We start from the raw sequence: 288,358 nt of genomic DNA on the forward strand, positions 1-288,358 counted from the left end.
CAGATCCTGTGAAGTCTGGTTACCACAAAACAGATTTCATTTATTATATGATGCCAAAATATATGTAGATTACATCATGGTAAACCAAAACTGCAAATATACGTTTATCATGAAAAGATCCGATACAAAGGTATGTACATATTACAAACACTTGTATGCAAAAAAAAGCAGGAAAGTATTGGGGACAAGTAATTTTATGCAGTTTCATTGCTTGTAAGCATAGGCAAAGGGATAATGATAAACTGAAATAATATATCTTTAGTTAGAATAAATCAAATTTGAAACAAGGCTGTGGGTGTTTTTCTACAAGGGATAATGTCCTGAAAAATCTGTACTGAAGTATCTTCCTCAAAGTTTTACCATTAATTTGAAATTTGATTAAATAAATGACATTCTTAATTGTTTTGGATTATATAATTAGCATCATACCTTTGAAATAGTACATTTAAAAAAAATTAATTCAGTATTTCATCAAAAATGTACATCATAAATTACTTAACTAGATTAGACTACCATACCCCCCCACCCCCAAACACACACACACACACACACACACACACACACACACACACACACACACACACACCCTAAAAATCCATATCTGATAACCTCAATCAATCGATACAGATACCATACATAGGTATAAGATTTCTGATCGATTATAGGCCCAGGTCTATGTAAGGTATCCAGCAGATCTTGATAAAATTGCCCACACCTGTAATGCGCAGTGATCCGTTTACTAAAAGAGCTTTCCTTTCATTTTGCCCATTATCCAGAAAACGTTCAAAATTCGCAAGTAACTATGACATTAAAAAACATAATTGTTTTTTTTTTTATTTCAACTTTTTGGTGATCGATAAACCAAACTCGGCAGTGAAGCTCCGTTCATCGATCAGTAGGAAACATTAGCTGGATCGCATGACATGCACACGCAATGCTGAAAGTTTCCGAAAGCCTCGTTATGAATTTCATGTTCACTGCTTTTTGCGCTGACTGCAATCACAAAATTGACTTGTAAATTCGAGTTTGTAATCAATTTCCTAACATCATCCATCCCCACACTTAAGAAATACGCCTGTGCAGCGTTAGAAATTGGCACTAGTCCTGTCCAAACTGCCCAATAGTTGAAGTATCATAAGGACGAGTAGAAATTTGCCATTTTTAAGGGTTTTGCTATATGTTACCATTATAAGGACTAGTGGACTGAAAATGTTAGTTTCTACCCCTGCTGTGACAATGACAAATAAAGCAATTTTCATTCAAAAATACTAATGTAAGTAAATGTTTGGCTATTCATTTGCTTGCCGCTGTAATACTCTCACCCCGAGATTGCGACTCGTTGGTTGAACATCGCTGAATCTACATGGAAATAAAACATATCTTGTCATGTTTTGTATTTGCCCTTGTCCCCGCGTTTTGCTAGAAATATGTATATGGTGTTTAAAAAATATAAATAGAGAATCTAGTGAGGATGCAGTGTCACGACATATTCCACGGATTTTGACACTGACGTAGAATTGACAGGAGTGTGTTTCTCGAACCTCCAAAACACATAGGCCTAGATTTCTCTACTCACGTTGACACTTATGAATGTACACTGTTTCTCGTTTCAATTGTAAGGTTTGAAAATGAAATAAACACCTCGTAAATACAGTAATGAATTAAACACTTACCGCAAAATAGATTTTCCCTCAGCCCTCCACGCATCATCCTTTCGTCGTCTGCTTGAAAAGACGCGCGTGAGAAACAGCGCCCTCTATAACAAGAGTAGCTTCCCTTGGAAACATGTTGTGAAAACGTTGGACCAACGTAACATAACCGCTCGCGATATTCCAAACTTTTGCCAATATCATGTAATTTTCTGAATGAATTGTAAGATGTGACGAATCCCGTCTGTATCTTCTCTGTCTGTTGTAATTGTGCAGCCAAAATGGTCAGTGAATGTGCTTGATCTATTTAATTTAAAAATTAAAAATAAAGTTAATATTTTGAGTTCGAATAGAATTATTGTATTATTCGTAAATATACTTGATCTATTATTTGTCACATTGTAATCGACAAATGTGTTTTTTTCTTTTATGTTATCATAACAAGATCAAATCATATATCAGGTTCAATGTCAGTGCCAGTCACCAGCATTGGCCTGACAGCGGACCGCTGCAGTTTGCCGATGCCGATATTGCCGGTGGTTGCCGATGCAAAGCCAACGTCCGCCCGATGTAGGTGTGCTAGCTGGGTTTGTACTGGCTTTTACTACCGCTGCACGGGTCAGTGAGCTACATGCCCTCGACGTGTCCCGTATTTTACTAATATGTGTACAGTACTAATAACATTTATTTATCTGGACATTTAAGATAGTAAAGAATTACACATAATTTAAAAAAGGTACCCAGAATACTGGAACTACATTAAAATATAGAGACAATCAGAAATTTCTTCATCTCTGTATTTTGGAAGAGAGTAGGGCAAGATGACCAGTATGAAACAAAACTGGCTTGGTTGCAGTTTACAAAGGGTATCTTTTTTGTTATTGAATAGAATTCCAAAATTTCTCTTTGAATTTGACTAAAGAGGGGTAATTTCTTTTTTCTAATCAATTTGTATATAAATTGTTTAGCGATCAAAACAATACCATTCAAAGGATTGTTATTTTTACCTTTAAAGCTAAATGTTATATTTTCCTGAGTATAATTTTATTTTTCCTTCACCATACTGACATCTTTCCATATGTTTCCAACATTTCTAAAGTATATTTGCTTCGTCTGTACTTTCGCAACAGGAGCAGGATGGAGAGTCTATATATTTTATATTGTATAAGAACACATTTAATAATGAACGTCGGAGCTTGCCACGACGTTCATACAATGTTTGGCCCTCAGTAGGGTTCTAACTTGAATGAACTCACACAAAGTGAAAATTATTACTTATAATAGTATCACCATTTTTACCTCAAAGGACATAGACCTTGATCTATGCACAATTATATTTAGTATGTGGGACTTCATGCTTCCACTGACAGCCATACAGCAACCAGCTGTATCATGGAATAATATAGTTTCTCTGTGCACAGTTTCTTTATGTGGCTAGTATAGTTTCTCAAAGCTAGAGGTGACATGAGCTTATGTATGCTCAACAGGAACAACTTTTGTAGTTTTTGTGAACAAATCTACTTGAATAATATGCTCATTAGATGAGAAAGGTCTGTAAAGAACTACAATGTACCTCAGTAAGTCAGTCACAATGACAGCGCGTCGTAATACATTTACATAAAGTACTAAACGTCAAAATGGCCGTGGTGCCAGTCTCCAGTCTAGGTTCCATTCCTTACAAAGCTTGTATCAGGTTCATTTTTGATCTAATCCATATTATTCTGGTTTTCTATGCATTAATTTTAATCCAGAAAACATAGCCAAAAAGTTATGTTAGTTTTTACAGTGGTTATGGTTATCAAGATCGTGGTTATCAAGATTGTGGTTATCAAGATCGTGGTTATCAACATTGTGGTTATGAACATCGTCTGCAAACTGTGCCTGTATAGGTTCAGTGTTTCCTATTTTGATGCCCCCTATTTTCTTCTCGTTTCTTATCAGAAGTGAAAGAATCACAACACACACAGTAACCCTGTATGGCGAGACAGGATCACAACACACACAGTAACCCTGTATGGCGAGACAGGATCAAAACACACACAGTAACCCTGTATGGCGAGACAGGATCACAACACACACAGTAAGCCTGTATGGCGAGACAGGATCTCAACACACACAGTAACCCTGTATGGCGAGACAGGATCACAACACACACAGTAACCCTGTATGGCGAGACAGGATCACAACACACACAGTAACCCTGTATGGCGAGACAGGATCACAACACACACAGTAAGCCTGTATGGCGAGACAGGATCTCAACACACACAGTAAGCCTGTATGGCGAGACAGGATCACAACACACACAGTAACCCTGTATGGCGAGACAGGATCTCAACACACACAGTAACCCTGTATGGCGAGACAGGATCTCAACACACACAGTAATCCTGTATGGCGAGACAGGATCTCAACACACACAGTAAGCCTGTATGGCGAGACAGGATCACAACACACACAGTAATCCTGTATGGCGAGACAGGATCACAACACACACAGTAATCCTGTATGGCGAGACAGGATCACAACACACACAGTAAGCCTGTATGGCGAGACAGGATCACAACACACACAGTAATCCTGTATGGCGAGACAGGATCACAACACACACAGTAAGCCTGTATGGCGAGACAGGATCACAACACACACAGTAACCCTGTATGGCGAGACAGGATCACAACACACACAGTAATCCTGTATGGCGAGACAGGATCTCAACACACACAGTAATCCTGTATGGCGAGACAGGATCACAACACACACAGTAAGCCTGTATGGCGAGACAGGATCACAACACACACAGTAACCCTGTATGGCGAGACAGGATCTCAACACACACAGTAACCCTGTATGGCGAGACAGGATCTCAACACACACAGTAATCCTGTATGGCGAGACAGGATCACAACACACACAGTAACCCTGTATGGCGAGACAGGATCACAACACACACAGTAACCCTGTATGGCGAGACAGGATCTGAACACACACAGTAACCCTGTATGGCGAGACAGGATCACAACACACACAGTAACCCTGTATGGCGAGACAGGATCACAACACACACAGTAACCCTGTATGGCGAGACAGGATCTCAACACACACAGTAAGCCTGTATGGCGAGACAGGATCTCAACACACACAGTAACCCTGTATGGCAAGACAGGATCACAACACACACAGTAACCCTGTATGGCGAGACAGGATCACAACACACACAGTAACCCTGTATGGCGAGACAGGATCACAACACACACAGTAACCCTGTATGGTGAGACAGGATCACAACACACACAGTAACCCTGTATGGCGAGACAGGATCTCAACACACACAGTAAGCCTGTATGGCGAGACAGGATCTCAACACACACAGTAACCCTGTATGGCGAGACAGGATCTCAACACACACAGTAACCCTGTATGGCGAGACAGGATCTGAACACACACAGTAACCCTGTATGGCGAGACAGGATCACAACACACACAGTAACCCTGTATGGCGAGACAGGATCACAACACACACAGTAAGCCTGTATGGCGAGACAGGATCACAACACACACACTAACCCTGTATGGCGAGACAGGATCTCAACACACACAGTAAGCCTGTATGGCGAGACAGGATCTCAACACACACAGTAACCCTGTATGGCGAGACAGGATCACAACACACACAGTAACCCTGTATGGCGAGACAGGATCACAACACACACAGTAACCCTGTATGGCGAGACAGGATCACAACACACACAGTAACCCTGTATGGCGAGACAGGATCTCAACACACACAGTAAGCCTGTATGGCGAGACAGGATCTCAACACACACAGTAACCCTGTATGGCGAGACAGGATTGCCCTGGCGGCAGGCCCTGGAACTTGGAGAGAAGTTCCGTGCAGTTCCATTCACTGGAACAAGATTCTGTTTGTGTGAAAAAAACTTAAATCCATTTTTGTATATTTGGTCAGAAGTAGAAAGAAATTCATCATAAAAGTACTGTCAACAGAAGCAAAAGCTTTTTCAAAGTCAGTTAGGAGAAGCAGCCCTGGGATTTGATATGTTTCCGTGTAGTGCATAATATACTATAAAAGTCTTGTTACTTCTACTAAATATCTTCCAGAGACAAAGCCTTTTTGGTTGTTATTTATGATTCGTGGTAAAATGTTTTAATTTGCAATTACTGCAGAAGCTAATTTGTAAGATGTATTCCATAGAAAGATTGAGTGCCAATTGTTTTCGCTTGTTACCTTTTGGAAGACAAGTTATTAAACCCTGCTTTTGCATCACTAAAGGTGATCTATTGACAAAATAGACAAAATTTAATGAGTTCACTAGAAATTTGCTTGGACGTTCCAAAAGAATTTTCAAAATTGTGCAGTAAAACCATCTGGGCCTGGGCTTTTTTAATTTTTAATTTTCTTTAGAGCTATGAGCATTTCTTCATATGAAATTTCCCTTTCCAAAGTTAATGAAATTTATTCATCAAATTTTGGTATATTTTCTTCCCAAAATAGCTGTTCTAGATTAATTTGTGTAAATTCTTCTAATATTTCCTTCTGATTTTTATTTATTGACACATCCTGTCATTGTAGTTTAATTTTCAACTTTTGGAGAAAGTTTCTAAATTCTAAATGTTTAAAATATCTACTTGTTTTTCCCCATGCTCAATCAATACAGTGAGTGAGTGAGTGAGTGAGTGAGTGGATGAGTGAGTGAGTGAATGAGTGAGTGAGTGAGTGAGTGAGTGAGTGAGTGAGTGAATGAATGAGTGGATGAGTGAGTGAGTGGATGAGTGAGTGAGCGAGTGAGTGAGTGGATGAGTGAATGAGTGAGTGAGTGAGTGAGTGAATGAGCAGCCCCTTCATATTTACCTTAGGCCAACTTTACATGATTAATATATATTAGAACATCTTTCTGGGATTCAATGTTTTATTCTTTGTCTGTTTCTTCTTACAGAGTTTCAAGCTTGTTTCCCAAGACTTTACTTTTCTTTTTTGTTGATGAATACAGAATTGTTATTCCTCTAATTTCCAACAAAAACATCTCCCACAAAAGTTGAGATTGTCTTGTTATCCCCCGCCGCGCGAAAGCGCGAAGCGGGGGATATAGTATTCACGACCGTCCGTACGTCCGTCCGTACGTCCCACCTGTTTGTTGCCGCGATATCTCAAGAACTAAACACTGGATTGTCTTCATATTTGGAACTATGGTGTATATACAGACTCCGCAGACACCAGTCGGTTTTGGTGACCTTGACCCCATTTTCAAGGTCACAGCAGGCATATCTGCTTTTGGAGTTGGAAAACGGTGTTGCCGCAATATCTCAAGAACTAATCTCTGGAATGTCTTCATATTTGGAACTATGGTGTATATACAGACTCCCCAGACACCAGTCGGTTTTGGTGACCTTGACCCCATTTTCAAGGTTACAGCAGGCATATCTGCTTTTGGAGTTGGAAAACGGTGTTGCCGCAATATCTCAAGAACTAATCTCTGGATTGTCTTCATATTTGGAACTATGGTGTATATACAGACTCCGCAGACACCAGTTGGTTTTAGTGACCTTGACCCCATTTTCAAGGTCACAGCAGGCATATCTGCTTTTGGAGTTGGAAAACGGTGTTGCCGCGATATCTCAAGAACTAAACACTGGATTGTCTTCATATTTGGAACTATGGTGTATATACAGACTCCGCAGACACCAGTCGGTTTTGGTCACCTTGATCCCATTTTCAAGGTCACAGCAGGCAAATCTGCTTTTGGAGTTAGAAAACAGTGTTGCCGCGATATCTCAAGAACTAATCGCTGGATTGTCTTCATATTTGGAAGTATAGTGTATATACAGACACCGCATACACCTGTCAGATTTGGTGACCTTGACCCCATTTTCAAGGTCACAGCAGGCAAATCTGTTTTTGGAGTTGGAAAACGGTGTTGCCACAATATCTCAAGAACTAATCGCTGGATTGTCTTCATATTTGGTACTATGGTGTACAGGCGGGGGATATTTCGTCACTCTGTGACAAATACTTGTTTTTGATTACTCTCATATGTTTCAAGTGTAGTGTTTATTGTCTTTTTTACAAGTGCTATATATGTTTGGTCGTGAAGAAGTAAATTGTTAATCTTCCCAAAACCTTTACCCTTTTGTGGATCGGATTGTGCTGTTTCAATGGAAATTGCTAAATGATCAGAATTTGAACTGGACAAAATGTTTGTTTCCATAACAGAATTCATAGTGTTAGAGGGAACAAGAAAAAAGTCTAAGCGTGGTTGTTTTAAAGGATTTGGTTGCCGCTAGGTGCAACGTCCATGCTGAGGGTGAGATTCTCTCCATGGATCTTTTAAGTCTGATAGGTTAGTAATTTCAATTCTTGTGGAGATTTAGAATGGTTTACATGCTGACATGTTTATAGTTGAGGGTATCTTCACTAAGTTCCTGTCCACACAGAGAAGGATTCTTTCGCTGTCTAAAATGTCAACCTTTTCTTTTATTTTTGTAAAATAATAAGGTTTATCGCTATTTGAACCATATACATTTATTATTGAATAGATATAATCTTTACTTTAATTCCTGCTTCAACAACTGTTTGAACTCAATATTATTATCAAACCATTCCTCTTGCATTACTTTTAAACGGGCTTATATAACATTCAGTGTATCCCCGTTGTTGTTAAATTGATTGTTATCCCCCCGGCATATAATGCGGGGGGATATAGCGATCAGCCAGTCTGTCCGTCTGTACGTCCGTAATCATTTCCTTTTCGGGGGCAGAATTCCAAAACCATTCAGTGTATTTGATCGAAACTTTGCAAAGCTATCCAGCACATACTGAAGTGGTGCCTTTTGATATTTTTTTATTTACGAAATTTTATTTTTTACAATTTTTATGGAAAGAAGTTGGACCTAGACTCCATTGGGGAACGGGTTCGTTTCCGGGGCAGAATTTTTGAAAAACCTTCTAGTTGGTAAACAATGTATGCTTTTTAAAGAACATTCAACTGTTGACTCATTACATACAGAATTGCACATTTACTAGTGGTTACTTTACAGACAGCTGGGGGGGGGATATGTCATCTTTCTGATGACTCTTGTTCCTGTTCTTTTGTGAAACGAACATCTTGAATGCAAAATATTTCAGCTCTTTTCTTGTTGCTGTATTGTTAGGACCACTACAATTAAGCAGTAATATCTTCAAGTTTTCAATATCTAAACCGTGATTCCTTATGTCCAGCATAATGTTTTACAGTGTGTTCCTTGCATGTGTGGTGGGTCTACAGTACTGTCTGTAGCTTCAAGGGTATGACAGATCTGTCTACAGTACTGTCTGTAGCTTCAAGGGTATGACAGATCTGTCTACAGTACCGTCTGTAGCTTCAAGTGTATGACAGATCTGTCTACAGTACCGTCTGTAGCTTCAAGGGTATGACAGATCTGTCTACAGTACCGTCTGTAGCTTCAAGGGTATGACAGATCTGTCTACAGTACCGTCTGTAGCTTCAAGGGTATGACAGATCTGTCTACAGTACCGTCTGTAGCTTCAAGGGTATGACAGATCTGTCTACAGTACCGTCTGTAGCTTCAAGGGTATGACAGATCTGTCTACAGTACTGTCTGTAGCTTCAAGGGTATGACAGATCTGTCCACAGTACTGCCTGTAGCTTCAAGGGTATGACAGATATGTCTACAGTACTGTCTGTAGCTTCAAGGGTATGACAGATCTGTCTACAGCACTGTCTGTAGCTTCAAGGGTATGACAGATCTGTCTACAGTACCGTCTGTAGCTTCAAGGGTATGACAGATCTGTCTACAGTACCGTCTGTAGCTTCAAGGATATGACAGATCTGTCTACAGTACCGTCTGTAGCTTCAAGGGTATGACAGATCTGTCTACATCACTGCCTGTAGCTTCAAGGGTATGACAGATCTGTACCTGGTATGGAAAGTTTTTGGATATTATTGTACCCAAAAATAAAGCGTGAAAAGAGAAGCACTATGTTCACTTCCAGTTAGTATGCACAACAATATGAAAGCTTTGGACACCTCTTATTGAAAATAAAAAAGAATGGCCTAATCATAAATCCAACTGTACACCAAGATGCAGACCCTCAAAATTGTTATTGCTGCAGATACACAATATTATTATTTTCACTTATAGCTTTTTTGATACATTCTAGCCTGAGGTAATGGGAACCCATCTCCCAGACATACTATTCAATAAGACAAAAGTTATGTCTACATAGTTTCATAGATTGCCTTGAACTATTTTATTTAAGTAAATCTGTCATCACCTATATTAGAATAACATTCAGCAAATACTTCAATTTAGATTCATTAAGGATTAGCCCCATACAAGCTATATTGTAAACTAACGAGCAAAAGAAAGTTTTCACTTTAAAAATAGTTGTATAAAAAGCAAAAAAGCTGGTACAGGTTTGAACCCCCGCAGAAAACATACGCCCAAATGCAACATGACCACAACCACAACGCAGATTTTCGAACGTGCAAAACATGATTTTGAGACATGTATTTGGAAAATGTTGGAGGCCTGATATTCGACAAATGGTGCCTCAAATCGCAGCCATTGTCGATTTGCAATGTCTTAAACAGAATTGTTTTCACACTTATTAAAAAATGTCATGGAGGAAAACAGTAAAGCAAAATGCACGTGCAAGTTATGGCATTCATAACTCGTGGTAGTGGCTATAAAAAGGCACGCATAAGCCAATAATTTGTCATACAATTGTCAACATTTTCCAAGTTCGAAAATCCTGAGAATCAGCACTGCCGATCGGAACATGGCCTAAGGACATATCCAAAGAGGGGAATCTTCAACGTCCACCATAGCACCATTTGCCATCTTTGGGACCGATACACACAGTTCAATTCCACTGCAGACCATCCAAGAACCGGCTGACCAAGAGTTACCACCCCTGTACAGGATCGCTACATTCGACTGTTCCACAGCTGCAGAGACTGCAGGACGCATCCCTGGTTTGAGGAGGATATCGGACCAGACTGTCAGGACCCTCATCTTCGCGAGGCTGGAATCCGACCCAGAAGACCAGTTATCGTCCCTGTTCCAACAGTTCCATCGACAGCGACGCTTAGGTTGGTGCCAAATGTTACAGCCTTGGAATTTGAGAAACTGGAGACTAGTGTGGTTTAGTGATGAATCACAATTTCTTTTTTCACCGATGAGATGGAAGACAACGTGTTTATTGTCGAAATGACCGTTTAGCCCCACATTGTGTATTCAAATCGCTACATGAATAAAATTCTTCAATGTCACCATCTTCCAATCATTGTCCAGAGGGAGCTGTTTCAACAGGACAGCGCTCCACCTCACACAGCTCGGGTCACGGTAGACTACCTTCATAATGCCAACATCAACGATTTGCCATGGACGTAAAGATCTTCAGATCTCAACCCATTCTAACACCTCTGGGATGAACTTGATCGTCAGACAATGTTAACAGAAGAACACGCCGCAGACACTCCCACAACTGGCCAACGCTTTTACAAGCAGCATGGCACAGAATTCCGCAGGAAAGAATTCGTACACCTATCCAGTCAGTGCTGAGGAGATGCAGAGCCGCGATTGTTGCCCAGGACGGTCACACGAGATACTGAGTTCAGAGCAATATTGTGCTCATGGATGATCCCATGGGAGACCGTCTGACTGACCCCTTGTATCCCTCTCTAGTGCTCCTGGATCAGCTTCTGCAAGTCAAATTAAGGTAGATTTGTATTGTTTACTGTCAAATGTATGTGATGTGATATTCTAAACTTAAGGCAAGTTTTGTGTTACAGGAGTATCCCCACTGGCTGACTTGGACAGGCTCAGGTTGAACAACAACAAATGAACACTGCAGCTTTGAATGGTTGGATCACCAGTAGGATGAAGAGACAAAGAACATGAAAGAAAAAGTGGAGACCATCAAGGGTAAAACGGGAAAACTTAAAGACCGATTGAAGTATTACACTGGCATTACATGCATAACGTTTGTATTTCCAGATGATGGGAGATTTACCATAACCTATTTGTTTCGTTTATAATTCCATTTAAAAAAAAGAACGTAAAATATCCTTAAATATTCCAAGTCCATCGGCAGTCAGATACTTTATTCTGGTATTTTACTCATCAAGGAATATATTAATGTAGGGAGGCCCTTTCCCAGGTTGATTGTACACAACTGTTTATTAGGTTACATACTAGTTTCAACAACAACAACAACAAAAATAAAAAAGTACACACCCTCACTGCCCGCACTCTATTTTCAAAACCCATTGCCTGACAATAAATTCATTTATTTTGCCTTGAAGCACAACTTTGTTTTCAAAGATGTATCTGTGATAACTTGTTTGATAGGCATTACTTAGAAGTTGGCAGATGACAAGATAGACACAATTGTTATGGATAACAACTTCTTTAATACTGTAAAGAGCGACGTTACCGTTACTTCAAACTAGGCCACACAGAGACACCAACATTTCTAACATACTGGAGAATACAAAGAAGATTTTCCAAAGTCTGTTATTATTACTGATGGTACAGAGTTAAGAACTCTGATTCTGTGTGCTCTTGGAGGCCGAAGTCAGCTTTATGGGGATTGTAAGTCTACTACTACATTAAAATGTCTTGTTGGGTGCGATCCAAATGGCTCCCTAATATTTGTCTCCGAGCTTGTCCCTGGTTCAGTATAAGATAAGTCAGTCACAGAACAGTCAGGTTGTGTTGTGTTGCCGGGGCTACTTAACCCTGGATATCTTAACAAAGGAATGAGTGAATGAGTGAGTGAGTTGGGTTTAATGCCGCTTTTAACAGTATTCCAGTTAATCACTGCGTGTCAGCTTAATGTGCAAGGAAAGCCTGTGCGTGTCAGCTTAATGTGCAAGGAAAGCCCGAAGTGATGCAGGTGTCAGACGTTTACCACTTCGGTGAAATCCACGAGCACAGGTATGGTGCTGACCAACCTCGAAATATAATTGGGGCAAACCAGGATTCGAACTCACAATCATAGGTTTCTGGCGTGCCCAAGGGACGCAACTCCCTTGGGCGAATCTGGCACCTTAGACGACTGGGCCCCCTATAGAGGATGAGCTTGTAGAATGCTTGTAGGCTTAAAGTTAAACATGCCACCTTTTGTCTATTCAGAAGTCCAAATGACAGCTGCTGAAACCCTAGTCACTAAGAAAGTTTCAGCACATAGTGTTTACTTAGAACGTCTAACAGCTAGGATTAAGATATTCAAGATGGTTTCTCAAAGAATACCAACATCATTATTTGGAAGAATTAATCAGAATTGGACTGTTTGTGCTTGTATGTCTTTGTTTCAAGGAATCTTTGTCACTGACACACAACATAATTGAGTGAGAGCTCCCAATTAAACTTTCACATTCCTCAGGTTACCATAGACTGATTATTAAATGCACTTAGATATTAATGTATAATTAAATCTAATTTTCAGAATTAGCTTTGACTCTCTATAATGACGAATTACTTCTACCAACAACAATCCAAACAGTGGTACATGTATCAGGACTCATACACATGTAAATTAATTAAACTAAATTGTTGGTAAGTAGATCTGCATATAAAATAATTAAAAAATGCCAGCTGTAATATGGCAGAACTACCCTCGGTGATTGGATGGCCCGCAGAGAAGATACAATATTACGCTTTGGAAGGGTTAATTATCAACCCACTTAATGATGTAGCACATTCAAATTCACAGTCATTCTGAGTACTCCATAATGACCTTGCTCTACCAATCACATTCAAGAACTAAATTTCCGAGACCCCTAATGCTATCTATATATGGAAGATATCTGCTTCATGTAATTTTATGTGTCAGGCTTTTACATGTTGGTTAAAACATTGAGAGGCACGAAGGTTAACTTCTTTAATTGGCCTTTTGGAAGTAGGTTTGATGAACAAGGGATATTCTATTGGTGTATAACATCTGTATAACATTGTGTATAATATCTGTACCACATTAACATTGTGTATCACATCTGTATCACATTGTGTATCACATTGTGTATAACATCTGTATCACATTATGTATAACATCTGTATCACATTGTGTATAACATCTGTATCACATTGTGTATAACATCTGTATCACATTGTGTATAACATCTGTATCACATTGTGTATAACATCTGTATCACATCTGTTTCACATTGTGTATAACATCTGTATCACATCTGTATCACATTGTGTATAACATCTGTATCACATCTGTATCACATTATGTATAACATCTGTATCACATTGTGTACAACATCTGTATCACATTATGTATAACATCTGTATCACATCTGTATCACATTATGTATAACATCTGTATCACATTGTGTATAACATCTGTATCACATTGTGTATAACATCTGTATCACATTGTGTATAACATCTGTATCACATCTGTATCACATTGTGTATAACATCTGTATCACATTATGTATAACATCTGTATCACATCTGTTTCACATTGTGTATAACATCTGTATCACATCTGTTTCACATTGTGTATAACATCTGTATCACATCTGTTTCACATTGTGTATAACATCTGTATCACATCTGTTTCACATTGTGTATAACATCTGTATCACATTGTGTATAACATCTGTATCACATTATGTATAACATCTGTATCACATTGTGTATAACATCTGTATCACATTGTGTATAACATCTGTATCACATTGTGTATAACATCTGTATCACATCTGTTTCACATTGTGTATCACATCTGTATCACATTATGTATAACATCTGTATCACATTGTGTATCACATTGTGTATCACATCTGTATCACATTGTGTATAACATCTGTATCACATTATGTATAACATCTGTATCACATCTGTTTCACATTGTGCATAACATCTGTACCACATTGTGTATCACATCTGTATCACATTATGTATAACATCTGTATCACATTGTGTATAACATCTGTATCACATTGTGTATCACATGTGTATCACATTGTGCATAACATCTGTATCACATTGTGTATCACATCTGTATCACATTGTGTATAACATCTGTATCACATTGTGCATAACATCTGTATCACATTGTGTATCACATCTGTATCACATTGTGTATAACATCTGTATCACATTGTGTATAACATCTGTATCACATTGTGCATAACATCTGTATCACATTGTGCATAACATAAGTATCACATTGTGTATCACATCTGTATCACATTGTGTATCACATCTGTATCACATTGTGTATAACATCTGTATCACATTATGTATAACATCTGTATCACATTGTGTATAACATCTGTATCACATCTGTTTCACATTGTGTATAACATCTGTACCACATTGTGTATCACATCTGTATCACATTATGTATAACATCTGTATCACTTTGTGTATAACATCTGTATCACATTGTGTATAACATCTGTATCACATTGTGTATCACATCTGTATCACATTGTGTATAACATCTGTATCATATTGTGCATAACATCTGTATCACATTGTGTATAACATCTGTATCACATTGTGTATAACATCTGTATCACATTGTGTATCACATCTGTATCACATTATGTATAACATCTGTATCACATTGTGTATCACATCTGTATCACATTATGTACAACATCTGTATCACATTGTGTATAACATCTGTATCACATCTGTATCACATGTGTATAACATCTGTATCACATCTGTATCACATTGTGTATAACATCTGTATCACATCTGTATCACATTGTGTATAACATCTGTATCACATTTTGTATCACATTGTGTATAACATCTGTATCACATTGTGCATAATATCTGTATCACATTGTGTATCACATTGTGTATAACATCTGTATCACATCTGTATCACATTGTGTATCACATCTGTATCACATCTGTTTCACATTGTGTAGAACATCTGTATCACATCTGTATCACATTGTGTAGAACATCTGTATCACATCTGTTTCACATTGTGTATAACATCTGTACCACATTGTGTATCACATCTGTACCACATTGTGTATAACATCTGTATCACATTGTGTATAACATCTGTATCACATTGTGTATCACATCTGTATCACATTGTGTATAACATCTGTATCACATTGTGTATCACATGTGTATCACATTTTGTATCACATTGTGTATAACATCTGTACCACATTGTGTATAACATCTGTATCACATAGTGTATCACATAGTGTATCACATTTTGTATCACATTGTGTATCACATGTGTATAACATCTGTATCACATTGTGTATCACATTGTGTATAACATCTGTATCACATTGTGTATAACATCTGTATCACATTGTGTATAACATCTGTATCATTGTGTATCACATGTGTATCACATTGTGTATAACATCTGTACCACATTGTGTATAACATCTGTATCACATTGTGTATCACATTTTGTATCACATTGTGTATCACATTGTGTATCACATGTGTATAACATCTGTATCACATTGTGTATCACATCTGTATCACATTGTGTATCACATGTGTATCACATTTTGTATCACATTGTGTATCACATGTGTATAACATCTGTATCACATTGTGTATCACATTGTGTATAACATCTGTATCACATTGTGTATCACATGTGTATAACATCTGTATCACATTGTGTATCACATGTGTATAACATCTGTATCACATTGTGTATCACATGTGTATAACATTTTGTATCACATTGTGTATCACATGTGTATAACATCTGTATCACATTGTGTATCACATTGTGTATAACATCTGTATCACATTGTGTATCACATGTGTATAACATCTGTATCACATTGTGTATCACATGTGTATAACATCTGTATCACATTGTGTATCACATGTGTATAACATTTTGTATCACATTGTGTATCACATGTGTATAACATCTGTATCACATTGTGTATCACATGTGTATAACATCTGTATCACATTGTGTATCACATGTGTATAACATTTTGTATCACATTGTGTATCACATGTGTATAACATTTTGTATCACATTGTGTATCACATTGTGTATAACATCTGTATCACATTGTGTATCACATGTGTATAACATCTGTATCACATTGTGTATCACATGTGTATAACATTTTGTATCACATTGTGTATCACATGTGTATAACATTTTGTATCACATTGTGTACATGAGTATGGACCAGGCTTGCAGTAAAAGGTGACTATGCTTACCGCAAGGCGCCACTATGCTTACCGCAAGGCGCCACTATGCTTACCGCAAGGCGCGACTATGCTTGTCGTAAGAGGCGACTAACAGGATCGGTTGGTCATGCTAGCTGACTTGATGATGCATGTCGTCGTATCCCAATTGCGTGGATCGATGCTCATGATGTCAATCAGTGGATTGTCTGGTCCAGACTTGATTATTTACAGACCGTCGACATATAGCTGGAATACTGCCGAGTGTGGCGTTAAACAAGAAACAAACAAATATGAGCATGTTTTTGTGTAGATACTAACACAATTCTGTATTGCCAGAAATGTACACACTAGTCTATGCTGATAGGTCATGACTAACTTGGAGGTAATGGAAATGCTTCTCCTGTATGTTACATGATGTTTGAGCTTTTTATCATATAATGACGGGAGGATATAGCCATCAGTATGTCTATCCGTCCGTCCGTCCGTCTGTTCGTCTGTAATCATTGCTTGTCCGGAGCATATTTTCTAAACCGTACAACCTAGCTTCACAAAACATGTCACACTTATCAATCAGGCTCAGTAGTAGTGCCTTTTGCTATTTAGAGATTTTTAGAAAAAAATTTTTTTGTCGTTTCCATGGAAATATGATGAACTTAGGAAATTTGAGGGTAGTGCTCTTGTCCGGACCATATCTCCTGAACCATACAACTTAGCTTCTCAATAGTTTTTACACATCTCAAGCAGGTTATGTAGTGGTGCCTTTGCTTAAAGCAGATTTTTCTTTTTTTTTCTTTTTTCAATTTAAATTGAAAATTGATGGAGCATATCTTCTAAACCATGCGACAGAGATTCACCAAACTTTATGCACATATCAATCATGTTCACTAGTAGTGCAGTTTGTTATTTATAGATTTTAATCTTTTTAATTTGTAGCCCCTGATATATGATTCTAAGGTGTACTATTTACCGATACCATATACTATATATGATGTGAGCTACATAACCTAGTACATTCTCTTTATGCCTTTGTGTCATGAGGCTACTACAGAGCTATTCATATGCGAATCTGCGAAGTTATTGTTATTACAATTTCATGAGATAATCAGAAAGTGATCTACATGAACCAATATTAAATAACCTACATTATATTTCTGGGTTTGGCATCATAGAAAAAGATTTCCTTGCCAATGTAAATACATTTGAAGGTACACACAGTTTACCGACATGCCACGTCGGGGGATATGACATCTTCCGATGACTCTTGTTTATCAATGATGGCTTTAGCAGGGAAAACTGCTTTTCTTGGAGAACTTTAGAGAATGATATTTCAGAAATTCACTAGTATGGGCTTTGGACCAGTGACTCATGTACAACACTGTACTGACACAGGTGACTGACATTACACAATTCATACTTTTATAAGTTTACAACTTAATGAAAACTATGAAGTCATGTGTGATAAGGGTTGAAATCAATATCATGTCAATACTATTATGTGTTGAGGACAGAATTACTTTAATAATGTAAATATCACAATAGATCATGTATATAGAGATCATCTTGGGATTGTTGTATGATGTATATAGTATGTGTCATGTGCTGCTTGTTTGTTGTTCAGAGCCACACTCAGCAATATGCTACCTATATGAGATGAGATGAGATGAGGGAGGTCTGTAATTACTCGAGTCTGGATCAGACAAACAACCCTGTGATCTACATCATAAGCAACAGTCTACTCACATGGGATATGATGACATGCATCAACCAAGTGAGCCAGCCTCGCATGACAAGCATGGGTTGTTGAAGATCAATTCCTACCTGGATCTTAACAGGTATGTGATGGAATGTACCTGGTTAGACAAGAACGATGCCAAATGCCCATACCGCACTAGAGATTGAACCAGTGGGGCACTAGGGTGCATCATGTAGCTCAGTGGAGCACTAGGGTGCATCATGTAGCTCAGTGAGTGTCTTGATGGAACCAGTGGGGCACTAGGGTGCATCATGTAGCTCAGTGAGTGTCTTGATGGAACCAGTGGAGCACTAGGGTGCATCATGTAGCTCAGTGGGGCACTAGGGTGCATCATGTAGCTCAGTGGGGTGTCTTGATGGAACCAGTGGGGCACTAGGGTGCATCATGTAGCTCAGTGGAGTGTCTTGATGGAACCAGTGGGGCACTAGGGTGCATCATGTAGCTCAGTGGAGTGTCTTGATGGAACCAGTGGGGCACTAGGGTGCATCATGTAGCTCAGTGGAGAGTCTTGATGGAACCAGTGGGGCTCTAGGGTGCATCATGTAGCTCAGTGGAGTGTCTTGATGGAACCAGTGGGGCACTAGGGTGCATCATGTAGCTCAGTGGGGCACTAGGGTGCATCATGTAGCTCAGTGGAGCGTCTTGATGGAACCAGTGGGGCACTAGGGTGCATCATGTAGCTCAGTGGAGTGTCTTGATGGAACCAGTGGGGCACTAGGGTGCATCATGTATCTCAGTGAGTGTCTTGATGGAACCAGTGGGGCTCTAGGGTGCATCATGTAGCTCAGTGGGGTGTCTTGATGGAACCAGTGGGGCACTAGGGTGCATCATGTAGCTCAGTGGGGCTCTAGGGTGCATCATGTAGCTCAGTGAGTGTCTTGATGGAACCAGTGGGGCACTAGGGTGCATCATGTAGCTCAGTGGAGCACTAGGGTGCATCATGTAGCTCAGTGGGGCACTAGGGTGCATCATGTAGCTCAGTGAGAGTCTTGATGGAACCAGTGGGGCACTAGGGTGCATCATGTAGCTCAGTGGAGTGTCTTGATGGAACCAGTGGAGCACTAGGGTGCATCATGTAGCTCAGTGGGGTGTTTTGATGGAACCAGTGGGGCACTAGGGTGCATCATGTAGCTCAGTGGGGCACTAGGGTGCATCATGTAGCTCAGTGGGGTGTCTTGATGGAACCAGTGGAGCACTAGGGTGCATCATGTAGCTCAGTGGGGCACTAGGGTGCATCATGTAGCTCAGTGGGGCACGAGGGTGCATCATGTAGCTCAGTGGATTGTCTTGATGGAACCAGTGGGGCACTTGTTTAGGGGTAGCGAGAACTAAGATCTGATTTTAATGAGATTGTTCACTTACCCAGCCTTGCAGGAACAGTAGGAATTTGCAAATTCTTCAGATCGTATTTCAACCTGAAGATGATGTTGAAATACATTGATATGACAGATCCAATCATCATCATTATTATTTACACACGTATATGGGGCAGAATGGCTAAGGATTATGTGCTGTGTGTGCACAAAGAGAGACTCTTTGAGTAAATGGAGATAACTTTGTAAAGTTAAAACTGACTATGTGATCTAAGGGAGATAATCCAGTTTGCCCTTCCATTGAACTTGTTTTCTGTATGAGGACGTTTTCTGATGCTGCATTTTGGGCAAATGTAATAAATCTGTGACAGATCTGATCATCATCATTATTTAATATTTCAGACACTCCCATTTCCGTTTTGTACCAATAGTTTGGATCAGTAAACCCAGATGTCTGCATTTGTGCCTCAGACTCGCTGACTTGGTTGATGCATGTCATTGTGTCCCAATTGTGTAGATCAATGCTCATGATGTCAATCACTGGATTGTGTGGTGCAGACTCGATTCTTTACAGACTGTCGTCATACTGCTGGAGTGTGGCGTTAAACAACAAACAAACAAACATTTGTGCCTGCATGCATTGACGTTTGTGAATATAAACTAAAAACAATGTTGTGTTCTTTCTTGTGTTTCTATTTATCTCCCCAGAGTTCAGAGGTTCAACTGATCATTTGTCTTGGCTGTTCTCTATCTTGTGTTCGACCTGATGACTTCTGTTGTGGACATGTACAGTGAAACACCACACAGAGGACACCAGCCGAAGTCACAGCACTCGGGTTTACATACAACATACTGACACTGCCTGCTGTTTGACACTGGCTGCTGTGTGACGCTGGCTGCTGTGTGACGCTGGCTGCTGTGTGACGCTGGCTGCTGTGAGACACTGGCTGCTGTATGACACTGGCTGCTGTATGCCACTGGCTGCTGTGTGACACTGGCTGCTGTATGACACTGGCTGCTGTGTGACACTGGCTGCTGTATGACACTGGCTGCTGTATGCCACTGGCTGCTGTGTGACACTGGCTGCTGTATGTCACTGGCTGCTGTATGATACTGGCTGGTGTATGACACTGGCTGCTGTATGAGACTGGCTGCTGTATGTCACTGGCTGCTGTATGACACTGGCTGCTGTATGCCACTGGCTGGTGTATGACACTGGCTAGTGTATGACACTGCCTGCTGTATGTCACTGGATGCTGTATGACACTGGCTGCTGTATGACACTGGCTGCTGTATGTCACTGGCTGCTGTATGACACTGCCTGCTGTATGTCACTGGCTGCTGTATGACACTGCCTGCTGTATGTCACTGGCTGCTGTGTGACGCTGGCTGCTGTGTGACGCTGGCTGCTGTGTGACGCTGGCTGCTGTATGACACTGGCTGCTGTATGACACTGCCTGCTGTGTGACGCTGGCTGCTGTGTGACACTGGCTGCTGTATGACACTGCCTGCTGTATGACACTGGCTGCTGTATGACACTGGCTGCTGTATGAGACTGGCTGCTGTATGACACTGGCTGCTGTATGACACTGGCTGCTGTGTGAGACTGGCTGCTGTATGACACTGGCTGCTGTATGATACTGGCTGCTGTATGACACTGGCTGCTGTATGACACTGGCTGCTGTTTGACACTGGCTGTTGTATGACACTGGCTGCTGTGTGACACTGGCTGCTGTATGAGACTGGCTGCTGTATGAGACTGGCTGCTTTATGACACTGGCTGCTGTGTGACACTGGCTGCTGTGTGACACTGGCTGCTGTATGAGACTGGCTGATGTATGATACTGGCTGCTGTATGACACTGGCTGCTGTATGATACTGGCTGCTGTATGACACTGGCTGTTGTATGACACTGGCTGCTGTGTGACACTGGCTGTTGTATGACACTGGCTGCTGTGTGACACTGGCTGGTGTGTGACACTGGCTGCTGTATGACACTGTCTGCTGTATGACGCTGGCTGCTGTATGACACTGGCTGCTGTGTGACACTGGCTGTTGTATGACACTGGCTGCTGTGTGACACTGGCTGCTGTATGACACTGGCTGCTGTATGACACTGGATACTATGTGACACTGGCTTCTGTATGACACTGGCTGCTGTTTGACACTGCCTGTTGTATGACACTGGCTGCTGTGTGACACTGGCTGCTGCCTGACACTGGCTGCTGTCTGACACTGTGTCGTGTTATTTTGAGGCTGGAAGGGTCGTGTCATTGCGAGGCTTGAAGGGTCATGTTACTGAATGGCTGGAGGGTCGTGTTATTGAATGGCTGGAAGGGCCTTGTTATTAAATGGCTCGAAGGGTCGTGTTTTTGTGAGGCTGGAATGGTGGTGTTTTTGAATGGCTGGAGGAGTTGTTTTATTGAATGGCTGGTAGGGTGGTGTTATTGAACGGCTGGAAGGGTTGTTATTGAATAGCTGGAAGGGTCGTGTTATTGTGAGGCTGGAAGGGTCGTGTTATTAAATGGCTGCAGGGGTCGTGTTATTGAATGGATGGAAGGGCCTTGTTATTGAATGGCTAGAAGGGCCGTGTTATTGAAAGGCCCAAAGGGTCGTGTTATTGTGAGGCTAGAAGGGCCGTGTTATTGTCAGGCTGGAAGGGTCGTGTTATTGTGAGGCTAGAAGGGCCGTGTTATTGTGAGGCTGGAAGGGTCGTGTTATTGTGAGGCTAGAAGGGCCGTGTTATTGTGAGGCTGGAAGGGTCGTGTTATTGTGAGGCTAGAAGGGCCGTGTTATTGTGAGGCTGGAAGGGTCGTGTTATTGTGAGGCTGGAAGGGCCGTGGTATTGTGAGGCTAGAAGGGCCGTGTTATTGTGAGGCTGGAAGGGTCGTGTTATTGTGAGGCTGGAAGGGCCGTGTTATTGAATGACTGGAAGGGCCGTGTTATTGTGAGGCTGGAAGTGTCGTGTTATTGAATGACTGGAAGGGTCGTGTTATTGTGAGGCTGGAAGGGCCGTGTTATCGTGAGGCTGGAAGGGTCGTGTTATTGTGAGGCTGGAAGGGCCGTGTTATTGAATGGCTGGAAGGGCCGTGGTATTGTGAGGCTGGAAGGGCCGTGTTATCGAATGGCTGGAAGGGCCGTGTTATTGTGAGGCTGGAAGGGTCGTGTGCAATTAACAATTAAAGAAAATATTTCTCAATGGTTCTTGTTGATGTAACTACAACAAATGTGTTGCATGTATAACAGTATGGAAACTTTGATCTGATAATGTGACTTTTATTTGGCCGTACATAACTCAGCGATCTGAAATCGTTCAAACAAACTCAATTCACACTCCTGAGAAATAAGCAACAAATGTAAGGAATGAAAAATGACGTAAATATACAAGGGGAAATGTACGTTTATTTCCGATAGTTTCACTACTGTAACATCACACAATGTGCGCAAAGGTTTTACACATTACTTGAACTGCTGTGTACAGAGTATTCTTTTTCAAATTGACCTGGTTTAAAAGTTTCTTTTGACTAGTCTCTTTCATAGTATATCGGTAGTATATCCGGGGGATTGAGCACTTTCCTTGTTTTAACACTCTGTGCACGAGTCATACGTGTTAAGTGGATAAGGTGTTTTAACATTAATTCAGAGGGGGCGATTAGGTGCCCGACCATGCATGAGGACTTACATTCGAATATGTACTGTTACGTCAGAGGTTTTCAATATGTCGATGCGGCGTCATTGTTGGAGTCTTTATAGCTCTGTAAGCATCAATGTTCACTACTAGTGTTTGATGTAATATTTACTTGTTTAATAATAATTACAATGGTATTTGAAAGTACTAACGGTTTTTAGGTAACATAGTAAAGATCGTTAAACCTATGTCAAGCTATGCAGCATTCATGTGCTTACAATTTACATATTCCTCACTACAATATGACCAAAATAATAGCGTTCTCAAATTGCACTTATTCAGCTTTCTTTCAGGTCTGGTCTTCCTTCCGCAAACTTTTCAATCCCAGCAAAGATTATTAATCCCAGCAAAGATTGTTAGAATAATATCGTATTTTATGATTGTCTATATCTGCAATATGTTTTGAATGTTTGATGTAAAGGGAGTGGATTTTGAATAATGTATAATTGTTGAGATGTTACACATTGTATTTAATTTGAAATGTGAATAAAGATTTAAATATTTTTTTTTTTTACTTATCCCTAGCTACGCCCCAGAAAGGCCTAATGCAGTATTTACGGGTTCGTCGATAGCATTTCTTTTTTTTTATTATTATATAAGAATAGACTACTTGTGGATATGAACTATATTCAGCCTTCCTACTGCCATAACCATGATTCAAACAGGACCATAACATATTTTCCATTTTTTCCCAATTGCTGATTTGCAATCGCTATTTATTTATTATCCGAAACGTATCGCAATTGTCGGGTTACGTACTGGGCATCGCTCTGTTGAGACGGTTGCCTGTCATCGCGGCAAGTTGAGTCATTGTGACGTCACAATGCAAACTTCCCATCCCACGAAACACCTCCATCCGTCTCTGACCTGTACATTCTGTCGTAGTTTACATGCTCGTATTTTGAAATACACTTCACCATGTTATCAACGTAATGGTATATTCAGGATATGGGGGCATCCGCGAGGACAGACAAATGTCAGCTTGCCCCACATTTCTTAAATTCAATCGACTTTTTAACTGTTCTGTACCCTACGCAAGTACTTCCTCATAGCAGACAGAGACTGCAGACTGGAGTGATCGGATTGAGAGACAGATTCACGCTTCTCTCTTCGGCTCCTGAAGTATTGGTTTACTTCTGTGGCACGTGCATTGCCAAAGAAACGCATGACGAGTTTGCAGTCTGTTCCAGTGTAGACCAGAAGCAAGGGCTGAACGCGCATACGCTCCACTGTCAAGTGCTGTTTCCTGGTTGTGACGTCACGCGCACGGCGAGCAGACGGCAAGCGAGTCGCACAGCATCTTTCAGCGTTTGGGTTTTCTGGAGAGGAAAAAGGGATTTTTTCTTTCCTACCCGTGTTAGATTACCACCCCAGGTTGTGTGTAGGCCTTAACCCACGGGATGGAGGGCGGGGGAGATGCGCCACCCTCGGGAGCGGATTATGTCAAGTGCGTCGTTGTGGGGGACGGTGCTGTGGGCAAGACGTGTTTACTCGTTAGTTACACCACGAACAAATTCCCAACCGATCATGTTCCGACTGTGTTCGAAAATTATGCAGGTAAGCGTTTTTATTTAACTGCGTTATTTGCCATATTCACCTGAATCTGCTAATTTATTCCTTTGTTTCCCAGCCATCTGTCTATATCGATTGACCCAAACTTTGACCCCTCTATTCCATAATGGGTACGATCTATAATGCATGTGGAAGAGTCCACGTTGTAATTGAGGGGGAGTTGAATCAATACTGGTTTATTCCTGAACGAAAGTAGCGAAAAAAATCCAATAGAATACAATAAAGCATCTATGTTAATGAGAGAAGGTTGAACGCCAAGCGTGACCGGACCTCTACGTCTATTGTCTAGCGGGGACAGCAATATTCAATATGCGCGTATTGTCTAAGCCGTGTGATACATTTCGCGAGAAATTCTTGGCATTGTCAGCGCGCGTGAGACAATCCAATATCCTCGTGTCATTAAACTGCGTAACGGTAACGCTATGCCTGTGCACTGAAGACTTGCGTGCTTGCTTTAAAGCGCACGCAGAATGCCGAGAAAAGAATTACTTTTTTAATCACATCGCCTCTCTTTAGTCCTTTTAGTTTCCAGGTGCTCTATAGGCTGGGCCGTTTCTCGGGCTTCTCGGCTATTTCGAGGTTCAACAACGTTAACTGAGTTTTTCTCTACACTTAGGAGGAAATCCTCGCCAAGCCGACTGAGACTCCCTGTTAAACGCTTCATTAGTGAGGCCTCGACCTTGAGTCTCCCAGTGTTTACCAACTTCGAGTTCAACCTTTGAGTTGAGGTAGCATTCTGAATGCGGTCTGTAAGAGGGGGAAGGAGTGATTAACAGGGAGGACAGATTAACAAACATGAACGAGACTGCCGCTCCACGGCAGTCGACCCAACTGTTTCAAAACTTTCAGTTTCGTAAGGCATGGAGGTCACATAGGGATGACATTTCCCACTTGCATTAGTTTTGCCAACTAACATTTCTTTTGGACGTTTTCCTCCTCGGTGACTTCATAGGAGGAATGTTGGCTCAGATATAACATATTTCATTAACTCCATAACATGAAAGTCCTCGATAATACAGGGCATTGTATATCCATTTTGTAACGATAAATACACTGAACCCATTCGCGTCACCTTCTTCGTCTCTATTATGTATAACTTTGCCAAAACTTTCTCTCGCCCATGGGTGTAATTTGATTGGACGACGCAGAACGAAGCCATGGGTGCTGGGTACACATGTCGTACTAGAATGGAGATCTGATACTTAGGGAAGTCGAGAATGGGTCATTACATCAATTTCAACTATTATTGCAACTCCCCTTTGATCTTTTGATAGTCTTTTTATGGCATTTTATGGCGGTTAAACTTAACACCCCACCCGTCTAAGGTAGTGAAAACTTAATACCCCCACCCATCTAATGTTTTGAAAACTTAACACCCCACCCATCTAATGTTTTGAAAACTTAACATCCCACCCGTCTAATGTAGTGAAAACTTAATACCCCCACCCATCTAATGTTGTGAAAACTTAATACCCCCACCCATCTAATGTTGTGAAAACGTAACATCCCACCCGTCTAATGTAGTGAAATCTTAATACCCCCACCCATCTAATGTTGTGAAAACTTAACATCCCACCCGTCTAATGTAGTGAAAACTTAACACCCCGCCCGTCTAATGTTTTGAAAACTTAACATCCCACCCGTCTAATGTAGTGAAAACTTAACACCCCGCCCGTCTAATGTAATGAAACCTTACTTAATCCCCACCCGTCTAATGAAGTGAAAACCGTCTAATGTAGTGAAAACTCAACATCCCACCCGTCAAATGTAGTGAAAACGTAACACCCCACCCGTCTAATGTAATTAAAACCTACTTAATACCCACTCGTCTAATGTAGTGAAAACCTAACACCCCACCCATCTCATGTTGTGAAAACATACTACCCCACCCGTCTAATGTAGTGAAAAATTAACACCCCACCTGTCTAATGAAGTGAAAACGTAATACCCCATCCGTCTAATGTAGTGAAAACTGACTCATGTAGTGAAAACTTTAACACCCCACCCGTCTAATGAAGTGAAAACGTAATACCCCATCCGTCTAATGTAGTGAAAACTTACTTAATGACCCACCCGTCTAATGTAGTGAAAACCTAACACCCCACCCGTCTAATGTAGTGAAAACTTTCTTTGTTTACTGGTTGTTTAACGCCGCACTCACCAATATTCCAGCTATGTGACGGCGGTTTGTAAATAATCGAGTCTGGACCAGACAATCCAGTGATTGGTATCATGAGCAATTAGGATACGATGACGTTCATCAAACAATTTCACAAAGCCGTTAGTCTCCTCTGTCGACAAGCAAAGTCGTCTTTTAGGGCAAGCATGGGTTCCTGAAGACATATTCTAACCCGGATCTTCTTGGGTACCGCCTAATGTAGTGAGTTCCTATATTACCCTACATGTTGATTAGTGGGCTTCTGCAGAGGGACGGGGGAAATCCCACTTCCTGGAGGTTCACGGGAACATGGAGCTTTGCACTGCGTCATACAACCAACGGGTTATTATGCCGAGGCGTGAATCAGGCGCTGGTCCGAGGCGTGAATCAGGCGCTGGTCCGAGGCGTGAATCACTGCAGGTTGGTATGGGGAGTAAACGCTGTCTTCAAGACACAGGCCTCGACAAGCACTGCTTGTGTAGAACATATTGCCACGTTGAACATTCTGATCGAATATGATCACATGTATGTAGAAGCGGCGAAAGCATGGTAACCCGAACTTGTCCGTTGTTAGATACGAGTAGATTCGAGGTACTACCACATGGATACAAACTGGTGCATGCGCGCAAGTCCGAGTCAGTAATTTTAATTAAATGTTCAAGAAGTTCAGAAGGCATGTCTTGGTACGGGGATACCTTTGTTACCTATAGGGTTGGAAATATCCGAGGTGATAAATATCGTTGATTACTCGCCCGTGAAATCACCCGTTTAATAAACATACAGTTGTGTTTCACATAGTGTAATACCAAAGCGCCTGCTCGTGTACGGAAACAAGTTTCACTTAAAATAATGAAAACTCCCAACATCCCTGGTCTTTATCAATGACATTGTGCGTAGAGATGATAGATCACTGAGAGGAGCTTAAGCACACTCGATGACCCCAGCAACCCTGTTGCTAGGCTGACTTCACATGGCATTGTCTTGCTGTTGGATCTTCCAACAAATTCCTCAAATTACGTCACAGGGCATTGTGATGTGATTGTAAACTTTGTGGCACAGGACCCCGTCACGAGGCTATCGTAGCACAACGAGAGTCATAACTCGATATTTAAGTATGGGTTTGTTTGTTGTTTAACGCCGCATTCAGCAATATTCCAGCTATATGACGGCGGCCTGTAAGTGATCGAGTCTGAACCAGACAATCCAGTGATTGACAACATGAGCATCGATCCACGCAATTGGGATCGATGACATGCATCAACACAGTCAGCGAGCCTGACCACCACTGCAAGCGTGGGTTGCTGAAGACCTATTCTACCCCAGATCTTCATAGGCCGTTTAAGTTTGGTAGTTAATATAGCTTCGTATGGGAGTCAGGATAGCTGTGTGGAACGGACCTCTGATTTCTAAATGTGGCATTAAATTAATAAATATATACTTTTCACTTGTTTAAAGTTTTATTCTGTTGAACTCATTTGAATTAAGCATAGATGTCAGCAAAGATAGCGTAGATGTCAGCCTATTCACACGGCAGTGAAATTTAAAAAAAAATAAAATTAACAAGTAATACATGATATACGAAACTCGCTCCCGTGTTATACTGATTCTATTCACTCGTTTCATAGAATTGGTATAACACGGGATCTCATTCATTCATTTATTCTATGTATGTGCACTAGTGCAAATATCACTTCACGCGCACCCCTATTGTTGACCTCATTCGAATGTTATTGTAACGTAATGAGGTTGGAATGACGTCACACTATAATAATAATAATGATAATGATAGTATTAATAATTATTATTATAATTAAAATGCGACAAACCCTTTCCATATCCAATAGAAATAATATCTAGAGTCGATTCCGATCATGTCATTAGAATGTTTCTATGAATCACTATCAAATAGTAATGATACCAGGTGTTCGCGAAACTGATCGTCATCATTGAATTTAAAGGAGAGCTCAAAAGGATAAGAAATAATGGGTACTATAGAACTTTTTTACACCAGTAATTCGTAAGGTTAATGTGACGTCATTACGGCCTTTTTTATGTTACAATGAGTAGCCTGTGTAGAGAACACGCCCCGTGTTAGAGCGTTTCTAGAAGAGTACATGCAACAGCACGGGATTCGTGTGTTTGATTCTGGTTTTGAACTATGGTGTGGTTAAATGTTGTTCTGCTTATCAAGTTTTGTATCCAGGTGGGTTGACTGTTGCGTTGTTGTTGCAGTGACGGTGACGGTGGACGGACAGCCAACGGTGCTTGGCCTCTACGACACCGCGGGGCAGGTGAGTGAGAAACGCGATGCATGCTGGGACGAATGTGACACCTCATCAAACTTGGCACCCTTGACACAATACCATACCATGCGCACGTACGTATGTATGTACGTACGTTAGGCTACGCCAACCCCATACTTGACGACCGGTGTCTGGGCGATGGGCATCAGCGATCTGTTGCAAAAGGTGCAGCCTTCTTTCGTCTTCCGTCAGTTCGACTCAGTAATTGTTGTAAGGTGGGTGACTCGACTCCACTCCGTCAATCACACCCCTCACTTGATAATGGACAGGTCCAAGCTCCATATTACTAGAGACAAAAACCTTCATTCAAATAAAAACGTGAAACAAAGCCGAATAATTTTTAAAATCATTTTAAGGTTAAAGCTTAGTAGTAAATAAAGGAAGAAACCTTCTGACTAGTCTCTCATCATGTTGAAAAACACTCAAACCACAGATTATGTCGAACACTGGTTTACTAATAACACTCAAATCACAGATTATGTCGAACACTGGTTTACTAATAACAAAAACAAATAAGTATTTACACTTTTAAGAGTTCTTAGCCAAGGGTTAACTAACTTCTTTCCTTTGAGTTAACAGATTTCCGAAACACACTGCTGATTCAATTACTATGTACTTATCAGGAGATGTGGTTTTAGTAGCTTACAATAACTGAAGGTATATACGTGTTTTATTCACAGTATGAATTTAGTTAAACTTGAATTCTTTGATAGGCATTGGTGAGAAGTTAGCGGATGACAAATCAGACAAAGGTCTAAGGATGAAAACCTCTTGTTATACTGTAGTCGGGACGTGTCGGTGTAGACCCTTATACCGTTGTCAACGTGATTGTACTTGTGAGCACTACACGTCTTAGTGCTACGATCACTTTGTGGAACAGGGGCCAGAACACTAAGTCTTGGGTTCCCAAATATATTGATATGATAGTGCTTGTTCATCTGCAGCTGGGGGCACGGGTGGCCCAGTCGTCTAAGGCGCCGCGATTCGCTGTGCAGAGTTCCAGTAACCAATGATTGTGGGTTCGAATCCTGGTTCGCATTGATAATGTTTCTAGGTTTGTCAGCACCATACCCGTGCTCGTGGGTTCACCGAAGTGGTAAACGTCTGAGACCTGCATCACTTCGGGCTTTCCTCCCACATTAAGCTGACACGCCGCGATATAACCGAACTACTTTTGAAAGCGGTGTTAAAGGGGCACTAATCTCAAGCATTTTCCCGGGACCGGTGGTTGCCTTTGTTGTTGTTTTATCCCGTGAGTACCCGGATGATATAGCAGTAATGTAAACTATTTCGAGACCTGTGCTGCGCCATTCGTAAGCGCATTTGTCACTTTTATTGATAGTATAAGGGCGTATGGTTACATTAATCAACAAAATGAAATACAGTTTTTTGAAATAATAAGGAAATGTAGGTATCTTTGTGGGTAGAATCGGTAATGGTGACGAAGTTTTGATAAGACACTTGGTAATTGTGCGATTTTCTTTTACACTATTTTGACTTGCAACACAAAGTTAATACTTGACCTGAGCATGTCCATCTGTATTATTATGATCACGAATTCCAAACATTTTTTTAATGTTTAATATCCCCAGTTGACTGAAAAGGTTAGGATTAAAAGTACATTTCTATATTGTTTGGCTTCTATGCACCCTAGCTTCAACTTTCTACACACATTAACCACAATGAGTACTTGTGCCTTTTGCAAGTTTGAAGATTCTGATTTTTTTAATTGTTGCCTTTTCCATGGAAACATTAGAAACTTAAACTTTTAGGGTGGGTGTTTTGTACGGCCTATATCTTTTTTAACTATGCACCCAAGCTTCACCAAACTGTCTACACACATTAACCACAATGAGTACTTGTGCCCTTTGCTAGTTTGAAGATTCTGAATTTTTTAATTTTTGACGTTTCCATGGAATCATGGTGAAACATAAATTTTGGGTAGAGTTTTTGTACGATCCATGTTTACAATATTATGTATCCTAGCCTCAGCAAACTTGCTGCATTAACCGCTATGATTGTTTTTTTTATCTTTTATAAGATTCTGAAAGTTTTGTCTTTTGCTGTTTTCATGGAAACATGATGGAATTTAGAAATTTTGATGACTGGTTTTGTATAGCTAATATATTTTCAAAAAAAATTTCCACACATGTAGATCATCATAAGTATCTGTGCTTTGAGATAGTTTGAATTTATGAATTATTTATCATATCCGTTAAGGCTAGATTAAAATTATTAATTTATTGATTTTCTTATATGATATTGTTCCATTTTTTATGTGTTTTTATATCAACAATTTTTGGTCCTTTTGATAATTCTTCTTATGTAACTCCTCAATTAAATTTTTATTCAAAGGTGTTCATGGTGATCTACTTCCTCGTAGTGAACACTGATAACATGGGAGATTGTGGGGGGCAATTGTCACTGGAACTCAATCTTAGTTTTTAAAACATTGAAGTTAAAATCAGTTAGAATATGTAATATTTCATTAATTAACAAACTATTTATTATTTGTTGACCAGCGGGGATAACGGGGGTATGTGAGCTTTGCTCACTTCTTTCTTGTTTGTACAATTTAAGGCAGCTTCCTTGTTCGAGGAATGCATCCGTGAATATCCACATAAAGGAACAATATTCCACACGTCTGCAGCTGTACAAGGAAACTGATTCGATGGCACGTGTCTCTGTAACAGTCAAATATTTAAAAATATTTATATCGTTTCGGGATATTATAACCAGTGTTGGTTTCTCAACTAATCATTTAGTTGGTTTCATCTGTTTCACATAGGTGTTAAGTCTCAAAGGTCAGCTGAGAAAGCCCACGTGCCAACTATTTTCACAATGTCGACGGTTCTTAAACTGTTCTTAGATAACAACGAGCATTCAATCAACGTATTATCGGTTAACCCTTTGAACAAAGTTTGTTGTTTTTACATCGACACTTCACGCCATGATATGAGTGTATTCCCTTTGCTTTAGTAAACCTACACATGTAAACACTTACTTTGGACATATCCACTGTGCAAGATAACAGTGATTAATTAATAACTTTTTTTCTGTTGACCCTTTGATGGCTAGGAATGATCCCTTGATTTATAAAAAGGTAAATCAGCTGATCATTCATCTCCTGCTGGGCTGCCATAACACACATTTCACCTCACTCCAAACCTGGATTTAGATTGAATAATTACCCCAGACACAAGAAATGCCAAATGGGAACCTATATCAGGTAATCTGAGTGGTGCTACCGCTAATTATACCTGTAATAAATTCATTAACTGAGCATCAAGTGACTGACGACAAATACACAAGTGTACTGTTATACCGGAAAACATGGATGACAACAAGGGAGTAGTAATCGTATTATCCACGCAATCCAAATACCGAAAATGCTTTCACTGCAGGGATACTTTTTAAATAACGACATCCGATGAGCTTCCGCTGTTCTTTTTGTCTGTCTGTTTAAGCAGAAGAAATTAATTAACATGCGTCCTCTGTCGAAATCTTCATGGATCACGGGTAACCAATCAGTGGTAAAAAATGCGTAAAACCTATATTGCTTCCAAGTTTATTTAGCTGTCCTTGCAGACGGTAGACCAGTAACGCTCAGTTGCGTTAGCGAGCAAATCGACTAACTGCTAGTGAGTCCTAGCGGCCAGTGTTGGACAGCCGAGCAGAAGCCAGAGATTAGTGCCCCTTCAAACCCAACTCACTCACTCATCAACAGCTGGGGCACAGGGCAATTATTTCTCAGAAATAGTTTGCTGCAATATTTGGAATATTGCTTGTTGACTGTATTATGATATGTTATATTTGGTCAGTGTATATAATAAATATATACACCTCTCTTATTCTTCTTCATCTTATGGTCTGCTATGTTTCTGAAAGGGGTTAGGTTGTTACCCCTCTCATCACTGGTGCACACTGATAACACTGTAGACGAAGCGGACGCCCGGGATGTCAGAGTACTGACTGAATATACACACGCCCATTATATGTTACATCGTATACATATACGTTTGAGTTGTCACGTACTAACTTACATCTATATGTCCCTGTAAAATATATACCTATATATATATCATTGAACAATATATACATATATGTCCCTGAACAATATATTCCTTTATGATCTAAAAAAATATCGTTTGGGTGAGATCAAGCGGTATCTGAGTGAGTATTGTTTTACGCCACTTTTGGCAATATTCCAGTAATATCACGGCGGGTCGCTGCAATGAAATTCTGTCACAACGTTTTGCAGAACATTGTGACGTCAGTGACTCATATCAACTCGTATATTTATTATCAGAAGTTACACGGGTGAGACTCTCTCTTGATTACCTACGAGGGCAAACATCGGGTTTCATACAAATCAATATGTTGTTTATTGTGACGTAAGGTCGGAATGACGTCGCACTAGAAACGACGTCATAGCTGTAGATTGTTGACGTCATTCGACAAATTGTTGTTCCGCTGCTATTGAGACTTGTTCTTATAGGTAACACTAAAATTCTTCTCTGTATGTAGACATCTTCCGTAATAAATAGAACATCATATTAGTGTTTATGTCATACTATGTTTACGACACTCGTACCTAAATTCCGGTATTTAGACACTCGTGTCGTAAACACAGTATGACATGAACACTCATATAATATCCTCTATGTATGTCCCTGAACGATATATACCTATATGTCACTGAACAATATATACTTATTTATACCTGTATAAAACATATTCATACACATCCCGTGTTATTTTTTGTTGCAGGAAGAATACGACCGCTTGCGTATCCTCGCTTACCCAGACACCAACGTCTTCATCGTGTGCTTCTCCGTCGTCAACCCCGCATCTTATGAGAACGTGGAGGAGAAATGGATACCGGAAGTGCGTCACTACCGGCCCCGAACGCCGGTCCTCCTCGTAGGAACGAAAAAGGACTTACGAGAGGGCTACAGCGACGACATTCAGCAGCTACAGCGTGATGGACAAAATCCAATCACATTCCAGCGCGGCCAGAGGTTAGCCAGTCGAATGAATGCTGTCGGTTATGTGGAGTGCTCGGCTCTGACGCAGGATGGACTGAAGGATGTTTTCGAGGCGGCCATTAACGCGGCCAAGAAGTACAATACGTCTGGTTCAGGATCTGGCAAAAAGCCGTGGTGTGTCATGTTGTAACTGCGCATTCGGGTGTGTCATGTTGTAACTTCGCATCCGGGTGTGTCATGTTGTAACTTCGCATCCGGGTGTGTCATGTTGTAACTTCGCATCCGGGTGTGTCATGTTGTAACTTCGCATACGGGTGTGTCATGTTGTAACTTCGCATCCGGGTGTGTCATGTTAAAACTGTGCATCCGAATGCGTCTTGTTATAACGCGCGGCCGGGATTGCCATGCTATAACTGCGCGGCCGGGTTGATTCCAGATTGCGGCTACAAACTATATCAATCGTGATACATAATATCTGTCGTAAGGACAACATCCATGCACATGATAAGGTGACACTGTATGGTCCAACAGCGGCGACCTGTCAGAATACATCAGTAAACCACTGCCACGAGTGACCCAGTGTATGAACAGCGCATTATAACCGTGGACTGGGCAGTGCTGTACACCGTCGAAGCTACAGGAAGTCGGCATGTGCGCGCCCACCCAGTCAGGGCGGTCACGTGTCTTGTATTTGCTTGCATCAAGGGCATCAAGAGCTTTGAGTTGTTTTACAATGTATTTATTATTTCAGGTAGTTCTTATATAACTTCATATGCTATCAAATGACATTGCAGGTTAACCCTAGTTAACTTCGTACCAAAAGGGCACACAATGTCACCTGTTGGCTTCGATGGTACCACATAAGACATATTGTAGGTTAACCTTTGCGCTGGACTTTTGATACGTTGGGATATTACTGTGTAACCTATAATATAAAGTGGTAATTAATTATGTTCGTACAGTCGACGCTCGTGTGTTGCAGGACCAAAAATCATGCATTGACTTCATCCAAAACACTGACTTACGTGAGACCAAAGACTTAGATAGATGTATACGCGTCTTTGGTGAGATTAACATGGTAGCTATTGGCAGGGAGGCATTATAGCATAAAACAGCGATCAAGGATGTGAAAGAACTATCTTACAAGGGGCGGACTGGGCTCAGCACTTGAGGCGGTAATTAAACCACAGCAATGCTACATTTTGGTGGTTTGAATAGCTTACTCCACAGACAAACCTATTTGAGCCACAGTGACAAACGATAGCATTAACCCAACGTACTCTTGAAGGTTTAACCAAACCAAACACCGGCTGTGTAGGAACTGTTGAGATTACCTCTATTTGCCGACATCGGCTGTTTAATCAGTGAAAGGGTTAACCTAACATGCCTTCATCGGTTGTGTAGCAACTGATAGGGTTAACCAAGCGATATTTGCTCAGCTGACCTCGCTCATCACGTGATCATGCCCACAGATGTGGTGCCACTCAGATTATTATCATTTATGCAAATGTATACATTTAATACATCCATGCAGCGTGTTTGCTTGTGTTATTTCTGTATGTTGTCAATATTGTCTCGCTATTTCGATGTCTCTATATTTACAGCAGCTGTTGATGTGGTATGTGACGAGCGACGAATAACATTTCATGATGGTTTGTAACAAACCGTAAATAGGATTTATGACCGCTTTGTGATTTTATTTTGTATATTACGTACGTTTATGTGATGTACACACAAACCAAAGAATTTATGATCCGTTATAACTGAATTCTTTCTTGCAACACTCGGCGATATTCCAGTAACGGGGCGGGACGCCAGGCATGTGAGTGACACAGTGTGTCAATGTGGAGAATCGAACTCGGACCTGGTTCCACAAAGCGATCGTATCACTGCAACTGTCGTCGCAACTCCATGTCCAAGTATGGGAGTTACGATCGTTTTAACGCTACGCTCGCTTTGTGGAACGGTGCGCGACGAATGTTTCAACCACAAGGTGACCCTTTATCCCGGAGCCTAAATCTACACTGGTGCACTTGGTGGACACGATGGTCTACTCGGACAACCTTCCCTCGCAATATTTTACCAGCTTCGGCAACTGAGCCCACTGACCGCGTGAACACCACCAGATGGTGGCCTGAGCGCCTTGGCTTGGTCTTGTTGTTTATCGATGCACTCTGCGATGTTAAGGAACATTCCAGCTGTATGACGGCGGTCTGGAAATAGTCAGTCTGGACCAGCCAGTCCAAGGATTGACATAATGATCATCTCCCCAAGCGTTTACGATCCGATGACACACAATCCACAAAGTCCCCAACCACCCGATGCATGGATGTGCTTCTCTAGTGACCCCGGAACACCCACGGGTGAGCCACGGCAGTATCATGCCATTTCATTCAGGGCAGTAATAAATGAACGTATGACGACATGTTTTGGGGAATATATTCTTTACACTTTTGACCTACACTTTGTCCAAATTTTACTTATGAAACTCAGTGTTTCAATTTAAGTTGCAGTAATCGTGTTTTTATGCAAGAATTCGTCTTGAATTGGAGTGTTATCAAACAGGGAAAATTACTGAAGCCACGTGATTTTATGGCCAACAGGCGGTGTTACTTGGAGCCACGTCCCTCATGGCGGCACATCCGTGTTTCGTAGTTAGTCTTCATACATTTACATTGTTTTATTGCTTTAAGTGTGATCGTTGTTGTTTATCTTATGTGGAATTATGTACACGGGAAGTCGAGATAACATGGGATGACGTCACGTGATCATGGAATAAATCATCAATTGTTTGCTAATTGCGTATGTTTCTGTTATAGTAAGTCGTCATATAGGGCGCTTGCATTCGTTCCCAACTAGTTGAAAATGTTAGTCGTTTAATGCTGCACACCTATATGACGGCAAATAGTAAATAATTCTGTATGGACCAGACAATTCCTTGATTGACATCGCGTGCATACATCTACGCAATTGGGATACGATGACACGCATGGACCGCTCGAACAGTCGACTCTCACCAACAGAATCTGCTGTTGCAGATCAATTCTAACCTGTGTATTCACGTGGTCATTTGAAAAAGAAAGACGCGCATAGCGACTTGTAAGCTGGCGCGAAGCCGGGGCCGTTTCTCAAAGCGAAAGTAGTGCTACGACCTGAAATGTAGCGTAATGTACAGAATAGCTTCTGTTACTGCTCACGTCAGACTTACCGAATAACAGTCAGCCTATTATACACGTAGAAGTCGGCCTAAACTTTCAGTGTTGCTGTCACGTCACTATTCTAGATCCCAGGTGAAGGAAACATCATTTCCAAGTAATAGTTTCATGTTTTCCGAGGAGGCATGAAAATTAGCCAATTGGAATTCTCAAAGCGCATTTAATTGGACATTCATACAAAATTTCAGCTCAAGAGGAATTAGTTACAGTGAAGATGTCACATCAGTGAAGATGACCCTTCAGTTAAGGAAAATGACCTATGTGTTTGGGGTCAGAACACAAAGCAACCCGAAAGATTTAGTCAAATACTTTATTTCGAAGCTTAATTCATTCATATATGAGCGAAACAGCTTGAAAATATATATACGCAATATCATATATTATGAATAAGTTGGACAAAGAATGAAGTAATAATATTATGGCACAGAGGGTGGCAACCATCAGTGATACAACTTTGTAGCTCGCAGTAGCCAGGTCTGCAGAGTAAAAAGTACATAAAGTTGTTGATTCAATATCAGGTCGAACTTACAGAATCTTAACTAATGGCTACTAAGGGTCACATTTGGTAATGCCAATTTCATTTAAACTATTATTTTGACGATTGTTTAACCATCACTATTGTTCATCCAGTCAAAACAAACAAATATAAAGTCAATATGTGACATAAGTTTGATTAAATATATTTGATTAAACCTTCACAAGCATCATAGTTTTTAAGGGTCACAATTTGGTAATGCCGATTTCATACTATTATTTTGACGATTGTTTAACCATCACTATTATTCATCCAGTCAAAACAAACAAATTCAAAGTCAATATGTAACATAATTTTGATTAAATATATTTCATTTAAAATTCACACAAAAAATATATCACTCTTCTGGGTCACAACCATACACAACTCAGGTGCACAATGTAAACAATGTATGTAAACAATGTCACACACTCACTACACAATGTACATAATCACTACACAATGTCACACACTCACTGTACACAATGTCACACACTGTATACAATGTACACGATCACTGTACTCAATGCACATCATCATGGTACAAAGTCACTGTATATGTCACTCACCATGTATTCAATATGTTACACATATGTATCTACATATATACAAATATATATATATATATATGACAACAACTGGTCGTACACAGAACAGACAACAGAGTACAGCGTTGCCAAGCACCAGACACTGTATTATGTCACCATCAACGCTGGTCATGATTTTCTCATAAAACAGTTGCCATGGGAATATGTCAGCAAAAACAAACAATACTTTGTCTGCCATGGAAGAAAAATCTAAGGTATTGCACAGGATGCCTTGTCACAGTTGCATCATTCTGACAGAGTTACCTCCTCTGGCAATAACACATCAGGCACTTCAAGTCTCTGTTGCACGCACGCACACACGCACGCACGCACGCACGCACGCGACAATCTTACTCATTGCCTGATACATCATCCACCAACTGCATGACGCCTGTCTGGGCATTTTTGTTAAATTCATGAGCATCAGAATGGTGCTGAAAAACCAAGAAACATTCTGTGAATCTTGAATTCAAACCCATATTTCTAGGTTTCTGACAAACCTAAAAGTCACAAGGAGAGAGGTCAGGGGTGTGTTGATTGCTGTATAGTCCACTTGGAGCCGGTTAGTGTTCACAGAGTTACCTCCCTTCCAATGAAGCTTCACTGAGATCTGTCAATACTTTTTTTCTGGAGAGATCATTTGTGTTAAAAAAGTTGATAAACTCTTTGGATGTCTTGTCACTGGAAAATGTTTGACTGGTTTCCATGGTAACCCATGTTGGCATAGTTGAGGAAAATTAAAGATAACTGTAGCACCATAAATTCCTGGCAAGATTTTCAGCCTCGGGTGTAGTAGAGCTTGTTAAACCTTGTCCTGCATCACTGAAACACACAGTAAACACACGGTGAACACATGGTGCTACACAAACAGCACTGCAATGGATGTCTAGGCCTGAAGTGATATAGGTGCAGAAGCAGTTCATTGAAATTCATACATGATAAATGATTAACTTTGTTCCTTGTATTAGTTCTGAATCTAAGTTGTCTTTTGAGATTAAACTAAACCATCTTCCCAAGGCAAGGGAGTTCACTGACTGTAAAAGCCCAGTGTCCACCCTTGCCGAACTAGGCTGGAATTTCTGGGATCGATTGCAGCATTGACCAGTGGCTATTACAAGTTATGTTCCTCCTATTGACCAATCAGATTTCACCTCTAATATCACTTGCATTTGCTTCAACTAAAATGGCATCGCCCAGGGAAGATGATCTGATGGATAAACAAGATCTATATCGTAATATAACACGTCTTACTTTGCAAAGTTCATCAAATCATGTGAGCATCTTGATTAAAAACATGAAAAGATTTTGAAAATATCTATTGACGCAAAGCAGTCGGTACAAACTTGTTTTGCAAATCGACTGAAATCTGCACAGCAGTTTACGAAGTTGGTTGTTGATTTCGTTACCCGATTTTGAGTGGACCATGCACTCCATAATTGCAGCCTTGTTCGGCAAGGGTGGAAAATGGACTTTTATAGTTAGTTAACTTCCTTGCCTCTAGAGAGATACTCAACATGATACCATGTAATTATTTGGTGTGATAAATCAATGCGCCCGAGGTAATTCTAAGCTATCCAAGCTGAACCTGTCTTATTGATTCCCCAACTTAAGGCATGTTTCAGAGGAGGAAGTCTTCTGTAGCAAGACGTACGTACATGCAGGTTTTTTCAGATTTCGTGGCCAGGCAATGTTGGCTTCCACTCTCTTGTAGGCGAAGACAGCTTCCTGTGTCGAGGCGAGGTATTCTCCCTTTATCATCTGCGGGCAGAGGTTGTCTGCCAGGTGGCGCTCTGCAACACAAGATGGGCATGTGAAGCAGGTGTGTTTATTACAAAAATACATAAATCAAATGACAAGGGGAGAGCTGTGCTGACATACTTGCATTCCAATAAGATTCCAGATACAGGGTCCACAGAAACATGAACCCTTGACCTTTGCACCTATCCCAGATGGTCAGCAAGGGAAACAACACAGTCTCCCACCTTCATTGTTCTACTTTCTTAGTACAGTGCAACAATTTCAATAACTTCTTTTTCTCACCAAGCTGGTATAGGTGAGGTGAGGTGAGGTGAGGTGAGGTGAATAGGGTTTAGTGATACGTCCAAGATTATTGCCCTTAAAAAGCAATGCGCGTGTGTGTGAGTGCGTGCATGCGTGCGTGCGTGCGTGCGTGCGTGCGTCTGCTTGTACTTGTCCGGACTGATGCCGATTTTATAGTGCTAGCCCACTGAGATTCCATGTCGCAGCTTAACATGAATACCCCACTTAGACACAGTATACTGACTCCGAGTCGACCAGTCCTTGTTATAGCCCCTTAATGCCGAGAGCCTGACAGGGTAACAACAAGTACAATCTTTTAACATATTTTGGTATGGCGCAGCAGGGGACCAAACCCGGACCGTCTGCTCTCCAGGCAGACGCTCTCCCACTGGACCACGGAGGCGGTCCCAACCGGGTGTGGAATCTGGACAACAGTACATGATGCTAGGCTCTCGAAGGCTGCACCTACCGTCTCCATCCACCAGCAGGTACAGGCCGTAGTCCTGAGGATTGGTGACCTTGAACTTGTGTGCGATCAGAGCACCTGCACAACACAAATGAAGTTAAAAATCAGAAGTCGTAAAGAAATCTCATAACATAAAATAGAAACTATTGGATCAAGATTCTTATATCATATATTATATGCCATAATATATGATTATATATGATAATATGACACACACACACACGACAGTGTAATCACTATCCCCCTGCCATGGGGTACATCAGAAGTGACATAACATGGATCAAGGGCCGTAGCTCAGTAAACAAATCATTTCGGGGACCAGTGTTTGAACTTATTCTTGACAAGTATCTCTTAGATAAGCATGGAAACTTTCGAGTAACTTTCTAGTTTCTGTAAAAACTTGTCCACATTGCACACAGTAAGCACATTGTTGAAGTGCATGGAGCAAGGGCCATAACTCCCTTACAAAAGAGTCATCAGAAGATGACAAATCCCCCCTAGCCCCTACAAATTTTGAAAGAACAAATAATCTGATTGTTACATAAAGTCCAACTTCATGAGAGAATCTCTAATCTAATCTGTCTGTCTCTCTGTCCTCTTACAAGAGTAGTTATCGAACTATCAAAACTATACCATGGAATTGGGATTCTGAACTTTGTACATGTCTATGTCGTGTACACACAGCTATGAAGAGAGTCAAACTTGTTGCCATGAACACAGAAAAAATATACATTCTAAAAATCCCTAAATAACAAAAGGTACCAGTTGACAACATGGTGTTTGCAGTTTCAAGAAAGAGTACCTATTAGTTTTTTAGAGAGAGAGAGAGAGAGAGAGAGAGAGAGAGAGAGAGAGAATAAATGAGGGGACCAATTTTCGAACTTAGTCTTGACAAGTATCTCTTAGATAAGCTTGCAAACTATTGTCATTTAATTTCAGTAGTTGCTGTGAAAACTTGTCCACAATTTCAAACAGTATGCACTAAAGTTGTAAAGCATTTACTCTGTAAAACATGAAAGTACGACATCAATTTTCGAACTCATTTGAGATCGTGACCAGTAACATCAGTGCGTAAAATTGTATTTGTCCACATTGAGAACTGGATGGAAGGATGGAAGAACTCTGTTCCTTTGTGGCAGGGGATATATTTTAACATCAGTTCCCTTCCCCATGGTAACTTTTAGAGCAATCAAGGGGAGACAACCCTAGGTGAGGCAGACACTCACAGACATCCTTGGTGCTCATACTAGGCCTGATGGGAAGTGTCTTCCACACGATGCTGTCCCGCAACTCGTCGGGGATCGCAATCTTGAGAAAACCCTGCATGTCGCTGATGCTCGGAAGACGACCCTGGGAAACAAAGAAGGACAAAATTAATAAAGAAAAACTAAAGCATTATTAACTGTTTCTGCAGTATTCATGACTGTTCAAATTAAAATATTTATTACAATATTGTATTCCTATCTAAAAAAATCCTTCACACTGCTTTTTTATAGGATGAGAGAGGAAAGAGCATAATCTGCCCCATTATGAAAGGAGGTAAAAAGGACAAGCCAGGTAATTACACTACAGGGCAATATCTCTCACTTAAACTTCATGGAAGGTGTTGACTTCCAGTCTAGACAGACGCCTCCATTCCTGGTGTCACAGTCACAAGTGAAACACAAGCAGGTTTCAGACCAGGATACTCCACCACAGACCAAATATTTACTCTTCGAGCAACTGTACAAAAATACATTTCAAAGACCAAGTGTAGATTTTACTGCATCTTTATTGACTTTTCGAAGGCTTTTGACAGCTTGAACCACAACATTCTTTTAAAAAGCTTAAACCCAGTGGGAATATAGGGAGCTTTCTAGGATTACTGGCATCAATGTCCTCAAAGGATTGTCCTTCTGATGATTTCACCTGTATGTCGGCACCTGTATGTCGGCACCTGTATGTCGGCACCAGTCAGGGATGTGTTCTGAGACCCAAACTTTCTATCTTTCTAAATGAACTCACAGTGATGTTGGAAAAAATGGTGGTCAATGCAAATTTCTTAGTAGTGAGATACCACATCTGTTTGCATTATTATACTCAGATGACGTATCGTCTGTTGCGGACAGTGTTTACAGCTACAGAAGAAAATGTTCTTGAAAATTTATGTGTTTCCACTGGAATGAAAGTAAATCTAAACAAAACTGAAATTATTGTGTTTTGACGAAGTGGAACACTTAAATTTTTCGAAAAATGAGAAAAAAATTGAAGTTGTGAATGTTTATAAATATTTAAGTACACCTCCAGTAGTCTTACAGCTGAAGCAAACAACTCAATCAGATTCATCAACTACTGTCAAAAGAAACATGGATACCTATCATTAAGATGCCCTTAAAGTATTTGACAGTGTTGTTGTTTTGAGCTATGTTACGGAGCTAAAGTTTAAAAATGTCCAAATATCATTCTCTAAGAATATACCTACTACATGTAGTAGAGTACTTGAGTGTGGCAGACTCCCTCTGTCTGTCTGTCTGTCTGTCTGTCTGTCTGACTATCTGTCTGTCTGTCTGTCTGACAAGGGCAGTAAGATACTGGTGCAGGCTACTTCCTCCTGACCCGCACGGATCACCTCGTCAAGCCTACTTCATACTAACATCACTTGATGAGGTGGGAAGAGGGACATGGGCTACATCAGTTAACCATTTTGTTCAGCTTGGTCTGGTTACAAAATGAAATCAGCAATGTCACATTATTCTTAAATAGCTGACCAGGTGCGATGTCAAGCAATCAGCCAATAGCTGACCAGGTGCGATGTCAAGCAATCAGCCAATAGCTGACCTGGTGCGATGTCAAGCAATCAGCCAATAGCTGACCTGGTACGATGTCAAGCAATCAGCCAATAGCTGATCTGGTACGATGTCAAGCAATCAGCCAATAGCTGACCTGGTACGATACCAATCAATCAACCATTTGCTCACCAAGTGATGTGCTGCGTGGGTCTCCTGTGTGTCCTGGAAGTTCTTGAGGACGAGGACGGCGCTGCTGAGAGTGGTCAGGTAGTATCCCCCCTCCCCTGTCAGCAGGGAGGGGTGCAACAAACCCCACATGAACTCCGCCTCAATCTCCGCGGACACCAACCCACAGTGCACCATGACGTAAATCAACATTGGCAGGAAGTCTGGAAGATAGGATGGGAAGTTATAATTGGACTATCACATGTCAAGCTTTGAAACAGATGTGAATCTAACACCCATTAAAAGGTTTACAAAACTCCACAAATTTCTTGAGATTTCCTTTTTTTGTGAGGACATACCGTCGGCGCCCATCGACTGCTGCGTCACGGATGGCTGCTTCTGCCGCACCTGGAACAAGGTGAAGGTAAAGGTCAGGGACAGGGTCACAGCGTGTATACCTCGGACTAAACTGACGGATCAGACTGCATCAATGTTCCATCACCCGAGGGTGAATGTGAGAGTGGGAGTTGGGTTTAATGCTACCTCGAGCAATATGAGTTAAGTGATGCAGGTATATGGTGGATGTGGCAAACACCAATATACTCACACTCACACACCGGTATACTCACACACTGGTATACTCACACACTGGTATACTCACACACCGGTATACTAACACACCAGTAAACTCACACACTGATATACTCACACACTGGTATACTCACACACCGGTATACTCACACACTGGTATACTCACACACCGGTATACTAACATACCAGTACACTCACACACCGGTATACTAACACACCAGTACACTCACACACTGATATACTCACACACTGGTATACTCACACACTGGTATACTCACACACCGGTATACTAACATACCAGTACACTCACACACCGGTATACTAACATACCAGTACACTCACACACCGGTATACTAACACACCAGTATACTCACAAACTGGTAGACTGACACACTGGTATACTAACACACCAGTATACTCGCACACTGGTATACTCACACACTGGTATACTAACACACTGGTATACTAACACACCGGTATACTCACACACCGGTAGACTGACACACTGGTATACTAACACACTGGTATACTAACACACCGGTATACTCACACACTGGTATACTCACACACCGGTATACTCACACACCGGTATACTCACACACTGGTATACTCACACACCGGTATACTCACACACTGGTATACTCACACACTGGTAGACTGACACACTGGTAGACTGACACACTGGTAGACTGACACACCGGTATACTCACACACTGGTATACTCACACACTGGTATACTCACACACCGGTATACTAACACAGCAGTATACTAACACACTGGTATACTAACACACCGGTATACTAACACACTGGTATACTCTAACACTGGTATACTCGCAGACTGGTATACTCTAACACTGGTATACTAACACACCAGTATACTCGCACACTGGTATACTAACACACTGGTATACTCGAACACTGGTATACTCGAACACTGGTATACTAACACACCAGTATACTAACACACTGGTATACTCACACACCGGTATACTAACACACTGGTAAACTCACACACTTGAATACTCACACATTGGTATACTAACACACCGGTATACTCACACGCTGGTATACTCACAGATTGGTATACTAACACACTGGTATACTCACACACTGGTATACTAAAACACCAGTATACTCACACACTGGTATACTCGAACACTGGTATACTCACACACCAGTATACTAACACACTGGTAAACTAACACACCAGTATACTAACACACCGGTATACTCACACTGGTATACTCGAACACTGGTATACTAACACACTGGTATACTCACACACACACACACCGGTATACTAACACACTGGTATACTAACACACCGGTATACTCGAACACTGGTATACTCACACACCGGTATACTAACACACTGGTAAACTAACACACCAGTATACTAACACACCGGTATACTCACACCGGTATACTCGAACACTGGTATACTCACACTCACACACCGGTATACTAACACACCGGTATACTATCACACCAGTATACTAAAACACCAGTATACTCACACACTGGTATACTAAAACACCAGTATACTAACACACCAGTATACTCACACACTGGTATACTAACACACCAGTATACTCACACACTGGTATTCTCACACACTGGTATACTCACACACTGGTATATGGTGGATGTGGCAAACAGCAGGTTCTCCAGCTTCTTCAGTGGAGAATACGCCTTCTGCATCTTGTCCAGGTGATGCTTGATTAGCTCCATGTCGGCCGGCTTCGGGGGCTTGATGCAAGCCTGAAGGGACACGGGATACATCAATACAACAGAATTCATATTGCATCTATGCAAGTGAACAGAGAGAATATTGTATTTTTACAACCTGAACATGTTACATACTGGGTCAAAGCGCCCATACCTTGATGCCAATCTCCTCCGGTGTCTTAGAACGGGCGTACATGATATTCCTTGTCATCAACTTGAGGCTTCCGGACCTGACAACAGAAGGTAGGGATCATGAAACACACATCATCCGCCGACCATTTGTCCCACACAGGCAGGCAGGGACTAGTATAAAAGTATCTAGGATAAAACACGACACCGAGGATTTTGTTGAAAATGTAAAACGGAGCACTTTGAGCACTTTGATTAAAATCATGAAAAGATTTGCAAAACATCTGTCGACGCCCAGTTGTCAGTAACACATGCTTTGCAAATACTTCAGTCGACCAAAATCTGCACATTAAAATCCAAGTTGTTTAGGAACCAGATGTCTAGATCGTTATGCGATTTTGATTGGACTATGCATAAACTTGTTAGTCTAGCCAAAATGTAACTCCATAATGCCAGGTCAGTTTGGCAAGGGTGGAAACTGGACTTTTATAGTCAGTAAACTCCCTTGCCTTGGTAAGATGGTACACCATGTGTTTACCTGTTGTGTTCCTGGACGAACAGCTTATAGATGTGATGTTTGACTGGCCGGAGCACACATACGTGGAGGGCACCCTCAATGATCGCATCGATGTTCAGGAACTCGTTGGCCCCAAGCTGGAGACAACAAAGTACTTATGAGTTTCAAGTTCAGTCCTTGGAGAATAGAGACAATGAAGGAGTTGAGTAAGAGAGCAAGTTTTCTTAACGTAGCCGACACTGCAGTATCCCACCAAGTCTGGACTAGGCAAACCCTGAGTGTGTCCAACTCACCCTGGTTCTCTCCCTCTCGATGAGCCCCTCCAGCTCCCCCTCCCCATGCTTCACCAGGTAGTTCTTGATCCCCGTCATGAACTGCCGAACCTGCAACACAGCCCTCCCCATCAACATCCATGTTTCTGACAGGATAACATGCATGCAAGTCCTCATATTTTCACATACATCTTAATTAAAAGTACAAAAGATAGGAGAGCTAGAATGTGTGACGGCAGAAGTAAAGTGTGCATTCATACCTCCATTGTTCAAGAGTGAGTGAGTTGGGTTAAATTTGTACACTGTTTCAGTTCTATCATGACACAGTAGTTCTCTGACCAGTGTGATATGGGGTTTTAACTCACATTGCGCATGACGTGTAGTGGGTGACACAGTAATTCTCGAACCAGTGTGATATGGGGTTTTAACTCACATTGCGCATGACGTGGTGTGGGTTGCGTTCCTGACTTTCAAGCGTACACTGGATGAAGTTCTCGATGGTGCTGCCAAACGTTGTGTTGTGATCGATGGAGAGCCGGAAGATGTATTCACGGATCTTGCCACCAGGGTTGTTGCTGTTAGAGTGGGATGAAGACCGAGCTGCAGCAGAACAGGTTACCATGGTTACAGAGAAAGACAAAAAATATTTATATAGTTTTCGGACAGCCATGTTTATTGCGATTATTTGCACCATGTGTGTGGGTGTGGCGTCACACAGACATTGTAAACACCCATATGATGGCTTGGTTTGGAGATAAAGTTGTCTTTTATACGTGAGTGAGATGGTTTACAGTTGTTCTTGTGATGAGCAAGGAAACTACGAATGTTCCTTAAGTGTCTGAAAACCCATAACATGGAGATATCTAAAAATCCTGAATGGCAAAAGCCCCAGTTCAACATAAATGTCTGATGTGTATACCGGGTTTCTTGAAGAAATATTGAACGGGTCAAGAGTTACAGGAGAACTGATTGATGGACGAAAAGGATGGACCCAATTTCTATATCCCCTACAAAAGTTTTCTATTTTCTCTTGTTTTTCTCGCAACATGGGTGTGAACATTAAGATTTCAGAAGAAGAAAGAGAAGTAACTATGTTCACCATGCTCCTTAGCGCTCAGGGGGAGATTCACCTCCCTCTGCAGGAGTACAACACCTAGCCCTACAGCGTGTACAGCGTGTACAGCGTGTACAGTGTATACAGCGCATACAGTGTGTACAGCGTGTACAGCGCGTACAGTGGATACAGCGCATACAGTGTGTACAGCGCGTACAGTGGATACAGCGCGTACAGTGTGTACAGTGTATACAGCGCATACAGTGTATACAGCGTGTACAGCGCGTACAGTGTATACAGCGCGTACAGTGTATACAGCGCATACAGTGTATACAGCGCGTACAGTGTGTACAGCGCATACAGTGTGTACAGTGTATACAGCGCATACAGTGTATACAGCGTGTACAGTGTGTACAGCGCGTACAGTGTGTACAGCGCATACAGTGTGTACAGCGCATACAGTGTGTACAGCACGTACAGTGTATACAGCGCATACAGTGTATACAGTGTGTACAGCGTGTACAGTGAGTACAGCGCATACAGCATGTACAGTGTGTACAGCGCGTACAGTGTGTACAGCGTGTAGAGTGTAGAGTGTGTACAGCGTGTACAGTGTGTACAGCGCATACAGTGTGTACAGCGCGTACAGTGTGTACAGCGCGTACAGTGTGTACAGCGCATACAGTGTGTACAGCGCATACAGTGTATACATCGCGTACAGTGTGTACAGCACGTACAGCGTGTACAGTGTATACATCGCGTACAGCGTGTACAGTGTGTACAACGTGTACAGCGCGTACAGTGTGTACAGCGCGTACAGTGTGTACAGTGTGGGTATATTATTAAGGAAGAAAGTTTATGGACGGCAACTACTTTAAGACGAGGAACACAATGTTTCAGAGCTGAATATTTAGCCCACACAATTACAGTCAAGTCCCGCTAATCCGTTTGTTGGTTGCATATGATTATATGTATGTCGGATAAACGAAATTAAGTAGTATCAATGTTTGTGATCGAAAATCAGACAACTACACAACAGGTAACGACACAAACACGTAATAAAAAATGAAATATTCATATGTTATATCATATTGTTAGCGGAATATGTTTTCTAATCATGCAACCTCTAAAGCTTAGCACAAAACAACTGTTTTGGACTGTATGACTTATTCAAAATACTTTTAAAAGGATTGTCTGGAATGGAACACACCAGTTTGAAACTGGTACACAAAGCTTAAGACAGCTGCTTTTCTTAGTGGCTAATGTTGACTTCCTGTTTCATTGATCGGTCATAGTTCGCAAAAGGCTGTTCTGATGTGATCTGTAAAGGGATGTCCTTGGTGATAGCGAGAACTTGTATCTGATTTTAATGAGATTGAGGTAATCTAAGCATGTGATTAATCCTGTTTCCTTCATTTAAAGCATGAATTGTTATTGTTGTAATATGCAGCTACCAGCTGACTCATCTCGCATCAAAACATGGGCTGTATACTTCCGGGCAGATGACAACGGAGTACGCTGATCACCGTGTTGGATTAACAAGACTGATAATTCGTTGCAAATGAGGTTTGTAGGGGTGCGAGACTATTGGATTAACAGGTCTAAATAGCACTGATTTAGTGGGTTCCCATCATTAGTGTCGGATAAAGCCGATTGTCAGATTAATGAGTGTTGGATTAACAAGACGTGACTGTAAATCAAAGCTAGCTCTATTTGTCAATTGATGTTACCGGTGCTATCACCTCTCAGTGATAATTTCTCCCTGCCTCCCTTCTGCCTGCAGCTCATTATCAGTGATAATAAAACTAGAAAATCATTGCTAATCACCTATCAGCACGACTTAACTGTTAACTGTTAGCTTCCCTTGTTACATTTCCACCTTTTGTTACCTTGAACTTTTGTTGTCCTTACATGTAGGTATATATGCTCTGTGCTTGACAGCATTCATTCACCTGATGAAGGCCGGAGTAAGCACACACTCAGAAACATTCAGTTCCTCAAAATAAAGAAGTTGACAATAAACTCTCTTAAATGTGTATCACTTATAAATGCCATTCAAAGATTATTATCACAAAGAAGGTCATTAATATCTCTGTCCCTTTAACTATGTTTAGAATAAATAAGTGTGGACCGAACAATGCAGTGACTGATATCCTGAGTCTCAACTGATGTCCGGGTACACAAAATAAGCAAACAATTGGCAGAACAAACTTGATGTCAAAGAAAACGAGTTCTACACTTCTACACAAACTTCCACAAACAAACGAGAAACAGCTTGTGAGTTATGCACCCTCCTTTCAACTAAGTTATAATTTTTTTTATAAAAAATAATTCCTGAACTGCTTGATGCAAGGTGACTGGCAGATGGAGCAAGATATTCACCACCAGTTTTCCCATCATTCTAAATAACTGTGTAAAGAAAGTACTGCAACAGGGACAGCACACACTGCAGCTGAAGGGGTCGTTGTTGGACGGGTACTACAGACATGTACCCAAGGTACGTTTCAGTAAACACAAATGTACATGAGCCAAAATCAGAATACAGAACAGTATGTGGTATTCAAAACGGCGGACAAGTCCATATTCCTGAATCAGAAACCGAAACCAGTTCATGTTGTAGTTCCGGTCTGCTTGATACATGCTGGGTGGTGCTGTGCATCGCAGAATCTAAGAGTACTGGACGTATGTCACTGTGTATGTTTGTGTTGTATATTGCATGCAGGAATGCATCTCATACAACAGTAGGACAGTTGAGGGAAATCTTCCTGTGTCAGTTAATTGTACTGCATAATGCAGCATGGACATATGCTTGTGTACCGTTCTGTATTCTGATTTTGGCTAAGGAATATTTCTGTGTACAGAACCACACCTGGGGTACATGTCTGCAGTCAATGTGCCGACGCCTACGCCGACACCGACACAAACAATCTCAGTAGAGTGAGGATACTTACAAACAATTGGTCGTAATCTATCCCGGAGATCAGAACTAATGACTTCACTCAGATTGTCTGCAATCACTTCGTCATCATCTGAAGGATCAAGCATTATCCCCCCTTGTGTGTCGTCAAGGGCAACATTCACATGAGCACTTTGTAATGAATCTGTTGTGTAGGTAACTGGTGTCTGATGTGCTGATACACTTCCGTTAATCCGAGACCGAGCTCCTTGGAGCATCTCCATCGCACTGTCTGTGTTGGAACCCACACTTGGCACATCAGACACGTGGCCAATACTGTCTCGCAAATTCTGATTGGTGGATACTGTTACTTTATTCTTTGCACACCGAGTATTCTCTTGCCAACGCTGCACACGCTCTTCGGCATTCATGGCAGGTTGCAGAGCACCATTCCGTGAATGCAAGATGTTTTCCAGTGGGGAGTTATCCCAGGGTTTACAGAATACTGTGCCTGCTGTACTTTCTGTCACAGATGCAGGGGCGTAGGCGTGGCGGAGGTTGTCATACTCGGACACACACTTTACTTTGCGGACGGTGAGGGGTCGGAGTGGGCGGACGTTGAACTCTGGGTGAGCACATGAGATCATGTCCTGTACGGTCGACGATTCAGAGAAACACGAAGTACGGTTGTTTAACTCTGTGGACATCTGCTTCTTGTACACAGGGAATTTGTTAAGTGGTGGACTTTCCACTTTCCCAGAAGCAGTTTCCAAGTCTTCCAGAGTGAAGAGAGCATCATCGATTCCGCTTGCACCTCGCGGTCGATGCTCGTTAGACTCGGGGGTTGAGACAGCACTTTTATTATTGTCTGGTGTACGAAACTTCAACATATCAGTTTTTAACCTGGCAAACCTCTCCTTTAAACTCCTCTGTCTTGTCACCTTGTGGGTCTCCTGACGCTCGGTCTTCATACTCTGACTGCGACCAACGGCACGTCTGCTACTCCTGGTCTCAGCGACCTTGACCTCTTGGACTTGTTGGCGACCGAAACTGAAGACAAAACTGCTGGAATCTGATATCATGTCACTTGTAGGGACATTCCGAGGTGAAAGGATGGTCTCCAGCTGAGGCTGCTGGGAAACCTTTGGAGGGGGGTGGGCCGTGGGAATCCTTAACAGATCCGGCCCATCCTTAGGACTGTACGATGGCGCCGAGCGGCGCCTAATCCGGACACTCACTGGGCGCCCACAGTCCAAGTTGACAGCATCTGCTGGTTCAGCATAAATGGGTGAATGTGCCAGCGTTGATAGCGATGATGTGGATGAAGATTTAATCCGAGACAGATTTGGCAAAGGAGGCGGTTTAGTTTTTGGTGCTGAGCTAGAATTGGGGGATTCTTTTCTGGCCACACCCGGCCGTGGGTCCCCTGGTACCACCCACATCTGCTGCTGATACTTTTGGATGTGGGACATTGCATATGTATCAACCACATTCCGGCCACTGTGCATACTCTGACTGACCCTCACGTCACATGACACATGCGTGGACTCACGAGACTGGTGGGAAGAACTCATGGCTATTGCCTTGTGGACATTGTTCTTTGGCAGTGATCCTCCGTTGGAGGAGAGAGTTGATATCCCCGACTCATTATGAGTGGGACTGATGTCGTTGTGCACACGTTGGATGTCCTGGCCGTGCTCCTCCTGGGTCTGGGTCCACATATTGCACTTCATATTGTTCTTCACACTGTCACTCTCACACACAGAATTTTTCCAGATGTCCTCGTAATCGCTCATCTTGTCTTCCAGACTGCTGCGGAAGTAGCTGGTCTCGGGGATGTGGAGGAGGTCGAGGGACGTTGTGAAGTACAGACTTGATTTGCCCTTGTCAGAGGCTCGAGGATGAGTGTGTGACTTCAGGTCGACCTGTTCCCTGTAACCATGCAGGTGGTGGGAGACCTCACTCTCGTCTCCTGATGGCGGGGCAGGTACTCGGTCTGGAGGAGGGCAGCACCCCACGTCTGTCTCCACTGTCACCCGGCTACTGCTTTCCTCCATCATGGCTGGTACGGGTGGCGCCTCCTCTGCAATGCGGGCATGTTTCCGGTCGATCATGAACTTGGAGAAGTCGCCCAGGGATGCAGATGGTGCTGCATTCTTCACCTTCAACAAAAGCAAATAAAATCCAAATAGATAAAAAAAATAAATAAAAAAAAATAAATCAAATCAATTTAATTAGATGACTTCAAAATTAAAATTTTGGAAAGAAAAGACAAGGGTAGACAAGACTAGACTAAACGAGACAATGAAAGAAAATGCAAAGAAAAGCAAGGAAAAGATAGCATCAATAAAGTCGGGGTGGCCCACCTTGGCAGGCAACTCTGGCGGGAAGCTGGACGTGGGTCGTGTGATGTTGATGGGCTCACTGCAAGACTTGTGTAAGACCGGGGTCCCAGCCAAGCTGTCGGAACTGTTGTGTCGGGAAATACGAGACTGCCAGAAATCTGGTAAAATAGTAAACATGTCAACTTAGTCTCAACAAAATCAAAGATGAGACTGGACATTTAACTGTCTTATTCTTTTCTCCTCTGATAATTTGAAATTGAATACTTGTTTTAATCTTGAAACAAAAACCCTCATTCTTTAGCTGAGACAAGAACATGGGAAGGCCAATCAATACACAGCCTTTCCGAATCCTAAAATCAAAAGATTAATTGAAACATTACAGAAGAAATAAAAAAACAGATAATGTTGTGAAACTTGTTTGACTTTGAACTGACCTTGACCTAAGAGAGCAAGGGAAGACAACTCCTTGGGCGACCTTGCACTCATGATGACAGCAGGAAGCACAAGCAGCTCGGGGAGCTCTTCCCTGTTGACGCACAACACAGCCACCAATAAACAACACTTGAACAAACTTCAAAGTCACATAGTTTCCTTCAATATTCATGTGTGCAGATGTTACAGGTTGGTTCACTTATCTTTATGATACAGAAAATACTTTCAAGTGTGAAACTTAAGTGCTCAAAGATCAAATAACTCAAGTCTTTCAAGTGCTGATTGAATGATACATGTAACTGAGGCAAAACGTATTCCATCATGCTGATGCTCTGTTCACTTTTTATAGTTGTACTGCAGGCCTTTATGCTGATTTCAACATTTCAAAGTTAGCCATTAGTGAGATGAGATTGTTGTTGGTTGTTTTAATGCCGCACTCAGCAATATTCCAGCAATGACGGTGGTCTGTAAATAATCGGACCAGACAATCCAGTGATTAATGTCATGCAATTGGGATACGATGACCTGCATCAACCAAGTCAGGGAGCCAGACCACCCGATCCCGTAAGTCGCCTCTTACGACAAGCATGGGTTGCTGAAGACCTATTCTAACCCAGATCTTCACGGGTCGGTGAGGTAAGGACGTAGTTAGCCTAGCAGCGTGTACTGACTTGCAGCAGATGTAGAACTCGATGAGATGGGGAATGGTGGAGAAGTAGTGGGCAGAACCCTGCAGTCTCAGTCCGTGGCTGGTGCTTTCGATGATGTAGTGGTCGACGCTGGAGCAAGCCTCCTGCTGATGCTGCACCGACAACGCCAGCGAGTCACGCTGACTCGACCGACGCACCACGAAGGACTGGAACAGAAAACTGTCACGTGAACATAATATTTAGATCACGTGTTGTTATTTATTTCCTATCTAAGGAAATGACTGTGTCCAGCCACCCCTTGAACCAACCTACCCCGGTCACTCTGTCCTTGAGAAGGTGGACGGCGCCTGATCGCCCAATGTCCGGGAGCAGCCATATTGCATGTGTCTTGGACAGTCTCTCAAACAGGCTGATTGGCCGCTGATCGAGATCTGCGACATTGTCGGACAAGGGCGAGTTGGATGCACTCCTCATCCCATGCTTCTGGAAATAAAAGAAAGTTGACAAAATATACACAGTAAACTATGCTTATAACAAACACACAAAATATACACAGTAAACTATGCTTATAACAAACACACTTATACAAAAATGATGGATATAACAAAGTGTTTAATGGTCCCTCCCATTTGCTGTATATATATATGCTGTATCAAGGCTTATAACCAACTGCGGTTGTAAGGAACTGAAAGTAGTGGTCCCTCTGAGTTTGTTACAACTGTGGTGTACTGTTTTCCCGTGTGCTGTAAATACTTGATGATGGACACGTGTCTCGACTTGAAGCTCGACTGATTCATGATACCACTGATGATGTGTCACCTCTGCATGGAACCAAGTCGCTCTAAGACTGAACATAACTGGGATACTTGCTACTTGCGGAACAGACTCAATGTATTGTCACTCCAGCTGTATCTGCAGCACTAATCTCTACTCCCGACACTGACCTTCACCACTTGTTCCACATGGTACAGGGGCATCTCCGGAGACAGACTGCCGGGCGTGGTGATGTCATGGCCGCTGTCTGCCGTCGACGTCTGCTCGCTCTGAAGACTCAGCTTGCTGCCACTGCAGACACAATCAAACACTTCCAGAATCTTACCGACACACGACATGGTGACAGTTCAGGTTACCATGGTTACAGACAAACAGCCTGCTGCCACTGAGCCCGGGCACCATGGCGTCTGCAGGATCTGTCTCAACACAGCTCATTAAACTTTCATACAACTTGGAACAATTCAGACTGCTCTCAAATATCAACCAGAATTACCACACAGAGTTCAGTACCTGACATCACAGTGGTGAAACCCACAGGAGAATTAGCTCTCATAATCTCATCTGCACAGACACGTACAGAGGTGGGACAAATACACCTGAAGTGGACACAATCAACCTTCACTTCTGTATGTGGTCCAGAATGGAACAGACACTGTCACGTACCAAGAATGCCACAGTCAGCATTATGCCCATTGTAGAATTAAACGAGTCAGGAGCAGGCCAACCAGTGGCTGATTTGTTGAGTAATGTTTCACTACTTCTGGGGAGGACTGTCACACAATCAACCACCAGACTGTGATGTGGTGTGGCCCCCGATGTCTGCAGACACCAGACCTGATGTGGTGTGGCCCCCAATGTCTGCAGACACCAGACCTGATGTGGTGTGGCCCCCAATGTCTGCAGACACCAGACCTGATGTGGTGTGGCCCCCGATGTCTGCAAACACCAGACCTGATGTGGTGTGGCCCCCGTTGTCTGCAGACACCAGACCTGATGTGATGTGGCCCCCAATGTCTGCAAACACCAGACCTGATGTGGTGTGGCCCCCAATGTCTGCAAACACCAGACCTGATGTGGTGTGGCCCCCGATGTCTGCAGACACCAGACCTGATGTGGTGTGGCCCCCAATGTCTGCAAACACCAGACCTGATGTGGTGTGGCCCCCGATGTCTGCAGACATCAGACCTGATGTGGTGTGGCCCCCGACTGTCATGTAGTTCATACAAACCTTGAGCAAGCACATTCCAAGACCCTTCAAGAGCTCTTGAATGCAATGATGACACTTACAAAACCTTACATTTATTTTACACACCAAGCAAGCCAGGTGATTGCCACAAACAATCTGACAGTCATTTGTTTGTTGTTTAACACTGCACTAAGCAGTATTCCAGCTGTATGACAGCGGTCTGTAATTAATCGAGTCCGGACCAGAGAGACCAGTGATTGACATCAATTGTCTGTGCAATTGGGATATGATGACATGCATCAAACAAGTCAGTGGGCTTGACCACCCAACCCGTTAGTCGCCTCTTATGAAAAGTATAGTCGCCTTTTACGGCAAGCATGGGTTGCTGAAGACCTATTCTAACCCAGATGTTGGCAGGGTCTGATACTGTTGGCATGGTTACCTGACACAGCTTCTTGTGTGCTCCCGAGGACTATCATAGGGGGATATGCTGGGGTTGGGATCCTCAGGAGCCATGGTGGACAGGCTGAAACATGACTTCTGATTGGCCGATGTCGACGGTAACGGGTAGAGGTGACACAGATCGGTCAGCAACAGGTCAAGGTCATTGGCAATATTACTCAGCATCTGAAATTAAAGTAAACAGTTTAATACTGCAGCTTCTTGTGTAGTATTGTCCTGAAAAATTCTAACATCAAATTCCAAGTTGATTTTTTATGATTTTATTTCTTTATGGAGAATACAAACAATAAGTATCCATGCTTGCAGTAAAAGGCGACTATGCTTGTCGTAAGAAGTGACTAACAGGCGGTTAGGCTTGCTGACTCGGTTAATGCATGTCATTCTATCCCAATTGTGTGGATCGATGCTTATGCCATTATAGCCATATATCCTGTTAGGGAACGCATGAAAACCTTGCTCTGAATACAACCAGGCTGTGAATACAACCAGGCTATGAATACAACCAGGCTATGAATACAACCAGGCTGTGAATACAACCGGGCTATGAATACAACCGGGCTGTGAATACAACCAGGCTGTGAATACAACCAGGCTGTGAATACAACCAAGCTATGAATACAACCAGGCTGTGAATACAACAGGGCTATGAATACAACCAGGCTGTGAATACAACCAGGCTGTGAATACAACCAGGCTATGAATACAACCAGGGTATTGAGTGACTGGGTCTTGACCACTGGACTTTAGCTGATCAATATTTGATTCATATTTCTGATTCAAAGAAGTAAGAATAAATAGCCCAGTGTGAGTAACATCAAATACCTCACTCAGCCAGTATTACACACTCAGCCAGTATTGCACAATCAGCCAGTATTACACAGTCAGCCAGCATTACACACTCAGCCAGTATTGCACCCTCAGCCAGTATTACACATCCAGCCAGTATTACACCCTCAGCCAGTATTACACCCTCAGCCAGTATTACACCCTCAGCCAGTATTACACCCTCAGCCAGTATTACACACTGATGCACCTGGTGCAGGACTCTGCTACATCCACCTCAATACGCAACACACTGCAAACACATGATTGTCACTGTCCAGACTGATGTACAAGGAGGTGGAACACAATGACCCCTGCTGCACCAGTCAGTACAAGCAGGCAGCCCTGATGCCGCCTCATTACCCACCGTGTTGAAAACTTAAATACCATGCTAAATATTGCAAGGAATGTGTCCCACTGAGATTAAGGAGTAGCAATAGTGCTGGAATAATCAGAGCTTCATACATGCTGTATATTTCAGATATACCCTGGCTTGATGCTGTATATTTCAGATATACCCTGGTGTGATGCTGTATATTTCAGATATACCCTGGTGTGATGCTGTATATATCAGATATACCCTGGCTTGATGCTGTATATATCAGATATACCCTGGCGTGATGCTGTATATTTCAGATATATACCCTGGCGTGATGCTGTATATTTCAGATATACCCTGACATGAAGCTGCATATTTCAGATATACCCTGGCTTGATGCTGTATATTTCAGATATACCCTGGTGTGATGCTGTATATTTCAGATATACCCTGGCGTGATGCTGTATATTTCAGATATACCCTGGTGTGATGCTGTATATTTCACATATACCCTGGCGTGATGCTGCATATTTCAGATATACCCTGATATGAAGCTGCATATTTCAGATATACCCTGGCGTGATGCTGCATATTTCAGATATACCCTGGCGTGATGCTGTATATTTCAGATATACCCTGGCGTGATGCTGTATATATCAGATATACCCTGGCGTGATGCTGTATATTTCAGATATACCCTAGCGTGATGCTGTATATTTCAGATATACCCTGGCGTGATGCTGCATATTTCAGATATACCCTGACATGAAGCTGCATATATCAGATATACCCTGGCGTGATGCTGCATTTTTCAGATATACCCTGGCTACTTCAGGAAGACGGGTGTTTTGGGGGCATCATGAGGCTGGTCATGTAACTAATGGATTCGGAGCCGGCAACACGCTACCCATGTATGTTGTCAAGTGGAGGGAAGCCCGGAGTGATGCATGTTGGTGACAACTATCAACGTATCACTATCAGGCAGAATCTGAGATTCAAACTTGATCCTGGCAAGCAATGGACAAATACTGCCAGGAAACTGCAGCACAATAGATCTACAACATAAACTGCCTGATCACTGCTACACATAAAAAACACCCGTACTCAGAATCCAGGTACAGCTTGTGATGGCTCCGTACCATCACGGTGGCCCATCAAACCACAAACAGTCAGACCACTTTATTCCAAGCAGAGACGCATGAAGTATTAGGAACATGAAGGAGATTGTTGATGGTGACTGCGTGGTGTGTCTACCTCCAGGTGTTGACAAAGGACCACAACAATCACTGTCCTCCTCAGTCTGGCACACACGGCCAACACGCGCATGCATTCAAGATCAGTGACTTGTTTAATCGCGTAGGCTGACGAATAAAAACATAATTTCTTGAAGGAGGCAAGCCCGACATAATCGTTGTATGCGAGACAGGTGAACACAATCTATGTACAACCAGCGCATCATGTGGCGGTCGCCCTAAGGGTTGTAGGTACGCCTGCCAGCTGATCAACCCATCTTGCTGCCCGGCTAGTCTGGGGAACTAGCAGTGTTCTGCTCCACCGCCAGCTCACAGGTTGTGCATGGCTGACACACTAAATCAGGTACTCAGATACTCAAGAAATCTAAACCACCAAATTTTCTGCACAATTGCATCCATGTTTTTATGTGCTCAGTGACAGCAATGTGCATCCAGGGAGACGAACAGGAAGGATGAGGAACTCATCATGCGGTATGTTCCTGTAACACGTCCTCGTACACTGTACACACGTTCCTGATTGTACCCACACACACAGGTACTTACATTAGACAAGAAGATCTACTACAACCCCCCCCCCCCTCTAACTGTTGTCCTCAACAATGAGGAAGTGCCAAATCCAATCAAACCCCACTGGACAACCTTGACCTACCTGGAGTACACCTGTTATCAGCTGCAACACAGACCCATTGTCAACCTGGAAACCCAGGTACAAACCTCAACAGCAATGACTCATCAAGTTAGAAGACAAACACAAATACTCAGATGTGCTCAGGATGTAGCAGCCATGGTAAACTTGCAGAGATAAGATAGAGTGACAACACTTGTGTATAGTCAGACAGAGTGACGACACTTGTGTATAGTCAGACAGAGTGACAACACTTTTGTATAATCAGACAGAGTGACGACACTTGTGTATAGTCAGACAGAGTGAAGACACTCTTGTATTAATCAGACAGAGTGACGGCACTCTTGTACAGTCAGACAGAGTGACGGCACTCTAGTATATTCAGACAGAATGACGGCACTTGTGTATAGGCAGACAGAGTGACGACACTTGTGTATAATCAGACAGAATGATGACACTCATGTATAGTCAGACAGAGTGACGACACTTGTGTATAGTCAGACAGTGTGACATCACTTGTGTATAGTCAGACAAAGTGAAGACACTCTTGTATTAATCAGACAGAGTGACAGCACTCTTGTACAGTCAGACAGAGTGACGGCACTCTTGAAAAGTGACGACACTCTTGTATAGTCAGAGTGACAACACTCTTGTATAGCCAGAGAGAATGACGGCACATAGTCAGAGATAACAGAGCATGTTGAGCCAACAGTGACTTGATTTACACATAAGTAGTATATCATCTACAAACTACACAAGTAACTTACCAACATTCTACAGGTAAGATCCAATGTTTAGTGTTATGTCCAGGACTCATATGTATACAAGGTTGTCTAACTTGCGTAGACTGATGACTGACACGTGTGTGAGATATGAGATGACAGCATGTACTGAGACACCCCTGCGGCCCGAGTGTCGTAATCGCGGCACACCCACACACATTCCCACAACACAGATACACTAACCCACTTCTACTGGTGTTGTCACCATGTTGTTCCACACACCTGGCCGGGGAGCACTGCCAGTCCAACTCTACAACTTGTCAGCTTCAGACGACATGGGGACAGGTTTTGTTGACTGCCCATTGATCCCAAAGCAAGGAATGTGGCACACGCGTCTGTAAACTTACAGCCGGTATCCCATGCTTGACTGTCCTTCCCAAGCCAATCCCCCGAAACAACTGTAGGACGATTCATCCTATACACCCGTTCTTTTGTAGGCTTTATCTTAACTTTGTCTCTTCATAACCGGAACATATAGAATGCACTTACCCACTGGCAGATCTGAATGGTGTGTAAAGCTCTAGACAAATGACATCCTACTCTCAAGCATGCTCCAGGCTTGTAGTGAGAGACTATTAAACAAATCGGGGATGTTTACCTGTTGAGGTCATGTGAGGTCACACAAAAGCCCAATGTCAAGGTTGGCCCCCTGATCATGTCCCCATTCAGGCGATAACACTCCCGTCATGTGACCCCAGCAGACAAGCATCTACACCAAACACTCCTGCAACAGCTCTACACGGCTGCTCGCACTGGTCATGTGACCCTAGCAGACAGCCATCCACACCAAACTATAAAATCAGGGATGGTAAAGTTTTACAAACCAACATTTAAAATTTGTGCATTAATACCCCATATAGAGCAAGGGATAACATGTGCAGGGGAACGCTGGCCAGTAGAACATGAAGAGACCTGGGGTCTTCTAGTTCACCACAGACAACTTATTGAATTATGTTGGGATTAACAGGGTGATTAGCGTCAGGTGGGGATTATCCCAGGCAACTGTCTGTTAATTAATGGAGAAGTGATGACTTTGTCAGTAGCACCTTAACAACCCTGTCTGCTATGCTACTTACCAATTAAGTCATGTTTACAATGTACAATGTTAATGTCTCCAGGGACTACCACTAAAATAGATATATATGGTATAATGGGTATTTGTTATAATTTTTGTTTAACGCCGCACTCAGCAATATTCCAGCTACATGACGGAAGTCATATCAATCCAGTGATTGAGATCATGAGGATTGATCCTCGCAATTGGGATACAATGACATGCATCAAACAAGTCAGAGAGCTTGACCACCTCTTGCCCTAATCACCTCTGTGCAATATGGGGTATATACCGGTATATGGTAGAATGAGCATAGATGTTATAACAGGCCTATATGCCTGGCAGCAAATGAAGCCACGTAATATCCCATGGTTACAAGTTTCTATTCAAGTTAATACTACAAAGAATTTTGTTTGACATGGTGGTTATAATTGTAACCTGCTTCACCACACCACAGAAACCATGTAAAGGACATCTGACAACAGGGCATCTGACAACAGGGCATCTGACAACAGGACATCTGACAACCCTCAAGCAGGTCAAGTCAGACTGGACTGTACACCACACCGTCCATATCATGCACCACACCACACCACAACACACCACACCACACACAATCCCAGCCCATCCCACTCATTCCCGCCACAAACAGGCGTACATCTGTGAAGCAATAAAACCCACCTAATGACGCGGTTCACTGAACGGATCTATGTCGACCCCGCTGGGGAAGTGAAAGGATCTGATAGAGCAGGGGAGAAGTGGCCTCTATACTCAATTGTCCACCCAACAGACCGCCCCTTTCACCCCTCCCTCCTACCCCCAGGCCGCTGTAGGCAGTGTCATCAGCCCTAAATTTAGATTTGAAGGTAGTTTCTGCAAAGTCAATTTCAATTCAGTGTTCAAAACATGTTAAAAATAAAGGGGTCCTTGTTAAAACTGAACATTCCGTACCTGGATTAGATTTGTCTGCACTACAAAAACATGGCAAAACAGTGTAACACTTGGTAACATTCATCATGGAAGCCTAGTGGTTAAAGCATTCGATCGTCACTACAAAGACCTGAGTTCGATTCCCGACATGGGTACAATGTGTGAAGCCCATTTCTGGTGTCCCCTACCATGATATTGCTGGAATATTGCTAAAAGCGGTGTAAAACCATACTCACTCAGGGTCATCCTGAAGTCTGCTGTGCCCCCTGCCAACCTGCTGAGTCTCCATGGCCAGCACAGTCATGGAGACCCGACATGTTCCCCTCTACACCAAAACCCTGTGACTGACATTTAGTCCCAGAAGTAAAGATATCTTACAAATATTTATATCGGAAATGGAGACCAGAACAATCCTTCAGAGCTGAGGCAATCTAGACTTGCCAAATCATTTCTGGACTTCTTGGCGAGACTCCTATTTTAGTTTATTCTTTAAGTCTGAGAGACAGACCCCCAGCCACATGTAGCCTACACTTGTTGTGTGAAGTGGGGTGGAGAGCGGGTTGTGAAGAGGGGTGGGGAGCGGGTTGTGAAGTGGGGTGGGGAGCGGTTTGTGAAGTGGGGTGGGGAGCGGTTTGTGAAGTGGGGTGGGGAGCGGTTTGTGAAGTGGGGTGGGGAGCGGGAGTGAAGTGGGGTGGGGAGCGGGAGTGAAGTGGGGTGGGGAGCGGGAGTGAAGTGGGGTGGGGGGCGGTTTGTGAAGTGGGGTGGGGAGCGGTTTGTGAAGTGGGGTGGGGAGCGGGAGTGAAGTGGGGTGGGGAGCAGGAGTGAAGTGGGGTGGGGGGCGGTTTGTGAAGTGGGGTGGGGAGCGGTTTGTGAAGTGGGGTGGGGAGCGGGTTGTGAAGTGGGGTGGGGAGCGGAGGGTGAAGTGGGGTGGGGGAGCGGGAGTGAAGTGGGGTGGGGAGCGGGAGTGAAGTGGGGTGGGGGGCGGTTTGTGAAGTGGGGTGGGGAGCGGGAGTGAAGTGGGGTGGGGAGCGGGAGTGAAGTGGGGTGGGGAGCGGGAGTGAAGTGGGGTGGGGAGCGGGAGTGAAGTGGGGTGGGGAGCGGGTTGTGAAGTGGGGTGGGGAGCGGAGGGTGAAGTGGGGTGGGGAGCGGTTTGTGAAGTGGGGTGGGGAGCGGAGGGTGAAGTGGGGTGGGGAGCGGTTTGTGAAGTGGGGTGGGGAGCAGGAGTGAAGTGGGGTGGGGAGCGGGAGTGAAGTGGGGTGGGGAGCGGTTTGTGAAGTGGGGTGGGGAGCGGAGGGTGAAGTGGGGTGGGGAGCGGGAGTGAAGTGGGGTGGGGAGCAGGAGTGAAGTGGGGTGGGGAGCGGGAGTGAAGTGGGGTGGGGAGCGGGTTGTGAAGTGGGGTGGGGAGCGGAGGGTGAAGTGGGGTGGGGAGCGGGAGTGAAGTGGGGTGGGGAGCGGGAGTGAAGTGGGGTGGGGGGCGGTTTGTGAAGTGGGGGTGGGGAGCGGGAGTGAAGTGGGGTGGGGAGCGGGAGTGAAGTGGGGTGGGGAGCGGGAGTGAAGTGGGGTGGGGAGCGGGAGTGAAGTGGGGTGGGGAGCGGGAGTGAAGTGGGGTGGGGAGCGGGAGTGAAGTGGGGTGGGGAGCAGGAGTGAAGTGGGGTGGGGAGCGGGAGTGAAGTGGGGTGGGGAGCGGGAGTGAAGTGGGGTGGGGAGCGGGAGTGAAGTGGGGTGGGGGGCTGTTTGTGAAGTGGGGTGGGGAGCGGGAGTGAAGTGGGGTGGGGAGCGGGAGTGAAGTGGGGTGGGGAGCGGGAGTGAAGTGGGGTGGGGGGCTGTTTGTGAAGTGGGGTGGGGAGCGGGAGTGAAGTGGGGTGGGGGGCTGTTTGTGAAGTGGGGTGGGGGGCGGGAGTGAAGTGGGGTGGGGGGCTGTTTGTGAAGTGGGGTGGGGAGCGGGAGTGAAGTGGGGTGGGGGGCTGTTTGTGAAGTGGGGTGGGGGGCGGGAGTGAAGTGGGGTGGGGGGCTGTTTGTGAAGTGGGGTGGGGGAGCGGGAGTGAAGCGGGGTGGGGGGCGGTTTGTGAAGTGGGGTGGGGGGCGGGAGTGAAGTGGGGTGGGGGGCGGTTTGTGAAGTGGGGTGGGGAGCGGGAGTGAAGTGGGGTGGGGAGCGGGAGTGAAGTGGGGTGGGGAGCGGGAGTGAAGCGGGGTGGGGGGCGGTTTGTGAAGTGGGGTGGGGAGCGGGAGTGAAGTGGGGTGGGGGGCTGTTTGTGAAGTGGGGTGGGGAGCGGGAGTGAAGCGGGGTGGGGGGCGGTTTGTGAAGTGGGGTGGGGAGCGGAGGGTGAAGTGGGGTGGGGAGCGGGAGTGAAGTGGGGTGGGGAGCGGGAGTGAAGTGGGGTGGGGGGCGGTTTGTGAAGTGGGGTGGGGAGCGGGAGTGAAGTGGGGTGGGGAGCGGGAGTGAAGTGGGGTGGGGAGCGGGAGTGAAGTGGGGTGGGGAGCGGGAGTGAAGTGGGGTGGGGAGCGGGAGTGAAGTGGGGTGGGGAGCGGGAGTGAAGTGGGGTGGGGAGCAGGAGTGAAGTGGGGTGGGGAGCGGGAGTGAAGTGGGGTGGGGAGCGGGAGTGAAGTGGGGTGGGGAGCGGGAGTGAAGTGGGGTGGGGGGCTGTTTGTGAAGTGGGGTGGGGAGCGGGAGTGAAGTGGGGTGGGGAGCGGGAGTGAAGTGGGGTGGGGAGCGGGAGTGAAGTGGGGTGGGGGGCTGTTTGTGAAGTGGGGTGGGGAGCGGGAGTGAAGTGGGGTGGGGGGCTGTTTGTGAAGTGGGGTGGGGGGCGGGAGTGAAGTGGGGTGGGGGGCTGTTTGTGAAGTGGGGTGGGGAGCGGGAGTGAAGCGGGGTGGGGGGCTGTTTGTGAAGTGGGGTGGGGGGCGGGAGTGAAGTGGGGTGGGGGGCGGTTTGTGAAGTGGGGTGGGGAGCGGGAGTGAAGTGGGGTGGGGAGCGGGAGTGAAGTGGGGTGGGGAGCGGGAGTGAAGTGGGGTGGGGGGCTGTTTGTGAAGTGGGGTGGGGAGCGGGAGTGAAGTGGGGTGGGGAGCGGGAGTGAAGTGGGGTGGGGAGCGGGAGTGAAGTGGGGTGGGGGGCTGTTTGTGAAGTGGGGTGGGGAGCGGGAGTGAAGTGGGGTGGGGGGCTGTTTGTGAAGTGGGGTGGGGGGCGGGAGTGAAGTGGGGTGGGGGGCTGTTTGTGAAGTGGGGTGGGGAGCGGGAGTGAAGCGGGGTGGGGGGCGGTTTGTGAAGTGGGGTGGGGGGCGGGAGTGAAGTGGGGTGGGGGGGCGGTTTGTGAAGTGGGGTGGGGAGCGGGAGTGAAGTGGGGTGGGGAGCGGGAGTGAAGTGGGGTGGGGAGCGGGAGTGAAGTGGGGTGGGGGGCTGTTTGTGAAGTGGGGTGGGGAGCGGGAGTGAAGTGGGGTGGGGAGCGGGAGTGAAGTGGGGTGGGGAGCGGGAGTGAAGTGGGGTGGGGAGCGGGAGTGAAGTGGGGTGGGGGGCAGGAGTGAAGTGGGGTGGGGGGCTGTTTGACTGCATGCCATCAGCTGGATGGGGTCTTGCTGATACTAATCACTGGCTTCACAAGTAAACATAGCAACTTTGCAGATTTTAATACTTTAGAGCATACTTAATCACAAATATTTTGAAAATAATTTTGAAACAGAAATAATGAAGAAAAACGGAAATAGCGTAACAAAGACGATAATAAAGGACAGCATCAAGTGTCACCATAAGTCCATGTGTTTAAACTTGCAACTTAATACGAAGAGTTGGACAAACGAAGACAAGTGACACTGAGTATTGTTTGTATTTCAAATGTCAAAAACTATTTTCATTTCTCAGCGACAGGACTGACTTCCAGCAACCTTGTAAGATGTCAAATAAACCACAGCACTGGGAGTCCAGCTGGCAGCCTGCCAACAACCTGTCAGTCAGTCATCTCTCACTGCCTATCACACGAAATATCATCTGAGTGACTGAAGATGGCATGGCTTGACTTCCAACAGTGAGCTTCAGGAGGCTTACTTCACAGCCATCAGGAGTCATCAGGAGTCATTCAGTAAAGTACAAGTTGTCATGAAAACATCCCCAAAAAATAATAAAAAATAAAAATCATCAAAAGTTCCCCACTAGACTGATATACATAGCAAGTTTCAACAAGAAATGTTTAACGGTTTTGATGTTCTGCTCCAGAAACGGAAACGAGCGGCAGACGGAAGGACGTGCTGATCCCTGTTTTTCAAACCAGGGGATTAATAAATATGAAGGAGTAGATCTACATTCGAAAAATTACCAACCATAAATCCATAAGGTCTATCAAAGTTGGATGACACGAACAAATACTGTACTTGCAATGTTATAGTTCAAGACAGATGTGCAAGTACTTGAACAAATGTTGTTACAAGATGCCAACACTATCAAACCATCACGCCAACCACTGATACCCATCCTACTCTGTCAGCAATTCACTTGCTGGTCAGTGCTGTGTCACGATGACTGTACAGTGTGTCAATCAGATAACAAACAGATTTAAGATTTCTTCCCTGGCAAATGAACAAAAGGACATATATTTTTTGCTCTAACGATACAGACGACACAGTATCAAGTAACACTGCACATCACGATAACTCGGTGGCAGCTAAATCTCACTGCATCTCAGTCAGTGCGTTCAGTCATTCCAGCTAAAATAGGAAGAAGTTTGCACTCAATATATAGAGAATACTACACTCATTCTCGTTAGATACCATTTTTACGAAACGAGTTGACTTTCTATGGTATCTGACCGCGTGATGGGCGTGTCAATATATAACAGTACATGGGTGAGGTGATTGAACATAATAATAGTAATAACTTTGCTTAATGTTTTGAACACAAATTTGACAGGTGGAATTTGCGGAACCTGTATGTTGATTTTGTAAAATGTTCTCTGACTGGACTATCGGTATATGGTTTCCATGGTTACTCCCTGTCACCAAAGTGAGGTACTTTCTGTTTATTAAATATGATTAAATAATCATAGCAAAATCATGCTACTAACTAAAATTATACTGGCCAGAAAGCAAGACAAAGTTCTTCCTGGAACTTCAAAGGTCAGCCCACTAATGGGGATTGACTAACATCTCGTATGACATAATGTAGTATCATAACGTCACTTAGAGAAGTCAGGAGTTGTAAGTTACGCTTTGCATTTATCGAGAAAAATAATCTAGCAAAACAAGCTGTGGCACATTTGTCCACACTACACAAAAATATTATGTCAGCACCATTGTAGTTATTATGTCAGCACCATTGTAGTATTGTCAATAACAATGAAGTAGTAAGTCAGGTCAATGTAGTATCATGTCAATCACAATGTAGTAGTTTGTCAATAACAATGTAGTATTATGTCAATCACAATGTAGTAGTTTGTCAATAACAATGTAGTATTATGTCAATCACAATGTAGTAGTATGTCAATAAACAATGTAGTATCATGTCAATCACAATGTAGTAGTATGTCACCAACAATGTAGTAGTATGTCACCAACAATGTAGTACTATGTCAACAACAATGTAGTACTATGTCAACAACAATGTAGTACTATGTAACAATGCCACCAGTCTCACAGTGAGGTACACACCTACAAGGTTACCTACAAGGTCACCACCATCACTAGGGCAGGGGCGGCCTCAGCAAATGTTCAGTAATCAGATTTCACTGATAATTTACCTGCAGGTCATTATTGATCTGGTGTCTCATCTGGGAGACCTCGGCAGTGACGGCCCCCGGGGACACCTCCATGCAGCTGTTGGGGCACACAGGGGGCATCATGCTCCCTCTCCTTGTAACTACAGCAAGCACTGTGTTACTATCCTGGTGTTGACTTGTCAGTGTTCCATGCACTGTGTTACTATCCTGGTGTTGACTTGTCAGCGTCCCATGCACTGTGTTACTATTCTGGTGTTGACTTGTCAGTGTTCCATGCACTGTGTTACTATTCTGGTGTTGACTTGTCAGCGTCCCATGCACTGTGTTACTATCCTGGTGTTGACTTGTCAGCGTTCCATGTACTGTGTTACTATTCTGGTGTTGACTTGTCAGCGTCCCATGCACTGTGTTACTATTCTGGTGTTGACTTGTCAGTGTTCCATGCACTGTGTTACTATTCTGGTGTTGACTTGTCAGCGTCCCATGCACTGTGTTACTATCCTGGTGTTGACTTGTCAGCGTTCCATGTACTGTGTTACTATTCTGGTGTTGACTTGTCAGCGTTCCATGCTAGTCCTGACACTGTCTCACTTATATGCGACCATCTGTGCTTATCCCATCACCACAGATCACTATCACAACACTGACACCAACAACTGTCTTGTCAAGCTGTGCAAGTCACCCCATAGCAGTACTCACATGTGTCCTTAACATACCTACAAACACCGGAGTTTCTTCCCTGTGTGTATCTACCTGTCCACCTCGTTAACCTGTCCACTAAGCATGTGACGCTTGACCACTCCACGACCAGACTGACCATTGAGGAATAATCAAAATAAGATTAACTGTAGAAACACAATGAAGCCTGACACCTGCAAAGTTTGCACCTTGTAGACAGGTATTGTCTGCTCGTTAACCCGTTTCTACAAAACTGCTGTATGATCTAGCATTGTTGCTTCAACAGACAATAAGGAACGGATCAACACTGACTGGTTTCAGGGTGAGCATCTCCCGACCTGGCACAAAGATCGAAACCCCACAGGAAGAACTTTAAGATAAAATAAGATTCCAGAGTAACAAAACTGCTATGGAAGAAGGCGAGATCTTAAATACTTAAAGCAACAACAATGACAGAAAGAGTAACATAATTACGGGTGATTATCTTAATGTGTCGGCTCGTAGACCAGTTGAAAGACAGAATGATGCACATGAAATAATGTTAGCCGCTAATGTTCCACAAAGGCCGAATACCATCACCAGGTATAGCATTCCCCAGACACAGGTCACTGATCTCTCATGTATACTGTTATATGAACTCACTCACAGACTAAAGTCATCTCCCTGAAGCCTGCAGGTCAGCCACGGTCATTCTGACACCTGACCTCCACAACTCAAGCCTTGGCCATGTTGTAACAGCCTTTTGCCACTACAGTCATCACTGACCAGAAGGCTGACCTGGAGATTAGTGTTCATTGGACTTTAACTGACCATTCACGGGTGACGTAGCAGGCCCAGTACATTTGTTCCGAAATGCAGACCAGCATGCAACCCCTGTACCCTAGTGACGGGTGGGGTGGGGGAAAGACACATCCCCAAATGGTACCCCCTCCAGGGACAGTGACCCAGGGACAAAGCCACCCTCTGGGACATGGTGGGGGTGAAGGAGGGGTGGAGGAGCTTGATAATGTGGCATATGGTTGTATGTTCATCTTTGTCTTCGCATGTCCAAGTTACCAGTACTTGTCCTCATTCAGCAGGAAGCATTGGGACTGTCTGCCTCGGGAGCCTCTAGACTCACCAGAACAGGATACACAGATCTGGAGATAAGATTGTTCCTTATCAAACAAGGACACCTGGCCTTTCTGTTGTGAAGAATAAAAATGAAAAAGATATTTCTGCCGATAAACTGAGATACAAGACAACCCTGCAAATGTAAACAAAAAATAAAACTTCCAGAATCACAACCAGAAGATTGCTAGTCTGACATTGTCAATTCTTTCAATCTCCAGACAAATGTCAAAAGGAATTTCTTTTTTAGATGTGATGACACTAGTCCAAGTGAGCAGACATTGTGGTGTGTCTTATCTTCCCCAGGCAAGGGATATAACTGACTGTGAAAGCCCAGTTTCCACCCTTGCTGAACTAGGCTGGAATTTCTGGGCTTGATCATCGCGCCACCAGTGGCTATTACAAGTTATGTCCCTTCTATGTCCCCCCTATTGACCAATCAGATTCCACCTTGCATATCACTTTCATTTGCGTCAAATATAATGGTGTCGCCCAGTCAAGACAATCTGATCAATTATCAAGATCAATATTGTAACGAAATGGATCTTACTTCACTAAGTGCATCAAATCATGTGAGAACACCTTGATTAAAAACATGAAAAGATTTGGAAAATATCTGTTACCTGTTATATCTGTTCGTGGTAGAATAGATCTTCAGCCACCCATGCTTGCTGTAAAAGGCGACTATGCTTGTCGTAAGAGTGAGTGAGTTAGTTTGATTTTACGCCGCTTTTAGCAATATTCCAGCAATATCACGGCGGGGGACACCAGAAATGGGCTTCACACATTGTACCCATGTTGGGAATCAAACCCGGGTCTTCGACGTGACGAGCAAACGCTTTAACCACTAGGCTACCCGACCGCCCCCTTGTCGTAAGAGGCGACTAAAGGGATTGGGTGGTCAGGTTCGCTGACTTGGTTGATGCATGTCATCGTATCGCTATTGTGTGTCTGGTGAAGATGGGTGTCTCTGTGAAGATGGGTGAGTCTGTGAAGATGGGTGTGTCTCTGAAGATGGGTGCGTCTGTGAAGATGGGTGTCTGAGTGTGTCTGGTGAAGATGGGTGTGTCTGGGAAAGATGGGTGTCTCTGTGAAGATGGGTGTGTCTGAGTGTGTCTGTGAAGATGAGTGTGTCTGTAAAGATGGGTGTGTCTGTGAAGATGGGTGTCTGAGTGTGTCTGGTGAAGATGGGTGTGTCTGGGAAAGATGGGTGTCTCTGTGAAGATGGGTGTGTCTGTGAAGATGGGTGTGTCTCTGAAGATGGGTGTGTCTGTGAAGATGGGTGTGTCTGAGTGTGTCTGTGAAGATGAGTGTGTCTGGTGAAGATGGGTGTCTCTGTGAAGGTGGGTGTGTCTGGGGAAGATGGGTGTCTCTGTGAAGATGGGTGTGTCTGTGAAGATGGGTGTGTCTGTGAAGATGAGTGTGTCTGGTGAAGATGGGTGTGTCTGGGGAAGATGGGTGTCTCTGTGAAGATGGGTGTGTCTGGGGAAGATGGGTGTCTCTGTGAAGATGGGTGTGTCTGGGGAAGATGGGTGTCTCTGTGAAGATGGGTGTGTCTGGGGAAGATGGTGTCTCTGTGAAGATGGGTGTGTCTGTGTGTCTCTGTGAAGATGGGTGTGTCTGGGGAAGATGGGTGTCTCTTTGAAGGTGGGTGTGTCTGGGGAAGATGGGTGTCTCTGTGAAGATGGGTGTGTCTGTGAAGATGGGTGTGTCTGAATGTGTCTGTGAAGATGAGTGTGTCTGGTGAAGATGGGTGTGTCTGGGGAAGATGGGTGTCTCTGTGAAGATGGGTGTGTCTGAGTGTGTCTGGTGAAGATGGGTGTGTCTGGGGAAGATGGGTGTCTCTGTGAAGATAGGTGTGTCCTGGGAAGATGGGTGTGTCTGGGACAGCTCAAGGACAGACTATGGGGCCGAGCCATAGTTTGAAGAACAAATGCTACTACTCCTTTAATACAGCATGGCGACCAGTTTCCCATACATACAGTTCTAGACATTCAAGCCGTCTGCTCCGTTCACACTCTTATGCCCACACCTGGAGAAAACAAAGCCTGTCACCTGTGCCTGCCTATACTTCACAAGCTGGAATGTGGGTTAACCTGGGCTAACGACCTCTCATTTATGCGAGCTGTTGGTGCACCGTAAACAATACACGAGACAGAAACATTTATCAGTTTGATGTGTTGGGCCTCACTGACCAATACGTAGAAACAAAGATAGCTGATACGAAAAGAAAAAAGATTTTGGCCTGACAGGGACATTTGGAATGGGGTTATTCAGCTTTCCAACTGCAGGATCCACATGGATTGCTCAGAGACCACAGAGCAGAGGTTAACACACACACACAATGTCTTGTAACCCTACACACAGCACCTTGTAATCCTACACACAGGACCTTGTAACCCTACACACAGCACCTTGTAATCCTACACACAGCACCTTGTAATCCTACACACAGCACCTTGTAACCCTACACACAGCACCTTGTAATCCTACACACAGCACCTTGTAACCCTACATGATCTGATGCTAGCCTGGGCCTACACACAGCACCTTGTAACCCTACACACAGCACCTTGTAATCCTACACACAGCACCTTGTAACCCTACACACAGCACCTTGTAATCCTACATGATCTGATGCTAGTCTGGGCCTACACACAGCACCTTGTAACCCTACACACAGCACCTTGTAATCCTACACACAACACCTTGTAAGCCTTCATGATCTGATGCTAGTCTGGGCCTACACACAGCACCTTGTGATTCTACACAGCACCTTGTAACCCTACACACAGCACCTTGTAACCTTACATGATCTGATGCTAGCCTGGGCCTACACACAGCACCTTGTAACCCTACACACAGCACCATGTAATCCTACACACAGCACCATGTAATCCTACATGATCTGATGCTAGCCTGGGCCTACAGACAGCACCTTGTAACCCTACACACAGCACCTTGTAATCCTACATGATCTGATGCTAGCCTGGGCCTACACACAGCACCTTGTAATCCTACATGAGATCTGATGCTAGCCTGGGCCTACAAACAGCACCTTGTAACCCTACAAACAGCACCTTGTAATCCTACATGATCTGATGCTAGCCTGGGCCTACACACAGCACCTTGTAACCCTACAAACAGCACCTTGTAATCCTACATGATCTGATGCTAGCCTGGGCCTACAAACAGCACCTTGTAACCCTACAAACAGCACCTTGTAATCCTACATGATCTGATGCTAGCCTGGGCCTACAAACAGCACCTTGTAATCCTACATGATCTGATGCTAGCCTGGGCCTACACACAGCGCCTTGTAACCCTACATGATCTGATGCTAGCCTGGGCCCACCTTATAAGCCTACAAAGAAGAAGACATCGTGATGTGGGTCCTCAGAGTGGACATAAACAAGAATAAGACATCCATGAATAGGGGGAGTTGTTGTCATCCATGAATGGGGGGAGTTGTGGTCATCCATGAATGGGGGGAGTTGTGGTCATCCATGAATGGGGGGAGTTGTGGTCATCCATGTATTGGGGGGGGGGAGTTGTGGTCATCCATGAATGGGGGGAGTTGTGGCCATCCATGTATTTGGGGGGGGGGGGGGAGAGTTGTGGTCATCCATGAATGGGGGGAGTTGTGGCCATCCATGTATTTGGGGGGGGGGGGGGGGGAGAGAGTTGTGGTCATCCATGAATGGGGGGAGTTGTGGCCCTCCATGTATGGGGGGGAGTTGTGGTCATCCATGAATGGGGGGGGGGGGGGGGGGAAGGAGTTGTGGTCATTCATGTATGGGGGGGGGGGGGGAGTTGTGGTCATCGATGAATGGGGGGAGTTGTGGTCATCCATGAATAGGGGGAGCACCTTGTAATCCTACACACAGCACCTTGTAACCCTACACACAGCACCTTGTAATCCTACATGATCTGATGCTAGTCTGGGCCTACACACAGCACCTTGTAACCCTACACACAGCACCTTGTAATCCTACACACAACACCTTGTAAGCCTTCATGATCTGATGCTAGTCTGGGCCTACACACAGCACCTTGTGATTCTACACAGCACCTTGTAACCCTACACACAGCACCTTGTAACCTTAAATGATCTGATGCTAGCCTGGGCCTACACACAGCACCTTGTAACCCTACACACAGCACCATGTAATCCTACACACAGCACCATGTAATCCTACATGATCTGATGCTAGCCTGGGCCTACAGACAGCACCTTGTAACCCTACACACAGCACCTTGTAATCCTACATGATCTGATGCTAGCCTGGGCCTACACACAGCACCTTGTAATCCTACATGAGATCTGATGCTAGCCTGGGCCTACAAACAGCACCTTGTAACCCTACAAACAGCACCTTGTAATCCTACATGATCTGATGCTAGCCTGGGCCTACACACAGCACCTTGTAATCCTACATGATCTGATGCTAGCCTGGGCCTACACACAGCACCTTGTAACCCTACACACAGCACCTTGTAATCCTACATGATCTGATGCTAGCCTGGGCCTACAAACAGCACCTTGTAACCCTACACACAGCACCTTGTAATCCTACATGATCTGATGCTAGCCTGGGCCTACAAACAGCACCTTGTAATCCTACATGATCTGATGCTAGCCTGGGCCTACACACAGCGCCTTGTAACCCTACATGATCTGATGCTAGCCTGGGCCCACCTTATAAGCCTACAAAGAAGAAGACATCGTGATGTGGGTCCTCAGAGTGGACATAAACAAGAATAAGACATCCATGAATAGGGGGAGTTGTTGTCATCCATGAATGGGGGGAGTTGTGGTCATCCATGAATGGGGGGAGTTGTGGTCATCCATGAATGGGGGGAGTTGTGGTCATCCATGTATTGGGGGGGGGAGTTGTGGTCATCCATGAATGGGGGGAGTTGTGGCCATCCATGTATTTGGGGGGGGGGGGGGGGGGGGGAGAGTTGTGGTCATCCATGAATGGGGGGAGTTGTGGCCCTCCATGTATGGGGGGGAGTTGTGGTCATCCATGAATGGTGGGGGGAGTTGTGGTCATTCATGTATGGGGGGGGGGGAGTTGTGGTCATCGATGAATGGGGGGAGTTGTGGTCATCCATGAATGGGGGGAGTTGTGGTCATTCATGTATGGGGGGAGTTGTGCCTACCTGGAGCTCTGATGCTAGCCTGGGCCTACACACAGCACCTTGTAACCCTACACACAGCACCATGTAATCCTACACACAGCACCATGTAATCCTACATGATCTGATGCTAGCCTGGGCCTACAGACAGCACCTTGTAACCCTACACACAGCACCTTGTAATCCTACATGATCTGATGCTAGCCTGGGCCTACACACAGCACCTTGTAATCCTACATGAGATCTGATGCTAGCCTGGGCCTACAAACAGCACCTTGTAACCCTACAAACAGCACCTTGTAATCCTACATGATCTGATGCTAGCCTGGGCCTACACACAGCACCTTGTAATCCTACATGATCTGATGCTAGCCTGGGCCTACACACAGCACCTTGTAACCCTACACACAGCACCTTGTAATCCTACATGATCTGATGCTAGCCTGGGCCTACAAACAGCACCTTGTAACCCTACACACAGCACCTTGTAATCCTACATGATCTGATGCTAGCCTGGGCCTACAAACAGCACCTTGTAATCCTACATGATCTGATGCTAGCCTGGGCCTACACACAGCGCCTTGTAACCCTACATGATCTGATGCTAGCCTGGGCCCACCTTATAAGCCTACAAAGAAGAAGACATCGTGATGTGGGTCCTCAGAGTGGACATAAACAAGAATAAGACATCCATGAATAGGGGGAGTTGTTGTCATCCATGAATGGGGGGAGTTGTGGTCATCCATGAATGGGGGGAGTTGTGGTCATCCATGAATGGGGGGAGTTGTGGTCATCCATGTATTGGGGGGGGGAGTTGTGGTCATCCATGAATGGGGGGAGTTGTGGCCATCCATGTATTTGGGGGGGGGGGGGGGGAGAGTTGTGGTCATCCATGAATGGGGGGAGTTGTGGCCCTCCATGTATGGGGGGGAGTTGTGGTCATCCATGAATGGTGGGGGGAGTTGTGGTCATTCATGTATGGGGGGGGGGAGTTGTGGTCATCGATGAATGGGGGGAGTTGTGGTCATCCATGAATAGGGGGAGTTGTGGTCATCCATGAATAGGGGGAGTTGTGGTCATCCATGAATAGGGGGAGTTGTGGTCATCCATGAATGGGGGGAGTTGTGGTCATTCATGTATGGGGGGAGTTGTGCCTACCTGGAGCTCTGGGAACTGCCGTCGGGCATACACATCCAGTTCCTTGGTATCCATGGCACCAGAATCAAACCTGGTAATTCTCTAACAACACACACACAGTTGTGAACTTCCCTCTGCAACTGGGTTAATTTCCACACAGCAACAGGTCATGTCTTCACGCAACTCTCCCACATTCCACAGCAGGTATTTGGAGAAACAGCTTCTAAACAGGACTATTCTCATAGAGAAAGCATTCGGCTATGTTCATCTCATTAGGAGAACAATAGTACATGTCTTAACCTCCACCAAGATGGCTCTAGGACGAAAATATCTCCATTCTGCCCGCTTCAGTCCGAGAGCAAGCGTGATGTCACACCTCACACGTAATTAACAAACTCTCCCAGGCCGCATGGGGCACTCACAAGCAGGGGAAGAAACACACACATCTACTGTTCAGTTTTGACCGAGAAACATCTTGGCCATCTATCTGTCAGAGGACAATGGTTGCAGGGACAGTAGGATGCCAGCCATACAGGACAGTCATTAATCACATCTCGGTAATCACCTTTATCATCACCAACTTCTCCTGTGGCCAAAACAAGCCCTGGTTACATCAGACAGATTCAGCCTCCTACTGAGGACTACAAGCCCAGGTTACATAAGACAGATTCAGCCTCCTGCTGAGGACCATACAAGCCCTGGTTACATCAGACAGTTTCAGCCTCCTACTGAGGACCATACAAGCCCTGGTTACTACAGACAGATTCAGCCTCCTTCTGAGGACTATACAAGCCCTGGTTACATCAGACAGTTTCAGCCTCCTTCTGAGGACCATACAAGCCCTAGTTACATCAGACAGATTCAGCCTCCTTCTGAGGACCATACAAGCCCTGGTTACATCAGACAGATTCAGCCTCCTGCTGAGGACCATACAAGCCCAGGTTACATCAGACAGATTCAGCCTCCTTCTGAGGACCATACAAGCCCTGGTTACATCAGACAGATTCAGCCTCCTTCTGAGGACCATACAAGCCCAGGTTACATCAGACAGATTCAGCCTCCTGCTGAGGACCATACAAGCCCTGGTTACATCAGACAGATTCAGCCTCCTTCTGAGGACCATACAAGCCCTGGTGACATCAGACAGATTCAGCCTCCTTCTGAGGACCATACAAGCCCTGGTTACATCAGACAGTTTCAGCCTCCTTCTGAGGACCATACAAGCCCTAGTTACATCAGACAGATTCAGCCTCTTACTGAGGACCATACAAGCCCTGGTGACATCAGACAGATTCAGCCTCCTTCTGAGGACCATACAAGCCCTAGTTACATCAGACAGATTAAGCCTCCTATTGAGGACCATACAAGCCTAGGTTACATCAGACAGTTTCAGCCTCCTTCTGAGGACCACACAAGCCCTAGTTACATCAGTCAGATTCAGCCTCCTACTGAGGACCATACAAGCCCTGGTTACATCAGACAGATTCAGCCTCCTACTGAGGACCATACAAGCCCTGGTTACATCAGACAGTTTCAGCCTCCTTCTGAGGACCATACAAGCCTGGGTTACATCAGACAGATTCAGCCTCCTACTGAGGACCATACAAGCCCTGGTGACATCAGACAGATTCAGCCTCCTTCTGAGGACCATACAAGCCCTGGTTACATCAGACAGATTCAGCCTCCTTCTGAGGACCATACAAGCCCTAGTTACATCAGACAGATTAAGCCTCCTATTGAGGACCATACAAGCCTAGGTTACATCAGACAGTTTCAGCCTCCTTCTGAGGACCATACAAGCCTGGGTTACATCAGACAGATTCAGCCTCCTTCTGAGGACCATACAAGCCCTAGTTACATCAGACAGATTCAGCCTCCTGCTGAGGACCATACAAGCCCTAGTTACATCAGACAGATTCAGCCTCCTTCTGAGGACCATACAAGCCCTGGTTACATCAGACAGATTCAGCCTCCTGCTGAGGACCATACAAGCCCAGGTTACATCAGACAGATTCAGCCTCCTTCTGAGGACCATACAAGCCCTGGTTACATCAGACAGATTCAGCCTCCTGCTGAGGACCATACAAGCCCAGGTTACATCAGACAGATTCAGCCTCCTGCTGAGGACCATACAAGCCCTGGTTACATCAGACAGATTCAGCCTCATTCTGAGGACCATACAAGCCCTGGTGACATCAGACAGATTCAGCCTCCTTCTGAGGACCATACAAGCCCTGGTTACATCAGACAGTTTCAGCCTCCTTCTGAGGACCATACAAGCCCTAGTTACATCAGACAGATTCAGCCTCCTTCTGAGGACCATACAAGCCCAGGTTACATCAGACAGATTCAGCCTCCTACTGAGGACCATACAAGCCCTAGTTACATCAGACAGATTCCGACTCCTTCTGAGGACTACAAGCCCAGGTGACATCAGACAGATTCAGCCTCCTTCTGAGGACCATACAAGCCTGGGTTACATCAGACAGATTCAGCCTCCTTCTGAGGACCATACAAGCCTGGGTTACAGACAGATTCAGCCTCCTTCTGAGGACCATACAAGCCCTAGTTACATCAGACAGATTCAGCCTCCTGCTGAGGACCATACAAGCCCAGATTACATCAGACAGATTCAGCCTCCTACTGAGGACCATACAAGCCTAGGTTACATCAGACAGATTCAGCCTCCTTCTGAGGACCATACAAGCCTAGGTTACATAAGACAGATTCAGCCTCCTACTGAGGACCATACAAGCCCTAGTTACATCAGACAGATTCCGACTCCTTCTGAGGACTACAAGCCCAGGTTACATCAGACAGATTCAGCCTCCTTCTGAGGACCATACAAGCCTGGGTTACTTCAGACACATTCAGCCTCCTACTGAGGACCATACAAGCCCAGGTGACATCAGACAGATTCAGCCTCCTTCTGAGGACCATACAAGCCTGGGTTACATCAGACAGATTCAGCCTCCTACTGAGGACCATACAAGCCTGGGTTACATCAGACAGATTCAGCCTCCTTCTGAGGACCATACAAGCCTGGGTTACATCAGACAGATTCAGCCTCCTACTGAGGACCATACAAGCCCTAGTTACATCAGACAGATTCAGCCTCCTGCTGAGGACCATACAAGCCTAGGTTACATCAGACAGATTCAGCCTCCTACTGAGGACCATACAAGCCAAGGTTACATCAGACAGATTCAGCCTCCTACTGAGGACCATACAAGCCCTAGTTACATCAGACAGATTCCGACTCCTTCTGAGGACTACAAGCCCAGGTTACATCAGACAGATTCAGCCTCCTTCTGAGGACCATACAAGCCCTAGTTACATCAGACAGATTCAGCCTCCTGCTGAGGACCATACAAGTCCAGGTTACATCAGACAGATTCAGCCTCCTTCTGAGGACCATATAAGCCCAGGTTACATCAGACAGATTCAGCCTCCTACTGAGGACCATACAAGCCCAGGTTACATCAGACAGATTCAGCCTCCTTCTGAGGACTATACAACAGAGGACACAGCCAACCACTGCTCTGCCAGCGTACAGACCTACGTTACAGAGTCAGAATATTGTTGACTGCACCAACACACAACTTTCACCTGCTTCCCCACAAAGACAGAGAGACACATAGTCATAATGTCACCATTTTGATTGATTTGATTCAATTAAAACCTACAATGCACACAGTGAGAGTGATTTAGTGAGTTGGGTTTAACGCCAATTTCAACAGTATTCTAGTTATATCACTGCATGTCTGGAGGAAAGCCCAAATGGATGCAGGTCTCAGACGTTTATCACTTTGTTGAAACCCATGAGCACAGGTATGGTGCTGACAAACCTAGAAACATAATCGGGGAAAACAAGGATTCGAACTCACTGTCATAGGTTTCTGGCGTACCCAAGGTTCGCAACTCTGCACAGCGAATAATTATTACATCTTAATTATGAATACACCCCCCAACAATGCATACAGACAGGAAATCGGTGTGTTACCTTGTAGTCGGGCACCAGCCCATAGTTGAGGCTGTTGATGGACATGTTGACGCTGACACTGCACTGGTCTCACGCTTCACACAAATTCCTCACAGCAAGAGTATGTCAAACCTTTGAACAAGTTTGTTCAGTTTCCATCTAAATTATGAATACACACCATTCCATCCATACATCACATGATGCTAACAAAGATACTGGATCTTCACAGAACCTGGACCACAGCACTGGTAATCCAGCATCAGAGAACACACCATCAATCTCTCTGCAGGTGACACTGGCAAAAGTGATGACACCTTTCTGTCCTCCCACAAACTGCCTGGTCACTCCCCCGGTCCCCCCCCCCCCCTAGCAATGCTGCCTGTGATAATCAGTGATGCTGCTGTCTATTGTTGAGGACACCGCTCCACAATGCCTTATGCAGAACCCACTTTCACAACTCAGCTTGTGTTTTCACAACATTAAACAATTCTTCCCAGATTACATGAGTCAGGTGTGACAGCCAACCTGCAGCTACTGACCCATGCACACCAACTGTTGACACAGTTCACACCATTTCAGATTCCATGAAAACAATTGACAAACATCCTGTTGAAGTGTGTAATGTTTGTTGACTGTCTGGATGCAAGGACCTTCAGCTGTGATGGGCACAGAGGCTGTGGAGGTGGTCCCGGGTGAAGCCCTGCCACAGAAACAATCAGCTGCCCTGTGGGCTGTCAAGTCCTGTGTCCACTTGGTGATGACCTGTATTGGTCAAGGGTGACACATCAAACACTTCCTGCAATAACAGAGATATGGTCAGCTGTTTGTCAATGTGGGTCATTGGCCTCCACTGGAGAAGGTCTCCCTCTGTCATTTAACAGACAGAAGTCAATACTCTAGATCTCAAATCCAAATAATCAACTCATAATTCAATGTGAGGCTGCTCCCAAACAAGACACCCACAATTCAGTGTAATCTGGTTGCATATGAACACTTTGAATTCAGTGATTTCTCCTCCAACAGTCAGAGAGACAGAGAAACAGTCAGAGAGACAGAGAAACAGTTAGAGAAACAGTTAGAGAAACAGTCAGAGAGACAGTCAGAGAGACAGAGAGACAGTCAGAGAGACAGAGAAACAGTCAGAGAGACAGAGAGACAGAGAAACAGTCAGAGAGACAGGCACCTGGGGTCCGCCGCCACTGTGGCCTGATCTCACCTGCAACCACTGATCACCCCAGATTCAGGCGTCTGCCTCCGTAGCCCGGTCAACCACCTAGACCACTGACTCTGTACATGATAACGGTGACAACCTGTTATCAAATATCCCACATCAGCATCACTCCCTTATCAGATATCACTTTGATATCGCATGTAGGTCGGATTATTCAACACTGATCTTGATGTTAAATGATTCTTTCAGCAACCTGTTATAGGGTCAAGGAGATGAGCTGTGAGTACACTGATGGACAGACCCACTGCCAAGTGTGAGAGTCCAGTCACAAGGGTCTCTCGTCTCTATCTGCAGCCACTGCACCACCGGCGGATTCTGTCAGGGGTCAGCTCTCTTCAATTCAGCCAGTCACATGACCACAAATTGTTGCAGGCATAAACTTTCATCCAACTTTCATCTAGCATCATGGAGACATGCAACCATTACACATGCCTTGTCCAGGCCGTGGCAGCCTGAATCACCGGCCAATTAAAGTCCACCTCAGTTACTAAGTAGCCAGTGGTCCGACTCCATGGTCCGACTCTGCGGTTATTAATCACAGCTGGAAGCGACTATCAAGTTCACCAACAACTTCACTGCAAGTTCTGACTTCTCCGCATTCTCTACAACGTGTGTTCCTTGCCAGGCCTTTGAAGGTGGCGTTGCTCAGTTTGGTAACGATCTCAAGTGCTTTGAACGTGTTGAATGGCCTCCTGGCATCTTCAAGACTACTGGATGCGTGTCAGCCTGATTGAAACAAACAGGTCGTAACAAATACTAACTTACTAAATCATGTTTTCTTCACCCCCCCCACACCCCGCCCCCCCCCCCCCCCCGGGATGTGGTGGCAAGTATTTGTCTGTGTTCAGAGGGGATTCCCTTTCAGGTCCACTAATTTGCTACCAACTTTTCACGCCAGTCCAGGTATTTCATGACATAATAAAAACTGCTTCACCAATGAAAGATCATCATCAACCAAACCAAGAGTTGCCATCATAAACATGAACCTCAACAACACACAAGATGCAGTAGGATAGCCTAGTGGTTAGAGCGTTTGTTCGTCATGCCGGGGGCCCGGGTTGATTCCACATGGGTAAATGTGTGAAGACCATTTCTGTTCTTCTGGTTTTCTGTGACATTGCTGGAATATTTCTAATAGTGGCATAAAACCATACTCACTCACTCACTCACTCACTATAAACACTATATTGGCGTTCCACACATACAGCAGTCCTGTTCTTCAGTAACAGTAAAAGTCTTAACAACCACTTCACAAACGGCCACAAACAACTACAATCAATTCACTTTGACTCAATCTTCAATTAAATCTGAACTCTAGGTCCAAATGTCAAGTATTACTTCTGATTAAAAGCCAATTTCAACTGAAAACATTCTTTCATCTCCAGAGCCTGAGGGTACATTGCCACACAACACACACCCCCCCCCCCCCCCCCTCCCTGTGCCGGGGGCCCGGCCTGCACTGTAGGGGATGTCATGGCCTGCAGGGGCATTGTACATCTAATCTCTTTACACTGCTGCCACTGGGAGTTGGATTTGAACATTTTGACACATTGATTTAATGTATTGTTGATTTCGGGAGCGGACCTGTGGCTTTATTGGTCATTTGTGGAGGACACCAGTATTGGACAACCAGCTTGCGTCTCGGCTGAGATGGAAGTTAATCCTGCTGATTAATGTCTTGTAGCAAGTTATTAGCCAGCCTCAACATCAGCTAATCTATGCTAACATTACAGAAAATTCATAAAGCCTTGTCCTGATGTGGAATACAGACCATCTAGACTTGCCTGTAATAATCATCTAGACTTGCCTGTATTAATCATCTAGACTTGCCTGTATTAATCATCTAGACTTGCCTGTATTAATCATCTAGACTTGCCTGTATTAATCATCTGGATTTGCCTGTATTAATCATCTAGACTTGCCTGTATTAATCATCTAGACTTGCCTGTATTAATCATCTAGACTTGCCTGTATTAATCATCTGGATTTGCCTGTATTAATCATCTAGACTTGCCTGTATTAATCATCTAGACTTGCCTGTAATAATCATCTGGATTTGCCTGTATTAATCATCTAGATTTGCCTGTAATAATCATCTAGACTTGCTTGTAATAATCATCTGGACTTTCCTGTATTAATCATCTGGACTTGCCTGTATTAATCATCTAGACTTGCCTGTAATAGTCATCTAGACTTGCCTGTATTAATCATCTAGACTTGCCTGTATTAATCATCTAGACTTGCCTGTAATAATCATCTAGACTTGCCTGTAATAATCATCTAGATTTGCCTGTATAAATCATCTAGATTTGCCTGTAATAATCATCTAGACTTGCCTGTATTAATCATCTAGATTTGCCTGTATTAATCATCTAGACTTGCCTGTATTAATCATCTAGATGTGCCTGTATTAATCATCTAGACTTGCCTGTATTAATCATCTGGACTTGCCTGTATTAATCATCTAGACTTGCCTGTAATAATCATCTAGACTTGCCTGTAATAATCATCTAGATTTGCCTGTATTAATCATCTAGATTTGCCTGTAATAATCATCTAGACTTGCCTGTATTAATCATCTAGATGTGCCTGTATTAATCATCTAGACTTGCCTGTATTAATCATCTGGACTTGCCTGTATTAATCATCTAGACTTGCCTGTAATAATCATCTAGACTTGCCTGTAATAATCATCTAGATTTGCCTGTATTAATCATCTAGATTTGCCTGTAATAATCATCTAGACTTGCCTGTATTAATCATCTAGATTTGCCTGTATTAATCATCTAGATTTGCCTGTATTAATCATCTAGACTTGGTCCGGGAACAAAACCACAGACCCAAAGATGTCATGGTGAAACAGGACCAACCTGTCCCACATCTCTACACCAACGTCTTGACACAGCCGACCTGTTTTCAGATCATGTAAATCACACCTGTGCCCAGCTCAGGTGTCAGTCCCTCCCCAACTCCCCTCTTCACTGCTCCAGGTGTCACCAGAGATCCCCTGAGAGGTCTGTCTCGTGATGGAGCTGCTGCTAACAAGGTGAAGTCCTCAACTGAATCAGCAACCCGATATCATCAGACTCAGTCACATCGAGGCAACTATGTGCTGCTGAGGGGGGAGGGAAAGAGGAAGAAGAAGAAAGAAAGACATTTCTGGCATTCTGGAAACTCTATCCCAGTGGTTGGGGGGTGGGGGTGGGGGTGGGGGGTGTAAGAGGGGATTCTGGCATTCTGGCCACTCTATCCTGGTAGGTGGGGTGGGGGATTCTGGTGTTCTGGCAGGGTAGATCCTCTAGGCTCGGCTGAGTACCACAAACCAAGAACAGTCAACCATCATCTAGACTGAACATCTCCTGATAAAGTCTGCTACATTATGACAATGACCCACCTTGATCCCAAACTCACCCATCCAGATCCCCACCCAACCAACTCTGATCCCACCCACCCTGATCCCCACCCCACCCAATCTGATCCCCACCCAACCCACCCTGAACCCCACCTCACCCATCCTAATCCCCACCCAACCAACTCTGATCACACCTACCCTGATCCCCACCCACCCTGATCCCCACCACACCCCACCTACCCTGATCCCCACCCACCCTGATCCCCACCACACCCCACCCACCCTGATCCCCACCACACCCCACCCACCCTGATCCCCACCTACCCTGATCCCCACCCCACCCACTCTGATCCCACCCACCCTGATCCCCACCTCACCCACCCTGATCCCCACCTATCCTGATCCCCACCCAACCAACTTTGATCCCACCTAACCTGATCCCCACCCCACCCACCCTGATCCCCACCCCACCACTGTATTTAGGTGAAAGTTATAAAGAAGCATCAATATAACTTGAATAACCCCACAATGCTGCAAAGTTACTAATTGCTCCCTGACTCGGATGTTATGGCGGCCATTACTCTGCTAATGAAGACATGTAACTCCTCACGTAAGATCCTACAGCTAGTTGGCTTGTTGGTGTAACATCATTACCCCCCCCCCCCCAAACCCCCCCACTTCCCACTCAGCATCATCAGGAGATAACAATGCAGGAAGCAGCCACTAGACTAACATCTAGTCTCTGAAGTGAACATATTTTACAGACAAAAAAAGTTCTTAAATTATAGTTAAAAAATATAATGAAAAGGAGCCAGGAGACTTTCTTCATTTTCAGATACTGCAGTAATCTAGACTTGCCAAACCCAAACAGTTGCATGGGCTGTATTGGATATACAGGGTCTGTATGACAGACTACCCTTTTTCATATGCCGATATATAAAAGTTATTCTTAGGTTGATTATTTCAGGGACATTATAATGACCTATACTGGTTGATATTACCTCATGGTGAAGGTAATGATTGTATTACAAGCGGCGTATCGGCTGATACCACCTGACGTTACAGGGATATTGTTATACTGGTTGATATTACATGATGATAAGCTTGACAATGATTGGTGTTTATGTACAGGTTCAATATAGAAACACTGGCGTAGGTAGTGTTGATCCTGCAAACACTTGTCTGATAACTGGAGTGTTATCATTCCAACCAGACAGGTAACTAATTTCCGTTTATAATCTCGATCCACTGCGCGGCTGCTCTCTGTTTGGGCTGCTGGCACTCTGGGGTCAGCATGGGGTCAGACGCCGCCAACATGGATTGGTCACGCTTGTACTTGAGACCTGCCATGTCAAACATGCTCCCTTGACAGGCTCCAGTCCTGCTGATTAGCTGCTGCCAGGAATCCTTCTCCAATCTGGCTCTGGCTGTGACCGAGACTGGTCTGTGACGACCTGGCAACCATTTCTCCCACCGGGCTGTGACGACCTGGCAACCATTTCTCCCAGGCTGGGCTGTGACGACCTGGCAACGGTTTCTCCCACCAAGCTGAGATGAGCTGGCAATCACTTCTCCCAGACTGGGCTGTGATGACCTCGCAATCACTTCTCCCAGGCTGGGCTGTGACGACCTGGCAAGCACTTCTCCCACCAGGCTGTGATGACCTGGCAATCACTTCTCCCATCAGGCTGTGACGACCTGGCAATCACTTCTCCCAGACTGGGCTGTGATGTCCTCGCAACCATTTCTCCCAGATCGGGCTGTGACAACCTTGCAACCACTTCTCCCACTGGGCTGTGATGACCTGGCAACCATTTCTCCCAGACTGGGCTGTGATGACCTTGCAACCATGTATCCCACCGGGCTGTGACGACCTTGCAACCATTTCTCCCACCGGGCTGTGACGACCTGGCAACCACTTCTCCCACCGGGCTGTGACGACCTTGCAACCATTTCTCCCAGACTGGGCTGTGATGACCTTGCATCCACTTCTACCACCGGGCTGTGACGACATGGCAACCACTTCTCCCACCGGGCTGTGATGACCTGGCAACCACTTCTCCCACCGGGCTGTGACGACCTTGCAACCATTTCTCCCAGACTGGGCTGTGATGACCTGGCAACCACTTCTCCCACCGGGCTGTGACGACATGGCAACCACTTCTCCCACCGGGCTGTGACGACATGGCAACCACTTCTCCCACCGGGCTGTGATGACCTGGCAACCACTTCTCCCACCGGGCTGTGACGACCTTGCAACCACTTCTCCCACCGGGCTGTGACGACCTTGCAACCACTTCTACCCTCGGGCTGTGATAACCTGGCAACCATTTCTCCCAGACTGGGCTGTGACGACCTGGCAACCACTTCTACCAGATCGGGCTGTGATAACCTGGCAACCACTTCTCCCACCGGGCTGTGATAACCTGGCAACCATTTCTCCCAGACTGGGCTGTGACGACCTGGCAACCACTTCTCCCAGATCGGGCTGTGATGACCTGGCAACCACTTCTCCCACCAGGCTGTGATAACCTGGCAACCACTTCTCCCACCAGGCTGTGATAACCTGGCAACCACTTCTCCCACTGGGCTGTAATGACCTCGCCATCACTTCATTTTTATATAATTTAAGATTGGATTGGTCACGCTTGTACTTGAGACCTGCCATGTCAAACATGCTCCCTTGACAGGCTCCAGTCCTGCTGATTAGCTGCTGCCAGGAATCCTTCTCCAATCTGGCTCTGGCTGTGACCGAGACTGGTCTGTGACGACCTGGCAACCATTTCTCCCACCGGGCTGTGACGACCTGGCAAACATTTCTCCCACCGGGCTGTGATGACCTGGCAACCATTTCTCCCAGGCTGGGCTGTGACGACCTGGCAACGGTTTCTCCCACCAAGCTGAGATGAGCTGGCAATCACTTCTCCCAGACTGGGCTGTGATGACCTCGCAATCACTTCTCCCAGGCTGGGCTGTGACGACCTGGCAAGCACTTCTCCCACCAGGCTGTGATGACCTGGCAATCACTTCTCCCATCAGGCTGTGACGACCTGGCAATCACTTCTCCCAGACTGGGCTGTGATGTCCTCGCAACCATTTCTCCCAGATCGGGCTGTGACAACCTTGCAACCACTTCTCCCACTGGGCTGTGATGACCTGGCAACCATTTCTCCCAGACTGGGCTGTGATGACCTTGCAACCATGTATCCCACCGGGCTGTGACGACCTTGCAACCATTTCTCCCACCGGGCTGTGACGACCTGGCAACCACTTCTCCCACCGGGCTGTGACTACCTTGCAACCATTTCTCCCAGACTGGGCTGTGATGACCTTGCATCCACTTCTACCACCGGGCTGTGACGACATGGCAACCACTTCTCCCACCGGGCTGTGATGACCTGGCAACCACTTCTCCCACCGGGCTGTGACGACCTTGCAACCATTTCTCCCAGACTGGGCTGTGATGACCTGGCAACCACTTCTCCCACCGGGCTGTGACGACATGGCAACCACTTCTCCCACCGGGCTGTGACGACATGGCAACCACTTCTCCCACCGGGCTGTGATGACCTGGCAACCACTTCTCCCACCGGGCTGTGACGACCTTGCAACCACTTCTCCCACCGGGCTGTGACGACCTTGCAACCACTTCTACCCTCGGGCTGTGATAACCTGGCAACCATTTCTCCCAGACTGGGCTGTGACGACCTGGCAACCACTTCTACCAGATCGGGCTGTGATAACCTGGCAACCACTTCTCCCACCGGGCTGTGATAACCTGGCAACCATTTCTCCCAGACTGGGCTGTGACGACCTGGCAACCACTTCTCCCAGATCGGGCTGTGATGACCTGGCAACCACTTCTCCCACCAGGCTGTGATAACCTGGCAACCACTTCTCCCACCAGGCTGTGATAACCTGGCAACCACTTCTCCCACTGGGCTGTAATGACCTCGCCATCACTTCATTTTTATATAATTTAAGAACTGTTTTTTTTTCTGTATGGTATGTTCATTTCGGAAACTCTAGGATAGTCTAATCTTTAGGGAGAGTCAGGAGGTAATTGTATACAAGGCATCTGCCTGGTCCACAGTACACAACCTACTGTTGCATACAACACGTCAATAAAATACACAACATGATTAACCCTAAGTGAACATTGTACATCAGTCCATCTGAAATAACTGATAAGCGCCAGGAAATACAGCTTATCTCACCGAAATAAGTCCTGACACTTGGCTCGGATATCTCCCGAATGAACTGATATTATCTTGGAGTCCATGTTTTAACCAATCAGATATATAATCGAGTGAGATAAGAAGGCTGGAGACAGAATATTTGTCTGACATTTGATACTGTGTGATGCCACAGGCTATGTCACTATTCACTGAACTCAGAATAATAGCAAAAACACTATTGACACAAGACTTAGAGTGTTATTTGTACATGCGTGCAGTTATATCCACATCTGCACTGGGAAATAACACCCTATATCACCACCTAATCAGTGTACTGCTAACTAGAACTCATAAAGATCTAGATAAAGATCCATAACTACTGAAATGAATCAAATTCAGATTCATATCAATTCACAGATTGGTTAATTTCTTTAAAAAAAAACCAAATCATCCCAAGGATTGCCTGAAGCTATTTTCCTGACAACTAAATAACAAAGGCCATGTCACGCCCCATCAAACCTCCCTCACAACCGATTCTGACAATCTCTCTAAGGAGGTGGTAATTTGACTGAACATAATTATATACATATAAATTGATACTCAAGTTGACTTTTCTGGTGACTGCCTCGCCATTAATGCCCAAGGCAACTTTAATGATTACAATGAGAAAGTAAGTAGCATTCAATCACTGTAAATGAGACTTGCTGGCTGGAAGGTGGTCATTAAGTGTATCAAGTGTATTTACCTGTGGTCAACAGAGGACCCGGGGTTGTCACCTCTGTGATAAGTAGTCAGGGGAATATTACCATGCCTGAGAAACTGCATGAGGGAAGTGTGTCAAAAATAGAGGAGGACGTCTAGTGAGGAGACGGTCAACACCAGATACCCACCTGCTGACATCCAGCTACATCCAACCGACCACTTACCTGTAATCAACTCAAGAACCAATCACTTACCTGTAATCGACTCAAGAACCAATCACTTACCTGTAATCAATTCAAGAACGGATCACTTACATGTAATCAACTCAAGAACCGATCACTTTGATGTAATCAACTCAAGAACCAATCACTTACCTGTAATCAGCTCAAGAACCAATCACTTACCTGTAATCGACTCCAAAACCAATCACTTACATGTTAATAGACTCAAGTTTCTCGGAGCAGCCCTGTCAAAGATTCCTCAGTAAACCTACCAGTATTTATCACTGTGTATACACTGAATCACCTACTTTCAGCATAAAGGTGTCACAAAGAGATGAAGTGAATCTATGCTTAAACTTAACGATGACATTCTTCAGGAACAATTGACAATTGTTTTTAAACCTTACATCTCAAGACTCAGGGTTTGTCCTTACAGTGTGTGGGAGCCGTCATGCTGACGCTGTCTACAGACAAGTAACAGGATTTCTATTCTACAGACAAGTACCAGGATTTCCATTCTACAGACAAGCACAGACAAGTACCAGGATTTCCGTTCTACAGACAAGTACAGACAAGTACCAGGATTTCCATTCTTCAGACAAGTAACAGGATTTCCATTCTACAGACAAGAACCAGGATTTCCATTCTTCAGACAAGTGCAGACAAGTACCAGGATATTCATTCTACAGACAAGTACGGACAAGTACCAGGATTTCCATTCTACAGACAAGTGCAGACAAGTACCAGGATTTCCATTCTACAGACAAGTACCAGGATTTCCATTCTTCAGACAAGTACAGACAAGTACCAGGATTTCCATTCTACAGACAAGAACGGACAAGTACCAGGATTTCCATTCTACAGACAAGTACAGACAAGTACCAAGATTTCCATTCTACAGACAAGTACCAGGATTTCCATTCTTCAGACAAGTACGGATTAGTACAAGAATTTCCATTCTACAGACAAGTACGAACAAGTACTAGGATTTCCATTCTTCAGACAAGTACGGATTAGTACAAGGATTTCCATTCTAAAGACAAGTACCAGGATTTCCATTCTTCAGACAAGTGCAGACAAGTACCAGGATTTCCATTCTTCAGACAAGTGCAGACAAGTACCATGTTTTCCATTATTCAGACAAGTGCAGACAAGTACCAGGATTTCCATTCTTCAGACAAGCAGATGTCAGTGACTTGGAGATGCCTCTAGATGGAACGGACACGCCTAATTCCAAGTCTGAGTGTTGCAATGCACAACATTGCACAAACTATATAGATTGTTTTGTTACTGTTTAACAATGACACATGTTTTGCTGAATAAATGTATATGGTGTTGACAGTTCATCTTAAATCTTGAATATTATCTTCAGGTTTGTCTCAACCTATTAGATGTGTCCATCTTTCAACATACAAGAAGTTCCCCCTGCAGTTGTCTAATGTTGGCCGACATTGTCAGAAATACAGACAGACAGTTTATTCAGTAATTTAGGTATCAAGGTCCATAGTCAATGCAGATTGGATGCTAACATTTGTCACGTGATGTACATGATCAGATTTTAAATCTAGTTACACATTCCTCATTATAAAGACATGTTTCAAGAATACAGAAACAGCATGGATCATATCAGGATGTTCAGAGTTTAGCAGATTTATCATTAACTGACGGTCTTTAAAAATCCTTGCAGAATGCGGAGAAATTTAAGCCTTCAATGGGAATACGTTTCACATATCAGTAAGACATGGTACTCATCCTCTACCTCTCCGGCTGAACAGTTAGTACAATATCACCATCTTTGGGCCTGCGACATACATTTACATTAAAATCGTGCAAAGAAATTCTAAGTTTACAATAAGCCCTGATTAAACTTTTATCCTTTAAACAAGTTAAATATCTCTCAGTTTGTAACACTGATTTTACTTTGCTGTAATTGCTAAGATTAAGTGATTCAGAAAAACTTTGGTGTCACTGTTGACAAAATATATCCTTCCGTCTTTACTTAAATGAATATAAAATAACTGTGGATCTCCCACATCTTGGGAAATCCATACATATGAAAAGCAACAACCTACAAATAATGAGTAGAGCAGGAAAACGCCGACACAGCACCGCCCAACCTCACCCCCATCTCAACCCACTACTTTACTTTTTCTTAAAATAATATAATTAGTACTGTATTCGACGTAATAAGTGCCCAGGGCACTCTCAAAATTGGAAATAGGGGGCTCTTATTAGAATAGTATTTTGGTGAAAAAACAGAGTTGAAAGATAAATTTTGTGGTTTATGCTGACAGTCTGAAATGTTTGTATACGACAGATATATTTTTCCAGGATTTAACTTCCCATAAGTGAGGGTGCATATTACACACGAGTGCATATTATACACGAATAAATAGGTCTTGTGTACATTGATCAGTCGGAAGGGGTGTAAATTGGGATTGTTCACTAGCCAATATATTAGCAAATATTGCTGTGGGCGCTTATTAGGCCGGGGCGCTTATTACGTCGAATACGGTATCTATCAAAATAAAACAGAATTGTTCAAAATTACAAGTTTCTCTATATTTGGGGGATATATATAGCTTTCTTATATTATCATACAATAATAATATTTTAAGACACTGAAACTGATATTCAAGTTACAAAAATGACAGATTGGGTTTTTGTTTGGGATAGTTATCTGCCTGTAGCGCTGCCCCACCTGTTCTTATAGTGCCAGATGCTGTCTAATACTTGATACATTATTATTTGTCCCATAACCTCTGGGATATAAATGATGTTTATAACTGCAATAATTATCAAATCTGGAGCTTTGCTTAAATATTGCATGCCATTCTTGAAAGGAGATATCTTAAAGTCTCATTTTGACTTCATTCAAAATATATTCAATTTTCCCCACTTCTTGACAGGCCCATGTATACCCATCACCAAATGTAAAAAGTGACTTTCTAAGGATTGATATCCACGTAAATCTTTTGTGTGCATCTAGGCAGTCTCACATACTGTTAGCTTCCGTTGGGAGCCGATTATTTGTCATGTATGAAGGACAGCCAGTATTTGATGCATCTTAAATAGGATGCATTAAACAAAGGGTGTCTTCCACAACCCCCAAGTGCCATTACATCTGGTGTAGAATTGGGCTCCGAGAAATCTTTGCATTCTGTTGCTTGAATTTGTTCATTTTTCGTGCACCCCATAGTTCAGATCACAACAAATGACAGGTTTAACCTTCATGTCAGATATCTTCAAGAACAGGCTGAAGGCAAGGCTACCAACAGGATTCACTGAACGCAGCAGTTCATCTGGTGCCACTTTACCCTTGATACAATTATTCTGCACTGTTTCCTGCATATTCAAATCAAAGTAAAACATGACCCCAAGATATGTATATTTAGAGACTGTTTCAATGTTCTCATTTCCAAACTTCCATGATTCACATTTTTCAATGGACCATTTTGTTTGGGAAACGATAATTTTTCTTTATTGTAAGATAACATTCAATTTCCATTTTATACAACATAAGTTCAAAGCATGAAGATGTCTTTGTAGTCCAATTTTGTTTTAAGAAAAAAGTATGATGTTGTCTGCAAATAATGAAATCAGAAGTTCAAAATAAGCAGGGAACAAATGGGTTCCTCTATGTCCACTACAGTCAAAGGAACTTCATAGTTCATACCAGTTCTTACTAGTTCCTCCTCAGTCCCCCCGCCTAGTGCTGGAGTGTCTGTTACAACAGCAGTGACTGATCCTGTAATGTCTGATCACAGAATCATCAACCGCATAACACAGTGTCACATTATGCCGTAGTCTTCACCAAGTGAACAGACCACTATGTAAGAGGCATCAGCTGGCCTGGGTCCCCCACACACACATGGAGCCGTTGTATAACACAGACCACTATGTAGGAGGCATCAGCTGGCCTGGGTCCCCCACACACACATGGAGCCATTGTATAACACAGACCACTATGTAGGAGGCATCGGCTGGCCTGGGTCCCACACACACACACACACATGGAGCCGTTGTATAACACAGACCACTATGTAGGAGGCATCAGCTGGCCTAGGTACCACACACACACATGGAGCCGTTGTATAACACAGACCACTATGTAGGAGGCATCAGCTGGCCTAGGTACCACACACACACATGGAGCCGTTGTATAACACAGACCACTATGTAGGAGGCATCGGCTGGCCTGGGTCCCACACACACACATGGAGCCGTTGTATAACACAGACCACTATGTAGGAGGCATCGGCTGGCCTGGGTCCCACACACACACATGGAGCCGTTGTATAACACAGACCACTATGTAGGAGGCATCAGCTGGCCTAGGTACCACACACACACATGGAGCCGTTGTATAACACAGAGCACTACCGTATTTTCTTGAGTATAGTGCGCACTTTTTTTCGAAAAAACACAGCTGTGTAGAAGGGGGTGCGCAATATACACGAATTATGAGATTGGATGGTTTTTTCCCCGTGGAAAGACATTACCGTGAGCACGAAACACCGGAAATACCATGTCAACAAATCCATACTGAAGTACGCAAAATAATCATGTAATTACACTGTCTGGCTATAAACAGTAATAAAAAGTGTTCTTTGTATATTTGGACTTATGTTTGTAACTTATTTCATTAATTTTATTCAAAAATCGTGTGTGAAGCGATTGGAAGATTGCACCACAACTCACAGTTATTAACAGCAACCAGGGTCAGAATACCGCTATTGACGCCTTGAAACGAACTTTAGTTGACAGAGAATGGATACATATATCATAAATGACATACTTTGACTCGTTAAAAGTCATATTTGTTTTTGTTTGACGATTCTATGTCAACATGAAATTCTCGCGATCACGTGTGCGTGAGCCTTGACGGTGACTAGTCAGACTGGTTCCATGTAAAAAATAATACCCGGGAATAGCGATCAGCTGCTTCGCTTAGGGTTATTATTATTTTAAATATGTTTAGTAACGCTGCATATAATTAAGAAAATAATGGAATATATTATTCCTGATAAAATAAATAGTTTCAGATACAATTGTTGCCGATCCTTGCATTAAAAATCCTATAAAGTTATATCATTGGGTGTGTCTTGACCGAATCACCGGTCGATTCCAAGAAAACGTGTGTACAGCTGATTGCTGTTTCCGGCTTAGTTTACGAGAAAATACACAAGGTAATCTTAATCCCTAGATATAAAACAATGCCTAGCAGAACAATAAATACTATTTAAACGGTAAATATACATGTATGGTGATTTTTTATCTCAAATTTCGAATTTGTATTGACGAAGTTTCTGAGCACCCGTTCATTTGCCGGACTTCGCTGAAAGGGTACGGTGTATATTTTTTCTGCTCATAATATTCAAATATTTTTTTTCCAAAATATTGAACCTGCTAGAGGGGGGTGCGCATTATACATGGGTGCGCACTATACTCAAGAAAATACGGTATGTAGGAGGCATCAGCTGGCCTAGGTACCACACACACACATGGAGCCGTTGTATAACACAAACACACAAATAATAAATCACATCATGTACATACTACAAAAGACATTTCTGATTGTAATACGAAAAATACATGTAACCTTTATTTCATAATGAAAGTTCACAAATACCGAATACCTGACACAGGATGCATACCAAAGTGAGGGTCTAGATTGTTGTTAATGTAACCGTTTCTTGTTTCACTCATTAAGTCAGCTGGCCAACAGTTGCCTCGCAGACAAACAAGGCTTGTTGATAGAAACACTGCACTCAGCTTCCTCTTTAGAAAGGTAAGAAATGTTCAAGTGAACTCACCGACTTTAGCCTGTTCATTCCACTGGTTGAATCAAGAACTGTTGGTTGTGATGTGTGTAAATTCGTGCACTACATCTCAACTAAAGTATCCTGCAACATCAACCACCGCTGCCACGGACTCAGACACCCCTAGACTCATCCACTCCACTTCCTGCAGCAGTCCATCCCAACCCCAACCCCAACCCCCCCACCCCCACACAATTACTCTTTCTCCTGATTGCTCTTCTCCCCTCCCTGGCTAGTACACTGAGGAGAGATGTTAGTAAACAGATCCCCTACACAGCCAGCCGTAGAGCCCTAGCCTTGCTCCAAGGCTGTACTGCAGGAAAAAAACATGGATGTGTAGTAATTCTATCCTCTCCTTATAGGTCTAATTATGTGGACAGTACTAAGGACTCCAGTCTCTTATAATGACAATTTGTTCTGATTATTTACATAATCTAGAAATTAGGATTTAAACTGATAATTATTGCCTTGTGCAAGTCTGGTAGAGCCCCAATCCTGAACTGCAAACTCCATCATCATGAATACCCCTACCTTCATCCGGCCCCACCCCCTTCCTTTATCCCTCAACACCCCTTCCTTCATCTGGCCCCCTGCCCCTTCCTTTCTCCCTCCCCCACCCCTTCTTTCATTAGGCCCCACCCCTTCCTTTATCCCTCCCCCACCTTCATCCGGCCCCATCCCCTTCCTTTATCCCTCCCCACCTTCATCCGGCCCCATCCCCTTCCTTTGACCCTTCCCACCTTCATCCGGCCCCATCCCCTTCCTTTATCCCTCCCCACCTTCATCCGGCCCCACCCCCTTCCTTTATCCCTCCCCCACCTTCATCCGGCCCCATCCCCTTCCTTTGACCCTTCCCACCTTCATCCGGCCCCATCCCCTTCCTTTATCCCTCCCCCACCTTCATCCGGCCCCATCCCCTTCCTTTATCCCTCAACACCCCTTCCTTCATCCAGCCCCACCCCCTTCCTTTATCCCTCCCCCACCTTCATCCGGCCCCACCCCCTTCCTTTATCCCTCAACACCCCTTCCTTCATCCAGCCCCACCCCCTTCCTTTATCCCTCTCCACCCCCTTCCTTCATCCCTCTCCACCCCCTTCCTTCATCTGGCCCCCCACCCCTTCCTTTATCCCTCCCCCTCCTTTCATTAGGCCCCACCCCTTCCTTTATCCCTCCCCCACCTTCATCCGGCCCCACCCCCTTAGTTTATCCCTCCCCCACCCCCTTCTTTCATTAGGCCCCACCCCTTCCTTTATCTCTCCCCCACCTTCATCCGGCCCCACCCCCTTCCTTCATCTGGCCCCCACCGCCACCCTATTACCCGGCCCTACCCGGATACCCGCTATAGGTCTCAAGAGTTGGGTACAAGATGTCCGAAATGGAAATTGTTTTACCGCAGCCCTGGCAAAAACTATTTAGATACATGTATCAAACAATCTGATCATGGATAATCTGCAGTCGATAGAGGCTTTATCCTTACTTGAACATATAAAAGTCAGAACGGATGCCTGCACAGTGAGAAAGAAATGTGAGCATTAGTTATACTTGTCGTGTAACCATTGAGTTTTATTGTTAATGTCATTAAACAGTATGTCACGTGACTAACCACGGGTCCAGGTAGTCACGTGGGTACCCGGGTGCTACTCAGGGCCCACCCGACCCGAGTACCCAAGTTACCCCCCCCCCCCCCCCGCCAGCCCTAATGACATCCCCATCTCAGTGGACCAGAACAGTCCTGCAGATGTCTGCAGATGTCTACCGATGTCAACGACCTGTCACTAGTTATCAATGACCTGTGTCACTACTAATCAATGCGCTGTGGTTACTAATTATCAGTGAGCCATGATCTGTATGAAATGTTCTCTGCTGATTCATGTTCCACAAGAAAATATCAACTCGAACACCCCATTGGCCCAACCATCATCCATGACGAGATACAAAGTTCTTTCACACATAAACAATCACATAGTTCAGGAAGTTGTTTCCCATGAAATTCAGAGTCATAATATAGCAGAAATTCACATTCTTGAATAGAATCAAGGTGACTAACATGACTAATCCAACCATCTACTTGCTTCAACAGATTAACTTTCTGATGATTAAACATTTTATTCACACAGAGAACCCAGTCTGCACACATAGCTCCACAACAATGGAGACTCGGTGAGCAGGAATGCCTGTGGCTAAATTGCCTCAACTGTATGCAACATTAGATCCTTCCACATGCTGACATTTTCAACTTGTCAAACATTAATTTTATTTTTCCTCAGTCCGTGATCAGCTGTGTAATAGATACCACACACCATGTTTATGAATATCCCATGAACAGGTTAGCCTTGCGGTCGATGTGTCTAGCCGAGTCAGCAGATTTTATTGATATGACTGCAAATCAGGCTTTTCTCCATGGCTAGCCACACGGAACTGAATGTGTCCCTTCACACACCTGTGTGACTTCTGGGTGATCATGTCTGACAAATAGCCCTGGATTGTTGTCGTTCCATCAAGATTAATACTTCTATAAACATGATGACTCCAGATTGAAAGCCCTGTTTACAGGCATAATGACCCCAGATTGAACGCCCTGTTACAGGCATAATGACCCAAGATTGAAACCCCTGTTACAGGCAGGATGTCCTGGAGGACGTGCCCTCACCTCTACCAGGTGGTCCACTACACCAGTGACTAGATGTCCTGGAGGACGTGCCTTCACCTCTACCAGGTAGTCCACTACACCAGTGACTAGATGTCCTGGAGGACGTGCCCTCACCTCTACCCAGGTGGTCCACTACACCAGTGACTAGATGTCCTGGAGGACGTGCCTTCACCTCTACCCTGCTGGTCCACTACACCAGTGACTAGATGTCCTGGAGGACGTGCCTTCACCTCTACCCTGCTGGTCCACTACACCAGTGACTAGATGTCCTGGAGGACGTGCATTCACCACTACCCAGGTAGTCCACTACACCAGTGACTAGATGTCCATGAGGACGTGCCTTCACCTCTACCCTGCTGGTCCACTACACCAGTGACTAGATGTCCTGGAGGACGTGCCTTCACCACTACCCAGGTAGTCCACTACACCAGTGATGAGGGCATGATCAGCCCCACAACTGGAATCTGAACCCTAGTGTGACACTTGGAGCAAACAGTTTACACTATTATTCAGAGGTGATCTATTGCTATCTCATCAACAAGGCTCCCCACCACTGTGGTCTTGAGAGGCACTTGTTACTGGCCAGCACTGAAAGCTGCTGTAGCTCCAGCAGACATCTATCCAGCAGACATCTATCATGACTATGCCAGGCCTCATCATTCGCATGCAGTCGTGAGTTACATGAGGGCCAGTGCAATAACGACTCTACCCTGCCAGCAATAAGCCGAGATGTGAACCCCCTTGAACATGTTTGGGGTATTCTGGGGCGGGCCATACAGGCACGAGATCCTCCTGTACAAGATTTATGCCAATTGGAAGCAGCATTGCATCAGGATTGGTTGTTGTTGACCCATCAACAGATCCAACGTCTGACTGGAGGCATGAGACGTAGGGTGGAATGAGTCATCCGGGCACGTGGCGGTTATACCCGCTACTGATATGTTTCATATGTCATGTCAAGTAGAGACTTTAAGGAAAATGTGACATGACACATCAAACGTAACTCGTTTACTTAATCCTGCAGCTCCATAATTTTTTAGGTATTGTCTAAGGTAAAAACAGTACCTGCGCTACCATGATGTTTTTGTCAGTAAATTTCAATCACAACTCACCAATATCTTCTTTATTTGTTGTCAAATGTTTGTTCTATCCGATGACATTGGTATCACCCAGCTCCTGTGGTCAGTCATCCCATGCCATGAATTTTGCCATTTGTCATGGTTCAGAAATAGGGGTGTGCTTAACTTTTTTAACTTAAATTAAACAACTATTTTTCCTGAAAAATATGTTCATTTCAGAGACTGGATGTCAGTCTACCAGTCTGACTCCTGTTGTTTGCACAAGGCTTAGCTGGAGGCTCTTCCTCAGGCCCATCCTACCCACTGCCAGGAGCTCCCACCAATTCAAGCAAGTAAATTCTCCAGATTTCTCAAACCTCAACCTCACCTCACGTACAGGCATCAGAGCAGGTCTCAAAGTTGATTATCTATCCAAGTAGGACTACAAACACTTTTTACCCAGAGAGCCACTGCTAAAATCTAGAAGTCAAACCAATATCATAGGTAGCTAAAAACATTTGAAATTCTCTCTTAAAAGCATTTTAATCCAATTCCTATTATAATATGCACAATTCATAGCATAAGTCTTGGAACTGTATGAATATCAGCCACCCAACTTTGCTAGCCATTCTTTGTTTAATTTTCTTTTCACAGCAACCAACTCTGATTTACTTTTGATGTCCGTGGCCTGGATGGTTTCTCCATGTACTCGTGGCCATCAGCTTGGAATCACGTCCATATCACTATCATAAAGTTTTCACTCAAAACCTTCGGTGATATGATCATTGTTTAGCTGAGCCAGGATGGAAATGTACTCCGCCATGATGTTGTCAAGTAAAATGGAACAGTTTACACATTAGAGAAGTAAACACTAAGAAACACTGTGTAGCAGGTGTCAGTCAAGTTATTTATTTCTGTGTCTACTAATGTGAGGAAATATACCGGTAATTCAGTCACAAGATATTGTTCAAGGTCGTCATTTGGCGACCTCTGAATGTTTGATAGTGAACAAACTGACATGAAGGCAACACTGGTGGATGTGTTATCTGCAGAGTTTAGGCCTGCACAGCAGCAGATATTAACAGGAAAAGTTCATTTGTCACGTGACCCCGTTGTTTGACATATTGACAAGGTCAATGAACATGCAATTATTTTATTTCATGAAAAGTGTTGGAGAGTTTTTATTCATGGTTATGACTAGTCTTGTCTCTTTCATGTGTGCCTGCAGCATGTGTCCATGAACCAAGTCTACAGAGGCTTCGTCAAACCCTGACGACATCAGTTCGCTGATCGATTGGAGCTGCGGAGGAGTGATGGCAGAAACTAACTGAACAAATTGATGCTGGGACATTGTGCCCCTGCCAGGATGAAACAGCACTGACTTCAATTGTTTTTTGTGTTTAAGGAGGTATTAATGTAAAAACTAGACTAACATCTAGTCTCTGAAATGAACATATCTTAGAGAAAAAAAAAGATAGTTGTTAAATTATCTTAATAATAATAATAAAAATGAGCCCAGAGACTATCAGATACTGCAGTAATCTAGACTTGCCAAACAATAAACATTATAGACTTGCTTGGGCTTTATCGGATAATGAACACACATCCTGCTTATGTCATCATGAACACACATCCCGCTTGTGTCATCATAAACACACATCCTGCTTGTGTCATCATGAACACACACCCCGCTTGTGTCATCATGAACACACATCCCGCTTGTGTCATCATGAACACACATCCCGCTTGTGTCATCATGAACACATATCCTGTTTGTGTCATCATGAACACATATCCCACTTGTGTCATCATGAACACACATCCTGTTTGTGTCATCATGAACATATGTCCCGCTTGTGTCATCATGAACACACATCCTCTTTTGTGTCATCATGAACACACATCCTGCTTGTGTCATCATGAACACAAACTGTACGAACAATACAAAATAAGTGACACTTTGCAAGTAGTGGGCGTGGCCTAATTTGTTTTGGGAAACCAAAATGCAGAAACATGTGCTGAGTTCGCCATCGAATGCCTTGGAATAACTTGTAGTTTATTTATTGTACAATTTACTTTGCCTATAGCCATCCACATTCAGCTTGCCCTTAGTTAGTTTTACTTGTAGTGGACGTGCAGGCCAGCATCGAGTTGTAGGCGGCTTTAAGTTGATGTTTTGAATATGTTTTAATATAATACTCACGATACCACACTTTCTTCATGCATGATAACAATATTGTCTAAACCAGTGTTCCTGTTTATCGGTAATTACTAGTTTTTTACTGGTAAGATTAGGCTTGGACAGGAAATTAATGTGACTGCCAGTCACTGTGGACCGTAAAAATAAAGCACCTTATCATGCTTATAAATCTTTGTTGTTGAACAAAACATCGGTGATATTCTTATAAGTATATTTTTTAAACAAAGTCAGCTTGTCTGTTGCCATCAGGGTTTCCCATTGTCTCTTTTTAGAGCAAGGAAGTAACACTTTGCTTAAATATATTTGCAGTGATTTAGTCACAAAATAATTAAGAAAATTGTGACTGAACTTAGTGTGAATAACATGTAGATCTAACTTACTTTAGAGATGATGTCATTGCACTGAACATGATGTTGAAAGAATTAAAACCAGGTAATTTTCATACATTGTTTTACTTGTGGAAAGTTGGGACTGACAAATTCAATTAGGAGGGACTGTCAGTTTCAAAGGCCAGCGGGACCACTGCTAACCACAGTTAATCAAGAGGATTAGTGGATGTCCACTTCTTTATTATGAGGCACACAACGTTTCGGAGTACATGCTTACTCATTCATTCACCTGATGAAGGAGTAAGTATATACTCCGAAACGTTGTGTTCCTCATAATATAGAAGGTGACATCCATAACTTCTCTTCCTCAAGTGTATCACTCCTAAATGCCAAAAAAGACTTTAAACACAGTTCGGCCACTTTTTCAGTTTTAAGTTTCAAAGATTTATTCCAGGTATTCCTGACAACTGTGTGCTAGCTGCAACATTTCATGACTGACGCAGCTCAAACTGACTTTTCCATCACCACACAAATCAGCTGGAAACATCAATAGTCAGTATGCATGGAGAAATGTTGACAAAAACTAAAACCACAACACCCAGTTAATCTCACTAAATCCCAGTTAATCTGACACTAATCCCTGACGTGGTGCGTCTAAGTCCTCTCCCCAATGAGGTCAAGTTGTCCAGAGATCTTATAGGACGTGTTATAACCCTCTCCCCTTGAGGTCCAGCCATGAGGTCCAGCCATGGCGCTGGAGGGTGTGTTAAACCTCTTCCCTTGGGATCCAGCCATGAGGTCCAACTTTTGTGCTGGAGGGTGTGACATAACCTCTCCCCTTGGGGTCCAGCCATTAGGTCCAGTCATGGAGCTGGAGGGTGTGTTATAACCTCTCTCCTTGAGGTCCAGCCGTGAGGTCTAGCTGTGGTGCTGGAGGGTGTGTTACAACCTCTCTCCTTGAGGTCCAGTCATGGCGCTGGAGGGTGTGTTATAACCTCTCCCCTTGAGGTCCAGCCGTGAGGTCTAGCCGTGGCGCTGGAGGGTGTGTTATAACATATCCCCTTGAGGTCCAGTCATGGCGCTGGAGGGTGTGTTATAACATATCCCCTTGAGGTCCAGTCATGGAGCTGGAGGGTGTGTTATAACCTCTCTCCTTGAGGTCCAGCCGTGAGGTCTAGCCGTGGCGCTGGAGGGTGTGTTACAACCTCTCTCCTTGAGGTCCAGTCATGGCGCTGGAGGGTGTGTTATAACCTCTCCCCTTGAGGTCCAGCCGTGAGGTCTAGCTGTGGCGCTGGAGGGTGTGTTATAACATATCCCCTTGAGGTCCAGTCATGGCGCTGGAGGGTGTGTTATAACATATCCCCTTGAGGTCCAGTCATGGAGCTGGAGGGTGTGTTATAACCTCTCTCCTTGAGGTCCAGCCGTGAGGTCTAGCCGTGGCGCTGGAGGGTGTGTTACAACCTCTCTCCTTGAGGTCCAGTCATGGCGCTGGAGGGTGTGTTATAACATATCCCCTTGAGGTCCAGTCATGGCGCTGGAGGGTGTGTTATAACATATCCCCTTGAGGTCCAGTCATGGAGCTGGAGGGTGTGTTATAACCTCTCTGCTTGAGGTCCAGCCGTGAGGTCTAGCTGTGGCGCTGGAGTGTGTGTTACAACCTCTCTCCTTGAGGTCCAGTCATGGCGCTGGAGGGTGTGTTATAACCTCTCTCCTTGGGGTCCAGCCATTAGGTCCAGTCATGGCGCTGGAGGGTGTGTTATAACCTCTCCCCTTGAGGTCCAGCCATTAGGTCCAGTCATGGCGCTGGAGGGTGTGTTATAACCTCTCTCCTTGAGGTCCAGCCATGAGGTCTAGCCGTGGCACTGCAGGGTGTTATAACATATCCCCTTGAGGTCCAGCCGTGAGGTCCAGTCGTGGCGCTGGAGGGTGTGTCATAACATATCCCCTTGAGGTCCAGCCATGAGGTCTAGCCGTGGCGCTGGAGTGTTTGTTATAACATATCCCCTTGAGGTCCAGTCATGGCGCTGGAGGGTGTGTTATAACATATCCCCTTGAGGTGCAGCCGTGAGGTCTAGCCATGGCGCTGGAGGGTGTGTTATAACCTCTCCCCTTGAGGTGCAGCCGTGAGGTCTAGCCATGACGCTGGAGGGTGTGTTATAACCTCTCTCCTTGAGGTCCAGCCGTGAGATCTAGCCGTGGTGCTGGAGTGTGTGTTATAACATATCCCCTTGAGGTCCAGTCATGGCGCTGGAGGGTGTGTTATAACATATCCCCTTGAGGTCCAGCCATGAGGTCTAGCCATGGTGCTGGAGGGTGTGTTATAATATTTCCCCTTGAGGTCCAGCCATTGTGCTGGAGGGTGTGTTCCACCCACTTCTAGCCGTGGCGCTGGAGGGTGTGTTATAACCTCTCCCCTTGAGGTCCAGCCGTGAGGTCTAGCTGTGGCGCTGGAGGGTGTGTTATAACCTCTCCCCTTGAGGTCCAGCCGTGAGGTCTAGCCGTGGCGCTGGAGGGTGTGTTATAACCTCTCTCCTTGAGGTCCAGCCGTGAGGTCTAGCCATGACGCTGGAGGGTGTGTTTTTGTAACCCTTCCTGCATTCAACTGCTAAATCACGTCATGGTACAATATATTTTCACAATCAGAACTAGACCTATTCCTTTTTTAACATTTACTCTCCTTTCTGAAGAAGTAGCAAGTGGTCAACACTTGGACCAAACAACAGCCTTTATATCCAGGGATTCGCAAATTGACAGCTTTACCACTTTACAGAGGGACTACAAACAACTGTGAATTGAATTTAAACTCCAAATAACAACGCCCTGAATGAGAAGGGCAGGTGAAGTCAACGCAATCAGCTGATCACCATCAGCAGCAAGATCGTCCAGAGGAAGCAGCAGTGCCATGACGGCCAGACTGCCGGCGTAAAGTCAACACCAGGAGTCGGGTAGGAAGCAGCAGCCGCCATGTGATATTCATCTGCTACCTCTATCAGACTGCCATCTTGCAGTGCCCAAATAGTGGAAGGGAGACAACTCATGTTGTAAACCAACTGCCACATTTGCTTATAGTATATACTAACATCTAGTTTCTGAAATGAACATCTTTTATAGAAAAAGCAGTTGTTAAATTATAGTTATAAAATATAATAAAAAGGAGCCCAGAGATTATCTTCATTGTACTGTTATCTAACATAGTATATAGATTTGCCAAACATAATAGACTTGCATGGGTTTTATTGGATATATTTGTTTCAGGGTCTGTATGACAGACTACCTATAGTATTGTAGGTGCCTCACTTTATCATAGTAACATTGAGTCCAGTACTACTTTCATGTGAGACCTGCTTGGAGATTTTACACTGGAATTGTAAACACAGCCTTTTAATATGCATCTAACTTTGATTTTTGACTGATTAAAAGTCACAATGTATTCCCAAGAAAATTCCATGACATGAATCGAACCTGCAACCCCACAGATCATGTTTAGTACTGTAACCATGGTAACCTACTGCTTTACCCTTGAGCCCCTGGGGCAGGTGATGAAAGACTGTTCAATCTTACATGCCATGACTTCAGTGTCTGCATTATGCACCTGGTCTTTCTTCCACCTGTTGTTATCAAATTCCTCTTATACCTTGACTTTTCAATTTTTTCACTATACGGTATCCCAATGTTTTCTTTTTCTTTTTGGTATTTCTTGCATTTAGACAGTTCATGGGTTACTTGAAACACTCCTCCGTGGTATTGGTTGACAGTGTAAAACTCTTGAAAAGCCCTCGCTTGAAGTTTTACATTTTCAAACAAAACCAAGGAGTCGGGTTGTAACTACGACAGAACCAATGACAGGGCAACCAAAGGAGGTAGTTTGCACTCAACAGAAACTTACCATGCTTACATCATTAAAATATTCTTCATAGTTTGTTCAACAAAATATATCATATTTTATTATTTTTGTTTCTCATGTTTGTTTCATATTTGTTTCGTTCTGGTTTGGGGACCCAAATACTGCAGTCTACCCCCTCATCCCTAAAAAAGCAAAATTGATGATGATTTTTAAATGCTATGTACTGTCCTTTATTTTATGGTCTTAATTCAATAAAACTGCAATAAAAACTTTTAATTCAAAAGAAATGTTTTAATGTTTATTTGATTAATCTGTATGCAGCTTCAAATAACGGATTACACTATGCGACTTGAACAACGCACATTATCATTAGCATCGCAAGCTTTATCTTCAAAATTAGAACCGACTGAATCATCAGAAATGTCTTTCGAACTATTTAAGGGATTGTCTCTGTCATCATTCTTTTGCTTTTTACCCAACAACGACACAAAAAATGTTTCCAAGCGCATTTGTCGCTTCTTCCATGCTTGTCACTGCCGGCTATGATAGTATCTGTTTAGAAACAATCTATATGATTGGTCGGAAAATAATACTGTAAATCGTGAAATTAATGCGTCTCCAAAAGAATGCAACCACTGGCCCTAGCCAACAATGCGACTGAATATGAATGCGACACCCTCTCCTCTCAAGCATCAGTGGATTTATATCTTAAGAAAATTTCCTCCGTCAGGTTACAGGAGAATACTCACCTTAATCCAACCTTACATTACATTACACCAATCAAACAACAAATATCACCGCTTATTAGCGCTGAGAAGAGTACTTCCGCTGAAACAATACATGCGCGCAGGATCGTGTTGACCTTTGACGCAGTTGCAAAGAACAAAGACACTGTGTTGCGTTGGTGGTGTCTGAACTCTTGTCTTGACCCCAGCAGTGACAATTCACAGGATGTAATTAGTGTTTGAATGACATTGTTTATATACTTGTTACAAGTGCTGCTCAATAAACAGTGGTGTGGAATACATAGTTGTTTGTTTTCAGCGTGTGTCTAAGTTGGTATTTCTGCTATCCAAAATGTTTTATTGTTGATATAATGCAAGCAAAGACCACTCGCATTTTTCATATTTTATTCACGCTTACGTTATTTTCTCGATTTACAGTATTCAGTGCAGTCCTGCTGTCATCAGTTGTAAGCTTGCCTATGACTGGTAAAAAATATCACTATAGTAATCTCAAACATGGTGGACACATTTGGTTTGAAAACATGCTGTTTGACTGCAATGTTTACTTATAATACACGACCTTTCGGATAAAAACAAGTATTTGTCACAAAGTGACGAAATGTCCCCCGCCTGTATATATACCATAGTACCAAATATGAAGACAATCCAGCGATTAGTTCTTGAGATATTGCGGCAACACCATTTTCCAACTCCAAAAGCAGATTTGCCTGCTGTGACCTTGAAAATTGGGTCAAGGTCAAGGTCACCAAAACCAAAACTCAAATATGAAGACAATCAAGCATTTAGTTCTTGAGATATTGCGGCAACAAACAGGTGGGACGTACGGACGGATGTACGGACGGTCGTGAATACTATATACCCCGCTCCGCGCTTTCGCGCGGCGGGGGACAATTACATTGAGCTAAGTGAAAGTGAAAAGCTTAGTGCGCCCAGCTGGACGCGTTGTTGTATTTTAATTGTGTTAACAGAAATGTTGCGGGAATCCCACAGAACAACACTGGGAGTGCAAGTCATCCTGGAGTTCACTGATATTAACGGAAGGAACAAGAAAACAACTGAAGTAATGAAGTCACTAGAAATAGTTAAAAAGAACCCGGGACATTTGGTTTGGTTCACACTGGACTCAGGACTCATCTCTCCCCTGATGGGTAGCACATGTAGTCAGAATGACACGTCCAGATTCTTTCGGATAAAATGAATTCAGCTAAAGTAAAAGGTGACGGAATTATGTACAAGTTAAGACAATGGTCAATACTGAGTATTATGTAATGAATCTAGGGAATGCAGAAGGTTTATGTGTTTGACATCAGACAAGTTGCCTATTCAAGCAGCTAGGCACGGTGTTGAATGTCTGTGTGTTTGTAGAGTTTGTAATCTTAATGAAGTTGCCAATGTCATACACTTTTGTTTGTCTGCCCGGTCTGTACTACAATAAGAAACAGGTATATACCAGTTTGCTGCTATGAAAATCCAACATTCTACTCCTATAAGAAACTGGTCGGGAGCAGTTCTCGCCAAATTCTTAAGAAATTAGCAAAATATGTCAAGGAATGTTTGACCATACGACTTACTTGTAACCATTAGCAATGCCTCACAGAAAACTGTACCTGGGGCTACAGCCTACTTACCAAATACACAACTGAATGACATTAGTCAAAGAGTTGCACAACTAGATAAGTCGGACATTATACCGTGTTGGACCTCACCTAAATTTGTTCATTTGCCAAATAATGAGATATTTACAAAAACAATTCCTAATGCATTGATGGGACAAGACAACACTTCCACAACTTGTCCTATGTCAGACAGAAGACGCTGGCAATCTGACACTGTATAGCTGTACAGCTGCTGAAGTGTTGGCTGTGAATCGACAGCTGTACAGCTGCTGAAGTGTTGGCAGAGAATCGACAGCTGTAGAAATGTTGGCTGTGAATCTACAGCTTTACAGCTGCTAAGTTTTGGCTGAGAATCTACAGCTGTACAGCTGCTGAAGTGTTGGCTGTGAATCTACAGCTGTACAGCTGCTGAAGTGTTGGCTGTGAATCGACAGCTGTACAGCTGCTGAGGTGTTGGCTGAGAATCTACAGCTGTACAGCTGCTGAAGTGTTGGCTGTGAATCTACAGCTGTACAGCTGCTAAGTGTTGGCTGTGAATCTACAGCTTTACAGCTGCTAAGATTTGGCTGAGAATCTACAGCTGTACAGCTGCTAAAGTGTTTGCTGTGAATCTACAGCTGTACAGCTGCTGAAGTGTTGGCTGTGAATCTACAGCTGTACAGCTGCTGAAGTAGCAGCCTGCTCATCCTGACAGACAATGTTGTAGTTATATACAGTGAGGCAAACACTTTCCACAAATAGGTGTGCTGGTTGCCAAGTGGCAGCCTCAAGAACATTCCTCCGTCAACGGCAGGAAGACAGGTAGGGTTAATCCTCTAATTACGTGATAATTTCTCATGGTCTGTCCTGGGTGAGGGGAAGTGTCACCCTGTCTCCATGGCAACAGGGCACACCTGGCTGAGATAGTGTTCTCCTTAAAACGAAGAAGACAAACGCAGGCGATGAGGTCACAACTGTATCTACTGACACACTGTATAATATACTCACACACAACTGTATCTACTGACACACTGTATAATATACTCACACACAACTGTATCTACTGACACAGTGTATAATATACTCACACACAACTGTATCTACTGACACACTGTATAATATACTGACACACAACTGTATCTACTGACACACTGTATAATATACTGACACACAACTGTATCTACTGACACAGTGTATAATATACTCACACACAACTGTATCTACTGACACAGTGTATAATATACTCACACACAACTGTATCTACTGACACATTGTATAATATACTGACACACAACTGTATCTACTGACACACTATAATATACTCACACACAACTGTATCTACTGACACACTGTATAATATACTGACACACAACTGTATCTACTGACACACTGTATAATATACTCACACACAACTGTATCTACTGACACACTGTATAATATACTGACACACAACTGTATCTACTGACACAGTGTATAATATACTGACACACAACTGTATCTACTGACACAGTGTATAATATACTCACACACAACTGTATCTACTGACACACTGTATAATATACGGACACACAACTGTATCTACTGACACACTGTATAATATACTGACACACAACTGTATCTACTGACACACTGTATAATATACTCACACACAACTGTATCTACTGACACACTGTATAATATACTCACACACAACTGTATCTACTGACACACTATAATATACTGACACACAACTGTATCTACTGACACACTGTATAATATACTGACACACAACTGTATCTACTGACACACTGTATAATATACTGACACACAACTGTATCTACTGACACACTGTATAATATACTCACACACAACTGTATCTACTGACACACTGTATAATATACTCACACACAACTGTATCTACTGACACACTGCATAATATACTGACACACAATTGTATCTACTGACACACTGTATAATATACTCACACACAACTGTATCTACTGACACACTGTATAATATACGGACACACAACTGTATCTACTGACACACTGTATAATATACTCACACACAACTGTATCTACTGACACACTGTATGATATACTCACACATGACTATAGATACTGCCACAGTATATAATATACTCACAGACAACTATAGATACTGACACAGTATATAATATACTCACACACCACTGTATATACTGACACAGTGTATGATATACTCACACACAACTATATATACTGACACAGTGTATAATATACTCACACACAACTATATATACCATGATATACTGACACAGTGTATAATATACTCACACACAACTATATATACTGACACAGTGTATAATATACTCACACACAACACTATAGAAGTAGCCTTTTCGTTTGATAGCGCCAGACACACTTTACAGTTCGTTGTCATAGACCAGTATTTGTGGTCCTTGTAGATAAAATGTGGACCAATACTTGTGGTCCTTGTAAATATAATGTGGACCAATATTTATGGTCCTTGTAGATATAATGTTGACCAATTCTTGTGGTCCTTGTAGATATAATGTGGACCAGTACTTGTGGTCATTGTAGATATAATGTGGATCAATACTTGTGGACCAATTCTTGTGGTCCTTGTAGCCATAATGTTGACCAATATTTATGGTCCTTGTAGATAGAACATGGACCAATATTTGTGGTCCTTGTAGATATAATGTGGAACAATACTTGTGTTCCTTGTAGATATAATGTGGACCAATACTTGTGGTCCTTGTAGCCATAATGTGGACCAATACTTGTGTTCCTTGCAGATATAATGTGGACCAATACTTGTGGTCCTTGTAGCTATAATGTGGACCAATACTTGTGGTCTTCGTGAATGTAAAGTGAGGACTTGCCCCTACAGTTAGTACTGTACTTGCCCCTACAGTTAGTCCTGTACTTGCCCCTACAGTTAGTCCTGTACTTGCCCCTACAGTTAGTCCTGTACTTGCCCCTACAGTTAGTCGTGGTCATGAACCTACAGTTAGTCGTGTACTTGCCCCTACAGTTAGTCGTGTACTTGCCCCTACAGGTAGTCCTGTACTTGCCCCTACAGTTAGTACTGTACTTGCCCCTACAGTTAGTCCTGTACTTGCCCCTACAGGTAGTCCTGTACTTGCCCCTACAGTTAGTCGTGTACCGTATATCGCTGTGTATAAGGCGAGTTTTTCGTACCTAAAATGAGGGGGCTAAGAAGGGGGGTCGTCTTATACACGGAGTCGAAGATCTCACATTTTTTTCCACTGGCGATGTCAACCGGCGTCCGATAGCCAGCCCAGCATTTGACAATAAAACTTCGCATTTCGTCCTAAATAACTGTTCAAATAACTATTTCCATACATAAACATGATTTGTATCTCTTTTCCTTGAATAAAGTTTAATAATTTCTGCAAATAAAGTTGAAATGACCCTCTCCTCGATGCAGATTGTCAAACCAGCTGACACGGTAAAACAATCAACATCCGTGAGTAGAGAGCCGGAAGTACCGGTAATCATTTGCATATTGCACATGTGACCTAACATGTGATAACCGGTGAAGCTGAAATCAATTCCCGCTGTTTTTACAGTTGTATTAACAAGTGTTGGAGACGGTGTGTACAAGTGATTGTGGAATAAAAACGCTGAATGTGAAGCAAACATAAGCCTAGTTAGTTACAACATAGTTAATTGGCGATTAAATTACTCACCATTGTCTCTTATATGTTATTACTTCATAAATGAATTTTATTTTACGGGCACCAATTTGGTGTCGTACCGTGTAAACACAAAATGGCGACGTGTGCCGGAGTTACACACGCGACCTATCATTGTAGAAAAAAACAACAACGCAAGATAAACATATTTTCATTGCATATATAAGGTTTGTGTGCGCACTTGTGATGTGTGCGAAATACGCATCAGTCGGAAAGCGCACATTCAATCTCCAAAGTAACTAACTAACTAATTTGTGATGTCCGTGTGCGAAATACGCTACAGTCGGCAAGAGCGCGTTAAATCTTCTACCGGTATATCAGTCAGACTTGTGATGTGTTTCATTCCAGGTCGCCTTATACACGGAGTATAGGATTTTGGGTTGATTTTTAAGGCGTGTACAGGGGGGTCGTCTTATACGTGGGGTCGCCTTATACACAGCGATATACGGTACTTGCCCCTACAGGTAGTCATGTACTTGCCCCTACAGTTAGTCCTGTACTTGCCCCTACAGTTAGTACTGTACTTGCCCCTACAGTTAGTCGTGTAATTGCCCCTACAGGTAGTCCTGTACTTGCCCCTACAGTTAGTACTGTACTTGCCCCTACAGTTAGTCGTGTACTTGCCCCTACAGGTAGTCCTGTACTTGCCCCTACAGTTAGGCGTGTACTTGCCCCTACAGGTAGTACTGTACTTGCCCCTACAGTTAGTACTGTACTTGCCCCTACAGTTAGTACTGTACTTGCCCCTACAGTTAGTTGTGTACCTGCCCCTACAGGTAGTCCTGTACTTGCCCCTACAGTTAGTACTGTACTTGCCCCTACAGTTAGTACTGTACTTGCCCCTACAGTTAGTCCTGTACTTGCCCCTACAGTTAGTCGTGGTCATGAACCTACAGTTAGTCCTGTACTTGCCCCTACAGGTAGTCATGTACTTGCCCCTACAGTTAGTCCTGTACTTGCCCCTACAGTTAGTACTGTACTTGCCCCTACAGTTAGTCGTGTACTTGCCCCTACAGGTAGTCATGTACTTGCCCCTACAGTTAGTACTGTACTTGCCCCTACAGTTAGTACTGTACTTGCCCCTACAGTTAGTACTGTACTTGCCCCTACAGTTAGTCCTGTACTTGCCCCTACAGTTAGTACTGTACTTGCCCCTACAGTTAGTACTGTACTTGCCCCTACAGTTAGTACTGTACTTGCCCCTACAGTTAGTCGTGGTCATGAACCTACAGTTAGTCGTGTACTTGCCCCTACAGTTAGTCGTGTACTTGCCCCTACAGTTAGTCATGTACTTACCCCTACAGTTAGTCATGTAATTGCCCCTACAGTTAGTCGTGTAATTGCCCCTACAGTTAGTACTGTACTTGCCCCTACAGTTAGTCGTGGTCATGAACCTACAGTTAGCCATGTACTTGCCCCTACAGTTAGTCGTGTACTTGCCCCTACAGTTAGTCCTGTACTTGCCCCTACAGTTAGTCGTGTAATTGCCCCTACAGTTAGTCCTGTACTTGCCCCTACAGTTAGTCGTGTACTTGCCCCTACAGTTAGTCATGTACTTGCCCCTACAGTTAGTCGTGTAATTGCCCCTACAGTTAGTCGTGGTCATGAACCTACAGTTAGTCGTGGTCATGAACCTACATCTACAGAGTCCTCACCCTCACCGGGCATACATAGGAACTTGTTTTTATTTCAATACCACAAAGGTATGCGTTGGTTCATCAGGCTTTCTATATGACTGGTATCAGCGTTACTGAATTCCAGTAATCAGACATTGCTGCATCTTGTACAACTATGGGAGATGTGGTGCAGGTGTCAGATCTACTAAACACCTGTTCTCACCTGTAGATGTGGTGCAGGTGTCAGATCTACTAAACACCTGTTCTCACCTGTAGCTGTGATGCAGGTGTCAGATCTACTAAACACCTGTTCTCACCTGAATATATGGTGCAGGTGTGAGTGCTACTACTAAACACCTGTTCTCACCTGTAGATGTGGTGCAGGTGTCAGTGTTACAGAACACCTGTTCTTACCTGTAGATGTGATGCAGGTGTGAGTGCTACTAACAAACACCTGTTCTCACCTGTATATGTGGTGCAGGTGTCAGTGTTACAGAACACCTGTTCTTACCTGTAGATGTGGTGCAGGTGTCAGTGCTACAGAACACCTGTTCTCACCTGTATATGTGATGCAGGTGTCAGTGCTACTAAACACCTGTTCTCACCTGTATATGTGATGCAGGTGTTAGTGCTACTAAACACCTGTTCTCACCTGTATATGTGATGCTTGTTACCATGTCATTGCTACTACGTCGTGCAGGTGTGAGTGCTACTAAACACCTGTTCTCACCTGTATATGTGATGCAGGTGTCAGTGCTACTAAACACCTGTTCTCACCTGTATATGTGATGCAGGTGTCAGTGCTACTAAACACCTGTTCTCACCTGTATATGTGATGCTTGTTACCATGTCATTGCTACTACGTCGTGCAGGTGTGAGTGCTACTAAACACCTGTTCTCACCTGTATATGTGATGCAGGTGTCAGTGCTATTAAACACCTGTTCTCACCTGTATATGAGGTAACGGTTGCGCATCACAAAGCACTTAATACCTTTCTACAAAATACAACCACAAAGAGCATGGGACCTATCCTAGCTCAAACTGATAAGTATATTCAACGCTGGAACAAATTTCACATCATATATTATGTATTGATGTATAAAAAACTATCCCTAAAGAAAACTGCTAATTGTTGGTGGCAAGTCTTGCAATGTAAGCACACTCACCTTGATGTAGCTTGATCTCTCCATTCCTCCACGGGGAGAGTCTGGGGCAGACGACATGGCAGCAGACGACATTTCATACTAGAGCAGACGACTCCCTTCTCTCCTCAGTAGAGGTATCCCGACACTATGAATGCTGCTCCGTGTAGCCTCCTGATGGGTTCGCTCAGGTCTTGTCGGCCATCATGCTGCTACCCTGAAGTAAAGACAACACTTGTTGTATCGGACTTGCTACATTCTACACAGTCATGTAGCTGGCCTCAAAATGTAAACACTGCTCCATTTAGCCCGGGGGCCACTGAATCTGGGGGGCAAGCTGTCAGTGGTCCGTGAAGCGTCCCTCACCACACAATAGTGTTTTGTCTAACCCTGCAGGACAAGTGAGGTGAAATATTCACAATATTTATCCATCACTACATGTCCTGTCATATTTGCAAATATGAAATTTGATACTATTTATTCAAGAAGGTGTGATTCCACATGATGAGCAAATTGTCTGCTGAAACCAGAGATAGAATGCAGTGAAGTGGATTTGAAAGTAAAGTAAACATAAATATTTTGACAATTATATTGTCCTGCAAATAAATGACCAGGACAAGAGAGCATGCAAGCACCTGCTGTTGTTACAATGGTGGCTTAGTGTTGAGTGAGTGAGTGAGTGATTATTGCTTCACCATGTATAATCAAGTTTGCAATTCATGGGCATTTTCAGATTATAAACCAAATGAAATCAACTGACCGTAAAACTGGGTCAGGGCATACATGATATAGGAAAGGTGTTAGTCAATAAATACCCCTGTTCGCTGTCAACAGGATAATTAAGTTTGCACCACCTTGTGTATGTCCAACATCCACTACGCCAGCTGAAAGGCATCACCTGTGTTTCTGTTACTACAAAGCCCCACACCATCCTGTTTTCGCCCATTTTCCCCAAAAGAGGCTAATGACCTACTCAGACTTGACAAAAGTGGCACACAGCAAATATTTGCCATCATCTTGTCCAACAAAAGGTCTTTTCGGCCAATCTTGACCTTAGTGAGAACACTCTCTGGGCTGATGTGCGGCAGTCGGACCCCAATCCTATACTCCCCATCTGCCCATCACCAACTGACCGGTCCATACTCCTGGACAAAGCAGTGTTTGAAGGATGACAACAAGACAGACAAGCCAGGGAGTCTCCAAGCTGCATCCCTTGTGTCCAGCACAGCCATGCATCAAGATAAGACAATGAGAAACAGCCACGATTCGTAAGAGCAACATCAGTTTAATCAAAAAGTTAGTGTTACAAATAAATAAAATCTGATGTAATTCATCAGAAATTATTGTATTGATATTAGTTTGACCAACTACCTGCACCCAGCTGGTCACATCTTCCTGAAGCAAGGGCGTTAACTGACTATAACAATAAAAGTTTAGTTCCCACCCTTGCTGAACTAGGCTGGAATTATATTTGGCTGGGCTGTGTCCTTTTCCTAAAAAATCGACATTCGGTTCATAAAATGCAGTGCAGATTTGGCCGATTGCAGGATTTGCAAAGCATGTGTCGCCAACTTGGCATGAATAGATATTTTCCGAATCTTTTCATGTTTTTGATCAAGGTGCTTACGTGATTTGATGCACATCGCTAAGTAAGACCTTTTTTGTCACAATAAAGGTTTTGATTGTCGATTTGGTCGTCGTAACTGGGCGTCACCATTTTGTTTGAAGCAAATGCAAGCGATATGAGGTGGAATCTGATAGGTCAATCGGAGGGACATAGAGGGATATAACTTGTAATAGCCACTGGTGGCGCTACGAACAAGCCCAGAAATACCAGTCAAGTTTGGCAAGGGTGAAAACTAGACTTTTATAGTCAGTTAACTCCCTTGCCTTGAACTCGTCACAACACACACTACCTGGACCCAACTTGTCACATCACACACTACCTGGACCCAACTTGTCACAACACACACTACCTGGACCCAACTTGTCACAACACCAACTACCTGGACCTAACTGGTTCTTAACATCAACTGACCGTTTGCTCCACCAGAATATTCCTGACCCATCATGCACCACTAGTCAAGCAGAAAATACTTGTGGCTTACAAATACGATTGAAAGGATAAGTAGGATATAAGTACAACTGTAACACTAATATTTGCCTGGCTGCTGAAGGTATCAAATGAATCATGAATTGGCCGTTGTGGTCCTAAGAGGGTAGCCAGCCTTTCATGTCTCCTACTGCTCAACCATGTCGATAAATGCATACAGTACTTAGTAGCTTCCCCATGTGTAGAGATTGATAAACAGGTATGAACATGATAGACACATCACACATATGTACAATACAGAGATACGTACAATAGAGAGATATGTACAATAGAGAGATATGTACAATAGAGAGATGCGTAAAATAGAGAGATATGTACAATAGAGAGATATGTACAATAGAGAGATGCGTACAATAGAGAGATATGTACAATAGAGAGATATGTACAATAGAGAGATATGTACAATAGAGAGATGCGTAAAATAGAGAGATATGTACAATAGAGAGATATGTACAATAGAGAGATGCGTAAAATAGAGAGATATGTACAATAGAGAGATGCGTAAAATAGAGAGATATGTACAATAGAGAGATACGTACAATAGAGAGATATGTACAATAGAGAAATATGTACAATAGAGAGATACGTACAATAGAGAGATATGTACAATAGAGAGATACCTACAGGACACAGATACGGATCGGATCAAGTAACCGTATCACACCAATTAATCTGGCTTGAATGTGTATCTATATTTGTATGAATGTGTATGAATGCGCATAGTGCTGGTCAAAACTCTAGTTTTCCGTATTTTAAGCATAATGACCAATCAATGCCACTGAAACACTCTGTACTTGTGTAATGAATTGTGATTGGCTCTTCACTCATAGCGTCTGTTACTACCATTATCGATCGATATTTTCATGTAAGTAGACTTCATTCACATTGAATGTGACTTTTAAGGCTTGTAAATAATAACAAACGGTGAAAACATAATGGATATATATTTTTACACTATGAACGGTAAACAACTTGTATCATTGCAATGTGCGAGACAAGGCGAAGATCGTGAGATTGGCCGAGCGCGCTCCCCTGACTCTGTTAAACAGCTCATCATCTATAACGCCCACCAATTATTTGGACCCCATTGGTAGCTTTGTAGCGAGGGACCACTGTATACGTACAATAGACATACTTACAGGACACAGATACGTATCATACACAGATACGTACAATACAGTGAGTGAGTTGGGTATAACGCCGCTTTTAACAGTATTCCAGTTATATCACGGCATGTCAGCTCAATGTGGGAGGAAAGCCCGAAGTGATGCAGGTCTCAGACGTTTACCACTTCAGTGAAACCCACGAGCACTGATTTGGTGCTGACAAACCTAGAAACATAATCGGGGCGAACCGGGATTTGAACCTAGAATCATTGGTTTCTGGCGTGCACAAAGGACGCAACTCTGTACAGCGAATCGCGGTGCCTAAGACGACTTGGCCACCAGTGCCCCACCCCCTCCCAAAACACAGATATGTGCAGGACACAGATACGTACAATACACAGATACGTGCAGTGCAGGACACAGATACGTGCAGGACACAGATACGTGCAGTGCAGGACACAGATACGTACAATACACAGATACGTGCTGTGCAGGACACAGATACGTGCAGGACACAGATACGTGCTGTGCAGGACACAGATACGTGCAGTGCAGGACACAGATACGTGCAGGATACAGATACGTACAATACACAGATACGTGCAGTGCAGGACACAGATACGTGCAGGACACATACGTGCTGTGCAGGACACAGATACGTACAATACACAGATACGTGCAGTGCAGGACACAGATACGTGCAGGACACAGATACGTACAATACACAGATACGTGCAGGACACAGAAACGTACAATACACATATACGTGCAGTGCAGGACACAGATACGTGCAGTGCAGGACGCAGATACGTGCAGTGCAGGACAAAGATACGTGCAGGACACAGATACGTACAATACACAGATACGTGCAGGACACAGATACGTGCAGGACAGATACGTACAATACACAGATACGTGCAATACACAGATACGTGCAGGACACAGATACGTGCAGGACACAGATACGTACAATACACAGATACGTGCAGGACACAGATACGTACAGGACACAGATACGTACAATACACAGATACGTGCAGGACACAGATACGTATAACACAGATACGTGCAGGACACAGATACCTGCAGGACAAAGATACGTGCAGGACAAAGATACGTACAATACACAGATACGTGCAGTGCAGGACACAGATACGTGCAGGACACAGATACGTACAATACACAGATACGTGCAGGACACAGATACGTGCAGGACACAGATACGTACAATACACAGATACGTGCAGGACACAGATACGTGCAATACACAGATACGTGCAATACACAGATACGTGCAGGACACAGATACGTGCAGGACACATATACGTACAATACACAGATATGTGCAGGACACAGATACGTACAATACACAGATATGTACAATACACAGCTACGTGCAGGACACAGATTCGTGCAGGACACAGATACGTACAATACACAGATACGTGCAGGACACAGATACGTGCAGTGCAGGACACAGATACGTGCAATACACAGATATGTACAATACACAGATATGTACAATACACAGATACGTGCAGGACACATATACGTGCAAGACACATATACGTGCAGGACACAGATACGTACAATACACAGATATGTGCAGGACACAGATACGTGCAGGACACAGATACGTACAATACACAGATACGTGCAGGACACAGATACGTGCAGGACACATATACGTACAATACACAGATACGTGCAGGACACAGATACGTGCAGTGCAGGACACAGATACGTACAATACACAGATACGTGCAATACACAGATATGTACAATACACAGATACGTGCAGGACACAGATACATGCAGGACACAGATACGTGCAGGACACAGATACGTGCAGGACACAGATACGTACAATACACAGATACGTGCAGGACACAGATACGTACAATACACAGATACGTGCAGGACACAGATACGTGCAGGACACATATATGTACAATACACAGATACGTGCAATTTACAGATACGTACATTTCACAGATACGAACAGGACACAGCTACGTACCGGACACAGATACGTAGAGGCTCAGATATATACCATACACAGATATGTACCATACACAGATACGTGCAGGACACAGATACGTGCAGGACACAGATACGAGCAGGACACAGATACGTACAATACACAGATACGTGCAGGACACAGATACGTGCAGGACACAGATACGTACAATACACAGATACGTGCAATTTACAGATACGTACATTTCACAGATACGAACAGGACACAGATACGTGCAGGACACAGATACGTGCAGGACACAGATACGTACAGGACACAGATACGTGCAGGACACAGATACGTGCAGGACACAGATACGTACAATACACAGATACGTACAGGACACAGATACGTACAATACACAGATATGTGCAGGACACAGATACGTACACAACACAGATATGTGCAATTTACAGCTATGTACATTTCACAGATACGAACAGGACACAGCTATGTACCGGACACAGCTACGTAGAGGCACAGATATGTACCATACACAGATATGTACAGGACACAGATACGTGCAGGACACATAAGTACAGTTCCGTTTTCCCCGTCACAGAAGACTAGCCTGACTACACCCGAGACAGAAAGAGAACATTTGTGCTGAATGTAACACTGCTGATCATCAGTTGTGGAATGGTTAAATATCTCGATGTGTCATGTTGTGACTGCTGCAATAAATCCTACATCCCAGAGATGACATTTTAGCTTGTGTTTCCGGGGGCTGCATGAGGTGCACACATCAGGCCATCTGTAGGCACACATGGGCCACTGTGACACACAGCCACTCCGACGTCAAGCTACTTCAGTCACTGACTAACAGGAAGTTAAAAGTTCATCTTTGATGACGCGATGAGTAAGCGTGTAAACTCAAACAAAGGCTGCACACACGGACACACATGTGTGTGCATGCACATATTCTGTTATTAAATATTAAACCTTTCATTAGATTATTGCAGAGTTTTCCTGGCAACCGTGCACCACCCTGCACCCCAGTTGCTGATTCCGCCGTAGAAGCCTCAGTATTTACCCACGGGACTCTGCTGCATCCTGGGAGTCTGTCGTGAGATCTGGGAATGAATTGGTCATCAGCAACCAATGCTTGTTGTAAGAGCCTACTGATGGGTAGGGGTGGTCAGGATCACTGACTTGGTTGATACATGTCATGCTATCCCAATTGCTGATCATGTCAAGCATGAGATTGTTTACAGGCAACATATAGATGGACTGACTATTCAATTGCTGAGCGCAGTGTTAAACAACAAACAACGACCAGGATGGATAGGACAATGTAACGGCCAAGACGGATAGGACAATGTAACGGCCAAGACGGATAGGACAATGTAACGGCCAAGACGGATAGGACAATGTAACGGCCAAGACGGATAGGACAATAGAACAGCCAGTACGGATATGACAATGTAACGGCCAGGACGGATATGACATAGTGACAACCAGGAAGGATATGCAATGGAACAGCCGGGACGGATATGACATTGTAACGGCCAGGACGGATATGACATTGTAACAGCCAGGAAGGTTATGCAATGGAACAGCCAGGGCGGATATGACATTGTAACGGCCAGGAAGGATAGGACAATGTAACGGCCAGGACGGATATGACATAGTGACAACCAGGAAGGATATGCAATGGAACAGCCAGGGCGGATATGACATTGTAACAGCCAGTACGGATATGACAATGTAACGGCCAGGACGGATATGACATAGTGACAACCAGGAAGGATATGCAATGGAACAGCCGGGACGGATATGACATTGGAACGGCCAAGACAATATGACATTGTAACAGCCAGGAAGGTTATGCAATGGAACAGCCAGGGCGGATATGACATTGTAACGTCCAGGAAGGATAGGACAATTTAACAGCCAGGAGAGGACATGACATTGTAACAGCCAGGAGAGGACATGACATTGTAACGACCAGGACAGACATGACATTGTAATGGCCAGGAGAGGACATGACATTGTAACGGCCAGGAGAGGACATGACATTGTAACGGCCAGGAGAGACGTGACATTGTAACGGCCAGGAGAGGACATGACATTGTAACGGCCAGGAGAGGACATGACATTGTAACGGCCAGGACAGACGTGACATTGAAACTGCCAGGAGAGGACATGATATTGAAACTGCCAGGAGAGGACATGACATTGTAACGGCCAGGAGAGGACGTGACATTGTAACAGCCAGGAGAGGACATGACATTGTAACGGCCAGGAGAGGACATGACATTGTAACGGCCAGGAGAGGACATGACATTGTAACAGCCAGGAGAGGACATGACATTGTAACAGCCAGGAGAGGACATGACATTGTAACGGCCAGGAGAGGACATGACATTGTAACGGCCAGGAGAGGACATGACATTGTAACGGCCAAGAGAGACGTGACATTGTAACGGCCAGGAGAGGACATGACATTGTAACGGCCAGGAGAGGACATGACATTGTAACGGCCAGGACAGACGTGACATTGTAACGGCCAGGAGAGGACATGACATTGTAACGGCCAGGAGAGACGTGACATTGTAACGGCCAGGAGAGGACATGACATTGTAACAGCCAGGAGAGGACATGACATTGTAACGGCCAGGAGAGAACATGACATTGTAACGGCCAGGAGAGGACATGACATTGTAACAGCCAGGAGAGACGTGACATTGTAACGGCCAGGAGAGGACATGACATTGTAACGGCCAGGAGAGACGTGACATTGTAACGGCCAGGAGAGGACATGACATTGTAACAGCCAGGAGAGGACATGACATTGTAACGGCCAGGAGAGAACATGACATTGTAACGGCCAGGAAGGACATGACATTGTAACAGCCAGGAGAGACGTGACATTGTAACGGCCAGGAGAGGACATGACATTGTAACGGCCAGGAGAGGACATGATGACATTGTAACGGCCAGGAGAGGATATGACATTGTAAAGGCCAGGAGAGGACATGACATTGTAACGGCCAGGACAGACGTGACATTGTAACGGCCAGGAGAGGACATCCATCGTTCACTCTACCGACCTGAAGGTTCTCCCTTCTGATGCCAGGACTGACGTGTCTGTCAAACATGTAGCAGACACTGCATCAGACATCGGGCAAGGTCAGAAGGCCCCTCCCCCACCCACGGTAATCATGGAAACAGCTCCTTGCCAGGCTATCATAGTGGGAACAGCTCCACACAATACTATCACCATGGAAACAGCTCTACAGACTTGTATGTGTGTGTGATATACAAAGATGTGTGTTTGCAATGTACAAAGACTTGTGTGTATGTGGATGTGGGACGTATGTGTACGGTGTACAAAGACTTGTGTGTGGGGATGTCTGACCTGTGTGTACGATGTACAAAGACTTGTGTGTATGTGAATGTCTGGTGTGTGTACGATGTACAAAGAGGTGTGTGGGGGGATGTCTGACCTGTGTGTACAATGTACAAAGAGGTGTGTGGGGGGATGTCTGACCTGTGTGTACAATGTACAAAGACTTGTGTGTGGGGATGTCTGACCTGTGTGTACAATGTACAAAGAGTTGTGTGGGGGGATGTCTGACCTGTGTGTACAATGTACAAAGAGTTGTGTGGGGGGATGTCTGACCTGTGTGTACAATGTACAAAGAGTTGTGTGGGGGGATGTCTGACCTGTGTGTACAATGTACAAAGAGTTGTGTGGGGGGATGTCTGACCTGTGTGTACAATGTACAAAGAGTTGTGTGTGGGGATGTCTGACCTGTGTGTACGATGTACAAAGAGGTGTGTGGGGGGATGTCTGACCTGTGTGTACAATGTACAAAGACTTGTGTGTGGGGATGTCTGACCTGTGTGTACAATGTACAAAGAGTTGTGTGGGGGGATGTCTGAACTGTGTGTACGGTGTACAAAGACTTGTGTATGTGGATGTCTGGTGTGTGAACGACGTACAAAGACGTGTGTGCATGTGGATGTCTGGTGTGTGTACGATGTACAAAGACTTGTGTGTATGTGGATGTCTGACGTGTGTACAATGTACAGAAACGTGTGTGCACGTGGATGTCTGACGTGTGTGTACGATGTACAAAGACTTGTGTGTATGTGGATGTCCGACGTGTGTACAATGTACAGAAACGTGTGTGCACGTGGATGTCTGACCTGTGTGTATGATGTACAAAGACGTGTGTGCATGTGGATGTCTGACCTGTGTGTACGATGTACAAAGACTTGTGTGTGGGGATGTCTGATCTGTGTGTACAATGTACAAAGACTTGTGTGTATGTGAATGTCTGGTGTGTGTACGATGTACAAAGACGTGTGTGCATGTGGATGTCTGACCTGTGTGTACGATGTACAAAGACTTGTGTGTATGTGAATGTCTGGTGTGTGTACGATGTACAAAGACGTGTGTGCATGTGGATGTCTGACCTGTGTGTACGATGTACAAAGACTTGTGTGTATGTGAATGTCTGGTGTGTGTACGATGTACAAAGACGTGTGTGCACGTGGATGTCTGACCTGTGTGTACAATGTACAAAGACGTGTGTGTGGATGTCCGACTGGTGCCTTCCAGCTATGAAGAACAGATGGAAGACCAAATGCTCCAACACTGCAACATGTTCAAGAGAACAGCATCTTTGAAAATAATTTTACGAGCAAGATGCAGAGATAAAAGTGTTCCAAAATGAACTTGCAAATGATACATGTAATTGTTATGTTCTGACACTGGAGGTGTCCAAATCTAGTTTCATTTTACAAATGTGCTATTCTGTACACAATATGCACCACGGTGAAATGTGCCTTGGGTGATCTACAGTCTACAGTCATATATCATTGCCCAATAACTATTATGAAAATGTTTTAGTTTCACTGACGTTGGAAGTCAAACATGACTTGAACATGATGTTGCAGCAACAGTGCTGGCTGCAGTATCCAACTTTGCTCACTCATACATCATATTGTGCATTTGTTTGATCATCACACTAGCTCAAACAAGCAATTACTAACTGTTTTAACTAATTAGTAGTAACTAATTAATACTTGGCTTAATGAGTGACAGTTACTTCTGCAGTAAGGCCAATAATCAGTCTCAATTACTGGTGTTATCTTTTTCCAACAAACATTTCACTTTGTCATATTGACCGGATTTTGGTTTAAAATAATATATGATGATGTCATCAAAACTGTAATGTTTGACATTTCTGTAACCATGGTAACAACAATCCTGCGCTATGGAAATAATACCTCATAATCTGGACAATGCCACAAGATGATGACTCAGATTTCAACAGTAACTAAAAATTATTTTCTTTAAATAAATTAAAATGTCTTCCAAAGCTTGTATGGCAACTTTTGGTGATCATGAAATGACCAATGGTAAACTAATTCTTAACTCTCATTTCAAAGAAATTAGGTTAGTTTATTGTTAGTGAGACAGATGTGTAATATATCACATGTAGATCCCCAGTGTCTTGATACGAACACATGATGAAGATATCATATATTCATTGACTGATGTGTCGTGTTATTGTCACTGAGGCACATGATGAAGATATCATATATTCATTGACTGATGTGTTGTGTCATTGTCACTGAGGCACATGATGAAGACATCGTATATTCATTGACTGATGTGTCGTGTTATTGTCACTGAGACACATGATGAAGATATCATATATTCATTGACTGATGTGTCGTGTCATTGTCACTGAGACACATGATGAAGATATCGTATATTCATTGACTGATGTGTCGTGTCATTGTCACTGAGGCACATGATGAAGATATCATATATTCATTGAATGATGTGTTGTGTCATTGTCACTGAGGCACATGATGAAGATATCATATATTCATTGACTGATGTGTCGTGTTATTGTCACTGAGACACATGATGAAGATATCGTATATTCATTGACTGATGTGTCGTGTCATTGTCACTGAGGCACATGATGAAGATATCATATATTCATTGACTGATGTGTCGTGTTATTGTCACTGAGGCACATGATGAAGACATCGTATATTCATTGACTGATGTGTCGTGTTATTGTCACTGAGGCACATGATGAAGATATCATATATTCATTGACTGATGTGTTGTGTCATTGTCACTGAGGCACATGATGAAGACATCGTATATTCATTGACTGATGTGTCGTGTTATTGTCACTGAGGCACATGATGAAGATATCATATATTCATTGACTGATGTGTTGTGTCATTGTCACTGAGGCACATGATGAAGATATCATATATTCATTGACTGATGTGTCGTGTTATTGTCACTGAGGCACATGATGAAGACATCGTATATTCATTGACTGATGTGTCGTGTTATTGTCACTGAGGCACATGATGAAGACATCGTATATTCATTGACTGATGTGTCGTGTTATTGTCACTGAGGCACATGATGAAGATATCATATATTCATTGACTGATGTGTCGTGTCATTGTCACTGAGGCACATGATGAAGATATCATATATTCATTGACTGATGTGTCGTGTTATTGTCACTGAGACACATGATGAAGATATCATATATTCATTGAATGATGTGTTGTGTTATTGTCACTGAGACACATGATGAAGATATCATATATTCATTGAATGATGTGTCGTGTTATTGTCACTGAGACACATGATGAAGACATCGTATATTCATTGAATGATGTGTCGTGTCATTGTCACTGAGGCACATGATGAAGATATCATATATTCATTGAATGATGTGTTGTGTTATTGTCACTGAGACACATGATGAAGATATCATATATTCATTGACTGATGTGTCGTGTTATTGTCACTGAGACACATGATGAAGACATCGTATATTCATTGAATGATGTGTCGTGTCATTGTCACTGAGGCACATGATGAAGATATCATATATTCATTGACTGATGTGTCGTGTTATTGTCACTGAGACACATGATGAAGATATCATATATTCATTGACTGATGTGTCGTGTTATTGTCACTGAGACACATGATGAAGATATCATATATTCATTGAATGATGTGTTGTGTTATTGTCACTGAGACACATGATGAAGACATCGTATATTCATTGACTGATGTGTCGTGTTATTGTCACTGAGGCACATGATGAAGATATCATATATTCATTGACTGATGTGTCGTGTCATTGTCACTGAGGCACATGATGAAGATATCATATATTCATTGACTGATGTGTCGTGTCATTGTCACTGAGGCACATGATGAAGATATCATATATTCATTGAATGATGTGTTGTGTTATTGTCACTGAGACACATGATGAAGATATCATATATTCATTGAATGATGTGTCGTGTTATTGTCACTGAGACACATGATGAAGACATCGTATATTCATTGAATGATGTGTCGTGTCATTGTCACTGAGGCACATGATGAAGATATCATATATTCATTGACTGATGTGTCGTGTTATTGTCACTGAGACACATGATGAAGATATCATATATTCATTGACTGATGTGTCGTGTTATTGTCACTGAGACACATGATGAAGATATCATATATTCATTGACTGATGTGTTGTGTCATTGTCACTGAGGCACATGATGAAGACATCATATATTCATTGACTGATGTGTCGTGTCATTGTCACTGAGGCACATGATGAAGATATCATATATTCATTGACTGATGTGTCGTGTCATTGTCACTGAGGCACATGATGAAGATATCATATATTCATTGAATGATGTGTTGTGTTATTGTCACTGAGACACATGATGAAGATATCATATATTCATTGAATGATGTGTCGTGTCATTGTCACTGAGACACATGATGAAGATATCATATATTCATTGAATGATGTGTTGTGTCATTGTCACTGAGGCACATGATGAAGATATCATATATTCATTGACTGATGTGTCGTGTCATTGTCACTGAGGCACATGATGAAGATATCATATATTCATTGACTGATGTGTCGTGTCATTGTCACTGAGGCACATGATGAAGATATCATATATTCATTGAATGATGTGTTGTGTTATTGTCACTGAGACACATGATGAAGATATCATATATTCATTGACTGATGTGTCGTGTTATTGTCACTGAGACACATGATGAAGACATCGTATATTCATTGAATGATGTGTCGTGTCATTGTCACTGAGGCACATGATGAAGACATCGTATATTCATTGAATGATGTGTCGTGTCATTGTCACTGAGGCACATGATGAAGATATCATATATTCATTGACTGATGTGTCGTGTTATTGTCACTGAGACACATGATGAAGATATCATATATTCATTGACTGATGTGTCGTGTTATTGTCACTGAGACACATGATGAAGATATCATATATTCATTGAATGATGTGTCGTGTCATTGTCACTGAGGCACATGATGAAGACATCGTATATTCATTGACTGATGTGTCGTGTCATTGTCACTGAGGCACATGATGAAGATATCATATATTCATTGAATGATGTGTTGTGTCATTGTCACTGAGGCACATGATGAAGATATCATATATTCATTGACTGATGTGTCGTGTTATTGTCACTGAGACACATGATGAAGATATCGTATATTCATTGAATGATGTGTTGTGTTATTGTCACTGAGACACATGATGAAGATATCATATATTCATTGAATGATGTGTCGTGTTATTGTCACTGAGGCACATGATGAAGATATCATATATTCATTGAATGATGTGTTGTGTCATTGTCACTGAGGCACATGATGAAGATATCATATATTCATTGACTGATGTGTCGTGTTATTGTCACTGAGGCACATGATGTGAGTCAAGGACAGGGACAGCAGATCTGCAACTTCCTTCCACTATGGTCCTCAGTCGGAATAAGAAGCTTTATTCCTCATTGAAAGTATCAAAATCTTAGAGGGAATAACCACAAACTACGATATTGATCAAAATGAAAGTTCTGCCATTTCTGTAGATGAATATGACAATCAAAAAACAAAAATCAAATTCATACATGTAAAGAATCAAGGTTGCAAAGTTGCAGGACCAAAGTTCCACCCCTGCAGATTTGAATCATGATTTGCAATTTGGGTTTTCTTTATCATGTTTATTGACACACAAAAACAAATTTCTAGAAAAATAAAGTATCACACATACTTAAGCTAGCAAAATCTGACACTGGCTAGTAGATTTTAAGGCTACCCCCTTGTTAGCAATATTTTGAGACTGTTGACACACTGGTTAAGACACCAGCAGACAGAGACGAGACAAACTTCGCCATCGGAACAAGAGAGGGTGAAGCCCAGATTCATTACACTGTGCAAGGGTTGCTGTACAATATATTCAGCTCAAACAAGTTTTTTCCAATGTAATCAATTCAGAAAACAATAAGATGCTTTCACTTATTCTAAACCCCAGACCAGACCATGCCAAGTCAAAACTTCTACATACCAAGTTTAATACCAAGATGACGACATGTCAAATAGCTCCCCCACCTCTTCTGTTCAGTGCCCACTGAATTATGTGCTCTCTTTAGTAGTGTCTTTGTTGATCATTATCTGCTATTGTTTGTAACTCACATATCATCATCAGTATGTTTACAAGCTCTGTCTACATATATATGCACAATTGTACATAACATATGTAAGTCTATGTACATACTACTACGAGCATCTATAAACTGTTTTACACTTTTGTGTTAGACATTGTACTCTGTCACACCTAGGTCAGGCCTCAAGGTTTACATTTTGACCAAGCAGCCATATAGCTACAAGTAGTTTTTTTCCAGGTAGTCAGTGGTAAAAATCAAGAAGTCAAGCCAATATTGTAGGCAACCAAAAGCATTTGAAATGATCTTTTATCAAATAACTATTATAAAATGTACAGGTTATAGCACTAGTCCTGGAATTGTATATTAGTGGAAACTGTATTTGATTTTTGTTACTTGTGACTCTAACATGACAAACAATGATGCAATTTATGTTAATAGATTATATAGGTATATCCTTGCTTATCCAACATGTCCAATGAGCATTCTCAACTAAAATAAAGTACTAATTACATTAATATCTATGTATTTCGGTTCACTGTCGACTTTAGGAGGAATTATTTGCGGGTAGAATTATTAGCAGACATGTTTTCCAAGATAAGCTGTTATTTATCTTTGTGTCTACAGATGTGTAGCAATAGAATTTAGTCGCCACAAGATATTTTTCAAGGTACTCATTTGGCTACCTCTGAATTTTAGACAGTAGACTAATTGAAATTTAGGTCGCATTGGCTACCGTTTTTGTTGTAACTTTGAGGCCTGCACAAGGGGTTTTTTTGTTCAATAAATTCTTAAGTCTTTATTGTAGAATTTTCTTTTACTTCATTTGTCAAGTTGTCATTTGAATACTGAATAATCGGAGGTGATCAGCTGCTGCCTGAGGGGAGGGGCTTGTGAACATGTTTTTATTCTGCCCACATTTAGTGTTTGGTGTGTTTATGACTGCTGTCCATGCAAATTGTCACTGCTAAATAAGATATATATATGTTCGCCAAAATATAAACATAAATAAACAAAAGAATACAGTAAAAAAAGAAAAGCATGAAACAAATACTGGTAGTTAATTAACATGATTAAGGTTAAAGGAAAATGTGAAAACATTCATCAAGACAGAATCGGAGAGAATACAGAACCCAGCCAAAACAGAATTGAAACCGATGAAAGTATTGTAGCATGAGAATTCATTGCAATGAGAATTTGTTAAATAGATTCTAGGAATTTTTACACAGAGCATTTGTTACAGGTTTAAATGTCATGTATCCTTTCATTCTTCTCCCCTACCCTAAAATAACACCCCAAACAAACCCTAGCCCCCATTTTTTTATATAGCAGCACAATGTTTTTGTCACTCTTTTAAACACTTGATATTTTCAAAAGATTGAACGTATTTGTGTGAATGTTCCTTTAGACAGGAACACCTTGCAGTGTGATAGGAACCACAACTTGATGTGATTTGCGCCTCCAACAAATGTTGGTAGTTGGTAAATGTTGGTAGTGAAAGTTTCCCTGGAATTAATATACACATGGAACCAAATCTTGTATTCAGCCTCTTAGACGTCCCTGGGACTGTGGCAGGGGCAGGAAATGGTAGACATTATACGTACCACAATAAAACAGGGTATATCAACGTTTTCACCATTTTCATTAGCCTCACTTCAACGCAGGGATTTTGCAGTTTGTCATTACGCATATATATAACTACAGCCAGGGCCATGTAACTAATAATAATAACAATAAAAAAACTTGCAAAAAAATCGTAGACTTTGGCCTCCTCTGCGAGTTTTTTGGTTACTATTATTGGTTACATGGTACCTGTCTATATATATTATATCTACATTCTAAAGAAACTATGCAATATACTTAAAAGCCTTATACCCGAAGTAACAAAGCCCTTAAAATATGGGATCTCATAAAACAATTGACAACAACAGACATGGTCGTCAAACAAATCCGACACAAAATATCGCCCCCCATATTACCTACCTGGCGATTATCTGTGTAACCCGTCTAGACAAAACACGACTGTCGACAACACTCCGATTATCTCGTCGCAACAACACGCGGAGCAACAGGTTGTCAGCCGCGTCTCCCAACCTGACACAGTCACACACTACACGCTTTCGAAAACGTGTCTTCACATATAGTCATATCGAGTTCCGTCATTAAACTGATGTGCTCTCTGACACTTGGGAGCGCCATGTCCCAGAGCTCATTTCATGCGCTCACCTGTGATGATACAAGCGCGTGAGGGAAACTCCGTGCAGACTGAGTGACCTGAGGTCACCGCCAGAACGAGGCTGTCTCCACGCGCAGGTTATCCCCGTCTGACAATATGACGACTTATTCATTGCGTGAACTTGAGGAATGCGGTGGAGGTGTGTCTGTGTACATGATAATAAATACATGCAATTTTTGCTGTGACAATGGCCTGTACGCTTAGGACGAATATGTGCACCCGTTGACCTGCATTTCTTAGTGTGCAGTATAATACTGATATCGAAAGTACAAACTACATGGGAGGAGCTATAGTGTATTAAAGCAGAGACGATACAAGATATATGGACCCCTGACTGAAGCGTGGTGCAAGCAGAGTGTCAGGTTGCGCCGTCTGTAGCGAAGACAGTGCATGCAGTACAGTGAAAATGTTAGTCGAGTATTAGAATACATACATTCCGATAAGAGTTTCGTAAAAACATCAACATTCACAACTGTAATAATAGCTTCATTATCAACACGTATTAATTAGTTGTAGAGAGGACGTGTGTCTAGAATATTGAAGAACATATGGAGAAAGTGACATGTCAATATGGGGTCGGTCGTTACTATTGTGACGTCATTGCCTATGACGTGAGCCAAATGAATATTACGTCAACAATGATATTTCCATTATATACCGTAGATCGCGTGTATTATTATTATTATTATTATTATTATTATTATTATTATTATTATTCATGTGTTTCGCAGGGTGTTTTTAAAAGCTGTCTCGTGACCTGGTTCCGCCACGAAGAAATATAATATTAAACTTGTCAAGTCACTCACTCAATGAAATAGACAGGTTAAAATGATGTTATTGGCAAAAAAGTACAAATATATTCAATTTAGTATCCATATTAATCAAAGAGACTTTGTTAAACCGCTCCTAGAAACAAAATGGCTAATGGGTGGTCGTTCCTGGCCACGAGTGCTTTACGTGCGCTTCTGTAACTATCACGAATAATGTCAGTTTATTACTGAGCTCATTCGTCTCCATTCGCATGTTTCCGTGATCCACAACAAGGTCTACATTCGGCTTGTCCCGGATTGGGACAAGTTGGTCACCTATGTTCTGAATGAACAGTCATCGAGGCAAGGGAGTTAACTATCTCTTAACAGTTGAAACTGGACTTCTACAATCAGTTATCTCCCTTGCATCGGGAAGATGTGAACTGTTGACTGAGTCCCGCAGTACAAATACATGGATTACACTAACTGGGCAAGTGTTCCATGTAAGGTTACGTGTTGACAGTACATGGTGTAGAAACGCAGCCACATTCTGCAGAAGGTGGTCATTTTCTGTTGACATTTGTATACAAAATATATTTATTCATGGACAGGACGTATATTTAGATACAATATAATGATTCCTTAGATCATCTGTAATGTATACAAATGAGAAGAACATGTTATTCGTGCTCAGTATTATTACTGTCAAAATTCTGCATAATTGGTTCCTAGACTAACATATAGTCTCTGAAATGAACATATCGTACAGAAAAAAACATTTGTTCAGTTATCTTAATAAAAATCTTATAAAAAAGGGAGCCCAGTGATTCTCTTCATTTTGATACTGCAGTAATATTGCCAAACATTATAGACTTGCATGAGCTGTAGTTGATATAAATGTATCAGGGTCTGTAAGATAGACTAAATTGGTTCCCAGTTTCATAAAATAGTGTTATAATATAACATCAGATCATAATAACCACATCGAAATTGATATAATGCCATTCTGTTTGTTTTTTATTTACACTAGTCAGATACTTTTCACATTATTATTATTATTATTATTATTATTATTATTATTATTATTATTATTATTATTATTATTGTTGTTGTTGTTATTATTGTTATTATTATTATTATTATTATTATTATTATTATTATTATTATACCACATGTGCTTCGCATGGTGTTTTTAAAAGCTCTCTCGTGACCTGACAAAGCTGACATTTTTACTCCTGGTGCCGCCACTAAGAAATATTAAATTTGTCAAGTCACTCAATGAAATAAACATGTCATTTGCAAGAAAATACAAAAATATCTTCAATTTAGTATCCATATTAATCAAAGAGACTGTTAAACCGCTCCTAGATTGTATAACATCCCCAAACAAAATGGCCAATGGGTGATCGTTCCTGACCACGAGTGCTTTACGTGCGCTTCTGTCACTATCACGAATAATGTCAGTTTATTTCTGAACTCATTCGTCTCCATTCGCATGTTTCCGTGACCCACAACAAGGTCTACATTCAGCTTGTCCCGGAATGGGACAAGTTGGTCACGAATGTTCTGAATGGACTGTCATCTTCCCCAAGCTCCTCACAGCGATAGCCCGTTCGCGGAGCTCTCTATACTAAAACTCCCCACTGTGAATAGGTGGCCACACCATGCTTGGAGTTGAACTCGCAACCGAATGACCGTTATGTTTACAAACAAGTGACGACTGTCTTGACGCCGAATACACTTATCGCTGCTACATTACTTTCTTCGTTTGTCAATTTGAATTTCTGTTTCATTAAAACTATCGTGTTATTGATATAGTAAGAATGTAAGGGAGAAGTTGGTTGATTTTCCGTTAGTCTGCAATCTCGAACCAATCTGATTATTAAAACAACAAAGTAAATTCATCTGGAAAACATGGTCAGTCGTAAACCTTTTCAAAATGAAATATCATGGCATTCCCAAAGATATAAACAAAAGTCCAAACGTTACTACATTTGGGGTTAGAGGGCAAATTTCAAGATTCTTGTAATGGCCGCGCCCACACTGGTGGCAGCGATGTTACCGAGAGTGTAACAAAGGTGTCAAGCGCTGGGAAGGAGCTTGCATCCTCCCGAGGCAAGGGAGTTAACTGTCTCTTAAAAGTTGAAACTGGATTTATACAGTCAGTTATCTCCCTTGCATCGGGAAGGCCCGCAGTACAAATACATGGATTACACTAACTGGGCGAGTGTTCCATGTAAGGTTACGTGTTGACAGTACATGGTGTATAAACATTAGCCCCATTCTGCAGAAGGTGGTCATTTTCTGTTGACATTTGTATACAAAATACAGAATACTAAACGAGCTCCCGTGTAATACCAATATTATGAAACGAGTGAATAGTTCTGGTATCTGACGAGCGAAAGCGAGTCAGATACCACAACTATTCACGAGTTTCATAAAATTGGTTTTACACGGGAGCGAGTTTAGTATTTTATTTATTACTTGCCATTTATAATGTTTTTAGAATTATACTGTTGAGTGTGAATAGGCTGACACCTACACGATCCATGGCATAATCCATTTGAGTTTAACAGAATAATACTTCAAACACGTCAAAAGTTGGAACGTATGAATTTAATATCATACAATGGTCCACCGTTACAATTCAGGCGTCCGTCCCACAAAATAATCGTAGCGCGGCGAAGGCTATCGCATCTCACATACTTTAACTTAGACTAACGACTCGTTGCGCTACAATACGATCGCCTTGTGGAACGGGGCCTTGCACCTCAAAGTTTACAATCACGTCACAATACCCGATGACGTAATTTGTTGAATTTTGTTGCAAGATCCATCGGCGAAACAATGCCCTGTGACGTCAGCCTAGCAACAAGGTTGCTGGGGTCATTGAGTGTGCATAATCTCCTCCCAGTGATCTATCATCTCCACACACAATGTCGTTGAATAAGCCAAGGGATGTTGAGAGCTTTCAATATTTGTTCGTGAAACGTGTTTCGACTTTTTGGTATTACACAATGTGTAATACAGCTGTATGTTTATTAAACTGGTGATCTCTTCACTTGCAAGTAATAAATGTCTTTATTCATGGACAGGACGTATATTTACTACTTAATATAATGACTCCTTAGAACATCTGTAATGTATACAAATGAGAAGAACATGTTATTCGTGCTCAATATTATTACTGTCAAAATTCTGCATAATTGGTTCCCAGTGGCATAAAATAGTTTTATAATATAACATCAGATCATAATAACCACATCGAAATTGATATAATGCCATTCTTTTGTTTTTTATTTACATTGGTCAGATACTTTTCACATCATCATCATCATCATCATCATCGCATGGTGTTTTTAAAAGCTCTCTCGTGACCTGACGAAGGGGACATTTTTGTTCCTGGTTCCGCCACTAAGAAATATTACATTTGTCAAGTCACTCAATGAAATAAACATGTCATTTGCAAGAAAATACCTTCTAAATATCTTCAATTTAGTATCCATTTTAATCAAAGAGTTTTTAAAAAAAAACGCCCCTAGATTGTATAATATCTCCTCAAATGGCCAATGTGTGAGCGGGGTGGTATATGTCTTCAGCAACCCATGCTTGCCGTAAAAGGCGACTATGCTTGTCGTAAGAGGCGACTAACGGGATCGGGTGGTCACGCTCGCTGACTTGGTTGATGCATGTCATCGTATCACAATTGGATCGATGCTCATGATGTTAATCACTGGATTGCCTATTCCAGACTCGTTTATTTGCAGATCGTCGTCATACTGCTTAGTGGAATACTGCTTAGTGGAATATTGCTTAGTGCGGCGTTAAACAACACTGAAACAAACATCATGGCAACGAGTGCTTTACGTGCGCTTCTGTCACTATGTTGAGTCGGTTAAGATATGTTTATTTCTGCACTGCAGGCTAAACCCGTGGTGCAAGTACAATGTTTACCCTGGGCAAGTGTTCCATGTAAGGTTACGTGTTGACAGTACATGGCGTATAAACGTAGCCACATTCTGCAGAAGGTGGTCATTTTCTGTTGACATTTGTATACAAAATATATTTATTCGTGGACAGGACGTATATTTAGATACACTATAATGATTCCTTAGATCTCTGTAATGTATACTACCCGTGAAGATCCGTGGCAGAATAGGTCTTCAGCAACATATGCTTGCCATAAATGACAACTATGCTTGTCGTAAGAGGCGACTAACGGGATCGGGGGGTCAAGCTTGCTGACTTGGTTGATGCATGTAATCGATCCCAATTGCGTGGATCGATGCTCATGATGTCAACACTGGATTATCTGGTCCAGACTCGATTACTTACAGACCGCCATCATATAGCTGGAATATTTCTGAGTGCGGCGTTAAACAACACAAAATCTAATGTATACAAATGAGGCTGAAAACAATCTCTACATCTTGATGCACAACTGATTATAAAGCTGTAACATTCCCAACTCCCTGTCCAATCCACGCATATCCAAGAACCACTTCTTCTTTTACACGCTTTGTGAGCATTCCATGTATACCGCGACACACTGCATGGATTGTTTCACAATATCTCCATGTTTTCTTATTCTTTCTGTTATTTCTTGCACTTAGACAGTTTGTAAGTGAGATAAAGCACTCCTCCTCGGTTGTGGTCGAGGAAAGAAGATCGAGGCAAGAGGGTCTCGGCAACGTAAGACCTCAGTTCGCTCCTCGGTCTTCTATTGCTGATACCCTCTTGCCTCTGTCCTACGTCCTCGACCACACCCGAGGAGGAGTGCTTCATCCCTCACATATGATGAGATACAGCTTTTTATTGTCAATATGTAGATGGGGTGTCTTCCACATTCCTCTGGTACAATATCACTTGTTGTTTGATGTGTGGATGCCTAGAAAACAATTACGTTCTTGTAACTGAATTTTTATTCGCAAGAATTATACCTTTGAATACCCAAACATCAGAACCATACACTAGGGTAGGCAACCTTGCCTAAAACCTTTTACAGTCAAAGATGTTGAAATATGAGAGATCTTCAAACTTTAATAAACTGCGCTGAACAGTGATGAGAATCTTCGTAGCTTTTGGGTCAGATTGTTTATCGATGCTTGCCCACTGACCAGCAGACCAAGATGTTATACGAGGATGAAACTTTAATTGGGGCAAGTTTGTAAACCACTTTTCGGCTCTAGATAGTTTGCCATTTTTATATACAATGTATAACAATTCTTGTTTTGTCTACATGTACTGGAATGTTTCTCTAAAATATCGATTTGTTTTTGGAGGCCAATTACAGTATCAGAAAACAGAACAACATCAGCATATGGGCACTGCTCCGTGGAATCTGGGAATACCTGAACACCACTTGTACAAGAGGACGTGCTTTCACTAACCAATTCATGAATGAAAATTGAGAACAAAAGCGGACCATTAAGAACACAACGCAGTCGTGCACCTGAGGGGCATTCCAACACTTCTGTATTTACATGTGTCGGTGCAGGCACGCGTACAGGCTGTCACAGGTTGGTGCACAGAGATCGTAACACTTCCCCCCCTGTTTTACCAAGGCCGTTCTTTTGGAATAAATATCCGGGGAAAGCTTTTCTCTGTTGACAGAATTGAAAGCTTTTGAAAAGTCAATAAAACAGACATACATTTTTGCTGGTGTCGGTTGATAACGTGACTTTATCGTATCTCAAAAAGGACATATAGAAACGAAGCATCCCCGTGAAGTTATCAAACATTTTATTGCACCAATTCTGATTTAAATTTACATATTTTTTGCCAGATTCCAGACCAGGATTGTTCATGTCGCGCACATCACGTGGTGGTGTTCAGTTGCATATCGCGCACATCACGTGGTGGTGTTCAGTTGCATATCGCACACATCACGTGGCGGTGTTCAGTTGCATACCGCGAATATCACATGGCGATGTTCAGTTACATACCGCGAATATCACGTGGCGGTGTTCAGTTGCATACCGCGAATATCACGTGGCGGTGTTCAGTTACATACCGCGAATATCACGTGGCGATGTTCAGTTGCATACCGCGAATATCACGTGGTGGTGTTCAGTTGCATATCCCGCACATCACGTGGTGGTGTTCAGTTGCATACCGCGAATATCACGTGGTGGTGTTCAGTTGCATATCGCGCACATCACATAATAGTGTTCAGTTGCATACCGCGAATATCACGTGGCGGTGTTCAGGTGTATATCGAGCACATCACGTGGTGGTGTTCAGTTGCATATCGCGCACATCACATAATAGTGTTCAGTTGCATATCGCACACATCACGTTGCGGTGTTCAGGTGCATATCCCGCACATCACATGGTGGTGACACAGTGACGTTGAATGCTGATTTTGTTTTGCTTCTGTTACGTGTCTTCATGTTACATCACCTATCGTCTGGCACACATCACCTGGCGTTCATCACCTTGCGTCTGGCGTTCATCACCTGGCGTCGTCCGGTCTCAAGGGGATAAGACCAACACTAGCCAGTGTGTACACACTGTGTCTGGCGGAGGGGGCGGGGTCAGACCAGGAACAGCAACAACAACAGCACACTCTCCTGAACACCCGGCCGACCGCGGGGATCTTGATGGCATACACGAGAGGGTTGATGAGACTGTTGAGGAAGCCGACACCGGCAGTGTAGGTGAGGACGGCGCCGAGGTCAACTCCCGTCTCCTCCACCAGGGGGCGGTCGAGCAGCACCAGGAGGAGGTACGTGCCTGGGAACACAGAACAATTACTCAGAACGAGGCTTCACACAAACAGATCCCCCCTAGTAAATGTGGACTAAGGCAAGGAGAACATTTATCTTCTCGATTTTTCAAAGTGATATGAAATCTTCCAGGTTTAAAAAGCAATGCAACGTTACTGAATAATATTGAAATAGAATGTAACTCGAAAAAAATTCCAAACGTATTACACATCTTAATGATGGCTGATCCATTCTTCAATTCTTTATTTTGTGCAGATGTCGGCCATTGGCCCATGGTACATCATCTAATACAATATACAGCTCGGTCCAGTTAGACATAAACACTGCGTCGAGCTTGCAGATCATAATACTCTATGTAAGTGTCCGAGCATTCATTGCATGGTAGTATGATGGCTGATCGACCCTTGGATATACCGTCTAGAGCAGTTACTGAATACTTGCTGCCTGACCGGAGTATATCTCGTACCTCAATATTTCCATGACGAATGGATTGTCGTAATTGTTGAACGAGTTCTAAAGGATATATTTTTAAAAAAATGGAGAAGTGACAGTTTAGCTTGTTTAGTTCGAAAGGTAATAACTATCAATTTTATGAAGCAACTTCCTTCTCACAGCAAATCCGACTGTGCCCTGAAGTCATGTCTTACCCTATTTTAATATTCATAACTACTGATCATAATCTAATCACGTGTACATAATGTAAATCACCAGCTATTGCAGACGAATTCCATTATACTTTTTGTTGTGAGGTATTCAAAGAAGACAGGAAGAAATTTGTACGTACATGAAAGGTTCTATAAAATATGCTGCTACTACTATTATTATTATTATTATTGTGATCATTATTATTATTATAGGACTATTTGTACATCCAATTTGAAAGAAATGCAATCATTATCGAAGTTTATATCAATTATATTATCGAAAATATGATGTACGAAATATCGTGTTGTCAAGTCTGTATGTGAAATATGTCATACATTGGCCTTGTACCACCATGATGATTGATGGAGAAGAAGAATGTCCTGAATCACTATGTCAGCTTACGACAAACACGGAATTTTCAAGATAATGGTCCTGGCGCCGTGTCTGTCGTAAGACTATGTCAAAGTATCAGCCAGCTAAGGGCTCTTTGTAGACCTTGATCATAATAGTTCGAAAGGCGGCAATGAAGATAATCATATTGTTTTAGTGTCGAATCCATGGACTACACCTGAACTTCGCTACGTACCTTCACCTACACTACACGTGGACTCCACCTTGTAATATTGGTGTTCGTCAAGGATGTATTTTAAGTCCGTTTCTCTTTTCTTTCTTCATAAATGAATCAGCAGAGCATATGTAGGCCAAATGTATAGATGATATAATCATACATCCCGGAACGGTCAAGTTATTTCTTCTTTTGTTTGCCGTAATCGCAAAGAGAAAAAAAAGGCTTTTCAGGGGGCAACTTCTGGAGGTCGTTACTTTATTTAATACCTTGGAAAGTATTTTACAAACCCATTCTCATGGTCTGTACATATTAACAAGACTGCTTCACAAGCTGAGAAAATTTGGCATTTCTCAAAATCTTAAGCAACACTTATGTAAATTTTCCTTACTAATGAAGACTAAATTACTCTCACATTTAAATATTGGTCAATGTTCATTTTTCCTTGCCTTGTTTGTTTGTTTGTTTGTGGTTTAACGCCACACTTAGCAATATTCCAGCTATATGATGGCAGTCTGTAAATATCGAGTCTTGAACAGACAATCCAGTGATTGACGTCATGAGCATCGATCTACGCAATTGAGATACGATGATATGCATCAACCAAGTCAGCCGATCACCGATCCCGTAAGTCGCCTCTTATGACCGGCATAGTCGCCTTTTACGTCAAGCGTGGCTTGCTGAAGACCAGTTCTACCCAAGACCTTCACGGGTGTTCATGCAATGAATCTGAGAAAGCATGCATACTCAACGACTTGATTTAATAGTTATCATGGTTAATGATGTATATTCTATTGTATAAGTGTATCCTCAACAACTTTGTATACATGAACTATAGATCTAGCGCCTTCTCAGTATTAAAGGGGGCACAGGTGGTCCAGTCGATGCGCAGAGTTGCGTCCCTTGGTCACGGCAGAAACCTATGATTGTGGGTTCGAATCCCGGTTCGCCCCTAACCTATGTTTCTAGGTTTGTCAGCATCATACCCGTGCCCGTGGGTTTCACCGAAGTGGTAACTGTCTGAAACCTCAATTACTTCGGGCTTTCCTCCCTAATTAAGCTGACACGCCGTGATATAACTGGAATAATGTTAAAAGCGGCGTTATACCCAACTCAATCACTCACTCTCAGTATTAAGAAATAAAGATTGACTATACACCCGGTCGCCGCTGCCTACACCTTGAGTCCCCCCCCCCCCCCCCCCCCTCCCCATGGAATCACCTGGACTCCCTACATACACCTGGGCGCCGTTCCACAAAGCGATCTTAGCACTAAATGGATCGTATCCCCCATACTTTAACATAGACATACTTACGACAGTCGTAGCGCTAAGATCGCTTTGTGGAACGGGATCCTGGACTCCCTACCTACCCACAACTGGACTCCCTACCTACCCACAACTGGACTCCTAACCTACACCTGGACTCCCTACCTACACCTGGACTCCCTACCTACCCACAACTGGACTCCCTACCTACCCACAACTGGACTCCTAACCTACACCTGGACTCCCTACCTACACCTGGACTCCCTACTCACACCTGGACTCCCTACCTACACCTGGACTTCCTACCCACACCTGGACTCCCTACCTACACCTGGACTCCCTACCTACACCTGGACTCCCTGCCTACACCTGGACTCCCTACCTGCACCTGGAATCCCTACCTACCTACACCTGGATTCCCTACCCACACCTGGACTCCCTACCTACACCTGGACCCCCTACCTACACCTGGACTCCCTACCTACACCTGGACCCCCTACCTACACCTAGACCCCCTACCTACACCTGGAGTCCACCGGGACTCCCTACCTACCTACACCTGGAATCCACCTGGAATCCACTTGGAATCCCTACAACCTACACCTGGAGTCCACCAGGATTCCCTACCTACCTACTGGCGCCCAGCACAGGATGTACATGCCGATGATGATGCCCACCGTCTTGGCGAACCTGAGCGTGGACCTGGGTGTGTTGCCAGAACTCGTGCGACACAGCTGGGCGTGGATCGCCATGGCGTGCTTCCTTGCCAGAACGTAGATCTGAGGGTACAGTGTCACTATGGCAACCAGAGGTATCACGAATATGACCACGACAGTCCCGAGATAGCTGGTGGAAAATACCGTGAAGAACTTGCATGTCTTCTTCACTTCCTGTGACCGGTTCCAGCCGGCTACAGGCAGTATTGCCACCGTTAGGGATAATACCCACACGGAAGTGTTCAACAAAGTCACTCTCTTCGACGTGAACAGCCGCTTGTGACGGAATGGGTCTTTGATCTTGACATATCTGTCCACGGTGAGCAACATAATGCTTAGTACAGACGCCATGTTCACGCCGATCAGAAGCCCAAACCTGAAGAGACATTCGTGGACGTCTTTCCACTCGAGCATGGTGTACACGCTGTTGTAGATGACGATGAGGCCGGTCAGGGCGTCGGCCATTGCCAAGTTGACGATGAATGAGTTGGAGGCGTCTTCTTGGGAGGAGCGCAACGCCACGAGCACGATCAAGTTCAGAACGAGTTCCGTAATCCCCATGAGAATCAGAAACGGAAGTCCTACAAGGTCAGCGAAGGTGACGGGACTTCCGGTGAAGGCGATGAAAGCGTAGCTGTTGTTCATTCTGTGACTGTTTCAATGAACACAGTTGTATCCTACGGATTGTGTATGATTAATTCATTCTTAAAAAAACCCAAAGAATCACCTTTTCACATCCCACTTGAGTGAGCAAGATCATGCTTACAAATACACGAACCACAAGAACTATCGGTACAGACGTTGCATAGAGCGACAGTTATTTCTTGACAACATGCTTTCTCCCGTCCCCCCGTGCTGGTACACCTGTCTGTTGTGTCCGTGCTGGTACACCTGTCTGTTGTGTCCGTGCTGGTACACCTGTCTGTTGTGTCCGTGCTGGTACACCTGTCTGTTGTGTCCGTGCTGGTACACCTGTCTGTTGTGTCCGTGCTGGTACACCTGTCTGTTGTGTCATCAGCTGAGTGTAAACCTTTAGTCTGTTCCACAAGGTGTGTGTATTTCCTGGTCAGGTGGGCATAAGTAGATATGAGTCACGTGTGTTCCACCGAGAGTGCCACGCCCCCAGGCGGGGAGATACCGATACGGTCGCCTCATGCTAATGCTCCTTGCTTCGGGTGTCTGGAAATATATATAAGTTCGGCATTTGAATTTGTGTTGAATTTGGCTGATATGTGAGAGGGCTAAATTCATCAATATTATTCAGTTGATGGATCAGGAAACATCATTCACAAAAAGGACTGGAACATCTCAACTCCAAATGGACAAGGCGGATATGAGAGAAACCTTTAAGTCATTTGCACGTTGACCTAGTGGGTTTCCTATATACCTTGCAAAGAGTTGAAATAAATAGATAAATTAGAAGTATTGGAAATATTTCCAACATTAACTTTCCATGGTGTATTTAATGTTCGTATTCTTTTAATTCTGTTCCTAAGAAAAGATATACTCCCCAAATACCCGAAAGCCTCAAATCCTCGTATTGTTTGTTTGTTGTTTAACGCCGCACTCAGCAATATACCACTATATGACGGCGGCCTGTAAATAATCGAGTCTGGACCAAACAATCCAGTGATTGACAACATGAGCATCGATCCACGCAATTGGAATACGATGACATGTACGAACCAAGTCAGCGAGCCTGACCGACCGATCCCGTTAGTCGCCTCTTAAATTGTTATAACAAATTCCGAAAGATGTCTAATAATGCATAGTAAAGTTGATCTGTAAATGATTAAAACTCGTTATCAATAAGGGCGTGTCCTGGGCGATCTCGGAACCGGGTTCCCGTGGGTAGCGACATCAAGGGACTGTGGTTGTGGATGACGTTGTTTAGAAGCGTCGGCCATACAATTCCCCGCAGCACCTTAACTCTTGCCTGTTGTTAGTACAGTGTTACTTAAGTCCGCGTTAATTAAGGGTTGCTTGACCCGAGGCCAGCCTGCGTCAGAGTGGCAGCTTCAGAAACGTCATCCGTCACAGTCCGCCCCAGGCACATCCTTGTAGATTGTGTTTTCAACATAGAGTGTTAGATATCGTTTGACACAGTTCGGGGTTCTGCTTCAAGTGCAAACTGTGACACATTTCCCTTTTCCTAAAAAGAATACCATATGCTAAAAATTAACCCATCTTTATGCTTACACGTTCTCCGCGGTTGGCAGAACATGTCTATATTCACCACTTCTAAGTCTATATTCCCCACTTCCAAGTCTATATTCCCCACTTCCATGTCAATATTCACCACTTCTATGTCTATATTCACGACTCCTAAGTCTATATTCCCCACTTCTGTCTATAACTCTGTTGAATTTTACAAAATACATTTAGTGTAAAACTGCATTACTTTTATATACAACCTAAGACAAGTATGCTATATAAAATCAAAACAAGCATGATATATCAAAATCGATACAAGTATGCCATATTCACATTAAGACATACCTGACAAACCTAAATCCAAATCACGATCTAACAGCATGTTTTGATTTGTGTAGAGCTTGCTTGCCATTATTGGTATATACGCTGTGATATCTATATCTTATTTTGTAAAATTGTCTCCGTGGTCTGGTGGTATAGCGTCTGCCCGGAGAGCGGGAAGTTGGGGTTCGAGATACTATAGGACGTTAACAGATGGTACTTGTTGTTACCCTGCCTGGCGTGCGGGGCTAAAACAAGGACTGGTCTGCTCGGAGCCAGTATACTGTGTGTCGTTAGAGGCGAGTAACGGGATCGGGTGGTCAGGCTCGCTGACCCAGTTGATGCATGTCATCGTATCCAAATTGTGTAGATCAATGCTTGACTTGATTTTAGAATGTGTAAAGTTCAACCATATGTAGCTACATAGACACATTCAACCATATGTAGCTACATAGACACATTCAACTATATGTAGCTACATAGACACATTCAACCATATGTAGCTACATAGACACATTCAACCATATGTAGCTACATAGACACATTCAACCATATGTAGCTACATAGACACATTCAACCATATGTAGCTACATAGACACATTCAACCATATGTAGCTACATAAACATATTCAACCATATGTAGCTACATAGGCATATTCAACCATATGTAGCTACATAGACATATTCAACCATATGTAGCTCGTCAGTTCAACAATATGTAGTTACAGACAGTTCAACCATATGTAGCTACAGACAGTTCAACCATATGTAGCTACATAAACACATTCAACCATATGTAGTTACAGACAGTTCAATCATATGTAGCTACAGACAGGTCAACCATATGTAGCTACATAGACATATTCAACCATATGCAGCTACAGACAGTTCAACCATATGTAGTTACAGACAGTTCAACCATATGTAGTTACAGACAGTTCAACCATATGTAGTTACAAACAGTTCAACCATATGTAGCTACATAGACATATTCAACCATGTGTAGCTACATAGACATATTCAACCATATGTAGCTACTCAGATAGTTCTACCATATGTAGCTACAGACAATTCAACCATATGTAGCTACATAGACATATTCAACCATATATAGCTAGTCAGTTCAACAATATGTAGTTACAGACAGTTCAACCATATGTAGCTACATACAGTTCAATCATATGTAGCTACATAGACATATTCAACCATATGTAGCTATTCAGATAGTTCTACCATGTGTAGCTACACAGATATTTCAACCATATGTAGCTACAGACAGTTCAACCATATGTAGTTACAGACAGTTCAACCACATGTAGTTACATACAGTTCAACCATATGTAGCTACAGACAGTTCAACCATATGTAGTTACAGACAGTTCAACCATATGTAGCTACATAGACATATTCAACCACATGTAGTTACATACAGTTCAACCATATGTAGCTACAGACAGTTCAACAATATGTAGTTACAGACAGTTCAACCATATGTAGCTACATACAGTTCAATCATTTGTAGCTACATAGACATATTCAACCATATGTAGCTACTCAGATAGTTCTACCATATGTAGCTGCACAGATATTTCAACCATATGTAGCTAGACAGATAGTCCAACCATATGTAGCTACTGACAGATAGTTCAACCATATGTAGCTAGACAGATAGTTCAACCATATGTAGCTAGACAGATAGTTCAACCATATGTAGCTACAGACAGTTCAACCATATGTAGTTACAGACAGTTCAACCATGTGTAGCTACATAGACATATTCAACCATATGTAGTTACATACAGTTCAACCATATGTAGTTACAGACAGTTCAACCATATGTAGTTACAGACAGTTCAACCATATGTAGCTACATAGACATATTCAACCACATGTAGTTACATACAGTTCAACCATATGTAGCTACAGACAGTTCAACCATATGTAGCTACATAGACATATTCAACCATATGTAGCTAGACAGATAGTCCAACCATATGTAGCTACTGACAGATAGTTCAACCATATGTAGCTAGACAGATAGTTCAACCATATGTAGCTAGACAGATAGTTTAACCATATGTAGCTACAGACAGTTCAACCATATGTAGTTACAGACAGTTCAACCATATGTAGCTACATAGACATATTCAACCACATGTAGTTACATACAGTTCAACCATATGTAGCTACAGACAGTTCAACCATATGTAGCTACATAGACATATTCAACCATATGTAGCTAGTCAGTTCAACAATATGTAGTTACAGACAGTTCAACCATATGTAGCTACATACAGTTCAATCATATGTAGCTACAGACAGTTCAACCATTTGTAGCTACATAGACATATTCAACCATATGTAGCTACTCAGATAGTTCTACCATATGTAGCTGCACAGATATTTCAACCATATGTAGCTAGACAGATAGTCCAACCATATGTAGCTACTGACAGATAGTTCAATCATATGTAGCTAGACAGATAGTTCAACCATATGTAGCTAGACAGATAGTTCAACCATATGTAGCTAGACATAGTTCAACCATATGTAGCTAGACAGATAGTTCCACCATATGTAGCTACAATGATAGTTCAACCATATGTAGCTACAGATATAGTTCAACCATATGTAGCTGCACAGACAGTTCAACCATGTGTAGCTACTGACAGTTCAACCATGTGTAGCTACTGACAGGTCAACCATGTGTAGCTACTGACAGTTCAACCATGTGTAGCTACTGACAGGTCAACCATGTGTAGCTACTGACAGTTCAACCATGTGTAGCTGCTGACAGGTCAACCATGTGTAGCTACTGACAGTTCAACCATGTGTAGCTACTGACAGGTCAACCATGTATAGCTACTGACAGGTCAACCATGTGTAGCTACTGACAGTTCAACCATGTGTAGCTACTGACAGTTCAACCATGTGTAGCTACTGACAGGTCAACCATGTGTAGCTACTGACAGTTAAACCATGTGTAGCTACTGACAGGTCAACCATGTGTAGCTACTGACATTTCTACACAGACAGTTCCGGAGCCTCAGACGGGTGTTAGTCACTATTGTGTTCAACACAATGGCAGTCCAAGTTTCGTGTTCCCTTTCATTAACTCGCTTTACTTGTCCTAGATGTGAGCAATTGTTTGGCTTTGTTTCGCTAGGAAAATTCATCAGCAGTGAATGAACCATTGTGGTGAACCACCGTACTGAAATTCACATGAAACCACATTTGTTTGTCTGAGAGTATTTGTATTCATAAGAGGGCTTCTTGAAAGGAGGCCAGCTGTACTGAAACGTCGCATTGGAAGAATAAAGAACTTGAAATTCATGTCAACTACTTTCTTTGATACTTTAGCTTTGAAAATGCATATACAATGTAGTTATACGTTAGTCAGTTCCTCGCAACTAAAGCTTACTTAACTAATAATACCTAGCGTACATTATTTACTCCCGCCGTCACATAGCTGGGATATTGCTGAGTGCGGCGTTAACAAAATTGGGCATCAAAAGTTAAAAACATGTTGTACGAATGTGGATATGGTTATATTTGGTTACAGCAACATGGAGATATGCCACAGAATTTCTTCTCCCGTTTGACACAGACTTTAAAAGATGTGTACATTCAAAAATGTCATGGTTCTTTGTCCAGTTCTAGAAAAGCAAATTACTACACTACATTTAAGATTACTATTATACTAGAACCTTACCTATTAAGTTTAAATGTACATGTTTAGAACAGCTTTTTCTCGATTTCGTTGTGGCTCACATGATCTATTTATTGAAACAGGCAGATATGAAGGTATTGCAAGAGAACATAGACTCTGTAGGATTTGTAAAACTGATTGTATTGAAGATGAATATCACGTTTTATGTGTATGTCCAGTGTATAAAGATTTAAGAGCAAAATATCTAAATAACTATTTCAACCGCAAGCCAAACGGTAACAAATTTTGTGAATTAATGACTTGTGATTGTACAGAGACTATTAGAAATTTATCAATGTTCATTTATCATGCTATGAAACTAAGAAAATGTATGAATTTGTAACACGCCCCAGACAATGTACTATAGGCCTTTGGCCTCATAAGTACCATGAATAAAGATTGATTGATTGATTGAGTGCGGCGTTACACATCAAACATAAAAAAGCACGAGTCATGGCCAGAAAGCCATGGTCACACCAGCAAGATAAAGAAACGAAGAACGGGCTTCTTGCTCACCTTGCATGATCTACACCAGACGCTGTGTGTCCCCTCGCCGTCAGGCGTTGTAATGGCATCAAGTCTAATTATAATCACCAGTCCAAGTGTCCCACTTCAAGTTACCGCATGCATGCATACACAGAAGGAAGCGGCCACTCAGAGCATGAAATAGAACTTTGTGCTCACGCTTACAAAACACCAGCGGACATCAGTGTGCCTTCAGTTCTCACTTCAGGAAGGGCACAAGGTCGAAATAGTCTCACATTTCCTTTTTAGTTACGCAGGATGGCGCAGTAGATCGTCCCATTCTGTCTACACACAAAGCACTCCAACAGGGAAGTTGTTTTGAAAGTTGGTTTGTTGTTTGACGATTCAGTGGCCATTCATTTGAGTTAGTAAGTGAGTGAGTGTTTCATGCCTCCTCTGACACCAAGAATGCGCTTCATTGTACCAGGGGATCGAAAATGGTCTTCAGCGTGAAGAAATTGTTTTCCCTTGAAAAGTTGTAAAAATAGTTTTTGAAAGTTATTTAAGGTTTATCACAAATGCTGAAGTGCTATGTTGTTGAACTATGTGGAGTGCTTCCTCCACTAACAGATAGATCATTGAATAGTTTTAGAGTGAAATGCAAGTAGTTTCTAAATATGATGAGGAAGTCTGCTGAGACTGACATACATTCAACCCTGGCGCGTATCGTCTGTTATATAGTCATTCAACAAAGTTTGTATCGTCTGTTATATAGTCATTCAACAAAGTTTGCATCGTCTGTTATATACAGACATTCAACAAAGTTTGTATCGTCTGTTACATACAGACATTCAACAAAGTTCGTATTGTCTGTTACATACAGACATTCAACAAAGTTTGTATCGTCTGTTACATACAGACATTCAACAAAGTTCGTATTGTCTGTTACATACAGACATTCAACAAAGTTTTATCGTCTGTTACATACAGACATTCAGCAAAGTTTGTATCGTCTGTTACATACAGACATTCAACAAAGTTTGTATTGTCTGTTACATACAGACATTCAACAAAGTTTGTATCGTCTGTTACATACAGACATTCGACAAAGTTTGTATCGTCTGTTACATACAGACATTCGACAATGGGCGTTTCGTCTGTTATGTACATTTATGCAACACCGGGCGCATCGACTGTTATATAGTCATTCGACACTAGGCTGGTTCAAAATAAACTAGTTTATGAAATTCAATGCAAAACAGATGTATAATACATCCTTAGATATATGTTAAACTTGAAATAATTCGGGAGTAAACACACAACGTCAACTTGGTTTAATGATTGTGTAATGAATATTTTCATGACTCATGGAAAAATGGTATGGGGCCTTATGGAATGCGATCTCAGAGAACGGCTTACTGTGCGTCATCTTGCAATAGATGACACTACTGTTCTGCCTGAAAAGCCGCCATAGCTGCTTGTATCTTGATGTCCTGGAGCAGGTAAATAAATGTGAGCCAGCACCTTGAGTTAAAGCTATAGCTGAGGAACATATCCGAAGTCTACAATGGTTAAATGCCAAGCAGATTTACACTGATGGCTCTAAGTGCCCAGTGTCTGGTCGTGTTGGTGCTGATATATTCATCGTTAGTAAAAAGAGAAAACTTTCTATCCGATTGTCTGATCAATTATCAGTATTTTCTGCTGAACTAGGAGCAATCATTGAAGAATTGCGTTGGATTATTTTTTTAAGGCCTGTTTCAGCTGTAATTTTCAGTGACTCTGTCAGTGCATAACATGCAATTCGGGTAGGTTCTTCCTCATCGAGGCAGGACTTGATCAACATTATTCCTTTATAATGACTTAAGTAAAGATCTGTTAGATGTTGAATTTCCATGGATCCCTGCTCATGTTGGATCTCTTGGAAATGAGAAAGCTGCTAAATTGGCAAAAGCTACAATAAATTTGATGAATCCGAACAGGATGAAACAATTTTACCTTCTCCTGCAGAGTTAGGCACCGTCAGTATGACATATGCTAAAACAAAATGGCAGCAGAGATGGGCATCATCATTAAAAGGACGTCATCTCTCTGGCATCGATCCTTTTATCACATAATTACACATATCTAGCAATAATCGGAGAGAGGAGGTTCTCTTAACCAGACTTCGTCTTGGGCATTGTGGTCTTGGTGCTCATCTAAATGTTATTAATAAAGACGTTTCTGCACATTGTACAGTGTAATCAGCTTGATAATGTAGCTCAATTTTTATTGCATTGGCAAAAGTATGTTAATCAGCGTAAGGCAATGGTGGAGTCTCTAACAGTTCTCAATATTGACTTCTCATTGTCTGGTACTTTATGTTCTAGGAATATTGTTCACCATGACGTTCAGAATGTCATTCTCGCTTATATTAAAGCGTGTGGCAGTTTTGATACTTTATAAAATATCTAGGTACTTGGCAAACCTTTATATGGGCAAGGTATAAATGGGCCTAGTTGCCCGAACACCTATAAAACTTTTTAATGATCAATCAATCAATCAACTTCCTTCTCGCGCTATACATAATGTAATGTAGACATCACTGTTGACATGGTGACGTTTGGATGGGTAGTGACGTCCCATTCCAGCACTGCTAACATCATATGCACATTGTTATCTTGTCGGTCAGCTTCTCTCCACTCAAGAGTTGCTATTCCTCAGGAATGCTCAATAAAGACAATATTACATGTGTGTGTGTGTGTGTGTGTGTGTGTGTGTGTGTGTTTTACGGAATCAACGCCAGGAATTATTTCAGGAAAAAGATAGCAATGTACATCCACATCCACCACATGAAGAGTGCGTGAACAATAACATATATTTATTAATCTTTGAACAGGAAGAATTAACATGAAACGACACGAGTTTTCCGGCGCCACTTGTTCCCGGCCTTTACAAACAATTTAGTTTGCGAATTTCCACAGGATTCAAATATGAAACACTATTAAGTAAGCTCCAAAAGTATGTTGACATGATCTAACAAAAAACAAATAAAGAGGTAACAGATTGCTTGGGAATAGGAACTACCAACGAAACTCTACTATCTGTTTAAATCCATCTACGCAAATATTTCATCTCCGGAGAACAGGCTAAATTGCCTCTCTTTGTTCACGTGACATGTTGAACACGGTAACAGAGGTGTACCGGCTAGTCTCGATTTCGCAACCTTTGCCCTTTCGTAAGTCGGCGATGTCTTATTGGTCACACGACGTGGCTCACCTGGGGTAGCCGGCGCTTGCCCTCTTGGTGTATAAGGAACGACCTGCTCGGCAAAACTTGTGACTGTAACGAAGGAAACTTTAGTTATTACACAGGACGACCTCTGCATGAATTAAAGTTATCAACTAACTCCTATCATATCTGATAAATCAAATCGAGAAGTGCTGATGCGGCGAAGCCACATGTTGGCTGTATCAGGGTCTACTGCAGACTCCTACACCGTCCCTTATTTAAAGCTTATGGCTATTGGTAAACTTTTAAACTTGATTTCCGAATTTAATAATTGAAATGTGAAAAAACAGTGATTATTTTATTCCGCCGACCAGAAATAAGTAAAAACAAATAAAAATGTCTGGCCTCAGAAAGAATAACACTTATATACAGAAGTCATATACAGTGTCTTCTTCACTCTAGAACCGTTCCAGAATTCCATATTTATGCACTCTCATTCATTCTTTTGGGCATACCTGCGTAATTCTTCAAAATGGTTTAGCTGCAATCCTCATGATGTCTTTTTAATAATTCAAACGTTACAGGGGAATGTTTGACTTACATAATTCAATATCAGGCACCTGTCTGCATCCCTGCACCCGGCTTATGTGCAGGTACGTGCCCCTGCTGTCAGCACACAAGCCGCCGCCCCTCTGGGTGTAGTAGACTCTTCTTCCCGAGGGACTGGTGGGTGTTGAGGGGACCAGGAGTTCACTCTTATAACCTGAAAAGAAAACATTATCGAAAATAGCAGTAGCATCCAAATTGAATGACATGTATTTGAACACACTGGCTGCGCGACACAGAATTCTGGGAGGGTGGTTTGAGGGATGGCTGCACCTGGGGACCACAAGTATACACACAACTTCAGTATGTTTCAAAAACGGAGGTTCACACTCCTCTCCGCCGGCTGGGCGTTCAGGTAGCCTAGTGGTTAAAGCTTTCGCTTGTCACGCCGGAGACCCGGGTTCGATTCCTTGTGAAGCCCATTTTCTGGTGTCCCCCGCCGTGATATTGCTGGCATATTGCTAAAAGCGACGTATAACCATACTCACTCACTCTCCGCCAGTTCATTGTGGGAGGGAGACAGACAGATACATCAATATAGTAGATAAAATCGTTGTACCAATCAAACTGCATGAATTGACATCTTATAGATAGATATTATTACTTCAAACGTTTTGTTTTTGGATAGGTCACATATTATTCCTTGTAAGGCTTTAAAACTAGCTTTGTGGGAAAAGCGGTGAGTACAAACGCTAGGCGAAGATACTGCTTGACTAGGCTCCGTCTACAATTGCATCAACGTCTATATAAAAAGCAACTCCCACCCCAAATTCAATGACATCTTGACATATCTGGAGTAAAAGTTCATATTGATCTGCTATTTTTTGTGGGTTCACCAACCTATGTCGGGGCTGTTTCCCCAGTGTACGTCTGGAACCCTGGCATCAGCTGGGTCTGGTCTGGGGCAGCTGGGGGTGGATGGCACGTGCTGGCAGTCAAGGGACTCGCACACTGCGTTCATGGTCTACCTGTGCACAGGGAAAGAAAACTCGGATGTACAAATCGGCACTATGACATCTAGTCAACCATTCAAAACCCCAACATGTTTCTACAAATACCACACCCCGAGTGTTTATCAGTTTAAACATTGATAGTGAACACATACCTCCGAATAACGGATACCTGATCAGTTGTTATTAATGGGCAATTTTGATCTCACCTGAACCGAAGTTGTGGCGTCATTGTCACCCGTCGTAACATTTAAGGTTTAGCTCTAGATTAACTGTATTTTCGACATATCCCCTGAGACCCGTATGGACTAAACAAGCTGAAATTTTGTGCAAATGATCTCAGAAATGGTATCTATCAAATTTGCTAGCATAATTTGATCCAATATAGAAATAGCCTATAGGAAAATGCCATTGCCTATCCAGCCATTTTGCCTATGAAACTTGAAACGTAGTAGGTATGTGGTATGCATATTATGTCATACGGCATATTTTGATATGTTACTCTACAATGGCCTTTTAATATGAAATATTCATGCTCTTCTGTTTGTTCGAAACCTTTGTTATATTCATGTTTGCATATTCTTGTTTTCCTGTTTATTACCACGTTCAAGCTTAGATTTGCAAATGTTTCAGAAAAATTTAAGTGACCTACAAAGTCACCACAAGCTGATTTATTTTATTATTGCTGTGATCTAAAAGGTAATATTGAGCATCGGTAGCTTCAGGGGTGTCGCCCCCCCCCCCCCCCCCCCCCCCCCCCCCCCCCCCCCCCCCCCGGGTAGATCTACCAAGATTGGATGAAAAACTTTCACGGTTTTCAAGTTCTGCTCCGGAAACAAAATTGGCCTTGGGGCGGTCAGATGGACAAACGTACAGACATACCAGATGATGACAGACAAAATAAATTATTACCGAATTATTTATTTCTATAATAATGGATCCTGCAAAAGAAATACTATAATATCTACTTTTCGTATTTTTTAAATACTAAATTCACAAAAGAGCCTGCCAAAGAAACAAAGAAAAGAAAATTTCACTTTACTAAATGTGTCGTCGAATTCACTCAGGTTTGTGTTTAAGAGTTGGGAGCGGCTATACAAGGATTGCTGACATTGATTAGACTTCTGATATCAACCCCCCACCCCCCCCCACCCCCCTCCCCACCCCCCGATCCATGTTCATTTCAATGAAACGCGTAAATATTGATAAGAAACCATATTTTTGTAAAACATACCCAAATCACCATGTCACTACTGATTATTGTATTATGTTTACTGTTTGCTTGCCAACCCAATTTCAAATTTATTTTGGTAATAAATAACACGATCTGTTCACAGATGGACATGCCGCTTCCAGGGGCACGCCCATATTCCGATAAGACTGCATGTTAATAATATTAGGTATTAAGTCAATAAAGACCACAACAAAACTCACTTGTAAAATGTCGTGACTTATAGGTCAAGCACATGTTTGAGTTTTCATTGCGGCAATAACAAAAAGTCGTCTGCTTCAAGGCCAATAAGATTGCACGTTACTCCTTGTATCATCGATTGACCAATCATATCGCTCCTACCGAAAAGTTCGTAAGCATTTCCGTTCAAAACAAACATGGAGTCGTGTATTACAAATTTACTCTGTTTCTTCATGTAGCTGCCCCTGAGAAATGATAGCATCCTTTCTTTTCTAAGACTAGTAACAACAACCAGTGAATGTGTCACAGCAATTAGTGTAAGTATATTTAGGCGATAACGAAGTTATTGCTCAAGAGTACTAATTTTGCCAGTAGACAGATAGGCCTAATCAATCTCCCGAGAAATCAGCTGCTGATGGATCGCAGGCGCCCGTATCGTTTCCCTCGATTATCTCGTGTCATATCTCAAGTCAGTTCATAATGGAAAGGAAACATAATAATACACAAATGGAGTGATTGAATAAATGTTGTTTATATCTCAGCAATAGTCAACCCATATCATGGTGTCCTGTAAACTTAGTGTAGGCTAATGACTTTTCACTGGTCAGGCAAACCAGTGGTGGAGCACCTTTAGAACACAGTACCACAACTTCTCGTGAGGACGATCTCTGCCTTGGTCACATGTCTCAGAGAAAAGCAACCAGTTTGTGTAAGAATCAGTCGGACGCGACCTCGTGACCTTCAGATTGTTAGCCAGACTGCTATCCGACTGAGCTACGTCCACACTGTAAAACTTAGTGCAAATTTACCTAGTCATGCCTATAACGTTATGGAACTGAACGAAAAGAGTCGAATAGGTGACGGACACTTACGGGTAGGCATGGTGTCTCATGACTTAAGTCCACGGACACTTACGAAAGATCCCGATTGCCATTTGGCACACTCGTCCCATTCTGTAATCTACAAGATACCGACTGGTGAGGAATGAGCTGATATGGCGCGAACTAAAAACGACTCCAGGCGTCAGATGTCAAACTCGAGAGTATGCATGAATGATATGGTATTTAATAATTTGTCAGGTGATTTTTGTGACAGAGAAGTGTGGTAGAGAACACTGTAAGGATGATGTGGATAATAGTAAGGAACGAGGGAGGAATAAGCATGGCTAGTGATGACACAATGCAGCATTAGAAATTGGCATTAGTCATGTAGTCCTTGCCAAACTGCCCGACAGTTAAGGTATGATAAGGACTAGTAGAAATTTGCCATTTTTAAGGGTTATGCTATATGTTATCATTATAAGGACTAGTGGACTAAATTTGTGTGAAGAATATTAGGAGCCGCTATATAATCTATAATAGCCACTAAACGGGTACCTAACCCTAATGATCGTAAAAGGGTGGTTGATCGTAAAGGGGATCCAAGGGCTAAGGATAGAGTTCGGGGTAACCTACCCTAACACTAATGACATTTGGATGTGTTCAGTGCCAATATACTATCCCTAATAACCTACATTCTTGTGCATAATAATGAAAATTAATGAACCGAAAAAATAATATATGTATATTAGTTCCAATTTATAACAATTTTATCCACTTGAATTACGAGAAAAACGAAATAAAAAATATAAAAAAAATATAAGTGTTTTCATAAACTATTGCTTTTTCTAAAATGCGCTTCCACAGGCTATATTTAGTAAACAAATATTCAAAACTCTCAACACCATAGGCACACTAGATGACCCCTGACGTAACAGGGCATTGTTTCGCCGGTGTGAAGGTATAGGGTATTTTCACGTGTTTGAAAAGTTTGTGGTAGTGTATTCTAAAGGTATAAAGGTACCAGTGGTGGTTGATAACGTGAGCAACAAAATAAAAATGCTTGTGCCGGCTGGAAAAGGTTTTTAAATACACAAACTCCATGGGACTGCTGAAATTTCTTCGTTATACAAAATGTTCCATTTTGGATTTCCCCAACTATTCATTTTGCCTGCAACCTCGGGGTATCGCGGTACTTATTATGTATGCTAAACAGAACAAAATGCACTCACTAACCTTGATGATTATTCGTGTTCTCTATATCAGATGTCATTTATTTTATCTAACAATGCAAATTTTACTGATAAAAGTTCATTATTTACATTAGTAGCGCCGAGTAAAAGCTGGGCCTTGCTCTCAGTTTGCCAAGAGAGAGAACTCCATAGTATCGTGGTTCAGGGAAAAGTTGTCCGAATTGGACAAAAACAGGACTTAATTCTACTGACCACTAAGTATGATGATGCCAGTTTTCAGTGATTTGTCCCGACAAGTGCAAAGACAGCACAAGTAAACAATGGTCTAGTAAACAGAAGCTTAGGAAAGTTAGATTGAATATCTATCTGCCATTTTTATTGAAAGAATTGAATGTGTAGAGGTTCAAATTGAACATGTACAAGAGATTGTGCATGTATCTAGTCCTCAAGTTCACATCAACTAAGTAGTTCATTTGTTTTTTTTTCATAATTAGTTGCCAAATTACTGGTACTTTGACAATCCAAGAAAGAAATATTAGCAGCTGCAGTGACAGAATTCAGGAGAAAGCATGTGAGTAGACTCATGATATATATCATGGAAACTGTTTTTTTGGCCTATGGGTATACAAGATTCTTATGTTTGAGAGAATATGTTGATAATACACTTCAAATTTCAAAACAGCAGAAAACTTCAAAATTCAAACCCCAGAAATTAACTAGTCAAAGTATGGCATTTATAACACATGTATCCATACTCTGGCAACTCAAGTTCATTTCATGGCGTCAATGGTGGTAATCTGAGTTGTGCTAGCAACCGATCACTTCAAACTCAATTCGCCGAAATTAATGTCAACAATATTAAATCAAATTTGCATAAAATCAATAAAATATATTTCAAACACAAGTTCAGATATACAATGAACATGTTTTTGTAACCAGATAGTATAATAATGGGATTGAATTGCATACTTCAGTTCGGATTTGTTTTTCGGACTAGTATTTTCGGTGTTATCTGCTCGCGGTGATCAACTCATCATGTTTTTTTAGATGGGCAAAAATAACATGTCAGTGTAAAATTTGAGCTTATTAAAAATGTAAGTTTTTGAAACCTTGTGCTACCGCACGCTATGACCAAGTTAGCGCTATATTAAAGGGTACATCGTGTTAGCACTATATTAAAGGGTACATCGTGTTGTGAACAATAGTTAAGGCATGATGCTGAAAACACTGATCGAAAAGAGGAAAAAAACACCTTGTCTCGTTCCTTCACTGATTTTCAGTTTTGATGCATTAATTATGACGATACGCAGCCTAGATCTAACCCTGTTATTCCATGTAAAGTTTCAGCCATCCATGATGAATAACGTCTTTCCTACTGTGAAAACCTATTCAACAAAATGGAAGCGGTCTTACAAGCTATATCATGAGAAAGACGGGCTGTTTGACAGAGTGCAAGGCAAGTTGATGTCTGCGTGTCTTGAGCAGCAGTCTGTAATATTCATTATCAACATGTGATTATTGATATAATGTAACAAATTCAGGCGTGATACCATGTACACATTAACAAGCTAATTCCATCATATTGTTGAAGTTATTCTTTTTACATTGAGAACTGCAATCGTGGGATGAAAAAATAATTCAGAGTAATTCCTATAAGTACCATACCTCTATTACATCATTGCCATTGTCCTGTATTTTGTCATCACACCATAAAAATCTTTTAGATTTTCCACAGAAATCTTCTTCATTGTCAGCTGACCTCCATTAGTTGTGTGGGTAATAGTTTTCTTCCACCACTGTGGCAGGCAGGGAAACCTCACTTTGTTCTGGTGTGTGTGGAGTCAGCATCTCTAAATAAATTCTGAGTATATCTGGCACACTTGGTAGTTTTTCACACCAATAGTTAATCACTGGTAATTTCAATTAACCTCATAAGATTCTAAAGATTCTTGAATTTGGGTGATTATGTTAAAGGGGCACTGATCTAAAGCAATTCCCCAGGACTGGTTGTTGCCTTTGTTATTGTTTTTCCCGTGAGTACACGGATGATATAGCAGAAACCTAGACTATTTCGCGACCTGTGCTGTGACATTCGTAAGCGCATTTTTCATTTTTATTTATAGTATAAGAGCGTATGGTCACATTGATCAACAAAATGAAATATAGTTTTGGAAATAATAAGGAAATGTAGGTATCTTTGTGGGTAGCATCTGTAATGGTGACGAAGTTTTGATAAGTCACTTGCTTGGTAATTGTGCGATTTTCATTTCACTATTTTGACTTGCATCACAAAGTAAATATTTCTCCTGAGTATTGCTTATTTTATCGTGTTTATATTTTTACAGTCAAAATGTTCAAAATTTTCACTTATTAAATTTATTAAATGCCTGAATAATCAGTTATTTTACAAATTGACTGAAAAATATATCCATCTGTATTATTATGACAACGAATTCCAAATTTTTTTATGTTTAATATCATCAATGAAAAGTAAATTTCTATATTGTTTGGCTTCTAATCCTACATAATAATCTATTTTAGAAAATATATATTTATAGCTAAGGATTTGCTGTCATCAGCCCTAGTATAATGAGATGTCAGGACCTACCAGTGCCTACTCCGGCAATAATGTAATAGAGGAAGGGTATTTGCAGGAATTATCGATTAATAGTAACAGGAGTAATCCCAGCCACCTTCCCAATGATCTACATCTAGTTGGATGTGGGATATCGGGAAAGGAGTGAGATTTTCCACCTGTACATTGGTGGAGGAAAACTATTATTCACATCTAATTAAGATCAGCTGACAGGATTATGGCAATGATGTATAAGAAGTAGCTTTTATCAGAATTATAACAATGATAACTAATGTTTGATATCTCATATTTCAAGTACTTGACTCAACAATTATAGAGACAATAATTTTGACAAGAAAGTAAGATTGTTATCCTGTTTGTTGATGTCAGATTCATTATTTGGAGCGCAAGACATTCAGTAGATTACTCGTTTGTCACAGGATGTTCAGTAATGATTCTAGCATGTCACTTTTCAGCACAAACAAGGAAAGATGGCGGACACAGAGATAACACCAACAGGTAGAGGAACCATTCAGCAACAACTGCCAACCGAGTGCGCTTTGAGCCAAAACCAAAAATACCATAACCTATTACACAGCATAGTGCTGAATGCATTCAGGTGATAGAGGTTACTGTATACAAACCTGTGAACCCAATCGATGTGAACCAGTCGTGTTTGTTTGTTTGTTTGTTGTTTAACGCAGCACTCAGCAATATTCCAGCTATATGATGGCGGTCTGTAAATAATTGATTCTGGACAAGACAATCCACTGATTGACATCATGAGCATCGATCCACGCAATTGGGATACGATGACATGCATCAACCAAGTCAGCAAGCCTGACCACCCGATCCCGTTAGTCGTCTCTTACGACAAACACTGTCGCCTTTTACAGCAAGCACTGATCTTCACGAGTCTCACAGGAGTGAAACAATAGGAGCATTTGCAAAGACTTTGACCTTATGGTTGATTGTTGTATGTATTTGGCCTCTTGGAGACTGAACAAAATTCATTCAAGGTCAGAGTTTGCCTGTTTTTGAAAGAATGGTAATCATGTTTTTTTAATTTTTTTTATTTATATAGCTTGATTGGAAAACAAGCCTGTGGCTTACTTAATTTGCTAATTTGCCTAAGACATGAATGGCTTCCAGTGGAACATTTGAGCTCAAACAGTTGGATCTGGAGCAGGTTTGTCGCTTTGGTCAGTAATAATATAAGGTGATGACACAAACACTTAAATCCTGGTTCAGCTAAGGGCCACAACTCTGCAGAGTGAATTGCTGTACCCAGCTGACTGGGTAAATACATGTATAACTAATAAGCTTTCTTTAGTAGCAAAAGCAGTAATTGACTCTTGAGGGTACACAAGATTGTCGGTAGAACATCAGGGGTGAAGCTGTGAAGTGCTCGCTGTTTACTTACGGCACAGAGGTCCTTATGTAATACTCAGTCATTGCATGAAAGTCGTTTGAATGCTGCTTAATTCAGTAACATGGCTTAAATTATCTTATGACAGGTTTTCTACCAATGTCTAAAATCTGACTTTATTATAGTGGTGGTATGAAGTAGAATAATTGACTCTTCAGTATCAAGTGTGTAGATGTTGCTTTGTAGACACTAGACATTGCTTTGTAGACAATGTAGACATCACTTTCCGAGACTGTAGATGTTGCTTTGTAGACACTGTAGACATTGCTTTGTAGACACTGTAGACATTGCTTTGTAGACACTGTAGACATCACTTTGTAGACACTGTAGACATTGCTTTGTAGACATTTCTATGTAGACACTGTAGATGTTGCTATGTAGACACTGTAGACATTGCTTTGTAGACACTGTAGACATTGCTTTGTAGACACTACTTTGTAGACACTGTCGACATTGCTTTGTAGACAGTAGAAGTTGCTTTGTAGACACTGTAGACATTGCTTTGTAGACACTGTAGATGTTGCTTTGTAGACACTGTAGATGTTCTCAAGAATATGAACTTAAACAATGTTTCTGTTTCAGTGATGCTGCAGAGAAGATTGATGACAAGCAAATCCAGCAACGCCCTGCCTCAAAGAACTCTGCCACTCGGGTACAATGACAACTGTTCTGTTTCTCTGGGGAATCTGCTTTGTTTTCTCTTGATGTACTACGTTCCTTCCATCTAAAACATAACTTTCTTCATTGCCTATTGTCAGATTACATATATGACAATAGCATTGGGCAAGTTTTATACATCTGCAATTTGAGAGTCAGCAAGGATGTTGGTCTCATTTACACAATTGTAAGTAATCGTATTGAAGCAAGACACTTATATCTTCAACCATGCAATAATGGCTTAAAGTTTTGGACCATTTTTCATTCCAGCAACCTGTTCAGAAGTCACTCAAGAGAATCGCGAAGTCGCAGACCCTTACTCTGTCATCTTCCAGAGCCAGCCCTAGACGTCCCAGCATAAGGTCAAGACCACCCACCACCACTGCCGTCTCGAGACCACCCACCACCCCTGCCGTCTGGAGACCACCCACCTCCATAGCTGTCTCGAGACCACCCACCTCCATAGCTGTCTCGAGACCACGGAAAGTTCTGTGCACAGAAATGCTGCTCCGATACCGTCCGGAACATGCTGAGAAAGGTGAAGCCATAGGATTCCAATAGCTCATTGTTCAAAGTATTCAATCAGCTCATAGTATGAAGTATTCCATCAGCTCATAGTATGAAGTATTTCATCAGCTCATTGTACAAAGTATTCCATCAGCTCATTGTACAAAGTATTCCATCAGCTCATAGTATGAAGTATTCCAGTACCTTATAGTATGAAGTATTCCAGTACCTCATAGTATGAAGTATTCCAGTAGCTCATTGTACAAAGTATTCCATCAGCTTATAGTATGAAGTATTCCAGTACCTTATAGTATGAAGTATTCCAGTACCTCATAGTATGAAGTATTCCAGTACCTCATAGTTTGAAGTATTCCATCAGCTCATAGAATAAAGTATTCCAGTAGTTCATTGTACAAAATCTTCCATCAGCTCATAGTATGAAGTATTCCAGTACCTCATAGTATGAAGTATTCCATCAGCTCATAGTATGAAGTATTCCAGTAGCTCATTGTACAAAGTATTCCATCAGCTCATAGTATGAAGTATTCAAGTATCTCATAGTATGAAGTATTCAATCAGCTCATAGTATGAAGTATTCCAGTAGTTCATTGTACAAAATCTTCCATCAGCTCATAGTATGATGTATTCCATCAGTTCATAGTATGAAGTATTCCATCAGCTCATAGTATGAAGTATTCCAGCAGCTCATTGTATAAAGTATTCCATCAACTCATAGTATGAAGTATTCCATCAGCTCATAGTATGAAGTATTTCAGTAGCTCATTGTACAAAGTATTCCATCAGCTGATAGTATGAAGTATTCCATCAGCTCATAGTATGAAGTATTCCAGTAGCTCATTGTACAAAGTATTCCATCAGCTGATGGTATGAAGTATTCAATCAGCTCATAGTATGAAGTATTCCAGTACCTCATAGTATGAAGTATTCCAGTACCTCATAGTATGAAGTATTCCATCAGCTCATAGTATGAAGTATTCCAGTACCTCATAGTATGAATTATTCCATCACCTCATAGTATGAAGTATTCCATCAGCTCATAGTATGAAGTATTCCATCAGCTCATAGTATGAAGTATTCCAGTACCTCATAGTATGAAGTATTCCATCAGCTCATAGTATGAAGTATTCCAACAGCTCATAGTATGAAGCATTCCATTACCTCATAGTATGAAGTATTCCATCAGCTCATAGTATGAAGTATTCCAACAGCTCATAGTATGAAGCATTCCATTACCTCATAGTATGAAGTATTCCAGTACCTCATATTATGAAGTATTCCATCAGCTCATAGTATGAAGTATTCCATCAGCTCATTGTATGAAGTATTCCATCAGCTCATAGTATGAAGTATTCCAGTACCTCATAGTATGAAGTATTCCATCAGCTCATAGTATGAAGTATTCCAACAGCTCATAGTATGAAGTATTCCAACAGCTCATAGTATGAAGCATTCCATTACCTCATAGTATGAAGTATTCCAGCAGCTCAAGAAAGTATAAAACCTGCTTGCATCTATTTTTCACATTATGCTGCATTACTCCCTAATGTATTCACTGCTTACCTTACGACAGCACAACAGCGATGGTCCTGGGTGAAGAAATAAAGTTGTTGTTCTGAAGTCCCTTTTACTGACCACCGCCGTTGTCCTGTGACCTTGATGACACCTAAGGTCACCTTCACATCACTGCTTGTCGCACTACAGCAAGGACGTGTCCCAGCGGAGCTCTCCTTTAGGATTTATTTAGACCTTCAGTTTTCATCTACAATTCTAAATTTGATTTGCGATTGGTGATGTATTCTTTTCATATTACTTTCACCATGCTGTGTAGTTTTATGTGAATTAATTAGGCATTAAAAGACACTGTCTTTTTCCCTGCCACACATTTGTTGTTCGTTGCCATTTTGAGTTGTGTTACAATTGTTTGCCTGCCAAGGTAGTCAATTTGTTTACAATTCTCAGCTACGTATATATATATATAACATATATATACATTATTGTATACACTTTCAACTCATTAAAAATATGTTTGCTGATAAATTAATACCAATTCTACGTCTTTCTTCCAGTCCCACTTCATCAACAATTCTTTAATTGTGTAACTTTGCGTAATGTTTGCGCAGTGTACTAATTATCGTGGAAAAAATCTTACAAAGATTATCATCCACGTTGGTTGGCTTGCACGCAGATGTGCTCGCCAGACTCTTAATGTAAATAGCCTTGGTTTACATTGCGTTGCGTATGTAAAAATATTGTATACACTTTCAACTCGTATTTTTGCCGATAGATTATTGTTCAATTCTACGGCATTCTTCCAGAACCATTTCATCAACAATGGTTTAATTGCGTGACTTATGTTTGCGCGTTGTACATATTGTCGTGGAAAAAATCGCCCAAAGATCTTTATCCACATTCCTCGGCATGCACGTAGATGTGCTCGCCAAATTCTAAATGTAATTTTTGTGTAAATCTCTCTCCAACGAGTTTTACAATATAAGAGCAGGTTACTCACAATCATATTTTGCAGCAATCCCGTCGAGAGACAAGATGAACGTCACAACTGCTGCATAGCGAAGAACATGGTTCCGTCATTACCACCCCCAACTGTTATCATCAGCGGGTAATATGACGCCAGTACCTGTGACTGCAGAAGTGCACCCTCTACCGAAATCAACAATGCCGGAGGATTTTGTGAGTATCGTAACTGCTCCTAATTTTCAGCCCCCTGAGACATCCACATTTGCTAAATCTGCAACGCATTATGCCGGCGCCAGCACCAGCGTCTCAAGACGCTTTGATGGGGGTAGCGCAGCCGCAGGCCAATGCAGCTTCTTTCTACCAATCAAGGCCTTTACCATGACATCAACCAAAGCGCTTACAATGTACTTGGTTACGCAACTGGCACATGATCAGCTTAGTGATGTTCCAACAACTTTGGTACAAGTTTTAGCGCCTACACCTGCGCCTAACGTATACCAAATGCCTAATGTGCTCTTTGGTACAGCGTACATCACTGGGCAGCGTTTGTATGCCAGCGGCTACGGGCTGGTCATCAAAGCCTTCTGATAGAGGAGGCACTTAGTGCAAGTACCCGATTGGGTAGCAGACCATCTTGTGTCAGTGGCGCCCTACCCTGGTAACGGGGTAACTAAGAGGGACACCAGAAGGTCATAGGAGGAAGACTTCTCCAAACTTACATTTGCTCCGTCATTTAAGCCACCAATATCATCAATGCTTGGGCTGGATCAGGATCTATCATCAGAGGTTAACCCTATCCGATTAGATCACTTCCAACCTATGGTGTTTTTCCTACAGCGTCAGATTGACCACAGGAAAATTCATCTTGAGGCCGCCTTGGTGGAGATTACCATCACACGCAGACTTTAGAGTTATACCAACTATGACTCTGATTTTAAGGGCAGTTTGCTATGTCAATCTTGGCCATCTACTCCCTTGTTCAATTAACAGATCGCATACATGCACGCCTAGTTCCCAAAATGCTTGGAATGACACTGAGCTCAAGACTCTAGAGCACGTCTCTTTCAGTCTATCCCAGCGGGCTGGCAGGTCAGGCAGTTAGAAGCCTAGACGCGCGTCTCACAAGGAAGACCAGTATTCCCTTCGTGGGAAAGGGTGTGGCAGAAGCAAGTCTCAAGGATGATTACGTACTCATTGTACTACATCACGGTTTCCGTCTACATATAGAGGTAACCCTACCGTTGACCACAGTTCCACTTGGAGACATACTGTTGGTGAAAAGAGCTGTAGAGTTGGATCACAACCCAGTCTTAACACCGGGGTTTCACATCTCACATCTGCCTGGTCCCCATGACAAGATGAGAATGATCCACAATCTCTCCATGTTCAACGAACGTTATCTGAAGTGTTCACATTATTGCCGCCTCACCACGTTGAGACCTCTCATAATCAACATCAATACGTTTGATCCTTGATCAGTCTCAACTATCCATCAACTGTAGACTCCTCAGGTCCAGTTAAATGGGGTTCACTACCTATGGGTAGTGTTCCCATTTGGCATTTCAGTGACCCTATGGCTATTTACAGGAGTAATGAAGCCAATTACTGCGTATCTGCACCTGACAAAAACTTGGTTCGAGTCGTAGATAGAAGACAATCTACTGTGTCATCAACACACGCCAACATTAGTACTGTACCAGGAATTCACCTGGCAGACGGCTACTATATCAACTGGGATGGATAATCAACAAGGCGAAGTCAGAGTTATCTCCTTCCTATTGGCTTCAGTTCATAGGAGGCCTGTTCCAGACAGACTAGGTTCTCCTATCTGTACCGAGGGACAGATGGTGCAAGCTTCTACGCCTCTTGTCATCTGCTCTGCATCAACCATGCATGCTTCGCCAAGGGTTGCTAGGGTTACTCCCCTCGGCACAGGACTTAACTAGCATGGGCCGCTCACAACTGCGCCCAATTCAACGTTTTCTGAACCCTTACATCAGGCGTCAGGATCCAGTCAAGGCCATCGTTCTACATGCTCAACTAAGGCCTTACCTCTATTGGTGGACAGTAGAGTTGAAGGTCTTAGGAGAAGTCTCTTTATTCGGGTTATCCCCAAATATAAACCTGTTCGTGGATGCCTCCCTTCAGGGGTTAGGTGCTCACTTCGAGACCAGACAACCACAGGGCTATGGTCTGGCGCTCAGCAACAGTGGCACATAAAGAACTTGGAGTTTGAAGCTTTAATTCTGGCCATATCTCATTGTCAGAATCAACTACAGTCAGCCCAACTCACAATAATTCTTGTGAATACCTCACCTCTATCACATCAGTGCCATAAATTCCTGTTTATGCTGAGAACCACACTATAAATTTTTATAAATTTTCAACAGACGTCCACTACACTGCCAACATATCCATAGTTGTGAGGGAAACCCTATCCCTTGCCAGAGGCGCCACTGCGCATGCGCAAGGCGGGAATCTAGTCACTCTTTCCTGTGTGTCCAGATGACAACAAGGAAAATATTTTGTTGCACATCCGTACACGTGATTGAGTTCCACACTTACAAAGCACATCTACTCAAGCTTCATAGGACTACAAGCAGTGAGCAGTTCTACAAGCAGAGAACGGAGGTTTAAGAAGATCGGAAGTTCTAGTAAGTAATTAGTTAGAAACGTTTTGTGGGATGAGATCTTCATCTCAAGGACAGACACCGGTCTGTTAAGGCTGTGGGCAACACCAGATACCTGGTGACCCTCACCCTAGATGTCTATCATGCAAGTAACTGCACACAAAAGCAAGGTGCAGCTATTGCGAGCCTCTGTCAAAGGAGAAAATTGACAAGCTCTACAAGACATGTATCAACAATCCTGATTACAAAGATTACTAGAGCATCAAGTAAAAACAAGTGATTAAGCCATTGGTGGCCACATTAATCATGTGGGTTACAAGCGAGTGTCGCGCGAGGGCGCCGTCTCACCTTATGAGGAGAAGAGAACGCGTCGCTCATCCCACTCTCCCAAAAGTTGAGGAGCAGATGCATTTTACCGGTCAAAAAGAAAGTGCCTCTAAATTGCATCCGGCAACGTATGGTATGGAACGGTCGATCATCGAGTTTGGCCAGAAACTAACGATCTTCACCCTCTGCCGCGTTCCTCCTTTTAACTAAATTGAGTTCGGAATTCAATGTCTTGTAATGATGTATAAAGGGTAAGAGCGCGAGTGTCGCGCGAGGGCGCCGTCTCACCTTATGAGGAGAAGAGACCCCGTCGCTCATCCCACTCTCCCAATAATGTTGAGGAGCAGTTACATTTTACCGGTCAAACAGAAAGCCTCTAACTTGCATCCGGCAACGTCCTCGTACGGTCGATCATCGAGTTTGGCCAGAAACTAACGATCTTCACCCTCTGCCGCGTTCCTTCTTTAACATAAATGAGTTCACGGAAAGAATAACAAATTCAATGTTTGTTATGATTGACACACGGGGATTGATAAGCACGAGATTAAGTGAGATCTAAGGCTGAATATTGCAGTACTTCCTCATACAGCAGACAATGCAAGCCTATGCTGTATCTGATTATTATGAGGACACAGGACATAAAAGAGATAGATTACCTCCCTACCACGCACACCATAGGGCAGATCATGAATCACGGACATTGCATCGCAGTATGCTCAGAAATACACACCATTCACCCTCTAGCCATAAGATAGACGAACTGACAAACGATAGAATTCCTAAGCATGCGCCATCTCATACTGCCACACAGTCCAGTTACACGGGCGGAGAAAGCGAGGGAGATGTTACGTCACTATCACACAGTTATAGAACACATGATTCCCGCACGGCCAGCCGTAGATCAGACGACCGGGATTACGCTACCCTCAGTCATATCACCCAGTCTCAGCACAGCCCGAATAGGGGGTGCGGATATATTGATAAGATTTCAGAAGTACCTCATGAACTCAGGGTAAGTTGTACTTTGTTACTGGACTGCGCTATTGAGTTAGTAAAACAGGGCAAATGTCAACACTGAAATCAGAGATCGAAGGATTAAGTGATATACGGTAATCTACATGATAGGAACGTCAATGTACTACCACCGGAAGTGACGTCATAGGAGTCATCACACCGGAGAAACGTTAAGATACGTTAAATATCACTATCCAAAAGGGCATAACGGTAAACCACGTCATAAGTGATACGGGAGAATAGTGACACCGGAAGTGACGTCACAGATGACATCATCACCGGAAGTGACGTCACAGATGACGTCATCACAGGAAACGATGTCACTAAAAAGTCTAAGTATCACAAGGGAATAAACATATACCCTTCACATGACGCCTTGAAAATTCTATACGTCTAAGTCTTGTGAGTAGACTATTAGACACATCCGTTTAAGAACCCTTTTGGCATATAATCCTTGGTTTTACCACTTCACTAGCCAAATATATATGGGATGCTAGATACCAGAACCCACCGGTCCCTCTGGTGTATACTGGCACTGATGTGATAGAGGTGAGGTATTCACAAGAATTATCAAACAAGAGTTATCATTGTGAATAATTCTAAGAATACCACCTCTATCACATCAGGAATTAATCCTCCCACCTCCCCAAATATCTGCATCTAGTTGATGAGAGTATGGGTTGAAAGAAGTGACTAGATTCCCGCCTTGCGCATGCGCAGTGGCGCCTCTGGCAAGGGAAAGGGTTTCCCTCACAACTATGGATATGTTGGCAGTGTAGTGGACGTCTGTTGAAAATTTATAAAAATTTATAGTGTGGTTCTCAGCATAAACAGGAATTTATGGCACTGATGTGATAGAGGTGGTATTCTTAGAATTATTCACAATGATAACTATTGTTTGATATCCACAGACAACAGGACTGGTGTGTTGGATCAGGGATCAATGCACTCCCACTCTCTACTTCAACAGACATTCAGATTTTTTCATCTAGTGGATCGGCTGCAACTACAGTTCACAGTTCAGCACATCCCTGGATGTCGAAACATTCTGGCCGATGCTTTATTGTGTCCAGACAGGGTGGCCCCAACCGTGTGGAAACTTCACATAGAAGCATTTCAGTTGCTGCTTCAGAAGTTCGGGCAACCAAACATTGACTTGTTTGCTACTTGCCTAGACCACCAACTCATTACATTTGTCTCCCCATTACCAGATCCGCAGACTTGGGCGGTGGACACGTTCAGCATCCCTTGTGAAGGGCTAAAAGCGTACGCTTTTCCGCCACAAGTTTTACTTCCCAAGGTGATACAGGGGATCAATGAGACAAGGTATCTTGCTCTCACTTTGGTCAAGTCCTGGTGGCTGGCGAGAGGATAGTTTGTCAAGCTCAGAAGGATCTAGTAGAAGACGATCCACTACCCCTCCCACAGTAGTCCAACCTACTCATCCACCCTCACAGCAAATTGCCTCACCCACAGTCAGACAGTTTGCGTCTGCATGCATGGTTCGTCTTTAAAGGTGTTTAAGTGCAAAGGGCTATTCGGCACGGGCAGCAAAGCTATAGGTTCAGTTCATCGTTTCTCTCCCAGAGGACTAAACGATAAGGATCATTTGAGACTTTTTGAGACATGTACTTCGTGGTTTGGGAGGACCCCCTTCGAGCCCCTCTACGCATCCTCATTTTATGACCTCACTAAGGAAACAATCATTTCTCTTGGCATAAGCTATGGCGGCACGGGTGAGCGAACTACATCCGATCGACACCATCCGGGTCCGCTTTGAGCATGGGACGCATGGAGCGGTACATCTCGGGTCATGCTGGGATTTTATTGTTAAAATCAACTATCAGGCCAACTCGACCGTTCCTTCACCATCCCACCAATATCGACTATTGTGGGAGCTGTAGATGAAGATGAATTTCTCCTGGGCTTGGTGCGAACAGTTCCAGTTTTCATCCGCCACTCCAAGACTAGGCGTTGTTCCAGGACGTGGTTATTTATACCTGTGTATACTACGTCCACGACCACCAAAGTTAGTTGCAATACCATACCCGTATGGTTACGCCCAGTCATCCTTCAGGCTTATGAGATCGCCAAACGGAATCCGCCGAGAACGAATTACCCTCATGATTTCAGGGTGTTAGCCTTTACCATGGCTCTACACTGCAATTGATCTATTAGAACAATCACGGAAATATGTTTCTGGAGGTTCCCGTCGCAAGACTTGCCTCCCCACTTTGGCTTCAGAAACCTCAAAAGTGTGTTTTTCTAGGAGACAGGCAGTGATTTGAAGAAGGTGACTTTAGGTGTCATCAAGGTCACAGGACAGTGGCGGTGGTCAGTAAAAGGGACTTCAGAACAACAACTTTATTTCTTCACCCAGGACCATCGCTGTTGTGCTGTCCTTCTAGTCGTCGTAAGGTAAGCAGTGAATGCATTAAGTATTGGAGAAAACACTTTCCCTCGGTTTTGGTAGACAGAGCATGCCCTGGGTAGAGGGAAAAACCAAGGGGGCGAAGCCCCCGCGGTTTTTCCCGACCCCCAGGGCATGCTCTGTCTACCAAAACCGAGGGAAAGTGTTTTCCATGCTTATAAACCGAAAAAAATAAACTTAAAACAACATTTATCAACAGTTTTATGTTTCGAACATACTTTCCATGAACCTTAGGAAACGCGGGTAAAATATCTGTTGCTGGCGTATGGATCTTGAAAAGGACATTCTAAAAACCAATGAGGCTTATCAACACCTCTGTAGCCTCGTGGTACACTCACTGGGCTACAGATATGAAGGTTGCGAGTTTGATCCTCGGTAATATAAAGAAAACATTTGTCATTTGATTTTACATTTCATTACATGTTACAATCTGAACTGAAGTTATATTAATAAAATACCCAGGACATTATATAATATCCCTGAACTGAAGTTATATTAATAAAATACCCAGGACATTATATAATATCCCTGGGATATTATATAATGTCCTGGGTATTTTATTAATATAACTTCAGTTCAGATTGTAACCCGACTGGAAAGTAAAACCTCACAATAGGTCTTAATGCCTATAGAAAGAAGTCTCTTACTTAATAGCGATCCCAATGAATAGGTTTATAAGGAGTAATGAAGGATAAGTATAGAAATGTTAAATTATAATTAGATTTCACTACCATTCAATGGAAAGATCAATGTAGTTGTGCATTGTAAAGTGATCTGGTGTCATTATGAAGCTGACTTCAGGCACATCTAGTCGACCTAGTTGTGTTGTGGTACCTTTTGTCATTTCCCCTACGTACTCAATGAAGACCTAACGCACTTAACATTGGAATACACTGTGTGATACATGTCACATTTATTTGCATGTAATCAAAGACATTAATAAATTCATTCATACTCAGTTGTATATACATGGTCAACAATGTGCTATGAAATTTACAATTTTGTCTGCAACACGGGAAGTAAGTAAATCCTAACATGAACAAACAATATATTGTTTATACTATACACATGTACATCAAGTAACTGTAAGACACAAGTGTGAGCCCGTGCATGCGCAATGAGCAAGAGAGAGCAATTCAAAATAGTACCACCCCTTGCACAGTTTCTACCTTATTCATTCTTCAAACCAGAGAAATATTATTTTCGTTTTTGTCATTTCCATGAAAATCATCATCTTCCCGAAGCAAGAGAGTTAACTGACTATAAAAATCCAGTTTCCACCCTTGCTGAAGACAATCTGATCGATAATCAAGATCTATATTGTGATAAAACAGGTCTTACATCGCGAAGTGCATCAAATCAAGCGAGCACCTTGAAAACACGACAAGGTTTGGAAAATATCTGCTGACGAGTTGGCGGTGCACATGCTTTGCAAATCCTGCAATCGACCAAAATCTGCACGACAGTTTACGAACCGGATTTCGATTTCGTTGTGCGATTTTGATTGGACTATACATAGACTCATAGACAAAATGTAACTCCATTATACCAGCCTAGTTCGGCAAGGGTGGAAACTGGACTTTTAAAGTCATTTAACTCTCTTGCCTCGGGAAGATGGGAAATCAATGTCATTTTAGGCTGAGTTAATCTTTTTAGATTTTCTGTAATTTCATTCTGTTTATCATTCTGCATACAGATTGAATGAGATGCCTTTTCTTGGTGACAGGTGTAGACTATATCCTTCATGTTTCTACAGCGTACTGTAAGAATGACTCATACATCCATGCCTGGCTGCGGGGAGTGGAGGAGGCGACTGTCGGGAAGAGAGAAGAGCAGCACAGCCACAACAGCGAGTCAAGCATCGAACTGCTCCGGGATACCCAGGTGGAACACACAGGTAGGTAACCCATTGCTCCGGGATACCCAGGTGGAACACACAGGTACGTATCCCATTGCTCCGGGATACCCAGGTGGAACACACAGGTACGTATCCCACTGCTCCGGTGGAACACACAGGTAGGTATCTGATTGCTCCAGGATACCCAGGTGGAACAAACAGGTAGGTATCCCACTGCTCCAGGATACCAAGGTGGAACACACAGGTAGGTATCCCACTGCTCCAGGATACCCAGGTGGAACACACAGGTACGTATCCCATTGCTCCTGTGGAACACACAGGTAGGTATCTGATTGCTCCAGGATACCCAGGTGGAACACACAGGTAGGTATCCCATTGCTCCAGGCTACCCAGGTGGAACACACAGGTAGGTATCCCACTGCTCCGGTGGAACACACAGGTAGGTATCTGATTGCTCCAGGATACCCAGGTGGAACACACAGGTAGGTATCCCACTGCTCCAGGATACCCAGGTGGAACACACAGGTACGTATCCCATTGCTCCGGTGGAACACACAGGTAGGTATCTGATTGCTCCAGGATACCCAGGTGGAACACACAGGTAGGTATCCCATTGCTCCAGGCTACCCAGGTGGAACACACAGGTAGGTATCCCACTGCTCCGGTGGAACACACAGGTAGGTATCCCATTGCTCCAGGATACCCAGGTGGAACACACAGGTAGGTATCCCATTGCTCCGGGATACCCAGGTGGAACACACTGGTAGGTATCCCATTGCTCCGGGATACCCAGGTGGAACACGCAGGTACGTATCCCATTGCTCCAGGATACCCAGGTGGAACACACAGGTACGTATCCCACTGCTCCAGGATACCCAGGTGGAACACACAGGTACGTATCCCATTGCTCCGGGATACCCAGGTGGAACACACAGGTACGTATCCCACTGCTCCGGTGGAACACACAGGTAGGTATCCCATTGCTCCAGGATACCCAGGTGGAACACACAGGTACGTATCCCATTGCTCCAGGATACCCAGGTGGAACACACAGGTACGTATCCCATTGCTCCAGGATACCCAGGTGGAACACACTGGTAGGTATCCCACTGCTCCGGTGAAACACACAGGTGGGTATCCCATTGCTCCCAGGTGGAACACACAGGTAGGTATCCCATTGCTCCGGGATACCCAGGTGGAACACACTGGTAGGTATCCCACTGCTCCGGTGAAACACACAGGTGGGTATCCCATTGCTCCCTGGTGGAACACACAGGTAGGTATCCCATTGCTCCGGGATACCCAGGTGGAACACACAGGTACGTATCCCACTGCTCCGGTGGAACACACAGGTAGGTATCCCATTGCTCCGGGATACCCAGGTGGAACACACAGGTACGTATCCCACTGCTCCCTGGTGGAACACACAGGTAGGTATCCCCTTGCTCCAGGATACCCAGGTGGAACACACAGGTAGGTATCCCATTGCTCCAGGATACCCAGGTGGAACACACAGGTATCCCATTGCTCCAGGATACCCAGGTGGAACACACTGGTAGGTATCCCATTGCTCCGGTGGAACACACAGGTAGGTATCCCATTGCTCCCTGGTGGAACACACAGGTAGGTATCCCACTGCTCTGGCACATAGAGCAATAAATTCTTATGTAGCCCACAGGGCTTGCTGCTTTCAAAAGTTAATGGCCCATCTCCAAACTAACTGGCCTAAAACTAAACGTCACACACCTTTAACGTCTTTTCCTGCATTCTGAGATAAAATCTTGGCTTCTATTTGCCTCAGTTTGTGGCAATTTATGAGCAAATAAAGATGTTGTTGTCATAACATTACAGAATAGGCAGCCAGTTGTGTCATTCTACCAAGATGATCTTTGAGTTAACCATTCACACAACCTCATGCCATCTAAATATTTTCTCATCACAATTACATGATTCACGAGCAGACTAGCCAGACGGGCCATTGACTTTCTGTTTCAGTAAGCCTTTCGTAATTTTAGCTCACCACGGGCCAACGGGCCAGCAGTTAAATAGACCACTGTGCCCCTATTCAGTAATGTATGTAGACTAGACATGTAGATGTGCCCAGACTGTGGATTTTCGCATGCCTTTAGAGAAGTACGTAGACAAGATGGTTCCTAGACTGTGGAGGGTCACTTGATCTTGGAGAAGTACGTGGACTAGATATAGGCCCAGACTGTGGAGGGTCACCTCCTCTTGGAGAAGCACGTTGACTAGATATGGGCCCAGACTGTGGAGGGTCACCTCCTCTTGGGGAAGTAAGTGGACTATATATAGGCTCAGACTGGAGGGTCACCTCCTCTTGGAGAAGTACATGACTAGATATAGGCCCAGACTGTGGAGGGTCACCTCCTCTTGGAGAAGTACGTGGACTAGATATAGGCCCAGACTGTGGAGGGTCACCTCCTCTTAGAGAAGTACGTTGACTAGATATAGGCCCAGACTGTGGAGGGTCACCTCCTCTTGGAGAAGTACGTGGACTAGATATAGGCCCAGACTGTGGAGGGTCACCTCCTCTTGGAGAAGTACGTTGACTAGATATAGGCCCAGACTGTGGAGGGTCACCTCCTCTTGGAGAAGTACGTGGACTAGATATAGGCCCAGACTGTGGAGGGTCACCTCCTCTTGGAGAAGTACATCCACTAGATATAGGCCCAGACTGTGGAGGGTCACCTCCTCTTGGAGATGTATGTTGACTAGATATAGGCCCAGACTGTGGAGGGTCACCTCCTCTTGGAGATGTATGTTGACTAGATATAGGCCCAGACTGTGGAGGGTCACCTCCTCTTGGAGAAGTACGTTGACTAGATATAGGCCCAGACTGTGGAGGGTCACCTCCTCTTGGAGAAGTATGTTGACTAGATATAGGCCCAGACTGTGGAGGGTCACCTCCTCTTGGAGAAGTACATCCACTAGATATAGGCCCAGACTGTGGAGGGTCACCTCCTCTTGGAGATGTATGTTGACTAGATATAGGCCCAGACTGTGGAGGGTCACCTCCTCTTGGAGATGTATGTTGACTAGATATAGGCCCAGACTGCGGAGGGTCACCTCCTCTTGGAGAAGTACGTTGACTAGATATAGGCCCAGACTGTGGAGGGTCACCTCCTCTTGGAGAAGTATGTTGACTAGATATAGGCCCAGACTGTGGAGGGTCACCTCCTCTTGGAGAAGTATGTTGACTAGATATAGGCCCAGACTGTGGAGCGACATCCCCCTTTTCCTGGATCAGGTGTTCAGTGTGATTGGGCTGTTTCAAGATGTATGTCTTTGACTATTTGACTTGAGTTCTAAGTGTATCCTCCAGATGTGTACTGGGACGTGTTGCAGGTCTGGCCAGGAGAAACTCTGCAGCCAGTCTGTTGAAGGAGATGATGAATGCCTTTAAATCCTCCTCCATGGAGAAAAGCTCTGAGCTGTCAGTTGTCAAGGAGCTGCCATCACTATCCAAACATCCATCAGCAGCTGAGAAGACCAAAGCAGGTAACAGTCCTACGATATTAGATGCAGCCTCTCCCTTACAGGTCGCCGTGCTGTTTCAGGGAAGGTTATTGATTCTCAGTGACTTACACTGGAAGTGCTGAGCATGTTCCTGTAATTGCAAGGCTGGTTCTCTATACCCATGAAGTAGTCACAGCTATAACGCAAAGTTGGGATTTGTTAACACAACAATTCTTTATAGCAGACATGCTGACATGCCACAGGCTGACAGTACACATCTTTGTGGATAGAAGATCAGCAGAAGTCATTTTCAATTGTTTGTCATTTATGTTATCAAGTATCAACGTCTTTGCATGACATATATAAGCTGTTAAGGACTTCAATACATTGCTATTTACCACTCTTGTGTTGATATTTGTGGTACAATGTTTAGTGGCCGGCAAGGACACGAAAGACAAAAGGCAGACGCTAAAGAAGTCGAGGATACCAACTCCTGTCAGAAGACTGAGCCACTGCACTTCTCGATCTGTGGAAGAATCTGGTAGGAATAATCTTACACCATGGTGATCCCCAGGAATATAGTAGGGATTGTGATCCCCAGGAATATAGTAGGGATTGTGATCCCCAGGAATATAGGGGGCATTGGGATCCCCAGGAATATAGGGGGCATTGTGATCCCCAGGAACATAGGGGGCATTGTGATCCCCAGGAATACAGTAGGCATTGTGATCCCCAGGAATACAGTAGGCATTGTGATCCCCAGGAACATAGGGGGCATTGTGATCCCCAGGAACATAGTAGGCATTGTGATACCCAGGAACATAGGGGGCATTGTGATCCCCAGCAACATAGTAGGCATTGTGATCCCCAGGAACATAGTAGGCATTGTGATCCCAAGGAACATAGGGGGCATTGTGATCCCCAGGAACATAGTAGGCATTGTGATCCCCAGGAACATAGGGGGCATTGTTATCCCTAGGAACATTGGAGGCATTGTGATCCCCAGGAACATAGTAGAAATTGTGATTCCCAGGAACACAGTAGGCACCCTGATCCCCAGGAACATAGAAGGCGGGGGACACCAGAAATAGGCTTGACACATTGTACCCATGTCGGGAATCGAACCCGGGTCTTCAGCGTGACGAGCGAACGCTTTAACCACTAGGCTACCCGACCGCCCCTAAGATGATCAGAACTCCCATACTTTAACATAGACTTATTGTGGGTGGCTGTCAATTTTACACCAGGAATAAAGCAGGCATTGTGGGCAGCTGTCAATCTTACACCAGGAATAAAACAGGCATTGTGGGTAGCTGTCACTCTTACACCAGGAATAAAGCAGGGATTGTGGGTAGCTGTCACTCTTACACCAGGAATAAAGCAGGCATTGTGGGTAGCTGTCAATCTTACACCAGGAATAAAGCAGGCATTGTGGGTAGCTGTCCATCTTACACCAGGAATAAAGCAGGCATTGTGGGTAGCTGTCACTCTTACACCAGGAATAAAGCAGGCATTGTCGGTAGCTGTCCATCTTACACCAGGAATAAAGCAGGCATTGTGGGTAGCTGCCAATCTTACACCAGGAATAAAGCAGGCATTGTGGGTAGCTGTCAATCTTACACCAGGACATTGTGGGTAGCTGTCAATCTTACACCAGGAATACAGTGGACATTGTGGGTAGCTCCCAATCTTACACCAGGAATAAAGCAGGCGTTGTGGGTAGCTGCCAATCTTACACCAGGAATAAAGCAGGCATTGTGGGTAGCTGTCACTCTTACACCAGGAATAAAGCAGGCATTTTGGGTAGCTGTCAATCTTACACCAGGAATAAAGCAGGCATTGTGGGTAGCTGTCAATCTTACACCAGGACATTGTGGGTAGCTGTCAATCTTACACCAGGACATAGTGGGTAGCTGTCAATCTTACACCAGGAATAAGGCAGGCATTGTGGGTAGCTGTCACTCTTACACCAGGAATAAAGCAGGCATTGTGGGGAGCTGTCAATCTTACACCAGGAATAAAGCAGGCATTGTGGATAGCTGTCACTCTTACACCAGGTATAAAGCAGGCATTGTGGGTAGCTGTCAATCTTACACCAGGAATAAGGCAGGCATTGTGGGTAGCTGTCACTCTTACACCAGGAATAAAGCAGGCATTGTGGGTAGCTGTCACTCTTACACCAGGAATAAAGCAGGCATTGTGGATAGCTGTCAATCTTACACCAGGACATTGTGGGTAGCTGTCAATCTTACACCAGGACATTGTGGGTAGCTGTCAATCTTACACCAGGACATAGTGGGTAGCTGTCAATCTTACACCAGGACATTGTGGGTAGCTGTCAATCTTACACCAGGACATTGTGGGTAGCTGTCAATCTTACACCAGGTCGTTGTGGGTAGCTGTCAATTTTACACCAGGAATAAAGCAGGCATTGTGGGTAGCTGTCACTCTTACACCAGGAATAAAGCAGGCATTGTGGGTAGCTGTCAATCTTACACCAGGAATAAAGCAGGCATTGTGGGTAGCTGTCACTCTTACACTAGGAATAAAGCAGGCATTGTGGGCAGCTGTCAATCTTACACCAGGAATAAAGCAGTCATTGTGGGGAGCTGTCACTCTTACACCAGGAATAAAGCAGGCATTGTGGGTAGCTGTCAATCTTACACCAGGAATAAAGCAGGCATTGTGGGTAGCTGTCACTCTTACACCAGCAATAAAGCAGGCATTGTGGGTAGCTGTCAATCTTACACCAGGAATAAAGCAGGCATTGTGGGTAGCTGTCAATCTTACACCAGGAATAAAGCAGGCATTGTGGGAAGCTGTCACTCTTACACCAGGAATAAAGCAGGCATTGTGGGTGACTGTCAATCTTACACCAGGACATTATGGGTAGTACATCATCTGAAGTACATCTGAAGGTGGTGTTGAGAATCTAGGATAGTATCAGTCTACAGTACTTCATGCTTTACTGTCGCCAGGGAGGAGCTCTTATCAAGACATACTGTTTTTTATGATTGAGGGTGTGGTTGATCACGGTGGTCAAAAGTATTTGCTTTTTAACAGTGTTTCAGCCTGCTTATTCTACTCCTACTGTGACAAGAACCGGGGAGAGACTTTTTTCAGCTAAAACCGATGGAGAGAGTAGTCACACCTACACCTACAGATGGACCATGGGATCCCTTACAACACAAGGTATCGATAGTTAATTTTTGTATATTATCCTGCATTAGTACCTTCATGCTCTACTGCTAGTTTTCAGACCTTGGAGATGGAGCTGTGAGAGGTCTGGCAACAGAAGTTGTGTGGCTTCCTTCCTCCCACAGTGACCACGTGACTGTAAGAGGCGTGGTCATACACAATCACCTCACTGCCAGTCATTGACCTACCGGTATATGGATGTCTGAGAACTAAGCTCCCCAGTTTGAAGAAGCAGATAGCATCCTCTGCCTTTCCTTTTCTTTATCCTATGATAATCAATATGTTCTCAATTATGTAGGTTTTTTGTTGTTGCCTGTTCAAACCAGTATGTAACCAAATAAACATTTGTGTACCATCAACCTGGGGAAGGGCCTCCCTACATAAACAAGCATACAAACTCCTATTGCCACCATGACCATAACATGAGAGGCACAGTAAAGCAGTGCACATGTAAAGGGAAGTAACTGCATGCCATATTGGATCGCATTGTTTTAGTATTAGTATTAGGATTTTTTAAAATGGAAATAAATACAAAACATGGTGGACTTTATGATGATGCGCATGATGCCAGCCATATCCACAGACACCACCACAGACACCACCACAGACACCACCACAGCCACCACCACAGACACCACCACAGTCACCACCACAGTCACCACCACAGTCACCACCACAGACACCACCACAGACACCACCACCACCACAGACACCACCACAGACACCACCACCACCACAGACACCACCACAGTCACCACCACAGTCACCACCACAGACACCACCACAGACACCACCACAGATACCACCACAGATACCACCACAGACACCACCACAGACACCACCACAGACACCACCAGACACCACAGACACCACCACAGACACCACCACCACCACCACAGTCACCACCACAGACACCACCACAGACACCACCACAGACACCACCAGACACCACAGACACCACCACAGACACCACCACAGACACCACCACAGACACCACCACAGTCACCACCACAGACACCACCACAGACACCACCACAGTCACCACCACAGACACCACCACAACCACCACAGATACCACCACAGACACCACCACCACCACAGACACCACCACAGACACCACCACAGACACCACCACAGACACCACCACAGACACCACCACAGACACCACCACAGTCACCACCACAGACACCACCACAGACACCACCACAGACACCACCACCACCACAGACACCACCACAGACACCACCACAGACACCACCAGACACCACAGACACCACCACAGACACCACCACAGACACCACCACAGACACCACCACCACAGATACCACCACAGACACCACCACCACAGACACCACCACATACACCACCACAGACACCACCACAGACACCACCAGACACCAGAGACACCACCACAGTCACCACCACAGACACCACCACATTCACCACCACAGACCACCACAGACACCACCACAGTCACCACCACAGACACCACCACAGACACCACCACAGACACCACCACAGACACCACCACCACCACAGACACCACCACAGTCACCACCACAGATACCACCACAGACACCACCACAGACACCACCACAGACACCACCACAGACACCACCACAGTCCTCTAGAACCTCTCCAATCTTCAATCTAACCAAAAAGATGTTTTTTCTCTTAGCGTTAGCTACAGCGACTGGATTTAGTGAGTTACATGCCCTTGACTACTCCTGAGTATGGTTCGAGTGGGGCTGTGCAAGGATATCATCGGTAAAAATCTACTACCAGCCGGACAGATCCGACGAGGATGAACTTCTTTTGTAACAAGTTTGAGCCTTGAGGGTTTTCCTCCGTCGATTCAAGACACAATGTGGATCTGGAAAATGACTATTTATTCCCGTCTCGCCTACATCCAAGATGGAAGTTAGTCGTAACACTATCTCACTATGGCTGCGTTTCATTATACTGCCTTCATATAAATCAGCGGGATGAACCCGCCTAGAATCAACAACCCCCATGAGATTCGAGCAGTCCCTTCGACCCTGGCTCTCCACCGCAATGGCTCCATTCAGTCTATCATGGAGGGTTGTGTTTGGCACTCGGATACTGTCATTATCTCCGAGACGTGGCTCTTGAAGAATTGCGAGGTTTTCATAGTATCGGTCCACTGGTGGTAGCGAAACAGTCCACTCACTGACCACAGATGATTTTGATTCCGGCAGCTTAGAAGTGACCCTGCGACCTCCCTGATAATAATGACCCCAGACTAGGGGGTTTTGGTTTCCGCTTATTCCAGCTGACGCCCCTTCTAATTTTCCTGTTTTTCCATGACTGGATTTCACACCTCCTACTTTTCTTTGTTGTGTTATTCTATCGGACAGGAAGGCCTATGATTTCTGCTTTTCCTTCTCAGGCTGATATCTGGTAACCCAGGCTGGTTGAAGGGTTTGTCCTAATGTCCATCTAAAAGAAATGCCCCCCTTAGTTCCCTCTGGGTAACCCAGGCTGGTTGAAGGGTTTGTCCTAATGTCCATCTGAAAGGAATGCCCCCCTTAGTTCCCTCTGGGTAACCCAGGCTGGTTGAAGGGTTTGTTTTATGTCCATCTGAAAGGAATGCCCCCCTTAGTTCCCTCTGGGTAACCCAGGCTGGTTGAAGGGTTTGTCCTAATGTCCATCTGAACGGAATGCCCCCCTTAGTTCCCTCTGGGTAACCCAGGCTGGTTGAAGGGTTTGTCCTAATGTCCATCTGAAAGGAATGCCCCCCTTTGTTCCCTCTGGGTAACCCAGGCTGGTTGAAGGGTTTGTCCTAATGTCCATCTGAAAGGAATGCCCCCCTTAGTTCCCTCTGGGTAACCCAGGCTGGTTGAAGGGTTTGTCCTAATGTCCATCTGAACGGAATGCCCCCCTTAGTTCCCTCTGGGTAACCCAGGCTGGTTGAAGGGTTTGTCCTAATGTCCATCTGAAAGGAATGCCCCCCTTAGTTCCCTCTGATAAAGATGCAATAAGGTAGTAATGCAGGATAAGATAAAGAAATTAGTAAAATCTAAATATTTTTTACATTTGGGTACTTATCCTGCAATACTACGTCTAAAGTGACCTCCCATTGCGAAGTCCTTTCAGATGGTCCATTACTAGCAGTGATGTGATTGTGTGTGACCCTGCCACATCTGTTCTTGTGGTCGCTGTGGGGAGAAGGAAGCCACACAACTAGTGGCTACACCAACTTCTGTAGCCTCTCACAGCTCCTGTCACCTAGGTCAGAAAAATAGCAGCAGAAGCATTTATTTAGTAATGCAGGATAAATATCCATATGTAAAAAATATTTATATTTTAGTAACACCTGACCCAGGCAGTAGACACACCAACACAAGGTGTCGCTAGAACAGATAGAACGGGGGTGACAGTGACGTTGGTTGTGTGCTGGATCCTGTTGACATAGAGAATCTCACCCTCGTGTCTTGTGATATTAAATATATCAACACAGTTGAAAAAAGGGAAAAGCTCATGAGGGTGAGATTCTATTTATCATCCAATATCAGTCTCCAGACCCATGAAGATGCCGGGGTAGAAGAGGTCTTCAGCAACCCCTGCTTGCCGTAAAAGGTGACTAACGGGATCGGGTGGTGCATGTCATCGATCCCAATTGAGTTGATATTAATCACTGGATTGTCTGGTCCGGAATCGATTATTTACAGACAGCCGTCATATAGCTGGAATATTGCTTAGTGCGATGTTAAACAACAATCCAATCCAATCCAATCCAATCCAACTACAGTCATGCCCCGCTTATACGGACTTCAGATATCTGGAAACCTCGGTTCCCGGACGATTTTCATTCAAAACGAAATAATTACTATATAAATTTACCCGTATATCCGGAAATTCAGTTTCCGGAACCGGACAGTCATTTTCATACACAAAACACTGAAATGCACACAAAATTGTCTCACTTATCCGGACAATACACTTCCGCTGTTGGTAATCCTTTGATTCGTGAGAAGTCAATTAACCAAGTGACACTGAGTTATGTTTGAGACGAGCTTGTTTATTGTACATGTAATCCCCTTCGATACATATGGCGTCTGTGGAGGTCAAAGGTCAAAGTTGTGTAAGTATGGCACTGAATTTGGACATACCATAGGAAAATCGACAATTGGTGACAGTTCAAACTTCCATGACAGACTTTGTCATCTGTCATGAGTTGCATAATTGAAGGGAAGTAACTCTTCCAGTAAGAAGCTGGTTTCAGTTATACGGAAATTCGTTTATACGGACGAAATGTGAAATGACGCAGGTGTCCGTATAAACAAGGCACGACTATATTTCAGTTTGTAGACAGTAATAAGCAGTGTCTTAAGTGTAAAAAAAGTACTGCTAACAGCTTCAGTAGCAGAGCCATTAGTGATGTCATTTGATTGTAACATCATGGTAACCAATGATGTCACAATGGACTGCAAAGCAATGTGATGTATTTTGATTGCAGCGATATCTACAATGTAGATATCGCTTGATCTCACCCATGTGATATCTGCTGTAGGAGCCAGTTTTGGATGATAAAAGTGCTTTGAACCTCCACAGATGACACAGTGGCACCAGACACACACAGAAGCAGGTCCCCCACTGGATGTGTTGGCAGGCTGACTCGCAAGAGACTCAACTCTACAACCAAACCATGTGCCAAGTCCCTGGGAAAAGTAGACTTCTCTCAGAATCTGTCTCCTATACTCACAGGTTTGTCTTCCTTCAGTAATTGACTGTTGCATTCACCTCTAGGATGGTCGGTAATGTTGAGGCATCTGACATTATAAATGAGAACTGGAATACTGTTCAAAGCAGTGTTGACCCATCTCACTCACTGTCATAAATATGTTGAACAATTTTAACTTCACAGACTGCTTATTTCATGATTAACACACACATGACTGTAGACCACCGTACCAAATCAGGGACATTGTTCAGTGCAATAATCATAACCCAAGCCCTGCCCATTCTAGTATCAGCCAGTCAGGAATCAGTAGTTTGTTTGTAGGCATGACCTAATTTTCTTTTATTGAACCATAACCCCCAAAATACTGCTTGGTTAGCCTTCCATAGAATCACTTGCAGTTTATGTATTCACATACGTTCCTCCAAAGTCAAGATGTACTCAACCCTGTTCCATGCATTTCCACATATTTCTGAAGCTTGAGAAGTACCGTATTTTCTTGAGTATAGTGCGCACCCCCTTCTAGTGAATTCAGTATTTGGGCAAAAAAACATTTGAAATATTTTGTGCCAAAAAAAATTACACCGTACCCCTTCAGCTAATTCCGGTAAACAAACGTGTGATAAGAAACTTGGTCAGAACATGAAATTTGAGATAAAAAAATCACCAGACATGTTGATTTACCGTTTAAATTGTATTTTTTTGCAGGGATTAAGATCACCTTGTGTATTTTCTCGTAAAATAAGCCGGAGACCGCAATCAGCTATATGTTTTCTTGGAATCTACCGGTGTTTCGGTTAAAATTTGCCCAATGATATAACTTAAAAGGATGTTGATGCAAGGATCAAGAAAAATTGTACCTGAAACTATTTTTTTTATCAGGAATAATATATTCCAATATCATGTTATTTTAGTTGCAGCTTTTACTAAATATATGAAGTAATAATAATAACCTTAAGTGTAGCACTTTGGTGCAGCTGATCGCTATCGCTGGTTAATTTTTTTCACATGGAACAACTTGACCAGTCACCATAGAGGCTCCTGCACACATGATTGTGAGAACTACATGTTGACATAGAATCATCAAAATACAACAAATAGAACTTTTAATGAGTCAAAGTATGGTGTGTTTATGATATATGTATCCATTCTCTGTCAACTGTAGTTCGTTTCAAGGCCTCAATAGCGGTAATCCGACTATGGTTGCTGTTTATAACACGGTGAGTTGTATGATCTTTTGATCGCTTCACTCACAATTTCGCTGAAATTAGGGGCGGTCCGGTAGCCAAGTGGTTAAAGCGTTCGTTCGTCACGCCGAAATGGGTACAATGTGTGAAACCCATGTGTGAAGCCCATTTCTGGTGTTCCCCGCCGTGACATTGCTGGAATATTGCTAAAAGCGGCGTAAAACCAAACTCACTCACTCACCGAAATTAATTAAAACATTCCTATTAGTAGGAATTTTGAATAAAGTTAATGAAATATGTTACAAAGTCCAGATATACAATGAACACTTTATAACCAGACAGTGTAATTACAAGATTACATTGTGTACACCAGTACGGATTTGTTGACATGGTATTTCCGGTGTTACGTGCTCATGGCAATGTCTTTGCCTTGGGGAAGAAAACATCAAAATGATTATGGTGTGTATAATGCGCACCCCCGTTTTTACTAAGCCGTGTTTTTGAGGGGAAAAGTGTGCACTATACTCAAGAAAATACTGTACTCACTCACTCACTCACTCACTCCACAGATGGGAGGAACACAAGCGTCACAACTACTAATACAGTGACAGGCTCCCTGTCCAAGTTCATCGGACGACTCAACCATAAAAGACTAAATTCAACAACAAAAACCTGTGCCAAGTCCCTCGGCAAGATGGACTTCTCCCAAGCTCTGTCTCCAATAATCAAAGGTTCATCTCTTCGTTATAAATCCCTTCTGTAATTATATGGTGCCACTACACGGTGCCACTACACTTTGCCACTACACTGTGCCACTACACTTTGCCACTACACTGTGCCACTACACTTTGCCACTACACTGTGCCACTACACTTTGCCACTACAAGGTGCCACTTCACTGTGCCACTACACTGTGCCAGTACACTTTGCCACTACACGGTGCCACTACACGGTGCCACTACACTGTGCCACTACACTGTGCCAGTACACTGTGCCACTACACTGTGCCACTACACTTTGCCACTACACTGTGCCACTACACTTTGCCACTACACTGTGCCACTACACTTTGCCACTACACGGTGCCACTACACTTTGCCACTACACTGTGCCACTACACTTTGCCACTACACTGTGCCACTACACTTTGCCACTACACTGTGCCACTACACTTTGCCACTACAAGGTGCCACTTCACTTTGCCACTACAAGGTGCCACTTCACTGTGCCACTACACTGTGCCAGTACACTTTGCCACTACACTGTGCCACAAGACGGTGCCACTACAAGGTGCCACTACACTTTGCCACTACACTGTGCCACTACACTGTGCCTCAAGACGGTGCCACTACACTGTGCCACTACACTTTGCCACTACAAGGTGCCACTACAAGGTGCCACTACACGGTGCCACTACACTTTGCCACTACACTGTGCCACTACACGGTGTCACTACACGGTGCCACTACACGGTGCCACTACACTGTGCCACTACAATGTGCCACTACACTGTGCCACTACAAGGTGCCACTACACTGTGCCACTACACTGTGCCACTACACTTTGCCACTACACGGTGCCACTACACTTTGCCACTACACTTTGCCACTACACTGTGCCACTACACTGTGCCACTACACTGTGCCACTACAAGGTGCCACTACACGGTGCCACTACACTTTGCCACTACACTTTGCCACTACACTGTGCCACTACACTTTGCCACTACACGGTGCCACTACACTGTGCCACTACAATGTGCCACTACACTGTGCCACTACACTTTGCCACTACACTGTGCCACTACACTTTGCCACTACACGGTGCCACTACACTGTGCCACTACAATGTGCCACTACATTGTGCCACTACACTTTGCCACTACACTGTGCCACTACACTTTGCCACTACACTGTGCCACTACACTTTGCCACTACACGGTGCCACTACACTTTGCCACTACAAGGTGCCACTACAAAGGTGCCACTACACTGTGCCACTACACTTTGCCACTACACTTTGCCACTACACGGTGCCACTACACTGTGCCACTACACTTTGCCACTACACTGTGCCACTACACGGTGCCACTACACTTTGCCACTACACGGTGCCACTACACTGTGCCTCTACACTGTGCCACTACACTGTGCCACTACACTGTGCCACTACACTGTGCCTCTACACTGTGCCACTACACTGTGCCACTACACTGTGCCACTACACGGTGCCACTACACTGTGCCACTACACTGTGCCACTACACAGTGCCACTACACTGTGCCACTACACTGTGCCACTACACTGTGCCACTACACTTTGCCACTACAAGGTGCCACTACACGGTGCCACTACACTGTGCCACTACACTTTGCCACTACACTGTGCCACTACACGGTGCCACTACACTGTGCCACTACACTTTGCCGCTACACTGTGCCGCTACACTGTGCCGCTACACTGTGCCGCTACACTGTGCCACTACACTGTGCCACTACACTGTGCCACTACACTGTGCCTCTACACTGTGCCTCTACACTGTGCCACTACACTGTGCCACTACACTGTGCCTCTACACTGTGCATCTACACTGTGCCTCTACACTGTGCCTCTACACTGTGCCACTACACGGTGCCACTACAAGGTGCCACTACACGGTGCCACTACACGGTGCCACTACACGGTGCCACTACAAGGTGCCACTACACGGTGCCACTACACGGTGCCACTACACGGTGCCACTACACTGTGCCACTACACGGTGCCACTACACGGTGCCACTACACGGTGCCACTACAAAGGTGCCACTACACTTTGCCACTACACTTTGCCACTACACTGTGCCACTACACTGTGCCACTACACGGTGCCACTTACAAGCAGAATAGAAGGATACTTATGATTAAGAAAGGTTTGATCATATGCCTCATATAGAAGGATACTTATGATTAAGAAAGGTTTGATCATATACCTCATATAGAAGGATACTTATGATTAAAGAAGGTTTGATCATATGCCTCATTTAGAAGTATACTTATGATTAAGAGAGGTTTGATCATATACATCATATAAATTCAAAAGGAATTTTTCTGGGATTATATTTAGCGACAATGTGAACAGCATGCTGCAGTCCCTGCTTAAGTCAGTGTACAAACATGTTTCCACTTTCATGTATCCAGGCTTCTCGTGTTGCCATGTTCCCATGTTTCAGTAATTCCATGTTTCGACGTTCCCATGGTTTCATGTTTCCATGTTTTTCACGTTCCCATGGTTTCATATTTCCATGTTTCCGTGTTCCATGTTCCATGTTTCCACGTTCCCATGGTTTCATGTTCCTATGTTTCATGTTTGTATGTTTGTATGTTTCTATGTTTGTATATTTGTATGTTTCCGTGTTCCCAATGTTTTCATGTTCCTTGTTCCCATGTTTTTGTGTTTCCATGTTTTCCATGTTCTTGGGTTCCTGTGTTTCCATATTACATTAAGTAATACGTTACCACTGTTATACCGAGTTTGTTGTCTCCCACAACTGCTGCTATAGCGAAATCTACCACAGAGATCTCAATTACCTCATGCAGCACGTGCGTAGCCACCTAGCTGCCATGTGACACCTTTCACTCGTCTCCTTCTCTTGCGTTAGCAAGACGTGTATCCTCTGCTGAAGCGTTCCTCGAATATTCGGTGATATTTATTGTAGTTTATTCTCTAATAAACTGTGCTTTTATGGGGCGTTGCGGTAGCTACGCTTGGATATAATTTTCCCGCCAGACAGGGAATTTTTCCTGCCCTTTTTTCTCTATACTTGCGGGGTTCGCGTATGCACGTTGTGTTTTATGTTTCCCCTGTTCTTGTATGTTTGGGGGTTAACATCACTTATATCTCTATATGTTATATGTGTATGTTATATGTTCACATTGATCGTTTATTTTCTTGTGATAATGCTCGTTTGTGAATCATTGTGGTGCGTTCGTTGTAACCATGTTTTGCTCTTTGTTCATAGAAAGAAATCAAACAAAAGGCTTTCCCTACATCAACCTTGCTGCGCGGGATTAAGCCTTCCCTGGAGAAGTCCTTCGCGGCTGCCTCCCGTCGGGGTCTCCCGTTACCTCCTCTGTCGTGGAGAAAAGGGCCCTTCCCGGTGCATGACCTTGCCTTTCCCGAGGCTGGTCCTACCGCGGAAGCCCATGTTGAGCGTTTGGGTGTCCGTGCCCCACCGGCTGCCACGGTACCACAAGGTACCTTGCACCAGCTGGACACCCTCGCTCGACACTCCATGCTGGCAATGTCTCACGGAGACACATACCTGGCTGCAGCGGCCAGTCTGGTCGAAGGTTCTCCGACGGACCGAGACCAGCGCCTTTATAACTGCCTGCTCGGTTTAAATGCTTCCCTGGAGTACGTTGCCGGGGCTTCTGCCTTTATTTCCGACACGTACCATTTTCTCCGGCGCCAGTCGTATCTGGTTGCCTCAGGGTTGGACGTTGCTAATCAGGAGGTGCTCCTTTCGCAGCCTTGGTCTGCTCGGACCCTGTTTAATAACAAGATCCCTGGGGTTCTGAAAGAACAACAGGCCGCTGTGTCTGCCGAGGCCTCTCGGCACACACTGGATCTTGTGGGGTCCTTGCATAGGCACCCAGTAGGCACCTGGGTGCCGCTCCTAAGCGGAGTGCGCCCCAGGATGCTGCGGCCGGCAGGCCTAAGGCGTCTGGTTCTTCTTCCTCCGGGAAGAACCCCCGCCCTGAGGGCTCCGGTAAGGGCCATCAGCAGCCCTTTCGCGGGAAGAAGGGGTACTTGGGGAAGCCCAAGTCGTCTAAGGACAGCAAGGGCCCCTCCAGGTGACTCTCATTGGAGGGGTTCATATGCCGACAGCACCAACTTCGGTTGGCCCGTAGGCGAACCCGAGTCACTTGGCCCTGGACAGTTGCGCCTGCCGCAGCCTGTCAGGCCCCCCTCTCCTTCCCCAGTGAGAGCCAGACTCCAGACTTACTGGGAGAATTGGGAACAAGTGTTCGACGACCCGTGGGTGGTCAACACGATTCGGTACGGCTATCGGCTCGATCTCAAAGCGAATCCGCCGCTCACCGTTGCCCCGTCGGCAGGTTTCTATTCGGAAACCGATCTTCCCATCCTCGCCGATGCCAGAGGGCAGTTCGGGAGTTAGCTCTACCAGAAATAACAACGGGGCTTTACTCCAGGATATTTCTCGTTCCCAAGAAGGACAGTGCCGAACTCAGAATGATTCACAACTTGAAATCGTTCAACGGGTTCTACCTGCACAAGCCGCCCAAGTTCAGAATGTTGAGCTTGGCGGACCTGAAAGCTCTGATCATGCCGACCGACTGGCTCGCTTCGATCGACCTGAAGGATGCTTATCTGCATGTTCCGATTCACTCGGATCATCACAAGTATCTCAGGTTTGTCTTTCAAGGCAGGCACTACGAGTGGGTTGTACTCCCATTTGGTCTTTCATCTGCTCCCTGGCTGTTCACCCGGTTAACCACCCCCATAGTGGGGTTCCTCCACTGGAGGGGTGTCCGGTACTTTGCGTACCTGGACGACTCGCTAGTAGCAAATCGAATGACGGACACGCTGTCTCGGCAGCTCGATTTCGCACGTCGGCTCTTGGAGCAATTGGGGTGGATTGTCAATCTCCCCAAGAGCGAGTTAACCCCCTCTCAGAACTTGCAGTTCATCGGAGGTCGGTTCAACACGGTGACCCATCGCCTCTTTGTCCCCCTAGACCGGTGGCACAAGATTCAGGCGATGATTGCCAAAGTCTTAGCGGTGCATTAGACTGTTCACTTTTGGGAACAGCTGTTAGGGTTACTTGTGTCAGCCCAGGACTGCACCGAACGGGGTCGTCTCCAACTCCGCCCGCTGCAACGTTTTTTAATCCAGTTGTTAGCACAGGAGGTGAACACTGTCGCCCTCCCGGATTGGCTCCGACCGCATCTGGAGTGGTGGACGGTCCCTTACAATGTCTTATCAGGAGTCTCTATGCGGCCCTACCCCTACCGGGCCACGTTGAACCTGTATACAGACGCCTCTCTAGTGGGCTGGGGTGCCCATCTAGAGGGGGAGGTGAGCTCGGGGCTGTGGTGCGTTGACGACCTAGGTCTTCACATCAAACGTCTCGAGTTCAAGGCAGTGATCAACGCAGTCAATCACTGGAAGCATCGTCTCGTTGACGCCCGGCTCATGCTGGCGACCGACAATATGACGGTAGTGTCCTTTGTGAACACACTGGGGGGAACCCACAGTCACTCGCTACTCACTCACACATTCAAGTTTTACGCTCTGGTGGACAGTGTCCCGTGCCAGATACGGGCTCGTCACATCCGAGGTGTGCGGAACGTACTGGCCGACGCTCTATCAAGGCCTCGGGGATCCGAACCCCACAGAGTGGATGCTGAACCCAGTAGTGTTTCAGTGGCTGTGCGAACGTTTGGGTCGTCCGATGGTCGACCTGTTCCCAACACGGTTCAACAATCATCTCCTGTTGTTTGTATCACCAGTCCCGGACCCGAGGGCCATCGATCACGATGCTCTCGCGTTAGACTGGACGGGCTTGGACGCTTATGCTTACCCGCCGACAGCGTTGATACCACACATTCTAAGCCGGCTCCAAGGAGTTCGCTGTCGAATGTTACTGATCGCGCCCATGTGGCCGAACAGATCGTGGTACCCAGACTTGCTGACCCAGGTCACGCAGTCGCCACTTCCACTGCCTGTGAGACCTGATCTCTTGATCCACCCTCATGGCCAGCTTCATCCAAACGCAGGGCAGTTCAATCTGCACGCATGGATGTTGTCACCGAGCGTCTGAGGAGTAAAGGTTTTTCTCGTCGGGCGTCTCGGGCATACGTTAGTATGCATCGTGATTCTACCCAGAAGGTGTATAATGCACGTTGGGTTATTTTCACGAAGTGGTGTTGTAAACATCACATTCATTCGCCAGATAAGGTATCTGTGCAGGACATTGCTCGTTTCATGTCTCACTTGCGAGAGACCCGGAAACTCTCCGGGGGTTCCATTGCCAACTATGTCTTGTCCGTTGCTACAGTACGGGACGTTACTATGGGTACCAGTCTCTCCAAAGAGCCGGTGATACGGGGTATTATCAAGGGCTTCAAACAGCACAATCTTAAGAAGGGCCGCCTTCGGGCACCGGCCTGGGATCTTTCCCTAGTGTTGCAATCACTTACGGAAGCTCTGTATGAACCCTTGCATAGTGCTTCGTTCTGGCATGTGACTTGGAAAACAGCATTTCTCCTCTCCTTTGCCACGGCGGCACGTGTATCCGAAATTTATGCACTCGATGTCGCCAAGGTATGATTCAATAGGGGTGACGAAGGACAGTCCGCCTGGGCCTGCTCATGGGTTTCGTCGCCAAGAATCAGAGAATCGGGCAGACGGAGAGAGAATTCACTGTAAGATCACTCAAAGAAATCTTACATCCTGCTGATACTGAGCGGTGTGTCCGGTTAGGGCCCTTGAGTATTATCTGAAGGCTTCGAATGAACGTAGACAAGGGCGTGACCGTGACCGTCTGTTCATATCGTGTAAACCTAATCGCACGGTTGACATAACTCGCAACTCGATTGCGTTGTGGCTTCGTTCTGTCATCAATCTGGCATACCGGTCTCGGGGGTTACCGGTAGCGGGGTCAAACCGGCACGAGATCAGGGCGCTAGCGGCAACATTTGCCTTACACTCAAATATCTCTGTTCACAGAATATTACGAGGTTGTTACTGGCGTTCTGACTCGGTTTTTGCCAATCATTACCTCAGAAAGGTTTCTGATGAAGACGTGGAGGGGGTGCACCGTCTTGGGCCGCTGATCGCGGCACAAGCGGTCATCTAGGGGGTGTGTCCAGCGCAATTCCAAACTCTGCAGTCGTCAGTCCTTGCACGGTGGTCAATCTGGGTCGTCTGCAATGTTCCCACGCCATGGGTACAGGAGTGGGGGTCCTGCAAACGAGCGCACTCACACCACAGGTGAAGCGGCTTTTTGTGTGTTTTGTCCTTATTTGTATTTTGACAATTATGCATTTAATTGTCTGTCGTGTATTCCAACCTTGTGATACATGCTTACGAATACTGGAATTAGGTCACGCGCCTATTACATACTTTAAGTAGGCTTGCTCGGGGATATACAGTCTGAATGAAATTAATTTCCCTCTTTTCGACTGTTTAACCTGATCTAAGATTTAGCTCACACGGATTCTGTGTTCTCATCTGCTACGGCGATGAAATACCTATCCAGTGGGGCCGTTTGGAGTCACCAAATCGTTTTGGCAATAACGATTGAGCCTTACGGTATGCGCTTTACAGTGCTTTGGTATTCCGATAGGGTAACGCCTAGCTAGGTGCATGCGCATCGTGTGCTTCCGCCTTGGTGTTTACTTCCGCTAGTCGGAAGGAACGCTAGCAGTCAGGATTCGGGTTGTAGGTGCTCCCCACCGCCTACTGTGGTAGTCAGCCTCGGTATAACAGTGGTAACGTATTACTTAATGTAATTTGTAGAATTTTCCTATTCGGAATATTCTATAAGTAATACGTTACCACTGGGCTGCTGCCGCCCCGTCCGTCCCCTGAGCACTTGCTCTCGCAAGAGACAAGAGTGAAGGGTGTCACATGGCAGCTAGGTGGCTACGCACGTGCTGCATGAGGTAATTGAGATCTCTGTGGTAGATTTCGCTATAGCAGCAGTTGTGGGAGACAACAGCCACGGTATAACAGTGGTAACATATTACTTAAAGAATATTCTGAATAGGAAAATTCTACAAGTTTCTGTGTTTCCAAGTTCCCATGTTTCCATGTTCCCATGCTTTCGTGTTTCCCCAGCAGAGGCAGCTGAGAGGAGAAGGTCTGCAGAGGCAACCCCTGTGAAGCTTTGGAAACGTAATTCTCCAAACAAGGAAAAGTAGGTACCAAGATTCTATGGAAATAGTAGAAACTACAGTGACAGTTATCTGTCGACCCCCAAAATCAAATAAATATGTTAATAGTTACTCTTGTTTCAAAGAGATATTTGCAGAGACCAAGCTTTCCAATTTTTAAACTTATACCAGCTCACACTATGCATTCCTTCCTTCTTCTTTGGGGGCACGGGTGTCCCAGTCGTATAAGGCACCGCGATTCGCTGGGCAGAGTTGCGTCCCTTGGGCACGCCAGAAACCTATGATTGTGGGTTCGAATCCCGGTTCGCAACGATTATGTTTCTAGGTTTGTCAGCACCATACCCGTGCTCATGGGTTTGACCGAAGTGGTAAACGTCTGAGTCCAGCATCACTTTGGACTTTCCTCCCACATTAAACTGACACGCCGTGATATAACTGGAATAATGTTAAAAGCGGCGTTAAAAACCCAACTCACTACCTGGTACCTGTTTGCCAACAGGAATCGGTAAGTCACACAGCATTTAGCTTCTGAAACAGCACCAGGAGGACCAATAAAAAATGGGAGCATTCATCGTCATTCATCCCTTCACAGTGGGACCTCTGTGGATCTAAAACCAGTTCTTTTCATGGCTGAGGTCATGGTCATCAAGGACAACGTGGTTACTGGTCCTCCAACTGGCATTCTGTCTCCTTCCTGAAACCCTACTTCCAAGGTGACAATTGCTGGGTCTCAATCTCCCGACCAATCTCACTGCGTCAGCATCTTCAGTGGAGGCTGGAGATGTCGAAAATATGCGCTGGAGTCTCTTTGCGTCCATTTACCCCAACCCAACACCTCAACCCTTGGAAGCTCACTTCCATCATCTATACTGAACCAAATTAAAAACTTCACAATCCTTAAATTCTAACATTTTGACCAGTTATCATTGTGGGCCCTTATTGTGTATTTAAACAGTAATGGTCTCGTATTTTTTCTTCAGATAACACCCGTATTTGTGCAGGTGAATCGATCAAAATCATGTGCACAGCACTATAGTGGCAAGGTGGTTTTACACGTGCAACTGGTCACATGGCCATAATACCGCACGTGTTTTCAGCCATACTTGTTAGCAGTCATTAACAAATAAAAAAAACACAAGAAGACAAAAGTCTTTACGGCCATTTGTCATGCCACGCCTTTCAAATGTGCAACGTGAACGTGCCATCGGCATGTTGCAGACGGGAACGTTCGTAGCTGAAGTCGCAAGGACGATGGTTTGTAGTCGATGGACTGTTTATGATTTACAGATGCATCTACAGCAAACGGGTACCACCACTGATCGCCCTCAGCCAGATCGACCACGTGTGACGTCACATGCAGTTTGTCTTACGTCACCTCTGTAACTGATTTTTGACGGCTACATCAACCAGAAATGAACTATTTAGGGGTAGACTGAGTGCGCAAACCGTTCAAAACTGTCTGAGAACTGCTCACCTTCAAGCACGACGGCCATACTGTGGGACGATTCTGACTCAATTACACAGACGTCAACGTCAATTGTGGGCACAGCGACACTTACGATGTACGCAGAGGATTTGGAATCAAGTCATCTTCAGTGATGAATCCCGATTTAATCTTCGATTTGCTGATGTAGGGCGAGGGTGTGGAGGCGCTGTCATGAACGTTACGCCCAGTGTTGTGTACAGGAAGTTGACAGATTTCGAGGCGGAAGTGTCATGGTGTGGGGTGCTTTCTGTGGCAATGCACGTTCCAGGCTTCTTGTCATCCGTGGCAACCTCAACGCTGCTGCTTACCGCGACCAGGTACTGACACCAGAACTTCTACCTTTTATGGTAGCACATGGACCCGGTTTGATCTTCCAACATGACAATGCCAGACCCCACACAACAATTTTGACAAGGAATTTCCTTCAGAATGCTGGAGTCAACATCATGGACTGGCCGTCAAGGTCTCCTGACCTCAATCCCATCGAACACGTCTGGGATGCTCACTCTCCAGAACCAACCACAGAATTTGCAAGATCTTGGCACCATTTTGCAGCAACAATGGCGGCGTCTTCCCAATCATGTGTTCACAAGCATCACAAGGTCCATGCGGAGGCGTTGTGTGGCAGTTGTCAATGTACATGGTGGCCATAGACGCTACTAAACTTGTGTGCCATCAGATTCTCGTGCTTTGGACTTATGATTTAAACGGTTGATGTTATTACCGAATACCGTAGGTGCTTGGAACAAATTATGGTTACCACTGTTAATTAAAATCCTTCTTTGGACATTAATGATTAAAAATTACCTTCTCTGATACATTTGTCCGTTGTATATCATATATGGGATTACTAAAGCCGACCTATTCCGACCAGACCAACCATCACCAACAGAATGGAATCGCCAACCGATGATTTTTCTGTGGATTTGCCAACTTTACTTTACTTTACCCTCTTGCTTACTCCTTTCCCCCCAACTGGCCTTCTACCTCTGATCATTCAAAAGGTGGCATCCACCAACCAACTTTGACTGCTTTTAATTGCGCCCTACTGGCCAACTCAGTGTTGGTTCACAATGCTGGCAAAGGTTACAGAAGGAAAGTTCCACCATCTTCCACAGCCGGACAATCTTCTCCTCTCGCCTCACTCCCACATACTACATCCATCGCCTGAAACCGTACATCTTTACGTATGGCTCATATCCTAAAGTCACTTGTTGCCAAAGAGTATTTGAAGAGAGTAGCCAAGACCATCACTAAGGCTCACCCTACCTCTGAAAAGGCCTGATACAACCATAAATGAAAAGTGTTCAAAGCTTACTGCCGTGCTCGTGACATCACCAACCCAACCACTGCTTCTCCTCAACAGGTGAGCTTAAGAGCTCCACTTTGGCTACTTATCTTGCTGCGATCAATTCCGTCATTGCCATTAGAACCGGGTCTAAGATCTCCATGGTTTCTGAGCTACAGTCACTCATTGGGTTCTGCAAGTTGACTGACCAGTCATCTCCATTCCGGCCATCCACTTGGGATCTTAACGTCATCCTCTGCCATTTGACCTTCTACAGAGTGTGAACTTCGGGTTGATCACCCTCAAGATGTTTTGTCTCCTGGCCCTTGAACCCTGCTGAGTGAGTAAGTGAGATTCATGCTCTTGATGTTAACAGGATCCAGGTTGAGCAAATACAGAATGAAAAGATCTTTCTGAGGCTTCGCTGGGACGGCCAGATGGTTTGTTTACCATCCCGTCGTTGGCGGCCATCCTGAGCCCAGATGATCATGAAGACATCTCCTTATGCCCGGTTAGAACTCTCCGTATCTTCCCGGTCTACCTCTTCGACATACCCATAAGAGTCTCCCATACCACTTTTGGCTTTGCTCGACAATCCTTCGGGCCAACACCTTCGCTGGATTGCCTCCTCCGGTGACTACCAGTAGAGCAGTCGCCTCTACCATAGCCTTGCACAGCAATTGAAACCCTGTACGCTATTATGGAGGATTGGTTTTTGGAATTCCAATACCGTCTTCGCTTCCCACAATCTTTGTGATATCTCTATCACTGATTTGCAGGGCCTCTGACAGTTTGGTCCCTTGGTGCTGGCACAACATTTGAAGGCTTCACATCAGCGCAGATAGACAACCTACTCCAGCAGCCCAGTACTTCGTATACAGAATGAATATTGGAATTGTCACTCCTGTTGTTAACTATTTGATTTTGTCACTATCCCGGATATTCCGGATGATCGTCAGGTTTTGATAAGTGGAAGCGGAAGTACTTCTGGTGATGTAAAAAGATGGACGAATGGCGGGAATAAAGAAAACGAGATAGGAGACAAACGTTCGATAACTTTGTTTGTTATTGTAAAATGTTTACAGTGTCACAATAGTACAGATTAACACCTGTGTTTATTATGTCTCCCCCAGAATGGAGGGAGACATATTGTTTTTGGCATGGTTCCCGTCGGCGTCGGCGTCGGCGTTCCCACCGTTTCCGGACCATAACTCAGAAACCGTTTAATATTTTTTCGCGAAACTTTGTATACACATTAACCCAGCACTGAAGTGGTGCCTTTTGCTATTTAGAGATTTTTGACATTTTTATTTTTTCTCGTTTCCATGGAGATAACTTGAACATAGACTCTGAATGGGGGTAAGCTTGGTTTCCGGACCATAACTCAGAAACCGTTTAATATTTTTTCGCGAAATTTTGTATACACATTAACCCAGCACTGAAGTGGTGCCTTTTGCTATTTAGAGATTTTTGACATTTTTATTTTTTCTCGTTTCCATGGAGATAACTTGAACATAGACTCTGAATGGGGGTAAGCTTGGTTTCCTGACCATAACTCGGAAACCGTTTAATATTTTTTCGCGAAACTTTGTATACACATTAACCCAGCACTGAAGTGGTGCCTTTTGCTATTTAGAGATTTTTGACATTTTTATTTTTTCTCGTTTCCATGGAGATAACTTGAACATAGACTCTGAATGGGGGTAAGCTTTGTTTCCTGACCATAACTCAGAAACCGTTTAATATTTTTTCGCGAAACTTTGTATACACATTAACCCAGCACTGAAGTGGTGCCTTTTGCTATTTAGAGATTTTTGACATTTTTATTTTTTCTCGTTTCCATGGAGATAAGTTGAACATAGGCTGTGAATGGGGGTAAGCTTTGTTTCCTGACCATAACTCAGAAACCGTTTAATATTTTTTCGCGAAACTTTGTATACACATTAACCCAGCACTGAAGTGGTGCCTTTTGCTATTTAGAGATTTTTGACATTTTTATTTTTTCTCGTTTCCATGGAGATAACTTGAACATAGACTCTGAATGGGGGTAAGCTTGGTTTCCGGACCATAACTCAAAAACTGTTCAATATTATTTCATGAAGTTGTAACATATTAACCAAGTCCTGAAGTGGTGCCCATTAGTTGTTTGAAATTTCTAGGAGTTCTATTTATGTCTCTGTTATTTAGTAATGGAGTGTGGGAACATAGGTAGTGTGATAGCTTCTGTATGTGTATCGCTGTTTAGCACTAGGTTCCTTGTGTATATCTCACGGTTGTCATCTCTATAGGCTAGGGTGTTTGCGCCCCTCCGTCCAACCATGGGATAAATGCATAGTGATAAGGATATGTTTAAAATTTGTAAATTTGAACTGTTTAAGAGTTAACTGAAGTGCTGGGCGTCAGAAGAGTGGAATTATTGATATGAAGGTTGAAATCTCCCAATAACAAAAGTCATGAGTATTTCCATCACCTTCCATCTTCCATCAACTCACTCTCTCACTCACTCACTGTGGACTGTTGCAGTGTATGTGCTCTCCCCAAGAAGCAGCGACATGTCGGCAGCAATCGGAAGGGCAAAATGGACCCTAAAACATCCACAGCTCTGTTCGTATCAGAGATCAACAACCACAGCCTGACTCCAGATTTGTCATCCATCCAAGCAGAAACAGGTGAAATAGATATCTACTGGTGTAGAAATAGGTGAAATAGATATCTACTGGTGTAGAAATAAGTGAAATAGATATCTACTGGTGTAGAAACAGGTGAAATAGATATCTACTGGTGTAGAAATAAGTGAAATAGATATCTACTGGTGTAGAAACAGGTGAAATAGATATCTACTAGTGTAGAAATAGGTGAAATAGATATCTACTAGTGAAGAAACAGGTGAAATAGATATCTACTAGTGTAGAAATAGGAGAAACAGATATCTTCAAGGGTAGAAACAGGTGCAATAGATATCAGTGAGTGTAGAAACAGGTGAAATAGATATCTACTGGTGTAGAAACAGGTGAAATAGATATCTACTAGTGTAGAAATAGGTGAAATAGATATCTACTAGTGTAGAAATAGGAGAAACAGATATCTTCAAGGGTAGAAACAGGTGCAATAGATATTTATGAGTGTAGAAACAGGTGAAATAGATATCTACTAGTGTAGAAACAGGTGCAGTAGATATCTACTAGTGAAGAAATTTGAGAAATAGACATCTACAAGTGTAGAAACAGGTGCAATAGATATCTACTAGTGAAGAAACAGGAGAAATAGATATCTTCTAGAGAAGAAACAGGTTCAATAGATATCTACTAGTGAAGAAACAGGTTCAATAGATATCTACTAGTGAAGAAACAGGTTCAATAGATATCTACTAGTGAAGAATCAGGAGAAATAGATATCTACTAGTGTAGGAACAGGTGAAATAGATATCTCCCTGTGAAGTAACCGGTGAAATAGATATCTCCTTGTAAAGTAACAGGTGAAATAGATATCTAGAAGTGTAGAAACAGGTGAAGTAGACATCTACTTGTGTAGAAACTGGTGAAGTAGATATCTACAAGTGTAGAAACAGGTGAAGTAGATATGTTCTTGTGTAGAAACTGGTGAAGTAGATATCTCCTTGTGAAGTAACTGGTGAAATAGATATCTACAAGTGTAGAAACAGGTGAAATAGATATCTACTAGTGTAGAAACAGGTGCAGTAGATATCTACTAGTGAAGAAATTTGAGAAATAGACATCTACAAGTGTAGAAACAGGTGCAATAGATATCTACTAGTGAAGAAACAGGAGAAATAGATATCTACTAGTGAAGAAACAGGTTCAATAGATATCTACTAGTGAAGAAACAGGTTCAATAGATATCTACTAGTGAAGAATCAGGAGAAATAGATATCTACTAGTGTAGGAACAGGTGAAATAGATATCTCCCTGTGAAGTAACCGGTGAAATAGATATCTCCTTGTAAAGTAACAGGTGAAATAGATATCTAGAAGTGTAGAAACAGGTGAAGTAGACATCTACTTGTGTAGAAACTGGTGAAGTAGATATCTACAAGTGTAGAAACAGGTGAAGTAGATATGTTCTTGTGTAGAAACTGGTGAAGTAGATATCTCCTTGTGAAGTAACTGGTGAAATAGATATCTACAAGTGTAGAAACAGGTGAAGTAGTTATCTACTTGTGTAGAAACAGGTTCAATAGATATCTACTAGTGAAGAAACAGGTTCAATAGATATCTACTAGTGAAGAATCAGGAGAAATAGATATCTACTAGTGTAGAAACAGGAGAAATAGATATCTACTAGTGAAGAAACAGGAGAAATAGATATCTACTAGTGAAGAAACAGGAGAAATAGATATCTACAAGTGTAGAAACAGGTGAAATAGATATCTACTGGTGTAGAAATAGGTGCAATAGATATCTACTAGTGAAGAAACAGGAGAAATAGATATCTACAAGTGTAGAAACAGGTGAAATAGATATCTACTGGTGTAGAAATAGGTGCAATAGATATCTACTAGTGAAGAAACAGGAGAAATAGATATCTTCTAGAGAAGAAACAGGTTCAATAGATATCTACTAGTGAAGAAACAGGTTCAATAGATATCTACTAGTGAAGAATCAGGAGAAATAGATATCTACTAGTGTAGAAACAGGAGAAATAGATATCTACTAGTGAAGAAACAGGAGAAATAGATATCTACTAGTGAAGAAACAGGTGAAGTAGATATCTACAAGTGTAGAAACAGGTGAAGTAGATATCTCCTTGTGAAGTAACCGGTGAAATAGATATCTACAAGTGTAGAAACAGGTGAAGTAGTTATCTACAAGTGTAGAAACAGGTTAAATAGATCTCTACTAGTGAAGAAACAGTTGAAATAGACATCTTCTAGTGAAGGAACAGGTGAAATAGATATCTCCCTGTGAAGTAACCGGTGAAATATATATCTCCTTGTAAAGTAACCGGTGAAATAGATATCTAGAAGTGTAGAAACAGGTGAAGTAGACATCTACTTGTGTAGAAACTGGTGAAGTAGATATCTACAAGTGTAGAAACAGGTGAAGTAGATATGTTCTTGTGTAGAAACTGGTGAAGTAGATATCTACAAGTGTAGAAACAGGTGAAGTAGATATCTCCGTGTGAAGTAACCGGTGAAATAGATATCTACAAGTGTAGAAACAGGTGAAGTAGTTATCTACTTGTGTAGAAACAGGTGAAGTAGATATCTACAAGTGTAGAAACAGGTGAAGTAGATATCTCCTTGTGAAGTAACCGGTGAAATAGATATCTACAAGTGTAGAAACAGGTGAAGTAGTTATCTACTTGTGTAGAAACTGGTGAGGTAGATATCTACAAGTGTAGAAACAGGTGAAGTAGATATCTTCTTGTGTAGAAACTGGTGAAGTAGATATCTACTTGTGTAGAAACTGGTGAAGTAGATATCTACAAGTGTAGAAACAGGTGAAGTAGATATCTCCTTGTGAAGTAACCGGTGAAATAGATATCTACAAGTGTAGAAACATGTGAAGTAGTTATCTACTTGTGTAGAAACTGGTGAAGTAGATATCTACAAGTGTAGAAACAGGTGAAGTAGATATCTTCTTGTGTAGAAACTGGTGAAGTAGATATCTACTTGTGTAGAAACTGGTGAAGTAGATATCTACAAGTGTAGAAACAGGTGAAGTAGATATCTCCTTGTGAAGTAACCGGTGAAATAGATATCTACAAGTGTAGAAACATGTGAAGTAGTTATCTACTTGTGTAGAAACTGGTGAAGTAGATATCTACAAGTGTAGAAACAGGTGAAGTAGATATCTCCTTGTGAAGTAACAGGTGAAATAGATATCTACAAGTGTAGAAACAGGTGAAGTAGTTACCTACTTGTGTAGAAACTGGTGAAGTAGATATCTACAAGTGTAGAAACAGGTGAAGTAGATATCTTCAAGTGTAGAAACAAATGTAGGTGCAATAAATATCTGCTATGACATAACAAGTCACTGGCTCTACTGTCACTGTTAGATGTGACATATGTCTCTGGTTGTGTGGTTTTAGAAGAGCTAATTATCCATCTTCATCTTGAGGTTGATGCTATGAGATTAAAGGTGAGCTGTTGTTGTAGAGCTGGTCAGCAGGGGTCCAACATGTGACTTCCGCGCAGTGGAACAGGAGGCTGTGAAGGAGATGGAGAATAACCAGGTAAGCTGTGAAGGAGATGGAGAAAAAACAGGTAGGCTGTGAAGGAGATGGAGGAGATCCAGGTAGGCTGTGAAGGAGATGGAGGAGAACCAGGTAGGCTATGGAGGAGAACCAGGTAGGCTGTGAAGGAGATGGAGGAGAACCAGGTAGGCTGTGAAGGAGATGGAGGAAAACCAGGTAGGCTATGAAGGAGATGGAGGAGATCCAGGTAGGCTGTGAAGGAGATGGAGGAGATCCAGGGAGGCTGTGGTGATGAAGAAGAACCAGGTAGGCTATGGAGAAGAACCAGGTAGGCTGTGAAGGAAATGGAGGAGAACCAGGTAGGCTGCAGAGGAGATGGAGGAGAACCAGGTAGGCTGCGAAGGAGATGGAGGAGAACCAGGTAGGCTGTGAAGGAGATGGAGGAGAACCAGGTAGGCTGTGAAGGAGATAGAGGAGATCCAGGTAGGCTGCAAAGGAGATGGAGGAGAACCAGGTAGGCTGTGGAGATGAAGAAGAACCAGGTAGGCTATGGAGGAGAACCAGGTAGGCTGTGAAGGAGATGGAAGAGAACCAGGTAGGCTATGGAGGAGAACCAGGTAGGCTGTGGAGATGAAGAAGAACCAGGTAGGCTATGGAGGAGAACCAGGTAGGCTATGGAGGAGAACCAGGTAGGCTGTGAAGGAGATGGAGGAGATCCAGATAGGCTGCAAAGGAGATGGAGGAGAACCAGGTAGGCTGTGGAGATGAAGAAGAACCAGGTAGGCTATGGAGGAGAACCAGGTAGGCTGTGAAGGAGATGGAAGAGAACCAGGTAGGCTATGGAGGAGAACCAGGTAGGCTGTGAAGGAGATGAAGAAGAACCAGGTAGGCTATGGAGGAGAACCAGGTAGGCTGTGAAGGAGATGGAGGAGAACCAGGTAGGCGTGAAGGAAATGGAGGAGAATCAGGTAGGCTGTGAAGGAAATGGAGGAGAACCAGGTGGGCAGTGAAGGAAATGGAGGAGAATCAGGGAGGCTGTGAAGGAAATGGAGGAGAATCAGGTAGGCATTGGAGGAGATGGAGGAGAATCTGGTAGGTCGTTAAGGAGATGGAGGAGAACCAGGTAGGCTGTGGAGGAGAATCAGGTAGGCATTGGAGGAGATGGAGGAGATTCAGGTAGACTATGGAGGAGAACCAGGTTGGCTGTCTGGGTTTCACTGCTTGTTCAAATGTTGTCATAGGAATTTCAAATAGTTTTGCTACTGGTATTTGGTGGATTAGGTAAACATAGTTCTCAGGTGTTGTTTAGTATTTGTCAAGATCACACAGACGCATCTTGTAACAACAAAGTTGGAAGTTGAGACCGGATGAGATCCATTATTATTCCCCCGGCATATAATGCTGGGGGATATAGCTATGGGCATGTCCGTCTGTCCATCCATCCGTCTGAATCGTTTCCGGAGCAGAATTCGAAAACTGTTTAATATTACTTCATCAAACTTTGCATTTATATAACACTTACGTGGTTAAGTTGTGCCTTTTGCTATTTAGAAATTTTAGAATTTTTATTTTTTGTACGATTCCATGGCAACAAGATGGACTTAGGTTCTGTGGTAGGGTTTGTTTCTGGAGCATAACTCATAAACCGTTCAATATGTTTTCATGAAACTGTGAAGGTCTGTCAGGTACATGCTGAACTGGTGCCTTTTGCTATTTAGAAATTTTTATTTTTTTTTTATTTTTTACTTTTCCATGGCAACAAGGTGGACTCAGGTTCTGTGAGGGTAGGGTCCGTTTCCAGAGAATAATTCATAAACCGTTCAATATTTTTTCATGAAACTTTCCAGGTCTGTCAGATACATGCTGAGCTGGTGCCTTTTGCTATTCAGAAATTTTCATTTTTTATGTTTCCATGGACTTAGGTTCTGTGAGGGTAGGTTTCGTTTCCGTAGAATAACTCATAAACTGTTCAATATTTTAATCCCCCTCGGCATGTAATAAAAAATTTCTTCATCAAACTTTGCATTTATATCACTCAATTGGTGAAGTTGCTATTTTGCAATTTTTCAATTATTTTCATCTCAAATTTTCATGTGAACATGTTGGACATAGGCTCACTATGTGAGTGATGTTCATTTCCGAAGCAGAACTCAAAAACTGTTGAATATTTCTCCATGTTACTTTTCATACGTTTAAACTACATACTGAACTGGTGCCTTTTGCTATTTTAGGATTTAATTTTTTTTTCTGTTTTCAGTCTCCACGGAAGCAAATTCGACTTTCAATTTGGGTTGGGGTTCATTTCTTGAACAGAACTGAGAAACTGTGTGATAGTTCTCCACAAAACTTTGCACAAGCATCATCTAGTTTGCATGAAAGAAACCCCACAGAAACACACTTGTTTTACGTTCCATTTCATATGGATGCGACCATGGTTGATCTTTTGTGGGTAAACAATGTATGCTTCTTCAAGAACATTCAACTCTTGACTCATTACATACAGAATTGCACATTTACTTGTGGTTATTTTACAGACAGCTGCCGGGGGGATATGTCAATTTTCTGATGACTCTTGTACCATAATGAGGCTGTATTGTCATCAACAGTATTACTGGGGCAACTTAATGCCTTTATGACTTTCTTCGTTTGTAACAATAAGATAATTTGAATGTGACTTTTACTTAATTTACTTCACTGTCGTGGTGATATCAATGATTCTATCTTATTGACCAGAATCCTGCAGCAGCTGGACCGGTCATCACCAGTACTCCAGACTCAAGACGTGGCCCCGAACCCTTGCTGCTGGTAGGTCAATGACCCTTGTGTGTCTCCCTGCTGGAGGTCAATGACCCTTGTGTGTCTCCCTGCTGGAGGTCAATGACCCTTGTGTGTCTCCCTGCTGGAGGTCAATGACACTTGTGTGTCTCCCTGCTGGAGGTCAATGACCCTTGTGTGTCTCCCTGCTGGAGGTCAATGACCCTTGTGTGTCTCCCTGCTGGAGGTCAATGACCCCTGTGTCTCCCTGCTGGAGGTCAATGACCCTTGTGTGTCTCTCTGCTGTAGTCAGGGTTAAGTAGGTCCCCTGTACCCTCATGGTGGTTCAAGGGTTAAGTAGGTCCATAAAATACCATGCTTGTCTGTCATGGTGATTCAAGGAAAGAATAGGTCCCCAGTGACCTGTGCTTCTCTTCCTGTGAGGATTTCAGGAACATTCCCTATATACCTTTGCTTATATAACCCCAAGGGTGCTAGATGGTTTTGACAACTTTCACACACTCTCATTCTGTGCAGTGACCACAGTGATGGCGTGAGGTTTATGTCTAAGAGCTTATCGAGTACATACAGACAGACATGATTGATACATTTTGCAGGTGGACCTGTCGGCAGTGGCGCCCCCTAGTGTTGGCGAAGACGAACTGCTTCCTCTACGTCTCTCTGGTGATGTTGTCAACAGTGACGAGATTGTGTGTGCCAGCGATGGCAGTCTTGAAGTGGACATTCCTGATGTAAAGGTATCTCACTGTATCTTCTCTGTGGTGATTGTCTCCACCTGTGATTGTTGTGAGATACAATGAGGGTGGTTGTCTCCACCTGTGATTGTTGTGAGACACAATGGGGGTGATTGTCTCCACCTGTGATTGTTGTGAGACACAATAGGGGTGATTGTCTCAACCTGTGATTGTTGTGAGATACAATGAGGGTGATTGTCTCAACCTGGGATTGTTGTGAGACACAATAGGGGTGATTGTCTCCATCTGTGATTGTTGTGAGACACAATTGGGGCAATTGTCTCCTCCCTGTGACTGTTGTGAGACACAATGGGGGTGATTGTCTCCACCTGTGATTGTTGTGAGACACAATAGGGGTGATTGTCTCAACCTGTGATTGTTGTGAGACACAATGGGGGTGATTGTCTCCTCCATGTGATTGTTGTGAAACACAATGGGGGAGTTGTCTCCTCCCTGTTTTTGTTGTGAGACACATTTTGGGGTGATTGTCTCTTCCCTGTGATTGGTGTGAGACACAATGGGGGAGTTGTCTCCTCCCTGTGATTGTTGTGAGACACAACTGTGTGGATTGTTTCCCCTGTGACTGTTGTGAGACACAACTTTGTCGATTGTCTCCACCTGTGATTGTTGTGAGACACAACTGTGTCGATTATCTCCACCTGTGTGCTGAGAGTAGGCAGACTACATACAACATACATGACGTCAGATCCGACGTAACGACTGACCGTGGGAACTAGCAAGAGCTGAGGAAAACCCCTAACTATTTATAGTGTTCACAAACACTACACCTGTGATTGTTGCAAGGGGCAGCTGAGGACCCGTTTGACCAACTCCCCGTTGCGCTCCATTAGTGGACCCTCTCACCCGAGGGATTCTCATACACAGCAGAGATGTATGTATTTGTTGTATTTATTCCTGTGTTGACAGGCTGCTGATCTTCCTGGAGATGTTCCTGACTCCAGGGAGCCCCATGCCGAAGTAATGCCTTCAGCTTCATCACCCACAGAAATGCAGCCCACAACTAAACCTCACACCAAAGCAGAACAAGCTGTCCTGTTGAAGCCAGGCTCAGCCAGACACCAGAACACGAAGACAGGACGACAGGTTGGTCCGACAGCGAAGAAAAAGAGAATTGTTTCATGCAAGCCAAGTAGCTGTTTGGGGAGGCAACTTTCCCTGGGTACACGGCCATCCAAAGGTGTGAGTGCTTCCCTTGAACACTCAACAGTTTCAAACACCAAGTCTCCAAAGAGCTGGAGATCTTTCCCTAGGAGCAGCAGTGGGAGTAACATGATGGGCAAACCTCATGTAGCTACTGCAAGAGTGGAACACACGCACACCTCTCAGCATCCGCTCTGTTCTCTGGTGGGCGTGGTCAAGAACTGTCAGAGGGCTCGGGCTAATGGCAAGGTCAAGGTCATGTCCAAGTCCAGCAAGCTGATGGTGTCAATAGCACAGGCACCTCCAGGTACATATAGACAGGTAGAACCACAGCACCTCCAGGTACTTATAGACAGGTAGAACCACAGCACCTCCAGGTACATATAGACAGGTAGAACCACAGCACCTCCAGGTACATATAGACAGGTAGAACCACAGCACCTCCAGGTACATATAGACAGGTAGAACCACAGCACCTCCAGGTACATATAGACAGGTAGAACCACAGCACCTCCAGGTACATATAGACAGGTAGAACCACAGCACCTCCAGGTATGTAGATAGTAAATTCATAGGCACCTAGACAGTAGATGCAAAGGCATCACCAGATAAGTATAGACAGTACATCCACAGGCACCTTCATGTAAGTAGACACTAGATCCACAGGCACCTTCAGTTAAGTAGACACTAGATCCACAGTCATCAGGTAAGTAGACACTAGATCCACAGGCACCTTCAGGTAAGTAGACAGTAGATCCACAGGCACCTTCAGGTAAGTAGACACTAGATCCACAGGCACCTTCAGATAAGTAGACACTAGATCCACAGTCACCTTCCGGTAAGTAGACACTAGATCCACAGGCACCTTCAGGTAAGTAGACACTAGATCCACAGTCATCAGGTAAGTAGACACTAGATCCACAGGCACCTTCAGGTAAGTAGACAGTAGATCCACAGGCACCTTCAGGTAAGTAGACACTAGATCCACAGGCACCTTCAGGTAAGTAGACACTAGATCCACAGTCACCTTCAGGTAAGTAGACAATAGATCCACAGGCACCTTCAGGTAAGTAGACACTAGATCCACAGTCAACTTCAGGTAAGTAGACACTAGATCCACAGGCACCTTCAGGTAAGTAGACACTAGATCCACAGTCAACTTCAGGTAAGTAGACAATAGATCCACAGGCACCTTCAGGTAAGTAGACACTAGATCCACAGGCACCTTCAGGTAAGTAGACACTAGATCCACAGGCACCTTCAGGTAAGTAGACACTAGATCCACAGTCACCTTCAGGTAAGTAGACACTAGATCCACAGGCACCTTCAGGAGAGTAGACACTAGATCCACAGGCACCTTCAGGAGAGTAGACACTAGATCCACAGGCACCTTCAGGTAAGTAGACACTAGATCCACAGGCACCACCAGGTACATATAGACAGGTACAGAGACGACATCATGCTTGTATAATGTGTCCCGACACACTGGTGTTACAGTCCTGAAGGTAACAAGCATGACTCTACTTCTTTCTCACTGCAGATGCAATTATGGCCACTGTGAGAAGAGTGACTCAAGTATAGGATTGTGACAAGACAGACACAAGTATACCTCTGTGACAAGAGAGACACAAGTATACCTCTGTGACAAGAGAGACACAAGTATAGCGCTGTGACCAGAGTGACTCAAGTATAGCGCTGTGACCAGAGTGACCGAAGTGTAGCTCTGTGCTGAGAGACTCGAGTGTAGCTCTGACAAGAGAGACTCAAGTGTAGCTCTGTGACAAGAGAGACTCAAATGTAGCTCTGTGACGATAGAGACTCAAGTATATCTCTGTGACGAGAGAGTGACACAAGTGTAGCTCTGTGACGATAGAGATTCAAGTGTAGCTCTGTGACGATAGAGAGACTCCAGTGTAGCTCTGTGAGAAGAGTGACTCAAGTGTAGTACTGTGAGAAGAGGGACTCAAGTGTAGCTCTGTGACAAGAGAGACTCCATTGTAGCTCTGTGAGAAGAGTGACTCAAATGTAGCTCTGTGACAAGAGACTCAAGTGTAGCTCTGTGAGAAGAGTGACTCAAGTGTAGCTCTGTGACAAGAGAGACTCAAGTGTAGGTCTGTGAGAAGAGTGACTCAAGTGTAGCTCTGTGACAAGAGAGACTCAAGTGTAGGGCTGTGACAACAGAAACTCAAGTGTAGCTCTGTGACAGGAGTGACTCAAGTGTAGCTGACGAGAGAGACTCAAGTGTAGCTCTGTGACGAGAGAGACTCAAATGTAGCTCTGTGAGAAGAGTGACTGAAGTGTAGCTCTGTGACAAGAGAGACTCAAGTGTAGGGCTGTGTCAAGAGAGACTCAAGTGTAGCTCTGTGAGAAGAGAGACTCAAGTGTAGCTCTGTGAGAAGAGAGACTCAAGTGTAGCTCTGTGAGAAGAGTGACTCAAGTGTAGCTCTGTGACGAGTGACTCAAGTACTAGTACATGTAGCAGTGTATGTGTGCTTTAAGTAAACTGTGATTTATGGTTTGGGGCATATTTTTATCATTCACACTGTTATGACCTTCCAGTATTAGGAAAGTCACCTCCACAACACCACAAGCTCAGACAAATCTTCGTTTAAGACATTTTATTCAGCTTTTCTCACCACTATTGATGCTGGCATAACTCAAGTGTGAGAGATCAGCCGCATTATTTGCTGTACATAATGTGTTGTCAAATTGTTTCTCAACCTTGTCTTCATTTTGTGACATTTCATGTGGAGTATTTCAGTACAAGATGCTGACTTATTGATTGTGATTCCAAGACAGGTGCTTGCATAAGGATACATCCTTCCTGGGGGATGTGGTTGCATGAAGCTGAAACACGTGGTATCAAGCCTGTGATTGACCAGTCTGATTCAACTAGCTTCCAATGTCATGGTAGAATGAGTATTCATCCTAGTTTCATTGATAAATGTGTGTCTTTCATGTGTGAATTTAAAAGCAAAATATTTGGGGCATATATATTCTGCAAGTTGTGAAATCTGTATTGTAAATACTCATGTAATTTTATTTATCAGATGCGAGGTTATGTTCACTAGTAGTGCTGTTGATTGTATTTATTCTTTTATTGTATGAATATAAAAAAAATATATGTGATAATGATGTTGAAATATGCAAACTAATGAATGTGTAGTTTTGTATGCTTAGTGCTGTGATAGTGAGGAGATAGTGTTTCAATAGAGGACACAGAGTTGATGTATTAGTGCTGTGATAGTGATGGACAGTTATTCAATAGAGGACACAGACATGTGATGTACATTGTATTAGTGCTGTGATAGTGACAGATAGTGTTTCAATAGAGGACACAGAGTTGATATATTAGTGCTGTGATAGTGATGGAAAGTGTTTCAATAGAGGACACAGAGGTGATATATTAGTGCTGTGATAGTGATGGAAAGTGTTTCAATAGAGGACACAGAGTTGATATATTAGTGCTGTGATAGTGAGGAGATAGTGTTTCAATAGAGGACACAGAGGTGATGTATTAGTGCTGTGATAGTGAGGAGATAGTGTTTCAATAGAGGACACAGAGGTGATATATTAGTGCTGTGATAGTGAGGAGATAGTGTTTCAATAGAGGACACAGAGGTGATATATTAGTGCTGTGATAGTGAGGAGATAGTGTTTCAATAGAGGACACAGAGGTGATGTATTAGTGCTGTGATAGTGAGGAGATAGTGTTTCAATAGAGGACACAGAGGTGATGTATTAGTGCTGTGATAGTGACAGATAGTTATTCAATAGAGGACACAGACATGTGATGTATTAGTGCTGTGATAGTGATGGACAGTTATACAATAGAGGAAATAGACGTGTATAAAAATGACATTTTCAACATCCCCTTTGAAACTTTGAGGCCTGTGATGCTGAAACTTTGCAAGTATTATCCTTGCTAAGGTTTAATTGTTGAACAGTGCTCATTGCTTCTGCCAAATACTCATATATGTTTGCATAAAATTTATATGCAGAATATATTGTACAAAAATTAAATATGATTATTTTTTTTTTCTGTTGTTGATGTTGAAAAGGCCTTTGACCTTCCTGTACCCATGTGTAGCACAATGTGAATGTAAGCATTGTGTGGTGTGATATTGATGGTGTGCATGTAATAACATGTTAGGTAGCCAGTGTTACAACATTAGGCATGACCGTCAAGGAGTCCTTGCCATAACTGCTTAGAAGTAACCATTTACAGGTGCTTCATTTAAATTGTGCAAGAGGAACCACTGAAATGCCCTTTTAGTTTTAACATTGGCCAAATGATAAATGGGCATTTTTTTATTTTGGATTGTGCTAAGACTTATCATTAGGATATTTCATGCTGCGTTGTCGATACTTCTGTTTGCAGATTCTTGTTTACCCTTTGATTAGCTTCTCAGACTTAGAAGTCATTTGAACTTACGTCCTGGCCTCGTTGCCAGCATCTAGAAACAGCTTCTCAGAAACCCCGGAAGCTGAAGCTTCACATGCTTGTTCCCACAATGATAACACCTGAAGGTGCTCAACAAGTTCCAGTCCAGACCCGCTGGGGCTGCCTAGTTATGGCCATTATTCACCTATTTTCACTTCAAATGTGATGAAACCCGGATTCGATTCCCCACATGGGCACAATGTGTGAAGCCCATTTCTGGTGTTTCCCGCTGTGATATTGCTGTGATATTGCTAAAAGCGGTGTAAAACAAAACCACACTCACTCACTCACTCAAATGTGATGAACATTGGTATGTGTGTAGCTTGTAGTGAGGCTCAACAAATGTTCTGTTTGTCCAAGACCTTTGTACTGCGAGTCTGCGAGACATATTGAGAACTGAAACTTGTGGGCCTCACAGAGCCGTCTGTGTTCCAGTTTCTGCCCTTCATTTGACCCTGCACTTGAATTCTGTCAAATGTAATTCCTGGCACTGTAAACATCGCATGTAGCACAGCACCCATATTGAAAATTTATTAATGACTTTTTTGTTCAAATCGTAAAGAAATTTGGTATGTTCACGTAGCAGTGGACATCAAAACATTTTATTTTTTTGCAATACAGTCGAACTTTGTTATCTGGAACGTACTGATATCTTAAGCCTATTCTCCGGTACCAACTGCCTTACTATATGATGTTTATGCCTCATTATCTTGAATGTTCGGGTATCTCGAAGTTAAACCTCAGTCCCGTCAGGTTCCGGAGGACGAGGTTTGACTGTATGTACATTTTTACCTTCATTGAATCTTTGTGTTTGGACTATGTTGACATTTTAAACTATGGACTCTACATTCTGGTGAGCTAGTGCTGTGGCACCATGTTTATGACTGTTATGCCCAATGTTGTAAATAATTCAGAAATATCCCTGTGAGCTACAGGACATTGTTTCTCTGTTTCCTCTCAAAATGTGAGAACTGTCTCATCCCATAGTGCCACCATTTGGTCAGATGTTTGATGTGCCAAATTCTAGTGGATGTTCTGTGATATCCCCAGTCCCCTGCTTAGATATATCTGCACTTCTGTTTATATAATTTGAGGACTGTATATTTTGATGAAATGTATATAAAATTTTAGATCATCAAGGCCTGTAAATCATTTTGAATGTAGAGGTGTCATATTTGATGGCCTTGTGTTGCCATGACAATATGTTATGGATTGGTTTTATCAGTATCTTTAGTATCATCAACATAGGGAGAAATGAAAGGTTGGGGAAATGTGGAAGGAGTGGAGACATTCCAACATCAGATCCCGACTCGTCGTGGTCCTTCAGGAGTTGTGGCCTCTCGGGACATGGTTGTTTTCAGCTAAACCTGTACCTGCAGTTCACAGTTACGGCAGATGTGCTGCAGTAGTGGTAATTTTCTGTTGCAAAGTTGGCATGGTTACGAATCAGTCTCCCTGGTTAGTTAGATGTCGTCACCACAAATTTAGTCATCTCCAACAATGGACTCACATTACAAGCTCCCTACATAATGAGTTTCCATTACCACCAGAGACCAGGGACAACCCTGCACTAAGCACTGTACTAACTTTGATCCATGCCGAGGCTGTAGTAAAGACTTGTTTACACTAAACGTGCAGTGTTCTGTTATTTGTAGTAACATGTAAAACTTGACTCTGGCTACTGACGAGAGTGAGAGTTGGGTTATGCTGACCTATTTCACAGAAACTACCGGTATCGGTCGTCTAGTTGGAGCAAGGCAAGAAAGGTCAAACCATCAGCAGCGAGCTAATGATCTACACACAATGACCTGTTTTTTTCCCTGAGTCTACCACTTTAAAATATTTTTGGACTAGTTCTTTTTAATTGTTATTGTTGTAAGAGGCGACTAAAGGGTTGGGTTCGGTTATCGTATCCAAATTGCGTGGATTGATGCTCATGATGTCAATCACTGGATTGTCTGGTCCAGACTCTATTATTTACAGACCACGGTCATATAGCTGGAATACTGCTGAGTGAGGCAATTAACAACAAACAAACAAATTTAGGACAGTGCTAGATTCAAGTGCTAACTCAGCTCTGTCCCCCTTCAGGGTTGTCTGGAAGCTCTTGTAGAATCTCCATCATGAAGGCAAAACGAGCGAGGCCACGGCAACACAATCAGAGATCAAAACTTTATTTACATACCAACACATGACAATATTTTGTATACAACTGAAATAAAATACTCCAGAAAATATATTTGAAAGTTTCCTCCATACACTTCCATGGCTCCTTCCTTCCATTCACGGACACTGTTGTGCTTCAGTCCACCTATCCCCCCCACACACTGTTGTGCTTCAGTCCACCTATCCCCCCACACACTGTTGTGCTTCAGTCCACCTATCCCCCCACACACTGTTGTGCTTCAGTCCACCTATCCCCCCACACACTGTTGTGCTTCAGTCCACCTATCCCCCCACACACTGTTGTGCTTCAGTCCACCTATCCCCCCACACACTGTTGTGCTTCAGTCCACCTATCCCCCCACACACTGTTGTGCTTCAGTCCACCTATCCCCCCACACACTGTTGTCCCAACCCACAATGTTGTGCTTCAGTCCACCTATCCCATCCCACACTGTTGTGCTACAGTCCACCTAACCCTGCCCACACTGTTGTGCTTCAGTCAACATATCCCATCCCACAATGTTGTGCTACAGTCCACCTAACCCTGCCCACACTGTTGTGCTACAGTCCACCTAACCCTACCCACACTGTTGTGCTACAGTCCACCTAACCCTGCCCACACTGTTGTGCTTCTGTCCACATATCCCCGCCCACACTGTTGTGATAGTCCACCTAACCCCGCCCACACTGTTGTGATAGTCCACCTAACCCCGCCCACACTGTTGTGATAGTCCACCTAACCCCGCCCACACTGTTGTGATAGTCCACCTAACCCCGCCCACACTGTTGTGATAGTCCACCTAACCCCGCCCACACTGTTGTGATAGTCCACCTAACCCCGCCCACACTGTTGTGATAGTCCACCTAACCCCATTACTGTTCATTTCTTCCTGCCTTTCCCATTCTGTGGCTTGGGGAAGAGGGAGGGGTCAATCTGGTCGTGGGTCAGCCCCTTCACAGAGAACAACCTCTCGGCCCTCTGCTGCACTGTCCCGCCACACTTCAGCCCTCGCTGGGTCAGGGCAAACTTGAGGCGATCCAGCCCAATGTCCTCCAGCTCCCGGGCAGATGAGAACTCTGACAGGTCAACCTGGGGAAGAAATGAGGAATATTAACATTGCCAAAGCTTGAGCACCTACATCAGAGATTTCATTCAAAATCTTCCCAATCTTTTGAATCCCCAAAACACAAATGCCAATGTTTCTATATTAATAAACTTGCAGACTTCTTAAAAAAAACCAAGCTATCAACCACATCAGGAAGTACTTTTGAAAGACACTTGACTCTTGGATATTTTACCACTTCATGTTCTTTACAGATTTAAGGAATGAGGTTTCATAGGGGAAACCAGGGATAAAAATGTATTCAGGTTTTAATAAAAAATATGTGATACTCATGAATTTCATGTTGGTAAACTGATACTTGCCATGTGGATAAAATCATGATACTCGCCACATTACTAAACGGAAAGAACCATGCTGAAATATCATTTAAAGTACAGAAACTAGAGACTCACTTAGGTGATATTGACTGTAATTTCAAAGACATCCTGAAAGTTGAGGTTCCTTTGAATTTAAATTCATCCTTGATTCACAAGGAAGCTCTTAAGGCTGATAAATGATATACTTCAACTCATACTGTACTTACATCTTCAAGTTTGTCTGTTGAGCTCACAGGAGGAGGCAGAGAAGACAAGAGGGTACTGCTTGCTGCAGTTACCTCCCTTTGATCCATCTCTTGGCCTTCCTGCTTGGAGGTAGAGATGGTCTCACTTGACTCAAGGCCTTCCTTGCTGTCTGCACCTGATCTACTGTGACTGGCCGTACTGGGTGAACACGCATCATGTGTGGACACAACTGTTCCAGGACTGTTGTTGCCAGGTGTGTGGTCATCGGATGACACTTCCGCCCCAGCTCCACCCTCACTGGAGGACTGGCTGTCGTCGTCCGAGCTCTCACTGGACAGGTCATCTGGGTCTACACCGAGCCTAGAACAAACATTGTTACCAGGTGCAATCACAGACTGTCTACAAAATAAAATGAATTATTGATCCAGTGGCACAATCACAACAAGCCTACCACACAACTCCTGATAGGGATACAAGAAGTTATTCCTCAGAACATATGGTGGAGTTCCCTACATATGTAATACAGTCGTGCATCGTTTATACGGACACTTGCATCATTTCACAATTCGTCCGTATAAACGAATTTCCGTATAATTGAAACCAGCTTCAATTATGCAACTCATGACAGATGACAGAGCAAACAGATACATCCACTCAATCTTTATTCAAGACATACACGTTTCAAAAAATCTAATAAGTGATAAGTCATTTGAATTTTCCAGGATTTAGCCACTTCTGTTTGTCTTTTAAATTGTCGATTACATGTACAATAAACAAGCTCGTCTCAAACGTAACTCAGTGTCACTTGGTTAATTGACTTCTCACGAATCAAAGGATTACCACCAGCGGAAGGATTACCACCAGCAGAAGTGTATTGTCCGGGTAAGTGAGACAATTTTTTGTGCATTTCAGTGTGTTGTGTATGAAAATGACCATCCGGTTCCGGAAACTGAATTTCCGTATATATGAGTAAATTTATATAGTAATTATTTCGTTTTGAATGAAAAGCGTCCGGGAACCGAGGTTTCCGGATATCTGAAGTCCGTATAATCGGGGCATGACTGTAGTTTCATTTCATTTCAAATTAGTGCAAAAGTTTCTTTTTCAGTACAAACTTGAAATTCGGTCCTTGAGAACAATTTTGGTCAACTGACTTAGTGGAGTGGAGCCTACAGACAAAGTTTGTTGCAATTTCTTTCAGCCTTCATGCTGCTTGGAATGGAGTGTTGACAACTGTTGCAAATTCTTCCATAAGGGCTGGCACTTTTTGCATGACATTGCAGCAGTATCGTTTCCCCTCACTGAAAGATGATGTGCTGTCGGATCAAGGGAATGCATAAAAGATGGCCATGGCTTTGCTTGGTACTGTGCCTGGGTTTGTTGAGACAGTTGAGACAATTCTGGTTGTCTTTCCTGCATTCCAGTTATCCAGTGATGGAGCTGTGACATGAGCTTTGCAATTTGTAGGAAAGACTATAGCAGTGTTGTTCATGGTTTCATTTGCAATGACCTGTGCACAGTTTGCAGAAAGAGAACTCATCTTTAGGATGGCCACCTGACTTGCACAGAGGATCTCGTGGTATTCTCTTGTTCTGATGATGAGTTGGGTTCTATGAGGAGCTGACGAAAGAAATACTTTCTACATTGAGGAACAGATGATTCTTCACAACTACTGGGAAGTGAACAATCAAACTTGAATGGAGAGTCCTGATCAAGGACAGATTTATGAAGAATCGATGCTGCCATAAGTAAGGTATGCGTTTCCTCGTCTGGTATTTAGTTACCTCAGACATGGAGAATCTCACCCGAGTGCCTTTTGATATCAGAAGACACTCCTGTAAGATTTTATTAAACAGTGTCTTAAATGTAAAAAGTACTGCTAACAGCTTCAGTAGAGAAGCCATTAGTGATGTCATTTGATTGTAACATCATGGTAACCAATGATGACACAATGGACTGCAAAGCAATGTGATGCAATTCATTGCAGCGATATCTACAATGTAGATATCGATTGATCTCACGCAAGCGATATCTCCTGTGGGAGCCTGTTTTGGATGATAAATGATCTTTCCAGCTGTCTTGAAACAAAAAATGTAAACTCTATCTCGGATACCTTCTTCTTCACTCAAATTAAGAAAGTGTTTGAGGGCTGTATCCTTTAAGTGGGTTCAGTTCACCATCTTCTGGACTCCATGTTGTTCTAATCTGTGAGATATTGCAACAATCACCAGTGACATCTTCCTTTATGAATTGGAGCAATTACTTCTCAGCTCAAGGTTTTTGCAAGATGTGTCTTGTTTACAAATTGCTTGGTAACAGCAGAAGAATCTTGTATAGCAATTCCGTTGGTACTTGGCGACTAAATTGCCTTCTGCAAGGTTGACACTCTGATGTCTTCCCCCAGTGCAACTGTCTTGTCATGTTTGTGGTTGCTGAGTTCAAGTTTCTGGAAGGAGTATTCTGCTTCATTTGTTATGTCAACACAGAGGAGACAGAGAGTGATGAACATCTGGACTATTACGCCTTGACCTATTTGATGCAGGAGACAGAGAGTGATGAACATCTGGACTATTACGCCTTGACCTATGTGATGCAGGAGACAGAGAGTGATAAACATCTGGACTATTACGCCTTGACCTATTTGATGCAGGAGACAGAGAGTGATGAACATCTGGACTATTACGCCTTGACCTATGTGATGCAGGAGACAGTGAGTGATGAACATCTGGACTATTACGCCTTGACCTATGTGATGCAGGAGACAGAGAGTGATAAACATCTGGACTATTACGCCTTGACCTATGTGATGCAGGAGACAGAGAGTGATAAACATCTGGACTATTACGCCTTGATCTATTTGATGCAGGAGACAGAGAGTGATAAACATCTGGACTATTACGCCTTGACCTATGTGATGCAGGAGACAGAGAGTGATGAACATCTGGACTATTACACCTTGACCTATGTGATGCAGGAGACAGAGAGTGATGAACATCTGGACTATTACGCCTTGACCTATGTGATGCAGGAGACAATCCTTCAGTAAATTGCTGATGTCCTGTCAAGTTGATCACATGACTTGTGCCAAGATGCATGATTCTTCTGTCTTGATTCTTCATCAGGCAGCTCTAGATCTGGGTGGGGAGCATGCACACAGTATTACTTGTAAGAGACATATATGTAAAGGGATAAATACTGATTGCGATCATTTTCTGCATTTGCCAAACCAAAATTTTTATGATCTTTCAATTGTTTTTTCCCCACCAAAATAATATTTTAATAAGCGTCCCCTATTTCTAATTTTGAGAGAACCCCGGGCACTTATTACATCCAATATGGTACTTTCTGGAATTATCACTTTTTGTATGACATTTTATGAAAGAATCAAACCAATCACGATATATTTCATATTTTCACTTACTTGCCTTTAAAGTTAATCGTCAGAAAAGACACCAGTATCACCAATAAGGATATATACTAATATGAAAAAGTTTCAAACATGGCAGTCCCAAAATGTTCAAAAGATAATTCAAAGGATATTTCAACACTAGTTCATTCCCTACCTAATTTTAGCTTCAGATACATGTAACAATAAAAGTTATGTTGTGTAGGGCAAGTATGCCCTTTTTACAAAAACAATTGCAATTCACGTTTTCAGATGCAACTGTTTTGAAAAATGGTAAACAAAAGGACATTTCTTTATCCCAGTGCTTGACACTCGGACCAATATTGATCTTTTGGACTTCACTGTCAAGTAAAAAACACAACTTTTGCATCACTTTGAAATGACTGAGTCAGTGCGCCCACTAATTCACCACATGACCTATAAAGGCGTATCTGAGGCTTCAGGCTTTATGGAGTTTGGGGATGTAAAAGATGTGCATGCTGTGTCATCGCAGAGTGTAAACACTGGTTTTTATCTTTATAACTCCATCAAAGCAAAAACAAATTGAAGTCAATTCTAATAAATAAATACATCAACGAATCACTAGCAATTTATTCATCAATAATCTCTGGCAGCCTGGAAAAGGATGAAGGTCTTTCATTATTCCAACATCGAGTGAGTTTTGTAATCGTTGCAGGGAGTCATGAATGACATGAGTCAGTGTGTGAGTGAGTGAGTGAGTGAGTATGGTTTTACACAGCTTTTAGCAATATTCCAGCAATATCATGACAGGGGACACCAGAAATGGGCTTGACACATTGTACCCATGTCGGGAATCGAACCAGGGCCTTCAGCAACACTTTAAACCATATAGGCTACCCCACCACCTGAGTCAGTGTGTGAGTCTTCAATAGATAATTCTTATACCTATAGTAAAAGTTCTGTAATTTCAATAGTTAATCCTTGTCATGTGACGAAACAATTAATTTCAATGCTGACCTGAACATAGAAAACCTACCTGAAAAGGTTTGAAATCATGTGACTGACAGTGGCCTCGTATACTGACTCGTCATGTGATCACTACTGACCGGTCATGTGATCACTATTGACTTTGTCTGCTACAACACAACTTGGTGTCAGCGAATGGCAATACATAATTTGCTGACAGTTTTTAAAAAAAAAAGGTGAAATAAAGTACTTCATAAATGAATTTCGGAATAACAAAACAATTGATTACTCTTGGTTAATAATGTGAAAACTAAACCATGGACCCAGTCCCTCAAGGATCTTGCTGCGTCCTTGTTTTTGTATAATGACCTTGCCAAGAGTAATTATTTTAATGCTATTGTCAAGTCATAAGTCATTGTGCAAGTTGGTCAATGTAGGGGTCGGTTTGGGAGTCAGCCAATAATTACCATCCTCGTCTCTTTGCCTTGCCAAGTGTCTGACTTGCTGCTCTCCGCTTCCTGCTTACATCTGCGCTGGTGACCGTAGCAACCGGCCCCGTCTTGTCCTGGTCGAGAGCTGAAGAATGAAATTTGTGAAGATTGACACAATCAGTCTGGGCCACTTACATCATTGTATACAGTGCTGCAGACAGGGAGACACGGCACTACCTTAGAACAACTTCCCAATGCACACCTGGATTGTGTTGTGAGAACTCACACCTGGATTGTTTTGTACAACAGCACCCTGGGTTCTGTTGTGTGGTTTTAAACTGCTTTTAACAGTATCCCAGTTACATAACGGTGTCGTCTTAATGTGGGAGGAAAGAGATGCAGGTCTCAGATGTTCATCACTATAGTGAAAGCCACAAGCACAGGTATGGTGCTGACAAACCTAGAAACATAACTGAGGTGAACAGGGATTCAAACCCACTGTCAGAGGTTTCTGGCATGCCCACATGGCCACCTGGTGACAGTCAAATACACCTCACCTGTCACAGACTACAACTGTCTCAGATCTCACGTGTCTCAGATCTCACCTATCACACATCTCACCTGCCACACATCTCACCTGTCACACATCTCACCTGACACACATCTCACCTGACACACATCTCACCTATCACACTTAACACCTGACACACATCTCACCTGTCACACATCTCACCTGTCACACATATCACCTATCACACATATCACCTGTCACACTTATCACCTGACACACATCTCAGCTGTCACACATCTCACTTGACACACATCTCACCTGTCTGTAATGCATCGTCCAGGTCATTAGCAACTTTGCTGCGCTGTGCCACATATTTTGGGTCGTCGAAGTTGTGCTGTGGACGCGCTCTCTTCCGTGCCAACCTCTCCTGGCGCTTCTCTTCCTTCTCTCGCTCCCGATCTGCCTGCTTGCCGAGCCAGTCCTTCAATCTGTGGGTGCGCACAAGTGGCTTACAATTATGGAGTTACATTTTGGCTGGACTAACGAGTCATGCATACTTCAATTAAATTTGCGTAACAAACTAGACATCAGGTTCATAAACAACATGGATTTCCATAAGCAAATTTTTTTTCGACCGCAGGATTTGCAAAATATGTGTACCACCTACTGGGTGTCGACAGATGCTTGGCAAATTGTTTCATATTTCTAATCAAGGTGCTCAGGTGAGACCTGTTTTATTACAACATAGATCTTAATTATCAATCAGATCATCTTGACTGGGCGCCGTCAGTTTCTTTGGAGCAAATGCAAGCGATATGAGAGATGGAATCTGATTGGTCAATAAGAGTAACATAGAAGGGACATAACTTGTAACAGCCACTGGTGGCACCATGATCGAGCCTGAACACTCCAGTCCAGTTCAGCAAGGGTGGAAACTGAACTTTTATAGTCAGTTGAAGTCCTTGCCTCCGGAAGATGAGGTATTCATTTGCAGGTGTTCATACAGATGATATGTGAATGTTTATTCTTCTCTGCCTTGACTTTGTGGTTCAAGTCAGATGGACACTCGAGCCTGCGCAACATACACCTGGCCACTGCATGGTCATGGCGTTACTTTTACAGTTACTCAAGTGGATATGTGTGTGTATGTAGTAGAGGGCTGGGAAGGGGGATGGGGGTTCGGGGGGGTTTCCAAAGGTTCCAGCAGCTGAGTACATACTTCTTCTCATTGTTGACATCTCTCATCCGACGCCCACTCAGATCCCTACACGCTTCTCTGCTCGTTGTCTTTTCAATCTGAGCTCCGATTGCTCGCAGCATAGACCCAAAACCTGGAACATACAACTGTCATTACTAAAAGATGTATCATTGATCTGGGAGGGAGAAATAATGCAATACCATGACATTGCCAGTTAACATGTATCTCATAAGAGCGTGATACACACACATCTGCAAAAATAATCAGGTTTATAACAAAACCAGGCAAAGGTTTCTTTAGCATGAAATGAAATGTGATTCAATACATTTTGTGTATAAAATGACAATAATGGCATTGCCAGTGAAAGAAAACATATGGTTCCTGATGTATATTTACTTATCACTGAGGATCAATCAGAAACTCCATAGTGCAAGGGTCCTAAATCTAGCCTTTGTATACACTTCAGTAGCCATGTCACAGTTACCTCCCTTCCCTGCCAGCAGTCGCGGGACACAGTGATAAACTTGGCCTTCAGCCACATCCTCCTGATCCTGCGAGATGCTACCGTTACATGTCACATAGAAACCCGTCTCTTGAAATAACTGCAACATCACAGAAAACACTCATGTTCAGTAATCATGAAGGCAAAACAAAGATTCAGAGGTCATACTTCTAGATCAATCTGAATGAGAGCAAGTAATTTTGTATTGATTATTTGTGTGTACTTTAATCATAAGTAGTTTATTTCACATAAAGTAGATAGTGTAACTAGAAATCAATAGTACTCTGCATCCTATGTAAATGGTAAGTTATTGTTTTTCACTTATCTCCATGTTTTGGGTTTTTAGTTGCTTAAGAAATATTCATAGTTTTCTCTCTAATCTCGAGAACAACTGTAAAACATCCCTAAATGCCTGACATGCTACTTGCAACACCAAACACGAGGCACATTACGCCTCTACAATGACATCCCAACAATGCATTCATAACGCTCCTTCTGGTCGCCATCTTTACTCGGAATGTACCCTCGTTACACTTTGATATACGTAAATGTACTGAGTGTTGCATGTTCACAACACTATGTAACCTGGTTCATCGCTATTAGCTGCTATTCCGCAATTTCATGGCTAAAATGATTGAGCCAGTACAAAGACTTTTCCCAATAAACGCTGAATTGATGAGGATAAGTCACAGTTCATGGGATACTATCATACGACTATCCTCATAAAACCGATATTGTGATATATGTTATGACATGTTATTTTCATACAAAGTAGTTTTTGAAAACATTTGAAATCACAGCTACACAAGCCACGAAAGACAGGAATCATACATCTTTGCTGGAGAAAATAAGATAAGGTACCTTTGAAAGTAACACATCTTTCACGTCAGATATCTTGTGCAAATGAGAAGAGATCACAAAAGTTTGTCGTGGAAAGGAATGAATAACTAAGAGTGGCGAAGACATTGTGATGTCGCAGTTGACTTCGACGAGTCGCCTTCTGATCGTCGCAGTAATAAACCGGAAGGAAGATAAACACAAGTAGAGCCTCGATGTGGAGATGGTAACGTAAGACACGAGTCAATCACTTCCGCTCAAAGTGAGAAGAGCGCGGGGTTCAAAAATGTGAACGACATTACACAGATTTTGCTCTTTCTTACGATGGCGGTTCTTCCGATCTTTTTATTCTTTAACTATGTGATTTGTCTGATTACCTGCACGACCCCGGACAAGGAACAGACAAGCAACTCGTGTTTCACTGCAAGAGCGTCTGTAAACATTATGGAACATCGAAAGAAAGCGTTTGATGAGTACCAAGAAGTGGGGAAAGTGTTGATCAGTGTCATTCCTACAAAATTTGAGGATAGCCACACTTATGTGAGGAAACTATATTTCAGGAGTTTTGGCGAGACGTTTCATCTTATTCTAAGGAGATATTCAATATTTCACAAAGACATGCAGTTGCTGGCGGGTAGCGAGCAACTAATAGAAGTAAATGCCATGAAGAATGATTACTTGCCGATAATATATGTAGGCCTATCTTCACATGCTGACACTTCCCCAGCATATATATCACTTGGAAAACTTGTTGGCAAGGAATTTGAAGTATTCATTCACACAGGAAATATGTCTTACTCTCTCGAGTGTTATCTTAAAGACAATGACAATATCTTGTATTCTACATATGGATTTATGCAACATACTATGGATAAATGTCGTGTTTATCGATGGCACAACTCCAAAATGTCCAAGGTTATGAGAGGAATTGACAGTTGTGACTTGAAATCAAGAAAGTTTAAAGATTTTAGGTACAAGACTATGCCAGAAAACACAGAGTATGCCCCTCAAAAGGGTCTGCATGGCGGACAGCCTGAAAGAAGTTCAACACGTCCAACAGGAAACTGTGTAATTAAGCTTGTGGCGGATCACTTGTACTTCAAACATGTTGGGAAAGGTGACGTCAGAAAAACCATTGCAGAAATGGCTGTGAGTTTGGCTGAGGCTGACATGATATTTCGGCAGACTGACTTTGATGGTGATGGAGCTGGGGACAATATAGGCTTCAAAGTAGGACATATCACTATTTACAAAGAATACCAGGAGTACAGTTTGAAGGATGAAAATATGGATGTGTACACCTACCTGGACAGATTCTCTCAATATGACTTCAGTAATTATTGTTTAGGAGTGGCGTATACTTACAGAGACTTTGAGGATAATATTGTAGGACTTGCATGGATTGGTAGTTCCAATGCAAATGCAGCTGCAGGTGGAATATGCCAAAGGAGAATTTGGTATCGACCTGACAATAAATACTATAGCTTTAACACAGCACTGGTCACACAGCTTAATCATGGCAATATGATTTCGTCCTACTCAACAGGTTTGATCCTTGCTCATGAATTTGGACATAGTTTTGGCAGCAGCCATGATCCTAAAGGAAATTCATCTTGTTCCCCTGGTGGTCATTTTGGCAACTACTTAATGCACCCCTACACAAGTGATGGTAATCTGGCCAACCATCGACGCTTGTCTTTCTGCAGCATCAACAGCATTTACCCTGTGCTGGTGAAGAAGAGCGTGGGTTGTTTCAAGGTCGATTTGGGTCCAGTTTGTGGCAACTCCCTTGTAGAGGACTCGGAGGAGTGTGACTGTGGAGTGTCGGATGATGTTTGTCAGGACATTGATCCATGCTGTACTCCCCAGAACCCTTCCATCTTATCTGACACCCCCTGCAGAGTGCGGAACTCCTTGGGCTATCAGTGTTCCCCCAAGGTCTCCCCCTGCTGCACCGCAAGCTGCAAGTATGTCAGTTCCCAGGGTAGCACTGTGTGTCAACATGCCACAGAGTGTCAACTGGCCGCCACTTGTCAGCCTGGAAATGGTACCTGCCCGTCCCCGACACATCACCCCGATGGAACGCTGTGCGACGCAGGTCGGAGGCTGTGCAGGGGAGGGAGATGCCAGGACAGCGTGTGTGTGTCTCTCGGTCTCCGGGAATGTCAATGTTCCAGAACATTGCGAGATGCATGCTTCGTCTGCTGCATCGCAACCAACATCAGCAACTGCGACTGCGCCCCCATCAGCACCTATCAGAGTGACAAAACTCACCTGATTCGGCATAAAGGTGATCCGTGTTTTAATTATGAAGGATTCTGTGATGAAGCTGGTCAGTGCATTCTGAGTAGTAGGAGTATCTATGATGACTTGAATAAACTGTTTGGTGAGGAAACTGTAGTAAATGTTGGCATCTGGTTCCGTAAATATTGGTATTACATAATCTTGGGCATTCTCTTAGCTACAGCTCTTGCAGTCACTGTATCACTGTTTTTCAAACAGAAACCAGATGAACACACCGAGGCAATGAGAATTGGCAAACTAGCAGCTGCACTGGCTCATGTAGAGCAAATGAAAACCATGTTCGAAGAAAAGCTGGAGGACTGTGAAGAAGTATTTGAGAGTGTATCTAGTCAGTTGCCATGGCAGCAGATGTCTCTGACGGAGGCTGTTGCCAGGCTGACGGTATTATTCCCTACAGCCCCACTCTCCCTACTCATCAAGACAGCCAAGTCCAGCTCCTCAGAAGATTTTGCTGTCAAAATGTTGCTTGTGAGGAATTTCCCTGTGCAAAGGTTTAGTGTAACTTGGCCTTCAGAGGAGGCCAAATCTCTCACATTGATCAGGTCAAAACATGCAGTGTCTGCCTGAACGATTACCTTCTTAAAAGCAAAACAACACTGTAGTTATCAGGGGTTTCCGAGTAACAATTCAGATTTGGGGCCTGGAGGAGGAAGCAGTGTAAGGAGGGCCCTGATCCAGCATTCTTGGTGCTACATCAGGGACGTAATGCGAAGATGACTTTGTGCAAGGTCACTCATGAAGACATTACACACTGGAATGGCAAAAATGTGTATAATTTCTGCAGAGCATTGGATGGATAAACGCTTGGTTCAGATGATGAGTTAAATGGAATATTGGCATGAATGTGGTTTGTTCCTGTGCTAGCCATGGCTGTGTCTTAGTTTAGAAATTTGTTTGGTATTGTGTTGTTTGTTATGTAAATCATAAACTAAATGTCTCAACTCCTTGTATCAGGAATGTCAGTGACATGGTCAAGTCCCCAGTCCCAAAAGCGCAAGGCTAGACTTCAGTATCCTGGATACATGCTGCCATTTTGATGAGGGATGGGTGCAAGCTCCTGGGTTAGGATGACAGTTGAGCCTAGTGATTCAGTGCGTGACAATCTGCCTCGTTCCATCAAGCCTTCCCTCCCTTCTGATGAGGGATGGGTGCCAGCTCCTGCCTTAGTAGAGTTTTTTTTAAAGTTGGTCAGCTGACACTTTTAGCCGTTCCACTTAACTGATGCGGGACTTGCCCCCAAAACAAGTCCACGTAATAAAAGCTTTCAAAAGTATTAAAATGTTATTTTGAGTTAACAAAGTTACTGAATATGTTTGTTGAAATGTGACTGATGCATGTTACTATTATAGAAATCATATTCTTTCATGTTGTCTTTTGTTTTGTTTATGAGGACCTGAGAAGATTCAGGGCAGAATAGGGAAGGGAGAGTGAACAGGGTGGGAAGGGAGAGTGATTGTTGGGGGGAGTGTGAGGGTGTAGATTGTGATGAGGATGAGGGCTGATGAGGATAAGGGTGTGGTTGAGGTGTCATGGTAGTGATGGGGGAATATGGTGAGTGGTTAGGATGACAGTTGAGCCTAGTGATTCAGTGCGTGACAATCTGCCTCGTTCCATCAAGCCTTCCCTCCCTTCTGATGAGGGATGGGTGCAAGCTCCTGTCTTAGTAGAGTTTTTTTTAAAGTTGGTCAGCTGACACTTTTAGCCGTTCCACTTAATTGATGTGGGACTTGCCCCCAAAACAAGTCCACGTAATAAAAGCTTTCAAAAGTATGAAAATGTTATTTTGAGTTAACAAAGTTACTGAATATATTTGTTGAAATATGACTGATGCATGTTACTATTATAGAAATCATATTCTTTCATGTTGTCTTTTGTTTTGTTTATGAGGACCTGAGAAGATTCAGGGCAGAATAGGTCATCAGCAACCCAGGCTTGCTGTAAAAGGTGACTATGCTTGTCGTAAGAGGCGACTCACAGGATCGTGTGGTCATGCTCGTTGACATGGTTGATGCATGTCATTGTATCCATTTGCATGGATCGATGCTCATGAAATCAATCACTGGACTGTCTGGTCCAGACTTGATTATTTACAGACCGCCTCCATATAGTTGGATTATTGCTGAGTGCGGCATTAAACAACAAACAACATTGAGACTGTCAGAATTAGTTGACTTGCATTTAGATACCATGGTTTGTTGTTTGATTTCTCACACTGAGACACCATGCCAGTGGACACCACACTGAGACACCATGTCAGTGGACACCACACTGAGACACCATGTCAGTGGACACCAAACCGAGACACCATGCCAGTGGACACCACACTGAGACACCATGCCAGTGGACACCACACTGAGACACCATGTCAGTGGACACCACATTGAGACACCATGCCAGTGGACACCACACTGAGACACCATGTCAGTGGACACCACATTGAGACACCATGTCAGTGGACACCACACTGAGACACCATGTCAGTGGACACCACATTGAGACACCATGTCAGTGGACACCACACTGAGACACCATGTCAGTGGACACCACTTTGAGACACCATGTCAGTGGACACCACACTGAGACACCATGTCAGTACTTGGAACAGTCTGAATGTGGGATTAATGTGTCAGAGACTTCCATGTCTTTCCAATCAATGCAAATTATGAAATGTACTTTGAGAAAAAAAGTCTAAGGCACTAAAAGTTTTATTTATCATAAAAGGACAATCAAATGATTTAAAAATACATTTCCGTGAATGGCCAAGGTGAAGATGTAGTATTTACACATGGAGCAAATCAACGAGCAAAACCACTAAAAATACAAATAAACAGTAAAATTATGGATATTACATATATCATCCATGTTTTTAGATTACATACCCAGATCTCTGTGACCATTACACAGTCAGACAACCTAAAATCATGGACAATAAAACTGTTGGACTAAAACAAATATATATATATATATATATATATATTAATTATGAGTGCCTACATATAAACAGGGTAAATAGCACTGTCCAGAAGGGAGGCCTGTGCACGGGTAACAACTGCAGGACAATAGCCGCTTAAAATCAAATGCACTTGACTTTAATATCATATGAACTCTGAATTATTTACAGGAATATTCAGCAAGCACATGCATCATGGTTGTAAAACACTGTCTGATTCTGCTGTTGATAAACGTGAATTAATTTTTCATATATCAATAATCAGTAGCAGATCTGTATACTGAGTAAGATTCATAATGTACAAATAAAACACAATTCATTCATATTCATTCAAGCATCATCAATAAAAGAATGAGTAACACACCATTAAGTGTATAATTGTGTTGGATCTATCTCCATTCAAGCTGGCCGAAAGATCCGTGCTGCCTTGTCACCGTGACACACTGCAAGATGGGGGGAAGAGAGAGAATACTCTCCTGCCATGGGGGGGGGGGGGGGGGGGAAGTACCTTGTGACTGGGTGGAGGGGGTTGGGGAAGGGAGAGGGATTCTTGGGGGGGGGGGGGGGTAGTGTGTGGGTGTAGATTGTGATGAGGATGAGGGCTGATGAGGATAAGGGTGTGGTTGAGGTGTCATGGTAGTGATGGGGGAATATGGTGAGTGGTTAGGATGACAGTTGAGCCTAGTGATTTAGTGTGTGACAATCTGCCTCGTTCCATCAAGCCTTCCCTCCCTTCTGGCCCGCCGCCAGCTCCTCCATGACTGGCTTGAAGGGGATGCAGAGGCTGAACAGATCGTTGAAGAATGTGCCGTCGTTGTCTCCTCCCCCGAAGATGATGACCTCGTCCTCCTCCTGGTTCTCATGGCTGTACGGCAGACAGATCGAGAGGTGGCCAGCCCTGGCAGTGGGCGCACCGTCAACACGGATACAGCTCCAGCTCCTCTCCACTGAAAGCAGAAGTCAGCTGATATAAGTGGTTGGACGATACAAAGATGCATCAGTGGATCGCGATATCTTACTAGTTAAAAATATTGATTCATACCTTAAATGTTTACTTTATTGCCTGTTACACCAAACACTAATTATTAGTAGAAATTATTAGTGAAAATTAAATATTGTCATCCATTGCCCCATACTTGATACTGCCTGTCAGTGTACCAGGTATTTGACTATCCTGAAGATGTAATCATGACACAGCCCCAAACGCTTTTGCATGTGTTGATGTACCAGACACCCCCCCCTCCCCTTCCTATGTGGTTGGACTGTATTGATGTCTCACCTAGGTTGAAGATGTGGGTGTCGTCCAGTGCGTTGTTGCCGTCATACCCGCCATGGATGAGGATGCGGTTGTTGCTGAGAGCGCAGGAAGCATGCCAACTGAAACAAGACCATTTGTAAAGCGAGACGATAGATTTGTGGAGACCACATCAATTGAAACCAAATCCATGACAGAATCTACAAAATGATGAAGCCAGTCATTACCCATGAAGATCCAGGGTAGAATATGTCTTTAGCAAACATGCTTGTCGTAAGAGGCGACTCAAGGGATCAGGGGTGGGGTGTCAGGCTTGCAGACTTGGTTTGCTGCACGTCATTGTATCCCAATTTGCATGGATTAATGCTCATGATATCAATCACTGGATTGCCTGGTCCAGACTTATAGAGCTTGAATATTGCGGTGGCGTTAAAAAATAAACAAACAAAAACTTGTACAGCTTGAATATTGCTGATAGCAGCGTCAAACAAGAAGCAAACAAACAAGCAAACACAGTGTAACTTCTATTGTATGAGCATAACCAAAACATTTGAAACTGTAGCTTCCGGTCAGGTTCATCCTATAGCCTCACCTTCGTGCTTTTGGTGGCATCCCCTTGACCTCTGGCTTGGACCAATCAACAGTACCTGAAAACAAGGTCAAATGTCAGTTTGGGGGGGTCAAGGCTGTTTTACAGCAGCAGGGGTCACATAGTTTCACAATAAAATATTTCGGATATTATATCAACCGTCCTTCAGCTCAGATCACTGTCACTAGACACCAGTGGATCACAAGATGGCCTCACCCAAATCAAGGATGTTTAGATCTACTCACCCAAATCAAGGATGTTTAGATCCACTCACCCAAATCAAGGATGTTTAGATCTACTCACCCAAATCAAGGATGTTTAGATCCACTCACCCAAATCAAGGATGTTTAGATCCACTCAGCCAAATCAAGGATGTTTAGATCCACTCAGCCAAATCAAGGATGTTTAGATCCACTCAGCCAAATCAAGGATGTTTAGATCCACTCAGCCAAATCAAGGATGTTTAGATCCACTCACCCATATCAAGGATGTTTAGATCCACTCACCCATATCAAAGATTTTCAGATCAACTCACCCATATCCAGAATGTATAAGTCGTTGAAGCAGATCGGGGCGTCCCATCCTCCAAACACAACCAACTGGTCCTTGATGAGCGTGGCAGAATGTCTGCAGACAAGATGGGTACACAGGACATCAGGAATGTGGTCACAAAATAATCACTTGAAATTAGAGCCATTCTTCAGCATATCAATATTATTTTCCTCCGATAAACAAAAAACAAGTTACCAGACGAGGGAGCAACTGTTTTAGGCTGTAACACCTTACTTTACTGTAGAACTTGGGAGTATCTTGAACCACCCCTTCCCAATACCTGACTGACGGATGGACGTCTCACTAAGTCACCACTCCAATCCATAAAAGCACCCCCTCACCGCAAACACTTCATCAACACAACACTGACATGCGTTGTCACGTACCCGGAGCGAGGTGCAGGTTTATCCCCGGTGACGATGGGGCAGTACCAGTTCTCCATGACTGGGCTGAAGATGTGGATCTCATTACTGCAACCGTCGGGGTTTGGGTCAGGTCGGGGATACACCCCACCAAATATCCACAGCTCATGGCGATACAGTGTCGCGCTGTGGTATGATCTCGTTGGGGCTTTGCCGTTAACCTGAGTGAGGAAGAGAAGAGTTACACCGGCGTCTCATCTGGAGACAATGTTAGACTACTCGTCACACAACATATTGTCAAATACTACACTCAGTAGGGATTGTCCTGGGACAGGTTAGACTGGGTGAGACCTCGGCTCAACGTGTGAATTGTCTGCCTGTATAACAGTATCAGTATGATAGGCTGATTGTGTCACGTTTTGTCACCACGGGAACTGTGCACGATTTCTAAGGCTGGCTGATAACGATTATCAAAATGAAAATTGTCATTGATTATACTATACCTAACATAAACTTTGTGACATCAAAGTTGTAATGTACCGAAAACAGACCTGTTATTGTCAATTGCCCGAGACAGAAGCAATCTGCTGATCACAACAAACTGAGTGATGACACTACTTGCTATTCATGTACTATTTTCTTAACTCATACTCTTAGTAAAGCTAAATACTGAAAATAGAATTCCTTAATTGAGATTTACGAATTGGTTAACAATTCCCTGAGCAAAGAATCACAAACCATGCCGACATCTGCCTTCAGTCCTGTATGTGATTACAGCTGGCAACTGCTAAATGATGCTTTGGCATTCATATTCGGAAATGAAGCCATAAAAATACAGTAAAAACTTTTCCATCGATGATTGACAGATATAAGGTGAACAATTATCAATCTCTATAATCTATATAGCCAGCCATAACGATGTCAGAGCTTCGACTGTTAACTTTCTGACATCTTCAGTGGTAAAACTAACAGTTTTAGTCCACTAGTCTTTTCAATAACATGACAGCAAACTCCCCAAACTGGCAAATTTCTACTTGTCCTTATGATATCTTGACTAGTGGGCAATTTGGCAAGGACTACAGGACGAGAGCAAATTTCTAATGCTGATCTTTATAATGCAACATTATCGTCTGTCCCCCCACCCCTCAGTGAAGGCGGAGACATTAACGTCTGTCCCCCCCACCCCTCAGTGAAGGCGGAGACATTAACGTCTGTCCCCCCCACCCCTCAGTGAAGGCGGAGACATTATCGTCTGTCCCCCCCACCCCTCAGTGAAGGCGGAGACATTATCGTCTGTCCCCCCACCCCTCAGTGAAGGCGGAGACATTATCGTCTGTCCCCCCCACCCTTCAGTGAAGGCGGAGACATTATCGTCTGTCCCCCCCACCCCTCAGTGAAGGCGGAGACATTATCTAAAACTGGACAATCACCTTGATGAGCTGCCACTTCCACTCGTCCACATCCAGCATATGCACGTCATGGAACCACTTCAGGTTTTTAGATCCCCCGTATACATATATACACCGCGCCGTGGGGTCATAGGTGGCGCTGTGTCCCATGCGGTACTCAGTCTTCTGACCTTCCACTGTCAACTCTGGCGACCTCCATCGCCTGGTGTCTGCAACCCAACACAAGCTACACAAAACCCGACACAACACAACCTGTCACAACACAACCTGTCACGACACAACCCGAAACAACACAACCCAAGCTTAACAAACCGGGCTAAGGGGGTGCTGCAATATTGAAGCATGTTTCAGAAATACCTGGTGACAGTCACCCATTGAAGCAAGGCTGGCTATGTATACGTAAACTACGGTTGGATGATTGAACATTGTGTAAATTTCATATTTTCATTGAACAAATTTGTGAACAGCAAAACAAACACACAAACTCCTATTGCCGCCATGACCATAACATGAGATGCTCAGTAAAACATTGTGCATGAATAGGGAAGTAACTGCGCACTACATTGGATCACATTTTTTAAAGTTTTGTAGAATTTCACTGATGGGGTCATGTGTTTGAGATGCTGAATATCTAAGGATTTTTAAAAACAAAATGAAAATAAAAATAAAAAACATGCGGCAGACTTTGATGTGGGCGGTGCCTGAGAACCAAGACTATTAGCTGGTGATGTCAAGAGATAAATGTGGGGGGTCTGCCTTTATCAAGGGGGTGCAATATCCGTAGCACTGAGTACCTGGGTCGAGCGTCCACACTGCGTCGCGGCTGAGTTGCTGCCGATCACCCTGGCCACCGACCAAGACTGCGCGGTTGTTGTGGATCATGCACATGGACGATCCCCATCGGCTGCTGGGACTCGGAGCTGAAGACACAACACACACATACAAACAACCTAGCACATTGTGCATACAAAACTTACATGCAGAAGTCTCATCCTGATGTCACCTCACGAGAGTTATCACTAGGACGGGGACGGTACACCAACTGTGTGATCCCATACATAGCACCATAGTTGCATTTGCTCTTATCTGTGGTGAGTAAGCATATTTTCCATCTTTTTAACCTGGACACTGATGGTTTACAGTTGTCAGTGTCCAGTAAGGCACAATGGAATATCGCAATGCTTCAATGTATCACCCCACTCCTAGTGAGTCACAAACTTACCACTGACGAGCAGCTGTAACCCGCGCCATCTTGTCAACCAAGGCATGAAACAAGGAATGAATCTTGGCTATATTTGGGGCGGTCGGGTAGCCTCGTTGTCAAAGCGTTCGCTCGTCACGTCTAAGACCTGGGTTCTATTCCTGACATGGTTACAATGTGTGAAGCCCATTTCTGGTGTCCCCCGCCTTGCTATTACTGGAATATTGCTAAAAGCGGCGTAAAAGCAAACTCACTCACTCACCTATATTGAATGTAAAGACCGAGTTGATCTTGTCGCCATAGCAACAGATCTTGTATCTTTGAGTCAATATCTCCAGATAAATCTGTGGCTACATGGGAATTCTCAAAATAAAATACCGTAAATCTTCCAAGTCAAAGAGAGCGTGAATTAAATGTGAAAAAATTGAGAGGTCTTTGCGCGCATTAATTAACTTCACATTTATTTCTCCAAAATGACTACCAACAATAAGACGGCCTCACTGCACACGTTGGATAGTGAATATACCAACTTGAATATAAACACAAACACGGTTTATTTAGCAGCAGTTGTAACAAGAATATATAAATGTCATTCAAAAAATAGGAATTACACAATGGGTATTCCGGTGAGTTATCACTGCTGGGGTCAAGAGTTCTACCCACTTGCGTCAAGCTTGTTGACACCTTCTCCGCGTACCAATCAGTGAACTGTTGTTGGTTCCATTGTTTTAGTACCTTTGAACTTCCTCAATGCCAGTCAACAGAGTAAACCAATCTCATTACAATCAGATCTTAGTTCTCGCTGCCGCCAAACAAAGATCTGAGGACATCCCATTAGGTCACGTCAGAACGACCGGTCATTAGCCATTCTAGAATGTTCTTTTGTTCAGGTTTCAAACTTTTAATTGAGAATTTGTCAATATATGTTTTGAAGCGTAGTCGCCAATTTGAAATTAGTGATGTAAAGCATGAGAAAGCAGCCTTCTGATTGGCTAATGTCGACATCTTGTCAGTCTGATGTGACCTGCAATGGGATGTCCTTGGATCATTGTGTAGTGGTAGCCAGAACTAAGATCTGATTTTAATGTGATTGCAGAGTAAACATATAAACTGAGTGTTGTTTTTAGGAAAACACTGTTTATTGTTTTGACGGAAGTGCTTTACTCAGTGGTAATAAGCGGTGCTATTGATATTGAGTTGCTATACTAGGGTTCAGCAGTTGTATAAATTTGGTGACGCAATGATTTCCAGATTTCCAGTACTCGGACGTATCACAGGTAGATGTCTGACCTCCATCATGCCCATGACCATGTTTCTAAACCTGGACACTTTATTCATTCTAGAGCTGAAACTCGTCTAAATGTGAACATACCCCTTATTGAGACATCTTTACACCGTGAGAGTCTTGGACCGGTCTTGGGCAGTATGGCAGAATTGTTGACTTGGAGTACAGGTGTTCCTACAGTTTCAGAATTTTTCTTGCCATATTTCTTTGGAGTTTTGAATTCATTCTTCAGAGCCCTCATCCTGGTGTTAAGTTTCTGTTTGCGTGCGCTGGGAGCCTCCGGAGTCTCGTCTGTGCTCTCACGGCCGCGCTTCTTCTGTTTCCTTGGCAACGGTGAGGGTGTGGACAGCTGCAACAAGACAGAGAGTCTAGATACATGTATACAATGTACTGTCTGAATGTAGGAACATCACCTGCTGACAGCCTACACGTCAAGACAGAGAGTCTAGATACATGTACACAATGTACTGTCTGAATGTAGGAACATCACATGCTGACAGCCTACACGTCAAGACAGAGAGTCTAGATACATGTACACAATGTACTGTCTGAATGTAGGAACATCACCTGCTGACAGCCTACACGTCAAGACAGAGAGTCTAGATACATGTACACAATGTACTGTCTGAATGTAGGAACATCACCTGCTGACAGCCTACACGTCAAGACAGAGAGTCTAGATACATGTACACAATGTACTGTCTGGATTTAGGAACATCACCTGCTGACAGCCTACACGTCAAGACAGAGAGTCTAGATACATGTACACAATGTACTGTCTGGATTTAGGAACATCACCTGCTGACAGCCTACACGTCAAGACAGAGAGTCTAGATACATGTACACAATGTACTGTCTGAATGTAGGAACATCACCTGCCGACAGCCTACACGTCAAGACAGAGAGTCTAGATACATGTACACAATGTACTGTCTGGATTTAGGAACATCACCTGCTGACAGCCTACACGTCAAGACAGGGTGTCTAGATACATGTACACAATGTACTGACTGAATGTAGGAACATCACCTGCCGACAGCCTACACGTCAAGACAGAGAGTCTAGATACATGTACACAATGTACTGTCTGAATGTAGGAACATCACCTGCCGACAGCCTACAGGTCAAGACAGAGAGTCTAGATACATATACACAATGTACTGTCTGGATGTAGGAACATCACCTGCAGACAGCCTACACGTCAAGACAGAGAGTCTAGATACATGTACACAATGTACTGTCTGAATGTAGGAACATCACCTGCAGACAGCCTACACGTCAAGACACAATGGAATGTTCAGCTCATCACTCGGCAGGGATGTGGGTCTGACATGGCATCATGAGCAGCACGGCAAGGGGGACAATGGCTGGCTGAGGGAGATCCACATCAAAATAACAATTCCGGTTTAGATAAGCCTTGAAGTTATTACTAAGCAGCAGTTGGTACCAGCCTCTGGCTTTCTGTTCAACATGTTGTAGAATACGGACATAAACCTTGTAGACTCAGCGCAGTGGCTGAAGGAGCAGGCTTATTTTGATTTATCTTGATGTTTGTTTGTTGTTTTATGCCGCACTCAGCATTAATCAAGCTGTATGACGGTGGTCTGGACCAAACAATCCAGAGACATAATGAACATCAATCCACACAGTTGGGATACAATTACACGCATCAACCAAGTCAGCGAGTCTGACCACCTGATCCTGTTAGTCGCCTCTTACGGCAAGCATGGGTTGCTGAAGACCTATTCTACCCCGGATCTTCAAACTTAAACCTTTTCCAACATTCCCCAGACAATGTATTCTTCCCAAACTGTCGCCGTCTGCCAGCTGACCTGTGGTGTGTTTTCGTTTTCCTCCTGTATGTTCTCCTGCTTCTTGACCACTTCTTCCTCCGTGGTCGGTGTTGCGAGGCTGCTGTCGTAGCTGTGGTCACCCCCCTGCACCTCCACACACAGCTTGGCCAGGGACACAGCGCTGTTGCTGTGTTCCAGCTTTGCTGTGTCCTTGGTCTTCTCCCACAGAATACATCTGCACAAAACGATGCAATCATAAATTATTATTTTCCAAATGTCATCAAAGCCAAATAAACTGCAAGTAATTCTTCACCTGACTTAGAAAACTAAATGGTCCACTGAGTTTCCAATTTATGAAAATTAGTGTTGTCACTCCAGGATGTGTCTTGATTTGTCTGGACCGGCTCTGAGGTTACTCCTGTTACAGCCGAGGGTGACCTGTCTACCACAGATAACGGGGTGGACACAACAAACAGTGAGGAGGCTTCACTAATACCCCGACCTTGACTCCAACATGAGATGAAGAACAATACTGATAATGGAGATATACAGATGCCTTAACATTTCAGCCAGTTTCTCTTAAAAAGCACAATGACACAATCTAATGTCATCATTTAAAGATGCACTGTCATGGTCATCATAGGTACGGGGTCGAAAAATATCTCTTAATTCAAATCATGAAAAAAAAAGCAATATCTTCTCAGAAAATTCACTTGTCGAAGTGAAACTTTGCACTGCACCTCTCCTATTGGTATAGAAACTGTTCCCTCAATTACAAAAGAATCCATGAAGTAGTTTTCAAGTTATAGGTCGCACAAATGTTGATGTAAAAAAATGAAAAATAGCATATGTTCCTATTACATTTTACAGCAATGTGTCAATAATTTATGTGGCAGAAGAATGGCCTGCTTCAACTTTCCAAATTTTATTGAACCAAGAAACAACCTGGTTTTGATTGGAGCAACTTGATCTTCATGTCAACCTGACTGGTCTGATTGTCCCCCCCCCCACTCAGTACATGACCTGATTCTCTCTCCCCACCCCCAACAACTCTGTACATGACCTGATTGTCCCCACCCCATTGTCAATAACCTAGTGTATAAAGTGTCCCCCACCCCACTCTGTCAATGACCTAGTGTATAAAGTGTCCCCCACCCCACTCTGTCAATGACCTAGTGTATAAAGTGTCCCCCACCCCACTCTGTCAATGACCTAGTGTATAAAGTGTCCCCCAGGCCACTCTATCAATGACCTGGTGTATAAAGTGTCCCCCATCCCACTCTATCAATGACCTGGTGTATAAAGTGTCCCCCACCCCACTCTGTCAATGACCTGGTGTATAAAGTGTCCCCCACCCCACTCTGTCAATGACCTAGTGTATAAAGTGTCCCCCACCCCACTCTGTCAATGACCTAGTGTATAAAGTGTCCCCCACCCCACTCTGTCAATGACCTAGTGTATAAAGTGTCTCCCACCCCACTCTGTCAATGACCTAGTGTATAAAGTGTCCCCCACCCCACTCTGTCAATGACCTGGTGTACAAAGTGTCCCCCATCCCACTCTGTCAATGACCTGGTGTATAAAGTGTCTCCCACCCCACTCTGTCAATGACCTAGTGTATAAAGTGTCCCCCATCCCACTCTGTCAATGACCTGGTGTACAAAGTGTCCCCCATCCCACTCTGTCAATGACCTAGTGTATAAAGTGTCTCCCACCCCACTCTGTCAATGACCTAGTGTATAAAGTGTCCCCCACCCCACTCTGTCAATGACCTGGTGTACAAAGTGTCCCCCATCCCACTCTGTCAATGACCTGGTGTATAAAGTGTCCCCCATCCCACTCTGTCAATGACATAAAGTGTCCCCCACCCCACTCTGTCAATGACCTAGTGTATAAAGTGTCCCCCACCCCACTCTGTCAATGACCTAGTGTATAAAGTGTCTCCCACCCCACTCTGTCAATGACCTAGTGTATAAAGTGTCTCCCACCCCACTCTGTCAATGACCTAGTGTATAAAGTGTCTCCCACCCCACTCTGTCAATGACCTAGTGTATAAAGTGTCCCCCACCCCACTCTGTCAATGACCTAGTGTATAAAGTGTCTCCCACCCCACTCTGTCAATGACCTAGTGTATAAAGTGTCTCCCACCCCACTCTGTCAATGACCTAGTGTATAAAGTGTCCCCCACCCCACTCTGTCAATGACCTAGTGTATAAAGTGTCTCCCACCCCACTCTGTCAATGACCTGGTGTATAAAGTGTCCCCCACCCCACTCTGTCAATGACCTGGTGTATAAAGTGTCCCCCACCCCACTCTGTCAATGACCTAGTGTATAAAGTGTCCCCCACCCCACTCTATCAATGACCTAGTGTATAAAGTGTCCCCCACCCCACTCTATCAATGACCTAGTGTATAAAGTGTCCCCCACCCCACTCTATCAATGACCTAGTGTATAAAGTGTCCCCCACCCCACTCTGTCAATGACCTGGTGTATAAAGTGTCCCCCATCCCACTCTGTCAATGACCTAGTGTATAAAGTGTCCCCCATCCCACTGTCAATGACCTAGTGTATAAAGTGTCCCCCACCCCACTCTGTCAATGACCTAGTGTATAAAGTGTCCCCCACCCCACTCTATCAATGACCTGGTGTATAAAGTGTCCCCCACCCCACAGAAAATCACACTTTGTGCAGAACTTGTGCAGAATTTGTCAAATCCACAGCAAAATTTAAAAAGTGAGTCAAAGGCTACATGTTCTAAACGTGTAAATGGATATTTATTTCATTTTATACTTTTGAATTATTGCTGACCGAAAGTGCACACAGAGCTGCAGGTAATATTTTGAGCAATTGAATTTCTACTCGACGGTTTTTATTTTAATTGGTTTATTCCATTTTTCATTGTGTAACCAATATTTTTTCACTCATCTATTCATCACTCAATTGGGTTAATCCCAAAATGAGTAAACATTTTGAGATTTAAAAAATAATATCAAAAAATGTTTTAGATGTACATAACAATTCTAAATATAGGCTTGGCTCAGAAAGTAACTCGTAATTATGTTTGGGAATTAGCTCCATTGTGCGCATGTTGAAAAAGCTTCATTGGGTATTTACATGTGAGGTTTTTAATACATTGAAGTTTTTCATTTAATACATACGTTTCTGTACACAAGTTAATTGAAAGTAACTGGGTTTTGAATATTTTGGGGGGTATTTTATGCAAATACACAGCTTATCTGTAACTCTGTTTACACTAGTGATCTGATTCACTTCAATACACTTTTATTGGCGTGAGTTTTATATTTATCATAAAAATGTTTGCCACGAGTAAAACAGTGCATAACGAGGAAATTCACAAAAATTGAGCTTAAAATTGCAGAATTGAGTTTGCAGTTATCAAATTTTGTTGCAGAATTTACACAAATTGACCAGAGAACCTTTTGTATTTGGCTGACTGAAGCAATCTTCTACACCATGTACACCTAGCAAGTTGAGTTTCTAGGGTCTTGCACTGGACCAAAACAGGTGGAATAAAACACGACCAGCAAACACTTGAATCGATCGGCTACATGGTCGCCCTCGACGTACTGTAGCATCGCCATCAAACCCAGTATCCCCACGTTACAGACTAGTACTAGGTTCTGTGGTTATACTGCGATGGGTTAATTCAGCACATACCTCGTGTGTTTGTCTAGTGAACCAAACTGTATCCTGTCATCCCCAAGGGTGATGCTCACATCAAGTGTTGTGCCAGTCTTCTTGGATTCTTTGTTGCTGGGAAACTTTCCCAGTGAGAAAAGCACCACGGAGTCTGGGAGTGGCACCGGGAGCCTGCTGTAGAAAAACAGACTGCCGTCGGACCTGGAACATCAACACAAACAAGGTCAAGGTCATATTTGGTCTTGCTGAAACCAATTTCAGCCAAGGCCACTAGTGCATTTATATTGACTTGTCAGACATGTTGGAGCATCGTTCCGATCCAGCCTGTGATTGTTCACACGTACGCCGGATCACAGGACATCACATCCCCAAGTTTACTTGTCCCAAACTAGAGGCCCTGATGTTAATTTCAAGGCAGTTTGTAGACACTGCTGACTCGTAGACACAATTTCCAGTAAATTCAAAGAAAAACCGAGGGTAAATTTCAGACACTTTTTATATTTATAATTAGATCTAGATCTAATATATTATACCCGTGTTATCAGACGCTTTCAAAACATTCATTGTTTTCTCTCTAATCGCACGAATAACTGGAAAGCATTTCATTCACTCACTTATACAAGACAACTTCCTCTTAAAAACAAGCCACATCTGAGTTTTGATACCCCCTGTTAAAGCACGAGTAATCACGATAAAAATTGTAGTCCGAAAACGTATGATCATGCAACATTAACTTAAGTGTTCATTTCATTTATAATTTTTCAAGTCTATTTTGCAATTTTATTTGTTTTGTCTACGAACTGGAAGTTTCTAAAAATCTCCATGGCAACAAATTATTTTTTTGATTACAAGTTAACTAGCTAGACCTATGCAGTGTAATTTCAAACCCTGAGTATGAATTCCTAGATCCATATTTCAATACTTTCAATGGGATACACCCGACTCGCCTAAAAAAATCGTTTATTGTATTTTAGAATAAGTATGAAACTATCAGAAATACTTAGTAATGCATTTTATACACATAATGTACCTAAATGTTAGTGTTAGTGTTGTAGTCTCGGTCCCAATAGCGTAACCGACTGGGCTCTGGCTCACCGCCTCAACATGAAGCGCAGCGCGTTTAGCATGGTATGGATGATACGTTTTTTTAAATATTATTTCCATAATTGTGTATGAATATACTAGTAATTGTGATCATTAGGCCTAACCTAAGTTGTATTTGCCAAACGCATACCAAAATATTATATATATTTTTTAGGCGAGTCGGGTCAGATTTTTTTAGGCGAGTCGGGTGCAACTCCTTTCAATCCTGGCCTGTTGTTTCCCTTCAAATATACTTGGTTAAATTTATTAATGTTTACGAAATAACATTTTTTTTATCGTGTACAAGACTGTCTTGTGTACAGGGTCGCGTCCGTCAACACTGTTCAACACAATTAAATGAATTATTACCCTGGATTTTACAACAAGCAAACGAACTGAACATATTTACCGTGTAAGTTCCACAGGAGGCGACTGAATGTCTGATAACAGATATAGTTTTAAACCGTTCATGTCTTCAGTTTTCTCAACATTCAGGCAGCACTTGATCCTCCCGATTTCATCCGCCGACAACAACCACAATGAAATTTGGCGCGTGTTTTGGCTTCGGTCTGTTTCCAAAACGAGAGTTATTTCCCTTTGACTAACATTTATAGTCCGTTTCCAAAGAATGGTGTATAGATTTTGTTTTAGAGTTGCACTTATAAAATGGCCTGGTCAGTTATTATAGACTTAGGGTAGAGGGTGGTAGGGTGGGGATGGGATTGGTCTAAGGACTGTATTATATTTTGCCGCACCCCAACCCACCATTTTATGTAACATTTTTTCTAAGTCAGTAAGGTATTACGAAAATAGAAATCATATCAATACAAAAACAGAAATTATGTGAATACCAAACTCACAATAGATATGTGTACCCTACTCACACACACGAGTCCCAAAGAGGGACAGGTCAGCCGAAATTGCTTAGGCAGAAGGCGACCTCTTGAACACCTTATGCAACAACAACAACAACAACAACAACAACAACAACAACAACAACAGGAAGAAGAAGAAGTAAGGTATCACCACCATGGCTGGTCTAAGCAGAGTATTTCTTGATGGGTTCACTTACTTTAATAATCAAACCAGAGGCCAGACCACACACTGGAGATGTTATTGTCTTTTGCAACAATGTAATGAATACTTCAAAAAGTGTGATATCTGGTATGATTTGATGATTAAAAGTACATAAGAAACCTATCCTGTAAATTCCTTAAAATGTGTTTTTTGGTCTGTTCCACTTTAATGAAAGTCAAACAGGTAACTATTGCTTGACTAACCAACCTTGACTAGTCCTGGTATAAGCTGTCTGACAAATGGGAGGTTACCGTTTACACGATATACGGCTTTTCCATTGGACGAGAGGTCGGTCACGTTCATAAGTGCATGAACGACAATTTCGCGGTCATACGTTCTTCAGGAGACCGTGTTCTCGAAATGACGTACACACTGATTGACTACTTCCATATTCCTGGGACAACCCTTGGGAATTCCCAAGCACGAATACATACAGAAACGTTTTTTTCGTATCATTTAGACCCTTTAATCTTGAACTGAACGTTTCAGTATACATTGAGCAATGTCAGAATGTTTGGCTGCATGATCATTTACGGATATCCTCGCTACGACCGAACCTATAGTGACCTAAACGAAGAAATGCACATCCAAACTATCGAAGTATCGACTCGATCCGTGTCAAGGCTGACAGTGACAGTCTACAGCAATCTATGAATTTACCTTAATGTCTGATTGACACATCTTGAATCACCTTTCAATGATCGGCCAGTTGATCAATGATGACTAAAACATGTAACCGCCACAGGTTCGTTAACAACTTCCGAAATACATTGTAGATATCTCCTTTTATGAATCACTGATTTGTTTGCGCGTATTTCGATTTAAGAGTGATATTGGATGATAAATACAATCACCCTCGTGTCTTTTGATATCAAATATACTCCTAAAAAAGAAACGCAATACGGATATGTTTGGCCATAAAAGCATAATTAGCGGACCAAGAGGTGCAAAATCAAGAGGTTTAATGTGTTATAGTGTCAGTGACAAATTTACTATTCGGAAAAACGCACCCAGTGTATTAACAAAATTAACAAAAATAGTGCAGCAGCACTATGAACATTATTAAAGTGCAGCATGGGTCAACACGTGATCGGCCAAGGTCGGGACGACCAAGAGTAACCACCCCCGCCCAAGATCGCAACATCCGACTGCGCCACCTACGTGAAAGGACGGCCACAGCCACCTCAACCGCATCCCAAATACCCGGACTGCGCAGAATCCCCGACCAGACCGTACGAATCCGTTTAAGAGCAGCAGGTCTACGAGCACGACTTCCTGTTCGAAGCGTTATATTTAGTCGACAACATCGTCAACAACGACTGCATTGGTGTCGTCAACGCAGGGTATGGCCTCAACTGCGATGGAGAGATGTCTGGTTCAGCGACGAATCCTCCGTCGAGGGGATAGAAGAGCACGGGTCTACAGACGTCAGAGAGAACGTTACGTCGGAAAACTGCGTACAGGTTTGGTGGGGGTAGCGTTATGATATGGGCGGGTATCTTTCAGCATGGCAGGACAGGTTTGGTCCATATCCAGGGCAATCTTACGGCTCAACGATACATCAACGACATTCTCCTACCACACGTCCTCCCAATTGCAGCCAACGGCAACGGTGTATTCCAGCAGGACAACGCTCGACCGCATACAGCACGGATCACAAGAGTCTGTCTACATAATAACAACGTTGATGTTCTCCCCTGGCCCTCCAGATCCCCCAATTTGAACCCGATAGAGCACATATGGGATGAATTGCCGTGATGAGGCACACTGCAGGGGTCTGGTCATGGGCTCTTGGTCCTAAGCCAAACCACATGACTGTGCTGTTGTCTATATTGAAGGGCATTAAAATAAGCACAGGGTAGAACCGCGCTTCTTATGACAAGACGAGTAACATGCCCTTGTTTGCACGGTTGGTTGCACATCTGTGTGCATGGAGCGCCAAGTGAGCCATGGCACAAATAGTTGGACATGGATAGACGGCTACGCCGACGTCAACCACAACACCAGACGTTGCAGCAGTTGGCATTTCCGTTGCAGCCCGAGTGGGCTACCATTCCCCAGGATGTGATTCGCATACTCGTCTCTTCCATGTGCAAGAGATGTCAGGCCGCTATCGATTCCAACGGGGGAAATACGCGTTATTAATGATAGCTGACCTTCACCTTGGGACTTTTCCTATGTACCGATAACTGAGATGACTACAATCACCAAGTGTTCTCTCCACAACGTTTTGGCTCAATACCTGGTACGGCTCCTCGTATGAATGTATTTTCCAACCTCACACAAATCTGGCTTTGCGTTTCATCTTTTTATATCACAAAACACAAGGGTGAGTTTCTACGCCACTCGTGAAACTATCTCCTTTTCCCCAGTCACGAGATGAGAGAGAAACATGATATTTCACTCTACTCATGGAATATCCTATTTATTATATACTTTTTATGTAGTTGTCTCCTGGAAAATTAAATTATTTCATTACATATGTGAAACCTTGAAACGTAAATTCTCCCTACCTAACACACGGGAACGGTTCACCACCCCTTGCACTTAGCGACTAAAAAAGTAATTTTGCGTTTGCAAAATCTTTAAAAAAAAAGATCGTCGGACGTGTGCACCTTCACTTAACATTTCCATTACCTGGACTGTCAACAAGAAAATAGCTTTATGCTGACTGGCCGCCAGAATGAACCACTCAGAAACCTTAACACTACATAGTTAAACCAGAGGCCATATTTTATATGGTCTCTGCTAAAACTAATAAACATGAGCTACTGTCCGCTAGGTTTGCCATTCTGCCTCCATACCTTATGCCTCGACAACTGCGGCCTTAGCCCCTAGTAACTCCTTAGTGCAGATCTGATTGTCATGGGCCTCTATTGGTCTCGCCTACAAAAAGTGTTACTGTTCTAACTTTAAAAAAGAAATGTTTCATTCAGGGTTTAATTTCTGGAACGTCTTATACTGGTTATCTAGAGGCCCACATCTTGTAATTCACAGAGTATCATTGTTTCATTTCTTTGTCACGTGATGTCAGGCAAAGTACAGCGCCACCTAATCTTCCAACACAGTTTTCCAGCAGCTCCACACTTCACAACTTTTGAGGTGCAATCGAGCGAGCAAAGTTATTTCATCAAAGTTAAAACATTCAAGGCCTCAGAAAAGCTTCCCAAACGTTTTAGAATAGACATGTGGAGAACATTTCTTCCTGAGTTGACGCATAGGTGACGAACATGATGTCCGATGCAATTCCATATAAACACTATTAACACCTGCATGTGATACAGTCGAACTCGTACAACAGACGCTGTTTTCAGCAGAGATTCTCTTATAATTATGAAGGGTTTATTAACTTTTAATTACAATGTTCCACCAAAATGTTAGAAGTATGCACAACAAACAATCAAATCTGATTAATGACATCCCAGATTTAGTCAGTATTCTGTGAGATATTCAAATAATTATTTATTAAGAATGTACAATGTACATGCACTCTTAAAAAAAGAAACGCACAGGTAGATTTGTAGTAAATTTATTGTAAGTCGATATATTTAATTTAATATCATAGATACAAATATGAAATTTTGGAGCTCGATAGTCACGTGTTGTCATTGTACAGTGGCATTGAAAACTGTTCATTGTCATGTCACATAAGGCCACAAGGTTGCGACGAGCTCAGTATCTCGTGTGACCGCCCCGGGCAGCAATCACGGCTCTGCATCTCCTCGGCACTGACTGGATAAGTGTACGAATTCTATCCTGCGGAATTCTGCGCCATTCTTCTTGTAACACGTTGGCCAGTTGTGGGAGTGTCTGCGGCGTGTTCTGACGTTGAAGTACACGTCGATCGAGTTCTTTTCCAGAGGTGTTCGATTGGAATGAGATGTGGAGATCTCCACTGCCAGTGCAAGACGTTGATGTTGGCATTATGGAGGTAGTATACGGTGACACGAGCTGTGTGCGATGGAGCCTTGTCCTGTTAAAACAGCTCCCTCTGGCGATCAATGATTAGAAGAAGGTGAGGTTGATTCATGTAGCGATGTGTTGTCAAATTTCCCTGAACCACAACCAAATCAGATCTCGTGGTGAAGGATATGGCCACCCACACCATGACACTACCGCCACCGAAACTGTCAAATTCACGAACACAATGTGCGGCAAAACGCTTATTTCGACGACGATAAACACGTTGTCTTCCATCTCGCCGGTGAAGAAGAAATCGTTGTTCATTGCTAAACCACACTCGTCTCCAGTTTCTCAAATTCCAAGGCTGTAAGGTATGGCACCAACGCAAGCGTCGCTGTCGATGGATCTGTTGCAAAACAGGGACGATAACTGGTATTCTGGGTCGGATTCCAGCTTCGCGAAGATGGTTCCTGACAGTCTGGTCCGATATCCTCCCCAAACCAAGGATGCGTCCTGCAGTCTCCGTAGCTGTGGCATTGCGATGACGTAGATGGAACAGTCGAATGTAGCAATCCTCGGCCGGTTCTCAGACGGTCTGCAGTGGAATTGAACTGTGTGTATCGGTCAAAGAGGCGACAAAGACTGCGATTCCCCTCTTTGGATACGTCCTATGGCGATGTTCCGATCGGAAGCGGTGAGTCTCGGCATTTTCGAACTTGAAAACTGTTGACAATTGAATGACAAATTATAGGCTAATGCTTGCCTTTTTATAGCCACTAACACGAGTAACGACTGCCATAACTTGCACGTGCATTTTGCTTTACTGTTTTCTTCCATGACATTTTTGAACAAGTGTGAAAACAATGCCGCTTAAGACATTGAAAACCGACAATGGCTGCCTTTTGATGTACCGTTTGTCGAATATCGGGCCACCGACATTTTCCAGTAACATATATCCAAGTAAGATACCGGGTTTTTTGTGTAGTCAGATTCAGTAAACTACATACTACCTGTGCGTTTCCTTTTTTGAAGCGTGTATATAATCGCTTCAAAAGCAACAACATTTTAGATAGGTACAAATCACATTTTCCAGCAATTTCCCTGATTTGGTTTATAATAACGTGAGCAATTATTTGTTGCGTGTGAAGGCCCCTTTTATGTATAAGTATATGTAGCGTGTGAAGGCCCCTTTAATGTATATGTATATGTAGCTTGTGAAGGCCCCTTTAATGTATATGTATATGTATATGTAGCTTGTGAAGGCAACTTTAATGTATATGTATATGTAGCTTGTGAAGGCCCTTTAATGTATATGTATATGTAGCGTGTGATGGCCCCTTTAATGTATATGTATATGTAGCGTGTGATGGCCCCTTTTATGTATATGTATATGTAGCGTGTGAAGGTCCCTTTAATGTATATGTATATGTAGCTTGTGAAGGCCCCTTTAATGTATATGTATATGTAGCTTGTGAAGGCAACTTTAATGTATATGTATATGTAGCTTGTGAAGGCCCTTTAATGTATATGTATATGTAGCGTGTGATGGCCCCTTTTATGTATATGTATATGTAGCGTGTGATGGCCCCTTTAATGTATATGTGTATGTAGCATGTGAAGGCCCCTTTTATGTATATGTATATGTATATACAGCGAAAACTGACGGAAGCTCAACGTGACGACGCAATCGGCCGACTGCAAACAGGAAAATTATCTTCAGTTGTGGCCAGGTATTCCCAAAAAGCACCAAGCACCATTACAAGTGTCCTTCCCAGATCAGGTCGACCACGTTTAACTAATAGAGCAAAGAGCGGATTCACATGGTCACGTACGTCACTTATAAATACGTGAAAGGCCACCACGGCCACCTCTACGACTTCGGCAATATCAGGATTTCGAAGGATGTCAGCCCAGACAGTGAGGAACCGTTTACGCGCGGAAGGTATTCGCGCCAGACGACCAGTTCGAGGTGTCATTTTGACGGACCTTCATCGTCGGCGGCGTCGTGAATGGTGTCAAGGTAACAGGGTATAGCCACAACTGCGATGGAGACAAGTTTGGTTAAGTGACGAGTCACGTTTTTATGCTTCGTCGAGCTGATGGTAGACGCCGTGTTTACAGGCGTCGCGGGGAACGCTATGTACGAAACTGCATACAGGAAGTGGACAGGTTTAGTGGTGGCAGCCATCTCCTACACTGGTAGAACAGACTTAGTGCAAGGTCTGGGGCATTCGACGACACAACGTTACATGGATGAGATTCTTCGGCCACACGTCCTTCCCATATGCAACAAGCGATTGTCATTTTCCAACACGACAACGTCCGACCTCACACGACAAGACTGACAACAGCCTTTTCCCGGTCACAACATCCAGGTCCTGCAATGGATTTCCAGGTCTCCAGATTTAAACCCAATCCAGGATGAATTGGACCAACGTCTGCTAGCACGTCAGCAACAACCACAGAACTTCCGACAGTTGGCACAAGCACTGCAGGCAGAGTGGGTAAACATTCCCCAGGCCAGTCTTCGGGATCTGATTGCTTCCCTGAGATGTCTATGCCTATCATTTTTGGACACTTATGGTGGCCTCACAGTATATTGAGAACAGATGACCTTCACCTTGAAAACCTACTGTTCCATGTGTATGCCATATGGAACCTGGATCAGTGCGCCAATTTTGAAGAATCGATTACCATCTGTTGATAATTTGTATGATATATATATAAAGTATACGTGTAAAATCGTGTGTGTGTGTGAACTTTGACTAAAACTTACGAATTTGAAATAAAAGCTTAAACAAACTTGATAATATATACATAGATCTACTTACATACTACTACACATGTACTTGAGGGATGGTCGCAGATAAGATTCCGTCCATTTATTCCTTGATTTAATTCTAAAGGAAACTTTGCAGCTAATTATTTTACAAAAACGCATATATCTTAGAAATGACCACACAAACAGTAAAAAAACTCGAAACATTATCAAAATCACTTCATGTATTTTGAAATGAACTATATATTGCTCTTTCTTCATCGTCCTGACGTACTGCTCCATCAACCTTCAAGATATGTTTGCGTATAAGCCGGCGGACGATTGGCCTCGTGCAACTCGCTGGGGTGCTTGTTCATCGCAATAGAAGATAAAGTTTTCTGTATCTTGGAGACAAGGCGTCGCTGTGACTGATTCAATGGCTTTAAAGATTCATGTTGTTTATTGGTAAGTAATGTTATTCAGTCCCGAAGGCGAATCGGCAAGGTTGCGTTTCGGAAGCGATCTGGTTATATCTGAATCCAAACTGCCTGGGTCGCGGGGTAGTCTTGACTGAAGGACACAATCGCTGCTCTCCGCTAGGTCACCTGCATGTCAACCTCACACAATTAGGCACATAGCCCAGCTTCATTGAAAAATATCACCGTATTTGACAAGCACTTTGGACCTCAGTTTTTACAGTATTAAAAGGTTTGTAGGACGTGAGACATTTTGGTTTGGTTTGTTGTTTTACGCCGCAATCAGCAGTATTCCAGCTATATGACGGCTGTCTGCAAGTAATCGAGTCTGGACCAGACAATCCAGTGATTTACATCATGAACATCAATCGACGCAATTGGGATCGATGACATGCATCAGTCAAGTCATCGAGCCTGACCACCCGATCCCGTTAGTTTCCTTTTACGACAAGCATGGGTTGCTGAAGACCTATTCTAGCCGGGATCTTCACGGGTCACTTCCCAAACAAAATATGATACAGTTCTAGCCAATAAAGCCAGTTGTGATGATACGGGAGAGGTTAATTTTATAGCATGTATGTCGACTTGTTGGTTTATTTGAAATTTCAAGCCACACAGATACCGAAATGAAACATACAAATCATGTGTGTGAAATGTGGATGCTAATCTTTTCCAGCAATAAAACTTGAAGTCGTTAATTGATGCATCTGACCGTTTCTGGTCATTAGCTGACATTATTAAACCATTCATGTGTAATCCGATGTCCTTTTTCCTCAAGGACTAATTTTCTGATTTGCACAGTGTATACAAAAGAAGAACTGTACTCCGGACATCGTAAATAACAGCATGATATGAAATATGTTCTGAATATGCTTATTCATGAACAATGACGACATCATCTCAGATTATGTAATACCGCTGAATTCCACATTCTACATACCACACTCTTGATTGTTTGGAAGCTCATGTTCACTGGAAATATTTGGAATAGTTATATTCTGTATTTTGAATTAACCCAGTTCAGCCATTTAATGGAATACAATGTACAGCCGTAGCTCTGGTCGCTATCATATATTTTGTGTCCCATGACTCAAATCTATGTACCGTGTTCCACTGACCTCTATAATCTGTTGCATGCAGACACAGGTGTCTATGGTCAGTCACATCGTTAACAACGAAGGCTATGAGGGGTATTTAGGTCATAATCAGCTCCCAGCAGCCACTGCCTCAAGCCATAGGAGCGGTCGGGTAGCCTAGTGGTTAAAGCGTTAGCTCCTCACGCCGAAGACCCGGGTTCGATTCCCGACATGGGTACAATGTGTGACGCCCATTTCTGGTGTTCCCCGCCGTGATATTGCTGGAATATTGCTAAAAGCGGCGTAAAACCATACTCACTCACTCACTCAAGCCATATTGTCCACATAACAGATCAGTTTATGGCCCAGTGACAGGTGCTCCAAATATTGAAGGGGGGAAACAAAAGTCCTGGAATAATTTCAACAAGCAATTTGATATCCCAATCACTTTTGGTAACTGTTGATGATGTCTCCATTGCAATTTTTACGGATTTTGATTCGTATGCATTATTTGCCTCTCAGGGACAAGCAGTTTTACTTGTGTCTGGTACTATGGATGAGTGAGTGAGTTCGGTTTTACGCCGCTTTTAGCAATATTCCAGCAATATCACGGCGGGGGAGACCAGAAATGGGCTTCACACATTGTACCCATGTCGTAGTACGGATGAATTGTTATGTTACATCTTAACAGTACATCAATCATCATCACATGAAGTCACACCAGTCATTGTTACAAGTAAACCACATTCCACAACAGTTACTGACACTGGATAAAAAACAGTACATAGAAAAAGACCAAGTAACTCAACTCATCATGATCATAATTACTATTCTTTGAAGGAAAGTAATAAAAAAAAGAAAGACCAAAACAGTAAAACAAGAGACGAGGAATCTCCGTTATCAATTAGTTCTGGTATTGAAATCTTCTCCAACTACAAGATAATATTTTGAGTATATCTATCTGTGGTTGTGACAAAAAGATCTTATCTAGAATGACTTTTTAATCATATGGAGCCCTTAGTATTTTCATTTACATTATTATGACCAAATACCTCATTTTGCCAAGTGTAAGAAGAATGTGACCTATTATTTGAGTATGTGCATTGGCCAGTGTTGTTGGCAGTTTTGATACTATTTCCACATGTTTACATTTGTGCCAGAAATTGCTTCCATTTCCTTCGATCTACTTTTTGAATAAAGACCCAGGTTAGAGTAGGTCTTCAGCAACCCATTCCAGCTGTAAAAAGGCGACGAACAGGATTGGGTAGTCAGGCTCGCCGATTTGGTTGATGCATGACTTCATATTTCAATTGTGTAGACTAGTTTGATGCTCTTGATGTCAATCACTTGATTATTTGGCCCAGACTCGATTATTTACAGTCCATGGTCAAAGAGCTGAAATAATGCTGAGTGGGCGTTAAATAATTATGCGTTTGTGAGGCATCACGTATGCGGGGAACTTTGATGCTCAGCATAAATGTTTTCTTGTTAATGTTAGTGTACCTGCCGTGATATTGCTGGAATATTGCTAAAAGCGGCGTAAAACCAAACTTACTTACTACTCTTGTTAATGTAATTTGCAGCTTAGTTCAGCAAGTCAGTTACCTCCCTTGCCCCCGGAAGATGCATTATTGTTGCCTTGCCTGGAAGAGATTTTGTTGGTAGAAGAGGCAACAACAAACAACATCTTTAAATCATTTTTTAATATGAAATTTCTTTTATTTCAGTGGTGCCTGAGGATACGCCCCAAAGGTATGTCGTCAGTCAAACATACTTGATTGATTGAATATCAGTTTTTATTTACTGAAGGCGATTCAGTATGTGACTGGGTTGACCTTGCAGACTGAGCCAGCCCTGTGATTATGAGGCGGCTAGATCGGTTGGGGGGTCTGGCTCTTGGCTCGTGATCTACTTCACTGCTCGTGACCTACTTCACTGCTCGTGACCTACTTCACTGCGTGTCATCCTCCCCTGATGGTGTGGGATGTCACTGGATTGTCTGGTCCTGACTCCATTATACTACTCAAAGTTTGCTAAGTATCACTACCAGGATCACATTTGGCATTTGTTGAAATAGCAAAAGTCAATATTGCACTAAGATGGTTAATGAATAAATGAATCCAAACATCTGGCATCAATTCCGTAGTGTATTTGCTGATGTGTGGATTGTGACACAGTTTTGAATGATCAAGACGTTACTGTTGTCCGTTGTGTTGATATAAAATCTTGCTTTTCATGTTCCAGTATCATGAAGTGAAGAGACGTTTAGAGAGAGAGTTTCCTGGCAAGCTGGACATCGTAAGTACCGCCTGTCTACATAAGTAAACATAAATCGTAAATATCTCGTGTCTACGTAAATAAATGTAAATTGAGAGTACCTCGTGTGAAACCGTTTCTCTTTGTCAGACTGGCGAAGGGACACCAAGCATGACCGGCTGGTTGGAGGTCCAGATTGTCGGAGGGAAACTGCTGCACTCTAAGAAGGTGGGTTGTATAAACTGCTGCACTCTAAGAAGGTGGGTTGTATAAACTGCTGCACTCTAAGAAGGTGGGTTGTATAAACTGCTGCACTCTAAGAAGGTGGGTTGTATAAACTGCTGCACTCTAAGAAGGTGGGTTGTATAAACTGCTGCACTCTAAGAAGGTGGGTTGTATAAACTGCTGCACTCTAAGAAGGTGTGTTGTATAAACTGCTGCACTCTAAGAAGGTGGGTTGTATAAACTGCTGCACACTAAGAAGGTGGGTTGTATAAACTGCTGCACTCTAAGAAGGTGGGTTGTATAAACTGCTGCACTCTAAGAAGGTGGGTTGTATAAACTGCTGCACTCTAAGAAGGTGGGTTGTATAAACTGCTGCACTCTAAGAAGGTGGGTTGTATAAACTGCTGCACTCTAAGAAGGTGGGTTGTATAAACTGCTGCACTCTAAGAAGGTGGGTTGTATACTGTAAACAGGGAATTTTTTGCGACCGTTTTATTATTGCGAGTTTTGCGAACAAGACTCAATCGCAAAAATTAAAAACACAAAAATAAGTATAGATAATACATACATTCTTTATTCATTGCAACAAGTCATCAAATGTTGAAATCATCAACCAGAACACAAATGAATGCGGAATGGTCACACAATACATCACAAATGACAGTGTAAACAGACCAATTAGTGTCTTCTTATATAGTTTGCATTCAAACTCACAGTCATGGCACTGAGTTGAGTCAATTATCGTATTTGATAATTGGTTGCAATCCCTTCCGGTCAACTTTCCGGCCAACTCAGATTAACTAGCTTCAGAGAGAAGCTGTCTATTGTTTGGTAATCGAGGGGTCATATCAACACGGCAATTCGCAAAAATATCTCGTCGCAGTTTTGTCTTTAGTGTGGTACTCGCAATATTTTAATGGCGCAGAAATAAAGCTGTTTACAGTAAACTCCTGCACTCTAGGATGTCCAGGAAGCCTTTGGTTTAAGTGTGAGCTGATCATTATTATTATTATTTATGTTTTTATGCTGAGGTAACATTGATTCATGTTTTGTTTAAAGAATGGGGATGGCTATGTTGACTCCGAAGATAAAATGCAGCGGATCATCCTTGGAGTCCGTGCGGCCCTGCAGGGGTAGACATACAGGTGCACTAACCATGTCCTGATGCTCAAGAGGTGAGGCTCACCATCTACTTGGACGACATGTTGGTGTGGCTTCATTCCTGCCCAGGCGGTACAGTTATCTCGCCACTGGTGTATAAACCAAATAGTCCCCTGCACAGAGTGGGTTAAAGTGGCCTGTCATGTGGTTAGTGCTATATTGAGGAGGAAGGATGTTATATTGAAGAGACATCCATGGATGGACCTTTTGGTCTGATGGAGCTGACATCCATTGATGTCCTATATTGGTCTGATGGAACTGACATCCATGGATGTCCCTTACTGGTCTGATGGAACTGATATGACTTTTGAGGCAATAACAAGATCAAATTAAGATAAAGAGAATTGGGAACGTGAGAAAAGGTGTGCTCTCCTATCAGGACAATGCACCAGTGCACAAATCAGTCATTGCTATGGCTACAATCCATGATTCCATCAGGAACAACTCCTGATCTGGGTGTGTCTACCTTCCTCCTGCCTCTGTCCGCCTTCCTCCTGCCTCTGTCCGCCTTCCTCCTGCCTCTGTCCGCCTTCCTCCTGGCTGTGTCCGACTTCCTTTCGGCTGTGTCCGACTTCCTTCTGGCTGTGTCCGACTTCCTTCTGACTGTGTCTGCCTTCCTCCTGCCTCTGTCCGCCTTCCTCCTGCCTCTGTCCGCCTTCCTCCTGGCTGTGTCCGACTTCCTTTCGGCTGTGTCCGACTTCCTCCTGGCTGTGTCCGCCTTCCTCCTGCCTCTGTCCGACTTCCTTCTGGCTGTGTCTGACTTCCTTCTGGCTGTGTCCGACTTCCTTCTGGCTGTGTCCGCCTTCCTCCTGGCTGTGTCTGACTTCCTCCTGCCTCTGTCCGCCTTCCTCCTGGCTGTGTCTGCCTTCCTCCTGGCTGTGTCCGACTTCCTTCTGGCTGTGTCTGACTTCCTTCTGGCTGTGTCCGCCTTCCTCCTGGCTCTGTCTGACTTCCTCCTGCCTCTGTCCGCCTTCCTCCTGGCTGTGTCCGACTTCCTCCTGGCTGTGTCTGACTTCCTCCTGCCTCTGTCCGCCTTCCTCCTGGCTGTGTCTGCCTTCCTCCTGGCTGTGTCTGACTTCCTCCTGCCTCTGTCCGCCTTCCTTCTGGCTGTGTCCGACTTACTTCTGGCTGTGTCTGACTTCCTCCTAGCTGTGTCTGACTTCCTCCTGCCTCTGTCCGCCTTCCTCCTGGCTGTGTCCGACTTCCTCCTGGCTGTGTCCGACTTCCTCCTGGCTGTGTCCGACTTCCTTCTGGCTGTGTCCGCCTTCCTCCTGCCTCTGTCCGCCTTCCTCCTGCCTCTGTCCGACTTCCTTCTGGCTGTGTCCGCCTTCCTCCTGGCTCTGTCCGCCTTCCTCCTGGCTCTGTCCGACTTCCTCCTGGCTGTGTCCGACTTCCTCCTGGCTGTGTCCGACTTCCTCCTGGCTGTGTCCGACTTCCTCCTGGCTGTGTCTGACTTCCTCCTGGCTGTGTCTGACTTCCTCCTGGCTGTGTCCGACTTCCTCCTGGCTGTGTCTGACGTCCTCCTGGCTGTGTCCGACTTCCTCCTGGCTGTGTCCGCCTTCCTCCTGGCTGTGTCCGACTTCCTCCTGGCTGTGTCCGACTTCCTCCTGGCTGTGTCCGACTTCCTCCTGGCTGTGTCTGACGTCCTCCTGGCTGTGTCTGACTTCCTCCTGGCTGTGTCTGACTTCCTCCTGGCTGTGTCCGACTTCCCTCTGCTCTCAAACATAACGAAAGCTCCAGCCGGAACCCATTTTGACTTGAATGATGATATAATAGCTGTTGAGAATGTTTTGGACAGCTAAGATAAGGACTTCTACGAAACTGGGATAAAATCCCTCCAACATCATCAGCATACTTGAAGGGGATTATTCTTTAAATATATATCAGTTTAATTTCTTAATGTGAAGTCTATGTGAGGTTCATAACTTATGATTACTGCTTGTATAGTGTCATGTCTTTGTAGCTGAACAGAATATTGTAAAGACAAACGTGTGTTTTGGATTTGGGTTCGTTAAGGTATATTTAACTGTGCCAATGAATTGCAAGGCTCTTTTCAATTGTCATCCGGATCTCAGCCCTGCCCCCATGTTGGACCGATGGGTATTTGATTCATGTCACTTCTTTAGTGTGTGCCCTTTGATGCGTGTTATCATTAAACTATAACACATTTATAACATGATTAATAATGTGTAATTTGATTTCTGTTTTCAGGCAAATACTTGGCTGTCATCCATTACGATTTTCTTGTGTATGAAAGGTCAAGAATAAAGGACTAAGGTCACAACCTTGACCTGGATGATTCAAGGTCAATCTCCTGGTGACTTTCAACTTTTTGTTCCCTTGACAACTGTTTGAACTAGTACAATGTAAAACCCTCATAAAGCTGTGAGTTCAGTCTTCATGTGCCTCAGGGAATGTCTTCCGTATACATGTTGTCGTTGACATTTGATTAATAGTTGACACGTGTGACATTCTTCTCTTTCTTCTGACTTGAGGATGAAAATTGCTGTGCTACATCACAACATCTGTATACACAGGGATGTGCCATCTCCACGGAAACGCAGAAAATCACGGTTTTTAAAACAGTGGTCCTCGGGCATATAATCATAAATTAAAAAAAACATTCCAAAAATTATGATTGAAAACAAGACAACCGCCGCAGGTTGTACTGTTTTTGATCAGAGCTTTCAGCAGCATAGGTTTTCGGACATCAAACGTTTTCTTTCATGAATATTTGCACTTTAACTAGGGGTGTTGTGTCACATAGAAATTGTAAATACTCCGTCAGATGATGGCTTTTTTTTTTAAGATAAAGATAAAGATTAAGATAGCCTATAAGTGAACGAGATGTTTTACAGTTGTTCATGTGATTAACGAGAAAACTATGAATGATTGAGTGTATTACACCACGTCATATTGCTTTTTGTTGTATGTGATCTGGTAAAACTCAGTTTGGAAATAACTTTTACTTCCTTCTGTAATAAAATGTTTCACCAGTATTGTCATGTGTTTCTTGTCGTGTGTTTCTTGTCATGTGTTTCTTGTCGTGTGTTTCTTGTCATGTGTTTCTTGTTTCTTGTCGTGTGTTTCTTGTCATGTGTTTCTTGTCGTGTGTTTCTTGTCATGTGTTTCTTGTCGTGTGTTTCTTGTCATGTTTAACGTCGCACTCAGCAATATTCCACCTGTATGACCTGGGTCTATTAACAATCAAGTCTGTACCATGAGCATTGATCCACACCATTGGGATACGATGACATGCATCAACCAGGTCAGCAAGCCTGACCACCAGATCTTACGACAAGCATAGTCGTCTTTTATGGCAAGCATGGGTTGCTGAAGACCTATTCTGCCCTGGATCTTCACAGTAATGATTGCTCTGTAGCTCACCTTGTGTAGATATTCACACAGGGAACAAACATCTCATCTCTGCGTCGTGAGAAGTAAGGTAAAGAGTTGATGGAAACATATTTATGATCATCCTGACAGAATCATATCCATAGCAGACGCTTGTAATGGTGGTGAGTGAGTGAGTTAAATTTAATGTCGCATCTGCATTATTTCAGCCATATGGCGACAAAGTTTTCATGATGGACGTGTAAGCCCTCCACCTGCCATGCATCTCCTCCACCTGCCATGCTTCTCCTCCACCTGCCATGCATCTCCTCCACCTGTCAGACCTCTCCTCCACCTGCCATGCCTCTCCTTCACCTGCCAGACCTCTCCTCCACCTGCCATGCCTCTCCTTCACCTGCCAGACCTCTCCTCCACCTGCCATGCCTCTCCTTCACCTGCCAGACCTCTCCTCCACCTGCCATGCCTCTCCTTCACCTGCCAGACCTCTCCTCCACCTGCCAGACCTCTCCTCCACCTGCCAGACCTCTCCTCCACCTGTCATACCTCTACTCCACCTGTCATACCTCTCCTCCACCTGCCATGCCTCTCCTTCACCTGCCAGACCTCTCCTCCACCTGCCAGACCTCTCCTCCACCTGCCAGACCTCTCCTCCACCTGTCATACCTCTACTCCACCTGTCATACCTCTCCTCCACCTGTCATACCTCTACTCCACCTGTCATACCTCTCCTCCACCTGCCATACATCTCCTCCACCTGTCATACCTCTCCTCCACCTGTCATACCTCTCCTCCACCTGTCATGCCTCTACTCCACCTGTCATACCTCTACTCCACCTGTCATACCTCTCCTCCACCTGCCAGACCTCTACTCCACCTGTCATACCTCTCCTCCACCTGCCATACCTCTCCTCCACCTGCCAGACCTCTCCTCCACCTGTCATGCCTCTACTCCACCTGTCATACCTCTCCTCCACCTGCCATACCTCTCCTCCACCTGTCATGCCTCTCCTCCACCTGCCATACCTGTTCTCCACGGGAGCCCCAGTAGCAACAGCCCAGTAGCAGCAGCCCCAGTAGCAGCAGCCCCAGTAGCAACAGCCCAGTAGCAGCAGCCCCAGTAGCAGCAGCCCCAGTAGCCCCCAACATGGCCTCGCTGTATCCCACCCAACATGACCTCGCTGTGTCACACTGACGTGGGTAGAGGTCCATTGTTCTCCAGAAATATTCTCCACTCTGTACAAATTAGGTCGGGACAAGGAGGCTAGTCTTCTGAATCATGCACATGACTTTGTTGACACTGGTGTCACGTACATCCCCCGACACCAGTAGAAAGACACCGGCAGCAGGACACAAGGTAGGTGGGAGTGTTACATGAAGGGAGACAGAATTCTGGTGGAACATACGATAGTTCCTCAAAATGTGGAGGTATGTGGTTCTTCAGAAATACTAGGGAAGGAATGAGTAAAGGAGTGGGTGAAGGAATGAGAAAAGGAGTGGGTGACGGAATGAGTGAAGGAATGGGTGAAGGAATGAGTAAAGGAATGGGTGAAGGAATGAGTAAAGGAGTGGGTGAAGGAATGAGTAAAGGAATGGGTGAAGGAATGAGTAAAGGAATGGGTGAAGGAATGAGTAAAGGAGTGGGTGAAGGAATGAGTAAAGGAGTGGGTGAAGGAATGAGTAAAGGAATGGGTGAAGGAATGAGTAAAGGAATGGGTGAAGGAATGAGTAAAGGAGTGGGTGAAGGAATGAGTAAAGGAGTGGGTGTAGGAATGAGTAAAGGAATGGGTGAAGGAATGAGTAAAGGAGTGGATGAAGGAATGAGTAAAGGAGTGGGTGAAGGAATGAGTAAAGGAATGGGTGAAGGATGATTCAATGAAGGGTGAGTCAGTGAAGGGAGGCGGTTAGGCAGTGATTGAAGGAGGCAGTGAATGAAACATGTTTTCGAATAATATTAGTTTGAAGCTTATTAGCAACATGAATTAAGAAATGTCAGCCTTACGCAATCGGATAGATAGGTGAGTAACGCCAATGACATCCATTGTTGCCCTGATCTCTTGGAGTCGAGCAGAATGACACGACTTGAAAAAGTAAAACATGATCTTTACTCATAAATAAAACAGACACTTGACCAAGCAACACGTCAAGGAATACTTAAATACAAGTGCAATGTCAAAACACTAACATTGTAAACTGTTCAACAATGTTATGACAATAAAATCATAAATCATCTCGACTTCAAGGTGGTGAATCACAATTTGGCCGTGCATGTTAATCTACGGCGCACAATTTTCGTGTTTCTTGGCAGCCTGGGACTCGCACACCTGTTTCTTGGGAGCCTGAGACTCGCACACGTGTTTCTTGGGAGCCTGAGACTCGCACACGTGTTTCTTGGGAGCCTGAGACTCGCACACCTGTTTCTTGGGAGCCTGAGACTCGCACACCTGTTTCTTGGGAGCCTGAGACTCGCACACCTGTTTCTTGGGAGCCTGAGACTCGCATACCTGTTAATTGGGTGCATGAGACTCGCACACGTGTTTCTTGGGGGCCTGAGACTCGCACACCTGTTTCTTGGGAGCCTGAGACTCGCACACGTGTTTCTTGGGAGCCTGAGACTCGCACACGTGTTTCTTGGGAGCCTGAAACTCGCATACCTGTTTCTTGGGAGCCTGAGACTCGCACACCTGTTTCTTGGGAGCCTTAGACTCGCACACGTATTTTTTTTCTAACAGTGACATGCACACCATGACCACTGAGGTATCAGGTGCTCATTAAAACAATTTTGTTCAGCCGTACATTGTTTACCCAATACGCTTTCCTGAAAACCAACGTCTACGCGCCGTGCGTATGCTGCAAACAGGACATTTTTTAGATGGCAGACCTTTTATTTTTTATCATAACACACAATATCATATCCTTGGAACTACAGCAGGGCAACACTCATGGACTTGCCACGGGCCGAATGTCCACATGTGACGTCACGTCAACAAGACAACCATATTCAGTTGGTGCATCTACGAAATCTATACCAAACTGCCACATGAACAGCTCGGGCAATTCCTGGGCTGAGAGCAATCAGTGGCAGAACCGTCCGCAACTGGTCGAGGGAGCACAACGTCCGGTCCCGACGTCCAGCGATACGCCCAATTGTGCTTCCACGTCATCGTCAGGCACGCCTTGCTTGGTGAAGAAATCATCTGATGTTCAGAAGACAAGACTGGGACAGTATCCTGTTCACAGATTGGTCCAAGTTTTATCTAGACAGCTCTGATGTTCGTGCAGGGGTCTAGAGGCGTCCACGTTGTAGCAGATATAGCCAACCCATACGTTGCACGTGCTGTAACAGACAGGCAGCATAACATTGCTGTACTGCCTTGACTGGCTGTTTCTCACGACATCTCCCTTCAAAAAAACATGTATGGGATGAGATAGAGAGAGACACCTACGACAGCACCAGAACCTGCCGGCATCGCTGATTTAGACCGGATTTTGGTTAACCATCTGGTGTCTTCAATGCCCCGCTGCTGCCTCGCCTGTATCAACGAAAATGGTATTCACTCACTGAGCTGTGATACCACCTCTCTTTAAAGGCGTGGCGCTCTGTGTCCTGTTACCCAGGTATGGAATTTGACGATGAATTTGTTCTGAAAAAAAACAGTTATCAGACGAATGACCAAACATTATGTTGTTATTTTCAATAACATAACATTTACACAGTTACTTTTTCCGTTGGTATAAAAAACAACAACTATAGGTACACTCTGCCAACCCATCATATAAACCCTTGAAAACCTTGGAAAAAGCAAGCTCGTTGTATTGATTAGATGCGTTTACTGCCAGAAACACCTTCAAAGATGTGTTTCTGAGATTAGTTCAACGTCCGATAACATTAGGAAACCTGTAATATATATGATTGACTGTACTTGAAAAAAGAATAAAATAACAAGAAAACACATTTCATGCGTGTTTATTTGACTGCCACATATATATATACATATATATATATATGCGACCCGTGAAGAATAGGTTCCTGTGTGTAGAACCCGGATGGTTTATCAAACTTTGACACTGACTCGGTTGTACTACGTTCATTACCTGTTTGTTACTCTGTGGGCAATACCCAGGCCACCTCAATGTACCAGGAATACATAAACGAACTGAAACATTACATGTTCTTTTGTTTCAGATGGCTGCCGCCAGAAAGCTGGAGAGTCTGAATGAGAACTTCTTGACCTGTTCCATTTGTACGGAGGGATACAAAGACACACCTTCTGTAAGGGCTGCCTGGGGAAATTCCTGAAGACCAGACAAGACGCCATCAGAGCCAAGTCCATCCCATGTCCCTACTGTCGTCAGATGAGTTCCCCAGCCTGACAGACCAGTGGAGGAGTGGGTGAAACAGATCAAGCCCAGTTTCCTCATACGGGGACTTCTGGACACTCTAGCCTGTGGGGGAAATACCACTGATGGTAAGTTAACGTAATGAAAAAAGGCGAAAGATCATCTCAACATTCTTGAAGCTTCTCTTGAATTAAGCCTGGAGAACGGAACATCGGTGGTTCTATCCCCGGGTACAAGAACTGGTTCCAGAACATCTTGGATGTACTGATTCCCCGTGAGATTGTACTGTATTGCGTACAGGTTCAGCTTGTCTCACGTTCCTCGCGCGATAACATGCTGAACCTGGACGCCAAATCAGTACTGAGTCTCTGCCATAAGGGGCGCACGTTGGCCTGATGTTCCTGGGTGTATGGGCCGTATTCAGGTGCCTCCCTGACACAAGCAGAACCTGCTCTCGTCCAACCAATGGATCGTCCTCCAGGTTCTCAGATCCCAAGCCCGAGGTGCTTATCACCATGCCAGATGGAGCCTCTGATCTGCCGGAAGGGGGCTTTTGATGACACCCTGGGCGCCATTCCTGCTGCTCTGAAGCGGTTCCTGAACATTCAACATACACCGATTGTCACTTGATGACACGACACTTTGCAAATGCCTGCCGCTGTACTAATCGAAGCAGTGCCCTGTCTTTCTGATCGTGGAAGGTTCTTCACGGCATTGGTTTGAGCATGCTTTCTCACCAATCGTCTGCTTACAGTGTAATGGTGGCCCGGTTGATGCCCCATACCTTTGAAGGAGAAGGCATTCCGAGTATTTGTCATCTTGCGCCTCTGATATCCTCCTTCGAGACATGTTCACAGGGAATCATGAACCCTTGCCTCTGATATCCTCCTTTGAGACATGTTCACAGGGAATCATGAACCCTTGCCTCTGATATCCTCCTTCGAGACATGTTCACAGGGAATCATGAACCCTTGCCTCTGATATCCTCCTTCGAGACATGTTCACAGGGAATCATGAACCCTTGCCTCTGATATCCTCCTTCGAGACATGTTCACAGGGAATCATGAACCCTTGCCTCTGATATCCTCCTTCGAGACATGTTCACAGGGAATCATGAACCCTTGCCTCTGATATCCTCCTTCGAGACATGTTCACAGGGAATCATGAACCCTTGCCTCTGATATCCTCCTTCGAGACATGTTCACAGGGAATCATGAACCCTTGCCTCTGATATCCTCCTTCGAGACATGTTCACAGGGAATCATGAACCCTTGCCTCTGATATCCTCCTTCGAGACATGTTCACAGGGAATCATGAACCCTTGCAAGGCAGAGGATTTAAATACCCACACTTGACGCTTGATGCCTGATGCAATTTGGAGAATGCATGAGTGGCAAGCTGCACGTGCATGCCATGGTGAATTCTGATGTCACCTTCAAACATGAACGGTCGGATCCGTACTATGGAACTCCATTCTTGTCATAATCCACATTGTCATGATGCCAATACAACCGAAGTTAATGGTGACATGTTGTAACTCTTTATCTCAGCAGATGCTAAACTTTTGTACAGGTGGATTGTCCCAGGGTAATGTGTCTGTGTGGAGAATGGATATGTTAAACCACACAATGGTCAGAATTTGCACTTTTATTTGATTGACCTCATTACGTTTATATGTTCCCAACAAACATTTTGCCATGCCAGCCGTCTCATTAGTGTGTTAAACATTGCTCGTTTGATGATATGAAATATTTATCCATTACATGTATTGATACAGACAACCGCTGCCATCCCTGCCAGGACCTGGGAGAAAGTCATCCGGCCGACTCCTACTGTGATGTGCCGCTCTGTTAGAGATGTGTGAAGATGCATGCATCTCTTCCTGGTACGTCAAACCACGTGATTGCTGGCCTTGGTGGAACAGTGAAGGTCACTAGACGACAGAGGTGCACGGAACACAACAAAGTCATGGATTTCTGCTGCAGAGACTGTAATAAAGCAATATGCCCCAAGTGTTGTATCATATACCACAGGAAATGCGACTCTGTGGTCACTATTCAGTCCATAATGTCTGAGATGAGAAGTGTTCTTACACACAATAAGGAATTGATTACACAGAGCTTTGAGGACACGGCCAGATCACTTCAACAACACAAATCACAGATTGATGCAGTCATCCACAACAAAGACAAAATAAAGTCACAGATCCGACAGGCCTCACAGAAAGCCATGGACGTGGTTAAACAGAAGGAGAAACAGCTGGTGGAGGAGCTGAATGAGATGACAGAGAAGCAGTCTGGACAACTGAGGGGGCGGATAAAGTCAGGGGAAATAGACGTGCAGATGTATCAACAACACATAGAGTACATCACCCAGGTGTTGAAGTCTGGGAGTGAGACTGACATGTTTGACATTTACCAGATGTGTCAGTCTGGGGCAATCAAGGAGGCAACAGACAGGGATGTCACTTTCACAGACAGTGTCCCTGATTCAAAACTTATATTTGTAAGTGAAATATATGAGAGGAAATTACACAAGGATGTACAACTTGGTAGGATTCAACAGAAAGTTTATGACGTCATATATACGGAAATTGGTAAAATCCAGAGTGCACATTTGGCGTCATGTGCAGACCGGTGTTACAAAAGACAGTCGGCATCAAGGTTGATGGTGACAGGAAGCAGCCGTATCCATCTGACGTCACAGTCCTGGTTGTGGATGGTGAGGAGACACTGGTGGTCACTGACTGCAACAATACATGTTTGAAATCCTTCTACACAAAGAATAACATATCACGACACAGTAAACTGGATCTTGCAAGTAAGCCAAGCTCTGTGACGAGGCTGAGGGACAACCAGGTGGCTGTATCATTCTGGTCACACAATGAGATTGTAATAGTACGGGTGACCCCTGACCTTGTACTAAGGTCACGTGTCACAACAAAGAAGAAGTACACATGTCTAACAGACTTGAGTCATTCAACATTAGCAGCAGGTTGTTGGGATCCTCCCTGTGTTGATATCCTTGATATATCGGGGAGAGTAATGAGGTCAGTCAGTACACTCAACACACGGGATAACCTGATATATAATCCTATTTTCCTCTGTGCTACAGACAGGGGCGACATCCTGGTGTCAGATACTGGCTCACAGTCTGTCTACTGCATCACACCGGAGGGAGATGTTGTGTTCACCTACACCCCTGCAGGAGAGAGGAGACTGGACAGACTACAGAGTATGACAACTACCGACACAGGACACATCCTGGTGGCGGACTTCTGGGCACACAAGGTGGTACTACTGACACAAGCAGGGGAGTTTGTCAGAGACCTGCTGACGTCACAAAATGGAATAGAAAACCCACACAGCTTGTTTCTCTGTGGACATAAACTGTATGTGTTGGGATAAAATAGAGATGTTGTGAAGGTATTCATCTGCAATACACCCCAGTGAGACGTCAGTTACACCGAGACAGCAAACCCTCGGACCATGTCTCAGGACCTGTCAGTTTATGTGAAGCTGACATCCAAGAAGATTGTGTAACTTGAGGGGTCGAGGAGTGAGCCGAACATCAGAAGACACATTTATGTAGTTTCTTTAACATAATCAACCAATTTCATCACGTGTATTTGTATATGAGAATGTTAACTTGTATTTCAAATTCCAAAATGTATTCAAAAAATCTTTATGGTCCTGTGATTTATACAGGAATATTCAATATTCAGACGTCGTTGGAAAACTAGGCTTCGCTTTCTGGTACATTTTCTGTTTCGAGGTGTGTGTGTTCCTTAACCCATTAATGGTTAACAATGTAGATGTTCCTCACTGGATATACACATAAAACTCAAGAAAATGTTCACTGTGTAATTCATTCAACGAGTTGAAGGCGGATATCATTTTCTGCTTGAAGTTCTTACTGTTGTCAGTTTAGTATCAGTGTGACAGATGCATTGTATCTTGTATTATACATTCATGTACATACAGACTGTATTTCAATTTAAATTATGTAGCAATATTTGTATTAGCATTTGATTTACAAATGCAAGTATTTTTAAACTAATGAACGCTTTTTCTATCAACGGGTTTTTACCATTTTGAAACAGATTATACTCAATAGACCAAAGAAGGTTTGAGGGTTCAATCTATTTTAGTTTAGTATTATTCAGTAGCATTGATGATGGGGATACTGAACCATCCCACTTGGACCAGGTCCAGCTCCTGAAAATGCTCAGGTCTTAAGTTTGATTAATTATGTGATGACGATCTAATGATCGTCATATTATCAAGATGACCTATATTGAGGAAATAATTTATTCGTATTCCTTGGTTTTGGTACGGAATGCGTAGCATGCTTGTCCTATGAAGTTGTTTTTCTCATCTTCATCAGTGCCACAGTCTAGTGAGAATTTGTCTGAATCTCTGTGTTGTAATTAGTGAGCTCTGACAATACTAAACGAAGCTCTTCCTCAGATATCTTACCATTAGCTTGTGCTGTTGAGATATGATCCTCAATGCTATTTAATTTTACTTCAGTCAGCACACAAATACTATCATGTTTTAAGGCTTGCTTTTGCATCCAGGGGGAAATATATTAAGAGCTGTTCCTGCCACTCCAGAGACTCTGGCTGCTACTTCCCTTCCAAGTACGACACGCACAGCGATAACAGCTGATTAAAAGCCAACACCGTCTTCACCAAGACCCTACTAGTTACTAAAAGTACAGTGTCCTTTCCATGAAGAGCAGTCACAGCTCTATGATACTTTATATACAACTCAATTCTCCAGTTGCTCTTTAATTCCACTTATTTGTTGTAATTGAAATTCATTTACAGTATCCATCTTTTCAAACACTTCATGGAGTGCAGGATATAAATTCATTATGTATAATATATAAGAGTGTTCAACTGTTCCAATGGCAATTTCTTGAGACTATGCATCATAGGCAGTTTGGCGGGGTATAGGTTTTAACATGGAGTCTATAAGTTTCATGTATTCCCTCTGTTAAGTTAAGTTGCTCATATCTATTTAAGTATTCACAGTGCTGCCAATACAAATTATAACAGCGGCTGGGGTATCATTACCATGGCCAGCAGCACAGAGTCAAGTGGTTGTAATTGTGGATGAGGTGCGGGATACTGCATGCTGACAATTAATGTAACGTAAAACTATACATGGCAGTCTGTGAGTCGAGACTTGACCCTTGGACAGTGGCTAGGCTGGTGGACCCTCTAGCTTACGTCTCCGAGAGGCTTACTACATGGATATGATGTAGCAGGATACTATCAGAGAATAAACATTGTTGGCCCTCAGACAGACTTGTGTTGCAGAAATACCCGGTAGAACACGAACTTCTTACTGAGATATATGCATTAAGCTTATTATTATATTATAAGGCATAAATATTTTAGTGAGTCAAATGATCCCTGCATAAAAAACAAACGTATATGGTAACTCTTGATGATTTCAAATACTGCTACAAATATGTCACTCTTGTTTTTTTTTGTCTCAGTTAAGCCTTAGACCCAGTCATAACTCGAGATAATCTTCTGGTGGATCCCCAAGCAAGACTTCGATAAAAAGTGTAGAGCCTCCAGCTAAAGATCAAACTTAAGCCAATATTTTTAATGTTGGGCGGCTCATCAACATATGGTTTCTTTGGCATTGGAGCAATGAAAACACTTTTTCTGTTGGGATATAAGCCTCCCACTGTTCATTATTTTATCTCAATCATGTGTCTTACCCTTTGGCATTACATGTAGTTGACTAACGGTGATATTTAGTAGCCAGTCGATGTTTGCTTCAAGCATAATCCGTTGATAACATCATTGAGGGCAAGATTGTACAAGGTGTTATAACTGGGAGTTCAAACCTCAAGATCTTGTAAATCTCCTATATAACTTGCCACACTAGCGGCAGTAAATATAACCTCTTCCACTTGTTTATACCATCTTGCAAGTGTAAAGCATATAACATGTCTTGAATTACAGGTCTATGAAATCCTTCAGTGTCTCCAAGATCAGAAAGTGCAATTGTATTACATTGTTTAAGGTGATGCATTCCAGGACCTGCAGAATCAACCATTATTAATAATATGAAGTGACACGCTCAAATATCCTATATGGACAGGTTGATGTTTTATATCTAAAACAGAAACTTTGAGTTCTGTATTAATGCCTTTCCTTAACTTCTTATACTGCAAAGATAAGAAAGATTCTGTTCTATCACTGTTGTATTTTTCATCTTTGACTGGAATAGCCCTCAGCAGAGTTGGAAGACTTTCATGTTGGATATTATCTGTTGTACTGATCTGGTCAAAGGGATGCACAAGTCTGGAGAGGGAACTAAATTGGTTAGTCTTTCCCCACTCTTACTTGTGCTTGGTCCAACTTCTTTTCCTGCAAATCCAAGTATATTTGCAAATTCACCAGCAAGTTTTATACTATTTTGTATTGATATTTTGCATTTTGTGTGATACTAGCACCATAAGGCTTACACATTTCAGTATTGAGTATTAACTTCAGTTGAAGCAGCAGTGTCTGTTAGGTCATCAAGTTTAAAATCCGTTTTATATTAGATATTAAAAATATGTGTTTAACACAATCATGTCTTTGCAATACAGACGCAAGTTAAATCCACAACGCAGACTGCACAGCCCATCAGGTGCCAAAGCTATTCACCAGTCTGTAACTATACTTAATAATCCGAGTACCATTGATCAGAATCAGACACTTCTGGTTCGCTTTCCAAATATCGGTACTCATTATGTGATGCTTCCAGGAACTGCGCAACTAGCTTTAAGTTTGATGTATACTGATGATAGCAGGGAGCTTGTTCAATACATAGGTCGAGCAACTGTAAAGAAAACCCCGATTAAAATGAGTGGTTATGAGGTCTTGAGTATTGATGACAGTGATGTATACTACTGTTATATGGATCTCTGGAGAACGGCAGGAAAACGGAAAAACTTCCATTACCAAGGTATAGATACAAGCAATCACCGGAAATTCAACGAGACTCCGTGTAGGTTCCTCTATTGGCCCTGATCATCTTTGAGTTGAGGTGAAATGGGGTTTAAGGTCGCGTCCAAGATTATTGCACTTATATAGCGACGCGCATGTACGTGTGTGTGTGTGTTTGTGTGGCTGCTTGTACTAGTCCGGACTGATGCAGATTTATAGTGCTAGCTCACTGAGATACCATGCGGCAATTTAACATGAATACCCCACTCAGACACAGTATACTGACTCCGAGCCGACCAGTCCTTGTTTTAGCCCCTTAATGCCGAGCGCCAGACAGGGTAACAACAAGTACCATCTTTTAACGTCTTTTGGTATGACGCGGTTGGGGATCGAACCCCGGACCTTCCGCTGATCGTTTTTGAGAAGACGAGGCTATACATGATGCATCAGGTAACCGATTCTATATTCCACTTGAATTTGAATAAGTAGAGAGGCACATGCCCTTCTACAAAGCATCACTAGGTGATATGTTAGAATATGAACTTACTTTTAATGACTACCACAGAGTAATCAAAACCACCGGTGAAGAAGCTAGCTTTACATTAACAATATCTCACTGGAGTGTGAGGCTGGTAAATAAAACTTATATTTGTATGTGATTATGGATGTTCAACTTAATAAACAAAATGGATGGAACATTCTATTAATATTCTTTTACTATAGGATCCTCACTGCACTATCATATGTGGGCAAATTGGTTTTGGTAAAACAGCTTATATTCTCGAAATTTTATGAGGCCATTTTTACAATTTTTTGTGCGTGTCATTATTCAAAGTCCAACCATAAACGTTCATAAAACATACCCATGAAGAAAATGGAGAATGGAGGTTCCCTAGGTGTACAAAATTGACCCAGGTGAACATCTCCAAGAATAACGGGAGAACCAACCCATTTTATTATAGACGACTTCAATGCGAGAACAAAACTTTCAAAAAAAAGAAGATATACTTTCTCAGGTTAACCTATGAAACATAGTGTTTGGGTACTTTCTCAAAAATGCAATTCAGCCCTGAAAGATCTCAGAGAGCAGACGCGTTGGATTGTCCTGTTTCATTGCAAGGATCAAGATTCATTTGAGGAACGTCTACGTGAAAATGATGTTATTCCTACTAAGAGCGAGCGACAACAATTTCGAAAACTGTTAGCGGAAACCAGGCACTCTAAACTCATATGAAAAACTGACCAACCACCTGCTTATGCAATTGCTTAGCAACTGCTTAGCAAAATATAACAACTGCTTAGCCAATTGAACACCTACAACCATTTGCTTATACAATAATGTTGTGGCAAATACTCATTCCTTTTCAACAGGTTATTATGTCTGGTTGTATTGTTAATTTCATTTTAAAAAAATATTAAATATAAGCTATTGTATTACGCTAAGAAGATGGAATGCAATCAACTTCTAAAACAACTGCTCCTAGACATAAGTACCCACCTAATAGTACTGGAAGCGGAAACACTGACACAACAAGTTGTGTAAATACCAACACTGGTGGAAAGAATGACTGAGACCCTAAGAAAGTAGCAATGGTTAAAGAAGTGGTTACGGATAAAAAGGCAAAACTACTACAACACAGTTCATACACTGAGTGGATTACAACTTGGGCTCTATATGCACTCGCTACGGTTGTAGAATGGTAGAATGTTGGTATCCTTCAGCAGTTGCCAGCAGTTTAGCTATCGACTATGCTCGAATAGGTAAGATGACTACTAAAGCTAGAACTGGAATACATGTCATGGCAATAAGGAAAGGACATATTAGCTATCCATACTCTGTGTGTGGAAGTGGGGTCAAAGGTCAGTTTTGTTTAATTAAATAAATCGATCTAAACCCTTTCCACGTCCAATAGAAATCTCTGCATAAAGCAGAGTCGATTGTACAGTTCCTATATCTATATCATGAGCATGTGTTTATGAATCACTTTCGAATTGTAATGATACCAGGTGTTCGCGAAAAGGTGAGCGTATCCTGCCCCACCTGTGGCACCCATAACAAACACACGCAAAGGCAATTCAATTGTTCACCTGACAAACACATGGGAACATATGGTACAAGTCAAAATAGGGAATTGCATCGGACACAATTTTTGTCACTGATGCGTCAAATGTCCTCCACATGTCTACCATAAAACATTTTGAAAGCTTTTCTGGGGCCTTGAATGTTGTAACATTGATCAAACAACTTCTGAGCAAGAGGGGTATGACGCTCTTTGAAATCTTGTTAGAAAGAGCATGCTCGATTTTATCTCAAAAGTTGTCAAATGTAAACACCAAAGGCTGGAGCTACTAGAATATTGCTCGACATGAAGGGAAAGTTGACTATTGGAAAGTTGAAGTCATCCCTCTTGCCGTACAGTCTTGTGGTGAGTGTTTTGTCACTCTGAATCTTTAGGCATAAAATATCCCCTTTAAGCAAGGCCCATGGGTCTGACAAAAAACGGCTCCAGATTAATTACGATAGTAAGAGGGAGTACGTCAATGAGAGAAATAGTCTGTGTGGAATCAATATTTTTTATTACATTGAAAATAAACCAGACAGTTCACATGTAATTATACTGTACCATGACTTCTGTCAGAGAGCTGAAAGCCTTGGCAAAACACTGGGATGACTTGAGAGGTTATTCACGAATGAGAAAAGCTGACCTTACTTGGTCTGAACTACAACAAACCCCCGACTGTCAGAAAACTCAAAGCCCAGGCAAGTAGTCGTGGGCTGAGAGGTTATATTCTTAAGAGAGAAAAGCTGAATTGATTGATTTACTGAATGACAACAAAAAACCAAATGATGAACCAGTCGAGTTAAGATTTGTACCCACAAACCATACTGGTGGTAGATATCTAGGAGGTTGGAAGATGGATATTAATTCCAACACGGATGTTGATGAAGTTAAACCCATCATTTCAAGGAAAATTAACGAGGAGGTAGATGATTTGAAAAGTATAAAATATCAGCTAACTGTTATAATGTCTAAAAATAACACCGAAGATAGCGTTGAATATACTGAACCTTATTTCATGAACAACCATGAAGTAACAACTGAATCGAGTTCAATAAGTTCATCATTAGGTACATCACTTCAACAGAAACAAGAAACTTTGGAGGAATGGACTATTGGAGGTTCAGGTGGAGTTGTGGATAGATTTGATACTTTATATTTAGTTATAGCAGATTATATGCCTTGGAAGGTGGATCTTATATAGATTTACCCCCATATCATAAGAAAAAACATGCCATAATTAAAGTAAAAAATAATGATAATAATTGTTAATATTGGGCATTAGGATCTGCCTTATTTCCTGCAAACAAACATTCCGATAGACCTACGAGCTACCCCCCAAAATGATGGACTCAACTTTAAAAGTATAGATGCACCTACAGCAATCTCGCAAATTAATAATGTAGAAAAGCAAAATAATTTAGGTATAAATGTATTCAGACATTTAAATCTGTTGTACACAAGAGAAGCTCTGCCCTAGAAAATATTCCCAGAATAAATTTATTTCTGGTTAAAAAAAGATGGTAAATATCATTATATGTGGATAAAGAGTTTAAGTGAGCTGTTATACGGTCAATCAACCCACACAAAAAAAAGAAATATTTCTGTGAAAGATGTCTGCATGGATACAGCAGGCAAGATCTTTGCATAAAGAAGACTGTAGAAGTGTTGGGCAGACTGCTGTCAGGATCAATATGTCCAAAGAGGATAAAAATATAAAAAAAATGATTGTTATTGTAATCAAAAGCCAGTGACATAACATAATAAATGCCGATTTGAAGCACTTATAACAAAAGTTGAAAATACTGAATACAGTACTGAACGCAGTCACACATACAACGCACAAGAACATAAGGCGCTTCATAGACTGCGTGCTTAACGCAAACAACGGTGGAACCCGCCTATAATTGTAAGGTTTGTGTCAAGGGATGATAAAGCATCTGTAAACTTCAAGGCCAAAGAGCAGTTAAAGGGAACTACCGCGTTTGTTTTTACTTATTTTGTTTAATTTCAGTCAGTTCGACCTACAGAGAAAAAGACAGGTCACAACAGTGGAGGTGTCGCGGTATGTGTTAGTGATAAACTTTCATCCTATTGTTCACGGATACATGACGAATAGGTTGACTGTGTTTTATTGTGTCCAGTGATGTGCTTATTACTGGTAGAAGGCTAATTTTGGACACACACACTCTCGTCACGCCGAAGACCCGGGTTCGATTCCCGACATGGGTACAATGTGTGAAGCTCATTTCTGGTGTCCCCCGCCGGGATATTGCTGGAATATTGCTAAAAGCGGCGTAAAACCATATTCACTCACTCACTCATTTATATTTTATTGCAAAATGGTATTCACGGCGTTTTGGTATTATCCGGAGCAAGTACAATGATGTTAACGCAACTGTAACATTCGATGAGTATGTTGATAGTTCATGTGGGGTAAGACAAGGTTTTACTCTTAGTCCAGTACTGCTTTCTTTGTTTATCAACGAATAAGTTATACTTTTGGTAAGTAAATTCGATGATGGCGTTTTTTCATCTCAGAGGAAATGTAAAATATTATTGCCATATTGTTTTCTGGCGATTTATAACTTGTTGCAGACAGTGTCTTAAAATTACAAAAAACGTCTTTATGAATTATACTCCTCACAAAAAGTTAAACAACAAGTATTATTTTCCGTGCAACATTCTCATCAGTGTTGAATGCCATCCAATGAGAACAAATTCAGGCAGGAGAATTACCTACGAATACTCGACTTAAAGCCTTCTCCATGTAGAGTTTCCTGATAACACTGATAACATCGCCTGAACACAAACACACATGCAAAATGCACGACATGCATGTTTTAAACACTTCACCCATGCACCCTGATTGCTTAAAAACTGCCAGCAAGGGCAATTTGTCCACATTAACACTTTAGACATGGCTAGGCGTCACTTAACGCCAACTGAGGTTGCTCAGATTGTTGGAATGGTACAGGGGGGTCTCACCCAAACTGCTGTTGCCAATCATTTTAATGTTCACAGCAGTGTCATCTCAAGAGTGATAACTCGATACCATCAAACTGGACCGATGACAGAGAGACCACGCACAGGTCGTCCAAGGGTGACAACTCCTCGTGAGGACCGGTATTTAGCCACCCTGGCCCGGAGAAACAGGTTTACTATGGCCAGATCTCTCCAGAATGACCTTCAGAGAGTTGCAGGAAACAGAGTCTCAACACAGACAGTGAGACTTCACACTCAGGATCTGAGGTCAAGACGACCAGTACGACGTATCCCACTGCCTGCACACCATCGACAACAGAGACTTGCTTGGGCCAATCAACGCCGTAACTGGAGGGTCAATCGCTGGCGTAACGTTCTCTTCACAGACGAGTCAAGATTCTGCCTTGACTTCAACTATGGTAGGGCACGTGTGTGGAGAAACCGTAATGAACGATACGCCAACTGTACAATTGTTGAACACGACCAGTACGGAGGTGGAAGTTTGATGATCTGGGCTGGCATCAGGGTTGGACACAGAACTGATCTTGTGGTCACCAGACGTGGTACCATGACTGTAGTACGGTACAGGGACGAGATTGTCACACCTGTGATCATTCCCCTGGCACAACAAGCAGGTCCTAACTTCATCTTTATGGATGATAATGCTCGTCCACATCGAGCAAGAGTTGTCACTGATCTTCTTCAGACCAACAACATCACGCATATGGACTGGCCTGCAAGATCTCCGGATCGTAATCCCACTGAACATGCATGGGACATTCTTGGAAGGCGTGTTTATGGTCTTCATGTTCGTCCTCAGAATCTGGATCAACTTGAACAGGCCTTAAGGAGAGAATGGCAGAACATTCCACAACAGACACTTGATAGGCTAATCTGGTCAATGCCAAGACGTGTAGAAGCTTGCATCCAAGCCAATGGTGGACATACACGTTACTGAACATTGGATCATTGTTTCAAAATGACTTAAACTCAAATTTAAAGATTTTCATCTTTAAGTGCAGCACATTTTACACGAGTGTTTTCATGATACTGTTTTTGATCATTTGTTAACCTGTTAGGCATAAACGCTTTTCAGTTCTCTTTGAGGACAATGTGTGTTTGTGATCTTTCTTTGTATTGCTTTAGTCAGTTTTTAGGTATTGGAATATATGAACATGGACTTAAACATAATATATTTGTTGCTTAACCTTTTGTGAGGAGTATATATTCATACTGTTATGAATGGGGTATGGATATTGATACTGAGAAGGGTAAAATTATTGTTTTTAAAATGGGATTCTAATGGTGAGCGAATGAAAACAATTAATGCCTGTAAATATTTGGAACTTATTTTCTCTCCCAGATTAATTTGGAGCTTTATATGAAACTTTACATGAGCATAAGGAAGAGAGCAAACAAGCATTTCGGCCAGTTAAACCGTGTATAAGACATTAGGATACCTCGGTTCCGGAAGCCGTTTTTAATATTTGATAAACAAATTGTTCCGATATTCATGTAGGATGCTTAGATTTGGGGATGCAAATAATGGGATGGTATTGAAATAATGCTTTACACATTTTTGTACATTTTTACTTCACACGGGCTACAGAACTGCAGATGCAGTGGCCTATGGTGAATGTGGCAGGTATCCACTTCATACTATTTACCTTACAAATACACTAAATGTTGGATTTTGCAAATGACTCCAAACAGATACCCACACCAGTGTTATAAAATGTTATCCATTGCTTATAGAAAACGTCTTAACTGGGCATCGCATATCAGACTTTTGCTAAGTCGTTATGGTTTTGGGGATGTATGGGCTGCACAAAGCGTTGGCAATACAGAAATATTTGTACATATGTTCAGCGAAAGAGTTAAAGATTGTTCGTACAAGATTGGCATGCATATCTAGGCAGCAATGCCCTATCAATCATTAAACTGGATAAATCTTACACTGTTTGCGAAAAATATTGAGCAAATATTAAGCACTGTGTATATAGCAGGTTAATAACCAAATTTAGATGTGGACAAAATACTCTTGGTATTCAACTTGTCCGTAGGGGTGTTGCTAAATTTGAGGGTGATACCGTCGTCGTATGTTAACACTGTCAGTAATTAAGGATGAACGCCATGACAGTTACAATTGTCCTCTTTATGCAAATCAGTTAATCATCCTTTTTGTTAAGAAAGACTCTGTCAATTATATAACATTGATACAATGATACATTTAGCAAGATTTCTAATGTACGTGTTCTCAACCAAAGAAATGATCAATTACCTAACTCCCAGATAAAAATATATGTGATGTAAATGTATTTTGTACAATGGGTCAATTGGCCTTTATACAAATAAATATGTCTGTGTATAAGGCTTGTGGGTTTGGATATATGGTTGTAAAGTACGACAGAAAAGCAAATGCCCCTGTGATTTACATGATGCAGCAGAAACGTTCCTAGAATCACTACCAAATAAACAGATAATAATCAGGGATAATTTATCGCATTCGAAGCCCATGAGTGTGACAAGGACGGGTAGGGAACCTGTGAGAAGGCAACAAGTTGTCAGCTGGTAATAAACCCATGAATGGGGATACTGTAAGAGATCATTGCCACATCACAGGTCAAAAACAGAGGAGCCCGGCATTATAAGTGTAACATAAAGCTTAAAATAAATCCCCAAACAAGACCAATGCCCCTTGTATTTCCTCATCTTCGAGGTTATGTTTCTCATCTCATCTCCTCATACAAGCTATCTCAGAGACTGATGGAAGTTTAACATGTATTCCTAATAACATGGAAAGACATATATCCTCCTTTTGAGTCAAACTATACATAATTCAGACAGGGATGCGAAAGCAAGAACAAAACAAGGTAATGAACATAGATTCATAGATAGCATACAGTTTCTGTTATCTTCTCTGGACAGTTCAGCTAATGCAAACAATCCCGAAGACTTTGCTATAACAAACCAATATGCTGAAAAACTCGTACCAAATTTGATGGATAAGACAAAATATATAGTCTACTGTAGAAATCTCTAGTTATATCTATCATAGAGCTCTCAAGTTTGATCAAATCCCTTGGATGGAGCGCTATATGAGGCTGAACACAGATAAGAAAGCAGGCAACTGGTGATTTCGAAAAGAAATTGTATGAGCTCATGAATAACTCAGTATTTGGTAAAACTATGGAGAATCTAAGGAAACGTGTTGATGTTAAATTTGCCAGATCTCACGAGGAAGAACGATTTAGTAAACTAATGACTAGTCCAGCTATTAACAGAAGTAAGATATTTGATGATGACTTAGCAGCATTACATACGAGGAAGAGTAATACAAACTGCAACAGACGAGTAAACGTTGGTATGAGTAATCTTGAATTGTCAAAACAATTAATGTATGACTTGTATTACAATGAACTCAAAAAGCAATATGATGATAGGTGTGAGGTGTTATATACCGATACAGAGTCTTTGTTAATGGAAATACAAACTGATGATGTGTATAGAAGTATGACAGAAAAAATGAATACATAATATCCAAGTTACTACCCAAATGATAATCCATTGCTCAGCACAGTCAATATAAAGGTATTATGTAAGATGAAGGGCGAATGTGCTAGAACTCATATTGCTGAGAATGTTGGATTAAGACCGAAGATGTATTCTATACTCACACGCAAAAGAAACGCAAGTGGTTTTAAGCAAATAGGTAACAAACACGGAACCATAAATTGATACGAGTTTTAACATGCAGTGAAACCTGAAGGTGTTATCAATATTTTTGGTTGTATTTTGGAAGCCCCTGAGTAAAGACGCAACATAAAAAACGAATCGCCAAAACGCACCATTTCAATGTATATGTGGGTATCATGCGCCCATTTCTCGCGAAATCGATAATGCACGAACTGTCACGAACTATAGTGGGTATAAAACTGTAGCCGATTCTTGGGCCTACCACTCCTTGGTCAACAATGCCACGCCTAACTCAAATTCAGAGAAACCAGGCTATCGGACGTTTGGAAGCTGGAGAGTCCAACCAAGATGTTGCCCGTCATTTCAACGTTAACATAACCACAATTTACCGTCTCCTGCATCGATACAATGCTACACAGACCACAGATGAGCTTCCTCGGAGCGGTCGGCCTAGGGTCAACATACCTCAACAAGATCGGCAGATTACCCGTCAACACCAGCGACATCCGTTTCTAACTGCAAGTGAAAGTGCTCGACAGACCATAGGAACACATAATCGACACATTAGCGGGGACACTATGATCCGATGTCTCCATTCCAACAACCTCAGATGTAGCCGACCAGCACGCCGTCCTGTTCTACACGGCACGACTTCAGTGGGCACAGGGTCATCGCAATTGGCGTCATCGTGAGTGGAGGCGTGTGAGTATATAAAGAAGTCTGATAATGAGTAGATAAGAAACGCTAAAGGTGTTAAGAAGTATGTGGTTACAAGACATGTAAAACAAGAATACTATAAAGAGGCATTATTCAATGGTAGAACATTCAAACATGAGTGGAATACTTTAAGAAGTGTCAATCACAGGATATATAGATTCAGAATGAACAAGACATCATTATCCCCCTTTGATACAAAGACATGGATTGACAATGACGGTGTCACTACCTATGCTTATGGTTACTTAGGGAGGTATTACTGTATCGCTTGGAAATATAAGCAACTCTTCTCGCACAAATCCTCTGCCTGGCCCATCTTTAAGATGATATAAAAAAGGCCCACCTTTTTTCATAACCAATAGACTAATGTTTTATATCTTAAGATGCCAAACTGGATCAGTTGCAGGACGTTGGCCTCCTTCAAGTTCACCAGGCTGGTATAAATATTTTACACTTACTCTACCTGGACGTTTTTGTTCTTTACCTCTCCGTGGTGTTGAAGATTCAGAAGTCACAGATTTCATTTTAACAGCATCAGAGGTCATCCATTCCGTTGATTTTTTTCAATCAGTCATCATCATCTCCTGAGCATATTGATATCCAAAACAAGCATTCTGATAATGTTCAGTTAAATCTTTCAACAATAGATTTGCTACGGTGGGCTCTTTTTCGCCACACCTGATTGCAACATCGTGTTTTGTTAATAGTTTAGTTACTGATCCCATAAACTCGCGTCCAGGATTTACTTGGAATAACTTATTCCTCAGAATATATCGTTGGGGTGGCAAGTATATTTGCATTATTGCTTGTTTCTTTAACCAATCCTTAGCAACATCTTTAGATACTTTAGCCACTGCAACTAATTTTGTATTGTATCCTTTACCTTTCCAATATCCATGTTAATTACTATTGATTTTCCTTTAATACAACGAAAAAAATCATGAAGATAAATGTTACATTAGTGTATAACAATGGACAATTACTAGACAACAAAAGAACTTGAGAATGCTGCCAGGGCGTTCATGTGCCCCTCCAGAATGATCAAATAGTGAGAATTACCGCAAGGCAAATATCTTATCACGGATGTAAAACCATGCAAATAAGGTTATCAATTGTATATTAGTAAAATAACAGAGAATATTTTCATTATTATGTGGTTTAAAAGTTTCGTCATTATGGGATGGCATCTTGCTGGCGATCCACATAGTTAATAAAACTTAAGACTACACTACGCACAAACTACTCATTCCAATGTTATCAAGGGTGGTGAGGCAGAGTCTGAACATCAGTATGTCGGCTGATTCAATCAATACTGAATGTAATATTCCAATCTCATTAAATTCATTTCCTCCCTTTGAAGTGATTCCGTCAAAAACCATCGTCTGTCTCTTGCTTCAGTGGGATAAACATTTGAAACAGAAGAAACAACTTTAGATATCTTCTATTCCAAAAATGTCTTTTTTTTCTTATTTCGTGAACATTGTCAAACTATGTTTCAAAGCTCAGCAGGGAATGGAATTCAAACAGTTCGAAACTAGTGCTGTAAAGCTCGAAAAACATGCTTCTGATTGGCTAATGACGATACTTGTTAATGATTTCATTGGTCGGTCAAAGTTCGCGAAAGGTCGCATTACCATGTGTATTAACATTTGATGTTACAACAGCAGGTGTACTGTTTCCTATTAGAACTAATCAACGTTTTGATCATTTTGAAACCAACAGTTACCCATTAGAACAAAGAAGATTGAAGAGTTTGATATCTGTTTAGCTCAATAGTTCAGTGTCAATCAGACAGACAGACAGACAGTGGTTTGTTTTTTGTATCAACATTGTACAGACCCGTGTAGGTCATAATAAGTTTACATATAATATCAACGTCTAATTTCAAAAATCTTCTTCAAGAATATTGACAGAGATGATATTGTATTAGCATTGCGGGAGTTCAAAAAAAACCATTCATTAGTTGTTCATCTTTGTACATAGTTGAAATCATAGGGAGGTATCTATTTCTAAGAAACTGATAATATTTACAAATGAGAAGTACATGAAACTCATCCTCAACATAGCCTTCATTACAATAACGGCATAAACTACTTTCTTTATCTTGTACATTTTTGTACATTATCTTTCTAAGATTATCAACATTAAAATTATGTAATGATATACGTAATTTACACAAAGATCTTCTCAAAGTTCTATCCTGAAGTACAGATACATATATTTCAGGAACAAGTAATGATTTTATATTCGTATAATGGCATAAAAACCTTGAGGATGATATTTGACAGTGCCAATCTTGTGAAAATATATCAAGTAATCTTTGCTTAAGCATGAAGATAAATAATTTACCATTTCCAACATCTTGAGATATCCATGCAAGAGAAAAACCAGACATACAAAGAATATTCCTGATATCAGACACCCATAAACAATATTTACCTTTTTCATCCAAGGCTTTTAACATATTATAACAATGAAGAGGAAATCTATTTGAGCTTTATCCAGTATTTAACTGCCCGTAGCTGGGATGAAACAAAAAGACTGGTACGACCAGTTTCTCCTAGAATGGCTTTGTTAGAGGTATATTTACCGACACCTAAAAAACGTTTAAATGTTTTTCTATCGAATCGTTATAATGACATCCCCATATTTCTGAACCATACAGAAGAATTGGTGCTATTTTTCTGTCAAAAATGTCCGAAACAACTCGGAAAGATATAAATTTGTTTTCTTTAAAAACTCTATAGACAGAAATCAAGGCTTTAGATGCTTGCAGAGCCAACTGCTTACATGCTGTTGACCATGCTAATCGAGAAGATACAGTCAATCCTAAATATTTATAATATGAAACAACATTGACTGTCTTATTACAATACGTCCATTTTTCAAATTTATGTAAAATACCATCTTTCTGAAAACAATAACATTTGTCTTTTTCAAATTTACTTCAAGGCCCCATTTCTCACAATATAGCTGGAGAACATTTAACTGTTTCTGGAGGCCACTGACTGAAAATGATAATAAAGCAATATCATCAGCAAATAGTAACAGCATTATATCAATTATATCTTGTGACACAAAGACATTTCAGTTACAAGTTCATTTATGAAAAATATAAATAGGACAGGGCTGAGTACACATCCCTGTCTTACACCAGCTGAAGTTCTGAAACATTCAGTGATTCCTTTATCTGTCTTGATACATGCCTTAACTGATGAGTACATGCTCTGTAGAACGTTTGACAACTTGCCTGGTAATCCTTTAGTAATTCATAAAAAAACCCATCATTTTCTTTCTATCCACATAGTCAAAAGCCTTTTTGAAATCAATAAAGGCACAATAAAAACGAGCCTTGGATTTAATAAGATATTTTGTCCACACAGATTGAAGAATAAATATATTGTCTGATGGAGAATAGTTGGGTCTAAATCCAGCTTGGGACAGGTCATTCACATCTAACCATGTTCTAATACGTTTTTCAATTACAACAGAAAACAATTTGCCAGTCACATTTAAGAGAGAAATACCTCGATAGTTGCTTGGATCAGATATGTTTCCAGATTTATGTAAAGAAATAATCATTCCTGTATTCCAGGAATCTGGAAAAACACCAGTACCTAGAATTTTATTAATAAGCTGCCCAAGATAAGGGTTTATGAAATTTGTTATACTTTTCAGATATTCAGGGGGTATACCATCCTCACCTGCCGCCTTACCCACTTTTAACTCATTTAAAGCTTGTTTAATTTCATTTTCAGTAATTTCACCCGATAAGAGCCGGTCAGTAAAAGGCATATAATTACAATGTTGACATGAATGGGAATCTAAACATTCCTGAACTGATTTATCAAATTCATTTACATCTCTGTTAAAATCTGGATTTAATAAATTCTTAAAATATCTAAACCAAGTGTCAGGGGTTATATCACCTTGTCGTGCGTTACTTCTCAAATAGAGCTTTATAGTATTCCAGAACTCTTTACAATCATTCATATTTGCAGCCTCGGTTAATTTCTGACTCATATGTCTTTTATACTCATTTTGTTTAATTTTACACTTCTTTCTGAATTCAGTTTTTGCACATAAATAGTCTTTTAAGTTTGAGTCACTCTTGAATGATCTGAAACGATTTAGTAGCATGTATTTCTTAGATTTAAGTTGACAGCACTCTGCATCAAGCCATAACCAGTGTCAATCTAATGTAATTAAGATTGATCAGATAGGAGTAGAACATATCACTCTGATTGTAATATTCCAACTGCTTGACCTCTTTTCTGATTCCTACCTGGACTTCCCCTTCCCCCTGTAAGCGCTGAGTGTAGACGTATCACCCTACAGGCGAGTTATCTCTACCCGCTGAGTGTAGACGTATCACCCTACAGGCGAGTTATCTCTACCCGCTGAGTGTAGACGTATCACCCTACAGGTCATTTTATGTGTTACAGTGCTGCCTGAGTGTAGACGTATCACCCTACAGGCGAGGTTATGTGTTACAGAGCTGCCTGAGTGTAGACGTATCACCCTACAGGCGAGTTATCTCTACCCGCTGAGTGTAGACGTATCACCCTACAGGCCATTTTATGTGTTACAGTGCTGCCTGAGTGTAGACGTATCACCCTACAGGCGAGGTTATGTGTTACAGTGCTGCCTGAGTGTAGACGTATCACCCTACAGGCGAGGTTATGTGTTACAGTGCTGCCTGAGTGTAGACGTATCACCCTACAGGCGAGTTATCTCTACCCGCTGAGTGTAGACGTATCACCCTACAGGCCATTTTATGTGTTACAGTGCTGCCTGAGTGTAGACGTATCACCCTACAGGCGAGTTATCTCTACCCGCTGAGTGTAGACGTGTCACCCTACAGGCGAGGTTATGTGTTACAGTGCTGCCTGAGTGTAGACGTGTCACCCTACAGGCGAGGTTATGTGTTACAGAGCTGCCTGAGTGTAGACGTGTCACCCTGCAGGCGAGGTTATATGTTACAGTGCTGCCTGAGTGTAGACGTGTCACCCTACAGGCGAGTTATCTCTACCCGCTGAGTGTAGACGTATCACCCTACAGGCCATTTTATGTGTTACAGTGCTGCCTGAGTGTAGACGTATCACCCTACAGGCGAGTTATCTCTACCCGCTGAGTGTAGACGTGTCACCCTACAGGCGAGGTTATGTGTTACAGTGCTTTCTGAGTGTAGACGTGTCACCCTACAGGCGAGGTTATGTGTTACAGAGCTGCCTGAGTGTAGACGTGTCACCCTACAGGCGAGGTTATGTGTTACAGTGCTGCCTGAGTGTAGACGTGTCACCCTACAGGCGAGGTTATGTGTTACAGTGCTGCCTGAGTGTAGACGTATCACCCTACAGGCGAGTTATCTCTACCCGCTGAGTGTAGACGTATCACCCTACAGGCGAGGTTATGTGTTACAGTGCTGCCTGAGTGTAGACGTGTCACCCTACAGGCGAGGTTATGTGTTACAGTGCTGCCTGAGTGTAGACGTGTCACCCTACAGGCGAGTTATCTCTACCCGCTGAGTGTAGACGTATCACCCTACAGGCCATTTTATGTGTTACAGTGCTGCCTGAGTGTAGACGTATCACCCTACAGGCGAGTTATCTCTACCCGCTGAGTGTAGACGTGTCACCCTACAGGCGAGGTTATGTGTTACAGTGCTGCCTGAGTGTAGACGTGTCACCCTACAGGCGAGGTTATGTGTTACAGAGCTGCCTGAGTGTAGACGTGTCACCCTACAGGCGAGGTTATGTGTTACAGTGCTGCCTGAGTGTAGACGTGTCACCCTACAGGCGAGGTTATGTGTTACAGTGCTGCCTGAGTGTAGACGTATCACCCTACAGGCGAGTTATCTCTACCCGCTGAGTGTAGACGTATCACCCTACAGGCGAGGTTATGTGTTACAGTGCTGCCTGAGTGTAGACGTGTCACCCTACAGGCGAGGTTATGTGTTACAGAGCTGCCTGAGTGTAGACGTGTCACCCTACAGGCGAGGTTATGTGTTACAGAGCTGCCTGAGTGTAGACGTGTCACCCTACAGGCGAGGTTATGTGTTACAGAGCTGCCTGAGTGTAGACGTGTCACCCTACAGGCGAGGTTTTGTGTTACAGTGCTGCCTGAGTGTAGACGTATCACCCTACAGGCGAGATTAATCTGTTACGGTGGTTCATAAGTTTTTATATATGTACATGCTATATGTTGTACTGTATGCGTGTAAGGAAAACAAGTAAATTCAACTAAATATTGCTAAAGTAATCTACGAGTAAATCATCACTGACTCAAGTTTCAATTTAGTTAAAGCTACACTGGTTTGAGTAGAACGTCTGAAATAACTTATCTAATTCATGTAAGTATTTCCCAACGAGTGAATTATTGTAGTTTTACTGAATGAATTCATGTTTGAGAGAAACGAAAGAGTACATGTGAAATGTTAATTTAAATGTACCATCAGCTTAAACTGTGTGTGGTGATTAAACACACACAAAACAAACACACACACACACACACACACACACACACACACACACACACACACACACACACACACACACACACACACACACACTGTTTTGTTTTTGTTTTGTTTTTTAAATTTCACAATTTCAAATTGAGAGAGAGAGGGGGGGGGGGGGGGGAGAGCGATATATATATACAATATACATTATTGAATGAACACTTCATTACTCAAATCTTTTAGTTGTACATATAGAATGTTGTACTGCCTTAAATATAGCTTCATTTTCTGTAACAACGTGATCTGCTTTGCCGTATAACAGTAAGTGTACATCAACAGGTATGTTATGAACAATATTTTTAAGGCTGTTTAACATAATTTCACGCTGATGACTAAACAATGTACATTCCCTGAAATAATGATATGCATTTTCACATGTATTCGAACATGTACAGTTCGGGTGATCTTTTATACCAATTCTATATAAATCATAATTCAATTGACTGCACATGTACCTCAGTATTGTGTGTAAGATATCATATTTTCTTTTTCGTATGCAAAGTACGTAGTTGACGTGGGGTGGTGCTTTTGTAACGGATTTTTAAAACAAGAACTCGTAGAATTTCGATCTGATAACGGAATAGAGTTCCACAATCGGATAGACGATGGGTAAAAGGATTCACACGAATGTCTTAGTCTTGTGAGAGGAACACTGATGTTTTCAGAGTTTCTGAGACTGTATGAGTTTTTTGCAGCAACGGTTTTGGGTAGAATATATGTTAGATAGGAAGAGGCCATGTAATGATTAATTTTAAAGAAAAGACAAAGCTTACGTTTCTTTCTACGCTCAACTAAGGGTTCCCAACCGGTTTCGTAATATAATGAATGCCTGGGGGCATATTTAGGTAGACCAGTTACAATGATTTCAGCTTCTAATTGTAATTGTTCTAATTTCTCACTTCGTCCTTCGGTGCAACCATCCCTAACCTCACATGCGTGGGATCTTATGAACATTTTATATATATTGTTCATAGTATTTCTGTGAAGTAGATGTTTGAGTTTTCTGATTGAGTAAATCATCTTGGAAGTTGTTTTAATTATGGTATCTATATGACAAGACCATTTGCCACTGGCTTCAAGTATAACACCCAAATTCTTATGACAGAGCTGATTTCCTTTCCGTTGAAATATAGTTTTAGACCTCCATTGTTGTCTTTGCGAGAGAATAGAAGAACCGATTTAGTCTTTTCGGGATTGTAAGTTATTAGCCAAAGTTTCGCCCATTCACTTAAGATTGCTAAATTTGTGCTTAAGGAACGTTCCAGTACACTGTTATCATTGGATATGACATGCCAATCGATGTATCGTCGGTAAACAGCCTTGTCATACAGTCTAATGTATCAGCAATGTCATTTACATAAACAATAAAGAGTATAGGACCAAGCACGGACCCCTGTGGCACGCCAGCCTTCATGTATCTTGGTTTGGATATTTCCCCATTCACAAATACGCCTTGGCTACGATAACTTATGTAACTGGTAA

The 288,358-nt window shown here is 43.1% G+C and overlaps 15 protein-coding genes and 3 pseudogenes across 22 annotated transcripts; 10 read left to right on the forward strand and 8 right to left on the reverse strand.

The window, feature by feature from the left end:
• Positions 1 to 21,272: 21,272 nt before the first annotated feature.
• Positions 21,273 to 22,181, reverse strand: LOC139441628 (uncharacterized). Its single transcript, XM_071222440.1, has one exon. The coding sequence runs from the start codon at positions 22,179 to 22,181 to the stop codon at positions 21,273 to 21,275; it is 909 nt and encodes a 302-aa protein (XP_071078541.1).
• Positions 22,182 to 24,445: 2,264 nt separating this feature from the next.
• Positions 24,446 to 37,408, forward strand: LOC139441650 (cdc42 homolog). The gene is made up of 3 exons (XM_071222455.1): positions 24,446 to 25,152; positions 29,558 to 29,616; positions 34,399 to 37,408. The coding sequence occupies exons 1-3, from the start codon at positions 24,996 to 24,998 to the stop codon at positions 34,804 to 34,806; spliced, it is 624 nt and encodes a 207-aa protein (XP_071078556.1). The 5' UTR covers positions 24,446 to 24,995; the 3' UTR covers positions 34,807 to 37,408.
• Positions 37,409 to 38,176: 768 nt separating this feature from the next.
• LOC139441612 (protein sprint-like) lies at positions 38,177 to 132,328 on the reverse strand. Of its 7 annotated transcripts, XM_071222418.1 has the most exons (20): positions 132,075 to 132,328; positions 115,354 to 115,546; positions 57,391 to 57,575; positions 55,933 to 56,053; positions 55,301 to 55,471; positions 55,010 to 55,194; positions 54,341 to 54,432; positions 53,928 to 54,064; positions 51,617 to 53,723; positions 48,045 to 48,211; positions 47,633 to 47,722; positions 47,361 to 47,476; positions 46,848 to 46,923; positions 46,595 to 46,726; positions 44,731 to 44,779; positions 44,396 to 44,595; positions 42,665 to 42,788; positions 41,442 to 41,516; positions 40,588 to 40,722; positions 38,177 to 39,754 (listed from the first exon to the last, which is right to left on the reverse strand). In XM_071222418.1, the coding sequence occupies exons 2-20, from the start codon at positions 115,423 to 115,425 to the stop codon at positions 39,735 to 39,737; spliced, it is 4,254 nt and encodes a 1,417-aa protein (XP_071078519.1). In that variant the 5' UTR covers positions 115,426 to 115,546; positions 132,075 to 132,328; the 3' UTR covers positions 38,177 to 39,734. The 7 variants fall into 7 exon arrangements, with proteins under 7 accessions (XP_071078519.1, XP_071078520.1, XP_071078517.1 ...); XM_071222419.1 differs by lacking the exons at positions 115,354 to 115,546; positions 132,075 to 132,328 and adding an exon at positions 96,440 to 96,579; XM_071222416.1 differs by lacking the exons at positions 115,354 to 115,546; positions 132,075 to 132,328 and adding an exon at positions 68,912 to 69,013.
• A 6,502-nt stretch (positions 132,329 to 138,830) lies between these two features.
• LOC139441681 (adenosine receptor A3-like) lies at positions 138,831 to 149,747 on the reverse strand. The gene is made up of 3 exons (XM_071222484.1): positions 149,698 to 149,747; positions 142,913 to 144,176; positions 138,831 to 139,811 (listed from the first exon to the last, which is right to left on the reverse strand). The coding sequence occupies exons 2-3, from the start codon at positions 143,640 to 143,642 to the stop codon at positions 139,531 to 139,533; spliced, it is 1,011 nt and encodes a 336-aa protein (XP_071078585.1). The 5' UTR covers positions 143,643 to 144,176; positions 149,698 to 149,747; the 3' UTR covers positions 138,831 to 139,530.
• Positions 149,748 to 152,743: 2,996 nt separating this feature from the next.
• On the reverse strand, positions 152,744 to 155,893 carry LOC139441651 (uncharacterized). The gene is made up of 4 exons (XM_071222456.1): positions 155,847 to 155,893; positions 154,303 to 154,430; positions 153,458 to 153,619; positions 152,744 to 152,967 (listed from the first exon to the last, which is right to left on the reverse strand). Exons 2-4 carry the CDS (start codon positions 154,421 to 154,423, stop codon positions 152,744 to 152,746), a joined length of 507 nt encoding a protein of 168 aa, XP_071078557.1. The 5' UTR covers positions 154,424 to 154,430; positions 155,847 to 155,893.
• A 3,294-nt stretch (positions 155,894 to 159,187) lies between these two features.
• On the forward strand, positions 159,188 to 209,183 carry LOC139441616 (uncharacterized). Its single transcript, XM_071222427.1, has 16 exons — positions 159,188 to 159,290; positions 160,886 to 160,928; positions 162,421 to 162,490; positions 162,766 to 163,033; positions 173,657 to 173,797; positions 177,125 to 177,277; positions 177,669 to 177,776; positions 180,299 to 180,427; positions 185,009 to 185,161; positions 186,892 to 187,053; positions 195,169 to 195,247; positions 200,522 to 200,667; positions 204,116 to 204,192; positions 206,887 to 206,958; positions 207,525 to 207,665; positions 208,590 to 209,183. The coding sequence occupies exons 1-16, from the start codon at positions 159,188 to 159,190 to the stop codon at positions 209,181 to 209,183; spliced, it is 2,439 nt and encodes an 812-aa protein (XP_071078528.1).
• Positions 180,971 to 182,064, forward strand: LOC139441619 (putative uncharacterized protein DDB_G0290521). Its single transcript, XM_071222431.1, has 4 exons — positions 180,971 to 181,195; positions 181,312 to 181,380; positions 181,571 to 181,618; positions 181,885 to 182,064. The coding sequence occupies exons 1-4, from the start codon at positions 180,971 to 180,973 to the stop codon at positions 182,062 to 182,064; spliced, it is 522 nt and encodes a 173-aa protein (XP_071078532.1).
• Positions 189,894 to 194,185, forward strand: LOC139441620 (uncharacterized; annotated as a pseudogene).
• Positions 209,184 to 209,499: 316 nt separating the features above from the next.
• Positions 209,500 to 210,258, reverse strand: LOC139441629 (uncharacterized). Its single transcript, XM_071222441.1, has one exon. It carries the CDS (start codon positions 210,256 to 210,258, stop codon positions 209,500 to 209,502), a length of 759 nt encoding a protein of 252 aa, XP_071078542.1.
• A 5,173-nt stretch (positions 210,259 to 215,431) lies between these two features.
• Positions 215,432 to 225,050, reverse strand: LOC139441693 (splicing regulator SDE2-like). 2 transcript variants are annotated; one of them, XR_011651637.1, is made up of 8 exons: positions 224,897 to 225,050; positions 224,018 to 224,135; positions 223,555 to 223,666; positions 222,654 to 222,823; positions 221,861 to 221,969; positions 217,081 to 217,420; positions 216,106 to 216,523; positions 215,432 to 216,039 (listed from the first exon to the last, which is right to left on the reverse strand). XR_011651637.1 is itself a non-coding variant. In XM_071222495.1 (7 exons), exons 1-7 carry the CDS (start codon positions 224,999 to 225,001, stop codon positions 216,314 to 216,316), a joined length of 1,164 nt encoding a protein of 387 aa, XP_071078596.1. In that variant the 5' UTR covers positions 225,002 to 225,050; the 3' UTR covers positions 215,432 to 216,313. The 2 variants fall into 2 exon arrangements, 1 of the variants encoding a protein (XP_071078596.1); XM_071222495.1 differs by having other exon boundaries at positions 215,432 to 216,523.
• Positions 225,051 to 225,196: 146 nt separating this feature from the next.
• Positions 225,197 to 227,743, forward strand: LOC139441700 (disintegrin and metalloproteinase domain-containing protein 10-like). The gene has a single exon (XM_071222501.1). It carries the CDS (start codon positions 225,197 to 225,199, stop codon positions 227,741 to 227,743), a length of 2,547 nt encoding a protein of 848 aa, XP_071078602.1.
• A 2,882-nt stretch (positions 227,744 to 230,625) lies between these two features.
• On the reverse strand, positions 230,626 to 243,880 carry LOC139441670 (uncharacterized). The gene is made up of 11 exons (XM_071222473.1): positions 243,726 to 243,880; positions 242,252 to 242,434; positions 238,612 to 238,807; positions 236,867 to 237,128; positions 235,088 to 235,213; positions 234,315 to 234,502; positions 232,909 to 233,105; positions 232,506 to 232,597; positions 231,974 to 232,028; positions 231,406 to 231,503; positions 230,626 to 231,073 (listed from the first exon to the last, which is right to left on the reverse strand). The coding sequence occupies exons 1-11, from the start codon at positions 243,785 to 243,787 to the stop codon at positions 230,844 to 230,846; spliced, it is 1,689 nt and encodes a 562-aa protein (XP_071078574.1). The 5' UTR covers positions 243,788 to 243,880; the 3' UTR covers positions 230,626 to 230,843.
• A 7,487-nt stretch (positions 243,881 to 251,367) lies between these two features.
• Positions 251,368 to 259,247, forward strand: LOC139441679 (selenoprotein W-like; annotated as a pseudogene).
• On the forward strand, positions 256,632 to 258,050 carry LOC139441630 (uncharacterized). Its single transcript, XM_071222442.1, has one exon. It carries the CDS (start codon positions 256,632 to 256,634, stop codon positions 258,048 to 258,050), a length of 1,419 nt encoding a protein of 472 aa, XP_071078543.1.
• Positions 259,248 to 259,901: 654 nt separating the features above from the next.
• Positions 259,902 to 260,708, forward strand: LOC139441631 (uncharacterized). The gene has a single exon (XM_071222443.1). The coding sequence runs from the start codon at positions 259,902 to 259,904 to the stop codon at positions 260,706 to 260,708; it is 807 nt and encodes a 268-aa protein (XP_071078544.1).
• A 351-nt stretch (positions 260,709 to 261,059) lies between these two features.
• Positions 261,060 to 261,470, forward strand: LOC139441632 (keratin, type II cytoskeletal I-like). Its single transcript, XM_071222444.1, has one exon. The coding sequence runs from the start codon at positions 261,060 to 261,062 to the stop codon at positions 261,468 to 261,470; it is 411 nt and encodes a 136-aa protein (XP_071078545.1).
• A 405-nt stretch (positions 261,471 to 261,875) lies between these two features.
• On the reverse strand, positions 261,876 to 262,346 carry LOC139441634 (eukaryotic translation initiation factor 3 subunit A-like). Its single transcript, XM_071222445.1, has 2 exons — positions 262,134 to 262,346; positions 261,876 to 262,103 (listed from the first exon to the last, which is right to left on the reverse strand). The coding sequence occupies exons 1-2, from the start codon at positions 262,344 to 262,346 to the stop codon at positions 261,876 to 261,878; spliced, it is 441 nt and encodes a 146-aa protein (XP_071078546.1).
• A 1,439-nt stretch (positions 262,347 to 263,785) lies between these two features.
• LOC139441686 (protein wech-like) lies at positions 263,786 to 271,556 on the forward strand (annotated as a pseudogene).
• The last annotated feature ends 16,802 nt before the right edge of the window (positions 271,557 to 288,358 follow it).

Source organism: Haliotis cracherodii, unplaced genomic scaffold (assembly GCF_022045235.1).
Source record: "Haliotis cracherodii isolate W230 unplaced genomic scaffold, xgHalCrac1.p SCAF_42, whole genome shotgun sequence".
In the NCBI taxonomy this organism is placed as follows: Eukaryota; Metazoa; Mollusca; class Gastropoda; order Lepetellida; family Haliotidae; genus Haliotis; species Haliotis cracherodii.

Coding starts and splice junctions, on each gene's coding strand:
- LOC139441634 (XM_071222445.1), bottom strand. CDS start 262,346: ATGGTGTGCATGTCACTGTTAGAAAAAAAATACGTGTGCGAGTCTAAG. Junction 262,104..262,133: donor CTCAGGCCCCCAAGAAACAC/GTGTGCGAGTCT, acceptor CCCAATTAACAG/GTATGCGAGTCTCAGGCTCC.
- LOC139441681 (XM_071222484.1), bottom strand. CDS start 143,642: ATGAACAACAGCTACGCTTTCATCGCCTTCACCGGAAGTCCCGTCACC. Junction 139,812..142,912: donor CCTGTGCTGGGCGCCAGTAG/GTAGGTAGGGAA, acceptor CTGTGTTCCCAG/GCACGTACCTCCTCCTGGTG.
- LOC139441670 (XM_071222473.1), bottom strand. CDS start 243,787: ATGAACGGTTTAAAACTATATCTGTTATCAGACATTCAGTCGCCTCCT. Junction 235,214..236,866: donor TAAAGATGTCTCAATAAGGG/GTATGTTCACAT, acceptor TTGTGTCTTCAG/CTCCGAGTCCCAGCAGCCGA. Junction 231,074..231,405: donor CACCCACATCTTCAACCTAG/GTGAGACATCAA, acceptor TTCTGCTTTCAG/TGGAGAGGAGCTGGAGCTGT.
- LOC139441629 (XM_071222441.1), bottom strand. CDS start 210,258: ATGTACCTGGTGGTGCCTGTGGATCTAGTGTCTACTTACCTGAAGGTG.
- LOC139441630 (XM_071222442.1), top strand. CDS start 256,632: ATGCACCAGTGCACAAATCAGTCATTGCTATGGCTACAATCCATGATT.
- LOC139441631 (XM_071222443.1), top strand. CDS start 259,902: ATGCATCTCCTCCACCTGTCAGACCTCTCCTCCACCTGCCATGCCTCT.
- LOC139441650 (XM_071222455.1), top strand. CDS start 24,996: ATGGAGGGCGGGGGAGATGCGCCACCCTCGGGAGCGGATTATGTCAAG. Junction 25,153..29,557: donor TGTGTTCGAAAATTATGCAG/GTAAGCGTTTTT, acceptor TTGTTGTTGCAG/TGACGGTGACGGTGGACGGA. Junction 29,617..34,398: donor TCTACGACACCGCGGGGCAG/GTGAGTGAGAAA, acceptor TTTTTGTTGCAG/GAAGAATACGACCGCTTGCG.
- LOC139441628 (XM_071222440.1), bottom strand. CDS start 22,181: ATGACACGACCCTTCCAGCCTCAAAATAACACGACACAGTGTCAGACA.
- LOC139441619 (XM_071222431.1), top strand. CDS start 180,971: ATGGTGGACTTTATGATGATGCGCATGATGCCAGCCATATCCACAGAC. Junction 181,196..181,311: donor CCACCACAGTCACCACCACA/GTCACCACCACA, acceptor ACACCACCACAG/ACACCACCACCACCACCACA. Junction 181,619..181,884: donor CACCACAGTCACCACCACAG/ACACCACCACAG, acceptor TCACCACCACAG/ACCACCACAGACACCACCAC.
- LOC139441632 (XM_071222444.1), top strand. CDS start 261,060: ATGAGTAAAGGAGTGGGTGAAGGAATGAGAAAAGGAGTGGGTGACGGA.
- LOC139441693 (XM_071222495.1), bottom strand. CDS start 225,001: ATGTCTTCGCCACTCTTAGTTATTCATTCCTTTCCACGACAAACTTTT. Junction 224,136..224,896: donor AAGATGTGTTACTTTCAAAG/GTACCTTATCTT, acceptor GTGATGTTGCAG/TTATTTCAAGAGACGGGTTT. Junction 222,824..223,554: donor GATGTCAACAATGAGAAGAA/GTATGTACTCAG, acceptor GCGCACCCACAG/ATTGAAGGACTGGCTCGGCA.
- LOC139441616 (XM_071222427.1), top strand. CDS start 159,188: ATGATGAATAACGTCTTTCCTACTGTGAAAACCTATTCAACAAAATGG. Junction 173,798..177,124: donor TACCCAGGTGGAACACACAG/GTAGGTAACCCA, acceptor GACGTGTTGCAG/GTCTGGCCAGGAGAAACTCT. Junction 177,278..177,668: donor AGCTGAGAAGACCAAAGCAG/GTAACAGTCCTA, acceptor TACAATGTTTAG/TGGCCGGCAAGGACACGAAA.
- LOC139441612 (XM_071222416.1), bottom strand. CDS start 69,013: ATGATGCCCCCTGTGTGCCCCAACAGCTGCATGGAGGTGTCCCCGGGG. Junction 57,576..68,911: donor AGATCAATAATGACCTGCAG/GTAAATTATCAG, acceptor CTTTAATTTCAG/ATGCTGAGTAATATTGCCAA. Junction 55,195..55,300: donor TCAAGGACAGAGTGACCGGG/GTAGGTTGGTTC, acceptor TTTCTGTTCCAG/TCCTTCGTGGTGCGTCGGTC.
- LOC139441700 (XM_071222501.1), top strand. CDS start 225,197: ATGGCGGTTCTTCCGATCTTTTTATTCTTTAACTATGTGATTTGTCTG.
- LOC139441651 (XM_071222456.1), bottom strand. CDS start 154,423: ATGAACGCAGTGTGCGAGTCCCTTGACTGCCAGCACGTGCCATCCACC. Junction 153,620..154,302: donor GGGAAACAGCCCCGACATAG/GTTGGTGAACCC, acceptor TTTTCTTTTCAG/GTTATAAGAGTGAACTCCTG. Junction 152,968..153,457: donor GGTGCCTGATATTGAATTAT/GTAAGTCAAACA, acceptor CCTTCGTTACAG/TCACAAGTTTTGCCGAGCAG.